Consider the following 288,358-nt stretch of genomic DNA (forward strand, 5'->3'; position numbering starts at 1 on the left):
CCTGTCCCGGGTTCGACCCTCTATGTGCACGCCTGTCACCCCCGCGGTGCCTTACCTGCTCCTGGGCTTGCAGGATGTCCAGTGGGCCGTGGGGAATAGTCGTGGTGCGCGTAAGCTGGCCCGGACACCCCACGTAAATCAAAAAAAAAAAAAAAAAAAAAAAAAAACCAAAAGCCGCAACCTTCCTAGTTCGACCGCAATCGGATTGGAACAAGGAAATGAGAGACAAGGGAATTGATGACAGACTAAATGAACCAAGAGCCACATCATCCAAAATCAATAAAAGATCAAATCAAGCCAACCACTCATGGCTCCCCCGAGGCATAACACACGAAAAAAATAATCGGTAGTGGAAGGGTGCATTTAATGCACGTGATTACCGAACACCCAAACTTTCAAAAGCCTCTAAACCACTGCAGAATATCCCTCGCCAGCCAACTCTCCCAGACACCAAGCCGTGACCACAAAGCTCACCCCACATCGAAGACAATAGAGCCCAAGATGCATACAACACAGCCCTAGAAAACCACCCAGTCCCAAGCCACAAAATAAACTGAAATCATAACATCAAAATAACTAAACTAGTTTAATGTGCATTAAAAAAGTGAATTTTAAAATTAGTTTGATTTTATTTTTGTATAAATGAGGGTCAGCGTTTGTGCGTTGTTTCTTTAATCCCAAAGTGAATTTGGGTCATATCATAAATGTTTTAGGGTATACCTTATAAATTTCATTGAATAACTAAAAACAATTACCGTAATTTATTCAACAGGAACAATTTTGAAATTCGTCAAGGATTGCCGAACCATAATTCATGCATACTTCACTTTTCAAGAAAATTATCCTCCTCAGAGAAAAATAATCAAAGGGCATATGACAATTTGTTTTCTTTTTGGTGGTCGGCGGTGTGTAAGAATTTTTCTATTTTTTATTTTTTGAACAAGGTGGGAAGGTCTTTTCATTTATCAATTTAAAAGGTGGGAAGATCTTTTCATTATGTACATAGATTGTACGCAATTTGCACTTGTTTCCTTATGCAACTGTAATTTAGTATTCAACTTAACATTAAAAAAAATGTTATACTGATTTTTCAACTTTGTTATGTTTGGCTTTTAGCGCTCTCTCTCTCTCTCTCTCTCTCTATATATATATATATGTATATGTATATATATATATATATATGTATATATATATATATATATGTATATATATATATATATGTGTGTGTACACGCGCGCAGAAGTTAAAGACAACAATTAAACTAATAACATGAATTCTTTTTTATAAGTGAAAAGGGTTGCAGATATGACCTCCAAATTTACAAGTTTATTCTTTCAAAATAATAATTAAGTCTCGTCCTTAGAAGATTTATAAAATGTTAAATAGTTCAGAAACCTTATTTCAATTAGAAAAAGAAAATCCAAAATTACAAATGAAAGAAGCATAAAATCTGAAATAAGTAGGAAATCCGAAAATAACAAGAAAAATCACAAAAACTACCAAAACTGAAGGTATAAGTTGTAACACGAAAAATATCCGATAGTCCACATAGCGATGCAGTGACTATAATAGGGAAAACAACTTTCAAAAACTCTTATAAGAATCTGAGCACAATCCTATAAGAATTTGATCTCGTAGGCCCCTCTCCTCCATCTTACAGATTAATTCTATGATCTGTCTTTGCATATCTTCAATGATAGGATTGCAGCACACATCTCGCAATAAACCTAAGATTGTTGGAGTCTGATATCAACTAATGCTGGTGAAAGCTAAAGACAACAATTAAACAAAAAACACATAATTTTTTTTTATGGGTGAAAGGGGCTGCAAATGCCAACCATAAATTCACAAGTTTATTCTCTTTAAATAATAATCAAGTCTCCTCTTTAGGAGGTTTATAAATCCTTGTATAGGCTAGAAACCCTACCTCAACTGGAAACAAAAACAAAAATTCAGAATTACAAAGGAAAGAAACATAAAATCCAAAATAAGCTGGAAATAAAAAAAATAACAAGGAAAGTCATCAAATTGCCAAAACTGGGGGGAGCCTCAGCGAGATTTTTGATATTTAAAGATTCAATGGTCTGCATAGTGACACAATAACTAATTCAAACACGAACAATAGCCTTCAAAAACTCCAGTAAAAATTCATGTATAATCCAACGATTAGATCAATAGTTATTGTCATTTTGAGCTATTATTTAAGTCTGACATGATCAGACCTCCATTTAGATTTAGACTTGTCACACTGGTTAATAAATATCTCTGCTAATCCATTCACATAATTTTTATAGGATAGATTATCATCTAATTGTAGCAAACTCACAACTATCTCATAATCACTTGTTATCGGATGGTACATCACTATACTTGGAAACTCTTTAATTGGTTAAACAAAAGAGTTTAAAAAACAAAGTAGGTAGAAGAGGACAAAAGGCACTAATTCAATCAACCAATAATTGGTTACAGAAGCTAATTCCGTTTGATTCCTAAGCATCGTTCAGAGGCACTTCCATGCTGATGGCATGACATTTTTCAGCCGCAAATGGCATAATGTGCTTCAAGGGGATCTCACTCATCTAAGTCGTGCAAATTCCTTCCACGCCATCATTATCTTCAGGCAATTATTAAGGAGAAAAATAAAATCTATAAATAACTGCTAATAATTGGCAGAGCCACGAACCCTCAAATGATTGATGGTGAATTATTATTAGTGCCGTGGAAGAGCATCTTCATGCATCTCTGTTTGCTTTCCAACAAAGAGGGCATTATTTTGGCAGGATTTTGTGCTGAAAAAGAAAATCCAAACTCTGCCCCCCATGATTTGCAGGTATTCCATCAAGCTGGGACCCCAATTATTATTCTACTCTCTAATGATCATGCAGTCTGATTGCAAAGAATCTAACAAATATGAAATCCTATCCAGACCGAGTGAAGATGAGCTAAGTTTGTGTAAGTGTTATGGAAATTGTGTAGATTGGTTACAAAATGAATGAATATGTGTGTGTTCGGCCAAACAGGATGTTGATTTATTATTGTTTCGGAATTGTAGTAGAAGCATCTAGAGTGGAACCCATTTTCTTAGGAGTATGCACGATATTAGTAAGGGTTCGCCCCTTCTCTCTTTGATTTTCCAAGATTTGTTTTGTAAATGTTAAATTGCAAACTGCCTATATACAAGTGTTTGTTGTCAACAAAAATGAATTTAAATAAATTATGCCTTCAAGGAGAAAAATAATATTTAATAAATTATGTCTTCGAGGCGGGAAGATGATATCAAATGAATTATGTATTCAGGGCAGGAAAATTGATATCTTATAAGTTAAACCATTAAAAAAAATATGAAAAGGAATAAGTTGTTATGGCATGGACAAGTAAATGATTGACATAATCAGACTTAGAGGAAGGGTTTGAGATATGAATAGTCAGTTACATTTCAAAAATTATAAATGTTGGTAAGTATTGTACTATGAATTATAGACTTGGAGATTATTAATGCATTTATATTCTATATTTAGAGTGTTTCATGCAGGTACTTCTTATATGTTGGCTCAATGACTTACACCTTAGCTTTTTGTCATTATTATATTAGGTAGAACTATTTAATAAATTCTAACATGTAAATTTTGGTTGTGTATATTTTAAGTTAAGATAATACTATGTTGTATTAAAAGAAATTGCTACCTTAATGTATAGATGACCGTAAATATATGTGGTTGTATTTTGTGGAAATGATGGATGGTGTGTCTGAGGCTATTCCATGTGAGTATTGGTTGTATGAGTGAAATGCGTTATAGGTTGTTGTTGTGTTTGCAGATATTAATGTAAGATAAAAGCTTGGGTAGGGTTCACGTATAGAGAAAAATCTACTAAAATTTTGTTAAAATGAATAATTCAGATAAATTTATTATTTAAAATGAAGTATATCTTGCATGTTTAATATCTATGTGTAGTATACGGTTTGAGTTTTGTGTGTTGAACTAGAGGGTCTTTTTATAAGGGCGACTCTCCTGAGTTTTTTTTTTCCAAAAACATTTAGCCTATTTTACATGAATATGATCATTCAGAGTATTTTAAATTAATATGAAACTTCAGGTCGTTACAATCATAGAATAAAATATTAGGAAATTTTGTTAAAAACATAATTAACGAGCATATTTAAAATCAAATTAAAAGTAGAGTCTACTTATTTTTTGTGTTAAGACTTTGTTGGGATTTAATATCCAACATAAGCTATTTAAAATGAAAAATGAAAAATGAAATTTTTTTTTTAATTATGGGTGAATAAAAAATTAATCTCATAGAACTTTTGGTTGACATGCTTTAGTGAAACTCATAACCCTCTAAAAGAACTTTATCTCACATTGAAAAGAAACAAACTTTCTTGGTGTTTATAAAGTGAAAAATTAAAAAGTTAAAATTGAGTCCAAAAGACACCCAAGCTTTTAGAGAGTAAAGGTCCTAAGCAAAGTGGACTTTGGGCTTAAACTCACACGCGCGCTAGCTCGGCTCATGCTCAGGCTTCTGACCTGAGCCTAGGTTTAAGTTTATTGTAAAATAACATTTTAGGCCATAAAAGATTATTTTTTGTCAACTAAAATTTGGATTTGGGCCTTAGTCCATGATGAATTATTTCTTCCAACCCATTGGTTTGTCCAATCCATGGAAGGAACAATCTGATCAGTTTTAGCATAACTTTTAACAATACATGAACAAATTTTTCAGCTTAAAAGTCACAAGATTTAAATAAAAAATATTCATGTTAAATATTGGTTTTATAGTGGGTAATCAAATTTGTTAGTGGAGGAAGTTCATAAGTTCTTGAAGCCTAAATTTTTCTATAAAAAAGGATTGAAGAAGAATGTTTGGGATTTGTTAATTTTGCATTGTGTTGATAGGATTTGACACTTTTGATCACCTAATTTTCCACCATTTCTCTTATGTTTTGTTTTAAAACCTTGTTTCATCTCTAAGTTTCCTCATGATTTAGAGCTTAGGTTCAAACCTTGTAGAGGGATAATTTAGTACTATTTTCATGGATCTTGTTTAGGAGTGCACCTAAACAATGTGGTGTTATTGGAATCCTAAGAAGCTTATTAAAGAAAGATTTTTTGCTCCAACTAAGGAGTAATAAAGCCTTAAAAACAAATGATTGATTCTTTACAACAACAAAACTTGATAAATTTTAAAGTGATTTAACAAGTAAGTACTTTTCTTTGTTTTTTATTTTAATTTATACAAAAATATGTTATATGATTAGTATGCATACTAGAACCTTGCTTTGATATCAATTGCAAAACTTTTTCGTGAAATTTTTTCTTAACTTTTACTCCCCATTACCATTATAATTCCTTGTAATTATCTTCTCATTCTTAAAATATATTTATTTTAAGTTTTTCTTATTCTTTTATCTATCGAAACTCACTACCGATTTCACCGACATTATGAATTTTAAACTAAAATTCATAATTCTTAGTTTAAAATTCATAATTCTTTTTTCCACTTCAACAATATCTTTAAATTTATTCATGGAGGTCATCCTATCCATTACACATCATAATTATTAATATTTCCATCCTTTATTCATTTCTCCTCATCCTGATTTTTCATTACTTGTGAAGCTGTAAGATCCAACATCCTTGAGTTAAGCTACATGTTGAGCCTAATCAGAAATGGGTTTGGCAAGCTGCCAGACCCAATGTTATAGGTTCATCTACATGCTGAGCCCAAACAGATATGGATCTGGCAACTGTCAAACTCAATGTCTTTGGGTTCAACTACGTGATCAGTCCAAGTAGACATGAGTCTTATAAACTGCTAGACTGAATGTCCTTGGGTTTATCTATGTGATAAGCCCAAGAGAATACGAGTTTAGCACGTTTCCAGACCCAATATCATTGGGTTCAGCTATGTGTTGAGTCCAAACAAACATGAGTCTTGTGAGTTGTGAGATGCAACGTCCTTGGGTTAATCCACGTGTTGAGCCTAAATAGACTTGGGTCTATTGAGCTACTAGAACCCGCCAGACCACCGCCTATGGGCTTGGCGCGGTCCCAAGCCTAAGTGAGTATGTGTATGCCATGCCTCTCAACTCATCGATATTGGGCTTGATTGTGTACCAAGCATAATCGGGAATGGCTAAAGGTCTGGAAATCATTATTGGCCCTATATTGGGCTACAAGGCTACATGGATTTATTCTTATATATTTTAATATAAAATGTTAATGTCAGCGATGTTCTTCGCCCTACACCCATATATATATATATATATATATATATATATATATATATATATATATATATATAAGGCCTACCATATTTTCATTTTATTAATATTATGTAAAAGATATTTATCTCTCTTTAATGCTATTAAAAAAAATAACTTTGTAGCCCCTCAACTCTAGTAAAAACAACAAGGTTTCAATGTTATAAATACCCTCTAAACCACCCAAGTGAAAGGTTTATAATTTCTATTCTCTATACATTATTACTTTTAAATCCTAGAGAATTTATCATACCAAAATAAAAACAAATACTCTTGTTTTTTGAATTTAAAATTCATTATCTCATTTATTGTAATCACTTATTTAAAAGTTACTGATTTCATCATATGAGGGTTCCTAAACACCACCATAAAAGATTGTTTTGCAGGTGTTAAACTTTCTACCACCACTTATCCACTCCCAAACCTCATTCCAATAAAATATTGATATGAACATATAATTACTCTATAGAAAATAAAAGATACGGTGAAATGAATGATAATATTAGTAACAAAGAAAAAGAAATTCGAGTAGTAAAGAAAGTACTTAATTTGCTGAGATAAATCTTTTATGTTGAAAGAATTATATTTAATTTGCTAAAATGGAAGATGCATTGGTTCAATTGATCAAATTGGTAATAGAGGCATTATTTTTATGAATTGGTGAAAATATAAAGTGCAAAGGATAGGTTTAGCCTTTATAACTATTTGGTTAAATTATGATGGTTGATTTATATAGAAGAGTCTTTTAAGGAGGTGATTATTACATGTTAGAATTTATTTTTTTCCATATTGCATCATCCACTATGAAATGCTTGTGAGGCAAAAATGTTCAAGTATTTGGAAACAAGCGTTTTTTCTTGTTTGGGCTTGAATTATTCAGGCGGGCCTATACCAATTTTTTCTTGCTCTATGGTGGGGCGAAAAGCACTTAGAGCCCTGTTTCATATTCTAATGGGCCTTAATGGCCCACTAATGGCATGACAATTAGCCGTTGCTTAAAATATTTTAGGCAATACCAGCGTTTCAGCCGCCGTGAATGCAAATATAACATTAAATGTTGGATAGATGCAGCCTACAGGGCTTCATGAACATTTAGCTCATGTTAGCTGGGATGTTGGGTGTTTTATGGCTTTCTGGTTTTTGTTTAATAGGGATCAAGTAGAAGAATTAAAACAAGAGATACCTTTAATAGAAAAATTTATCTTAATAAAAAAATTTATTGACTATATTTTCATGTTTAATAAAAATAAAGAATTTACTAAGACTGTATTTTTCTATTTTTACATCTAAAAATATTTAGATCCCCACAATTCTTCCTGAAAATAAAGTTACCATTTTTTAACCAAAAGCATATTATTTTCTCAAAATTTTCATTGCTGTGCTGACACTATTATTTTTCTTATTAATGAAATGCTTGTGAGGCAAAAAAGTACGTGCGAGCCCTACTATTTTCATTTTTCCTGGACTGAGCTTAAATTCCTCCACATTAATCATGCATACAATGCATGATGCGTGGAGTAAATCAAAGTTTTATTCCAATGCATAACAACTTTATGCTCATTGTATTAGTATAATGCCGTCTTAGCAAAGTTGTTCCTTATTATTTTAATTTTTAATTTTTTTCTTAGTACTTTTTTTTATGTTTTATTAGTTTTTAATTTCATTCTTTAATCTAAATTTATGGTATTATGTTTTTCAATTTAGTTCTCATTGTTTTGGTTTTTTCTTTCAATTTCATCCATCAACTCAAATTTATGAAAAGTTATTTTTACAAATTTAGTACTTATTTTTTTATTTTTCCTTTTGTTAAAGTTATTTTTTATTCAATTTCACCATTCAATCAATTTTTTATGTCAATCTTGGTCTTTATTTTTATTTATTTATTTTCCAGTTCCTTTTTCTAAATTGATTTTTCTTTTCAATTTCACATTTCAATCAAATATAAAATTTATTTTGTATTTCAATTTTGATCCTCATTCTTTTAATTACTATTTTTTTAATCTTTTTGTGTAATTTTTTTTTAAATTTTATCATTCAATATTTGATTGATTAAGAATTGGATCTCATAATTTTTTCAGATAGGGTACTTTGGGTCTACTGACACGAATCATGAGTTTGAGAAATTAACATTGGTTGTCAATTTTTTTTTTAAAAAAGAGATTTATAATTCTCTTCATTTCTTTATCAGATTATTTCGATCTCATGATTTAGGCCATGAGTTTGGTGGTATTTCCTGACTTGGTTCGACCATAATTACCAGGATTACAAGTTTGTCATGCTAACTCCGGTAGACTAAGGCTAATTGTTTTTTCTCTATTTCATCATTCTGTATTTAATAGGTTGTGAATTGAGCTACAACGTTTGTCTCATTTTAAAAATATATTTTTTCCTAGCTATCGTGATCATTTTCTTTTAAATTTGGTTCATCTATTGTCATTGTCAATTTTTTTTATCTAATTAAAACAAAACGAACTTATTCAACTCAATTAGGTATGTGAAACAAGTTGCATATTTTTCATTTTTTTTAAAACATGCTTACAACACTTAAACAATATTTTTTACGTAAAACAATAGTCTGACCCTAGGGCGAAGCGTCGACATCAAGGCTAGTACAAAAAACTAAAAGGTGTGGGGAAAATATTATTCCCTATACCTTATAGTACCTCTCACAATTCACTATGGACTTCCACAGTAAATTTTTTTCGTCCCTAAACTTTTTTTTATTTCGCCGTTATAGAGCCAAATTGAAGGCTAATTTTGGTTAATTTGTTAGGGAAATGTTAGATTAAAAGACATGAGACCAAAGTGAAACAAGAGGAGGTAATGAGTGGCATTATCAAAGTTTGGTTGGAATATTTATTCTGGTCCCCAAACTTTCATAATTTTAAATATTAGGTTCCTTCAATTTTCATAATTTAAGAAAAAATCAATTTTAGTCCAAAACTTCACTTTTTTATTATTTTAGGTCCCTAGTTTGAGAGGGGAGAGAAAGAGAGAGAATCACAAGATTTTGACGGTATAAAGAGAAAATCATCATTTACACTGATTCCGACCACGAAAATGATCGATCTTGGTATCAACGAGTTCTAGTTGGTGAGGGGAGTTCTACTTAGGTGTTTTGTTTTCCTTAAAATTGCCAAAAAAAAAAACATATCTAAACTCTGGAAGATTTTTTGTTTCGAGTTGATTTCGAGTTTTTGAGCGTTTTTTTATTTTGTTTTATAAGGCCATAAATGGGTTTATAAAGGTGTCTATGGTGTTATATGTGTCAAAAAATGGGTTGAAAATAGAGTTTCTAGGCCAAAAAACCACAAGCCCTAATTGTTTGGCCACCAATGTAAGCAAATACAGACGACTTGTTGTCTGAATTTCTTAAAAAATACATTTTAAGGCAAACGACATGTCTTTCACGCCATCGGATTGAAGAAAACATAAGGGTCACATGGGTGTTCCGCATGGGTGGTCCTTCCCTTTCAGACCCATGCATTGGTCCATGCCTAATCGGTTACACCTAATAATGCCTAGCTTATTTCTTTTTTTTTTATTTAATTTAAATTGATGTCTTTTTTATATGTATTTTTTAAAATATTTTTTTTGTTTATATTTCAATTAATACCCCTTCTTTGTGATTTTTTTTATTATGCTTATTTAATCTTTTTTAAATAGTAATTTGTTTAATTTTTTGTATATGTTTAATTTCTGAAGAGACTATTCTGATTCATCTAATTTTTATTTATATAAATGAGCTTTGTTTTTTTAAAATAAAAGGTATTTATTTTTAGATAATATTTTTAATATGCGTAGCCTTGCATGATATTTTATTTCTTTTATTTTATTCAATCAATTTTATGATTGTTTGTTTCTATTGTCATTTAATGTAATAAAAAATGATTTTAACAAATAAATTCATTAAATACTACTGGGTAAATGGTTTGTATTGCGAGATCAAATATCTTGATCTACACCTATTTCTAATTTTTCAGTTTCGTTTTAGTTATTATTAATGAATTTTTTTAAATTTATTTACATAGATGGTTCTTAATTTATTTAATTAAATGAGTACATAAATGTTTTGGTTTACATTTAGGATTTGTTTGGTAAAAAAAACACGTCAGAAAAGTCTGTATATTTAATTTTTTTGTTGGAAAAAAAATCCGACTTGCAGCGTAGCACAAGTCAAAGAACTAGTCATATTCAAAAATTATAGTTTTTACTAGTTTTTCTAGATATAACCAAACATTAAAAAATAAACCAAAATCATTTTTCATAAAATTGATTTTTTTTTCAAAAGAAATTCGATCTTTAGCAAACAAATGAAACCTTTGGATAGTTAATTATAACTTTTTTTTAGCACTTCACGTAAATACAATAGTGGGTATTGGGTAAAAAAAACTTGGGTTACTCGAATTATCTAATTAATCAAATTAAATAATTTAAGCAAATAAAAAAAGAGAGGATAATTTAAGTACTTCCGAAACGAAGTAACAATTTCTCATCCCAATTATCTGAATGATCATCATTACTTGAAATTATTTTATCGTCTTAGCTTGGAGTTATAGAAGTTGAGAGTGGATCAAGAGGGCAACATCGCTACTCAGAGAGAAGACTAAGGTATTGGGAATATATATAATCTATTTTAGTTGATATAATTTTTCAATATTAAATCTTTATATGTGGGCCATAACAAGAAAACAAGAGAGGTTCACTGGCTTTTTGGGCACTTTCAATGCTGATTCATGCGATGCTAGTATCCAAGGCAATATCGAAAAATGAATGGGAAGGAGACCAAGACAGGGAGGAAGGTGGTGAGGCAGGCGGAGAACGGTAAGATGAAGATGAGGAATTTGAAGACACGTTGTAGTTTGATGGATTCCGAACCATATAAGGCACCACATCTTCAAGCAACCCTTGAGGACCTATTGCTTCCAAACCCGATTCATGCACGTAATCATCAGCTGTGCTGGTGCTAGGCAGGGAACCAGGACTGGTGACATGTGCCGAGTACTCTTGGGCTTGTTCTGGTGTTCGTTGGGTTGCATGGGCTTGGAACTCGGCTTCTGAAATGGTTCCTTTAGGCTTCTTGGAAGGTGGATCATCATGCTGTGGCTGGTTCGATAAGAAGTAAGGGTATGTAAAGTGTAAATGGAGTCCTTCGTAAGTGATGACGAGTGTGTCTGGATCCTCGCTGCACCTCTCCACCTGCTTTTTTGCACTGCACCGTGCGTTCGTGCACCTATAATAGCTTCTGTTCCAGTCACAACAAATTTATGTTTACAAGTTTTTTTTTGTTAGACAAACTTACCAAAGATATGGCATGTCACATTATGGACAGCACCATAGTTAACTGTAACGTTTTTAGCATGACAATGTTTTCTCTAAAAGAAACAAAGAACAATCCTCCATCCTCCAAAGCCATATGCGTTTCTAGTATTCTTAACGCTTAATTGAAGAAATTGATATATATATGGTGAATAAAAAAGAGGCTAGAGAAATTGATGAAAATCTTAATTGATAGAAGCAACCAATTAAATCCTCAAATTTGTTCACAAACTAGTGTCAATGAACATTTAATTTAAAAATTAATTGTATTTTGATTCATAATTTAGAAAACTGACATCCTTTACCAATCTTATTTATGCAATTCCAAGGGAAAAAGGTAAAAGTAAATTAAAGTATATAAAGTGATTTTTAAAAGTGTTTTTTAATTAAAATATATTAAAATATTTTTTTTTTATTTTTAATATCAGTATATTAAAATTATTTAAAGAATCACGAGAAACTATTGCAGCTAAATATTCTTGATTCTGACAAATTAAACTAATCATTAACAAATTTATTTTATCTGTTATAATACAAGGGCTTAAAAATAAGCGTATCAACTACAAGGAAAATGGTTGACGTAAAAAAAATATAAACTATACGGGAAAAAAAGGTAATTAAGGAGATGGTTAGTTACCTAGGATGTGGGCTGTTCTTGATAGATTTTTGCCCATATTTCCTCCATTTATAACCATCATCAGCCATCCCATCGCCACATCTCTTCAGTTTTAGAGTGTACTTGTTGTTCTCCATCTTACTCAAACCCTTTTGCAACAATGAAATTCTGGAAAAAAGAGATGGAAATATATATAGAAGTTTAATTAAATCATTTTAAGAGCACCTTAATTAATTTATACAAATAATTCAAGTTTATTTAAGAGTGATCTAGAGAGGGGAGTTCAAACTTCAAACCTGGCTTGTGAAACTGCTTGGGATTGGTCTTCTCTGCTTGACGTCGATAAAGCATTCTCAATATCTTGGATTGTTGGGCCTGAATAGACTTTGGATGTGAGCTGGTTAATAGTTTGTTCATTCGTAGGACTTGGTTTGGATTGGTTTTTCTCCTTTGGCAAGAAAAAGAAAGGAGATTCATCATCAAGAAGCTCTCTAACAAGCTCATCTTCACTCTCATGATCAAACCATGTACTACTCTTTATTACTTCTTCCATGTTGTTCTCTCTAACAGGAACTCAATGAATCAGCTGTGCATTACAACAATAATATCTATCTCTGTCTCACAGAACAAGAAACCGAAGAGTAATTAGTGATAAGAGATGTGAGTAAGAGAAAGGTTGAGGAGGAGAGAGCGGAGTAGATGAGGAGGAATTTGTGACGTCTACGAGCCCTCTTGACTTTTAAGCAAGATTTTACTTTGTTTATGTTGGAGAGAAAAGAAAGAGCTATACTACATTACTATCTTGTATGTCTTCTACTTTGACTTTCTCAAAAATTCCAATACCGTCAAACAGGTAACATTTATGGTTAGAAGTCCAGCACTGGGTCACCACCACATTGTTTTTTATGAGGCTTAAATGCCCGCTTTGCACACTAAGGCAATCGGCAGCATCTACCGTCTAGATTTATAACGAGGCAAATAAAAATTACGATGCTTTTGAGCAAGTAAAAATTGTAGTGGAAAGTTGGTTGATTGAAGAGTAGTGTCCTTCCATTATATGTTGCCCATTGATCAAGCTTCTATATAAGACAGCTTCACAATTTTCTTTTTCCACAACTTATCTCTTGCACTTTTGTTTTCTCTGAAATTTCATTTAGTGTCTTCTTTGTCTTGTTGTAGAGTTTTGATGACATAGGTGACTTGAGGGGGGCCTAAGCTACCTGACCATGACCCCAGTTCAACCAAAGTAAGGGTCAACCACTAAAGAATCAATTAAAATTATACATCTCCCAAAAAAAAAAAAAACCCTTTTAATTATTCTGATTAAGTGTTGGTATCATTCTCTCTTAAATTCCTTAATGGGAGTTGAGCGTACATTATTGGTTGGATAACATTAGTAGATCAAGTTAATTATTGCCAATTCATGCATGCGCCCAAATTATCTTTCGATAGTGGAGAAATGGTTCACCTGAAATTGCTATATATGTTTGTAAGGAAAAAAATACAGTTTAATGTTTTTTTTTTTCCTATGAACTACTCAGATTGAGGCTTTTATTATCATTGATAAATTCTATCCTTAAACTATCATGTTTTAGATAATTACGAGATGACATGCCCGCGCGCTGCCGCGGGCTTATAAAACAAATGCACTTGATAGTGTTATAATTGTGAACCAGCGCTAGATAAGTAATAGAAATTAAAGGTATGATGGAGCAAATATTTCATGACGGAAAAAAAAGTTGCGTTTGTGATAAAAAAAAACTTAGAGACTGAACAAAATGATTTGTAGCAATCTACAGTGTTTTGTGAGGAAAGATACAGTGCTTTCGCCACATGATTTAGCTTTTCAGTTAATAAAAAGCAAAAAAAATTACAAAGCTAAATTCTCTACCAACTTAATATTAAAAAAAAACCAACAAAGATAATTTTGGAAGGAAAAAAACCCATGAGAAAAAACGTTGCAGCAATTGACAATGTTTTGTGAGGAAAACTATAGCGTTTTTTCCAATAAAATAAACTAAAAAACCATTTAGATAAATATTGTAGCAATTCACAGTGTTTTGTGAGAAAAACTACAACGCTTTTCTCATATGATTTAGCTTTATTGTAATTATAATTCTTAACCAACTCAATATTAAAAAAAAATCGACAAAGATAATTTTGGAAAAAATCATAAAAAAATCACATGGGAAAACACTGCTACAATTCACAGTGTTTTAAAGAAAAAAAATAACAAAGCTAAATTCTTAATCAGCTCAATATTAAAAAAAATCGACAGAGACAATTTTAGAAAAAAAAAAAAAAGCAAAACAAACACCAAAAAAAAAAAAAAAAAAATCATGTTGGAAACACTGTAGCAATTCACAGTGTTTTGTGATGAAAGCTACAGTGCTTCCCCACATGATTTAGCCTTATTTGTAATGACTTGTAATTGTAATTCACAAACAACTCAATATTAAAAATATAAAATTGAAAAAGATAATTTGAAAAAAATTATAACAAAAAAAAACCATGCGGAGAGACACTGTAGCAATCCACAATGTTTTATGAGCAAAGCTACAATGCTTTCCCCACATAATTAAGGTTTATTACAAAGTTAAATTCTAACCAACTCAATATTAAAAAAAAAATCGACGAAGATAATTTTGGAAAAAAATATTACAAAAAAAGAAAACACAAAAGAAACTGGAAAAAAACAATATGAGAAAAAACTGTATCAATCCATAGTGTTTTGTGAGGAAAAACTTGTATTTACTTGTAATTGCAATTCTTAACCAGCTTAATATTTAAAAAATAAAATTGACAAAGATAATTTTAGGAAAAAACATAACAAAAATAGAAAAAAACCATGTGAGAAAAAACACTGTAACAATCAACAGTAATTTTCAAGGAAAGTTACAGTGCTTTCCTCACATATTGTAACTGTAATTTTTAACCAGCTCAATATTAAAAAATAAAATAACAAAAGATAATTTCGGAGAAAATCATAAAAAAAAAACCATGCGGAGAAACACTATAGCAATCAACAATGTTTTAAAGAAAAAAAATTACAAAACTAAATTATCAATCACCTCAATATTAAAAAACAAATCGACAAATATAATTTTGAAAAATAAAAAAATAAAATAGAAAAATTATGTGGAAAAACATCGCAGCAATCCACAATATTTTAAAGAAAAAAATTACAAAGCAAAAATTTTAACCAGGTCAATATTTAAAAAGTAAAATAAAAAAAATAATTTTGGAAAAAAACAAGAACAAATAAATGAAAAAAATAGAAAAGTTGAAAAAAAAATTTGAAAAAAAAATAATTTAAAAAAAAACAAAAAAAAGAGGGAGGAATCACTGTGGATTACTGTTGTAATCCACAGTGATTTAGGTGTGGGGGAACAGTGATTCCCCCACACCGTTTAGAGTATTGTATAATTATCTCTTTGTTTGATTTGATCGTTAGTACTGATCACTATTTCTATTTTGATATTGTCAGATGAAATGTTTTAAAGATGCTAATATAAATTCAATCCATTTAACAATATAATTTCAAGATTTTTTGAAGTGGAAAGTTTTTTTTTTTTACTTTCTAAACAATAAAAGTTTAGTAAATTATGAAAAATAGAAAATAAGTTGGAATTATCTCAATTTCTGGAAGCTCTAAAAAGATCATACAAATTTATATACGTAATTTTATTATAGTTCACAATTTTTATTTTAGAATAATTAGAAATTATTTTAGTTAGTTTAGTTATTTTAATATTTAATATAGTTAGTTTTTTTTAGTTTTTTTTATTTTAATAAGCTAATTATTTTATGAAATTGACGTGCAAGGAAAAAAATTATTAGGAGGAGGTTAACAACAACGTGGTCATTAGAGTATATGAGAATGACAACGCCGTTAGGACCACGCAATTTGGATCAAGCCAGCAATCACCGGTTGTCCATGCAATCATCACCGATTGTCCATGCAATCATACGAGAATAGGTTCAAGTTGAGATGACCCAACTTTGGGCTGAGACAACTGAATTGAGGGATAAAGTAAATGTCCTCAAGCAATTGTTGGCAACCCTTACTGGTACCTGTGCTTAAACTTGTTGCCCTCCTGATTCTAGTGCAGATTCACCTCTATGTCCTCCTCCAACTTCTATCCACTAGACAAATAAATTGTATTTAATAATATTTTTAAATTAATAAAAAAATTGCTTTTAAAAAATAATAATTCTATTTTAATTTTTTTAATTGTATTGTTTATTATATTTTATTAAAAAAATTTACATATAATACCACCGAGATTACCGATGGAAAGTGAAATACCAACGGAATTACCGGTGGACTAAGTCTCTCGAAGAGTTCTAGAGAGTTTGAAAACAAACTACAGGATTTATCACTGTTAGATGTAATTCTATGACGGTAACGTACTTATAAATGTAATTCTATGACGGATTAGATCCGTTTATAATTTGCTATAATTGCTGATGGATTTACTAACATAATTTTTGCTGACAAATTTTTTTTGACGCGATAATTTTTTTTTTGTAAATCTATTGGTGATTATATTACTAATGGAATAAAAATCATACGTGATATATTTTCCGATGATATTTTTCCATATGTGTTTTGCTATTTTCTAGTAGTGATTGTTAAAAGTTAAGACAATATTTTACAATAAGAATAATACATCAAATGCATTTCATATTACATTTAACTGAATTTAGAAAGAAAAAAGGGGGGGGGGGGAATATGTTATCAAATTGAGTCAATGATGCATTGACGCATAGTTGATAAGCATTAGCAGAAAGAGACCCAAAATGTTGTTCTCATAATTGAGCAAATACCTACTCGATAATCTCAATTATACAAATACAACCACCATGGCCGGCAATGCAGAAGTATATATGGTAGAGATTTATCTTTTGTGTGGTTGCTTCAAAGTGAGGGAAGTTACGTCTGCATCTGGCTTTGACTTTTGTGAGTCCCAAAAATGCCACACATAACGACAATCTGTGGTTGACTGTCAGAGGGGGCTTAGGTTTCCTTGGTTTCAGAAGGGAGGTGGGGAGTGGGCGCGGGGTTTACAGCCATAATTTGTTTGCCACGACGGTTTCTCCAAGGTCAACCCTTATCAGGTGGGACCATCTGGTCTGTGATTGGCTGACACGTATGACTAATTGGGTCCCACTAGTCTCTGATTTTCACGTGTGGAGATGAATGGAGTAGTTCGACCTGTTCCCGTCTTGCTTAGCCTGGATCCAAGTCACTGACGGTGTACCTAACAACACCTAGGAGAGTTGCCTAGCTATAACACAATAGTCGGGTATAATGTTTTGTTACGAAACAAACATATTTCTCTATTTTTCTCTCTATTTTTTTTTTATCTTGAAATAATAATTAAATACTATTTAATAATAATTAAGTAAAATACTTAGTGCGCAGGAGAAATATTATTCTCCATTGACTTACACTCATGGGTACTATAGATTTATTGTCCCGATAAGTTTTTTTTTCATTTTTTTTTAATTTTACTGTTTAAAAGCTTAATTGAAGACTAATTTAGCTAAAATTGTCATGGAAGGGAAAAATTAAAAGACAGTAAACGCGGAAAAGATTGATGGTGTTTTTTTTTTTTTGTCAAACTTTTAACTTAGTCCTCATTCTTTACTAATTATAATAATTAGATCCTCCAATTTTTGAAGTTTTAGCAAAACTTTATTTTTTTTTTTTTAGTTCCTGATTTGAAAGATAAGAGAGAAAGTCACTAGGTTTCGGCAATACAAAAAGAAAATTATTGTTGACCTGATTTTGGCCATCAAAATTATCAATATTTGTGTCAGAAGGCTTTATTTAATGAGAGGAGTTCAATTTAGGTGTTTTTTACCTGAAAATTGCCTAAAAAATAAATATGAGCTTAGTAAGATTTTTTTATTTCAGATTGATTTTGAGTTTTAAGACCCTTTTTTTTTTTTTTTTTTTTGTCTTGGATGAGTTTATCAATGTACCTATGGTGTTTTATAATTATTTTGGGTTGAAAATGAGTTTTTATATAAAAAAAAAAGTTTCAATTCTGATTTTCTAGTCACTATAATGTCCATAATCTAAACAAAATCAGATAATATGTTGTCTGACTAATTTTTTTTAAAAAAAACAATATAGGACGACGACATGTCATCCTCCTTATTTGCAATAAAAAACCAAGGGCCCCAGCGCTCGGGCCTTTATTGAATGGGTCAGAGATGCTGGCATAGCTTGTTAGGCTCTGCAATGCATGACCATTTCCTTTTTATTTCTATAATTGATGCTTTTTATATGTATTTTTTCAAAATATTTTTTAAATTTATTTTGAAATTAATACCCCTTCTTTTTTTTTTAGCCTCTTATAAATGGTTGTTAGTTATTTTAGTTATTTTGTATGCATTTAATTTTTGAATAGATTATTCTAATTCATTAATAAGTTTTTTTATGTTTTATATAAATGAATTTTATTTTTAAAAATAAAAAATATTTATTTTTGAATAATATTTGTAAAATATGTAACCTTGCATAAAATTAATTTTTCTTTTATTTTATTCAATCAATTTCATGTGTGTCTATTTCTATCATCGTTTGATTAAATAAAAAATCAATTTTGGTAAACAAAGTCATTAAACACAATAGAGTCAAATACTTATGTTACGAGATCAAATATCTTGATTTATATTTGTCTTTTGAAATTTTTTTCATCTTTATTCATCATTCATGACTTATTATTTATTTATTAATACACTGTGTTCTTGATTAGATATATACATAAACTTTTTAATTTACACTTAGAATTTTTTATATATAAAAATGCATCCAAAAAATCTATATATTTTTTTTATAGGAAAATATATACAACCCCGCGAAAGAGCACGGGTCAAATTTCTAGTTGAAACCAAAATGTGTAATAAAAACACTAAATATGGGTGTATTAAAAGAACCATAAATATGCCCTGTGGGACTCTTTGCAGGGCCTGTATAATAAATACTTGGGTCTGTTGGTTTGTGGGGCGGAACCATGGACACTAAAATGGGCCTATCATTTATTTCTCATATTGGGCTTCAGGCAATCAGCCCACTGCATTAGCTTTAGGAAACAGTCTTGTCTACTAGACTTAACCCAATTAACTTCTCATTGTTGGGTTTCAGGCCTTCACCTCTTCCCGTTGCGTCTCAACTAGAAATTATCAAATACTCTCTAGTGAACTACTCCCATTCTATAAAGCACTTATACAAATAACAATACGGGAATAACTTTTTTATTTTATTTTTTTTTGTCTTGGAAATAAGTTTTGGGCCAATTTCACAAATAGAGGTTATTCAGATAAGTAGTGCACAATATGATGGGGGTTGTATGAAAAACAATTTAAAAGTAAAAAAATAATATTGGAATGAAAAATTCTTTGATAATATTATTAAACTCAACCAAGTAGATTATTTTTAAAATTTCTTAACTTAATTTTTAAAATTCTTTGGAACGAAAAAATAAATAGACTAAACATAATGTTTTCTAGCAAATTTGGCATTGAGAATGAAAATTCTCCTTGTTTTATACTTTAACCCTCCATTGTTATTTTTTTTCCTTAACAAACTTTATTAAACTGGTAATTAATTTAGGTATAAAAAGCTGTAATTGAAAAAAAAAAAAAGGTATATGTTGGTAATTGTAATTTACTCTCTAGTCGGTTCTTAAGAGCTCATCCGCATTACTTCCATAGTAATTTTTTTTTTTGTTTGAAATCTCTTTTAAAATTTGAATTGCAAATAATAACATCACGCAATCCACTATTTCAAGTTCCGTGAACGTAGACCCATTAGTACTATGGATTCACAGTGTCAGATTTTTTCTTTCCATTGAACTCTTTTTTTTTCCCATATGATCTTTCCACATTTTTTTTCTCTGTGATTAGCGTTAATGTTTGTATTAGGGATGATCATTTTTTATTCAGTTTGGTTTTTATAAAAAAAAAAATAACCAAACCGAATTTTTTTTTTAAAAAAACCGAAACCGGTTCAAACCGGCCGGTTTCGGTTCAGTTCGGTTGTTTTAAGACAAAAACCAATTCAAACTGTTTTTGCTCGGTTTTGACCCGGGTTTTTTTTATTTGTCTCGGTTTTTTTTCTGATTTTTTTCCAGTTTGAGTTCGATTCGATTTTTTTGATTTTAGGCTTATATGGATGGGCTTGCTGTAAGATTCTCGAGGGTATAAAAAAGATTTGTCATTTGACTCGGACTTGATGTTGTGCAATATTGTTCGGGATTTTGTTTTTCGAGAGATCGAAACTCAATGGATTATAATTGGCAAATAAAAAAAAAATCAATCACTTAAAGGAAGGAAAAGAAACAAAACTATGGAATTTAAGGGGAGGAGAAAGAGAAAAAAGAAGAATAAAAGGAATAAAAGGAAAACTAGTCGCCACCGCCACCACGTGGATAAACATTCGCCACACATTGCCTTTAATGGAAGATGCCATCTAGACGCATCCATATGCCCCAAGAAAAACTGCGTTTAGAGGTTGGAGGACACTACACGTGCCGTTATAATGCGGCGAGTGCTCTTACACGCTGGTGATTGTTTCATATGCTCTAGTTTTTTTTACTTTGGTTCCTATTGTACAAGAACCTATCAATTAAGTCTTGAATGTCATCTCACATGAGTCTAAGCACTTTTCTTTTAATTCAATCCTTAATTATCTAAAAAAAATTTAATTTATGCTTGAATGTGAATAAGTGCAAGGACCAAAAAAGAAAGTTGATTGACGAGTTTGTACATTATGATAGTACCCGTAACCATAATTGTAATTTTTGTGTTAAACTTGGATTGATTAGGGATGCTTAGTTATGTCTCTGACTTGAAATTAAAACAATAAAATATATCATATTGAATTTTTTTTAAGTTAACACATGTTTTTATTAGTAATCCAAATTGTCTATGGCCCAATCAAACTAATTTAGTTAATTTGATACTCGAACTATGCAAACAATCATGGTGGGAGGTTTAAGGGTTTATCTCCTAGATCAGTTTCAATTTTAATGATATTGTTAAAAAAATTTCCATGACAAGACCATTTTTTCTGTCCAAGAAAACAAAGTCCCATAAAATTTTCTTCTTCTAGATTTGTTTTTATTAATCGGGTTACAGCTAGGTGATCTTTGTATAGATTACATCTAATTTTTATAAAAATAAACTCACAAGAATGTTAATGAACACCTTAAAATTCATAATTGTAGCGAAACGTAGCGAAACATGGGTAACGAAACTAGCACCTACCAATGAACTAGGCTAAGTTATGATATGAAATCATGAATAATATTTTTGCAATTCAATGCACACAAATAATATTTAAAAAAGCATTAACGAAATATATTCATAAAACATAAAACCCTAGATCATAATATCATTTAAACAAAAAAAAAAATCAAACTTGCTCTTAAAATCTATCCTAATAATATTGTCGAATCACCAATTATTAGATAAACATATTACAATGGAAGAAATCAATTATTGTAACCATGAATTAATTTTAAAATAAAAGAGGAAGATGAGAAAGTGAGAAAAGAATTTTAACAACATAATCAATCAAGAAATTACAAGGAGTAGCGAAGAGGAATAAGAGAAATTAACGCGTACACCTTTTTAAAACATGTTTAATATTTTGATAATAGTTGTTTTTTAAAGTACTTTTTATTTAAAAATATATAGAAAATAATATATATTTTTTTATTTATTAAAATTAAATTTTGATCTTAATACGTCAAAATGATACAAAAATATAAAATAATTAATTCTAAATAAAAAAATAAATTTTTAACAAATAATATTTTTAGCGGCAATGCCAAATATATGGGAGGGTAATGATTTCAGAAAGAGAAAGAGAAGATTGGAAGAAGAGAAAGCAGTCCAAGAAAGAGCGGAGAAATAGTGAAAAATAAAATGGGAATAGTTTTTTGAATTAAGGGATATATATGAAGTGAAGATGGAAGATAATTTTTTTTTTAAAAAAATCACTTACCTCAAAATAAATAATAATACAACTTATTTTACTATCTTATAAATAATATATAAAATGATTGTTATCTTTTCTATTATATAACTGATCCCTTATCCCGAACCTCTAAAATTCAGTTAGAATCTCTAATTACCATAAAACTAGGTGGCAGTTTCTTTTTATACTTTACCTTTTTTACATGTAGTTTGCATTGATGACCCCTGTGACAGGTATGATGTATAAGGTAATTGTTATTTTTCTTACAACTTAACAACGTTTTATTCATAACATCTAAAAACTAGTTAGATTTTCTAGTTATTATAAAATTAGATATGTAATTTTTTTTTTCAATTTTTACCATTTTTACATATAATTTACCAAAAATTCCTTAATTTATAGCACATGTCATATAATGTTAATCTATTATGTTAATGCTAGCCAGGTTTCTTATATAATTTGTTAGATCTTACTTTTGGGAGTGTCATTTGTAATTAATTGTTCAATTCGTTACTTTTTTCCTTTTCTTTCAAATATAACAATATAATTGTAGGAGTAGGGGTTTATATATATATATATGCTGGTGTAATATGTTTTGTTTGTTTATTTATCGATTGTATAATCATTAAAGCACACTTAACTTTTTCTTTGTTTTCTGTAAGCAGGGGTGCTTAAAATTAATTTCAGGATTTTTGAAAGAATTACCATTTAAATAATCCCAATAACTTAACATTTTAGACCCACACTACATTATGCTTAATTTTTATTAAATAAATATGAATGATAAGATTCAAACTCGTGACTGTTTGCTCATCAAGACTTTAATATTATATTAAAGAACCATTTTAAGCCAACAATTTAAGTTATTTGATAACATTTTAAGAAATAATTTAAATGAATAATAACATTATGATGTTTTGGAACGGAGGAGCCTGTGGAAATTAAGAGCGAAGGTTCACTAAACATGATATGACCTTCTGCCATTAATAAATATATGTGCAGTAGTAGTGACGTTCGGTGATATTTCGCATTACTCCACCAAGAACAGTGTTAGAGGATTGGTTTCAGTAATTTCTTGGATAGAAAGGAAGGAACTTTCTATGGTGGTGAATTGTAAGAAAAAAAAAGAAATTGTCTTAATCTTTAACCGAAGAAAAATATAATGTTATCCTGACGCTGATGTTATCATTAAAAATTAAAAAATGTTAGTGACTCAAAATCAAGCAACCTGAAAGATGATTAAGCTCGAAGGTACTTCGATAGTGGAGACCCAGCAGGTAAATCTTATGCAGCATAGATGTAAGTGTGGTTGAAAAAACAATTCAATCTCTGAGCTAGATGCTAGTGACAATTACCAAATATGAGTGACGCATTTTACTTATTTAGTTATTAATCTAGTTAGATCTTTAGATTATGTGTTGAGATGATCTAATATTCAAAATTAGTATTTTTTTTACACTGTAAATTTTTTCTTAATCAGTTGCTATTTTTTTTAATAATTAATTAGTTTTCATCGTTTCAAAAACTATATATTTAATTCCTAAATTTTGAAATCTATTTATAATTTAATATTTTTATTTATTTTACATTCTTCTCTATTTTATTTTGATGAATACAAAACAAAAAAGTAGATATGATGAAAAGATTAATAAGAAAAGAATATATTTAAAACAAAAATTCAACTAAGTATGATCAAATTGATTAAAGAACTATTAAGTTATTTTTTTTTTATTATTACTACAAGGATTAACTCATATTTGTTTGTTGCTACCTATTTTTCTATCTAACAAGAAAATTATGACTTTTTTTTTACTTTAGCACAATTAAAAAATTATAAAAAAATTACACAATTCATAAAACATTTTAAAAAATAAAATAGCTAAAAGAATTGCAGATAATATCTACGACTCACGAGTGATATGCATCACATCTAACTCTGTTAAATTACAAAATGACTTGAGAAAATTTAAATTGAAAAAAGAGAAGAGAGAGAAAATTTTAATTTAAAAAGAGTTACATGTAACATATGCGAATCAGAGATGTTATTTGTAACTTTCTCAACTATGATACTTTTTAAAATATTTTTGTACTATGTATTTTTAAAATTTTTTGAAGTCCATAAAAACTCAAAAAACCATCAATTATTAATTAATAGAATAAAGTACAGTGGCATTATGGTATCAGATATTATAGTTTTTCACTAGCTTAAAGTTAACGAATTACATATGATATCGTTTTACATTTATGATTTTTTTATCTAAAAAATAAGTTGGAAAATTCTACATGTTCAGGTTTTTTTCATCATGTTGTTTTCAATTTGATCCTTATTCTTATAATTTTTAATTTTTTTACTTAACTCTTTTATAAAAAATTTATTATTTTTAATTTTACTCTTCAATCTAAGTTGATAGTGCATTGTTTTCTTCTTCTATATATATATATATATATATATATATATATATATATATATATGTATTCCCGTTTGATATTATTGTCTTTTTTTTTTCTCATGTGATTTAAATAAATTCAACTTATGTAGTTGGGAGTTATAAATTTTTTTTTAGAAAAAATCATTACATAATTTAAATATTTTATTAAAAAACAATGTAGACCTTTATTGACAAATGAATGACATGCATCCCCCAAACTCAGGTTTGGGTCATCTGAATTTGTATGATTGCTTTTGTCGCGAAGACTAATGAAATGACATCTTAAACCCTTAAACAATTCAGCCATTCAAAACCCAATCCTAATTAGAGCTAGCTAGCTAGGGCAGACATCATTTTCCATTCAGTTGACACATCCTTCTCCTCCAGAGAGTTGCCAAAAAGCAACTTCACCGACAAAACATCCCAAGTACGGATCGATGGTTTTGGTTGTGGTCTTCTGCTTTTAGCCAGATCTTGAACTCATTGATCAAACACGAGGGTTCGCAGGTGACCCAAGATAATGATGCTGAGAAATGAGTTATAATATTGACTAGGAAATGGTGGACGTGAACCTAATTCTATATATATATATCATTGCGTACATGAAAATCATCGTGTCATTATTTATGATGAATATAATATTCCTTAGTTTCGAAGACAGAATAGGTAGAGTATTCTCTCCAGATAAAAAAAAGAGAGGGAACAGGTGGAGAAAGGGCCCAGGAATATCAAGTGAAGGGAATGAAGTGACTCAGTGGCTAGCTCGTACCTGCAAGGGTTTCAACTAACCAACTGCTCTAGAAAGCTACAGTACTCTCACCATAAACGCTTGAATTATATATGGTATATGGTAAATTGGTGGGAGGAAAGAAGTCAATGGAAGGCAATGTATGGTAAATTCAAAAGGTGAAGTGACTAAGAAAACTCACATGTTTACTTTCGGGAACATTGCTGTACGAGGTGGTTTCTATCCAATTAAATCACCATTGTAATATATCATTAATTATAAGTGCAAAGTACTTATCATAATTTCCATGCTTGGGGGGAAGGCAGCCATAGATTGAGATTTGATCGCGGAATTTAACCTAAAACAAGCTAAAACCCTAATAATTAAGGATCACATCAATAATCATGCAATTTAGAAGATTTTTACAAGACATAATCCATATTTTTGGATTCTTTACTGAGTTGAGAGTTTTAATGAGTTCCTTTATGCAACTTCGAAATGCAATATACACCATCTTTTAATTAAACATTTGAACAAGCTAGGGGTGTTGGTTTCAAGTTAGGAGTTGGCCTTCTACTCTCGTTTTCAAACTTGAATTTAATTGGAAGTTACGACAAAAAATTATAAGAAATGTAAATGTAAAATTCTCAAAACTATGCACTCATACTCTGACAAGAACAATAAAATCATCTTTCGATTTTCATTTATTTTGAGGAGGATTAATATATTTTACAGTATGTATCCTTAAGAATTTTGATTTTGGTAAATGTATAATTGCCTTCCTAGAGACAATATGGGTGTGTGAGTATGGATAATAAATAAAACGCACAAATATATGTGATTAATTTTTCAAGATTAATTTTTAATTAATACACTCGATTATTATTATTATTATTATTATACAACACACACACACACACACAGACACTCAAAACATCCAGAAGAGTACATTCTATTCTGTAGATAGACAAATGAATTAGGGATATTGACTCTGCTCAATATCGATCTATAGATTGGCATTAACTTTGTTGAGAGAGAGAGAGCATAAGCTTAATTCTCTCTGTTAAATTTATTAACGCAGTTAATGGTTTATTTTGGTGTTGCAGTAGTCTACTTCATGTGATTAGAATGATGTAATAAGGAAAGGTTATTCTGGTAATCAAGATTTAAATAGATAGTTAATGAAAAATCTTACTTTATGAACACTCTAAAATTCAGCTCAACCAAGAAAAGCAAAGCATAGGAGACAAGTGTGACCACCTCAACTATCACCTGAAGTGAATGACGCTCCTTAATTAATCTTACTTTCTTCGCATCACCTAATCTCTTTCTCTATATAATACGTGTCAATTGGTATCTCCATACATTCTGCACCCGTTAGCTAGCTTCCTCCTCCTCCAAATATTTCTTCCATACCAAACAGTGTGTGAGAGAAATATTTCAAGAGAAAGGTCCGAAATGGGCAACTCTCCGCGTTCCACAGTATTGCCTTCAATGGCAGCTCTGCAGCTCTTGTGTTTTTTCTTTTTCTCTTTAGTGCCGGACTTCGCAGCGGCCATAACAAGGCAGTACACGTTCAATGTACATAAATCTTTAACACTTCGATTTCAAAGTTTTTGTTCCCAATTCTCTCCCCCTATTCTAATTTGTTTTATTTATTTTTCCTGATGTGATTAATAAAAGATCACACACAAGAATTTTACGAGATTATGCCACACAAGGAGCCTAGTGACAGTAAATGGACAGTTCCCAGGTCCTCGCCTGGTAGCAAGGGAAGGTGATCAAGTTCTAGTTAAGGTGGTCAATCATGTTGCTGAAAATATTACCATTCACTGGTATGAATATGTATAGTACTCTATCAAACAGTTAAATCAATTTATAAGTTACTGCATTATATATATTTATGTGGCTTCGAGGTATTGGCAATTACGGCCGAAGCATTATCTTTAATATGATTATTTTGAATGAGGGAACAGGCATGGAGTAAGGCAGCTAACAACCGGATGGGCAGATGGTCCAGCTTACGTAACACAATGTCCCATACAAACTGGCCAGGCATATACGTACAATTTCACCATCACTGGGCAGAGAGGAACACTCTTGTGGCATGCGCACATTTCATGGCTAAGATCATCACTCTATGGACCCATTATTATTCTACCAAAGCTCAACGAGTCCTACCCATTTAAGAAACCCTACAAGGAAATCCCCATTCTTTTTGGTAACTAATTAATTAATTAGCATATCAATGTATTATTCTTTTTCTCTCCCTAAATTTTAAGCTATGCAACAGAGAATAGATCTCTAATGAATTTGGGATTACAGGAGAATGGTTTAATGTAGACCCAGAAGCTGTAATTGCCCAGGCTCTTCAGACCGGGGCAGGTCCAAATGTTTCAGATGCGTACACCATCAATGGCCTTCCAGGGCCTTTATACAATTGTTCTGCTAAAGGTAAAATATCACTTGATGATGATAAGTAGTGACTGCGCCGGCCATTTCCGGTTTTTTTTAAGATTTTGCAAGGGAGAAATGCGGTTGATATTACCACCTACAACATGCAATAGTGTAAAGTTGCAAGAGAAAGGTCAGAATTAAGGGCATGTTACGCATGCACCATATAGTTTTCTTTTTTTTAATCTAATAAACAGAACATAATTAATATTAATGAATATAGTTAATAATTAGAATTATTATCTTTAATCTGGATTAGTTGCAATACTATCGTCAAAGAGCAAATTACGATATCTGTTGGATGGAGTGTAGCATTCACCCATGCAAGAAACGGCATCCATAATCTACGTAAATCATAATACGGATGTCATTTTCTTTTTTAAGGTGTGATCGAGATTTTATTAAAAATAAAATAAAAACTGAATTTTCAAAGAAATTGAATTTTGATATATCTAAAATAATTATCAACTTGGCCTTTGCAGATACATACAAACTGAAGGTAAAGCCGGGAAAAACCTACCTTCTCCGACTAATCAACGCTGCACTCAACGACGAGCTCTTTTTCAGCATTGCGAACCACACTCTCACCGTCGTTGAAGCTGATGCTGTTTATGTCAAGCCTTTTGAAGCTGACACGCTCCTCATCAGTCCAGGCCAAACTACAAATGTTCTACTCAAAACCAAGCCACATCTCCCTAATGCAACCTTTTACATGTTTGCCGGGCCTTATTTCTCAGGCATGGGAAGCTTTGACAACTCTACCACTGCTGGTGTCCTGGTTTATAAACATCCATCTAGTAATAATCACTTGAAAAAGCTTCCTACACTCAAGCCAACTCTGCCACCAATCAATGCTACTGGCTTTGTTGCGAATTTCACCAAGAAATTCCGTAGCTTAGCCAACGCTAAATTTCCAGCTAATGTGCCACAAACAGTGGACAGGAAATTCTTCTTCACTGTGGGACTTGGGACTAACCCGTGCCCTAAAAATACAACCTGTCAGGGACCAAATAATAATACGAAATTTGCTGCTTCGATTAACAATGTGTCATTTGTATTACCCTCTGTAGCTCTTCTGCAATCCTACTTCTTTGGACAGTCAAATGGTGTCTTCACCTCCGATTTTCCTCAGAACCCAACAATACCATTCAATTATACGGGTACTCCACCAAATAATACTATGGTCAGCAATGGCACAAAAGCAGTGGTGTTAACATTCAACACGAGCGTGGAGTTGGTAATGCAGGGCACAAGCATAGTCGCTGCCGAAAGTCACCCACTCCATCTGCATGGTTTTAATTTCTTTGTGGTTGGACAAGGTTTTGGCAACTACGATCCCAACAAAGATCCTTCCAATTTTAATCTGGTCGACCCTATGGAAAGGAACACGGCGGGAGTTCCAGCTGGTGGCTGGATCGCTATTCGCTTCCTAGCGGACAATCCAGGTGCGTTATGCTAATTGTAGCATAATTCTTGTATGTTTTTTTTTTTTTCTTTTTGAGAATTACTAAACTTGAATCTTAAAAATTCTTGATCGACGACAATATTGATTTTGTGTAAATTAACTTGTGATCAGGGGTGTGGTTCATGCACTGCCATCTTGATGTGCACACTAGCTGGGGGCTCCGAATGGCATGGATAGTCTTGGATGGACCCCAACCGAATCAAAAAATACCACCACCACCGTCTGATCTTCCAAAGTGCTGATTGTGGCTGATCACTGGTCGGCATACAATCATTTATGAATTCTTGTTTTTAATGCCTTGTAACTTAATAATTATGAGATTTTTTTGAGCATAGGGGAGAAGGCGAGGCTGGTAAAATTGAGAAAACGAAAAGAAAGTAAGGGGTTGATTATGCCTTGTTTGGTTGTGACTTGTTGCTAGTTGGTGTGGTCGAGAGTCAAATTAAAACTGAGATTCGAAAGAGCAGCTCAGTTGTAAACATCGGATGGATTAATCACGTTTATCAATAATATTTATTCGATATTTGGCTCTGCTACCTCGTATTTATGGTGCGATCGAGCTTTCCCTCTCATAAGTACTATTTTGCTTTAATTTTAACTAAAGCTGAGTCCTGACATCTGGTTGATGCTGAGGTGCTGACAGACTTAAATTCTTGAATTGCCATTGGTCAGTCAAAGAAATTAAGAAAAACCCCACTCAAGTTTTTTGCACAAATTTAAGATTCGTCATGCATATTTCCATTACTTTACAATTTGGTTCTATTTCTTTGAATTTTGTCCTTCCACAGCAAACTCAAACCATAGCTCATTAAATGAGACCCCACTCAAGTTTTAAAATTTGACAAAAAATCTCTAGATCTACAAAACACATGAAGATAAGAGACAATCAAGCCCCAAAACATCAAAAACAATGTATAATTAAAATGATGTAATAAAAAAAAAATATTAAGGACCAAAAAAAAAAAAACAATCATTAGAAATACTAAAATGAGCCTAATGTGTCGTTAAATTCAGGACTTGTAAGATTAATCGAGGGGCGCGCAAACTGACTCGGACATATACGTTAATAAAAAAAAAAAAAAAAAAAAAAAATGAGCCTAATGAACAGGAAATGAAGAATTAATGTCCAGCATGTTTTAGCTGGGATGGAATAATACTAAAAATCTAAGTTTCGAGCATGTGATATGTGTCAATTTTATAGTCACACTAACCGATAAAAATATTAAACACAGAGGCTATAGGAAAAGAATAAATAATGCAAGTAGTTTTTTTTGTTTTTATAAAAAATTAATTCCAGAAAAGTAAATTATTTCTTTAATTTTAATAGTGTTATTAAAACTGAATTAAAAAATATTTTTTAATATTTGATTATGCCATGTAAAATAAGATGAAAAGTAAATTATTAATATTTAAATATTTATTTCAAGTTTTTTTTAAATAGAGATCAAACCTGATAAATAAAAAGGTTGAAGAAAAATGAGATTGAAAAAAATAATTTAATTTTATAAATTATTTTAAATAAAACAAATAACAAATGGAGAGAGAATTTGACAGATAAAAAAAGTTAAAAGATAATAAAATTGAAAAAAAATCAATTTTATAAATTCTTTCCAATAAAATAAATATAAATCAAAAGAATGGTAATTAAATGTGATAGATAAAAAAGATTTGAATTAAAAAATAACAAGAGAAAAACAAATAATAATAATAATATAAGAATCAAATTTAATATTAAAAATCAAATTCTAAAAAACAACATTAAAAAAATAAATCAAAAATATGATTAATTAAATTAAACATCTGGAAACAGCCTTTTTTTTTAAATTGCATTTTAATTTGAGAAAGTCATTATCAAAACCAATCAGCTTGAAGCACGGCTTAAATACTAGGAGAGAAGATTCATATCCTAGCTTTATTGACAATTGAAGATCAAAATTGAGATATACAGATAGCCATAAGACATGACCTATTGACCTCCTTCTCCTGATGTTTTCTTTAAAGAATTAGGGAGACATTTGAGTTAATTAAGAAAATAAAAAAAAAATGGAAGAAAAGTTAAAGAAATTGGAGAAGGCTTGGATGGGCCACATAGTGCTAGATTAAGTGTTTGCAATTATGTCAAGCACAAAAATTAAGGATACGCATAAGATTAGTATGCTTACGTGAATTGCTTCAATGTTTTCTTCAGGAGGTTCAGCAGTTACCATAGGAAGAGCGGTCGGGTTCGTCTTGGCAGGGGCAGTCGAAGGAATAAGTTGAAGCAACAATTTGACAGTCGTATGACCGTGTATATGTTGTATTTATATTGACTGATTGCAGGGCTCAAGGAAGTCTATGGTACAGCATAAGAGGAAAACAAAATTTCTTGTTCCATGAAGGCAAGGTTGGTTACCTGCATAAAGCTCCTTGTCCAATATTGTGTACTAGGAGGACATAGGAGAACTATGGCTGGTGATGATGATGGGAGAGATTTAGTTGAATTCATATGCAGAAAAAAGGAAGCAACAACAGAACATTTATGCAGTACCAGAAGCAAGAGTTATGCTCGTGGAAGGGGAATTGATGCACATGAAAAAATAGTTAATTGTTAGTAGTTAGTTAAGTCTACGGATCAAAAACCCTCCTCCTCCTAGGGTTTTTAAGTTTGATGGAGTAAATTAGTTTCCCATCTCATCTCTTTTCGTGAGCCAAGGAATTCATATTTTGGGGTGAAGAGTTTAGATATAAACCAATCAATATCCGAAGTTAAGAAACCCCAAAACCAGAGCTTTGTGCTAATTTTCATGGTTTCTTTCATCAATTTGATCCATGCAAATTTGTGATCTGCCCACTAAATCTTAAAAAAAATCCACGGGGTCTAAGCAAAACCACGGCTGTTAAACTTGTTAGTTGTTGCCCATCCCTCCCTTGGTGGATCCTGCAAAATGTGAAGCTCCAGCAGCAGCTGTAAAAAAAAAGTGTCTTAATCCTAGCTATTCAGTGAATTTCTCTCGAGTGAAAATTAAGAAGGGGCGTAGTGATTCAATTCTGAGCTTTTCTATGCCACCAGATCCTGCCATTCAAATTTTATTAATTTTTAGGATCATGACAGAATTTTGTCATGTGAACAGAGCACAAGAGAGAAATAGCTTTCAAACTAAGTCTACCAGGATCACAGGAGTGAAATAGCTTTCATTTAGCTACCCTGTAGACTTTGAAAACAAAGAGCCTGAGGAAGTAGTAACCAAGAGAACAATTGATGGAGCATCGGGAATCTTGAAGGCTTGCTTAAATTCAAAGACAGTGAAGCGATTTGTGTACACTTGTAATCTGTCAGCAATAGAGTTTCATGAGAGTGGTGTGGACATCATGGATGAGGGATTTTGGAGCGATGTAGATTACATTAAATCCTGAAATTAACTTCTTCATGGGTCCTTACGCTATCTCCAATTAAGACCCTGTGCAAATCGCGATCACCTTTTAATTTCCACCCATTGAATGATGAATACGGCATGAACAGATTGGTGACTCGAGCTCTCCTTTTTCACATCCTCTTTCAAGTTCTTTTTCACTTTAACGCATGAAACTCATTTCTTGTCTTTGTTGCATGATGCCTGACTCCAAACCATGAGATGCATTTGTTGTATGACAGCGCCAATGACATCTCTGTCTTCGCTTTTTCTAATAAAACATGGCTCCTCCGCTGTGTTCATGTGCGAATGTTTTGTTTAAAACTTTTGATTCTGGCTTTATAACTTTACTTTGTTTTCTGTGGATCATGTCATGTCATCCTACTTTTGCTGTTTTGCTTACTCATTCCTCGGTTGTTTCTGCATACATTCTGAAAATTTCCTTCTCAATGCATCTTATAACTTCGAATACGCGATTAGAGGTGGCCTGCATTGTAGTGCGGGCATCCTAAATAGTAAAATCTAAAAGAAAAGGGATTTTAATTTCACCCCTCCTCACAAACCTGCTATGTATTTTTTTTTTTTAATATTTTTTTTTTGTTTTTCAATATTATATTTACTAGAATTTATTTTTTATAAAGTTATCTTAAGTATTTTCATGAATAGATAAATGATCATATTGCAGTTGAATCATGAGGTTGATTAACTAAAACAACTCCCTGCTAGTATTAGTGATTATTCGATAAAAGAGGGAATATTATTTTTTAATTACTGTCTTCAGAGAATATTTCTAGCAATGAATATATATAATTTTATAATGTTTTGCAGTACATGTGATAGGCTCACTTGACCTTTCTTCCTTTGACTACTCTAACCTAGGATATATATAAGAGGGAATATTATTTTTTAATTACTGTCTTCAGAGAATATTTCTAGCAATGAATATATATAATTTTATAATGTTTTGCAGTCCATGTGATAGGCTCACTTGACCTTTCTTCCTTTGACTACTCCAACCTAGGATATATACATATATATATATATATACATATATATTCTTCAAGAGAATGACAACTACTGTGCTAAAGAGGTAGAACAGCCCATCATGTGCTCTTAAGCATAACTTGATCGCCATTGATATTTCACTTACATTACTTGCATAGAATAGCATGTTTTTGTGTAGTTCACACACTTTTTGACACTACTCATGACAATTAGCTGTGCTATATTTTAATCCAAAAGCAGATGCACAAACATAGGCATATAGCATTTTCTATTTTGCCATTTTCAAATGAAAATATCACAGAGTGTAGTAGATTTTTTGGTCAATACTGTGGAATCGAGACCACAAATCATTATTTCAAACCCTTTATTACTTCATTACTTATGTCGTAACTTAATTTTTTTTTTTTTTTGCATGTATAAATTTTACAGGAAGTTTGTAAATATTTATTAGAGTTTGATCTAAATTTTAAAAGCACAAAAATAAAAACTAATTTATTTATTTTTAATATCAAGAATTATAAACTTATAACGTATTTTTAATATTTAAAAAAATACAAGAAATATAATTTGGGTTTAGAATGGTTAGACTTAATTCATGAAACCATGATCCATCTTGCCGGGACAAACCTGATTTATCCAATAGACAAACCAACAGTTAAAAAACACAACAATAACTTAATAATAATCAAACAAATATAAAATACAGTTTATCTTAATTATAGTATGCTAGGGGTGATATTATCCTCTTAGTTCTTTTATCTAGATTTTAAAAATCAATTATAATTTTTAATACTTAAACGGTGATCCAAACCTTTAAAATTATATATTAAAATAAAAAAGAACAAGAATAATAATTCATCCTTCTTTCCGCACTATAAAATTCCTGATCCAGAATAATGACGGCCGAATTGCTGGACAAGTGCAACAACTCAGTTGACCAGAACGCTTCGTCTTCGAATTGTATAGGAATTACGTTGTTAACTGTGTGCAAAAGATGGCAAAAGAGTTCAACTGTTGTTAATAAAAAGCAGAGACAATTCCCTAGCCCGCGGCACCTGTTTCTTTTTATATTTTAAAAATATTTTAAAAAAGAATTAAATTTTTTTTTCTTAATTTTAAATTAATATTTTTTAATTTTTTAGATCATTTTAATATAATAATATCAAATAAAAAATATTATTTTAATATATTTCAAAAAAAAAAAAACCACTTTCAACATTAATCTCAACAAACCCTTACTGTTTAAATACAGATCAACCGCTTCTGCAATTTGAAGGGAAAAATGATAGGACAAGAAAAATCCAAGTGATTGCTTGAAAAGTCAAATAAATGACAGTTTTTGGTTCATTGCGCCACTTACAAAAATAACAACGAAGGATTGACACGTTTCTTTCCATGGCTACATAAGCTAGCTAGAGATGGAAGAAGCACCACCGCAAAAAAAAAAAAAAAAAAATTCACCACCACCACCACCACAATATTATTTGAACTCATCTTAATTTAGAGAGAGAGAGATGGAAGGAGAGAAAGGCAGAGTATGTGTTACAGGGGGGACTGGGTTCGTAGCCTCGTGGCTGATCATGAAGCTCCTGGAGCAAGGTTACTCTGTTAACACGACTGTTAGACCTCACCCAGGTAAGTTCTCTATTTATTTATTTCCTCTTATGTTAGGACAGATGAAAAATTTCAATATCATAAAATTAATCCATTGAGAAATAGAAGGATTTTGCATGCTTGTAATAAAATAAATTAATAATATATTAATTGATAAATCATAAAAAGAGTTGTTTATGTTAATTAAAGATAAAAGTAAAAAATTAATCTTCCTTGTTGTAAGAAGTAAAAGATAGATCTATATGTATGTTCTATCTTGTTTTTTCTTTTACTTTTATATGTTTTTTTTATTTATCTCGGAAGTTAATTTTTATTTCTAAGCTCATATGATTTTCATTCTAATCAATACATCATGTAAAAACAACTTATCTATATATAATTTAATATAAAAGATTTAAAGATAAATTATAATATTCTCTTTGAAGTATTATGAAATTATCAAAATAATTTAAAGATTAATCACTATTTAAAAAAGAATAAAAATTTTAAAATAAATAAAATAATAATTTAAAGATTTTCAATATATTAACTTTGTGTTGTCTATGTGACCAGAACACAAGAGGGACGTTAGCTTCCTGACGAGTCTACCAGGAGGATCAGAGAGGCTAGAAATCTTCTATGCAGATTTAAGTGAACCCAGCGGCTTTGACGTGGCTATTAAAGGATGTATTGGTGTCTTTCATGTAGCTTCCCCAACTCTAGATTTTGGAAATGGAGAACCTGAGGAAGTAGTTATCCAACGAGCAACTGATGGAACATTAGGAATCTTGAAGGCTTGCTTGAACTCAAAGACAGTGAAGCGAGTTGTGTTGACTTCTAGTGCATCAGCGGTAGCTTTTAATGGCAGTGGTGTGGAGATGATGGATGAAGCTTACTGGAGCGATGTTGATTATATCAAAGCCTCAAACTTGCCCATAGGCCCTTACTTTATTTCCAAAACTTTAACGGAGAAAAGAGCTCTTGAATTCGCACAAGAACATGGATTGGACCTTGTAACTTTAGCCCCAACCTACATTCATGGCCCCTTCATCTGTCCAAACATGCCTTCTTCAGTTCACATTTCCTTGGCTATGGTGCTGGGTAAGTTCTCTTATCCGAGCTTTTCTTCTATGGTGTTCTTCTGAAAGCTGTTGGCCTAACGGACATCGTTTCAGGTGATCGGGAACAGTACGGGTTACTCATTAACGCACCCATGTTACACATTGATGATGTGGCTAGGGCACATATTTTCCTCCTTGAATATCCTGAAGCAAAAGGGAGGTATATTTGTTCTAAAGACACTATAACAATTGAAGAGATGTCTGAATTTCTTTCTGCCAAGTATCCTGACTACTCAATACCAACATTAGAGTGAGTGATTCTTATCCCTTAATAATTCTGCAGCATTCTTCACTTGATCTTAAAATCCGAAAGTACGTACGTGTTAATGTTTCTTTTTCGGCAGATATTTAAAGGATGTTGAAGGCCTTAAAATCCCTGGTCTGTCCTCGAAGAAACTAGTCGATTCTGGTTTCAAATTTAGGTATGGGCTTGAAGAGATGTTTGACGGGGCCATTCAATGCTGCAAAGAAAAGGGTCTTCTCTAGTTCAATGAATCTAGGACAAACTACCTACTTGCCCATGTGCTCCTGCGAGGCGATTGTCCGAAACCTGTTTTTATTTAATGTTGTAATAATGAAGATTTATATCTTAAAGAATCTCAAGTACCTTATGGAATATTAGTTTTATCTCAAGTACCTTGAATTAAGCAAAAGGGAGGTATATTTGTTCTTCAGACAAGCTAACAATCGAAGAGATGAATAATCTTCTTTCTGCCAAGTACCCTGAGCGCCCAATACCAACATTGGAGTGAGAAATTCTTATCCTTTTCCCAGCATTCCAATTTTAGTCTTGAAAATGTAAACAAGTTGTTTGATTTCGTTTTCTTGGCAGACATCTGAAGGAAGTTAAAAGGCCATTAGACCCAACTACTGGATACTGGTTTCGAATACAAGTATGGGATTAACGACATGTTTGATGGAGCAATTCAATGCTGCAAGGAAAAAGGTTCTCTCTAGTTCATACTAGGCTTCTATGAAAAAACTACATGTTCTCCGGTGTGTTCTAGTTGAACAAGAGTTGGATTCGTATTTATAGAATATCACTGACGTGGATTCTTCGGCCTCCGTGAAACCACAAATACAATTTTCAGTGTCAAACAGTGGAAACCAGAGACTGAAAAGGAATAAAATGAAGGTTTTGTGGAAGATCATGTTAGTAAAAACCTTAGGCAACGTTGGTTATCTGAAGAATAGTCAATAAAATTTAAATAAACAAATGTCCACCATCATTTGCAAGCACGTATCAATGACATTTTTAATTTCGACATGCACTCCATAAAGCCTTCCATGATGCTTCTGCAGCCTGGGATCCCTCAATCACACCATATTAAGAAATAATTTACGTAGAAAAAGGATTCCATTAAGCGCCGGTGGTAGAATAGTAACCTGCCACGGAACAGACCCGGTATCGATTCTCGGCTGGTGCGATCGTAACATTTTATTCCCGTTCTTCATTTTGTACTGAATCAAGCACTGCATTAAGAAGTTGAGTTGTTTCTCCGCAAGTTCTCAATCCATACGACCAACATGAGGATCCGTTAAGACTGACCTCGGTCAATATAATTACAGGTTTACAAATTGTATGATACAAGAACCATAGAGAAGCAGTACACAGCTGTGTTCAGCAAGCAAAACTAAGCTGGCTCAAAACATTGGAAGGAAAAGGGCATCGCTATATCTAAATTGAACCACTTACAATTATCCCATGCCAGAAAAAGGAAAGCTACTTTACATTTTGACTGGCACTCTAATCAGTCACGCGCAACAGATATGTACTAAATACAAGTGTTCACTGTTACATCATAAGCATGGAAAAGTACTGCTCAAATTCTTGATCAATGGTTGGTTTTCTGGGGCTTGATTGAGCATCTGCAGTCAAAGTAAATGACATCAAGTTAAATACAAATGCAGGTAAATACTATTCAAATTATGTTGTCATTTAAACAAGCAAAAGAGGACCAAGATAAGATGGCATGGTTTGAACCCATGAATTTGCAAACCACAGGTATGCTGGCAAATTAAATTACCTTGGTTGACGGCCCATCCTTCAGATGAATGCACGTACCCATTTAGATTCAACTCATTGGAATAGAGAATGTCATCAACTTCTTTATCTGTACATGGCTCAATGTTGTCGGTCCCAAACTCAGAGCAACTGTAATTTAAAGGGCTTTCAATTTCTAGGATGGGCTCTTCAAGATTCTGATATACTTGCAGTCCATCATAATGACAGCAATGATCATCCTTGCCTTCCACAAACACCAATTCCTCTTTTCCAGCATGTCTTGGAGCTGCAGCGTTGTCTGGAGAATATTGTGTATCCTTGAGACTGTTGCCCCAGTTATATGATGAAGTTGAGGGCCTGTCAGGTGACCATATCTTTGAAACCTCCATCTCCAATTTAGCTTCGCCAGACACAGACATGGCAGAGTCAGAATCTCCAACAAAGCTATTGCTATCTTTAGCTGATTCAGGATCTGATCCTTCATCAATGGCCCGTCTTTCAGCATTTTCCTTGATTATGTGTGTGATTAAGTCTTTCTCTTCTTGATTTTCTTCATATATTGTGGAAGTTTCAAGAGGTAAGCGATGATCCCAGCATTTATGCTTTGAAATGGGCAAGCCTACTTGCTCATCCTGCAACTTCCTTTTCTTGTTTAAGCAAAACAATTTGGAGTTGGGTGCTTCTTTGAACTGGAAGCTGAAAGCAAAAGTGGAAAAAAAAAAAAAAAAAGAACACCATACGACGAGTAAGAAGCTGTTTTTCTGATAATATGGACAAGAAGCAAAAGTACATGATCATCAATTTGGATAAAAATGCATACTAAGGAGATGAACAAGTTTCCATTATTGCTAACCACAAATACGAGAAGATGCTCAAAACATAATTCTCTCCTCTAATTCCATCTTATTACGGAGACTAGGTAAAAGCATTAGATTCATATATTCTAAGAACATCTATTTTTAATGAATAAATAATACATCGACATAGTTTCAATCCTATTCAATAATGTAAATTCTTTAAGCATTTAAGTCCCAACAAATAATGCAAATGAATGGATTTTTGACAGAGAAGCTACAAACTAAGGAGACGGAAAATTAAAACCTAGCCTTGAACCAAAACAAGCTGCCGCTAACCTTGTTATCTATATGTTTTATACATTTTCTCGTCCAGGATCATACAAAACAATCGCTGAATTTCTTTTAGCCGAAGAAAACAGAAAAAAAATAGCAAGAAATATTAAAAACTATTCAATTGCGCCACCTTACTCTATATGTTTAGTAATTTTGTATAGAACTGCAAGAAATGTTTGAGATACTAGCTTAACTACTTCAATTTAAATAGTACTAAAAACTATTCCTTTGATGTTCAAACAAAGATCGTTTCTACAATATTACAGAAGGAAAAACAATTAGCACATTTCAGCTGATTTACACAACAATAAAAATCAAACCACAAGTCTCAACATGCCTCCTTCACCAAATCCAAGGTTTCTTCCGAGAGAAATAGTGATTAAAAAGCAAGAGAACCAAAAATTCAGGAAGCAAACCTGTTAATCTCAGATGGGTCACCGCTATCTTCATCCATATCAGGCAGAGAGACAACGAAATGAGATAGGACTGTGAGATTATAACTACAGTGGTGATCGAACTGGATGCGCCACTATGGAGCGTGTCTTGCACGAACTAATAGGATCCGGAGCTCTGGCATCACTAAATAGGTGGCCGTGCTTTGCGTGTGACAGGTAAATTTTTTCTATCGTGAAAAAAATATCTAATTAATTATAGTATTTTTTTTAAATAAAAAAAAAACCTTTGTTAAATAAAATGAGTTTAGCAAACTCGATTAATTTAATAATATGATTATAAAAAATAAAAAAAATTATGATTAATAAAAAAATAAATGCTTATCAATATTATTTAAAAAATACTCTTTAAATATTATTAAAAGATCTCAATAATATTATTTAATAACAAAGTAAAAATTGAATAAGAATGAGATAATATCATAAAATAAATAAAAGAAATGTAAAGCTCAATTAACAACAAAGCAAATGTTGAAGGATGAACTGAAAAAAATCAATTTTAAAAAAAATAAAAAAAATTAACTCAACTCGGTATGTTAAATTCGTGATTCGATCATAAGATCATAATAAGCTTGCACAGAATAAATTGAATAAAAAAATAGAGATTAACTCTTAAGCAAACTAAATAATAAAAGGTGAGAATGAGAAAAAATCAATTTAAAAAAATAGCAGAAAAAAAAACTCAAGTTAACCTAAGTTAGCTCATGACTCGGAATATGAGATCATAATAACCTCATAGAAAAGAAAGAAAAAAAAAGTCATGAAGCTTAGAGCTTGATAACCTAATGTTAAATGATAAAATTAAAAAAAAAACCTTCAAAAAGACCAAAGTTAAACCCAGGTAATTTTCAAAACTTGTGATCCGGGTGATGAGACCAGGATTACCTCATATAAAAAAAATACAAAAACAATCACAAAGTAAAATTCCTAATCATCCAAGATTAAAAAACAAAATAAATAAAAATCAAAAGAATAAGGATCAAATTGTATACAAAATTAAATAAAATAAAATGTTGAGAGAAGAAATTAAAGAAAAAAAATCTTCAAAAAGTCTTAAAATCAAAACAAATAGCAATAAAAAAATGAGATCAAAATTGATACTAATACAAATTGATATGACACATTTGATTTTTAAAAGGGTTAGCGTGAAATTCGAGGTGAGGAGAGAGAAAAGAGGGAGAAAAAAAAAGTTCACGGCATGACACTTCCAATACCATCACAAGAGGTGGCATTTGACTATTAGGAAGCGCCAAACACGCTACCGAAAAAGTGTGGGCGCCTCTCACTTGCTAGCGTTTGTGGCATGCGCTAGCAACTTTTATTTTTTAATCATATTTATATTTGTTAAAAGATTCAATTACCCCTTATTCAAATCGATTATAACTAAAAAAAAACCATAATGAAATGATGAAGGTGCCCCTGGTCATCGGTTTGATTCTTTTTACTTTTAAGAGTTATATAGTCATTCTATTATGCAATTAAAGCATTAAAAGATCAAAAGGCCCTTGGATTCCAATTTCAATTTTGTGTGTCTTTAAGGTTATTTAAGTTATTTTATTGTGCATCTAAAATGTAAAAAATCTAATTCATACCCAATCAATATGATAATGACAACTATACCCCATGAAAAAATAGTTTTACCCTCAATAACTAGTTAAATAATTTTGTTTGAGAATGAAAAATGATCATTTTACTGTGCAAATCTACAATTAAATGTAAATATGTGTGCAGTGAATGAATGAGCCTTTTTTCTTTTTTTTTTTTTGTATTGACTCAGACGCAACACCATTTCATGTCACATAGGACCATTGAAGGATGGCGCGAGCTTCATTACACTATGGGCCCGATATTTGTTTAATGAAACCCACTTATAATCTCCTTTTTTTTTAATATGAGAACACTATACAACAAAACTTTTCATAAATTAATATTATCCACCGACTCAATATTCCAAAATGATGAAGTCTCTAAAATTATAAAGAAACTAAAATGTTTCTTGGTTTCACTATAGGCCAAGAGACAAAATACCAAGGATTGTAATAGTTCTTTACAATATATTTTTATTTATTTTTTTATCACTTAACTTCTTTTTTTAATTTGATCTTCTATATTTAGTTGATGTGAAATTGGCCTTAATAATTTATTTTAGTTGTCCTATGTTCAATCCCCTTTTCAGTTCTTTTTTTTTTTGTCACTTAACTCTTTTTTTTTTCAATTAGAGTCTTTCACATAATGTTTAAGTGGGATTGAACTATATGATTTATTTTTTTGGCTTAATTTTGAATTCCAAGAAAAAATTTCAAGACTCAGATAATGATAGATTTGGCAAAATAAAATGTAATTTTATTGATTTAAAATAATTGAATCTTTAGGGACTAAATTTAAAATTGAAACAAATGCTCAACCTTTTTCTTTGTCAAACAACAGACTAAAATGGAGAAGTGGACAGCGTGTGTAACAAGTGAAGGAGGTCATTGTATTATGGTGACGTGTGTGGCTTCCTCCAAGCTCCAATGGTTGAATTCCTTGGTTCCATTGAAATTGTCTCGATTGGAGCTTCCTTATAAGATGGCACATGATGATGGCAAGGGGCTCGAGTGTGGTGATCAATTCTTTATTTATTTACTATCCTCTCTCTTCTCTCTCTCTCCTCTCCTTGGTTTTTGTGCTTTGCCATCTCTAAAATGGTAAAGTGTCAATTTTTTATGTTAAATTTAGTCCTTGCTATTTTTATTATTATTATTAGCAACAATTATAGTTTAATTTTGTCAAATTAATGCTTAATGAACTAGGAAATATTGTTTGAAATCATGAATGCGAGAGACAATGCGAAGAGAGAGATATATTAAGGGAAAAAATGAAAATGCAACATCCGAGGAATACACAATCAACTCTTGATTGCTTTTGATTGCAATGGTTACCCACTATATTTTTAATTTTTAATTTAATTTTTGTATCTTTTAAATTTTATAATCACTTTATTTTTTTTTTCAATTTAATCATTTTATATTAAATTGATTTGAAATTGAACTTGAAAATTTATTTTAGTTAACTCAATGTAAACAATAAGTTTTGACTTTAATTTAATACTTGATTTGAGAAAATAATATTTAATTATATTGATTCAAAACAATTGAAACTATAAATGTAGTAAATACCGGATTTGAGACTAAAATATTGATGAATCTATAAATTTAGTAAAGAACCCCCCTCCTATTATTATACATATACACAGCGCATTTGCACACTGAATTAGTCTCATATTTTTGCAAAATTCATAATACAAGGATGCTGCCATTGATCGAAGATATGCAATTCGAGTACGATAATGAAGGCGAAAAAACAAAATTGCTTCATTAATTTATTGTTTGATGTTACAAATCTTACAATTCTAAGTTATAAGCGTTCATGTAGGTGAGATCAAGGATTCGAAATCCTTGTTTATACATAATGTATTTATCGTCTGTGAGCTCTACATTATCCTGAAATTCCCCGAAAAACAGGACAAAAAAAAGACACGGAACTGCACTTTGCTATACCAAATTGCTTCCCAAACTGATTCGTTCTTGATCCGGCCACTCACATCACATTGCCTTCCTCAAATAGCAGACAACGGCCTTTCTTAGACTCTTGGTTCTATGGTTGCTCGGTGGTATTTCAAGGGCCACGCTAAATAAAACGTCTACAAGTTGGGGCAGATAAATGGGGGCTGAACGACAGCATCTCAATATCAACAATCATCCAGCCCTGCAATTGCCAATGGAGTTACACTGACACGAAATGTAACTTGATTATCTCACGGATGCACCGGTCATACTATCATAGGCTGTACGGAAGCGGAGACCTGAACCAATATGTCCTGATGTTGGGCACACCCAGCAGAAGATACTTGGACCCAAGACCTAAAGCAGTCCCCCCAAAAAAAAATTGAGTCAGTTCATGAATTGACATGCAGAATATAACTGTCCTAATCCTTAAGTGTCAGCTAAATTTATACTACTTTAACAAATCATACACCACAATCCCACGGCGGTAGCTAACCAGAATTGTCTAAACAGGCCAATTTAGCCAAGCCACCATGGCCCTGACACGGTAAGGTAAGTTGTGCAAACATAAACCATACCTAAGAAGCTCAAACTGGTCCAGACAGCTGCCACAGCTGGACATGGAGCAATTAAGCATAGCCTGTCTCTAGAGTGGGTTACTTTTCTAGCTTTAATGGTTCTGCAATTCGATGAGCTACTTGCAGCTGATGTGGTTGAACCAAATAGGTCTTGCAATTGATGTGGTTGAACCATTTAGCTTAAGTTGAATGGACTACAGAGGTGCTGTGGTACACAACTCGGCACAATAGAAAGTCCCAAGTTTCAAGGACGTGGAGTATGTGGAGACTAATAGTTTTCATCAAGAAACCAAACAACTTGAATTTATATCCACTTTGAATAAATGTAGAGTGCTTCAACCAAGATGAAAACTAAAACATCACACCCAAATCAACTCAAATGATCACTGCTAGCTGTCTACATGATCATGACTGTGTAAACATGTTGGGATGCAGGATGCATCTACACAGAAGCAGCAACCTGAAAGCTATAAAATACATTCAAGCCTTCTCGTGTTCCTCAAGAGATTAAATCAGTGTCATTTATGGAGAAACGACAATAGGGGGGAAGTATCAGCACGGAGGAGATGAAAACCAACTATGGTAAAATTTTCCAAGCATGCATCATGTCAATCACAAATTTTTCAGCCAAGAAAAAAAATAAAGAAAAGGGCACAATGTTCTCACCGTTGTCAGATTTTCATAAGCGCCCACATCATACGGGTGCTTATAGACATGCCCTCCTTTCTCTGCTAGCCACATAGCTCTCACCCCTTCATGGTACTGTCAACATACCATAAAAACCATAAAAATTTAGGAATAAATCGGGTATTAGAAAAGTTATGAAACAATAATTTATTAATTTCCAATAACCTCGATAGTGGTTTTGTTTTGCAAAATTAGGTACACATGCCAACCCAAAAGAACACCAAGTGCCGCACTTAACGGAACTAGCAACAGCCCAGAAATGACCTGCAATAGTAAAGTGATGCGCTGAGTTTAATGTATTATGTACTAGCAGAAAAAATGAGATATACAGGGACAAACATAAATACATATATGATTTGGAAAATAATGAAATTTACAGGGACATACATGCATACATTCATATATGGTTCGGAAAAGAATGAAATTTAAGCGGACATACATATATGGTTCTGAAAGAGTCACCACTTTGCAGCTCATCCTTTTGAGGGTCAACAGTTAGACTACCAACAAGCAAGACCTGAAAATTTTAAGTGAGGAGAATCGTAAAGAAAATGAATTTGTAGACTTTCTCTGTTGTCATCCACCAACTGTAGTTCAATAGTGTAAAAACTTGAGAGGGGAAAGGTGGAATGCCATATGAAATAAAGGACAATGACAACCAAACAATTGAAAGCTAAAGTTACAGAATGATAAAGAAACAGTACAATTCTCAAGAGAACATGCTCAAATGATGTTGGACATAAACGGTTACATACCAGGGAGTAGATGCATGCTATTACAGCATACACAACGAAGACGAAGAAGACCTTATAGTTTGCGTGGCCCACACAATTACTTATCCAAATGCAATGATGATCCTTACAATCAACAGGTGGCACTTTAACAGATTAACAAGGACATTTGAGAAGAGGGATGAATGAAAACTTAGATCATGCATACCATTCGCAACACGCATCTTCTGCAAACACGGCAATGATGAGCACGTGGAGGCTTGAAGTGAGAACACTTCTGGCAAAATCTCAAGTCTCCTCCCTGCAAACATCCACCGAAGTGTCATATATGGGAAGCCAGGGCTCGAGTTTCTCACTAATATAGAAAATCACCTGCTTTCAAGAAATGTTGCAATTTCAGGTTTTAAGTGCATTTGTATGTTACAATGATCAGTTCACACGTCTAAATAAAGAAAACAACTAATTGAAAATATTCTTTCTGTTTCTATATGTATTTTAACATGCATTTAACCACACGGCAACAGTGACTATTAAACTTTAAGCCATCTGGCATGAAATCCAGAAGGATGTTAGGCCGTAACCACTAGGTCACCACTCATCCATCCTCAAAATCATTTGAACAGAGCAGTATCTTATTCTTTTACAGGCATTTGAATTCGATATGGGAAGAGATCAGTCAACCCCAAAGAGAATGAGGCGACGAAAACCCTAGTTAGGAAAGTCATGATGGCATTCTATTTCCAGAAAATGAAATCAGACCCTGAAACATCCATCAACTCAGATGATGTATCAAAATCAAGCATCCAGGTACAATGCAAATGGCTTCAAACAAAGGAAGTCGAACTTTTGAGCTCATAAAATCAACATTGCAAATTGTAAATTTGCAGTGCAAAAAGAAAAAAAGGACAGTCGAATATTTCAACGCACAAAATTTTCAAACTCAATTAGCTTCCCAAACATCAACTTCTGGGAGCAAGACAACAAGACATAGTCAACAAGACGTGTGTGTTAACACCTCGACTCAATTAGACATATATACACTTACTTGTCCAACGTAGGAATATTGCAGCAATCAAAATCAGTTGAATAGCAACAGACAACATTCATTTAAGCTACCAATCCGTTTGGCAATAAACAAAATTGCAACATTGACGCAATGTCCACACCTTATATATATATACACACACACACACAACTTAACTAACAGAGAAATCAATGAAATTAACAGAAACAGAACAATGGCATGGAAAATTCCAAAAGGGAAAGTCCTTTGTTACTCTACTTTGCGTTTGATCTCGTGGACTGGGTTATCAGAGTCTTCGACATCGGGCATGAAAGAGGGAGGGACCCGTCCCGGATCCGTCAAGATAGCGATGGCATAGTTAAAAACAGACATGAGAGCAAGAGCTGTGAAAACGACGGCGTTCATGATGCCTGGGGAAGACATGAGACCGAACCAACGGTCTATAAAAACAAAGATCGTGGACAAGTAAATGTAAAGTATGGCTAAAACGACGACGGTTACCGGAAGGGAGAAGCTGAGGGGTCGCTTCATCGTTAGGAGGCAAGGAAACCAAAGGCACCGGCGTTGAAACGACGGCGTCTCTGGGAAGGGAAGGGAAGGGAATGACTAAAATAGGACAGAGTTGAGGAGGTTGGTGACGGCTTGCTTCTAATTTCTAAGATGTTGCCGTTTGGTTTCTTTGCTTTTACTACTCAAATGGCCACTGCCTGTTTTGCGTTCACAAAGCCCTTTTCTTTCTTTTTCCTTTTTCATTCAATTGTATATAAACCTTATTCAAGTATGTTAACATGTTTTTTTCTTGTTAAAATTTGAATTTTTTTTTTGTAAAAAATAATTTTTTATATTTTTAAATTGTTTTCTTATACTGTTATAAAAAATATTATTTTAATATATTTTTAAATAAAAATATTTTAAAAAAAAACTCCAACCACACTCTAAATATCTCCTTAATTATAACTTAAACCATATGATTTATTTAAATTAATTAATTAATTTTTATAATGTTAATTAATTAATTTCCTTAAAAAACAAATCCTTCTTAACAGATTAAATTTTCTCATCTTACTCACTTCTCTTTTATTTATTTTATTTTTTAAAAAATAAAAGATAATTGAAATTAAAAGGAATATGAATTGAGAGAGGGGCTGAGCTATAAAAGAATTAATTAATTTTGTTAAAAATAGGTGTTAATTTATAGCTTAATCGTAAAGAAAAGGATAGAAATTACTTTGGTGAATTTGATTTTGAATCCCTTATCTAATGTAAGAAAACTCCAATCTAATCAAAATCTTATTGGTTAGAAACTAAATTAATACTGTTTGAAAAAATATTTGATATCTTAAACATTTACAAAAGAAACCAATTTAAATGGTAATTTTTAAGTATACGAGGAAGATAATATAGCAGAAAGGAAAATCAAATATTGGATTATTAAGGAAATAAATCATAAAAACAATAATTCAATATATTAAAAAATATATATGATCCCGTACGTGTGATTTTGATTTCGAGTTTTTTAAGTAATTGTGAGAGATTTTAAATAGAAAATTAATAATAATAACACAATTAAAAACTTATTTAAAAAAACTTTCAAAACTCATGTCTCATCTGTTACTTCTTAAAAAAAAAATTATTAATTAAAAAAACTGTTTTAAATTTTGAATTTTAAATAAATATTATCTTAAATTTAAATAAATATTATTTTTATCACAATTTCATATTGAAACTAATATTTAATTATTTTTAAAATATTCTATTTTTCATAGTATTTAATTTAATTTAATTTTTCAAAATACTAATTTATTTTCTTGATTTATTTCATTTTTTCTCAATCCGTATTCTTTCTTTTTTTAATAATGACTCGTGTGGGATAAGAAAGTAGTCTCATCATCACTTTTATAAAAAATAAATTTCATAAATTTAAACTAAATAGATAAAAGTGAAGGTGGAGTATCTAAATAGGAATTAAATAAAAATAAAATTTAAAGTGCTAAATATGAGGATTTTTCTTTTTCCATTTTTCAATTTCAGCACACTTTTTTACCATATAACACAAAATAACAATCATGTTATATTTTTTTCAATGTATGTTTTGAAAATCTATGTCAGGTACTAAATTTGTTTGCAGTTTAATGTTTTATATAATTTATGTTATATCCAATATTTGCTCACATGTTATTCTTGATTAGAACAATATGTAGTCAGAATTGAAACATAACATTCTTTATATAAAAATAAATTAGTGATCTTAAGTTTAATAATCACTTGCATAATTGTCACGCTAGCCTTTCTATAGAGATAGGTTATTTATCTGTATGTAATTCTCAGGTGGGTTAGTTTAGTATACATTTCATCTGACAAACACCTATATATTAGTTTTAGATATACTCCATACATATTTTATAAGAGCATAAAGGATCAGTTTCAAAAACTTTAATTAATATTTAGTTTTAATAAAATATTATTAATGAACATTTAAAAATAATGTTTTAATGCAATATAATTTTTATAATTATAATAATTTTATAATTTTTTTCAGAGTGAAGTTTATATTCACTTAAAAATTCATTAATTAAATATAAATAAATATTTAAAATTAAAAATATTTAAAATAAAAAATATATTATAATTAAATCATCCGCTAAAGTACGTATTCACTGCCATATATTTCATGCAAAGATATTGGTCAGAGTATAAGAAAGAAATTGAGCTGACATCGCATTGTCTGCTGGGTTGTACAATGTAAAGCAATGAAATGAAATTTCCAATAAAAGAAATTATTATTTTTTCATTCAACAACGATAGCCCGTCTTACAATCCTAGCTAGCTACTAAAAATAAAGTCCAAATCCCACCCACCGATCTCTTTTTATGGGTTGTTACAGATTGGAATTCAAAGAAATTATCATGAGCTAAGAGTACTATTGTACCCTTCAGGCCAGCTGAAGGAACACTAAACAAGGAAGGGAAAAAAAGAAGATTAAAAGAATGGGTAGACAGCTTACTAAAATCGAAAGAAAAGGAAAAAAAAAACAAAGTACTCGGGACAATCGGTGGCAAAAAGAAAGAGAAAAGAAGAAAGAATTTTAACACTTGGGGAGATCAGAAGGTGGAGGTGGCAGCTTTTGGCTCGGCCGTTTTCCGTCATTGACCACCCAAGCCATCTTCAGGCCCCAGCTGGTGTGTACTTCCAAATGACAGTGCATGAACCAAACTCCTGCTCATCCAAAAATCAACAAGTGAGACATGTAATTTTTTTTTTAATTTATTTGAATATTGAGATATGGACGCTGCTTTGCATATAACTTAGAATTTGTAAATATTCATATTCTATATTATAATCCTTTCAGATTTGAAACTTTTGTGCTATATTATGATTTGCATTAGGTATAGTATATATCTTATAATAAATTATAAAGCCCACCTGGATTGTCAGCAAGGAACCGTATGGCGACCCACCCGCCAGATGGCACACCAACAGTGTTCCTCTCGGCAGGGTCAACAAGGTTGAACTTGACAGGGTCCTTCTTGGGGTCAAAGTTGCCAAAACCCTGACCAACCACAAAGAAGTTGAAGCCATGGAGGTGAAGAGGGTGACTCTCTGCACCAATAATGCTGGTGTCCTGCATCACCAACTCCACGCTAGTATTGAAAGGAAGCACCACCACCTTGGTTCCTTTGGCAGTCATGGTATTGCTAGGCGGTGTCCCTGTATAGTTGAATTTGAAAGGTGGGTTGGTAGGGAAATCAGTTGTGTACACACCCTTTGACCGGTTAAGGAAATGAGATTGCAGGAGGGCTATATTTGGCTGCACAAATGACACATTGTTGACGGAAGCTGCAAACATGGTGTTATTAGGTCCTTGGCAGGTCTTGTTTTGTGAGCAAGGGAGTGATCCTAGACCTATTGTGAAAAAGAAGCGTCTGTCAACTTTCTTTGGGACCTTAGCTGGGAATCTTGCATTGGCCAAGCTACGGATTTTCTTGACAAACTTTGTGGCAAATGTTGTGTCATTAAACACTGGAAGAGACGGTTTAAGAAGAGGGAGTTTCTTGTTCTTGCTTTTGGAGTTTGTTGCAGAAGGGTTCTGGTCATATTCGAGTATTCCAGCAGTGGTTGTATTGTCAAAGGAGCCTGGGCCGGTGGCATATGGCCTAGCGGCCATAAGAAAGGTGGAATTAGGGGCCTTAGCTTTGGCCATGAGTAGAACATTGGTGGTTTGTCCCGGGGTGATGAGTACAATGTGGGTTTTAAAGGGTTTCACGTAAACTGCGTCAGCTTCAACCACAGTGAGGCTGTGGTTTGCAATGCTGAAGAAGAGCTCGTCGTTAAGTGCAGCATTGATTAAACGAAGGAGATAGGTTTTTCCTGGCTTCACCTTGAGCTTGAATGTATCTGCATGAAATAAATTGGTTTGATTTTTAGCTAATCCCGAGAGTATTTACTGCACTAATTTATAGCGTCCATACTCTTGCAATTTGCTACTATTATGGGTACAAATTAGTACCTTTGGCTGAACAGTTATACAAAAGTCCAGGATGACCATTAATGGTGTAGGCATCAGAAATATTTGGCGCTCCTCCTGTTTTCAAGGCTTGGCTGATAATTTTCTCCGTGTCTGCTTTCCACCATTCTCCTGTAATTTCAGTTAATTTACGAAGTATTAGAGATAAATGAATGGATATGGAAATTAATTAATACAATACGTGGCTAATATATATATATATATATATATATATTGGGCATCTTTAATTAGTAGTTCTCATAAACATGCAGTCATGATGAATTACCAAAAATGATAGGGACTTCTTTGTGAGGTAGTGGAAATGGGTAAGAAACGCCTTTCTTAGGGAGGATGACAATGGGTCCATAAAGGGTAGCTCTTAACCATGAAATGTGAGCATGCCAGAACAATGTCCCTCTTTGTCCAGTAACTGTGAAATTGTATACATAGCTCTGTCCCGTTTGAATTGGGCACTGTGTTACGTAGGCAGGTCCATCTGCCCATCCGCTCCTTAGTTGCCTGATTCCATGCCTGCTCTCCAAATTCATATACACAACACCGATCAGATATTTCAATCAAAGAAAGAAAATTAAGTGCTAATATCTACAAAACTAAAGCTAACAGTAATGGGAGGCTTGATTAGGCTTCCATACCAATGGAGTGTCACATTGTATTGGACATGGTTAACGACCTTGATCAAGAGCCGATCCCCTTCCCTTGCTATGATTCGAGGCCCAGGGATCTGACCATTGACGGTAACGATGCTCTTTGTCCGGCACAACCTCGTCACATTTTGCAACTTGATCTATACAAAGAAAGAAAGAAAGAAACACAACGTAGATTTTGAGTCTAACATCAACTGATAGGCAGATATATAATCAAGAGGCTAATATTATTAACAAGTAAATGGTAAAAGCAATCGAGTACGTAATACATACGTCAAACTTGTAATGTCTAGTAATGCCTGCATGCTTTGCAACTACCAGCTCAGAGAAAATCCAAAGAGCACACAACGCAGTGACTAAAATCCTCAAAAAGGCAGAACCCATTGTGTTCCCTAGCTAGCGAGATTCTTAATTTTAATGGAGAATGGGAGAGCTAGTAAGGGAGAAAAACTGGTGTGAGAAAGCTGATGATTCGATGCAGAGAAAGAGCTGGTTCTGATGCTTATATAGTCAGTGAAGAAAAAGGTAGGTTTGTTAATTAGGTGGCTGAGATCAAGCTTTTCTTGCAGGAAGCCATTGCCTTCAGCTGCAAATTGCAGTTCTGGTCCGACTGGCAGCTGGTGAGGCTTAACTTTAGAGTGATATTTAAGCGAGATAATTAAGTGCTAGTAATATTCTTTAACGGTTTTTTCTTAAGAGAAAATTCCTGAACAGCCACTTGGGTCATGCTCATGACTGCGACTAATGCATAAATCGGTAAGATTTGGTCCGACGTGATGGATTAACTTAAGGTGGTGCGTCAAAAACATATAGACATTTCTCATTTCCCCCCCATCAATTCTTAATCTTAATCGTGATTGCTACATTAACTTGAAGTAATAAATTATTACAGTTATAATAATAATAATAATAATAATAATAATCTCAAGCTTATTCAACTGTTGAATCAAAGAAAAATATAACAATTTTATAAGAAAAAAAGTGGAATAACTTGTGGATTTATAAATTTATGATTGTTTTAACTAAATAGTTAAATATCTTATAAAATCTAACACTCTTATATTAGACATTTAAATACACCATTAAGAAATTAAATTAAATTATAGACATCAATAAAAGGTTTTTTTATATCTCAATAGACATTTATAATATACTATAAGGTTTATACTCATAAATGACTAGGAAGAACCATATATATGTTTGGAGAATGTGCATTTTATAAATTAATAGATTTTTACAATGTCTTTTTAATTATGCTCAATAGTTATGATATATGTATAAAAAGGATTAATTGATACAATTTTTTTTTCTTAATACATACTTGTAGTGTCTTTCAATACTCAATAATTATATAGTGTTTTTAAGAAGATAACATGAAATAAAAAAGCAAATTATAATGTTATTTTTTTGGTATAAAGCTTGATCATCCTTGGTTTGGAGACATTCTTGATTGTAGCCCTAGGTAAAAGCACTAGTATAAAAGGATTGAAATTGAATTTGAAATTTATAGTGAGTGTAGAAAGAAAATTAGGGATTTAAATGATTTAGGAATAAATATTTATATTTTTAAGAGAATTATATTGATCATTATAGGATGGAAGAGAAATTAATCAACAATAACTCTAACCCTAATTCGCTTTTGAGTGGAAACCAAACTCTAAGATTTTGACTGATTAGGATGCTATTTATTTGACAAGCATTTTTATAATTAATAGGTATTTGCAGTATATTTCTAATGCTCAATTGTTATATTATATGAAAAATGAAGACTGAATAAATACTTGTTATATCTTTTTTCTTGTCATTTTTTAAAGAGATTCTTGTAGTGTATTTCAATAGTCAATTACACGTATACAATTTTTTTAAAAAAGAAGATCAGATGCACTAAAAAATGAAATTAATGTAAATTATTATTTTGAATTAATATTCAAACACCATAATTAATTTTAAATTAAGGGTACGTAATGATGGAGTTAAACTAAAGTAACCAAAGCAAATCATTGTAATTTTTATTATATAAATTGTTGCATTAGGTACATAACACTATTTACGAACATGTTAATATATCCACTTCAATGGAGGTAAAGTGAGTAATACTTTTGTAACAATGATTTGTTTATTAACTTTTAAATTTGTAGCTATTAGCTCATCAATTTGGGATAGCTTTACTACAATGATAGTAAATTGCTATTTTATATTTAATGAAGCAAAAATTATATTATCAAAAGTAACTTAACTTTTGTATCGGTAAATGATTCTATATAGTTAATGTAAATTAATAAATTATTTTTTATACACTTATATTAAAAGAATTTATTTGATACACGCATCTTATAATTAGTGTGATGGATGTAAAGCAACTTTTATTATTGTAATAGTTTGAGTTACTTATATTAAGGTAATAATACAAGGACTTCTCTCTATCGTTAAAAATTATAAGTACTATTATATATTTACAAACAATTATAATTGTTTTACTTATGGTAAAAGACACTATTATCATAATCAAAAGATATTTAGAGTTTCTAATGAAATGGTTTTAATTTCACTCAAATGTAATTTTATTAACTACTGGAAAATCGGCGAAAACCAATGGAATTACCGATGAAATTTTTTCGTCGGTAATTTTTACCGACATAAATAATTTTGTCTCTAATGTTGTCGGTATATACCGACCGTATTGCCGATGGATTATGTAGATTTTTGAAAAGTTGCAACGGTGTGATGACATTGATTTTTTTCAGATGATTTTATCGACAAAAAGACCGAGGGATTCAAACCGGGATCTCCATACAGTGACGTGACACAGTCACCGACGGACTTACTGACGGGTATATCGACGGAATATTTCTGTCGGTGATTCCATCGGTAAAAGCCAATATATACCCACTCTGCGACTCTCTCTTCCTCTATTTCTCCTTCTTCTTCCCCTTCTTCTTCCTCATTCCAACTCTCCCCTCCCAAACTATAGCCAACCACCTATCCCAACTCTCCCCCTCTTCTCAACACAAGCACTCAAGTTTCTTATATTTTTGTACGTGGTCACAACATTCGTTCTCTAAGCAATTTATTGTGGATTTTATCATTTATTGTATGTAAATCTATCCTTTTTAGTTTTAACATTTAAATGTCAATTTTTTTTTTTTTTTTAGTATATATTTTTTCATTGTTATTTGTCAAAGAAACTTGTAGTATGAATGTATAATTTTGTAGTTGTTATAGTTTGTTTTAGATTTTGTCAAATTGTATTTGTTTGTAAATTATTGAAACTTTGTTTGAATTACACCGAATTAGATGTGTTGTGATGAAATAAATAATAGCTTGTTTAATGGGTTCGTTTTAATTTTTATCAATTTTATTGCGGAGTTGTGATTTCCATAAATTTATATGGACGTTGATAATTGATAATTGATAATTGATAATGAATATTTAACATAAGTGTTTTTTTAGTTTGTTGGATAATGTCGGGGCAAACCAATATTTTTGCAAATTTATTTACGTAACATAGTTAATTAATACATGTTGTCATCATAATTTTATAGAGGTTCGATAGAAGTCATGGATGATTGTTCATGGATGTATCGGGACTCATCCTAAGGATTGCGGAGAATGGATTATTGTAACGGGATTCAGGGTTTTATTAATTTCGCAATATCTATTCCAAGGAATTTTACTGATGGCGGTATTAGGTGTTCATGCAGGAAGAGTAAAAATAAAAAGTTTCTGCATCAAGATGTTGTAACAATGCATCTTCTAACCAAAGGGTTTATGGAGGATTACCTGTGTTGGTATGCACACGGAGAACTATTTGTTCCTAATGAGAGCATGGTAGAAAGGGTGGTTGGGTCAACTTCTTGTGCTAACAACGTGCATAAAGTTGTAAATGACAACAGTAATCCTTACAGGAATATGGTTATGGATGCAATAAGAATGAATGAAGGCAATGTCAGTGAATGTCCAATCGTAGAAGAAGAACTTAATGCAGATGCAACAAGGTTTTTTGATCTGTTAAAAGATTCCGACGAACCATTATGGGATGACTGCACAAACCACAATAAATTATCGGCCGTAGCATAGGTATTCACCATCAAGTCAGATCATAGGTTGAGTGAGGCCAGTTATGACAAGATTATCGAATGGGCGAGAAACATTTTACCTAAAGGGAACAGGCTGAAAGAGAACTTCTATACTGCAAAGTCCATGATGAAACCCCTCGGTTTAGGATACCAGAAAATTGACATGTGCCATAACTTCTGCATGTTATACTACCTTGAAAATGCTGAGCTGACCGAGTGCATGACATGTGGGCGTTCCCGTTACGAACCCATAACTGGCAGCGGAAAGACTCTCGTGGCATATAAAAAACTTAGATACTTCCCAATCACACTTAGACTGCAGATGTTATTCATATCACCAAGGACTAATGAATATTTTATTAATTTTATTTAATTTCAGGTTTACAAGCATTGAGGCTGCCCGAACAATAACATCGACGTTTAAATCGTTGATGGAGATTCCATTATTTCAATGGAGTCAGGTTTCCAGACATCCTGAGTGGAGACCTAATATCGATGCATGGTTTCGACGATTTCAGGTAGGTGTTAACTTCTAATTTCCAGCTTATTTTTAATAAATTATTTTTATAATTTTATATCTTGTACTATTTTTATTTTAAATGAATTATTTATACATATCACAAATTTGAGTGGGATAGCGCGAACAACAATGTTATGGGGAGGGTATGGGAGAATCACGCGGCAACTAGGTAACAACGAAAATAATATAATTTTTTGTTTTATAATTTTTTGTTCTAAATTCTAATTTGTTACTATGAAAGTATGTTGCATGATTTTTGATATGACAAAAAACAAAAGCAAAAAGATATGCGAGAGATAACGGTCTAGAAGGCTGGAATGAGGTAGCGGTTTGGCGAGAATTCAAACCGCCATTCATCTCGGGGGATATATGGACGCAATATATTGAGCACATGACGTCTGAGCGGTTCGCACAATGCTCACAATCCGATGTCGACAATCAGAACCGACAAATTCATGGTTCGATGACCACACACATTGGCGGCTCCGTCCCATTTGGTGCACATACGAAGCGGATGGTAAGATTAATTTAAATGAAATATATTGTAATTAATTGTTGTTGCTTATAAATATATTTAACTTGCAACCTTTTTTTCCTTACAGGCTACGTCTCTTGGACGTGAGTAGAGCCCAATGGAGTTGTTTGTAGAGACGCACGTGCGGAGTCAAGACCGCCAAAAGGGGGTGCAACAGTTCATGGACAACCGTGCTCAACACTTCATGGTATGTTCGTTCAATCATTTTATTTCACAAGTTATTATTTTCTTAAATTGAATATGATGATTTTTTTTTAATTTTCAGAAGACCAATAATAGCCGGTTGAGGGAGAGATATGGGGATGATCCTTCGACCCATCCAGATTTGTGGATGGAGGTAGGATCGTCTGGTGGACCTGAAAAAAATCGGGTCTACGGGCTCTCCAACACTACGGCCGAAAACTTGCGGGTGGCCCGTAGTGTCTCAACCATTGGGAGCTGTCCATTAGCATTGAACACTCAGTCTGAGGAGTTCATGACCTTGAAACAACAAAATGAATGACTCTCGACGGATTATGATCAGCTCCGTCAAACGGTCATGGACATTAGATCAAGGATGGGTGATGATACATGTGCAGCCGCTTTTTGGCCGTATGATCCCGGAAACAACCAGCCTCCTGCTCCTCCTTCAGCTCTGTTGTTAATCTAATTTAATTTTGTTTTTGAAACACATTAAATTTGTAATGAATATTTGGATGAATATTATTTAACATTATTTTTATATTTTTAATGTTTAATACAATTTTATTTGGTTAATTAGTTTTTTTTACTATTAATAAATAGTTTTTTTAAAAAAATTAAATAAATACCTACGGCCTTACAGATGGAACCGAGCTGTCGGTATTTTACCAAGAGTTGCAAAAAAATTACCACGCATGCCACAATCACCAAAGAATAAATTCCGTCGGTGTTTACCGTTGATATTATCGACGAAATATATCCGTCAGTAATGTACAGAGAGTTTTGAAATATTTACCGCCCATGCCACAATCATCGACGGCCAGTCCGTCAGTGATTTACCGTTGGAAATACAGATGGAACATGTCTGTCGGTAAAGTTCTCGCGGAATTTTTTGTTTTTTTTTTCTCGACAGAATCAGCGATAGATAGGGGAATTACCAATGATTAAAATTCCGATAGATGTATTCCATCTGTAAAATTTTTACCAACAAGTTGTGTGTCTTACACCGACGGAATGAATCCGTCGGTAAAACTGTTTAATGGTGTAGTGTAAATAAAAAATGGTTTTTTATTATTGTTTTTTGTAGTAAAAATTAACTATAAATATTATATAGTGTAAGATATTAAAAGACACTATAAGTTAATATCTATTGATTTAAATAATTCATAATCCAGACAATAAATTCCGTTCATGAAATATAGTTGATATGTTTAATTTTTAATAATTTGAGGTGTTAGTTCTACCTGTGAACATGTTCTTTTTGTCTTTTCAATATATACAAGATATAAGCCTATTAATTACTTGTTTAAGTAAAAAGATGTCAAGCCAGATATATATATATATATATATATATATATATATATATATATATATATATATATATATATATATATATAAGCCTATTAATCAACACAGCTGATTCTATGTTTAATATCTTTCTCTAATTACTTGTAAAAAGGGAAGAGGACATTAATTATAAGTGGAGTTACAATTTATTAGCAATCAATCCTCTTTTAATTCCCCATTATCGAAGACCCTAATCAATCCTCTCTTTTACTTGATCTTAATTTCCTCATTTTTATCGATTTTTATATATATATAATTGAGTTCCTATCATTAATTTAGTCTTTCAGGCACTAGAGGTCTCTCAATCTAATGTCAAGCCAATTACCATTAATTTTTTATTTTATTTTAAAAAGCCAAAGAAAAACCTTAGGAAAAAATTAAGTTTTATATATTTTAAATAGAAATTGTACTCAGTCATATATTTGATAAAATCCAATATTTATACACATGTGTTTGTTTAATTCCAGGTGCTCAAAACTATGTTAATAATTTTATAGCGACTCCACTAGGGATATCTCTACCTCTCATCTCTTCTCCTCAAGAAAGAGTTTCCAACAACCTATTAATGGCAACTAAAAAGAACATGATAACCATTGTCACTTTCAAAAGCAAGGCTGTTAATTCAAGTCACTGACATACCATTAAATATTCTTTAACCCCATCATAAAAAAATAAAATCCATCACCGAGTTGTATGTGCAAACTAAGACGATTCTTAAGCTGATGTCGAATGCAAGAAGAGAACGAGATCTCGTTACTCTAAGGTTGAAACTACAAGTAACTTCACCTTAAGAGTCGAGTGGGGCATGTAGACTTTTCTTCAGCACTCAAGGTAACTACATTGGCAATTCACCCGTAAAGACTTCTCTATGTCAATCACCAAATAAGGCTTCGGGTTGTGGCACCATATTAATGATGATGACAAGGACTACATCTTTGGAGGTTCAAGTGGATAACTTGAAAAAACTCATCGAGGGGCTTTTGACTTCACTCAAGGCAAAAGACCACGAGATAAGAAAGTTGATAAATAAACTCTAAAGGAGAGCCAAACTTCATCTACCAAAGCTGTGCAAGTAGATCAACTAGATGTCATTGAGGATTCTATAATCAATGCTACAAGGAATATCTATAGTAATACCAATGACATCTTCACCATGAATCAACTGAAAAAACTTATCAACGAAGCTATCATGGACCAAGTAAGAGTTTAGTTTAACCTTCATATTTTTATACGAAGCAATACACCTAAAGGATCAACCTGTTAAGGATGCCTCTAAGTTATCAACCACTAAAGTTTCAATAATTTAATGACAAGGGGAATCTAAGGCAACATATGGCTCACTTTGTGAAGACTTGCAATAATACCGGTACTGATGGTGATCTCATGGTAAAATAGTTTGTTTAATCCTTTAAAGGTAATGCTTTTGACTGGTACACTAACTTGGAGTCTAGCTCAACTGATAGTTGGGAGCAATTACAATGCGAGTTTCTTAACCGCTTCTATAACACTCATCATGTGTTTTGCATGATTGAACTCACAAATGCATGTCAATGGAAAGAGGAGCCTATCATCGACAACACTAATCGATGAAGAAACTTGAGCCTTAACTATAGGGATTGGCTTACCAAAACTTCTGTGCTATATATGTGTATTTAAAGGATGCATTGGGGACTATGCTAAATTTTACAAGGCATCAAACCAAAGTCTTTTGAAGAATTAACTATTCAAGCACACGATATGTAACTTAGCATTGTTGCAAATGAAAACTCATCATTGTCTATGTAAGAGCCCAAGAGAAATAAATCTGAAGGTCGTAGATTTAGAAAGAGCGCTCCAAAAGTCAAGGGAAAATAGTATTTAGTAATTAACTCTATTGTTATAAAGGTATCAACTAGAGTTAAAATGAATGATCGGGCAACACTGACAACTTTTCGAAAAGGTAAAATAAAGAAGCCATCCCTGAAAGAGCGATAAGAATATATTCTTCGGCTCAAACATATCTAGAATGCTAAATAATTTGCTCAAAGCAAATCTCATTGAGATACTAGAGTTGAAACGTTCTAAAAAAATCAAACCAAATGGTCAATCTAAATTATTGCAAATATCATTGTTTGATTAGTCATCCTGTAGAAAAGTATTTTATGCTAAAATATAAGATCGCAAGGCTAAATGAGAATGGAGATATCATTTTCGATGCTGAAATAACAACTTTAAATATCACCACTTTGGTGAATTTAGGTTTTCACCAATCACTTCCAGCAATAGGTTTTGGCTCTCTTGAACCTATGAAACTTGACATCTTTTTTCCTACTTCACTGTTTCCTTAAGTCAAAGCTTCAAGTACAACTCTTCTACCTTAAGTTAGCGACTTGAAGCTTAATTCATCTTATAATTGTGATAACAAATAATAAACTTTAGTCATTTACAAAATAGGAAGGAAAAAACATGTATGCATGATAAAGCCAGCTATAATAAAAAATCTCAATCGTGAAGAAGAAAATTAATAAGTCGATGCGTCGAAAAATACGATAAAAATCCATACCAGTTAGAGATGAGGTTTTTTCATTTTGAAGCTTAAGAAAGCTCGTTACATTTAATAATTACATGCCAAAAAAGCTGAGAATGATGAAAAATATCTCCCTACTAAAATTAAGCATAAATTAAGCATAATTTTAATTTGTGGAAACTAAAATTAAGCATAATTATAATTACTAAAGAAACTAAAAAAAAATGGTGGTTTTACTGTACAACAGTGTTCAACTTATTAACTTTTTAAGTAAAAAAAATACTTTTAAAAAACTAAGCTAATTTTTTTTTTAACTAGAAAATATTTTTTATTAATCATTTTTTTTTAATAGTAGATAAATATGGAAAAATTTAAAGAGTAATTTCTAGAAAATCAAACTTAGAATCCAAGATATATGCATCAAAAGTAGTTCCACTTTTTATCTCGTAACACTAAAATAAAGATATAAAAAGATTTTAAAGAAAAACAATATTGGTTGAACATGGAATGTGCCTGAGCATTTGATTGTACACAACTCCAGCTCTTCACAACTAGCTGTGTAGAAGATGGCGAAAAATCTCTCCCTCTGTGTCCCCAGTACGTATAAGAGGGCTGCTATATACATGAATATGTAATTTAAGAAAATCTCTTATTAGACTAACTTCAAAAATGTGATCGAAGACGAAGAAGAATATACTATATATATATATAAAAGGGAGCAATGCTCCCATCTCTCCCTCCCTGGCTCCATCACTGACAATTTTAAAGATCAAATGTCCAATTTGCGAAGAGGAAGAAGGAAAATTGTCCTTGACTCTTACAGAGAATTTTCTTTTTTTAAAAAAAACCATTCCGAACAATTATTGTCATCTAAGGAAGTGGCTCGCCATCCCTTGATTACAAGAATCAAGAATATGTTATTCAGAGATAACCATGGTTTGACCAGCACCTGTATGATCCGGTTTGAAAGTTGATCTCGGTATAGGAAGCAACTTATCTAAAACTTATGCCTTCAAGCTGTACCGTGTAGGCAACCCGATCAAAGTAAGGCAATGGGTTGATATTTGGATTAAGGGGGTGTAGTTTAATGGCACCGACCACGTCAAATTGGACTCGCCGAGAAGTAAAAGACCCGAAAAATCGGTTCCTGAAATGCAATAAGAGAATTTCGGGAAACCCAATTGGGAAACAAAAGAGAGCGACCCACGATTCATGCCCATTAAACAGGTATTTTTAGAATCCTCATCAGAGTTAGAACTGAAAACCGAATCCATGCACCCAAAGTCCAAACCGGAAATATCGGAGCTCCCAATGTGGAAAACATCGGACGCGAGATTTCCATCGGAGGAAGAAGCGTCAGCATAAGAAAGGGTGGCGTGGCAGAGGTTGTTGGAGTCACATGAAGCAGGTATAGGGAAGTCCTGGGTCCGGTTGGTGCAGATGGGTGAAGAACAAGGGATGGTTTGGTAAGATGTGGATCCGGTCGGGTCGAATGTAGTTGGGTAGGATAGTGTTTTGTTGCAGTGAAGCCAGGAGAGTTCACTTCCGGTGTCAATAACCATGGAGACATTTTGTGGTGGAGTGCCAACTGTGAGAGAGACAGTCAGACTCACATTGCGGTGGAAAGGAAGCTTGTTTGGTCCGACTGGCAGCTGGTGAGGCTTAACTTTAGAGTGATATTTAAGCGAGATAATTAAGTGCTAGTAATATTCTTTAACGGTTCTTTCTTAAGAGAAAATTCCTGAACAGCCACTTGGGTCATGCTCATGACTGCGACTAATGCATAAATCGGTAAGATTTGGTCCGACGTGATGGATTAATTTAGGGGTGAGCAAAAAAACTGAAATACCGATTAAATCGAGAAAACTGGAAAAAAAATAACCGAAAAAACCGAATCGAAAATAAAAACCGATTAAACCGATTAGAATATTTAGAAAAACATCCGGTTCGGTTCGGTTCGGTTTCCGGTTTTGTAATGCTTAAACCGGACAACCCGAACTGAACCAAACCGGTTCGGTTTAGAAATAAAAAAACACTTTCTACCCATTAACCCTAGCAAGTTACAGTTCACGTAGCCGCCCCCTCCCTCTAAAACAAGTATAAATACCATATTTTCTTCTAACCCTAAATTTCAACATTCTCAGCCGCCCCTCCCCCTACTTTCTGTATCTCACTCTCAAATCTGTCTTTTTCTTCTTAGATAGCAAAAATCTCTCTTTCAAAAACCTATTATCCTATGCATCTTTGCCATTCTTACCTGTTCCCTCTTGTTGGGCTCTCCTGTCTGAGTGTGTGCTGGCTTTTGTCCTCTCCGCTTTGCTTTCCTTTCTTTTTTGGCATCTCTGGTCTCTCCCTAGCTTCAAATCAATTAGTGATGAAAGGGTTTTCTTGAATCAATACCAACACAACTACCACCAAACATCCCCGCACCCGTTTTGCTTACCATGAAAGGGTTTTCTTGGGATTTCAGAGAAATCAAGATCTAAAAACTCTGCACTCTCAACAGTTTCTGTATCAATGCTATCGATGCTTTTCTTGTCTCTCATCTCTCAAATCTGTATTCTTCTCCTCCATGCTTTTTGATGATTTTACATTTCAATAACTTTTGATTTTCTCTTTGTTTTTTTGCAGTCAAATCCTTTTGTTGTGTATTTTTTTGCTAGGTTTAACTTCTGGACAAGGAGAACAAAACAAAAATTGGAGTTGATTTTTTGGAAAATGGAAGCAAGTATAAAAATTTCGGTTTGAACTGGTTTGGAAGGGGAAAAAACTGAACCGAACCAAAATTAATCGGTTTGAACCGGTTTTCGGTTCGGTTCGGTTCCAAAACTAAAAATAAAATAAAATCGGTTTGGTTGTTTATTTTGATCCAAAACCGGACCGGACCGAAAATGCTCAGCCCTCCTAGATTAACTTAAGGTGGTGTGTCAAAAACATATAGACATTTCTCATTTTCCCCCCATCAATTCTTAATCTTAATCGTGATTGCTACATTAACTTGAAGTAATTAATTATTACAGTTATAATAATAATAATAATAATAATAATAATAATAATAATAATAATAATTAATCTCAAGGTTATTCAACTGTTGAATCAAAGAAAAATATAACAATTTTATAAGAAAAAAAGTGGAAGAACTTGTGGATTTATAAATTTATGATTTTTTTAACTAAAGAGTTAAATATCTTATAAAATCTAACACTCTTATATTAGACATTTAAATACAACCTTAAGAAATTAAATTAAATTATAGACATCAATAGAAGGTAATATATAGTACAAGGACTTCTCTCTATCGTTAAAAATTATAAGTACTATTATATATTTACAAACAATTATAAGTGTTTTACTTATGGTAAAAGACACTATTATCATAATCAAAAGATATTTAGAGTTTCTAATGAAATGGTTTTAATTTCACTCAAATGTAATTTTAGTTAAATAAAAAATGATTTTTTATTATTGTTTTTTTAAGTAAAAATTAACTATAAATATTATATAGTGTAAGATATTAAAAGACACTATAAATTAATATCTATTAATTTAAATAATTCATAATCCAGACTCTAAATTCCGTTCATGAAATATAGTTGATATGTTTAATTTTTAATAATTTGAGATGTTAGTTCTACCTGCCAACATGTTCTTTTTGTCTTTTCAATATATACAAGATATAAGCCTATTAATTACTTCCATGGAATCATTATTATTAATATAGTTACTATAAAAAGAGTCATCCCTGTCCTAGCAATGAAAGACAGATTACTTCTCTAGGAAGTTCTTTTCGTGCCCGATGCTTCTTCTGTTTTTTTTTTTTTTTTTGGTGCAAAAGAGACAACGGCTAAATGAATACGAGATGAATACGTAGATATTTTAGAGAGTATCTAAAAGTGTGGTAATAATTATTTTTTAAAATATTTTTTATTTAAAAATATATTAAAATAATATATTTTTTATTTTTTAAAAAAATATTTTTGAGATGTTCATCAAAACGATATGAAAACACACAAAATATTGAAGTAAAGAAAAAACATAAAAAAGTTAATTTTTTTCAAAATCGTTTTCAAAACGCAAAAACAAACATGTCTTAATTATCATAAAAAAAAAAAAAGAGAGTAAAGGGTACCATTGTCATTCAAAAGGACCTTTTCTTGTTAATAGAATTCCAATAAACAATCAATAATATATATCCGTGCATGGAATTCCTTATATATATATATATATAGTTTGAGCTGAAAATATATAAATTAAATAGTGAGATGTATTCATTGATTATTAGCAGTAGAGGCTATACGTGCACCATTGCTTAATTGGTGAAGGTAGCCTCAACCTCCTATCGTTGATGCTTGCTAATCAAGGGAAGAAAGAGGAAGGAGGAAGGTGCTTTACCATCTTGTTGGCTGTCGGTGGTAGATATATAGCTCTCCAAGTCTTCACAGTTTTTGATGTTACACTTGCTAGATGCGATTCTTCCACACATCTTAGAAAGAGGATCTTCGAGACCCCCAGCTAGCTTGTTGTCACCTGTAGGCTTCACATCACATATATTTCAACACAGCTGATTTCATGTTTAATTATATCTTTCTCTAATTACTTATTGTAAAAAAGGAAGAGGACATTAATTATAAGTGGAGTTGCAATTTATTAGCAATCAATCCTCTTTTAATTCCCCATCCTCGAAGACCTTAATCAATCATTTATTTAAGTTTTTATTTTATTTTCAAAAGCCAAAGAAAAACCTTTGAGAAAAAAATTAAGTTTTATATATTTTAAATAGAAATTATATCAAGTCATATATTTAATAAAATCAAATATTTGTACACATGTGCTTGTTTATTTTGAGGTGCTCAAAACTATGTCAATAATTTTCTAGCAACTCTACTTAGGATATCTCTACCTCTCATCTCTTCTCTTCAAGAAAGAGTTTCCAACAACCTATTAGTGGCAACTAAAAAGAACATGATAACTATTGTCACTTTCAAAAGCAAGGCTATTAATTCAAGTCACTGACATACCATTAAATATTCTTTAACCCCATCATAAAAAAATAAAATCCATCACCGAGATGTCGAATGCAAGAAGAGAACGAGATCTCATTACTCTAAGGTTGAAACTACAAGTAACTTCACCTTAAGAGTCGAGTGGGGCATGTAGACTTTTCTTCAGCACTCAAGGTAACTACATTGGCAATTCACCCGTAAAGACTTCTCTATGTCAATCACCAAATAAGGCTTCGGGTTGTGGCACCATATTAATGATGATGACCAAGACTGTATCTTTCAAGGATCAAATGGATAACTTGAAAAAACTCATTGAGGGGCTTTCGACTTTACTCAAGGCAAAAGACCATGAGATAAGAAAGTTGATATCCACAACACAGCAGATTACAGGAACAAGTCCCAACCTTTTCATTAACTCAATTAAAGGATTACACAAAGTCCTTCTTGTGTGCTATGCCCATTCACGTTCTGCATGCTACACATTTTACAGCCTATCTATTTACAAGATAATGGAAGTTACAAGTAGAAATTACCCCTAACTTCCTGCACAGCTGGAGCACCCATTATCCCATGTTTTGGCCACTTTCTTCCCCATATAAGAAACTTCCGCAACTGCCGATAACTGCTCCCAAAACTGTTGCAACTGCATTGGCATGTTCTCCCACAAGCCAACTGCCCACTGCCAGCACACATGCTGCTAGTGTAACTGCCTCGCATGCCTTGGACCGTCCGCTGTCCAAGTTAGGATTCGTTGCCGAACATCAACCATGCCCTGCCGAATCGTTGACGCACACTGCTGCCGAATCTGCCAACGCTCATGCACGATGCCACTGTCGATGCATGATGTCATTCATGCCAGTAGTGTTTACGTCAAGTCTAGGACTGCCTATTTTCCAGACTTATCACTAGCCCTTGCTGCCAATTTTGTTAACGCTGCCGATCTCACCAGTGCTGCCGAATTTCCCATTGTCCATTGTGTCATCCCAACACTGTTTCATCAAGCCTTAGACAATCCTCGCCCAAGTCTCAACTCTTGTCAACATACTGCTGCGCTAGCTGTTGTGTGCTGCCGCACACACACTCTACCATTTTCGCTACTGTCACGCGAGCTGCCACCCCATAGCTACTATCCAGCAATGCTTTTCGTCAGCCTACACCTTGATGGATTTTAACCCTATGACAAACCTCCCCCACCAAAAAGAAGTCGACGTCCTCGTCGAACCAAGTCTGAAGCACCTCTGCCCCAAGTCTGCACCAATTTTCACAGTTCAAGATTGTCCACACACAACCTCTCGGCTTTGCCCATATTTTCATCCAGAATGCCATCCACCGATTCTGCGATGCCAGGCTGACATTCCCTTCGTCAACTCCTGCCGAAACCCAAGTTGTGATCAAGTCTCCTTTCGGTTCCAGTTTGTATCCCATAGGTTAAACCAAACTTCAAGTCCCACCCAAAGCTTACAAGATCGATGTCCTCAATCTCATCTGGACACCAACAAAGCTGTAACACCCCAATGTCACAATCTGCCATGCTCCTCTAGAATTCGTATGCAACGTCCCTAAGTCACACACAAGTTGTACTCATTCGTTAGCAATCCCACATGCCAATTCGTCAACCTGCAAGCCTGTTTTTATGAAGTTTAGACGCTTCCTCCAGCATCCAAGGCTTCCATCCCTTTCCTCATGACCAACATCACCATACGAAACCACTTTAAAGCATCATATAAACTCCCATACGAACATACAATCCCTCAGTTGTTCAGTATGCAAAACCTGCAAGAATTAAATGAGACAACACATTCGGTGATCAACAAAGTTTTGCGTCGAAGTTCTTTCGTCAAGTTCCCAACTGAACATGCTCAAGCATACAACACGTATCAACCAGCATCAAAATCCGGTCTGACCTGCTTTCCATAGGCTACTGTCATACCCAAGACACTTCATCAGCCCCACAAAATTTTGTTGATGCAACAGTACCACACTGTTTCAGCCCCTATCACATGTTTCGTCCACTGAAAATCAAAACAATGTTTTTCCAACAACGGCCAAGCAATTTGTCTTCGTCAAGGAGAGCCAAACTTCATCTTCCAAAGCTGTCATTGAATTATTAAAACTTTAGATGTCATTGAGGATTTTACAATCAATGCTACAAGGAATATTTATAGTAGTACTGATGGTATCTTCACTATGTCCTTAAGTCAAGCTTTAAGTACAACTCTTATACCTTAAGTTAGCGACTTAAAGCTTGATTTATCTTATAATTGTGACAACAAATAATGGATTTTAGTCACTTATAAAATAGGAAGGAAAAAACATGTATGTATGATAAAGCCAACTATAATAAAAAATCTCAATCGTTATGAAGGAAATTAATGAGTCGATGCGTCGAAAAATACGATAAAAGTCTATACTAGTTAGAGATGAGGTTTTTTCATCTTGAAGCTTAAGAAAGCTCGTTACACTGAATGATTACATGCCAAGAGAGCTGAGAATGATGAAAAATATCTCCCTACTAAAATTAAGCATAGTTTTAATTTGTGGAAACTAAAATTAAGCATAGTTTTACTGTACAACAGTGTTCAAGTTATTAGCTTTTAAGTAAGAGAAAAATACTTTTAAAAAACTAAGCTAATTTTTGTTGTACTAGAAAACATTTTTTATTAATATTTTTTTTAATAGTAGATAAATATGGAAAACTTTAAAGAGTAATTTCTAGAAAATGAATCCAAGATATATGCATCAAAAGTACTTCCACTTTTTATCTCGTAACACTAAAATAAAGATATAAAAAGATTTTAAAGAAAAACAATATTGGTTGAACATGGAATGTGCCTGATCATTTGATTCTACACAACTCCAGCTTTTCACAACTAGCTGTGTAGAAGATGGCCAAAAAATCTCTCCCTCTCTATCCCCAGTACATATAAGAGGGCTGCTATTTATATGAATATGTAATTTAAGAAAATCTCTTATTAGACTAACTTCAAAAATTTGATCGAAGAAGAAGAAGAATTTACTATATATATAAAAAAGGGATCAATATGCTCCCATCTCTCCACCCCTGGCTCCATCACATCCAATTTACGAAGAGAAAGAAGGAAAATTGTCTCCCATTCTCATTCTCTCCTTCCTAGGACCTTGACTCCCACAGATAAATTAAAAAAAAAAAACGGTTCTTATCAATTATTGCCATCCATCCCTTAATTATAATATTTAAATTCTAAGTATAGTTTAATTGGTTAGATTTTAGTTTTGTTTTTTAAAAATTATCAGTTTGAATCCCACAAATTTCAGAATTATTAAAAATTTACATAATCATTAATTTTAAATCTTATAGAAAGATAAGTTACTCTGAATATTCCCTTTAATAATAATAATAAAAAAAAAAATTAAAAGAGCATGAACCACAAAATGGACACTGGACAGTAGCAATTCCTTGAACGTACCTCCATCACAGAAAACTACTACCTACTGCCCCCCGCCGAGATCCAACATATAGAATAGAATCATCACACACGTACTCCTAAATGATCTTAAAAAAAATTTAAAAAAAAAAAAAGAAGAAGAAATCTCTCATGTGGGAAATGAAATATGTGGACCCTACAGGGCCACACCAAATCTCTGGCCAGCCAAATCACACCGTACCTGAGCCAATCCAATCCTTGATTTCTCAAGATCAAATTCCATCCACACGTTTTGTTGGTGATGATGACCAATCACATATGCTTCCACACCCAACAAATCAGAGTTCCCAAATGACAAGCAATGCACCGAGTCATTTCCCCTCAATTCACCCGGGACCCGATATAATACCCTATCACCCGATACTGTCATTTCGGCTCCCCGAAACACTAAAGTTACCGTTGGCAACAGTGGTAAAACACGTTGACTTAGCGGGACCAGGTAACATAAATCCATAGCCCCTTGAAATACAAAATCTGGATCCTCTAAAACCCTTAAAACACTGCTGGTTTGGTTCAGAAACGCGCTTCTCAAAGCATTGTAAACAGGTCCGAGTAAGAACGTGAACTGGGTTCCCGAGTCAACCATGGTTTGACCAGCACCTGTATGATCCGGTTCGAAAGTTGATTTCGGTATAGGAAGCAACTTATCTAAAACTTTAATGCCTTCAAGCTGTACCGTGTAGGCAACCCGATCAAAGTAAGGCAATGGGGTTGATATTTGGATTAAGGGGGTGTAGTTTAATGGCACCGACCACGTCAAATTGGACTCGCCGAGAAGTAAAAGACCCGAAAAATCGGTTCCTGAAATGCAATAAGAGAATTTCGGGAAACCCAATTGGGAAACAAAAGAGAGCGACCCACGGTTCATGCCCATTAAACCGGTACTCTTAGAATCCTCATCAGAGTTAGAACTGAAAACCGAATCCATGCACCCAAAGACCAAACCGGAAATATCGGAGCTCCCAATGTGGATAACATCGGACGCGAGATTTCCATCGGAGGACGAAGCGTCAGCATAAGAAAGGGTGGCGTGGCAGAGATTATTGGAGTCACATGAAGCAGGTATAGGGAAGTCCTGGGTCCGATTGGTGCAGGTGGGTGAAGAACAAGGGATGGTTTGGTAAGATGTGGATCGGGTCGGGTCGAATGTAGTTGGGTAGGATAGTGTTTTGTTGCAATGCAGCCAGGAGAGTTCACTTCCGGTGTCAATAACCATGGAGACATTTTGTGGTGGAGTGCCAACCGTGAGAGAGACGATAAGACTCACATTGTGGTGGAAAGGAAGCTTGTTTGGTGATCTGGGTACTGACCCGGAAGGGATAACTTGGGTTTTGAGTGGCAGGATCAGCATTTTTGGTGAAGAAGACAAGCAGTGTTGAGATTCCATAATCAAGAGAAGTGTTAAGACAGTGTGAGAGAGAAGAAAAAGGGATTTGAGATATGGGTTTGTGTAAGAAGTGCAGGGAATGGAAGTGCTTTCCATGATGGAATGAAACATTACAAGTTAGGTTAAGTACTGAGAGTTAAAGATCTTTGTTAGAAACGAGAGACGAGACTGAGCAGAGAAGCGTTTATGTGGACAGAGATCTATTACTAGACACTGTTAGTGAAGAAAATCTGCAACCGTGCTTGGATTACCCAACTCTGACTTAAGAAACTTCTCTTTCTATTTTGGATTTTTTTATTTTTTGGGAGGGTGATGTCTGTAGAGACAAGCTGAGAGGGTGGAGCAGTGTTGCCAAACAGAGAAGATTCTTTGAATGTTATGGTTTCTTGCAAATCCAGTAAATTAGCTTAGCTTATATCAGTTTGTTTCAAGCAGAAGCAAATGCATATGCATTCAGAGTAATCTATTATTATTGATTGATTGAAGGCTGAAGACATCCCTTTTTGGGAGAAATGAAAGGGACCCGGTCCACCTGTGGATTTCTTTGTCGTTCTGAAAGAATTACAGCTTCAAGTCCACATGACTCCTACACAATTAGGTCTTTCATTCACTGATGAAGGTGAACTTAACCAGTAATTAGGCTGCATGGTGAAACCAAGCCCAGTTAATGGAAACGGCGACATTCCCTTCTTGCCCTAAGCTTTTTCTTTTTTCCTCTTCAAAAGACTTGGCTGCATGGTGAGTTGGTAAAAAGTTCTTTTCTACCAATCACAACTTCTCTCGCACTTTCACGTTATTCATGGCTGCCCGCCACTGGACCGCAGCATTCATTGATTATTTCTTCAAATCTTTTCTCCCTTCATCCCATTCATCTCACAGTTTTACCATTTTCCCCTTCATTCTTTACATTTTTTTTTAAAAAAAAAACATTAAATACCCATCATGTTCTGTGGTGAATTAAATACTATAGTAGCACTTTTTACTTTTTAGTCTTACAGGACCAGTTGATATTGACACTGTACCGGCCACCGAATACCATGAATAGAGAGTTTTGTTTTTTCTCCTCCTCACCATCCTGAATAATTATTGAGAAAAGATAAAACAATGGCACCCTCGTGCTCAAAGCATGGCTCCAATCACTTCTGTAGATAACAACAACAACAACGTACGTTGCTCCCAGATTCGCCAAAATAATGGAATCTCTGTTTGAGGGGAGGGCATGATTTAGATGTTAGGTGTTCAATTCATGGAAATAATAATTATTTTCCATGATTTTTATTTCTTTTTAAATCAGTATGAAATATAATTATTTGTAAATAATAACTATTAATTTCTATTTCTTAAGATAATAAAGGTTTGATAATTGATAATTAATCATTCTAAGATTATATATATAACAAAAGATGTCGTCCTTAAGAAAGTGATCATTCATGAATATGTAGGGAATTCCGACCGGTGATGTTCTGATATTTGCCTATAGGAGGTAAAGCACACTGACACAATATTTAACGTGGTTCGGCAAACCGCCTACATCCACGGGAGAAGCCATTTGATTATATAGGGAGAGAACAAGATTTACAACAATAGAGGAGGAGGAATCATCCTCTCTTTAGCAACTCTCAACCTCACTCTATTTCTCTCTTCTCAGTGCTGCAATGGCAGCTACTGCTGGCTGCCTTGGCAGCCCACTCTCTCCTACATTTCTCACATCTTTGGCTCTTCTTTCCCTCTCTCAACTCTCTCATTTTGCTCTCTAACATATGCCTCTATTTATAGGCATCCATGGCAGCTCCACTTGTTCTTTGGTCAATAATGGTGGCCACCGTCTCCAGCTCATTCAACAATGGTGGCTGCCAATAGTCAATGGTTGGTGCCAACCATTTGCTGCACATGCAATGGCAACAACCCAACAATCACCCCCTTTGTCATTCATGTGGGCAATTGTCTTCTTGCTTCTTCAGCACATGCTTGCATTCTGCAGCTCTTCCAAGCTTACCATTCCGAGAGCGTCTTTGGCCAAGTTTCCAGGTACTTGCCAAACCTTTCAATCGCCAGAGTCATCCAAGCACCCCTTTGCTCACTCCAAAGGATCACTTCAACCAGATGGTTTGTCATATCTCATCTGAAGAGTGTTTAACGCTTGTCTCTAGAACAACATCCCCCTTCAAGCATATCAACCATGCTTGGCCCGGAATGATTTATCAAGCCTTACACCAAGGCTTACAACACCCCCTCAAACGGATATTTCCAAGTGCGACAGTCATTGAGTATTTTAATGTGATCACGAGCTCACCACTCTTCCAAGAGTCTACTCATCCCGGAGTTGCGTCTGCCCTCTGTTCCTCCCTAGGAACCACGCCTTACTTCTCCGTGAGTCTCCCGCTCTTAGTCTCAAGAGTCCAGGTGGCTCTCCCTTTTAACCATGGGGACAGCCCATTAAAGGTTGATCCATCTCTATCTTCATACTCTGAGTATTACAATGTCATTACTGAGCTCACCACCTTGACAAGAGTCAACTTGTTCCTGGAACCTGCGCATGCCCTCTGCTCCTTCATAGCAGTCGCGTCTTAATGCTCCACAAGTCATCCACTTATTTTCCAAGGCAAATGTCTTCTAGCTCATTGATCTTTAGCATGGGGGCAATATCCATGAAAGTCAATCCTGCATTTGTCTCCATACTCATCATAGCCTCTTCATTGGCTATACACATGTCCACTTATACTAGCCATCACATTGGCTCTGGGGCGTTCTGAAATTGGACTCCTATCATGGCCCTCACACCTTCTCCTGAGGTGTCTTCGCCCTTTGTCATGGGGCGGTCCGAAATTGGACTCATATCATGGTCCTCACACCTTTCATCCGAGGTGTCTCCGCCTGTCGTCATGAGACGGTCTGAACTTGGACTCATATCATGGTCCTCACACCTTCTCCTGAGGTGTCTCCGCCTGTCGTCATGAGACGGTCTGAACTTGGACTCATATCATGGTCCTCACACCTTCCATCCGAGATGTCTCCGCCTGTCGTCATGAGACGGTCTGAACTTAGACTCATATCATGGTCCTCACACCTTCCATCCGAGGTGTCTCCGCCTGTCGTCATGAGACGGTTTGATCTTAGACTCATATAACGGTCCTCACACCTTCTATCTGAGGTGTCTTTGCCTGTCGTTTATGCGGCGGTTTGTACTTGGGCTAGTTTCATGGCCCACACACCTTCTGCCTGAGGTGTCTCCGCTCATCGTCATGTGGCGGTTTGTACTTGGGCTCGTTTTATGGCCCACACCTTCTATTTGAGGTGTCTCCGCTCATCATGAAGCGGTCACATCCTCCTTCATCGGGGATGTCTCCAGTGACTCCAAGATTCTCTACCACCATGTGGACTTGGGAGAGATCACTGCCACTGATCACATAGAAAGAGAGAGTTGCGTTATACTCCTCGCAATTCTCCACCTCGATTTCTATGTTTGGAGCTTCTACGCCTTTCTGCTTGATAGCTCCACCCATACCAACTCTCTTTGGTGTCTTCGCCTTTCATCGGCGGTCGCACCCCCTTAATTAGGTGCTTCTGCAACAGCTCATCTTTCCATCCTTGCATGCATTGGAAAGGTCTTCGCATGTTGTCTTCATTAAGAGCACAAGAGACTTCCTGTTGTACAAACTTTAACAGTCTCTGCTCTGAGCTTCATCTGGGAACACTTCTTCTCCTTGCACCTGTTGTCTCATTACAGTACCTCGTTGGATCCTTCGGGTACTCCTGCACAATCTCCGTGTGCTCTCGTGCAATTTCGGTTCTCCAGATTTCTCCCTATTCTTTGCTTTTATGTTTGACAGCAGCTCATCCTGTCACAACATTTATCCAAGTCAAAATAGGGTGCCAATCTTTATCCCCTTGCTGTATTTCTCTTCCATTATCAGGGTCTTCATTAATTCTCCCTTCGAGAAATTACAGTCACCGAATCTAACTTCTTTGGAGAAATCACCACTCCATCAGATCCTTGAACATACGGAACCCAACTGTTCCTTTGTGCCGTCATCTTGCTAGTCTTCAACAGTTTCATTACAAACTGTTATATATACAAAAATAGTACTGTATGGATGATCCTTCAACTAAGCAAGTTCCCAGGAAAGATTTGGAGGGGTCACACTGGTCCCGCTTAAAACCCAATCTCCTAGACAGAACTTCTTAGAACGTATCTATCCACCGTACTGCCTTTTCGTATATACAACCATTTGCTAGCTTTGTTGCGGCTTTCCTTTACAAGTGATCTAGGGTATCCCGATTTTATACCTGATTTCTCAACATCTGGCGAGACTTCCAGTTCTTAGATTCGTCAAGATTGGTCTTCATCAATTTCCACTCTCCACCTCAAATTGTCCACTTGATTGGGTGTCTAGAGTGTCCCAATTTTACCTTCCCTCAAGGCAATTAAAATTCTCTCCACTTAGCAGTTCAGCACATGTAATTGGGTAAACATGTGCACCTTCTTCTTCTTCATCTCCATCGACCACCATGATGACCTTCAGATGCCTCCTGATTGGGCAATCTCTTTTGTTAATTCACCACCACCACTTTCAGTCTCAAATCTCAACGATCGGACCGTACCATTGCATCCGGAACGATCAAATTAGCTGGAAACAAGTCTGAAATCGTCCAAATCGCATTTCAGACGGCTAAGATTTGATCAAAACAATTCTGGCCTGATGAACGGCCCAGATTCAATCTCAGATCCGGTTGCACATAGACTCTGCTGCACAGAATCTTATCCCTCGGCTCGCGGCTCGGCTCGGCTTCACAACGGCTCGGCTCAACTCGGCTCGACTTGGCTCGGCTCGCGGCTGATGATGTGGCAGGTGGGTCCCACTTTGCTGACGTGTCTGCTGACTGGTCGATGATGTGGCTGCTGACATGGCATGCCTACTGTGCATGATGACATCACACTTACATCAGGCTGATGTCATCCCTGGCATGCCTACTGTGCATGCTGACATCACAATTATGTCATGCTGACGTCATTAATATCCGGGTCAGCCATGTGGGTCGGGTCAACTGGTATTCGGGTCGGGTCAGCCCATCCGGGCGAAGAAGACGCGTGGGGCGCGTCTGCGCGCGTAGGCAGACGCCTTGCCGGAGAGTGATGGAGAGTGCGGCCATGTCCGACGTCCGATTTTGACGCCGTTTTCATCAGTGGCTTCGTCTCTTCCTCCTCTACACGGTGGTATGGTCAAAACACAATTTTGACAACTTTCATTTTTGAGCAAAAATCAAACACCACTTCAAACCATATGCTCTGATACCAATTGTAGGGAATTCCGACCGGTGATGTTCTGATATTTGCCTATAGGAGGTAAAGCACACTGACACAATATTTAACGTGGTTCGGCAAACCGCCTACATCCACGGGAGAAGCCATTTGATTATATAGGGAGAGAACAAGATTTACAACAATAGAGGAGGAGGAATCATCCTCTCTTTAGCAACTCTCAACCTCACTCTATTTCTCTCTTCTCAGTGCTGCAATGGCAGCTACTGCTGGCTGCCTTGGCAGCCCACTCTCTCCTACATTTCTCACATCTTTGGCTCTTCTTTCCCTCTCTCAACTCTCTCATTTTGCTCTCTAACATATGCCTCTATTTATAGGCATCCATGGCAGCTCCACTTGTTCTTTGGTCAATAATGGTGGCCACCGTCTCCAGCTCATTCAACAATGGTGGCTGCCAATAGTCAATGGTTGGTGCCAACCATTTGCTGCACATGCAATGGCAACAACCCAACAGAATATTCTTCAACATTCTTTGACATATATTAAGAAAATTGATGTTCTGAATTACGTTGATTTAAAATGATAATAATAAAAAATTAACTATCAAGTAAAAAATAATGATATTTTTTAATTAATAGATATGGATTTATTGATTAAAATTAGTTGTCAATTAACATAGATTGCTCGAGCACATTTTCACAATTGATTCTTACTTTCTTTTAATTAGATTTTTAGGTGATGCATGTTTATTCTTTTCATTTATCAGAATTAAACATATTCATGATATATATATATTTTTTAAAAAGTATGATATTAAATGCTACGTACAAAATATATATTCATGATATAATTAATATTGATTTATTTTAATTTCATTAAATTAATTTTTATACATTAATTAGAACATTAAACAAAATTAATAAACTTGTCTGCAGGTACGTGGGTTTACTATACTAGCAACTGCATTCACTACCTTGTACAGGAACAAGAACCGCTTTCACAGAACGAAACAGGTAGCCTCGTTAAGCACATAAGAGTCAGGTGGGAGCACATGCAAATGCTGAATTGTCTAACAGCAAAGTAAACATATAATCGTGCATTTTTGGGTCCATAACTAGGAGGTGATGTTTCCCATTTTGCTGTCGGGGTCTTTTGGTAATGGCCGTACATTTTTTCTCTAAAAAGATTTTTAAATCTAAAAATAAATATGTAGACTGTGAGGATGTTGTTATTAAAGTAAACTCGTCAGATGAATTTTAAAAATTCCTAACTTAATTTTTTATCTAGCTTAAAATTTAAATTAAATGTGCACAAGTTGAATTGAGGTGACCTTATCAACTTAAAAGATTAAAAAATAACTCGAATAACTAGTAAAAAACTTGATTTGACTAAAAAAATGTTAAGATGATATTTTTTTTTTAAATTGAAACAATAACATATTAAATTGACGTAGACTTCGTAGCTTAATCCATCAAACTCGTGATTTGGATCATGAATTTCACTAGGTTTAACAACTTTATTTTTTAAAATTATTTTTTACTTAATGATATAATAACAAAAATATATACTCATAAAATCAAGCACCAACTAAATGTTTGAATGTTTGTTTGAGACTGTGATAATTTTATTAAAAACAAACAAAAATTAATTATGAAAATCAAATTGAAATTAAATAAATATTAAATAATAAAAAAAAAGCATAGAATAGTATAGCAACGAAGAGGGAAAGGAAAGAAGAGAGCCTGAAAGGTATGACCGCAGGGTAAGGTCTCGAAGCCAGACCGTGCATGGGAAGAACAATGAGAGTTGCCGTGATGGAAAAGATTTGATGAGAATCCAGATGTATTGCAGCAAAATTCATGTGCGTGTTTGGGAACGATGATGACAAGCTATCACTCATCATGCATGATCACGTACTCCACACACGAAGCATACGGATTGAAGCTATTGTCCATTTAATTCTCGGAAAAAAGATACTGAAACTAATAGTAATAGAGAAGTGAGATGAACATCATACAGCAGGAATTCGTTGCCCTTACTGATATTGATATTACTAAGCGCCCAGTAACTCCAAAGGCAATTTGTCCAATATCAGGGTAAGTTTTTAATCCAGGAGAGCTTTCTAAGCAATTTTTTAATAATATCATTATGAGGCTAAAGTTTTATGTTTCTCAGTGTGGTAGCGGTTGCTTTTCAAATAACTTTTCGTGCTGAAATGCATGTCAATTATATTTTTTTATTTTTTAAAAATTATTTTTGACATCAGCACATCAAAACGATCCAAAACATACAAACCATATTAAATTTTAGTAAAAAAAAAATTAAATTTTTTTAGGAACGCGGTCCAAACAGTTTCTCAACAACCATCCTTCTTTGAATGGCATAAGGCCAAAGTACTAAATAACGATTTCAAACTATTTAGGCTAGAAACTTATACATATTTATATTATCTTATATTATTAATTAAAAAAGAAAATAAGAGTGATGAGTTTGAACTCGTGACCATTTGATTATTCAAACTTTAGTACTATATTAAAAAATTATCTTATCCAAAATCTTAAGCTAGGCTATTTTTCTTGTCGACGACACCTTTTCATACCCTTTTTCGTCCATTGGCGCTACGAGACTCCAAAATATGATTTATATTATTCTCTAACATACTCTATCAAGTAAAAGCTTTTTGGGTTTGAAAATTGTACAAGTCTATATTACATTATGCTTATTTTTTATAAAATAAAATAAGGATGGTGAGATTTGAAAATTCATAATCACCTGGTTTATAAAGTTATGATATCATATCAAATAACAATTTCAACTGAAAAATTTAAGTTGTTAAGTGAGATCTCAAGATATGATTTATATTATTTTTTAAAACAACTAACATTTATTTCTACACAATAAAAATATAAAATAAAGCAAGTTTTAGAGAACAAAAGAATCTAGAAAATAACCATCAGCTAGCATGAGTCCCAGATTGATTTTTTTCTTTTAAAGGAAAAGAAAGAAGCCAAGCTCTGTCATCTCTTGATCGGAACATTATGGTGTCAGTTTCATAATGCCACAACTCTTCTATGGCCTAGTTTTAGACGATTACGAACAAAAATTAAATTGTTAATCCAGTAGTTTATAGAACATTAAAACCTTCAACTGCAAATCAAATCAACCTCCATCATAAAAAAAAAACATGAATTTTTATTTTATTTTAATATTTTCATGTTATATGGCATGTAGTCCTTGAGGACTTTTCTGGATTGATTGGGAGATATGACCATTTTATAGAAGGCTAATGATTTTGTTTATCAAATTAATAATGGAGAAAAAAAAAAGCTTAGAGATGATAAGTTTTTCTACTATTGAGGACTGATTGGGATAAAGAACTTCTTTGATGTGATGATGCCAATTCATTGATAGATAATTTTGAATGTGAGAATGTAGATGACTTCACAGGTGGTATTGAGCTTGGATCTTCATTGCCGAAACTTTGATCGGAGATGATTGGGATACTTAGTGAAGAATTGACTTCCAAACCTTGACATCTCATCTAAACTGAAGTTAACTGGTTATGCCCGCCGTATTGGCCCCTCTCAAGAACCTAACGAAAGGAAGAGTCAAGTCAGGAAGCATGTCTATTGCCTTTCTACACATATTTAAGTGTCAATCTACCTTCTTCTATGATATCTAAGTGTCTTCACACATGTCTCTGTATATATCATCATGTATCTAATCGGTTGATTATATATGGCATTGATTTTATTCATGTAAATATTTTTAATATTAATAAAGATTTATTTATCTTTAATATTTATCAAATATTTAATTAATGAATCTAGAGTATACTATATATAAAGTTCTTAGAAGAAAAATATTTTGTAAAGAAAATTATAAGGTTGTTATAATTATGAGATTCTCATTGCATCAAAACATTGTTCTTAACTGTTCTTGGTCAATACTCTATTAAGAATGAATATTAATTAGTTGTTAAACTACTACATATTATATTCTTTCGTGAAGTAGTTGTTCTCATAAGTTAAGGCATGAGAGATACCTAAAACTAATATGTAGGTGCTTGTCACATGATATGTACACTGAACTAACCCGCATGAGAATCTTATATGGAGATATCATATGTGTCCATTTTTTTAAAACCCGGCCCGGCCCGGCGGGTCGACCCGGGACCCGGTCGACCCGGCGGGTCGACCCGGGACCCGGTCGACCCGGAGCTGGAACCGGGCCGGGTTTAAGAAAAAATAGCCAAGGATTTGGCCCGGCTAAACCCGGTTGACCTGGCGGGTCGACCAGGGACCCGGCTGACCCGGGTAAACCCAGACAAGACCCGGCTGATTTTTTTATATATATAAAAATAAAACGTTAGCGTTTTAGCTTTTAACTGTCGATTTATCAAACCATTTGCAACATAAAAAGAATCAAAGAAAACCTAATCTTTCAATCTTCAAAGCCTGCCTATTTGCCTTTGCTTCCTCATCTTCTCAGCATGCAATGAGGAGAGAGATGCTAACAAGATGCTGCTAGAGTTAAAGGGTGCAGAACCGACAGATCCTAGGTTATGGGTAATACACAAATGACAAAACCATTTGTTGTTACATGTTTCTTTTTAGTTTTCTGTTCTTCATCTTGATTCTTCTGGGTAAAACAATATGATGGTTATTAAATCACCAATGGATCTTTGTTGTGGCTTTTTGGCTTTTTGGCTTTTTTGGTTTCTGGCTTTTTTGGTAATTAATTTCTTGTTATTTAATTACATGGGTAATTCATGTTTCATGAATTAGTTCTTTACCTGCATCTCCCCAGTTTTGGGCAAATAAGTCTCTGATTCGCCATACCTGTTTCAAGAAGCCATCAAATTGCTCACTTTAATTGCTGGTTTTTGTTTATGTTGCACAAAGGTACGAAAGTAGGAACTCTTCAATGGAATAATCTAAACACAAAATAAAGGGATCTGAACCATTTTATTACAAGGAACTCATCATAATTTAAATTTCCGTCTTCAGCAATAAAAGCCTGCATTTTGCAGAATATATAAGATGTAGTTTAATAATTTGTTATTGTTCAACATGAACATATTGATGAAAGCATAAAATGACTAAACACTAAGACCAGGAATGCTTGAAGCTGCTGGTAAGGCGTTGCATTGGAATTCTTTTTTTATTTCTAGGTTGACCCGGGTTAACCCATCTAACCCGTGACCCGATTATTATACCGGGTCGATCACCGGGTCGGGTTTAAAAACTATGTATGTGTCTATAAAAATGCTCACGTGATAGTTGTGTAAGTAATTCTTAGACTTGAAATTATTAAGTTATCTTATATAAAGAGTGTTTTGTTTTGATCTTGTTACACGTTGTCCTAATAAAGGGTAACAAATGAAAAAATATTGTGTATAACACGAATTGTATAAAAGTATTTGAGTAATTAAGAGAGGGTTTATCACCCTAGATGAATTAGAAAAAATATTTTATTTGTTTTAAAATAGTATGGATTGTAAATCCTTGCGCAAAGTAGAATAAGATTTGAAACAGTTTTAAATCTTATTCAAATAATTAATGACTATAGTGTTGAGAACAAACATGATTTGATATAGTAGACGCATTACATGTTATAATGTCTAAATGAGGACATTGTTGACGAATGAATAATAATTACACCGAAAAACTGGTCATTGAAAGTATAAGTCAAACCACTTATAACTTTTCTAATATTTGAAGGATCATAACAAGTTGCTAGATAATAAATTAATTTGTTTAATTTATTCAGTTCTATTTTATTTAGGATTATGATCTATATTTGAGCCAACTTATTGGAGAACTTAATGCGTTGTATATATAAGAACTATTAGTCAGAAATTAAAATGAAATGATTAATTAAATCTAAGTTGATTATAAATAAGTTTTAGAAATGAATGTTATGCCTCTTATTTTCTATGAGAGGGTGTGATGTGAAGGTGAGTACAATATATAAACACCAAAATATAAAAGAAATGAGCTAACCTTCTAAGGTATAATAATCTCTCTCTTCTAAAAACGTTTAGGAGATTTCTCACTAATGGTTCATGTGAATTACTGTTATAAACTGGTTAATTGGACAACTAGTGGTTTGCAATAACCAAGTCTTTAAAGTAAATATTCAAAGCCAAAAACAATATATGAAATTCAAGTAATTTTCATATAAAACTTTAAAACAATTAGATTTTATCTAACAGATCATTAAATCTCCTAAAAAATTTTATATTTATTGTTTTCGTTGCATTCATGTATTTCGAGAAACCCAACATTTACTTCCCCATTGGAAAAAATTATTCTCGCTCAAAGTGATATACTGGCTCACCATATATGTTACATGTTCATTGGAAAAAATCAGCTCTACAAGGTTCTTGTAGAACAATATGAACAACAACAACAAACCAGCAAAGCCATTTGAAAACAGGGACAATTAATTGACAGCATCGTTACATGGTTAACTCATTTTATTCTCCCATAATGCTGCCTAATTCTTTTGCTGCTTCAATACAATTGACCAATTGATCCAAGAAAACAGAAGCGACTGCTCTCATTCTTTTGACAGATAAAGCACTCTTACGATCTGTGAGAAGGGAAAATGGACCCCTGTGAAAGGCCAGCAACATCTCATCACCTGTCCTGGCTTACTTCAGGTTCAGGCTTCCAGAGAGGGGTTACATTGTCTCCTTTATGCTATATAGTATTATTCACCCATAAGAACACAGTAACCAAGATGTTATTCATTAAGGGAAAGAAAACCAGACAAAATGGCACCAATAGTTGCAGTGTTTCTCGGCTATATATAAACATCACCCTTCGCATGGGATTAAAAATGAAAGTAGGGAAACTATAGAACGATAAGTTTACAAGAAGAGGTTTATTTATCAATTTGGTTGAGCTTGCCAAGGCCATTGCAACGAGGGCAGACAATCTGGGCCTGGTCCTTCCGTGCTGCATTAGCTCTCAAGGTTGCTCCTGACTTCCGAATGAAACCTGCTCCATCGCACTCAGGACACCTACGATAGGCATAAGGTAGTTAAAAATCAGTAAGTGGTGCGAAGACTAACAAAGCCAACAAACCCTATAGACAAATCCAAGGTTTTCTAGTTTAATGCAATTTAGGGGAAAAACATGTTTAGGCTTAACTTCTGTTAACTTTTGAATTTAGCCTTGCAATGACTACTATTACTATTTAATAACATCTAAAATGAACCCAGAGCCTGAATTACAAAAAAGAATTGCACGCAAGTTCAATATTTAGAGAGGAGGGGGGCGGGGATGTAATTACAGGTCCTTGCGAGAGAAGAGTATGGGAAAAGCAGTTCCGAGTAGAGCTACAGCAGCCGCACCGGCAATTAGGTAAGTGGTGCCATCAGCTGATACATCTCCCACCGCTGCAACCACAGTCAATGACCTTTTATTCTTGTTCTTCTTCTGGCTGATATTCCATGACAGAAACTTGGAACCAGCAGGCATCGCAGCTGAAAAGCCTGGGCCTGAAACTGGCCATCTTTGTGGTGAAAATCTTGAAAGAGAAGTCTGAATAGGAGTTAAAGTTGCCATCGTTAAACTTCAGCAGTTAATTTTCCACCGCAGAAGGAAATATTGCTAGCTTTCCTGGCTGGAGATATATGGAAAGGGACCAGTGTTTCTATCGCTGAATGTAAAAATTTGAACGCAAGTGGATTTTGTGTGTGTTTATATCGACCAGTTTGAATGGATTTGGTTATGACTACTTGGATAAGGCTACGTCGGACAGAAGTCTAGATTCTTGAGGTTAAATGGATAAGGTTGGCCCAACGACTTAACTTGAGAGGCTACCTGTGTAAGCCGAGTTTATGCCGTCTGATTTTGGAATTTTTTTAAAAAACAAAATAGCATGGTTAAATATAAATTTTGGCAGAATAATATAGTTTATAAAAGTTGTTGTGAAATAGTATAATTTCAGCTTGTTATGTTTTAAAATAGTGATATTTAGTAAATGTTTTTATTCTTAAACGTGATAACTACTATTTCATGTTTTAAAAAAACAACTTAATATGTCATGTTTCAAAAACATAATATTTTGTGAAATTTAAATCCATGCTCAGATTAAAGAACACAAACACATAGGAACCACCTCTTTTTAAAAACAATGCCAACAACCTCTCTTTCTAAAAAAAAAAAAAACAACCCATAAAACACTTGTTTTTTCTCTCTTAAAAACATCTATAACTCGAACACATCATAGTCTCCAAGCCTTACATGATGTTTTTCTCTTCAAAAACCGCCAAAAACCATTGTTGTTGCCGCCACCCTAACACTTTCTAGTTCTACAAGTAAGGTAAACATACTACATTGCTATTAATTATGTAGGTTTTATATTTAATTTGTGTTTGGTTTAGTTGAAATGAAATTATTGTTTAGGGTTTATGTTGAATTTAAAGTTTTTTTGAATTAATGATAAATTAGCTATAGATGCCATCAATTAGGATTGATTTGATGTAGTTGAACATGAAAATAACATCAATTAAGAATTAAGCATTTCCATGAATTATATATTGCAATGAATTTTTGTATAGGTTGCTAAATAAGGAATTTTATGTGAATTGGTTGGAATCAGCTACGAATGCTATCACTTATGCTTGAGGATTTCATGCAATAGAGCATGAATGAGGTAGAATTTTGATGAATTACATGTTCCGTTAACTATGGATAAGTTGTTGAATGTGATAATTTATTTGAATTATTTAAATTTGCTATTAGTTTGGGTTTGATTTAATGCAATTGAGCATGAAAATATCAATTAGGTTTGATATCATGAATTATGTTGAATTTTGGTGAAATATGTGTTGCGTTAAATTTTGAAAATTTGTTTCGATTTGCTATGAATTTTGGCAATCGAGGTTAATTTAATGCAATTTAGTTAAAATTATATCCAATTGACCAAAATCATATTTGTTTCTTTTTTTTATATAGAATGTATTATAATATCTTTATGTTATGTTAATATTGTGATACTATTGTTCCTTATATGAATACTAGCATTACATACAATGACAAGAGCAATATGCTATTAAATAGTAATTTAGGCATGTTATATACAAAAAAAAAAAAAAAAAACTGATTGTCATGGATATGAGTAAAATTATAATGATATTAAAATTTATATAACTTAAAGGTGTCATGTAAAAAATACTAGTATTATCCTGTACCAATTATATGTGATGACAGTTTTAAGACAATGATGGATTTTTCATTCAAAGTGGATTAAACATGATGGTGGTGTATGTGAGTAGTCGACCAAATCCTGTGTGTTTTAAGTTTTTGGTCAAATAGGTATAAGTGCATCATAATTTATCGATCTTTCAAAGTTAATTAGTAAAGAGAAAAGAAGTTTATTATCGAATGATTTGCTATAAAGGAGTAATGAGCCTAGTGATAATGAAGATAATGAAATGTTAAACCCAAATGTGATAGTAGATATTGATGACGATGTTGATAATGAAATTGAAATAATACCTTTTGTTCTTGAGTTTAGACATGCTTCTGGCTCTACAATTGTTGTTTTTAATGATTGGACACATAGTTACATTTGTTTTTCAGGAAACTCTGATTTAGAGATTGGACAAACATTCAGCTGTAAAAATGATTTAGTTAATATAGTTATATGGTGACACGTTATCAAAAGAAAATAAATCTTTTAATGACTTTATGTTGTAAGTATTGTAAAGAGAGGGCGACAATCATAATCCATTTTTTACCCTTGATTTTCTGTGTTTTCAAAAATTATATTTTTGGTCTAATTTAGTTTTTGATATTTGATTTAATTTTTATCATGATAAAAAGAAAAAAAAAAGTTTAGGTTGTGAAATAAGGTGATTAGGGATTAAAAAAATAATAATTCGAGATTATGCATAATTGAGAGGATCCAACAAAATTAAAAAATTAATAAAAAGATCATACACATTAAATATAGAAAATTAATTAATTGAGAATACATGGTCAAGAAAAAAACAATATAATTAATTAATATTACTTTTCGAGTTTAGTTTTTTTAAGGATCTGGGATAAAAAGAGGGGGGATACACATCAAGACCGAGGAGAAGACATTTTTGCAAAGAAAATCCTAATCAAATAACAAAAAGAGACAAGAAAACACGAGAAAATCCAAAATTTGCAAGCTGCCTAAAAATTCCAGGCGTCGTATCTCTCAGCTTTAGTGAAGGTGACATACACCGCCGGCAGAAACAGGAAGAAGAAGTCTCCTACACCACAGTATAGGCCACGCACCTCCTTGACCAACCAGTAAGCCAGAAAAAGTACTAGAAAGACAACCTGTCGCTGGGCGTGCGAAAGGAGGCGCTGATTCTGCCATTTTTCCAACACCGTTCCTTCGCTAAAGTATGCGAAAGGATAGCAAAAAATGCTGCAAGTTAGTTTGTCTTGGAGTAAAAGTTCTCCAACATAACATACATGACTAGCCTCTTAGCAAAGTGCTATGCGAAGCTCGACTCCCAATCATTTGACCCCCTCAAGGAATTAAACATTTAATGCAGAGTAGAAAAGAGATGGGCTTAACTAAATCAGGTCCCGAATTAGCTGCAATTCTCTAGGTCATTTTCGTCCAAAGTCCTGTTTAAAATTACATTTCCCATTTATGTATTCAAATAAATTTTTTTTTATCATGATTGTATATGAACCAAATTCTCGAGAAATAGGACACCATAAGAGAAGAGTAGAGATCTTATGAAAACAGCAGCTGACATAACTGATATGCAAAACATATACAAACAATAATGACAAGTAAGAAGATCATGACAGCTCCAACAGCAGTAATCCAAATTCAAAGGCATATATATCATGAAAGTACTCTCTAAGTTATGTACCTTAATTCATCATCCTAGCAATAAACTTCTAGACACAAGATGGTTAGTGTAAGAAGATAATACTTCTCCTTCCATTGCCAAAATGAGCTTCTAGGGAGCATATTAGAATCTGTCAACTTCTTTTCACTGTATATGATATACCTAACATGTGTAAACCAGTGCTAACCTCTGACATAGACTATAATGTGTTTTATTTGATGTGATGTCGTAACAAGAATCAGTAAAGGAGACAACCAACTCGATATGAACAAAATATAAAGGATGGAACATTCAAGAAATAAACTACGTGCTGAACGACAATTTTAACCCGGTGTTTTTCTTGAGATCTTCAAGCACAAGACAGCACCAATTGTTTTCTTCCTCCGATTCTTTTCAAGCTGACCTCTTGCCATGAACTATCAAGAGCAAATTGAGTTCTGCATATCATGTGGTTTTGAAGGGGGGGGAAATCACCAACATAATTCTTTTTGTGACAATAGAGAATTATTCATGCCAAACAATAAAAGATAAAAACAAATAAATTACTAATGAGCTTGCAGCTTAGTGGTAGTCTTGCAAAAACAAGAGAGGGTTCAAGTCCTACCATTGTCAATCTATCACTAATATCATAAACAAAAATAATGATTAATGAAAACTCGTTCTAAAAGAGGAATACGATTTATGTGGCCAACTAGTTCCACTACCTAGTAATCAGTAATGGACAACCAGGTGACCATGAACAAGATACAAGCACTGTGCACAAGTAAGCAGGCTATAAGCCTTCTGGATCACTATATTCACATCAATCAGAATTTAGTCCTTACATAGCTTGTGTTATTATGATGCAGACCACGATGTTAAATTGATGCCACGGTCCCATACCAACTTAAAGTTTCTGTTGAAGAATGAATCACTGGAAAGAAATTAAAATTCACATAGCCAACCACATGGTCCAAGACACTCGGAAGGGACATAACCAAGCAAAGTAAACCCACTACTATTGACAGTTTGGCATAAGCAACTGAAACAAAATATTGCAAAGACAGTGAGACAGGTACCATGTTATGCACAAAGGAAGAAAAAGAACTCCGAAAATCTTCCATAAAGAAGAGGCTTAACACAGCAAAACTACAATCAATAAATTACATTACCGGAAAAAAAAAGTTATGCATTAAACTATGTAAGAGGATCATTAGTCAAACACTTCTTAAGGCCTAAAATTGACAGAGGAACAGTTGTACGCAAGGATTTGTACCTCGGTAACTTCTACAAAGACCCGCTCCAAATGCACAGCTTTCTTCCTCGTCTTCTTATTCTCCCTCTTCCTTGTGAATGAAAACTGATCTCCAACTCAAAATTCTTCTCTTCAACATAATTTAAACCAACCTCAAGTTTTGTTATTTACAGTAATCTGAATCATCATACAATATATAGATGTTTTCCCTTTCTTAAGAGGAAGGAGGACTGCAACAAACAATTAATGGTTTTGGTAATCAGATAAGTAACCCAAAGACTCCCAAGACACAACATAACAATTCAGTGACTCATTCTACAGCATCCCACCACGCCTCATGGAGAACCTATCCAACACCATACTAGACCTACTTCATGCTCTTTGACCAGAATGGTTACTCGAACGCCTTCCAATCCTCCTGAAAAACGAGAAGAAATTCCGAAAAGCACGCCCCACTCCTCCACTCTCTCTTGATCTCCTCCCATCAGGAGCCCATGAAATACTCCTAGGCAAACCCGCATTATTAAATCCACCATCCATCTCCGTAAACACAAGCGGTAGCTCCCTCTCTGCTGCTCTCCTTCCTCCAGAAAACCTCCCAACTGCAAAACCACGTCCGGGCAATCTCCATATCATTAAACCAACGGTCTCCTCATCTGATTCCGGCGAATTTCTCCCACTCCCACTTCCAGTTTCGGTGGGTAACTCATGACGACAAACCGGACACGAATTACGGATTGATAACCAGGGTAAAATACAATCAGAATGATAAATGTGATTACAAGGCATTTCGCGAGCCTCGGTATTAATTTCAAAAGCTTCTTTGCAAACAGCGCATTGGGATTCCATAGAAACGTGAGAATTCAGTATTTTTATTACTGGCATCGATTCGATGGCTGCTTTAGATGCTTGTGGATGATCGAATCGACCTACGCCGTTGATTTCCATTTGAGTCAACTGATCAAGGAGGCGTTCAAACCCAGAATCCATCAAGAGCTCCGATATGCTAGCGGGCAAAGGCCTGAGACCCGACGCTGCACCGTCGTCGTAGTAAAGCTCGAAGTTCCCGGATGCTAAGTCGGTAGTGGCACCGCGGAGGATGATGACTGGATTGAAGGGAGAGTGGTCTCCGCCGGTACGGAGACGGGTGCGATGGGCGGCGGTGAGTCGGTGGTGGGGACGGGTGATGCCGATTTCTTCGATGAATCCGCCGCCGCAGTCGGGGCAGAGAATTGAATCTTGGGTGGGGAGCCGGATGGATCGGTTGCATCTGTAGCACCAGAATGAGGACTCGATTGATGAAGCCATTGTTAAATGAATTTGATAGAAATGAAAGACTAAAAAACAAGCGATAAGATGGGTTTAAAGATGGAAGTCAGTCCAGTCAACGGCTTCAGCTTCTAACGGATGTAGAAGGAAGATGCCTCATTCTTACATATCCGCTTTCGGACATACTAGCTAGGTCCCACCTCTGTGCTGCCAATGAGATTCCAAGCTATTTTACATCGGGAAAAAAAAACCCGGCGTTATAAATATATTTTTCTTATGTTATAAAAGTTTTTAATTAAAAATATAATATTTGTTTTTACAAAACTAATTAAAAAATATATAGATTAACAAATCAGTTAATATAAATAAAAAAAATTAAGAGAACAAGTTAATCTTCAACGTAGAAAACAAAAAAGATAAATAAAAAAATAAATATTTAATTGTGAATAACTTTTTAAGTTTTTTATTTAATTGTGTCATAAAAAAAGATATTAGTAAGAAAGACAATAATTTGAATTATAAAAAAAATATTTTTTTAGTTATATTTTCTTTTCTTATAATTTAAAAAACATATCTTTTGCAAAATAAAGCAATTAAAATTAAAATTAAAAAAATCAATTAATTTGATATTTTTCATGAAAAATGTCTCTCTAATCAAAACTCTATTTTTTTATTCATATATTTTTTTAAAAACAATATATTTTTAAAAAAATTATTATTATTAAAATTTAAACTTATCAAATATCAAAAAATTAAATTAAATTTCTATGTAAAATATCAAAAAATATAAAATCAGAGAAAAATCATATAAAAAATCTTTAATAAGAAATAATTAGATAGATATTTTATTTACGTTAATGTTAAAAAGAAATTTTTTTAAAAAAAATTAAGCATTAGGTTCATATATAATTATTAAAAAGTAAGCATCAACAATATTGTCATAAAAAGTTATAATACTATTGAAAATTATGATATAATTGGATAATTCTTTAAATATCATATGAATAAATTTATTTAAATTAAATTTAGAAAATGTAAAAAAAGTAGAGTCATTTTAAAAAAAAAATCGAACGTGACTGAGCCGGAGAAATTGGCCTAAGCGTCTAGCCTGAAAGTATAAAGCCTAGGCATGTTTGGACCTAGAAGACTAGGCTCGCTCGATTGTTTTTTTTAATCGTCCACTCCTTTATATTTTCTTTCAAAATAGCACAAATGATGCATCATACACTTACAATATTTTCTAACCACCAAAGCTATCTTTGATGGCTGAAAATAATTTTTGCACTAAAAAACCCAAATTTCTAACTTTTTTACCCGAAAACAAGAAAATGCCATCATATTGGCCTTTAAAACCCAATTGTTATCCACAAAACAAATTTTAATTGGATAAAAAAACTCAAAATAAAACCAAATTAAAAAGAAATTCAAGCTCTAATCTGTCTTGTTGGGCATCATTGAAGGCAAAAACCACCTTCACTTAGTCCTCCTCAAAGACAAATATAAAGACATCAAAAGTGGCCAAAATTTGTCCATCCACAACTCTTCTCTTTTTTTTTAGAACAATTTTCTCTCTCCTCTCCAAACATCAAGGGAATGAAATGAATAAGAAATGAACTTACAAGTTGAAATATATATAAAAAAATCAAATAAGAAAAAAAAACTTGAGAGATCAAATTGAATATTTCCTAGTCATTTTGACATAAAATGCATGAAAAGTTTCATTTTAAAAAAAAATATTAAGCTCCTTGATCTTTCAATTTCAATCTTAAGAAGAACAACATAAAATTATTTTTTGTAAAATCAATATTTAACTCAGCGTTGGAATATTTAATGACAAATTGAACATGGAAGAACATACAAATCAAAGTAGATAACAACAAACAAAACTGTCTCACCATAACATATGAGAATTTAATTGAAAATAAATAAATTTTAGTAATCAAAATGAAAGGAGATAAACTCTAAGGACGAAAGGAAAAAAAATCATCTATAATAGATAAACAATTTTTCCCCCAAATCTTTTTGTTTATTTGTTAACTATCAATGTTATTAATATTAATAATTATGTTAATGGTTTTTGTATTACATAAAACATTACATAAATGTGGCGTATAGGTTCAGAATATTCTTTACCACTTGCACAAGCTTGCATGATTGTAACAAGAGACCATAAATCGAAGACACTTGATTACTACAACTATGCAAACCTATTAAATGAGCATGAGTTGTATAATGGTAAGTCATGTTAGCATAGTACAACATTATTTGTATGACTAAAAAGTCTGTGAAAGGCAGTGCTATAACAAATTATTTGTCAGACAATACAATTGATGATTATAAGCCCTTACAATTTGAATTTTCAGATGAAATCATTATGTTGGTAGAAGAGGAAATTGGTTCATGTGATGATATACGAATGTTTTATTTTGATAGGGTCATTAATATTTTTGGTAATATCATAGGTGCAGTACTCATTTCATTAGTCGAAAAATTATACATGATATCAATAAGATTATAGTTTAGTTATACCAACAATATAATAGAGTACGAAGCATACATTTATAGGTTGGGAGTCGTTTTGAAGGGGAGAGTTAATAAGCTAGATGTGTATGGAGATTCATTACCATAATTTGCTAGGTGAAAAGGAGTGGTAGATAAAAAGTAAGAAGTTAGAGCCTTACTAATAATACCTCACTAACTTTGCATCTTAGTTTGAGAAAATCAAATTCAATCATTTAAGTATAGACAAGAATAAATTTATGGATGTACTAGCCATTTTAGTGTTAGTAGTTCATATTAATTGTGAGGTAAAAATATAACCTATGTATATTGAGATAAAGAATTCTCTTACTTATTGTTGTTGTTTGAATGAAAAGAACGTAAATAAGGATCCTTAATATCAAGATATCAAACAATTTATTAAAAGTCATTATTAGTATCCAACAAATGTTAATAAGGTAAATAGAAAAACTTTGAGAATAATGGTTTTAGATTAATACTTGGATGAAGAAATTGTACAAGAAAGGCTTCGATGGAACTCTACTAAGTTGTTTAGATGAAAGAAAAGCTAAAAAGGAAATGAAAGAAGTATATAAAGGTGTTTTACGTTACGCATGTTAATAGGCAAGTGATGTCAAGACAAATACAGAGGGGTGGATACTTTTAGATAACCATAGAAAGAGATTATATTGATTATGTATGAAAGTGTTATAAATGTTAAGTTTTTACTGACAAGATAAATGCATCATTGATACCTGTTCATAATATAGTCATACCTTATCTATTTGTGATGTGGGAAATGGATGTGATTGACCCAATAAATCTAAAAGCGAGTAACAAACATTTGTTCATCTTGATATTAATTGACTATTTTACAAAATGAAGCAAAACGACTTTATACGCCCATGTTACTTTGAAAATGGTTTGAAAATTTATTGAGAGAGATATCATCTATTGGCATGGTTTGCTAGAGAACTTAGTTACTAATAATGCTTAAAGTTTTAATGGAAAAATGACTCAAGACTTTTGAAAGCGATGGAAAATCAAACATCTCAATTATTCACTTTATCAACCCAAAATGAATAGAGTAGTAAAAGTAGCGAATAATAATATAAAAACGATTATGTAGAAAATGATCATTACTTATAAAGACTGACATGAAATGATTTCATATGTGTTTCATAGTTATTGAACTATTGTGAGAACATTTATAGGTGCAATCCCTTACCCCCTGGTATACGAAATGGAGGTAGTGATGCCCTTTAAAGTAGAGATACATTCTCTGAGGGTGTTAAAAGAGTCAAAATGAGTCAGTGTCCTATATGAACAATTGAATTTTATTAGTGAGGAAATGTTACTTATGATTTTTCATGGGTAGTTATCAAAAAAGAATAATTAGAGCTTATGATAAAAAGTACATCCCTAAGAATTTCATGAAGGAGATTTAATATTAAAAAATATTTTTTCAATTTCTGAAGAGGATTGAAGCAAATGGACGGTTAATTATAAAAGGTTCCTATGTAGTTAAGAATTTTTTTAAAAGAAAAACCCTTATTTTTATCATACATGGATGGAAGAGAACTGTCAAAACTTATGAATTCATATATTGTAAAAAAAAAAACATTATGCTTAAAGTTGTATTTTTTTTCCTAGTGTAATGAAAAGGTTGAAGTTTTAGACAAATTTTTATTTAAAGTATTTGTTTTGTGTTGTATGTTTATTTTTTTTTAACACAATTATTATCTTAACTTTCTGATATGCAACTATATTTTAAAAAATTCACATTCCTTGGTCCATTGTATGATTCAATATTGATATTATATACATAAACTTGTTAATAAAATGAAGGAAGTAGGAAAAAAATGAGTTTTATTTATGAACTTAATAAACAAAAGGATCCTATACAAATATGAATTATAAATATGAGGGAAAATGAAGGTCCGACAAAGAAGATCATCAAAGGGGAATGAAAGAATGAAAGACTAAAATATAGAAAAAAAGAGCTAGAAAGGGTACTCTTCTTAAATACATTCAATCTTGGGGGATAAAGCTTCAATGCAAAAACTGCTGGTAGATGTCAAAGTTAACAATAAGAGAAATGGACAGAAGGCTCATAACTAGATTATTTTTTTGAAAATTGAATTTAAAAAAATAAGTGAGCCTAATATCATGCTAATTAGTTGTGTGATCTAAAATAAAGGTTTAAAGTGATTTAAGAAAGCTCATGTCTTCCACCGAGTAGATCATTTTATTTCATGTTGAGGGTAATAGTCTCTTGATGAGATTATGGCATTTTATTTTGTGTCAAGGATGATCCCCTCTTGATGAGACCATTTTATTTTGATTTTAAGAGTAATCATCTCTTGACGATACTGGTATCTTTTTATAATATTGACAAGTATTCGTTCTTTTTTTGTTAATCATTGTCATTTTTTTTCTAGTTTTTTTTATTGTTGCTGCTTTTTTAAATAATTATATTATTAAATTAATTGAGTTTATTGAACCTATTCAAATTAGTGACACATGTCCTTGATTTTTCTCACTCCTTTAAAATCTCCATCATCATCAAAGTTTTTTTTATGTTAGGAAAAATTTGACTTAGCCAATGACATAACACAAACATTTATATAGTTAGGGATGATAATTTAATCCGAATTCGATAAATACCGATCCAACCTAACTTAAATAAATGAGTATTTTCTGGATACTGCCTTACTCGATGAGTAATGAATAGGATATGAATATTGTCAAACCTTTATGAAACCGTCCGAACCTAATCCAAAATATATGTCTATATTATACAGATATATTTGTAGAATATTTAGATTTTTTTTAACATAATATGATATATATATTGACATAACACATATTTATATGTATAATATTTATAATTTTATAACTATTTAATAATATACAGTCATGAGATAATGAATATCCATACATACCTGATAACTGATAAATAATTTATATATATCTAAACTTTTTACCGGAGTATGATACAGATATAAAAAATTCGGTATTATGCATATATACGGTAGCTAGGGCACCTCTAACATTCTCCGTGAAATAATTGGAGGAAAAAAGAAAAATAGTATAAAAAAAAAGAGAAAAATAAAAGAAACCAATCAGTCCGTCTAATTCCCAAGACTAATCTTAGCCGTCCAAAGTAGGGTGAGTTTATAACCCTAATTCGTCCCTACTATTAAACCTCAACTTCCGCAATATCTCCCCCCTTCACCTCATAGCAGCAGAATCGACAGCAACCAGATCTTCTTGCCTGCTGCCTGCTCGGTAAATACTGTTTCTTCAAATGCCAAGCTTCTAATGCTCAGATTGAACCTGTTCTATTTTGCTTGTAGCGTCTGTTTTAGCTTGTAAGATAGAATGGGCTGTTTAAATTTTTGGTGTTTGTGAACTGGGTTCTCGTATAAGATTGAATTTTGACATCTGACTTCTTATGTAGGTGCATTCTGTGTCCAAAGTAAATGGGCTGTTTTTCTTATCTTTTGTTTTGTACTTCTTTAAAGTATCAAAGCTGCTGTTTCGTGTGTTTTACAGTTCATTAACTGTAGATTAGAGTGATGGATAATTCTTGCTGTCATTTGTGTGTACCTAAATTTGATGTTTTGATGATGCAATGCAATTGGTTTGTTAGTAAATTGAACGATGAAGATATAGCGGAGAATAAGATTATGAAAAAGCGAAGTTTTTTAGTGGCGAAAGACTTGTATGGATTGATATTAGGTGTTGGATTCTTGTACTTGGGCATGATTATTTTCTAGGCTAGTTCGTTTCTGAACAAAAGGAATCATACTTGCAGATATATAACTGGAAATTAATTGTTCATTAGGATGACAGCTCATAATGAATGACCAGCAGGTTGTTCTGATAAATTTGGATTTTGATAATTTTAGTTCAGTTATTAAATCTAATCTCTTGTTGTGGCTAACCAGATCTGTGAAGATGTTCTCGACTAAGAAGAAGATCCAAAAGGACAAGGATGCTGAACCCACTGAGTTTGAGGAGACGGTTGCCCAGGTTAGCTCTTTACTCTTATTATCTGTTTTTTTGGATTCATGTTTTAAAGGAATTAAATATGTTGAAAACTAAATGCTCTTCTCTGCAGGCATTATTTGATTTGGAAAATACCAACTCAGACCTGAAAAGTGATCTAAAAGATCTCTTTATAAATTCCGCAGTGTATGTACATAATTGTATGCATGTTCTATGTGAAACTTTTCCATCCTATTCTTTCAATTTTCTGTCTTCCCTGTGGTGCCAGGTCTATTTGCTAAACTTAAACTTTGTAAATGTTGCAGTCAAATAGATGTTGCCGGAAATCGCAAAGCTATTGTTATCTATGTTCCCTATAGGCTGAGGAAAGCTTACCGCAAGGTTCATCTTCGCCTTGTTCGAGAGCTTGAGAAAAAGTTCAGTGGGAAGGTACTATCATCTCAGATTCTTAGTTTTCTACATGTGTAGTGGATGGGGAATAAGGACCTGAGCTTGCAACCTGAAAGGCTGCAGGTTCAAGTCCTTAGAAGAAGAAACTCAGCATTTGAAGTTCCTATTCATGGTTAATACACAAAGTAAATCCCAGTTACTTGTTTGAATCTGAATTATGAATTATGCATCAATTGCTCCTCTGATAATCTGGCAGGATGTTGTTCTGCTTGCTACCCGAAGGATTGTGCGGCCACCCAAAAAAGGGTCTGCTGTTCAGCGTCCCCGCTCCCGTACCCTAACTGCCGTGCATGAAGCCATGCTTGAGGATTTAGTGTATCCTGCTGAGATTGTTGGAAAGCGCACCAGATACAGGATTGATGGATCCAAAATTAGCAAGGTAGCTTTGACACTTTTAAGTCAAAAGGAACTGAAAATTTGTAGTTAGAATTGTGTTCTTTGTCACCATAATCTCTGCCCTTGTCATGAATTCTCTCTTTTTTTTGTTTGCCAGATCTTCTTGGATCCCAAGGAGCGCAACAACACCGAGTATAAACTGGAGTCATATGCTGGAGTTTACAGGAAGCTTACAGGGAAAGATGTGGTTTTTGATTTCCCTGTAACAGAGGCCTGAAGAACCTGTTGATGAGTTTTTGTACTGTTATTTTATTCAGCAGTCTTATAATTGCAGCAGATAGGATGCTATTAAATTTTTTGACTCTTGAATCTGCTTGAATGTCTTTTTGAATAGTATAAAACTTTCTTCAAGGTTTCTTTTACTGTGCACTTCGAAGTTCATGTGGTTTTTTCTTATGAAAACTTTTCTATTTGATGGCAAGGAGCCATTGAAACCAGAAATGCTGTAAATCAGGGATTTTCTGCGGGAACTTGATGAAGATGTAAACCATTAGACAGGAAGCTCCCTCCACAGGGGCCTGGTGGCTCCAAGACAGATTCAAAGACACCTTTTGTAGCTTGTTCATGCGTTTGGACATTTATTTTTCTACAGAGTTTGAAATTATTGGAGGGATTATGAATGATAAAGCTAAGCGAATGATAAAGCTAAGCAAGGATGTAGTAGATAATAGTTATTAGTGCCCGTAAAGGTGATTGGAGCCAAAATGTTATTCTCTTCTATCACAACACGCTCTCGGCTTATTGATTTAGAAACACAAAAACAATTTAATTTGAAATAAAATAAAAAGAAAACTTAAAATTTTATGAAAATCAGGATTAATTTGAAGTAAATTTTTTTTTTTTAATGAAAATAAGGTGCCATTTCTTACTAAATTTGAACTAAATATCCTTGGACCTCAAAAGTATATCAAATATGAAAATTGTATTTACTTTAAACTTTAAAGTTAAATGTTTCAAAATAATATTTACTTGTTTTTAACTTATTAAATTAAAAATTATTTAAAAACAAGTATTGCTCATTCAATTATTTATTGGCTGTTTACATGTTCTATGCTTTCCCTAGTCATATATATGAAAATTGTACATCAGTTTTTCATTTTCATTTTTCAAATAATGGATAGGGATGACATCAGCATGCTCCATTTCTTGTCTTAAAACAGGGCCCAAGCCCAAAATATGATTGGGCCTAAAAGAAATCATACTAGAATTTTTTATTGTGCAGCAGCGCTCAACGTCCAGGTTGGTTTCGCGTAGAGTCTGGAATGATGGAGAGAGTTCCAGAGTTCTAGTAATGAATCAGTAGGGCTGCTTTTAGGAGCCAGTCGGTCTTCTTTTCTATTACCTTCTCTTCTCTTCGCCTTTCTATTTATATTCATTTCTCTTCTTCTTTATCTTTCTTATTATCTGTCTTTGCAATTGCATCATTTACCGCTACCCGTACTATTATTATTATTATTATTATTATTATTTTCATTATTGTTTTAGAAAAGCGAGAACAACAATATATAGGGTTGGAAGGGAGTAGTTAATAGAAGAAGAAGAAGCATGGCAAAAGACGGACCCAACTGGGACGGATTGCTCAAGTGGAGCCTTGCCCATTCTGATGGGACTTCTTCTAATCGCAATCTCAGGTAACTTTTAATTGATGCTCATCACAACAAGTAGTTGTTGTATTTTTTAATTTATTTTTAATTAATGTTAAAGAAAATGAAATGAATTTAAATTGGATGATGTTAGCGAGGAGGATAGAAGATGGTTTATGGAAGCAATGCAATCAAAAAGTGTTGATGTAGTAAAGAGGATGAAGGAGATAACTCTTGTGATGCAGACCCCTGAACAAGTGTTGGAGTCTCAAGGAGTTACTCCTGCTGATATCGAAGGTTAGACTGAGTCTGAGACCCACTCTTTCATTCATTGCCTTTTCCTTTCTGCGTTTTTGTTTACTTATCATCATCTACTTACCTTGACAGATTTGTTGGATGAGCTACAAGAACATGTTGAAGCCATTGACATGGCCAATGGTCAGTTTTTCCGCTATTTTACATATTATCTGATTTCTCAGATGACAGAATCCCTCTCTCTCTGTTTTTTTTGTTCGCAATGCCTTATAATTCAAAATACTGGGTTCCCTGTAGTTTGTTCAAATAGATGCTTTATGTCCCTTCTTCGCCTGGCCCTTTAGTTCAAATAAATACTGGGTTCCCTGTAGTTTGTTCACCTTATTGGTTGATATTGTTGGCACTTGGAAGGGGAGTCTTTTGTACTGTGGGTAGGGTGACACTCTGTGCAACACAACTCTATAATGTGATGTCTCTCTTTCTGTTTCTGTTTATTGTAAATTGTTACATTTTGGAACTTATTGATAAAGTTGGAAATTTGTGGATCATCTACTATGCATGGGTTTGTATCATGACATGTTCTATGAGCTATATGTCTTTTAATGAATGAAGAGTGACAAATGAGATGAAATTATGCTTGTGGAGTTATTACTTTCTATGAAAATATGATTTCATCTTAGCTTGGCTCTGTTACTTATCAATATGCAATAATTCAGTTCATTTTGACTCTCTTGTAAGTTGAGTTTCCCTTATCTGCTTGATATATGGATATGTGGCAGATCTTCACTCGATCGGGGGTTTGGTTCCTCTCCTTGGTTATCTAAAGAACACCCATGCTAATGTTCGAGCAAAGGCTGCTGAAGTTGTAACCACCATTGTCCAGAACAACCCTAGGAGTCAGCAACTGGTTATGGAAGCAAATGGTTTTGAGCCTCTGCTTTCTAATTTCACTTCAGATCCTGATGTGACTGTTAGAACAAAAGCACTAGGTGCAATATCATGTAAGTACTGTTTTTGGTTGTATGTGTTGATCTTGATCATTAGAGCTTGCATGTCGGTTTTGTTTTTGCTACTTTCCTTGGTTTAGAAGGTTCTTAATGCGAGATTCATTGTTGGTGATTCACAGCTTTAATCCGACATAACAAGCCAGGTATTGCTGCATTTCGTCTAGGGAATGGTTTTGCAGCTTTGAGAGATGCCCTGGGTTCTGGGAATGTGAGATTTCAAAGGTATTTAGAGTGGTACTCTGTTTTTCTGCAATCGATCTTTCTCTTTGACCACTGATGAATTGTGTACCACTAATTTATTATAGACAGTTGAAAAAATCAAATCTTTTGTTCAACTGAGAGAAATGAAAGTTTGGTTTTTGCCAGTACTGACTGAATTGATTCTTGATTTAGTTCTCCGTTTTAACTTTATAAATTTAATTTTCAGAAAAGCGCTGAACTTGATCCATTACCTACTGCATGAGAATAGTTCAGATGGCAGCATAGTCAGTGATCTGGGGTTCCCCCGCATAATGTTGCACCTTGCCTCAAGTGAAGATGCAGAAGTACGAGAAGCTGCCCTTCGTGGCCTTCTTGAACTTGCTCGAAACAAAATAGATGGGAACACTGGTAGATTATGTGAAGATGATGAAATATTGAAGCAAGTCCTTGAAGAACGGGTTAATGGTATCAGCCTGATGTCACCTGAAGATCTTGGGGCAGCTAGGGAAGAAAGGCAGCTTGTAGACTCCCTCTGGAATGCTTGCTACAATGAACCATCATCTCTACGTGATAAGGGGCTTCTTGTTCTCCCTGGAGAAGATTCACCACCTCCTGATGTTGCCAGCAAGCATTTTGAACCTCCTCTTAGAGCTTGGGCTGCCAGACCTGATGCTGGTAAAAATCCCGGTACTGAAAAGAAACAAGCACCCTTGTTATTAGGATTGGGCCCTGCACCTGAGGCTGCTAATGTCCAAGGGACCTCAAGTGGTGAAGTCAATGGTGATGAGCATAACACCACCTCTACATAACGCTCAGACAATTTCCAAGGTTGTCAACGTGATCTATAGATTTTTGAGTAACTTGTTATGTCTTTTCCTTAATTATTGTTTTCCACTTCTAGTGCGCACTTATTCTCTCTTAGTGGATTTTTTTTTGGTGCTCGTAGTAAAGTGGGATGGATCGAATATTCATACTAGGTACTCTATATTATCCCTAGTGTACATTTGAAGTAAAATACGTGTGCTTGAAGTCATGTTATGTCCTCTCCTGATGGTGTATGTAAATATATATCCTCCTCTTGGTTCTAATTTGACTTGAATTGACAGATCCTTTGATTGTGATAATGGAACAGGGATGGTAACTTTGTTCTTTATAACACAAGTACGAATTAAAGATTTGTCCATGTTTCTTACTTGGTGTTTTGAGTGTGTGGATTCCTCAACCAATGTGTGGGATTTTTGTTGCCGAACTTGAGATCTTTGGATTATCACGTATTTTTTTTTGTCTGGATGTCAATACGATTAGTTTGACATTGCTCCCGGACAATCATCCAGCTCATGTAACATCTTCAAGGCAGGACTTTGGGCGTATGAAATGGTTGTAAACATTTGTATTGTAATGAGACATGCGTTCATGATGAGATCATTGTGCTCACAGATTGACATGGTTTTTAGGTGGCCTGCATGCAATCTAATTCTACAGTCATTTCCTCTTTTAGGTGGACAGTGATGCCAGCCAGGAACACGAGAAAGAAGGTAGTTGAAATCCAGAGCGTCTACTTAGCCCACTGAAAGGACTGCTTGCCAATGCATGTTGATATCCATCATGGTGTAATGGAAGCAAGCTTATTAAAAGAATGAATTGGACTCTATCTCTTAAGTTATCGGTTCCTTTCTTTAAAGGATCTGTTTTGGCTAGTCGTCATTACTTTTCTGAATCTTCACGAAGGCAAACTATGTGGTTGCTATGGTAGTTAGAGATGTATTGTAACAAGATCATATCTTTCTGGGCAATAGCTGATGTTGCTGAAAATGCTACATTCAATGTTGATTTTCATTTTTAACTGTCATCATTCAATGATGCATATTTTTCTTATATAATCTCCGGAGGGACCATCAACTATCTTCCTTCTGAAAGGCTGCCGTCAGTATGAAACTGGGAGCCGTAGCAAGAGTTCCCCTGAAGGAAGTGGGTGTGCATACCGTTTAAAGATTATAGCTGCCTGTTTCAGAGGAGTATCTTTTAAAATTCAGAAAACTGCAGAATATAAATTCCAACACTGGAAAAAACCGCTTCTAAAAATATCAAGACGATCGAAGTAAACAAATTACACGTCCTACAATAGAGGACTCGGGGGAAAAATGAAAACGTAAAAACAACTGATTTAACTTTTTTTTTTTAAGAAAAAAAAGCTGGGAAGGATAACAGGGTGTTGCTAACACCATTGACTTCTAGACAGCTATAATTAATTTACCTGTGCTGGCGCTCATTTAGGAGGACAGAAGGTAATAACATACCGCGAGGCCCTGCATTTGTTAAGGCTGGAGGAGTCATCAAAGGCATAACTATAGGCCTTTGGGCATATAGCCTTGAATAGATGGGCAAAAAGGGTTGGCTTGCAAGTCTTCGGGTTAGCATAATCCCCTGTGCAGCAATACTTGGCCGATTGCATAGCCAAGCAAGCACTTTTACACCCCACAATTTTGCCATTGCTCCTGACTTCCAGTGCAGATGGACAACATATGTTTAAGTCGACTTCACACGATGCAACTCCGCATCCAATTCCGCCCCCAACTGGTGCCATTGAAACTGGCAAATTAAAGCCATCAACTAAACTAACATCGTAGAAATGCAAGGGTGAAGTAGATGATCCAAGAGTCATTTCGACCATGGTTGCTGGGGGAGTGCCACCAGTGCCTTGGCAGCGAAGTAAGCCTGAACAATCCCCGGTGTCACATGATCCTTTTCCATCATTGTCGAAGGAACATCCTTGCCGACCCCATATCCTCCCTGACCACTTGTCGGGCACATCAATGACTACTTCCTCACCACAGCCAAGAAGAAAACCGCCATCTTTCGGCGTAGAGTGACCTGCACCACCAAGTACTCCAGGCCATAGGCTCTCATTGCAGTTATTCACCAATATGAGCTGTTCCCCATCTGCAAACAAGTGTTCAAAAACAAAATTAAAAACACACTTTAAATACACATAAATCAAGAAGGTAAAATATAAATTAAAGAGCATAGCAATCACTTGTAGTGGGGAATGAAGCAAGCAGGTAGAGGAGAAGAGAAAGCCGGAGAACTGATGAAAAGGACAGCAGCGACATAGTTTCAAATGAACGCAGCAGAATGAAAGATCACAACTAGGAGCTTATTCTTAAGTAAAGCAGTTAATGTGGATAGAGGACATTGTGTAACAATGGATGGCTATGTTGCTGAGTCCCACTGATCTCACTTTTCTTTTCTCTGCTCTCTTTTCACTTTCACTTTCACTTTCAAGATGAAGGGTATATGTGCGTTGCTTCCAGTGGGGGTTTCTTTTCTCTATCACTATATTTGCTCCTAACTTGACTCACTAAATTTGCTAGTTCGCCTATAGCTACTGAGCTATAAATACATAGTTCCATTGAATATTGGAGCAAAAGGGCCTCTCAGAGAGGAATAAATTGCAAGAAAGAATTGTTAATTAAGTTCACAAATTAAAGTGAAGAAGCTAAATTCAATAAATTGCAATCAGCATCTTTCAAAGGATCACACTTAAATGTGATCAAAGTACTTCTGATCATGTGATTTGAGAATAAAACCCACTTCTTTTTTGCATTTTGTCACTATTTTCTAATTCAAGTGGCAGCTCAATGCTTATGGCTTTAATTTAACAATGATAATATTCATCATTACTAAAGGAAAAAGTTGCAATAAACATTTATCCTCGAATATAATCATTCCTCTCGCTTTGTTCTTCTTCTGCCACAAGTTCCTTCCTTTCACCTAGCTAAAGCGAGATTAATTAACGGCACATACTACTTTTTTTTTTTGTAAACAACGACTTACTTGTAAATCACAAGTGGTTTCGACACTTGCTCTTAATTTACACGGTTTTTATTTATATAACAATTGTTGGTTGATTTTGATAATCATCAATCGTTGCAGGTTGATTGTTTTTCGGTCTCTTTAATTTCTTAATCTCGTAAGGTATACTTGCATCCAAAAAATTAATATCTCTAAATTAATTTTTTTAATAATCTCATGAACTTTTGTGAACGCATGTTCTTTTTACTGTAATAAATTATTGGTAACGGTGCAAGTTTTTCTTTGTGAAAAAGACGTTGAAAAATTTATTAAAATATGATTAATAAGTATTTTTTAGGTTAAATTAAAAATGAGGTCTACTCATTTTTTGGGTTAAAACTTTATTAAAATTTAATTTTTGACATAAGCTCTTTAATATTAGAATATTAAGATGATTTAAATAAATTATGAGTGAATGAAAAATTGATCTCAAGGAATGTTTTGGTGAAATAAAAAAACCTTCTAAAAGAACACTATCCCATATAAAAAAAAACAAAAGTTTCTTGATGTTTACAAAGTGGAAAGTTAGAAGGTTAAAATTGAGTACAAAAAACACCCAAGTTTTTAGAGGAGAAGTTATAAGAAAAATGAGCTTTGAGCATGCCCGTTCCGAAAGGTGAAATATATTTTGAGTATAATATAGTAATGTATTAAGTAATTTCATTACCCATAAATCAACACTCTAGAACAATATCCAATAATAGTTCATTTATCCTAGACGAATTTGTGAGTAATAAAACTATAAATACACATAAAATTACATATTAAAACCATTAACACATAACACAACAAGTCATACACAACATCATCAGACAAAAAATAAACATCAACATAACAAATAAAAACAACATCACCACATAACCAAAAACAACATTCACACACAACATAACAATTCAAAAACATATCATGCAATAATATAGTAAATTGAGATAAAATAATTAAATTTATTTCTATATATTCAATTACTAATTACAAGGTAAATTCAATAATAACAATTAAAATTAATGGAAATACATAACAAAAATAACAATAGATAAAACAAAGAACAAATAAAAAAATAAAATCTTAAAGCAAATGAAGAAGAGGAAGTACATACCTTTTATTTTGCTGAAGATTGAACTAAAGATTACAAGCCAAAAACGCAAAAAATTTGAAGGAAATGAAAGGGAAAAACAAAACTTTGAAAAGAAGCAAACGAAAAAATGAACTGAAAGGGCGGTCGCTGGGATTTATAGCGTATTTTTCCTGACGGAATCATCGAAGGGCATTTAAATAATATTAATTTTAATTATTCTGTCGGTGGTGTTTCGAAAATCCGTCGGTAAATTTTGAATTTCGCACCAGAATTTTTAATTACCCTCCATATTTTTTGCGGTCCGTCGGTAATTCCGTCGGCACCTGCACGCGATCAGAGATGCATTTAATGCCTTGCCCTTTGGAATTCGCACCGTTCGTCGGTGAACTTGTCAGTGATCATGAACTGCCGACCAATGCTGATGGACGGGATTCCATCTGCAAAGTCGTCGGTGATTGTGTCATTTCCACCACCCTCTGTAAAATGCCGACTGACTTAATCCATCCACAAAGTCGTCGGTGATGATTGTGGCATTTCCAGTGAGGCTACTGTGAAATGCCGACGGACTGTAATCCGATCGCAAAGTCGTCGGTGATGATTGTGGCATTTCCAGTGAGGCTACTGTAAAATGCCGATGGACGTAATCTGTCTGCAAAGTCGTCGGTGATGATTGTGGCATTTCCAGTGAGGCTACTGTGAAATGCCGACGGACTGTAATTCGTCCGCAAAGTCATCGGTGATGATTGTGGCATTCCAGTGAAGCTACTGTGAAAGGCCGATGAACTTTAATCCGTCGGTATGGACGTCGGTGATAGTGCAGTGTGCAAGAAAGATTATGTTTGTATTGTCTATTTACCTTCTTGCAAACACTTAAATTACAAACTGTCCATCACACAAAACAATAATAACAATGCTTAAACAATACAAACTTATAAAATAAATATTTCGTGTTACAAAATATATCATCTCTAATATATATTACATGAAAAAAAATGTTTTACACGTTGCTTCATTATGATAGTTTGTCAGAATTTTCTTCTTATTCGTCGTTAATTGAACAGTCATCACCTTCATCGCAATCTTCAATATGAGTATCATCGATCATCATCTTCATCAACATTTGCTTGTCCGCTAGAGTTCAAAACAACATTCAACTCCTCTGCGTCAATATCAACAAGACTATCATCGAAAACAGAAAAATTTGAATTTTCTTCGAAGTCAATCGAAGGAGCAACTCGATATGTTTCAACCAACTCACTAACTTGAAAGACTTCATCTCGCACACTTGTGTCTTCGTTCTCATCCTGAACAACGTTGACACGACCCCTGAGTTTCATTTTTATAACGGATAACCAATCAACTCTTGATCGATCCTTTCTAAAGGAAGGGGTGTATGTGTAATAACCTTGTTGACATTGCTTTGTGAAAACAAAGACATCGTTTACGTTGCGGAGTCTAGCTTTTGAGTTGATTTCGACCAGACCATAGTGAGGATCAACTTTGATTCCTCTGTCAGTCGTGTCATACCAATATCATTTGAATAAAAACACATGTAATTCGGTAATTCAACAAAGTTTCAACAATTTATGAACAAATATAATTTTACAAAATCTAAAACAAACCATAACAAGTACAAAATTATACATTCATATACTACAAGTTTGTTTGAGAAATAACAATAAAACATGTATATATACTAACAAAATACATATACTAAAAAAACAATAAAATTAACATTTAAATGTTAAAATTACTTACAAAAAAATGATAAAATCCACAATAAATCAGAATACGGATGACGTGACCACAAAACTTAAAGAAATATGACTTGTGCTGAGAAGAGGGATTTTTTTTTAGGGGGGGCTGGTTGTTTGCAGTTTGGGAGGGGAGAGTTGGGATGGGGAAGAAAAAGGAGAAATAGGGGAGGAGAGGGTCAGCAGAGTGGCGATATATTAACTTTTCCTGATGGAATCACTGACGGACTAATTCTGTCAGTGATTCCGTCGGCCATTTTGACGGTGAATTGGTCACGTCATTGTACGGAGATCCCGGTTTGAATCCCTCGGTAATTCCGTCGGTAAAATCGCTCTAAAAAACTTCCACGTCAGTGAACCGACTTTTTTTTTTAAATTATGAATATTCTGTATGTAATTCCGTCGGTATATACCGACCGAAGTATTCCGTCGATATATACCGACTGAATTACATATGGAAAAGATTTCGTCGGTAATTATGACCACAAATTACCGACAGAATTATTCCGAAGTCGGTAATTCCGTTGGTATTAAGCGAATTTCTGGTAGTGACTCAAACACGACACAAATATGTTTGAATCCCTTACTTCTTCTCCTTCTAACCATGAGCTGCTTTTTCACAATACTCCATATCCATCCCCATCTAGAATGGTAACTCATGCTCAAAACAATATTTATGAACTTAAAAGAATATTTGATCTTTATATGTCTACTGCCTCCTCCACATCAGTTTTGATAGAACCTGCATTTTTTTCACTAGCTCAAAAACATTATAGTGACGAGAAGCTATGTCTAATGAATATAACGCCTTACTTAAAAATTCAACATGGTCTCTCGTTCCTCCTTACCCAACACAAAAATTCCACATGGTCTCTTGATGGAACCGTAGCTCGCTATAAAGCCAGGCTTATAGCTAAAGGCTTTCATCAGCTTCTGGGCATAAAATTCACTAAAACCTGTAGCCCAGTCATCAAACCAGCTACTATACATCTTGTTCTTAGCATTGCAGTGTCTCATGGATGGTCTTTGCGACAAGTGGATGTTAGCAGTGCTTTATTACAGGGTACTCCAACTGAAAATATCTTTATACAACAACCTCAAGGCTTTGTTCATTCCCAGTTTCCCAACTATGTTTACGAGTTAAACAAAGAAATCTATGGTCTGAGACAAGCACCACATGCATGGTATACTGAGCTGTGTAATTTTCTTCTTGACAATGGTTTCTTCAACTTAAAATGTGACACTTCTTTATTCATTCAACAAACATCTACTATAATAATTTATCTCCTTGTCTATGTCGATGACATCATAATCATAATCATAATCATAATCATAATCATAATCACAGGTAGCAATGATCATGCTAATCGGGTGTTCATAAAAAAGCTTGCAAATCGATTATTCTTGAACGGACCTTGGTACTCTTCCTTATTTTATTAGGAATTAAAGCCTGTCAAACTACTACTGGACTATTTCTTTCACAAAAAGCTACATTCAAGACTTATTAACCAAAATGAATGATGCTAAAAAAGTTTATACTCCCATATCCTCCACAGAGTCACCAAAGCTACATGATGGATCTCTTGCTCATGATGCCACTACGTATAGACAAGCATTGGATTCTCTCCAATACTTATCTCTCACTCGTCCTGATATTATGTTTGCTGTTAATAAAGTCTCTCAGAACATGCACAAACTATCCATCCTTCATTGGGTTTCTGTCAAGAGGATACTAAGATATCTTAAGGGCACTACTAATTATGGGTTATTTTTTAATCAACAACTATCTACATCTCTCAATGCCTTTGCTGACGTAGACTAGGTTGGTAAAATTAATGACAGAACATCCACCTTGGCTTATGTTATCTTTCTTGGTGCCAATCCAATAAGTTGGAGCTTAAAGAAGTAACCTACTATTGCAAGACCTTCAATAGAAAGTAGAAACAAAATATCAGACCATTGCATCTACTCCTGCAGAAGTTAATTGGCTAACCTAACTTATTCAATAACTTAAAACTATTTATTGTGACAATGTTGAGACCACAAATCTTTGTGCTAATACAATATTTCACTCTCACATCAAACATATTGCCATTGATTTCCACTTTGTTCGCGATCAAGTTGCCATACATTTAATATGAGTTTCTCATGTTCACTCTGCTGATCAATTGGCACATTCTCTCACAAAACCTCTTCCAAAAAAACTATTTCAAGCACATCGTTCCAAGCATTGCGCTTGCGGGGCATGATAGAATGGAAAAAAGGAGAAGTTGATCGATCTTGATTAAGAGCAAGGATTTTTTTTTTTGATAATAGTCAATAGTATTAAAAAGAGAATGACTATAAAGATAATAGCCCAGGTTACAAAAGTTTTATCTGCAAAGGAAAGAAAAAGAAAGCAAGTAAGAAAGCAGACAAGGTTTTGAGGCTTTGAAACAGGGGTAGGAAAACATGGGGGCAAAAGAAAAGACAATTGAAATCAGCTCCTCCTTTCTGCAGAACCGTTTGTATCACAGCTGATATGAACATTCTTGCCATCAAGGTCCAAAGAATTGGAGTCAAGCCTCAGCCATAATGTGAAACTTCGGTGAACCATGGAAAAACAGAGTTGAAGGTTAGGGGCAGCGCCATTAAAGATGACATCATTCTGATGAAGCCAAAGATTCCATACAATGCAGGAGAACAAAAGCTGCCATTGAGGATTCCAGGCTTTTATTGCAAAAAACACATCTTGATTCCTGAAGGGTAAGGAAATCATGCTGAAACAAGAAATCTCCCGTGGATACTTTGTCTTGGACAAGGATTATGCCTGATATGCTCCTATCTGATGTGCACGATATGCTGCCCGTAATATGGTGTTGTTGTCTTATGGTAATTGTCTGACTGATTGAGCAAATCTTACTCCACTAATTATGCTTAGTAAAGATTGTATATATTCATCATGAATACAAATATAGAATATCATTCTTCTCTCAAATATTCTGTCCATTTTATTGTTCATGTGGAAACACGATTTTTTTTTTTTTAGTTTTTTAGTTTAACGTGGGTGTCCGGGCCAGCTTGCGTGCACCTCGACTAATCCCACGGGCCCTGAAGTTAACGACCATGTAAGCCTCCAGTGACCATCATATGAGCAACCACAGGGCTCGAACCTGAGACCACAGAGGGAGCAAACCTCTTGGTCCCAAGCTTTTATCACTGGACCACCACCTAGATGGTTGGAAACACGATTTTAGTGTGCCGATCTTTGTGGTTTTATCTTGCTTCTTTTATTTCAGTGATCTTTTTCAAAAGAAGGCTTGATTTGTTGACTGAAGCCATCAAATATGACATCGTACAACAATTAATCTGCTCAGGATAAAGCCTTGTCGTTGTTGTTTATGCAAGTTTCAAACTTTTGTAATGGATCTTGGTACCACATGATAAGATTTGATAGAAGATCGATAAAGCTATTGAAAGCTCCAACGTTGAACTTTAAAGGTCCATTGCCAGGGAAAATTTTTGCAGATATTTTTTCCTTCGCATTCAACCACCACAATGCTCATTTTATCATTTGGTTGGCAGATTATTGAAAGGTGGGCAACTTGGATGGAAAAACAACCTGCTATAGATGCTCAAATCGATAAGTTATCTCTTGGAAAGGAAGAGACAATTCAATGTTGATTTGATGCTTCAGCGGAGGTTACATGAGAAGTTTCTTTAGAAGGAATGAATGTATCACCTCGTGGCTTGTAAGTTTGCTATCATGTAATTGTCTGCTGAGTAGTGTTGTACAGTAACCATAATTCATTGGACAATCCTAGTCAAATAAATTTCTGGTGACAATAGAATTACAGATTCTGCAAATTTATGTGAAGTATTTCTCTCTTTTTACCTAATTCTCTCCATACAAAAAAAAGTTTGGTAGATATCTTCTGTCTTGGTTGACAACATTGCTGATAAATATAAATGAATAGTTGGGGGGTTAAATTTGAGGTTTCCCTATCTGAAATTTGTATTCATGAGCCATCTCAACAAGATGCATCAGTCTGGGATTAAAGACTAGGATTGAAATGAAATTTGCATATTACAGAGAACAATTCATGAACTACAAGAAAGTATTGAATTCCAATGCATATGGAGTTCATAGTTACAACAGAGTCGAGCAAAGTAACACGAGCTGCTGCAGGCTAGTCATCCAATATATTGTTGTATTTTCAGAGAGGAAGATCAAGACCTTTCCCAATATCCACCCCAATCACTTGCAGTATTCCTTTGTTTATTATCTGAAAAGATTAATTAAAATATCCCATTATTATAATCTTGGCAAGGCATAATTATTTCTTTAATTAACATATTATATAAATGAAAAAAAAGAAAACTCACCAATTCTACAACGAAAACTCCAATGAGGCCCATCATACAAGCTCTAGAATTCCATATTTCGGCAGTCCTAGTGAATCCAAGAAATGGGGCTTGGAATTTTGGCTCCACTTTTGGCAATTCCACCTGGGAAAAAAAAGAAGAAAAAAAAAAAACAACCATTTTTATGCACAGGGAATTAAAAAGGAAGTAACAAAAAAGAACCTACAAAAGCAAGAAAAAGAAAGAGCAAAATCAAACAGCGCACATACTCCAGGAGGAAGTTTTGCAGCTTGAATTCTAAAGACCGGCTCCTTGGAGGTTTTGGTAATTTGACTACGATGGTTGAACAGAGAGACTTTCCCGTTACGAGGGTGAAGTGTTACAGGTTTTGTGAGGAGGAGAGAAGATGATGAAAGGAGAGATGAAGGAGTAGCCATTTTGTGTTTTGACTTCTTTCCACCACTCCCTTATCTAATCCCCATTTCAATCTCAATCAAATCTTTTCATGTATTGCCTGGCCCACTTCTTAAGTTTGTGGAGATGGGATGCTCAAGAGATGGGATCGAATGAACGATGGCCCTTTCTTTGCTGCTTTTCACACCTTTCGGGTTTTATCTCTTTAAATGCTGTACATGATTAAGCCCCCGTTTGTAATAGTGTTTTAAGGGGCAAAATTTGATTTATTTTTAAAATTAATTTTGTAATTATGTAATTCACTATAAATCTTTTTTTTTTTCACAAACTAATTTAAAACCACGTAAATTATATAAAAAAATATAATTTTATACACTATTTAATTTTATTAGAAAATAAACCTAATTTAAACGATGTTAGGATCAGGTTATTACCAAAAAGATCAATCTTGAGTGGACAAACCCCCCGAATAATTTAGATCTCCACAAGTGTTTAAATATTTTATGGAGATAAAGTTTTAAGCTAAAAATAAACATGGTAAAAAAGTTTTATGTTTAGATAATTGAGATAAGAAATGTATAATCATAATGTTAGAATAAATTATCTTATTGTCCTAAGAACATAGCCCAACTACTCTCACTTGATGGAAATATATAAAGACAAACACAATAAGCAATTCCTTTTAATTTAATATGTTTTGTATGTTTTAGATCATTTTGATATGCTGATATTAAAAATAATTTTTAAAAAATAAAAAAACATCAATGACATGTATTTCGGCACAAAAAGTTATTTGAAAAGCAACCGCAACCACACTGCAAAACATAAACTATACAGAGAGATAGTTAGTGTTTTGATGGCTATTATTTTGTCAAAACACGACATATAAAGAAGACATATTTTGTAAATATAATATTTACTTATGTTGCATTTTCTAATCATGAGTTTTTTATATGTTATATTTTTAAATCATGACAAGTATGTATAAAATGTATTATTTTAACCATAGTTTTTGCAACTATGGTATTACATCCAAAATTTTAAGTTTGATGTGGTAATAGTCTACAATAGCCTGAATAATTTTAGGTCCAGTTTGATATAATTTGTTCGGCCCACTTTCTATTACCACCCGATAACTTTGTCTCATAATGTTGTATCCATGTCCGGCCTATCTTCATGATTTTTGCAGCAATAATGATTTGATTCCTGTTTTTCAAGTGGATTAAACAAAATAAGTAGAATACAAATAGGAAAACAACTAGTTGGAGTGATGTATTTAAGTGAAATAAAAATGAATAGTTAATCTGTAAAAAATCTAATGTTATTAGATCTGATTAAAACATTGATTCTATCAAGTTAAAAGTTCACAAAGTCATTGGCTTGATAGTAAAATTACTATTATGGGTCTAATGTCGGGTCTAATTTGCTTATTTTTACACTAAAACAGTATCAACTTGAAGAAAATTTGATAAAATATTGATAAATATTAGAGAAAAAAACTAAATTGAGATTTTTTGAAACATTGGGGATCTAATTGATAAAATCTAGAGGTTTGGAAATTAATTAAGAATATGTATATAGATTTGGGACTAAATTGAGGTTTTAAACAAAAAGTTGCATATCACCGAAAAAGAAAAATACTATTAAATAACCTGATTATCCAAAAAACTATTAAATAACCTATATTGTTTTTAGTGAAATTTTTTTTTGAAAAGAAACCGCTACTAAAAATCACTTCTTTAAATGGTTAAAAAGCCTTTTAAAAACTGCGTAATTTAAAGGTCGATCTTAGATCGATGGCTTAGCTTTAACCAAATTGGTTAGATGGATCGTATTTCTAAGCTACGTAATTGATGGGATTAATTGAATGGCATGACCCCTAATTAAATAAAATGAAAATAAAAATAAAATAGTAAGTCATGGATCGAAATGAGCTCCACCTTGATGTACACTTGATATCCTTCCAAACTAAAAGGAATGGAAGATGGAGTTGTTAGAACAATCCTTAATTTCTCGGCTTGTTTCTATCGGCAACATTGTTTGCCCTAATCAAGGTTTAACAAACACTAAACACTCCACAAATCAACAATTACTTGATTCGTTTCTGGAAACCATCATCCTTAATTGATTTCTCGTGCCACTTTCGCTTCTTTTTGCTTGTTTCTTGCTTGTTGTTTGATCCTGAATCGTTAAAGAAAGAGAGATCAACATCGCAGTCGTAAATGCCAATCCGCTCCGTGGGCAAAACAGTGACAGGACTTGAAGGACAGCAGTAGGAGTGCTTCTTCCCACAGGCTAGCAAGTTGTACACTGGATTGATTAACTGTGCTTCCATGATGCCATGGCATTTGATCACCACATCATCCTAGTTCATTGATAATAGTATAAATTAATTTCGAATTCACATTAATTATCCGAATAAGGATTTTCGAGTCTTTAATTACCTTGTGATCTAGAGCATTCAACAACCCTTTAATATGGGCAAGGTGGGCATCGGATTTAGATGGAACGAACTCCTCTAGACTGCACCAGAGAGCTGATATAGCGGTTATACTTGGTCGAAATCCCACCATGCTGCAATCTGCGTGCATGCAATATCATTTTAATCATCTATATGTTGAGTTTCAAGAGACATCTCGTAGTTATTCCTGTAGCATCATCCCGATCAATCAATGGGGATGCATGCGGACACCCACACGTACCTTGCATAGCTCCAAGAAGCAGCTCAGTGATTCTGCAGGCAACTAAATCCTTTTGTAGGTAAGAATAAGATTTCAAGAAGTCAATTTCCATCATCAGCAGCTCTACATAAGAATATGCAGTGGTAGAGCCAAGGCGCCAACCTAGAGCCCGTAACAGCACCAATTCCATCCGCTGGATAGTGATTGGTTGGAATGAATGATCCAGGTCTTCCATCTTAATTTAATCACAAGAATAGATCGATGCATAAATAGCTAGTGGCTAGTAATTAAAGTATAATAATCAAGAAAGGCCAACAGTAATTAATGTAACAGTAATCACCTGAATATCATGCAAGCAAGGAGTACGTGTCTCAGTAAATTTGGATGCAACTGATAAGCATGCCACGCACAGCAATTCAACCATCCAACACTTCCATCCCTGGACATCAACGGGATCATAAGATTTAATTAGTTATCTTAAGACAATAACTAATCAAATCTCACAGTTTAAGACAAAAATATAAATGAAAATTTAAGAGCTAATCGAGCCCTTACATGGCACTGATTCATCGACATGAATCGGTCAAGGTAATTGGCAGCGTTGAAGACAGTTTCAAAAGAGAGACTGAGCCTTTCACGAGACTGAAAACATACATATGCATAGGATAATGAGAGGGGTGATTGTGACTTGTACGTAAAAGCAATAATCTATTTGATTAGTATGTTTCTACATATACAAGTTGAGAAACAAACCTTGATGAGCCACTGAATGGCTCTGAGCCTAGCAAACAACAGATTTTTGGTCCGAAGATGTTCTACGTATCCGGGTTCAGGCATGCAAGTGAACTCCTTCTCCAGGTATATAGAGACGGCCTTCTCACAGTCTTCTTTGGTTGTGTAGAATGAGGAAGCAGCTGCGTAGTTCTCTCCATGGCTATAACGTGGTTGATTGTGGTGATCGGGAGTTGCAGGACTAGAAAGCCAGACCTCATCACAGAGCAAGCTATCCATATTATTGAGCTAGTGATTCAGAAGACTCTCTCTCTCTCATATATATATATATATATATATATATACACACATATAGAGCCGGAAACGAATTAATATTGATATGGATGGGGACACGGGAAATGGTCTGACATGAAAATCATTCAAGCTAGAGTTATTATGTGTATAAATTATAGCACCATACAGTATATTATCATTAATTTGTGTATGTGCAGTGTATGTAAGAGAGAGAGGGGGAGAGAGGATTAGCGGTTTAGGGTAGTTATTAGGAATGGTGGGGTGGTTAGACGTCGTGGATGGATATAGAAAGGTGGACACGACGTCCCTCATGAAATGGGGTAAATGCTGCTGCATGGAGGGTTTTTTTTTTTTACTGCAGCAACCCATTGCGTGAGCGCACGAGGATACATAAATGTGCAAGCCTTCATTGTAGGGGAAGAGCACACTGTAGTCATGTACAGGGATTACGAACAGGGCCGGGAAGAGGAGGTAGCTGGAGTCTGGAGAGTAGTAGTGGACCTAGTGGTCTGGGATCGAAAGATATTTTTTTTTTGTTTAAGTGGGTCCTGCGTTTTCACGAAACTTCTCGTTATCCAGCTGGTCATGGGCCCACGTCTCAAAGTGATGATCGGTTGATTTATCATGGGATTAATTTACTGCCGCTTCGTCTAGTAACTACTGGTCTGTTGAGTGAGTCGGGTGAAAAAGTTTTTATTAAGGTAAATACACACACTTTAATTTTCAAAGCATTTTCTAGCGCATATATATATTATGAACCGGAAATTTAATGTAAATATTTAATAAAATAAATTGAAACGTGATCTTCTTTCGTCTGTGGATTTCAGTTCAAGTGATGAGGTAATTTTGTGGTTGGTAGCTGTCGATTAATTTTTTAAAGTTTTAAAATTAATTATCATATAAACCTCTAATAATCATGAAATTTATGATATTTAAATTAATAATTACTAAAAAATAAATCTAAAATTTAACCAGTTAAATTATACCTTTCAGAGTTAATAAATGTAATTTTAACCACTCAGATTGTGGATATATTATAACCGGATAGCTTTTAAAAATATTTATGAGTAAGGTTAAGAGTTTGTTGGGAGTATGGTTGTGGTTGCTTTTAAAAGTGTTTTTCACTTGAAAATGCATCAAAATGATTTTTTTATTTTTAAAAAATTATTTTTGATATCAGCGCATCAAAATAAACTGAAAATATTAAAAAAATATTAATTTAAAAAAAATAAAAAAATAAAATTATTTTAAAATTTTTCAAAAATATTTTTGAAATATAAAAATAAACATATATAAGTTAAAGAAGAATCTGCGATACGTGGACCAATCAGTATGACAAAAAGGATCATAATTTATTGAATCCTATGGAGTTATATATATATATAAATGACTTGCGTTTGCCTGAATACCTATTTTTATGCTGAGAAATACTAGTTTTGACCGATAGCGTAACACGTAACGCGTGCTACCAATTTAGTTTGTCTTAATTTCCTGGTACAAAACATGGAAAACAATAACAACACAAGTAATTTTGGTGGTCTTCTCTTCTCTGTCTTATTGAGTTGCATGTCTTCCAGGTTAGGGAAAGAGTGATAGTGATGATTGAAAAGGTTGTTTCAGTTTAACCCGACTAGTCGTAACGTTACTAGCTGTGTGTCGAGTCAATTCCATCCATGTGGTATTCAATCCTGACACGTAGCTAGTTAGATTTGATGCAGAACTAGACTATTTATAATACTCAAAGAATGGTGTATCGGTTTTGTTGTAACAATTTTAGAAAATAATATAAATTATATTTTAATTTTTTTTAATAATTTAAGTTATTAGATTAAAATAGTTATTTGATATATTATTAGAGTTTTGATGATCAAACGGTTACAAGTTCGGATCTCATCATTTTTATTTATAAGATAAAAATTAAATTTAAAATAGTGTGAATCTGTGCAAGTTTTAAGTTCAAAAAACTTTTACTTAAAAGAAGAATGTATTCGATGATAATATAAATCATATTTTAAAATCTTACTATTTTTAAAAAATATAAAACCCTTCATACTTGGCAGATTAATTCAGATAACTTGCTGAACAAATTCCAACTATAACTATGCATGGCTTTTAAACATTACCTCCTGCTTCATTTTTTGTTACCATGTTTGCTTTCTTATGTGATGCATCAACAACATAAACAAAAGGGAGAGATACTGTGTTATGCATTTTATTTAATTTGCATCATTGTTTTGCAGGTGATCTTTCATGTACGTCCTGTTTACCGAGTTTTCAGAACACCTCTCTACTCTCTCTCGGCCTGTTTCCTCTCTCGTTTTTCTTGGATCAGTATTGGTGAGGGGAAGCCTATTTCTGGTATGGGAGTTCTGGAGATAAACCTGAAAGTTCCTGTGGTTTGATTGTGTTTCTTTTCTTTCCGGTTTCTTTCGTCTCTCTCTCTCTCTTTTAACCAACCCCTGTTTTTTCGGTGCTCCTCCGTTTATATAGAGTTCGGCGGGTGGTAACGGGCGGCAGGCTGAGGGTCGACCACCATTAAGGTGCCCATTACTGAAGCCAACAGACGACGATTACTGCTGCAACGTTCGGCGTCCTCCATTACTGCAGAAACGGTCACTGGCTTAAAGGAGAAGAAGATGAACAACATCCTCAAAACGACGCCGTTTGGAGATAATCAGTTGCCATTTTCACTTTGACCCATGAAGTTTCGAAAATTTTATAATTAAACCCCTGGTTTAAACAGTAATTTTCCCTGCATTTCGGCGCCTTTTACAAGTTAGTCCTTGGACTTTAATCTGCTGCAATCGTATCCCCAATTAACCCCAAACTTTGCTATTTCTTCAATTAAGTCCCTGATTTCATTAATTTAATTAAATCCAAAGTCCAATTAAGTCTAAAACTTATCAATTCTCCAATTAAGCCCCTGATTGGATTAATTAAATTAATTCCAAGCTTAATTAAGTCTCAAAACTTATCAATTCTCCAATTAAACCCTTGATTGGATGAATTAAATTAATTTCAAGCTTAATTAAGTCTAAAAATTTATCAATTCTCCAATTAAACCCTTAATTAGATTAATTAAATTAATTTCGAGCTTAATTAGATTAATTTCAAAGTTTAATTAAACCCCAAAACTTTCAATCATTTTGCCCTTAACCCAAATTTTAATTCATTCTTCATTTATTTCATTATTATTATTTTTCCATCATCATTTTTTTTATTTTTTTCCAGTAAATAAAATAATAATAATAATTAAAATAGGTCAAAAATTGGGTTATGACAGCTTTCACCGACGGAAGTAGTCCGTCGGTAAAACTGGTTAATGGTGTAGTGATTTCAGTTCAAGTGATGCAGGTATTTTTTTTTTAATTTAACGTGGGTGTTTGGGTCAGCTTGCGCGCACCTCGACTAATCTCACGGGCCCTAAAGTTAACGACTATGTAAGCCTCCAGTAGCCATCATATGAGCAACCACACAGGGCTCGAACCTGAGACCACAGAGGGAGCAAACCTTTTGGTCCCAAGGTCTTACCACTGGGCCACCACCTAGATGCAGGTAATTTTGTTTTTGGTTGTAGTGGATATCTGGATAACTTATGTGTATTTTGATTAATATTTTAAAGCTTTAAAGTTAATGATTATATAAACCTTTAAAAGTCGTGAGATTTGTGACATTCAAATTGATAACTACTTAAAACTAAACATTTAAAATTTAATCAGTTAAGTTATACCTTTCAGAGTTAATAAATGTAATTTTAAACACTCAGATTGTGGATATATTATAACCGGATAGCTTTTAGAAATATTTATGGATAAAGTTAAGAGCTTGTTGGGAGTGTAGTTGTGGTTGCTTTTTAAAGTATTTTTCACTTGGAAATGTATCAAAATAATATTTTTTTATTTTTTAAAAATTATTTTTGATATCAGCGCATTAAAATAAACTGAAAATACTAAAAAAATATTAATTTGAAGCAAAGAAAAAAATAAAAAAATATTAATTTTTTTCAAAAATATTTTTAAAATGTAAAAATAAATAGATATTTAAGTTAAAGAAGAATCTGCGTTACGTGGACTAATCAGTATGACAAAAAGGATCATAATTTATTGAATCCTATTGAGTTAGTTAATAACCTGAGTTTCAGTTATTATTATTATTTTTTAAATGACTTGCGTTTGCCTGAATACCTATTTTTATGCTGAGAAAAACTAGTTTTGACCGATAGCGTAACACGTAACGCGTGCTATCAATTTAGTTTGTCCTAATTTCCTGGTACAAAACAGGAAAACAATAACAACACAAGTAATTTTGGTGATCTTCCAGGTTAGGGAAAGAGTGATAGTGATGATTGAAAAGGTTGTTTCAGTTTAACCCGACTAGTCGTAACGTTACTAGCTATGTGTCGAGTCAATTCCAGCCATGTGGTATTCAATCCTGACACGTAGCTAGTTAGAATTGATGCACAACTGGACTATTTATAAAACTCAAAGAACGGATACAACAGTTTTTAAAAAATAATATAAATTATATTTTAAAATTTTATTTAATAGTTTAAGTTGTTAGATTAAGATAGTTCTTCAATATATTATGAGAGTCTTAATGACAAGCGGTTACAAATTCAAATCTCATCATCTATATTTACATGTTAAAAATTAAGTATAAGATAGTGTGAATCTATGCAAGTTTCTAGTTCATAGGACTTTTACTTAAAAGAGTGTGTTAGATGATAATATAAATCATATTTTAAGATTTTATCTAATAATTTAAACTATTAAATTAAATTATTTTCTTAAAAGACACAACTCGTCGTACTCGGCGGATTAATTCAGATAACTTGCTGAACTACTTCCAACTATAACTATGCATGCCTTTTAAACATTACCTCCTGCTTCATTTTTTGTTACCATGTTTGCTTTCTTATGTGATACATCAACAACATAAACAAAAGGGAGAGATACTGTGTTATGCATTTTATTTAATTTGCATCATTGTTTTGCAGGTGATCTTTCATGTACATCTCCTAAAGGCAGTTTCCTACATGATTTTCTTTTTTTTTTTTTAAAAAAAAACCCACTCATAAGGTAATGTATTGCATACAGGAACTCCTCTGATTCACCAAATAGATCTTACATGAGTTCTTGATAAGGTCTGTTAGTTTTTGACAGAATAAAATGTAAATGTTAACAGAGAACAAAGCTATTCTGAAAACTTCGTTAATTTTATTGATTATCAGAAGTCTTATTTAAACACTTCGTAAAACAGCAAAAGCAAATAAACAGCAGCAATATCTGCTGCTGTTTGCTACATAACAGAAAAGAAGATTATGCAAATCCTAACAAACTTTTAAAACTTCAAACCAGCATGAGTTTTATTTGACTCTAAACTCTTCCATCTTCCACATCAGCAGCTTCTGAGACATTAATTCAACAAGGTCGTGGAAGAAAAGTAAGACTTAACGGCCACCTGAAAGGAGGGACTCTGCAACCGAGGACGAATGTGCAGATGCCTTGTCCATAGAAGAAGGATAAGAATAGGCAAAGTCATCAAAACCTTCATGATGTGAAAATTTTTGGCCACTTGCAGAAAGACGAAGCGGTAAAATGTCAGGCAGAGGAACATTCCCCTCTAAGAACTGCACTACTTGGCGCATGCTTGGCCTTGCTGCAGGCTCAGAATGAGAGCACATCAAACCAAGTTTCAATACCAATTCCATTTCCTCGGAAATATATTCTGTACCCAAATTGGGATCCCTTGCCTCCAGAATTTCACCTCCAAGCCATCGAATAAACACCCAATCAACCAAGATTATATCCTCAGTTGGCTGTATTGGCCTTCTACCAGAAGCAACCTCAAGCAAGAAGGCCCCCAAAGCGAACACATCAGTGCTTGTCGTGGCCTTTCCAGTTCGTGCATGCTCAGGTGCGAGATACCCAAGAGTTCCGACAACGTGGGTCGTTTGAGGATCTGTTCCATGGTCATACAATCTTGCAAGGCCAAAATCCCCTAATCTTCCATTCAATTCACCATCTAGCAAGACATTACTAGCCTTGACATCTCTATGAATCACAACTTGCTCCCATTCTTCATGTAGATATAATAGCCCTGAAGCTACGCCTTTGATGACTCTAAATCTTTGGCTCCAATTGAGGGCGACTGTTGGTTGGCCATAGAGGTATTTGTCTAAACTTCCATAAGGCATGTAGTCATATACCAAAAGTAGCTCTCCTTTACGCCGGCAGTACCCCAAGAGAGGGACTAAATTCCGGTGACGAAGGCGACCGATGCTGACAATTTCCGCCACAAATTCCCTCATCCCCTGTCTTGATTCATGAGACACCCTTTTCACTGCAACCTGAATCTTAGAGGTTGGCAAGACACCTTTGTAGACTCTGCCAAATCCACCACTACCCAACAGCTCCTCGTCTCTAAATCCTTTGGTGGCAGTATAAAGATCTTTGAATTTAAATCGGTGAGGCCCATAGTCAAGCTCCCAATCTTCTAGCACTTCTGCAAACTTCCTTGTCCTTCGTATGGCATAAGATATACTCGAGACTGCTACTAAAACCAAACTTAAACAAAGCACAGGCAGTCCAATGGTTAAGAATTTGGATGTCTTCTTTGGTCCTACTCGAGGAAGCTTAGGAAGGCGAGAGATACTTAGTGCTTCAGCTAGGCCATTCATCTTGAAGCTCCAACCCAACACGTACTGGGACGCGAAAACAGAATTACCGGTGGATGATGAGAATCCGATATACATACTACTGTTTAAGATCGGCGACAAATCACGAGACAGAGTCACAAGTGGTCTACTGGGTTTATCAACATCAATCGGAGCTATAGTGACATTAAGTTGCTTCTCCATGCCATCATATTCCATCCAAACTTGCATTGGATGCCCACTAATTAGTGTCAAGTTTGTGAACTGACCATTAAGTTGAGAATAATATCCAGCTGAAGCAGATCGTTCAGACACTAAACCATTAATATCAATCCCAACATGGTTATCATCGATATCATTGAACTCGCTGCTGTTTATCGTGTCAAGCTCCACAGCAACAACATGGTTGGTCTGATTCCCATTGTTGGTCTTATTAAATAGACCAAGGTACTCGCCTCGAAGAGCTCCTGGGAGTCCTCTTGTGGGTGCAATGACAAAGGCAATACCATGGCCACCAAGAGTTGCATATTCAGGTATGATAGCGAAAACAAAGGTAGTGGAGAAGGTGAAAGCAGTGCTATTTATAGAGTTCTTGAAGGTTACTGGGTTTGGATAGAAGGCGTGACCCGTTCGGTGGTAGGTTTCATTGGTTAGCCTCAAAAGGCCATTGGAGGTTAACTCAGCTAAGCCGTCAAGGCTTAGATTAGTGGAGTGGAAGCCAGAGAAGGTGAAGTTGAGATCTTGAGAGTCTGCTATTGCTAAGCTAACTAAGACACGCACCAAAAAGACGATCCTGAATAACATTGCAACTGTATGTGTCTCCGCCCACCAGTTTCTTGTTCATGTTTGTCACTTATAATGGATTATCCACGTAATTTAGGAGTTAGTATGTTTTGTTTGTTTGTTGAATTTTTTTTTAGAAAATAAATTATTGAAAAGTGTATTATTTTTTGATATTTAGTAATATTATGAAAAATAAATTGAAAAACAATTTTCATTGGGCTATATTATAGAAAATGAGCTGAAAAATAAATTGTTAATAATTTTTTTTCAAGTTTATTAAAATAATTAGAAACAAATCTTACAAATTAAAAATTTGAATGAGAATAAAATGAAAAAAAATCTAATTTTATAAATTATCTCAAATAAAATAAATAAAAATCAAAATAATAGAGATCAAATCTAACAGATAAAAAATTTGAAAGATGGTAAAATTAAAGAAAAATTATAATTTCATAAATTATTTTAAATAAAATAAATAACAATAAAAAAAATGAAGAACAATAAATAAAAAATTTCAATTAAGAAAATCATATGAGGAGAGCAAATAACAAAAAAAAATGAGGATCAAAATTAATATAAAAATCAAATTAAATCAAATTCTAAGGGATGAAATTGAAAAAAAAAAGATTTAAAATAAAATATATAGCAATAAAAAATTTAAGGATCAAATTTGATAGAATCAATAAATAACATGATATTTTTAAATTTTTCACGATTTTTTTTAAAATATTTTCTACCTAAAATAAAAACAATATTTTTATATAAATCAAATTAAATTTTTCTTAACTGATAAATATTTTGATGAATCAACTTTTTTAATAATAAATAAATATAAAAATATTTAAAAAATCATTTTCTGTTAAACAAATGTTCATAATGATAGAGCCACTTAGCCAAACAAAGAGGAGAATCTTTGCATTCAATGGTTGAGATAATCTAACTTGTCAAATTTTCAGGTTGATGTGAAAGCACAACCCTAATTGTAAGGCAATAATAAAAACTAGTCAATTTCAGCAACTTTCAGGTTGATGTGAAAGCACAATACCCTAATTTAAAGGCAATATGAAAAACTAGTCAATTTCAACAGCTCTTCCGTGAAATTTCGCGGTTGGGCATTGTTTGAGTTTGAGTTTGAGTTGAATAGATTTTTTTTAATTAAATTTATTTTTTAGTGTTTTTATATTATTTTTGATATATTAATGTAATAAATAAAATTTAAAAAATATTTGAATATTTTTATAAATAAAAAAAAATTAAAAAATATTCTCCACTACCCTTCCAGACAATAAGGTTGCTCTATAGTTAAACTCGAGAGGTATAATTCAATTGATCATTTTGTTTTATAGAGTTCATCAGTTTGACTCCCATAAATCTCTAGACAACTGAAAGCTTATATGATCATTTATTTTAGGACTCATAAAATTAGTTAAAGTACGCACAAACTAGTACAAACATTCATATTAATAAAAAAAAATATAAAAATAAGGCTGCTCTGTAGTCTAAGGATTCATACTTGTTACCTGACTATTAATGTGTTGACCTCAGCTTTATGTTACCGGTTGACTCATATAACCAGTTGCTCATTCTTTTTTTTTTCTCCCGCCTCTAAGAGCCTGAAACCTCCTTGAAAAAAATGCTAATTTCATTAGCTTTAGGTGTAAATAGCTATTTGCCCTGGATACAGTGTGGGTTATCTAATAATCTAGAATCGAATAATTGAAGTATGAATGTTATAAACGATATGATGATCGGTAGAGTTGTTTTTGGAAAGGATCGATCTTTACTAATTTTATAAATTTATGATAGATCCACTTAAAAGAAAATGGTTAAAAAAAGCATAGAAGAACCAACGAACAACTCAATTTTTTTGTGGATGCAACTTCCACAGGTGCCCCCTGACAAAGGAAGGAGAGACTTGGTTTTTAATAGACATTCCTATTCAACGATCAAAATTTCATTTACTGATGTAGAAGTGTTCTAAAATATGACATCTAATGCAAGAGAGATAAATCAATTCCAACTCATCGCAAAAACTAAGATGCTAAGCCCCTGTCTGGTATTGGATTCTAAACAATTTCGGGTAAAATTTGATTTTTTTTTTATGTTTTTAGATTATTTTGATGTGCTGATATTAAAAATGATTTTAAAATAATAATAATAATATATTATTTTAATGCATTTCCAAGTGAAAAACACTTTGAAAAGCAACTACTACCACACTTTCAAACACTCTGAACATATTATAGAAAACTCAACTATAATAATCTATAATTCATCTTAGAAAGAAACAAATATCCATAAAACCTACGAAGGAAACCCGCCTCTTGTGTAACATAACAACACATGGCATTTCTTTTTTTAATCAAGTAGAGAAAAGTGAGGTAGAAAATTAGACTAGGGGGTATTTGGGAGTGTGGTAGCGGTTGATTTTCAAAGTGTTTTTCACTTAAAAAAAGCATCAAAATAATGTTTTATTTTTATTTTTTAAAATTTATTTTGACATCAGCACATCAAAACGATACAAAAACACTAAGAAAAAGTAATTTGAAGCAAAAACAATTTTGAAATTTTAACGAAAAGTAGGTTGAAACTCACTCTTAAATGGTGGTGAAGCCCCTAGAGAAAAAGTAGTCAAGGTATCTGGTGACTTGATATGGAAAGCCCAGAGAGCTGGTAACTGGTAACAGGTGGTGCCCGGTAAGCCAAATAACCGATAACTATGCTAGTAGCAGGTGGTGCCTCGTAAACCAGGTGACCGATAGTTGTGGTAGTAGCAAGTGGTGCTTGGTAAACCAGGTAGTTGGTAGTTCACCTGCAAAAGGTCTCCGATTATGGACGTGAGGGCTCTCTGATGGTAAAGTCAGTAACTTTGTAGAGAGAAAAAGTATAACGATATTTTAGAGAGACAGACTCTGAAGATATATATGCTAAAAATAAAGAGAAGGTGAACCTTTGACTTGAATGATTCATGGCGTATTTATAGCAAAAAAATCTTGTTCTTTTATGGAGAGGAGGGACTGGAGTGTAATTTCATCCTTGTGATATTTTAAGTTGTATTCTACTTAAAATAATATGTATTGGATCAATATAAAATACTAAGAGACTCGTGTGGAGTTCTAGAAAAATCCTTGGTGGGTGTTGGGCTCGAGCCCATTTGAAGTGAGAAATTGGTTTGAGGCGCACTGCTTGAACGCAAGCATGTTAGGCTCGAGGTGCGCTCCTGATCCCAAGTATGTTGGGCTCGGCTGCTGAAGTGCCCAGCCCCTCTCGCCCAGCAGAGCACCTGCTAGGTGTTGGGTGTGCGCCCACCACCTGTTGGGCATGACAACATGCACAGTAGGATAGGCATGCGTCCATCCCAGAATGGCCTCGAGCATGTTGTCTGGGCCCATGCACCTATGCCTAGTATGGGCTCGGGCTGCCATGCCCGAGCCTATACTCCTCGAGCCCCAACTGAATATTGGGCTCGAGCTTGGTAGACCGAGCCTAATGAATTTTTTGGCCTATCTTCTAGGGGATTTTTTAGTCCATTTTATTTGAATCCATTAGATAGTATATTATTGGGGCAGTAATTTATGTAAATGTGCGCTTTGCATGTGCTCAAGTAGTTGCTGTTAGGATTTTTAAGTTCATTAGTAGAATATTTACTTGAGATCTAATTCCATTGTGACCTTTTTGGAAGAAAGAAGTTCTATCATTCCATTTTGACATCTTTTTATCCGATGCCTTGTACCCAGACCCAAGACCTTTTTTTTGTTTTGATTAACGTAGATGTTTGGGTCAGCTTGTGTGCACCTCGACTAATCTTACGGGCCCTGAAGTTAACGACCATGTAAGCTTCCAATGACCCTGAGATTTGTAGGAATCGAACTGATGACCTTTAGGAAGCAAAACTAGTGCTTGACTAGTTAAATTACATCTCAAGACCATTTTCTTAGTAGATCATTAGGTGTCGAGAACTCGATTCTCATCTAACATTTGGGCACCTTGGACTCCACTCAACCTTAACTACTTAGGTTTCCTATACTCTATTTCGGCTTGGCCATAAGTGCTCAAGACTTTTTCCTGGCTTAACCTCCAGATGCCTCTGACAAAGTTCGGGCTTAATCTCTAAGGTGGCTCGACCCAATACATTTTGGATCTATCTTGGACTTGTTACTAGCCCATTTACTTACTTATCGAATCCAATCTAGCTACCAAATTATAAGTTGATGGTATTAAGTCCAACTATGAAAACTTTTAAAACCAAATCAAAATGTATTGTTTGTTTGTTTTTTTTTTTTTTGATGTTTGTAAGAACAAAAACGGAGATGTTTTTACATTTTGTTTTCAAAAGTTAAAAAAATTAAATAAAAGGCATTAATTCTTTATTTTATCTTAAATTAGCCTCTTAAAACTAAAATGGCTAAAATAAGGTGCAGTAAAAGGCTATTATCAAGCACCTAAATTATAAATGAATGAAAGGATAAGAGTCAATCTACCCAAATTAAAAGGATTGGAAATTATACGTGAGGAAGGATTGAAGGAACCTTCCAATCCCTTTTATTTTATTTTATGTTTTTATCCTTTTTGCCAAATGATACTAAATCCATCCTTCAACCCTCCTAACAAACAAAGCATAAAACCTAATTATAATTATAAGTCTTTGCAAAAAAAAAAAAAATCGAGTATATTCAATCATTTTTATCTTTGTTGTGGCAATAAATTAAGATTGAATTTCAAATAGATGTCGATGCAAAATAGGAAACTACAAAAGACATGCGTAATATACTAATTTTGTTGATTGCTTAATTTCAAGGCGTGCTGATTAGGGAGACAAAAAGGATAATGCTCAGTAGTTCAGGGCAAAATAGATCAATTTTAAACTTTGAGGACTAACTTAAACTAACCCGATATAGTTGGGAGATTTGCTTGTAGTTACCTCTTGTCATATTTTTGCTTACAAATGTTTTGGACGTACTTGACGCCAAATGGGAGAATATAGTGCCTTTGTTTGTTCTGCTCAAATTTTATGTCGGGAAAACCGAGTGTTCAATTGCATCTAGAAAGTGAAATAGTGAAACCTTGTTGTGTGATCTATAAATGGGTATGCTGCTTTCATTTCGTCGGCACTCTCAAATACAAGGAAACCAGCTGTCCCCTCCTGTTCAGAGCTTTGCTATGACCGAAGAAAATCAACAGATCAAGTCCCCTCAAGAACCGCCTGCTGATCAAGCAGTACCACCCTTGCCAAGTAAGTATAAAGAAAATAATTTTTTGATGTTTTGTTGTTTGTAAGAAGTACCATCACGTGATTCTGGCGATCACGATCGAAGGCAGAGATCCAAAAATGTTATTCCATCGAGGACTTGAAGGTTCTTAATTTTATATGATCCGACCATTCGGTCCTGATTTTAACAACTATAGTTTCCCTCGAAAAACAAGGGGAAAGGATGATATACCTAAGATTCTATCAGTAATTCAAAACCATTATATTCGGAGAATCTTAAACATTAGTTTCCTAGTAGTAATATTTTTAGTTTGCTAACAATTATGGCATATTTTAATTTTCTTTTCTTTTCTTTTTTTCTTACACACGATTATGACATCTATGTTTTCCATTTATGAATGCTTTACTTTGGACAAGTTTAAGGAATGTACGGGTTGGGATCAAATCCTGCTGCAAAAACAACATGGCCTGAGTTAGTTGGCTTCACAGCGGAAGAAGCTGAAAGAAGGATAAAGGAGGAGAAGCCAGGTGCTCAAATTCAAGTTGTTCAACCTGATTGCTTTGTGACCATGGATTTTCGACAGAATAGAGTACGATTACACGTTGACTCATTAGGCAAAATCCAGAGAGCTCCTAGAATTGGTTAATCTTGCTTTTGTGTTTGAGAATGTACCGAGTCTATAAGTCGATCTTGGATTGGCTAAGTGGTTTACCTTGTGTTTGTAATAGGTACGTAAATTTGCCTGTGAATGTTGCGTGATATCATTTTCTTCTCTTTTCATGTCATTCACTATGGGTTGTCTTGGATAAGGCAAAGCACACAAGTCATAAAATTTATATATGGGGTCCAAAATTGTCGGCATAATTGTTCAATATATGATTATAAGAAGGAAGTCTTGTTTCTTAAATCTCTGGGTCTCTTAAACTGAACTTGCTTGGATCAACTGAAAGAAAATGATAAAGAAATAGAGGAATCTTGCAAACTTTTGTCAGTGAGTGGAATGGGATATTGTTATCAAGGAGGGATTTTTCATCTCTGAAGGAGGAATTCCAAGAGAAACTGAAATTCAATTGAATGGTGCCCACCAAGCCCAGTTCCACATTAAAAGCAAAGGGAAGCAACACAAGAAAGATAGAACAATAAGCAACACAAAATTATGTTGAATAGGGTAATACTATAAACTCTAATTTAAATTTTTATTACTAAATATTTCACCACACAAATATTTTGATCAAAACTCTCTATTAATTATAGCACTTTTAATATACTACCAACAAGTTTTAAACAAAACTGAAAAAATAATAAAATACTTCTAAACCAAATAAGAGAAAGAATCCTAAATAAACTAGTAAAATATCAAATGTCAAATAGTAAGTTCTAAGCATTATCATAAAGTCTTCCCAATACCAATTGCTACAAAATTTAAACCTAAAGAAACCAAGGTCTCTGGAAGCTTCTAGCAAAATTTCAACTTCATCCAACTGTTGGATTAAAATATATACATGTTAACATAAAATTACGCATTAGAAAAAATCTCCTAGATAAGTGTCCCCGTGTTGGAGAGAACTCGTCCTCGAGTTCTGGCCACCCACCCACCTATATGTTGTTGTTATTATGGACCATCAAAAGGGATACCCTTGCACTCCACTAACTTCTGGTGTGCTGACACTATACAGTTAACCAACTCAAATAAAGTTGGCCGAGAATCAATGCCCTAAACACTCTGATTCTATGTAAAACCATTACTCGTAGCCAATGGTTTGTTCCACATCATGCCCTTTCTCACATCATTTTAATTCTTTATAATCTCCTTCTTCTCTTACTTTTCTTATTCATTCTTCATAAACTTGGATAAAAACAATATATTTTTATCTTTGGACTTAACAACTACCCCTTCTCTCCTCGACTCTAATACTATACGCTTCCCCTTTATATTGAGAGTGTACGTATTACATCATTTGTCATGCATGATATTTCTATCATATTATCATCGTCTACCTTGTCATAACCCATTTTTGGGTCACTCCCAAATTCATTTTCCTTTTCTTAAAAAAAAAAAACAAACTGCCCGGTGCCGTTTTGAATGGCACTGTGCAGTTCTTCTCCCCTGCAAATGCGAGCACAGCCATTCCGCCACCACCATCCAGCACCGCCATTCCGCCACCACCAACGCTGCCAACGCCAGCAGAACCAGAGAGGGAGAAGAGAAACAGAACAGAACCGAGAGAAAGAAAACCAGGGGAGGAGTAGAAGAGGGGAAGAAGAAGAACCACCGCCGACCACCTTCAGCTCGGCAGCGCCACCGTTGATCTTCCTCTCCACAGCCACCAGTAGTGCCGAGCAGAGAAACAGAGGAAGATAACAGAAACAGAAAAAAAACAACAGAGCAAAAAACACAGGGAAAGAAGAAGAAAAGGGGCGACCACCACCTCTGCCGCCTCCTCTGTCGCCAGCAGTCGCCACCACCCCTGCTGCCTCCGCTGCCGCCAGCAGTCGCCACCACCCCTGCTGCCTCCGCTGCCGCCAGCAGTCGCCAGCGTCGCCACAGCTCCAGGTAACTTTCTCCCCTCCCCTGTCATTTTTTAGCTGCATCTTCATTTGCATGCAGAACGTGAGCAATTCACGTTCTATAGCAAACGAAGATTAATTAGCTAGTTACTGTGCTGTGCACAGTAACTAGCTAATTATATTTTCTTTGGTTATGGGCTGGAACATCAGCCCAGCCCACGTGGCTGGGCTAAGTCCAGCCCACAGTATATGGGCCGGGTCAGGCCCATCCCAGGATGGGTGGGCCAGGTCCGACCCAGTTTTTTTTTTGTTAAAAGAAAAATTAAAAAATATTTTTGGAATTTTACAATTTTTTCGCGTATTTTTATGTCATTGTGATTAATATCAAGCAGTATTTTTTATGTCGTTAAAAATGCAAAATCTGATATTAAAATATCCGGTTTTCATCAAAACTTCAAAAATACAAAAAAATTTGAAAAAAAAAAATGTTTTATGCATACGGCCAAGTGTCTCAAAGCTAAAAAATCATATTGTGTTTTTCATACACCAAAAAACAATGTTTTAGCATGCAATTTTAACTTTAATAACCAGTTTAGTAAAGTCAAGAGAACATTGACCAAAATTTCAAAAACCATAAAAATTTTATTTTGTTTGTCTTTTAGTATCCGGGGTACGAAATTACATGTAATGCGTATTTCAGATATTAATTTTTTTTTCTTTTTCAACGTTAGAACGGTTAGGTTTTACCCTATTAAGATAAGAACCTCCTTATTGAGGAGGGCTTTTCTTGAATCTTAGACAGACAAGACCAACAATAAAAAAACATGACAAGACCTTAGATTTTTATCAGACAATAAAACAATGCAGCTTACCTTAGGTAAGACGTATTTAGGGTGCTAATACCTTCCCTTTACGCAACCAGTCTCCGCACCCGATCTCTGAGACTAGTTAGGGTTCCTAGTGACCAGAATACTAGGTGGCGACTCCCATTCCATTTTTCCAATGATAAGAGACAAGAATTTCTTGTCTCCCCATATTTTCCAGACACACATCCATTGAGTGTGGGTGGGCGATCGCCGTGACGCCGCACACGTGTGACATACCTAACAATAGATGATATGCACCCATAGACATCACATCACACAAATCACCATCAAAATATCTCTTGCCTATATAAAATGAAACAAGACAGTGTTTGTCCATCATTACCATGCTATCTTGGTTTAGCCACTTTAATTTGTAAGGTTTTAGGTCTTTTTCTATCTTGAGTTACAACTTCTCTAATGCCTCGACTGACATCATGTTCTCACAATTGCCACTGTCAATGATCAAATTGCATACATTGTCTTTTATCACTTCCCAACATCATGGTGACGTTGAAAAAAGAAAAAGGATGAAAGCGAAAGGAAGCGACCGACCAAGAAATAAGAAATGCAAAAAGAGAAAGGGAATGGCAGTTAGGTTAGCTAGTCCGCTCTTTCCTGTTCTTCAAGCCCAATGAGCTTAGGGTGCCGTTGCACCCCTTCAATTAGAATAGATCTTGATTTAGTGTCCTTTCTTCCTGGGGTTTTGGAATTTCCTGGAAAGTGTGAAATAAGAGTAGTTAGAAGTAGGAATCGTTGGAACTAGATGTAAATATTTGACATTTTGTTTTTAAAGGGGAAAAATCTTGTTTAAGGAGTTGCTACCTAGTATTATGGTCACTAGGAACCTTAACTGGTCAACAAAGATTTGATGGTACGAGACTGATTAAACTAAAAAGAAGATACTTTCACCCCTAAAGCGTCCTACCTAAGGTAGGCTGCATTGCTGGTTTTGCCTTAAATTGCTAAGGGTTTGTAGTGCTATGCTATCGAAGGTCTACCTATAGTATTCCTGACTCTGGAATAAGTGAATATTCAACTAAAAATGCTTCAAACTCTAGCATTAATAAGTGTTACATGACAAAAAAGTCTGATATTTCTGACTTTAGCGTTAATGAATAATGAGCTAAGATTTATTTCTAAATCTAGTTCTAATATTCTTAACTCTAGCGTTAGTGAATACTAAGAGTATCCTTAACTCTGATATTGATGAATACAAATATCCCTAACTCTAACATCAATCAATATTAAGATAATATTTCTAATTTTGACATTAGTAGATATTGCTTAAAATTTAAAATTCGTTAGTGAATATGTATGTATGTATGTATATGGTAATGGCTCATTGTGAATATTAACCTTAAAAATTAGAATTAAAGGTCAAAATATTTTTGGTCCGATTAATGAAGGAAAACAAGGCTGGGTTATTATTATTTTTTGAAAATTTGAATATGTCGGCTCAATGGTCCTTTTAATTTTGATCAAGTTCTAAGACTTTATAAACTTGTTATAAAGTTCAAAATACATGTGAAATATTTTTGTATTTTATCTTTATTTTTTGTGATAATGTTTAAAAAAGTGCTAAAATATGTAAAAAAAAATTTTTGTTTTTTTTTTATTTTGTGAAAAAACGAAACAAAGGTTTTTTTTATATATATATAATCCCAAGATATGCCACAATGATGCTTTTTAAAAAGGCTTGGCCATGCAATTTAAAAGAAAATTTCTGAAGAAAAAAATTTGAAAATAAAAGAGAAATTTTTATAAACCCATTGTCTAAACAAGATGTAACCTCAAAGACCATTTAAAAACTAAATGTACCATGTTCTATTATACTACTGTAGGAAGCAAAGAAAACACATTGAGTGCAAATACAAAAACAAAACCCTTTCATAGCAAGAGCAAGGTTAACTCCTACACTAACTAAAAAAAACTCTTTTCTAAAGGGAAATATAGACTAGTAAAAGTCCTATCCTAGTGTTGTCATGAAAAATAAACGATGTAAATTGCTGTATAGAGCAAAATCAAAGGAGGTCTCTTTTATTATCCATGAGACCAAACTATACACTAAGCCTTTTTAGCAAAGCTACAACCCTAAAAAAAAAAAAAAACTAAGAATGATTATTTTTTGTTCGGTTCGGTTTTTACCTATAAAAATAACCAAACTATTTTTTTTTTAAAACCGAAACCGGTTCAAACCGACCGGTTTCGGTTATGTTCGGTTATTTTTTATTAAAAACCAAAAATTATTGTTTTTTGTGGTTTTTTTTTTTTGTAATTTCCAATGGGTTTGGTTTTGGTTTGGCTCGGTTTTTTTAGTTTTTTTGGTTTTAGACTTATGGAATCTGAACCGAACCAGTCGGTTTTTTAAATATTTTAATCGGTTTTTTTTACGGTTCGGTTTTTTCAGTTATTTTTTTTTGTTTTCTCGGTTTAATCAATTTTTCAGTTTTTTTACGCACCCCTAATAAAAACCCTTCATCCTTCTCATGTGCCCAGGACACTTCATGTAGAAAACACATATACTTAAGAGTAAAAACAATATAGTTCCTTCTTCAGAGCACAAGCCATACAGCTCAAAACCAATACACATGAACCTCGAGCATGACCAACATGTTGGAAGAAAATTAGTGCAGTAACTTATTATGATAGTCTGACCAATAGCGTAACGGGTGCTACCAATCTAGTTTGTCCTAATTTTCTGGTCCAAAACAGGAAAACAATAACAACACAAGTAATTTTGGTGGTCTTCTCTGTTTTATTGAGTTGTATGTCTTCCAGGTTAGGGAGAGAGTGATAGTGAGGATTGAAAAGGTTGTTTCAGTTTAACCCGACTAGTCGTAACGTTACTAGCTATATATTGAGTCAATGCCAGCCATGTGGTATTCAATCCTGACACGTAGCTAGTTAGAATTGATGCAGAACTGGACCATTTATAATGCTCAAGAAACAGAGGATCGGTTTATTAAGGAAGACAGAGCCCTTGGTACTCGGCAGATTAATTCAGATAACTTGCTGTACTACTTCCAACTATAACTATGCATGTCTTTTAAGATTACATCCTGCTTCATGCTTAGTAAAATGCTTCATGATTTGTTACCATGTTTGCTTTCTTATGTGATACATCAACATAAAAAAAAGGGAGAGATACCGTGTTATGTATTTTATTTAAATTGCATCATTGTTTTGCAGGTGATCTTTCATGTATCGCATGCAGGAACTCCTCTGATTCACCAAATAGATCTTACATGAGTTCTTAATAAGGTCCTTGAAGAAAAGTAAGAATTAACGGCCACCTGAAAGGAGGGACTCTGTAACCGAGGACGAATGTCCAAATGCCTGGTCCATAGAAGAAGGATATGAATTGGCAAACTCATCAAAACCTTCACGATGTGAAAATGTTAGGCCACTTGCAGAAAGACAAAGTGGTGAAATGTCAGGCAGAGGAACATCCCCCTCTAAGAACTGCACTACTTGGCGCATGCTTGGCCTTGCTGCAGGCTCAGAATGAGAGCACATCAAACCAAGTTTCAATACCAATTCCATTTCCTCTGCAATATATTCTGTACCCAAATTGGGATCCCTTGCCTCCAGAATTTCACCTCCAAGCCATCGACTAAACACCCAATCAACCAAGATTATATCCTCAGTTGGCTGTATTGGCCTTCTACCAGAAGCAACCTCAAGCAAGAAGGCCCCAAAAGCGAACACATCAGTGCTTGTCGTGGCCTTTCCAGTTCGTGCATGCTCAGGTGCGAGATACCCAAGAGTTCCGACAACGTGGGTCGTTTGAGGATCTGTTCCATGGTCATACAATCTTGCAAGGCCAAAATCCCCTAATCTTCCATTCAATTCACCATCTAGCAAGACATTACTAGCCTTGACATCTCTATGAATCACAACTTGCTCCCATTCTTCATGTAGATAAAATAGCCCTGAAGCTACGCCATTGATGACTCTAAATCTTTGGCTCCAATTGAGGGCGACTGTTGGTTGGTCATAGAGGTATTTGTCTAAACTTCCATTAGGCATGTAGTCATATACCAAAAGTAGCTCTCCTCTACGCCGGCAGTACCCCAAGAGAGGGACTAAATTCCGGTGACGAAGGCGACCAATGCTGACAATTTCCGCCACAAATTCCCTCATCCCCTGTCTTGATTCATGAGACACCCTTTTCACTGCAATCTGAATCTTAGAGGTTGGCAAGACACCTTTGTAGACTCTACCAAACCCACCACTACCCAACAGCTCCTCGTCTCTAAATCCTTTGGTGGCAGTATAAAGATCTTTGTATTTAAATCGGTGAGGCCCATAGTCAAGCTCCCAATCTTCTAGCACTTCTGCAAACTTCCTTGTCCTTCGTATGGCATAAGATGTACTCGAGACTGCTACTAAAACCAAACTTAAACAAAGCACAGGAAGTTCAATGGTTAAGAATTTGGATGTCTTCTTTGGTCCTACTCGAGGAAGCTTAGGAAGGCGAGAGATATGTAGTGCTTCAGCTAGGCCATTCATCTTGAAGCTCCAGCCCAACACATAATGGGACGTGAAAACAGAACCGGTGGATGATGAGAATCCGATATACATACTACTGTTTAAGATTGGCGACAAATCACAAGACAGAGTCAAAAGTGGTCTACTGGGTTTATCAACATCAATCGGAGCTATAGTGACATCAAGTTGCTTCTCCTTGCCATCATATTCCATCCAAACTTGCATTGGATGGCCACTAATTAGTGTCAAGTTTGTGAGCTTACCATTAAGTTGAGAATAATATCCTGCTGAAGCAGATCGTTCAGACTCTAAACCATTAATATCAATCCCAACATGGTTATCATCGATATCATTGAACTCGCTGCTGTATATCGTGTCAAGCTCCACAGCAACAACATGGTTGGTCTGATTCCCATTGTTGGTCTTATTAAATAGACCAAGGTACTGGCTTGGAAGAGCTCCTGGGAGACCTCTTGTGGGTGCAATGACAAAGGCAATACCATGGCCACCAAGAGTTGGATATTCAGGTATGATAGCGAAAACAAAGGTAGTGGAGAAGGTGAAAGCAGTGCTATTTATAGAGTTCTTGAAGGTTACTGGGTTTGGATAGAAGGCGTGACTCGTTCGTTGCTTGGTTTCATTGGTTAGCCTCAAAAGGCCATTGGAGGTTAACTCAGCTAAGCCGTCAAGGCTTAGATTAGTGGATCGGAAGCCAGAGTAGGTGAAGTTGAAGTTGAAGTTGAGTTCTTGAGAGGCTGCTATTGCTAAGCTAAATAAGACACGCACCATTAAGACAATTCTGAATAACATTGCAACTGTATTTGTCTCTACCCACCAGTTTCTTGTTCATGTTGTTAGTTATAATGGAGTATCCACGCCATCAAAGAGTTAATGATAGAGCCAATTAGCCAAACAATGAGGAGAATCTTTCCATTCAATGGTTGAGATAATCTAACTTGTCAAACTTTCAGGTTGATGTGAAAGCACAACCATAATTTTAAGGCAATATGAAAGATTAGTCAATTTCGGCAACTCTTCTGTGAAATTTCGCGGTTAGGCATAGTTTTGAGTTACAGTTGAATATTTTTTTCATACTCAACGTTAACTACTCAGGCTTCCTATACTCTTTCCTGGCTTGACCATAAGTGCTCAAGACTTTTTCTAGATGCCTCTGACCAAGTTCGGGCTTAAACTTTAGGTGGTTCGACACAATACATTTTTTGATCTATCTAGGACTTGATACTAGCCCATTTCCTTACGTATCGAATCCAATCTTGCTACCAAATCATAAGTTGATGGGTACTAAATCCACCTATGAAAACTTTTAAAACCAAATCAAAATGTATTGTTTTTTTTAAAACAAAAACGAATAGGCTTTTACATTTTGTTTTCAAAAGTTAAAAAATAAAAGAAAAAACATTAATTCTTTATTTTATCTTAAATTAGCCTCTTAAAACTAAAATGGCTAAAATAAGGTGCAGTAAAAGGCTAATATCAAGCACATAAATTATAAATGAATGAAAGGATAAGAGTCAATCTACCCAAATTAAAAGGATTGAAAATTATAAGTGAGGAAGGATTGAAGGAACCTTCCAATCCTTTTTTATACATGTCTTCATCCTTTTTGCCAAATGATACTAAATGCTTCCTCACTAGTCCCTCCCCTCTGATCCATCCTTAAACCCTCCTAACAAGCAAAGTATAAAACCTAATTATAATTATAAGTCTTTGCAAAAAAAAAAAAAAAAACGAGTATGTTCAATCATTTTTATATTTGTTGTGGCAAGAAATCAAGGTTGAATTTCGAGGCGTGCTGATTAGGGAGACAAAAAGGATAATGCTTAATAGTTCAGGGCAAAATAGATCAATTTTAAACTTTGAAGACTAACTTAAACTAACCCTATATAGTTGGGAGATTTACTTGTAGTTATCTCTTGTCATATTTTTGCTTACAAATGTTTTGGACGGACTTGACGCCAAATGGGAGAATATAGTGCCTTTGTTTGTTCTGCTCAAATTTTATGTCGGGAAAACCGAGTGTTCAATTGCATCTAGAAAGTGAAATAGTGAAACCTTGTTATGTGATCTATAAATTGGTATGCTGCTTTCATTTCATCGGCACTCTTTTTTTATCTCAAATACAAGGAAACCAGCTGTCCCCTCCTGTTCAGAGCTTTGCTATGACCGAAGAAAATCAACAGATCAAGTCCCCTCAAGAACCGCCTGCTGATCAAGCAGTACCACCCTTGCCAAGTAAGTATAAAGAAAATAATTTTTTGATGTTTTGTTGTTTGTAAGAAGTACCATCACGTGATTCTGGCGATCACGATCGAAGGCAGAGATCCAAAAATGTTATTCCATCGAGGACTTGAAGGTTCTTAATTTTATATGATCCGACCATTCGGGTCCTGATTTTAACAATTATAGTTTCCCTCGAAAAAACAAGGGGAAAGGATGATATACCTAAGATTCTATCAGTAATTCAAAACCATTATATTCGGAGAATCTTAAACATTAGTTTCCTAGTAATAATATTTTTAGTTTGCAAACAATTATGGCATATTTTAATTTTCTTTTCTTTTCTTTTTTTCTTACACACGATTATGACATCTATGTTTTCCATTTATAAATGCTTTACTTTGGACAAGTTTAAGGAATGTACGGGTTGGGATCAAATCCTGCTGCAAAAACAACATGGCCTGAGTTAGTTGGCTTCACAGCGGAAGAAGCTGAAAGAAGGATAAAGGAGGAGAAGCCAGGTGCTCAAATTCAAGTTGTTCAACCTGACTGCTTTGTGACCATGGATTTTCGACAGAATAGAGTACGATTACACGTTGACTCATTAGGCAAAATCCAGAGAGCTCCTAGAATTGGTTAATCTTGCTTCTGTGTTCGAGAATGTACCGAGTCTATAAGTCGATCTTGAATTGGCTATGTGGTTTACCTTGTGTTTGTAATAGGTACGTCAATTTGCCTGTGAATGTTGTGTGATATCATTTTCTTCTCTTTTCATGTCATTCACTATGGGTTGTCTTGGATAAGGCAAAGCACACAAGTCATAAAATTTATATATGGGGTCCAAAATTGTCGGCATAATTGTTCAATATATGATTATAAGAAGGAAGTCTTGTTTCTTAAATCTCTGGGTCTCTTAAACTGAACTTGCTTGGATCAACTGAAAGAAAATGATAAAGAAATAGAGGAATCTTGCAAACTTTTGTCAGTGAGTGGAATGGGATATTGTTATCAAGGAGGGATTTTTCATCCCTGAAGTTTCTGTATGTATCAGAATGTATTCCCACTTCCAAGTAGGAATTCCAAGAGAACCTGAAATTCAATTGAATGGTGCCTACCAAGCCCAGTTCCACATTAAGAGCAAAAGGAAGCAACACAAGATCAAGAAAAATATAAAAACAAGCAAGATAAAATTATGTCCAATAGGGTGATATCACAAACCTAATTTAAAATTTTATTACTAAATATTTTACTACATAAATATTTTGATCAAAACTTTCTATTATAGCTCTTTTAAGTTGCTTATATACTATTAAAATGTTTTAAACAAAGCTGAAAAAATAATAAAATATTTCTAAACCAAAAAAAAAAATCCTAAATAAACGAGTAAAATATAGCAAATATCAAATAGTAACTTTTAACTATCATTATAAAGTCTTCCTGATACCAATTACTACAAAATTTAACCCTAAAAAAATCAAGGTCTCTGGAAGCTTCTAGCAAAATTTCTAGTTGATGCAACAATTAGATTAAAATTTATACATGTTAACATAAAATTATACATTTGAAAAAAAATCTCCAACATAAGTGTCCATGCGTTGGAGAGAACTCGTTTTCGAGTTCTGGCCATTCATCCATCTATGTTTCTGTTATTATGAACCATCAAAAGGGATACCTTTGCTCTCTACTGACCTTTGGGGTGTGGACACTATACAATTAGCTAACTAAAATAAAGTTGGCCAATAATCAATGCCGTGAACACTCTGATTCTTTGTAAAACCATGGCCAAGAACCAACTTGAATTGATTCTTTGACAGACAAAGTCTTGCTACTTGGCAGATTAATTCAAATAACTTGCTGTACTACTTCCAACTATAACTATGCATGTCTTTTAAACATTGCCTCCTGCTTCATGCTTAGTATAAATGCTTCATGATTTGTTACCATATTTGCTTTCTTATGTGATACATCAACATAAACAGAAGGGAGAGATACCGTGTTATGCATTTTATTTAATTTGCATCATTGTTTTGCAGGTGATCTTTCATGTACATCTCCCAAAGGCAGTTTACTACATAATTTACTTTTTATAGAAAAAACCCACTCATAAGGTAATGTATATATTGCATACAGGAACTCCTCTTATTCACCAAATAGATCTTACATGAGTTCTTGATAGGTCCTTGAAGAAAAGTAAGAATTAACGGCCACCTGAAAGGAGGGACTCTGTAACCGAGGACGAATGTGCAAATGCCTTATCCATAGAAGAAGGATAAGAATTGGCAATGTCATCAAAACCTTCACGATGTGAAAATGTTAGGCCACTCGCAGAAAGACAAAGTGATGAAATGTCAGGCAGAGGAACATTCCCCTCTAAGAACTGCACTACTTGGCGCATGTTTGGCCTTGCTGCAGGCTCAGAATGAGAGCACATCAAACCAAGTTTCAATACCAATTCCATTTCCTCTGCAATATATTCTGTACCCAAATTGGGATCCCTTGCCTCCAGAATTTCACCTCCAAGCCATCGAATAAACACCCAATCAACCAAGATTATATCCTCAGTTGGCTGTATTGGCCTTCTACCAGAAGCAACCTCAAGCAAGAAGGCCGCAAAAGCGAACACATCAGTGCTTGTCGTGGCCTTTCCAGTTCGTGCATGCTCAGGTGCGAGATACCCAAGAGTGCCGACAACGTGGGTCGTTTGAGGATCTGTTCCATGGTCATACAATCTTGCAAGGCCAAAATCCCCTAATCTTCCATTCAATTCACCATCTAGCAAGACATTACTAGCCTTGACATCTCTATGAATCACAACTTGCTCCCATTCTTCATGCAGATATAATAGCCCTGAAGCTACGCCTTTGATGACTCTAAATCTTTGGCTCCAATTGAGGGCGACTGTTGGTTGGTCATAGAGGTATTTGTCTAAACTTCCATTAGGCATGTAGTCATATACCAAAAGTAGCTCTCCTTTACGCCGGCAGTACCCCAAGAGAGGGACTAAATTACGATGACGAAGGCGACCAATGCTGACAATTTCCGCCACAAATTCCCTCATCCCCTGTCTTGATTCATGAGACACCCTTTTCACTGCAATCTGAATCCTAGAGGTTGGCAAGACACCTTTGTAGACTCTACCAAATCCACCACTACCCAACAGCTCCTCGTCTCTAAATCCTTTGGTGGCAGTATAAAGATCTTTGAATTTAAATCGGTGAGGCCCATAGTCAAGCTCCCAATCTTCTAGCACTTCTGCAAACTTCCTTGTCCTTCGTATGGCATAAAATATACTCGAGACTGCTACTAAAGCCAAACTTAAACAAAGCACAGGCAGTCCAATGGTTAAGAATTTTGATGTCTTCTTTGGTCCTACTCGAGGAAGCTTAGGAAGGCGAGAGATATCTAGTGCTTCAGCTAGGCCATTCATCTTGAAGCTCCAACCCAACACGTACTGGGACGCGAAAATAGAAGTACCGGTGGATGATGAGAATCCCATATACATACTACTGTTTAAGATTGGCGACAAATCACGAGACAAAGTCAAAAGTGGTCTACTGGGTTTATCAACATCAATCGGAGCTATAGTGACCTTAAGTTGCTTCTCCATGCCATCATATTCCATCCAAACTTGCATTGGATGGCCACTAATTAGTGTCAAGTTTGTGAGCTTACCATTAAGTTGAGAATTATATCCAGCTGAAGCAGATCGTTCAGACTCTATACCATTAATATCAATCCCAACATGGTTATCATCGATATCATTGAACTCGCTGCTGTATATCGTGTCAAGCTCCACAGCAACAACATGGTTGTTCTGATTCCCATTGTTGGTCTTATTAAATAGACCAAGGTACGGGCTTGGAAGAGATCCTGGGAGACCTCTTGTGGGTGCAATGACAAAGGCAATACCATGGCCACCAAGAGTTGCATATTCAGGTATGATAGCGAAAACAAAGGTAGTGGAGAAGGTGAAAGCAGTGCTATTTATAGAGTTCTTGAAGGTTACTGGGTTTGGATAGAAGGCGTGACCCGTTCGGTGGTAGGTTTCATTGGTTAGCCTCAAAAGGCCATTGGAGGTTAACTCAGCTAAGCCGTCAAGGCTTAGATTAGTGGATCGGAAGCCAGAGAAGGTAAAGTTGAAATCTTGAGAGGCTGCTATTGCTAAGCTAACGAAGACACGCACCAAAAAGACGATCCTGAATAACATTGCAACTGTATTTGTCTCCACCCACTAGTTTGTTGTTCATGTTTGTCAGTTATATTGGAGTATCCACGCAATCCGGGAGTTAGGAGTTTGTTCGCAGTAAAATAATTTTTTTAAAATAGTTATTTAAAAAATAAATTTTTTAAAAGTAAATTATTTATTAATGTTTAGTAGTATTATAAAAAATAAATTAGAAAATATTTTCCAGTATTCGGCTATGTCATAAAAAATAAACTGAAAAATAAATTATTAATATTTTTTTTCAAGTTTATTAAAATAATAAGGAACAAATTTTACAAATTAAAAAGTTGAATGAAAGTAAAATTAAAAAAATCTAATTTTATAAATTATCTCAAATAAAATAAATAACAATCAAAATAATAGAGATCAAATCTAATAGATAAAAAAAGTTGAAAGATGATGAATTAATTGTTTTTAATTTCATAAATTATTTCAAATAAAATAAATAACAATAAAAAAAATAAAGACTAAATCTGATTGATAATTAATTTCAATTAAGAAAATAATAAGAGAAAAACAAATAACAATTATAAAAATAAAAACTAGATATAAAAATAAAATTAAATTAAATTCTAAAGGATAAAATTAAAAAAAAAGATTCAAAACAAAATATATAATAATAAAAAATTTGAGGATCAAATTTGATAAAATCAATAAATAACATGATATTTTTAAATTTTTCACAATTTCTGAAACGTAATTTTTTGCTCAAAATAAAAAAAATACTTTCATGCAAATCAAACTAATTTTTTTATTAAAAAAATATTTTTTATTGATTAATATTTTTTTAATAACAAATAAATATAAAAAAAATTGAAAAATGATTTTAACAAATCACTTTCCGTGAAATAAATGTGGCTTAATGATAGAGCCAATTAGTCAAACAATGAGGATAATCTTTGCATAATCTTTGCATTCACTGGTTGAGATAATCTAACTTGTCAAACTTTCAGGTTGATGTGAAAACACAATACCCTAATTTCAAGGCAATATGAAAACGAGTCAATCTCAGCAACTCTTCCGTGAAATTTCGCGGTTAGGTATTGTACGTGTTGCAGCTGAACAGATTTTTTTAATTAAATTTAATTTTTGTATATTAATGTAATAAATAAAATTTAAAACATATTTTAATATATTTATAAATAAAAAACAATTTAAAAAATATTCTTCGCTACCCTTCCAAACAACAAGGTTGCTCTAAAGATTCGAGTTCTCTCAAGATTACTGCAGGTTTACATTATCGTTAATTTTAGAGTCTATGAAATTAGTCGAGATACACGCAAGAAACTGGTGGATACTCCAATATAACTCTAATATAATTAGTCGAGATACACGCAGGAAAGAATCTTGACTAATTTTATAAATTTATGATAGATCCACTTAAAAAAATAATTAAAAAAAGCAACTTCCACAAGTGCCCTGACAAAGGAAGGAGAGACTTGGTTTCTAATAGACATTCCTATACAAAGATCAAAATTTCATTTACTGATTTAAAAGTGGACTAAAATATGACATCTAATGCAAGAGAGATAAATCAATTCCAACTCATGGCAAACACTAAGATGCTAATCCCTTGTTTGGTATTGCGATATAAACAAGAGTTGAGTAAAATTTGAATTTGTTTTTGTTTAAAATTATTTTTTTATGTTTTTGGATTATTTTGATATGTTGATATAAAAAATAATTTTTTTAAAAAAAATAATAAAATATTATTTTGATGCATTTCCAAATGAAAAACACTTTGAAAAGCAACCACTACCACACTTCCAAACACCCAAAAATATATTATAGAAAACTCAACTATAATAATCTACAATTCATCTTAGAAAGAAACAAATATCCGTGAAACCTACTAAGGGAACCTGCCTCTTGCATAACATAACAACACATGGCATTTCTTCTTTTAATCAAGAAAAGAAAAGTTGAGGTAGAAAATTAGACGGGTGTTTGAGAGTGTGGTAGTGGTTGTTTTTCAAAGTGAATTTTACTAGGAAAAAACATCAAAATAATGTTATTTATTTATTTATTTTTAATATCAACACATCAAAACGATCTAAAAACACTAAAAAACTAATTTGAAGCAAAAACAATTTTTAAATTTTAACGAAAAGCAGATTGAAACTCACTCCTAAACGGTACTTACAAGGTAAAGCACCTAGATAAAAAAAAGTAGTCATGGTATCTGGTGACTCGATATGGAAAGCCCACAGAGTTGGTAACCAGCAGCAGGTGGTGCCCGGTAAGCCAAATGACCGATAAATGTGCTAGTAGTAGATGGTGCCTAGTAAATCAGGTGATCGGTAGTTGTGGTAGTACAAAGTGGTGCCTGGTAAACCAGATAGTTGGTAGGTGGCACCAACAAAAGGTGCCCTGTTATGGACATGGGGATTCTCTAATGGTAAAGTCAGTAACTTTGGAGAGAGAAAAGGTGCAACAATATTTTAGAGAGATAGACTCTGAAAATATTTATGCTAAAAATGTTAAGAATGAACAGATTGTGAACCTTTGACTTGAAGGATTCATGACGTATTTATAGCCTATAAATCTTGTTCTTTTATGGGGAGAAGGGGTTGAAGTGTAATTTTATTCTTATGATATTCTGAGTTGTATTCTACTCAAAATAATAAGTATTAGATCAATATGAAATACTAAGGGACTCGTGTGGAATCCCAAAAAAATCTTTGATGGGTGTTGGGCTCGAGCCCATTTGAAGTGAGAAATGGGTTCAGGCACACTGCTTAGACCCAAGCATATTAGGCTCGAGAAGCGCTCCTGATCCCGAGCATGTTGGGCTCGGGTGCACGCCCGAGTATAAGGGGGTGCTGAGGTGCCCAACCCCTCTACTAGGCATTGGGTGCATGCCCAACAATGCCCAACACCTGTTGGGCATGACAACATGCACAGTATGATAAGCATGTGCCCATCCCAAAATGGACTCGAGCATGTTGTCTGGGCCCATGCACCTATGCCTAGTATGGGCTCAGGTTGTCATGACCGAGCCCATGCTTTTTGAGCCCTACTACAACTTATAATAGTTTTAGCGATGGTCATTTTTAGTCGGTGTAAGATTACCATTCAGTCGGTAAACATTTTACCAATGAATTCAATGACGGAATACCGTTCATTGGTAATTCCATATTTGGTCACTACTTTTGTCGGTAAAAAAAAACATCGATGGTTTTACAGGCAGAAAATTCGCGCATAAAAAAAAAAACATTCCCGCTAGAAATATACCAACATATTTATTTCGTCTGTATTTTCATCGGTAAATTACTGACGGAATAACGACGTCGGTGATTGGGACATATGCAGTAAATATTTAGCAACTCTTTGTAAAATACCGACGGACTCATTCTGTCTGTATCAACGTCAGTGATTGTGGCATATGCAGTAAATATTTTGCAACTTTCTATGACATACCGACAAAATAATTCCGTCTGTCAATCCATCGGTTATAATTTAAAAATATTTTTAAAAATAAATTGTGTAGAATAAATAATATAAAATTGTATAGAAAATAGTAAAAAAAAAACCAATTAAGCAAATAAAATTGTATAAAACATTAAAAATATAAAAAGAAAGTTAAATAATATTCATCCAAATATTCATTACAATTTTAAAGTGTTTCCAAAAAAAAATTGAACTAGAACAATGGCGGAGTTAGAGGAGGAGGAGGTTGGTCGTTACCAGGACCATACAGCCAAAAAAGGGGTGCACACGTACCACCCATCTGTTATCTCATGTCCATGACGAGCTGATGGAGTTGTTCATAATCTGCTGAGAGTTCCTGATATTGTTTTTTCAAGGCCACAATCTCCTCAGACTGGGTGCTCGATACTGATTGAGAGCTCCCAACGGTTGAGACACTACGAGCCGCCCACAAGTTCTTGGCCGTAGTGTTGGAGAGTCCGTACACTCGATTTTTATCAGGTCCACTAACGATCCTGCCTCCATCCATAATTCCGGATCGAAATTCCGGTGGGTTGAAGGATCGTCCCCGTATCTCTCCCTCAACCGGTTATTATATGTCTCCTGAAAATTAAAAAAGAAATCATCACATTCAATTCAAGAAAATAATAACTTACAAAATAAAAAGGTTAAACAAACATACCACAAAGTGTTGAGCGCGGTTGTCGATGAACTATTGCATTCCCCTTTGGTAGTCTTCACTTCGCATGTGCGTCTCTACAAACAGCTCCATTGGGCTAGACTCATGTTCAAGAGACGTAGTCTGTAAGAAAAAAAAATGTTGCAAGTTAAATATATTTATAAATAGCAGCAAATTAATTAACGATAGATTTCATTAAAAATAATCTTACCATCCACTTCACATGTGCAGTGAACAGAACAGAGCCACCGGTGTGCGTGGTCACCGAAGCATGAATTTGTCGGTTCCGGTTATCAGCACTGGACTGTGAGCGTCGTGTGAACCGCTCAGACATCACGTGCTAGATATATTACGGCCATATATCTTTCGGGATGTATGGTGGCCTGAAATCCCTCCAAACCGCCACGTCATTCCAGCCTTGTAGACCATTATCTCTGGCGTAGTTTTTGGCCTTTTTCTGTGCTTCATACCAAAAATCACGCAACCTACTTCAATCAATGAATTTTATATTAGTTAATGACAAATTAGATTTTAAAACATATATTTTTTTTAAAAAAATATCGTATTGTTTTTTATATTACCTAGTTGCCGCCTGATTCTCCCACACCCTCCTCACAACATTGTCATGCGCGCTTTCCCACTCAAATTTTTTCTATGTATAAATAATTTATTTAAAATAAAAATAATAATTTATTAAAAATAAATAAAATTAGAAGTTAACACCAACCTCAAATCTTTGAAACCATGCATCGATATAAGGTCTCCAATCAGGATGTTTGGAAACCTAATTCCATTGAAATAATAAAATCTCCATCGATGATTTAAATGCCAATGTTATTACTCGGGCGACCTCAATGTTTGTGAACCTGAAAATAAATAAAATTAATGAAATATTAATTAGTTGTTAACAAATTATGTTATAAGTAAAAAAAAAAACTAAAAGCACAACAAACTTACATTGAAAGGTCGTCCTTCCAATGGCGCAAGTGACTATTCTTGATCAACACCTAAGGGCAAGTCATCCTCATTGCTAAAAGAACTAGTTGCGACCATATGTTCATGACGTGCTGTTGATTTCGTTCTACACATCTATACAAGTTGAACGAATAATTGCATAATCAAATTCAATTATTTAAAAATATATTTGGCAGCACCTCCCCTATACTGAGGACTACCCAAATTTTTCAAACCTGTAAATATTGACAATATATATGCCACAAACCAATTGATTTTATTTTATTTTTGAAATGATAATAAAATGTTTCTAACCATAAAATAAAGAAAAAAAATATTATATATAACCTAACATCTATACAAATTTAACAATAAAATACAAAATAAAATAAAATATAATTCTAAATATTCAACTAACATCTATATAAATTCATAAATAACAATTAAAATTCATGGAAACAATTAAACGCTCTATTACGCAATAATAGAGTAAAATTGAGATAAAATAATTAAATTTAATCCTATATATTTAATTAACATTTACAAGGCAAATTTAACAGTAACAATTAAAATTTAACAAAATATTCAATTATTATGGCAATATAAACAATAAAATAGACAACAAATTAAAAAAAAAAAACTATAGACTTTAAGAATGAAAAATGCTTACCTTAATAGTGTGTTTATTTCTAGACTTCATCTACATACAATACAAAAAAATAAAAAACAAAACAAAAATATATTGTTAATAAAACAAAGAAAAGATGAAAAAAAGAAAATCATTAAGTATATTGAATCACAATACATATCTTTTAATTTGTTGAATATAGAATTAGAGATTACAAGAAAAAACAAGAGTTTTAAAATGGATGAGAGAAAAAAAACGGATGAGAAGAAACGAAGGAGAGAAAAAAATGAACTGAAGGGGCTCTCGGTGGGAGTTATATTGTAATTTTTCCGACGGACTTACCAACAGACTATTAAATAATATCATTTTTAATTATTCTGTCGGTGAATTTTCACAGTTCGTCAGTAAAATTTTGAATTTCACATGAAATTTTTAAATAACCCTCCAAAATTTTCATTGTTCGTCGGTAATGTGAAATAAGTACACACGGTTAGAGATTCATTAATTACCCACGTTTTGGAATTTAAAATTCATCGGTAATTCCATAAGTGATTCAGAGGACTTCACCGATATAGGAGGTGAACAGTTCCCATCTTCTGGCAAATACCGATGGAATCATTCCGTCTATAGGGACGTCGGTGATTGTGACATATTTAGTAAATATTTTACAACTCTGTGAAATACCGACAAACTCATTTCATCTATAGAGACGTCAATGATTGTGGTATATTTAGTAAATATTTTACAACTCTGTGAAATGCCGACAGACTCATTCCATATGTAGGGGCGTCGGTGATTGTGGCATATTCAGTAAATATTTTACAACTCTTTGTGAAATACCAACAAACTTATTCCATTTGTAGATCCGTCAGTGATGTGCATAGAGCATGATAAATTGTGTTTGTATTGCCTATTTATCCTCCCTGCAAAAACTTAAATTGCAAACTACCCGCACAACACAATAACAACAGTGAAAAATTATAAAAATAAATATTTTATGGTAGAAAATTTCATCCATAATATTACATTATAAAAAATTCTTTACACTTTCGTGTTATGATATTTAGTCAGAATTTTCTTCTTCTTCTTCGTCAATTGAATTGTCATCAGCTCCATCATAATCTTCAATGTGGATATCATCATCATCATCTTCATCGACATGTACTTGTCCGCTGGAGCTCAGAATAACATTCAACTCCTTTACGTCAATAACAACAAGACTATCATCAAAAATACAAAAAAATAAATTTTCTTCTATGTCAATCGAAGTAGCAACTCGATATGGTTCAACCAACTCACTAACTTGAAAGACTTCATCTCGCACATTTATGTCTTTGTTCTCATCCGAAACAACCTCGACACTACCCCTGGGTTTCATTTTTAAAACGGATAACCAATCAACTCTTTATCAGTTCTTTCTAAAGGAAGGGGTGTATGTGTAATAAACTTGTTAGCATTGCTTTGCGAAAACAAAGACATTGTTTACGTTGCAGAATTTAGCTTTTGAGTTGATTTCTACTAGACCATAGTGAGGATCTACTCTGATTTGTCTGTCAGTGGTGTCATACCAATAGCAATTGAATAAAAATAATTTATTCTGCTTGTTATGATATTGCAATTCAACGACCTCTTCTAATTTACCATAGTAGTCAACTTTAAACTCACTACAAGTCGATCCCCTAACACAAACACCGTTGTTATATATCTTTCTTCTATGCTCGTATTCTTCAGTATGAAACACATATCCATTGATAAAATACCTATTGTAGCACTTAACGTTTCTTTTAGGACCCAGGCTTAGTAAAGACAATGAAATAGCAACACTTCTTCCCATTTGATAAACCTTGTATATCAAGTACAACAATAAACAATAAACAAGAATTATACAATGAAATACAATAACTTGCAAGAGATAATGAGTTTGTGATAGTACTTACATGTGTTTTGAACCACATGAAAAATTGTTCATGTTGTAATCCAAAAAAATTTGGGATTCGATCAGCTGTAAGTTATTGGACAATAAATATTGTTGATGTTGCCTAAAAGGTTTTCAAAATTATATGAGTTTATGATATTACAATATATAAATAGTACATTTTTAACAAAGTTTAAGTATTACATATACTTACTTTTTAAAAGGTCTCAGCTTATCACAGTTAAATAAAACATAATTGTGTGTTTGTCTGAACTTTAGCCCAGACAAATATCTTCCCCTTATGACATTTTTAGGTGTGGGTTGTCCAGGATTTGAGAATATTGATAAGTTCCCACTGGAAGGCACTTCACCACCATCATCATGCCGTGGAACATGGTTGATTCTTGTTCTTAAATGAGTTTCAAAATAGTACGAGATAAATGTTGAGATCTCCTCAACAATATAGGCCTTACATATCGAAGCCTCAACATACGCCTTGTTTTTAACCTTTTTTCTTAAGATTGAACAAGTACTTGTATGGAATTAAACAAATATTTTTCAATTAAGAAAAACAATGAAAATACCTTATGAATTACATTGCATCTGTAATATCTAACCTCTCGAATGGATACATCCATCTATACTAGACTGGTCCTCCAACTTTTGCCTCATACGATAAATGTATGGGTAGGTGCTCCATCGAGTCAAAAAAAGATGGAGGGAATATCATCTCAAGTTTGTATATTATCTCGAGGATATTCATTTCAAGCCGCTCAATGTGATTTGTCTGCAACTTGCTAGAGCATATTTCTATAATGAAATGACTAATCTCCGTGAATGCATCCCATATCTCTTTTAGCAACAAATCACGATAAGCTAATGGAATGAGTGTTTGCATTAGGGGTGATCATTTTTGGTTTGGTTCGGTTTTTATCAAAAAAAATAACCAAACCAGTTTTTTTTAAAAAAAACCGAAACCAAACCAAAACCGATTCAAACCGACCGGTTTCGGTTCGGTTATTTTAGAACAAAAACTGGTTTTTTTGATTTGGCTCGGTTTTTTCTGGTTTGGCTCAGTTTTTTTGATTTGGCTTGGTTTTTTTTGGTTTTTTTCGGTTTGGGTTTGGTTTGGTTTTTTCAGGTTCAGGCTTATAAAACCGAATCGAACCTACCAGATTGAAAACCAAACACAATGTCACCGTACTCTGATACAACGTCATGCAATTTCTTCACCAGAAAGACGCGGGGGTGCAACATCCTTTTTAACTCTGCCAACAAAGAAATCCTTTCTAATTCTTTCTGGACATATGATTCGTTGGCAAGAAACGATGGTGACAGTAAAAAAAAGAAGCTTTACCTCCGTTTGTTAGCGTGATGCCTTGTTGTTTTCCATGCAGTATGAACATGCTAGTTTTCCATGCGTGCTCCAACCAGAAACCATTTCATAAGCTGAAAAATCATTGATAGTCCACTTCAAAGCTATCCTTATAAGACAATTCTATTTTCTTTATATATTATAAGTCAAAGCTCCGGAGGACCACAACTGCATCAACTCATCAATCAATTGTTAAAGACAAACATCTATATTCCAGCCCGGACTACTCGGATCGGGTATCACCATAGATAAAAACATGAACTCTGGCCTCATACACATCCTCGGTGACAAGTTATAAACCGTGAGTATGACCAGCCAACAAGAATAAGAAGCAGCAAATGACCTGAATGGGTTGAATTCGTCTGTACACAACCTAAGATGCACATTCCTTGATTTAGCTGAAAAGTGAGGATGCACATTGTTAAAGTGTTTCCATGCTTCGCCGTCAGAAAGATGCATCATCACTCCATCAACCGCATCATGTGATTGGTGCCATGTCATGTGCTCAGCAGTCCTTGGTAATATGAATAACCTCTACGGTGTAGGTGTGATTGGGAAGTATCTAAGTTTTTTATATGCCACGAGAGTCTTTCTCATGCTAGTTCTGGGTTTGTAACAGGAATGCTCACATGTCATGCACTCGGTTAGCTTAGCATTTTCAAAGTAGTACAACATGCATAAGTTAGGGCACATGTCAATTTTCTAGTATCCTAAATCGAAGGGTTTCATCATGGACTTAGCAGCATAGAAATTCTCTTTCAGCATGTTCTTTTCAGGTAAAATACTTTTTGCCCATTTGATAATTCTATCATAACCGGCCTCACTTAACCCACAATTTGACTTGATGGTGAACACTTGTGCAACGACCGATAATTTACTATGATTCGTGCAGCCATCCCATAATGGTTCCTCAGAATCTTTCAATAGATCAAAAACCTGGCTGCATCTGCATTAAGTTCTTCTTAGACAGTTGGACATTGAGTGGCATTACCTTGATTCATTCTCATTGCATCCATAACCATATTCCTGTAAGGATTACTGTTGTCATTTACAACTTCATGCACGTTGCTAGCACTAGAAGTTAACCCAACCATCCTTTCTACCATGCTCTCATTACGAACAAATAGTTCTTCGTGTGCATACCAACACGGGTAATCCTCCATGAACCCCTTGTGGAGAAGATGAATCGTTACAACATCTAGATGCAAATATTTTTTATTTTTACACTTCCTGCATGTACACCTAATACCGCCTCCACTAGGATGGGCTGGACCCAACTCGAAAAAAAAAAGAGTGGGCCGGATCTGTGCTTTAGGCCCAACCGGCCCAAATTATGTTTATTAAGGGTGTGTTTGGCAAAACACACCCTTATGCCTTGACCATAGTTTTTATGCCCATTTTAGTTTGATATTTGATCAAACGAGCCCCTTTTTTATATCAGAAAATTTCAAAAATATTTAGGGATCTTTGTTGATTTATTTGTGGGCCCCTCGCACTTTGATTTATTTTTTTTCTTTGCGCTTTGTAATTGTTTTAAGTTATGTGCTCAATATGTGGCCTATTATTGTTAAATGCAAATCTATCGTGCAATGTTTTTTTTTTATTTCCATCTAAAAAGGGCAAATAATAATAAAGGATAAATAAGAAAAAAATGACAGAGAAAATTTCTTCTTCAAATTCATTTTTTGCGAAAATATTCATTGACGCTAGAGTCAGGAGTATCATATTTTTTGGATTTATGCGATATTTACCAACGCCAGAGTTGGAAATATTCGTAGGAATTGTTCAGTGACGCCAGAGTCAGGAACATGAAAGGAAGAATAAAAAAAGGAAAAAAGGAGAACAAATTCTTAGCAATTTTAGACAAAACCAGCAATGCAGCCTGCTTTAGGTAGGACGCTTAAGGGGTGATAGCATCTTTCCCTTTGCGTAACCAGTCCCGTACCATAAAATCTCTGTTGACCAGTTTAGGGTTCCTAGTGACCATAATACTAGGTGGCGACTCTTTGAACAAGACCTTTTCCCCTAAAAAAACAAGATGCCAGATATCTGTTTTTTTTTTTTCCAATCGAAGGGATTTATTTTTTTAATTGGTCGCCGTGATGTCCGGGTGTGACAGAATGACGACTCCACTAGGGACCTTAGGACTAAGCTTTGCTATTTGTCTTTTTATTGTTAAACAATATTTGTCGTACTTTTTTTTTCCTCCTTGTTGTGTTTATCAAGTTTTATTTTTTGCTTTTTTTACTATTTTAGCACGCATAGTTATTCATGTTTATCATGCATATATATTGGATATGGATCTAAAGCCTTCACACATTACTCATCTCATTTTTAATACATATAGTATCAACTTTAAGATAAGTGGAGGAGTAACGACACCCCAATGACTTTAGCCTGGGTAAGGCTCGCGAAACTATCCAACTCTCGTATGATTGTTTGCTCGATGGTGGTCGATATGCCGAACTGATATTACTCAGGGCCTCTATCTTCATGCTACTTGTAAACCTCATATCAACCTTTCGAGGACGATCACTAAGCATGCGAAAGACCGTTGAGACTAGATAGCAAAACTACCCCGATGCATTTAACGACTAGAACCTATCCTTTAGGTTAATCCCTGCAATAAGCTTAAATGTGCTTTTGGGTGATGTAATGGCCGCTATTCCTAAGATAACAACTGTTGAGTATGGACTCGAGTCTGAATCCTTGCAAATGACCGACGGAGACTGCCCTAGACTGGATATTGGTGAGATACCGCTACTCAAATATATTAGATGCATAATGAAAGACACCAAGAATGTGGCTGAAAGCTCAGATGATAAGAGGCTAAACAGATCTCCTCTCGGTATGTCAATGCATATCGAATTTGGATCTGACTGCATATCAAAATAGCGATCATTATGTCACCCCTTAAAAGGCGAATCCATACCCAATATGTTGCATTCATCTTTATGCATGTTTGAACATACACTTATAAACTGTTATAATACCGCACTCCAGGTGAAAAATATGGGTCCCCCATTGAAACACACTTATAATACTCGACCGCGAAAAAGAAAAATGAAAACAAAGAGAAAGCCCAGTTGGAAGCCCAACACCGAAAAGAGATGGAAAGTCTTAGAGAAGAATTCGTAAGGCTTACTAGCCTACTCGAACAGGCCTTGAGATCTAAACCTGAAGAAGCAAAATTTACAGCTCAGCCTGAACCTATGCTCGTAAATCCACAGAATCTGGGGCAAGTGCGGTGTCTCAACAGGCTATGTATTCCCAATTTGCTCAACCAACATATCCCATAAGAATGTCATCTACCATTGACCTTACAATGAAGGAATCTCAAAAGAACAAGATGGTAAAAGAAGATGGCCTGGACAAATGGGCTGCCCTGGAACAAAGGCTGAGGGCATTTAAGGGAACTAGCCTACATGACCATATAAAGGCCTCCGAGATGTGTTTGGTACCTAACGTAGTCATTCCTAAGAAGTTTAGGGTGCCAAAGTTCGTCAAATATACATGAACTCAATGCCCTGTAACTCATCTCAAGGCATACCGCAACAAAATGGCTGAGGTGGTCCATGACGAGAAACTATTGATTCACTTCTTTCAAGACAGTTTGAGTGACGTTGCCTTTACTTTGTATATGCGTTTATACAATACCAAGATAAAAAAAATGGAAGGACTTGGTTGATGCCTTCATTAGGCAATATAAGTTCAATATGGATGTGGGCCCTGATAGGTCAAGCTTGCAAGCTATGGAAAAAAACAACAAGGAGTCCATAAGAGAATACACTCAAAGATGGCGTGAGACTGCCGCACAGGTTAATCCTTCTTTGTTGGAAAAGGAGATGATCAACTTGTTTGTCAGCACTTTCAAGGCCCCGTACTTTGAATACTTGGTTGGAAGCTCTGCACAACATTTTTCTGGCCTGGTTGCTATAGCTGAGAGGATTGAACAAGCTATCTGTTTAGGAAGGATTGCTGACTCGACCAAGGAGAAACGTTTCACTAGAGAAAAGAAAGAAACCGAGGTTTATATATTGAAGGTGATTACAAAGGTGAGAGAAAGAGCTACCAAAACAAAGACATCTAGAGATCACTTGTCCTGAAGATGAAGCTACAGTGCCACTAGGCCAAGACTGGTCTATGTGTGACCCTAACTGACTATTAGAAAGGTGCCCTTGTCGAGGAATTCATAGGAGAGGGACGATTGGAAGATTCCAGAAATTCCAATCGATGATTGCTAAGTGTTTAGCCCTTTTTATGTGTCACCTTTGCTAGTATAAGGTCTTTGTTACTTTTTAGGATTTCAATGAAATAATGAGTTTATCCTTCAATTGTGTCTCTTCCTTTGATTTACAACCAAAATATCCTGAAAGGGATTCCCTTAACGCACTCACAAATACACTTTTGAAGCCTCGCATGATCTTGTAGACTTAATTCATCTCTTCTACCAAAATCAATTTCCCCATTGGAATTTTAAAAATTGAACTTGCATTTTGATTTCAAAAATAATTTGATGTTTATTTAAAATGATATTTTTGACATTCTACTTGTAGAATGACACATGAATCAAGCAACCCCTTCATTGAGGTGACTAAACTCTGAACCAAAATGCAAGAATAAAAAATGAACTGTCATTCTCACACCATGACTCTTGAGCCATGTTGTCTTAAATTTATGAATAATGGTATGTAGTGAACTCATTGCTCATAGACTCATGAAATGCATCTCTTTGCAAAGACCAAACCATCACATTAGACGAGGCCAAAGTTTATTGATCTTAACTGCTTGCGTTTGAAATGAGAAAAGGCTATCTTTATTATTCCTTTCACATTCTAAAAAAGGTATATCCCTTGCGGTCCCTTTTTGAGCCTGAATAATTTTCTTTCATGAAAAATCCCGACTAAGATCACATCCCACACTGGGGGCAAGTGAAAATTTCAATGAGAAAAGATGAAAAAGCGGTGAGAAAGCCGAAAAGGCAAAGGAGTCTAAGAAACTCAAATGCTAGGGGGCATGCCCAAATCACAAGCAAGAGTGATAACCAAGACAAAATGAATATGCCCTAGTAAAGAAATGAAGAGCAAATCGAAGAAGAGTGACAAAAGAAAATATGAATGACACAAAAAGTCGAACTGCTGATAATGATCCTTAGTCTTTGAAACCCTGCAACACTTTTTGAGCCTTATGAATCCTTTTCTTTCATAGCCAAAAACCATGGCCTACATTACGTGCCTGTAAAAGTCCTTTCTAATCAAGAAAACAAGCAACCGGGGACAACAAACAATGCTCTCAAAATGCAAAGAGTACTTTTTCATAAGAGTCATGACATCAAGAACAAACTACCAATTATTATTCATGTTGATAAAATGAGTGTTCAAGAAGAGACAAATTTTTCTCAAACAAAACCTCGAGTTTTTTTGCTCAAGCCCTTCACTTTAAAACCCATAAAAATAGATGGTCACCTCTTGACGTACCTTCACCAAATGACAAATATTGCCAACATAGGAGCAAATCATTTCTTTTCTAAGAAAAAACCAGAGAGTTGCAAGATTTCAAAAGCAAATTATTTTAAGCTTACATCAAAGCAATTTTTGTTTTCAAAATGCAAGATCAAGATTTCAAGATTCATTCTAGATAAATATTCCTTCACCAAACTGAAAATAAGAGAAATGAGAGAATGGTCACTTAAAAACATCATTTGTCTGAGTTGCTGACAAAGCACACTTAGGGGTAATGGCCAATACAAGGGGGCAACATTGTGTTTAGAAGGAAAATCAATCCCTTCTAGAAAAAAAGAGAAGAACATTTCCTGTAACAAGACAAGGGGGCATTTTGATTTACAAAGGGCAGCTTGATCCTTCCAATAAGTGACACCAAGTGTTTAATCAATGATCCTCTCAAATTATATGACGAGACAGAAAATCTTTAGCAAGCAAGTGGGCCACAATGGGCACCATGAAGGTTGAGTTGTGTAAAAAAAATATGGGAAAAGACTTACATAGGCCAACTCAAGTGGGCTAGAAGTCAAACGATAAAGATGACCTATTCAAGATAACAAGTCCTTATCAATCAAGCAATAAGAAGATTAAGAAGAAATGGGGGCCTATATTTCAAATAAAGTAAAGATGCATGCATATCATCTAACCTTTGAGACATTGGACAATGAGTTTTGCAAAGTTCACAAGAGAAATCTTTGACGGGATCCATCAAATGGAAGGCCGCCTTGAAATGGCTAAGATTGAAATTGCTTTTGGAAAATTTTTCACTTTTGAGAAATTTTAACCTGGGCAGGCCGCCCATGAGAATTAGGCCGTAAAAAAAAATCTTTGTATTTTTCCACCACCTTTTATTTCTCATCCCTAAGGTAGTGCGTTTCCTAACCCTGCCTTCTTTTAAGTGTACCTTCGAGCCTTCGACCATCCAAGTTAGTGCGTTTCCTAACCCTACTTCCTTTTGAGTGCGCCTCTAAGCCCTTACCTCCTTTCGAGTGCGCCTTTGAGCCCTAGAGCATTCAAGGTAGTGCATTTCCTAACCCTACCTCCTTTCGAGTGCACCTTCGAGTCCTCACCTCTTTTTAAGTACGTCTTCGAGCCCTCACCTTCTTCGAGTGCACCTTCGAGCCCTCGACCATCCTTTTGAGTGCGCCTTCGAGCCCTCATTTTATTTCGAGTGCGCCTTTGAGCCCTCACCTCCTTTTGAGTGCACCTTCGAGCCCTCACCTCCTTTTTAAGCGTGTATTCGAGCCCTCATCTCCCTTTTGAGTGCTTCTTTGAGCTCCCATCTCGGGGATAATGCATCAATGAGGCAATTTCTTTATTTTCTACACTTGGGTAGGTTACCCATTACAATGAGAACCTTTCTTTGTATTTTCCCACCTGGGTAGGTCACCCATTACAATGAGACCACTTCTATAAACAAAATGAAAAAAAATATGATGAAATCTCTCTCTATATATTTCACTATCGGGCAGGTCACCTGGAACAATTACAGCACTCACGAAACTCTTTTCGCGTTTTATTCTTCATCGGGCAGGTCACCTGGAAAAATGAGACCATTCGCGAAATCCTTCGCGTTGCTTCTTCCTATCGGGCAGGTCATCTGGAACAATTAGACCACTTGCGAAACCCTTTTCGCGTTTTATTCTTCATCGGGCACGTTCCCTAAAAAATAAGACCACTCACGAAATCCTTCGTGTTGCTTCTTCCTATCGGGCAGGTCGCCTAGAACAATTAAACCACTCATGAAATCCTTTTCGTGTTTTATTCTTCACCGGGCAGGTCGCCTGGAAAAATGAGACCAGTCATGAAATCCTTCGCGTTGCTTCTTCCTATCGGGCAGGTCGCCTAGAACAATTACACTCCAACACTCACGTGTTTAGGGTTTATGTGTTTAAATCTCTCAAATTCAATCAATGAATATGTTCTATCATAAGCTTGTTTTTCAATCGTATTACCACATATTACAAGAAATGCATGAATCAAAAGGTCTTATTTTCCGGTTGTAATGGGGCTAGGGTTAAGGTGAGGTAAAAGAGAGTAAAAGAAAAGGTTCAAACCAAAGAAAGTATAGCATGTTGAAAAATGATATTTCAAACAAGATATTCCATCAAAGCACATAAATTTTCATCTTTAATCACCAATGCTTAATTTCTTTTGATTTCAAGTTCTTTTAACATAAAACCTTAAGAACATGAAGGAATACTTTTTTTTTTCTTGTTTTTCACCTTTGGCAACTTTACCCATCTTTTCATCAAGCATCACTTCTTCTTTCTTTTCACATAATTTCCAACTATAATTCCATGAGATATCACAAGTATATGCTCTACTAATCCTTGGCTAGGGGAAAAGGAAAACATATAAAAAGTTAAGGCTTATACATGGATAAAGCAAAGAAAAGATAAACAAGCTCAAAAGGGGCTCACTAAGGATAATATGCTTTAGGTTGGCTTTTTGGTTCAAGTGGTTAGAATTCCTAATGCCTTTATCATCTTCATGTATATATGTAATGTGAATGTAATCTCAACAAGATATGAAGCAAGTTCTAGAGATACATATCATTGAAAAAATCCACAATCAAAGAATATAATGTTGAAGGCTCAAAAGCTTGTATTGGTATAACACTATAAAGTCAACATGACATATTCTCAAAGTCAATCCTTAAAACAATTAAATGTTTAAAATTTGCATGCACACTCATTCAATTAATTTATATCTTCATCTATCTCAACTAATTCTTATACATAATACTCATATTGTCAAAAACCAATGGGAGTTCAAAAGTTCAAACATAATTTTTTTTTAAGGACAACAAAGAAAACGAATTTTAAGGACAACAAAGAAAACCAAAATAAGAAAACCAAAATTCTCCTAATACCCCCACACTTAAAACACAACATTGTCCTCAATGTTGAAATAAAAGAAAAGGAATATAAGAGAATGACAAATATAAAGTAAAATATGAAAAATAAAAGATAAGGAAAAAGAAAGCAAATCTGATTTTTTTTTGCTGGTACCGCCTCCTAGTAAGCGCTTTTGTTTTATGTCATTGGCTCGACATGTTGCATGTTCATTCTTCATAGATTAGTTCAGCTAACTCCACAGAAGCGGTGAGTTCTGTCATCCAACCTTCATAGAAAGGTTTCAAGCGATGCCCATTGACTTTGAGTACTTTGTTGGTTTCTAAACTTGTAATTTCAAATGCACCATAATGAAAAACATTAGAAACAACAAATGGTCCAATCCAACGAGAGCACAACTTTCTAGGAAAAAGTTTCAAACTGATTAGTACTTAAAAGTGCATTCTCATTGTCATAACCCAATTTTTGAACAAATAATAAAAAAAATTAAATATAGTTGACAATGGGGTTAAGACAACAAAATTTGAAGTTTGGGGATGTAATTTGAGAGTTAATTGATCAATTTTGAAAGAATTAAAAGTAAAAGATTTAATTAAAGGCTAAATTGAACAATCCGGAAATTAAGGACTGTTTTGTAAACAGTGTTATAATTCAAGGATTCAATTGAATTTAATCCAAGGGCACAATTAGAAATCAATTGTTTCTGATTAGGATCCCAATTGTTAAGTTTAAACTGTTTAGGGACTAAATTGAAAAACAGCCATGCCCGAGGACACAACGGCACCGTTTTGGAAGCATTGTTCTTCGTCTCCTACGTTTGCGCGGATGAAGCCGATTCAACAGGAAATCTGCAGCAAATCGTGGACCACGTCTCTTGCCCATGATCCCGTTCGTAATTTGAATAACAGTCCTGCAAAGGCAGGACTGGTTGAGGGGCAAGTTTCTCTATAAAAGGGAGAAGAAAACCTAGAACAAAGAGGGAAAAAGATCAGAGAAAAAAACACAGCGACGGGGGGAAGAAAAATAAAACCCAGAAAACCAAAAAGACCCAGAAAAACAGAGCAATCAACCCAGAAAAACAGAGCACACAAAACACAACCCAAAAAAAAAAATACAGAGTCAAGAACGGAAAAACTGGAGCCAAAACAAAAGCAAAAACCCCGGAGCAAAGAAATAATACACAGAGAGAAGGAGAGGAAAGGAATCCAGTATACACAGAGAATTGTTCCCGCTATTGCCTTCATCTCTGCAGACGTCCCTGCATAAAAAAACCCAACACAAAACCCAGATCCCGAATTGGAAGGAGAAGCCAGCACCGTCCTCAATTCATCATCATAAGGACTGAGAAAGCAGGGAAAAACAAAGAAAAAAGAGAGGACAGTGGGCATAGAAGCAAAGGAAAGCAGGAGTGAAAGCTATAAGCGGAGGAGGGCCACCGCGCTGCCACCATCCGCACCGTCTCCAGAGATCAGGTAAGTCATTTTTCTTTCGTTTTTTTGTGCATTCAATTTGATTGTATCGTTGCACTGTGCGAAGGTAAATTAATTACCTTCGCACTGTGCATGAAGCACGCGGGGAGCCACTCCACGCCTGCTTCATCTGTCTTTGCCCAGCCGGCTACTGGCTTGGGCCAGTGACCTGGCCGGGCTGGCTGGGCCTAGCCCAGCCCATGTGGGCTGCGCTGGGCCCAGCCCCAGTTCACAAAAAAATAAAAAAATAAAAATAAAAAGCAGAAAAATAAAAAATAAAAAATATATATGTATGGATAAAAATAATGTAAATTTATTGGTTTATTCACTGACGCCAGAGTCAGGAATAAAATACCGGTTTAAATTTATATTATTTTTATTCGTAATATTTTATTTTATTTAGATGAATAAAATAATGTAAATTTATTGGTTTATTCACTGACGCCAGAGTCAGGAATAAAAATACCGGTTTAAATTTATATTATTTTTATTCGTTGTATTTTATTTTATTTAGCTAGAAAAAAATAAAAAAAAATATGTGCATGCGTAAAAAATAAATTTATTTTTGTTTATTTATTCACTGGCACTAGAGTCGGGAATAAAAAAAATATTAATCTAATTTATTTTATAGCTACGTGATATTTACCAACGCCAGAGTTGGAAGTATCCGTAGTTTAATATTCACTGGCGCCAGAGTCGGGAATATTATAACCAAATTATCATATCGTAAACTAATAAACATTTAGCAATTTAAGACGAAACTAGCAATGCAGCCTGCCTCAGGCAGGACGTTTAAGGGGTGATCATATCTTCCATTTTACGTAATCAGTCCCGAACCATAGAATCTCTGTTGACCAGTTAGGGTTCCTAGTGACCATAATACTAGGTGGCGACTCCTTAAACAAAGAATATCCCCATTAAAGAACAGGATGCCAGAAATTCGTTCTTTTCAAAGATTATATAATTTTTTAAGGCCGCCGCGATGTCGGGTGTGACACTCATTAAGGCTTTATATCATCGTATTGCACTAAAGTATCATTAAATTCCCTAACTAAAGCATGCTTTATAATAACAAGTCTGATAATTTAATATATCTTTAATTTATGGTAAATGCTTGTTTTGAATGCAGGTATATCTTACAATTCAAAGGATTGATTGATGTGATTAACTATTGAAAAGTGAAGAGACAAAAAGAGGACTAGGCTAAGAGAAGAGATGCTGGTTCAATTCCAAACTGGAACACCATTCGGTTATTGGATCATAACTAGAGCTGTAGACCTTGGATTTTGGTCTGGTTTATATGGATGGAAAGCTAAGACATAGACCTAAAACTTTCACGGGGAGTCCAAGACTCAATTCTACCGTTTTCAAGTTCAAATCTTAGCAACAACGGAGAAGTCGGAATCTGTCATGCAGCTCAGACACTGTTCGGTTTTTCAGTTCATATGTTGAGTTCTAGAAGTCCAAATGAGCTCTGGTTTTTTTTGTTGGAAAGCTAAGACAATTGCCCACAACTTTCATAGAACAAAGGGCTCTAATTCTGATGTTAGCAATGGCGTTTTGGCCAGCCAACAATATCAATAATCAGCCAACAATGTCAATAACCAGCAGCGAACAATGTCAAAAACCAGCCACCAAATCAATGGTTGCCCACCAACTAAATAGTTTGTCAACCAATCAATAGTTTCAAATTTTAGCCTATAAAAGGAGGCATTTGCCATGTATTTAGTCATCTTGGTTTTCAGATCAAGATCATGTTCTTGCTTTCTTTCTTTATATCTTTGTAATGTTCAAGTTTTCTTTCATGCTATATTAATCTCTTGTTTATGCTTTTTCATTTCCTTTCCTATACTTAGTTAACTTATATCATGTTTATATTCTTATATTGTTTATTTATGTTTTTCTTCTTCATTATGTTTAGCTAAGTTAATTATGTCAAGGTGAAAAGGTTTCACTAATGGTGTTAGAATAGGTATAATATAAACTTAACATGGACTTCAATGTTTATATTCAAGAAAGTTTGTTATTAACATGTTTTATCTTTTTATCCTACTAATTCTTAATACCTTGCTTGTTAAATGGTTAATCTAGATTTATGTTGTATAACATTTGGTACATCAAATGCTTGATCCTTCATAGTCTTCGGCCGACATCGTTATTATGATAGGAACTTGATTTGTTGTTAACATAAGCTAGCAACATGAATGCCTGATGATATTTATAAGTATGGTGTTACTTAGACAAGATAATTAATATGATCATGTTAATACTTTATAATGAGCCATTAATGATAAATCATCCGATTGGAACCTCGTTTGTGTGTGGTTTCCAGTTGAGTAATAAAAAAGAGTTTATATTATATTTATTTGAAATACCATTAGTGGATCCTCTAACCTTGACATCTTTTTTATCATTGTTTAATCCTTACATCAATATCACATCCCAAAACTCTCTTCAACTCCTTTTATGTTATTATTCTCTTCAAATCTTTATCTTTATTTGTAATTTATATAGTTGACCTCCCTGTGATTCAACCCCGGTCTTGCCGGGTTATTTATTACTTTGACACTTCTGCACTTGGGATAAGACATCAACTCTTTGACCGTGTCACAAACGTGAATGATAAAGAAGGACTTTATCTCCAACATGAAACTCTTTTCTTGTAATTATTCGGTCATGAAGACTCTTAGTCTTTTCTTTGTAAATCCTTGCATTCTCATAAGCATCATTCTGTATCTCTTCTAATGTGGTTCCAGTCTTTTTGGGTACCAAAAGGATAGATGCCACCCATTCACTGTCCGTGATGGAGGGGAATGACTCCTGCATCATGGGGAACAGTTTGCAAAGCTTGCAAAGCCAATGCTGATTCATGCATGTTTTGGGGAACACATATATGCCTCTCCATCTCTTTTATCTTCGTAAAATCATAGCCATAGCTCAAAGCTACGCTTAATCCATCCTTACTATCAAAATCACAAACTTGTTGCACATATTTATCAACTTGGTCATAGCATGTGATAGAATAAGCATTGCTATAAGGATATTTCATTGCATCATGAAAATTAAATTCAATCTTTTCATCTCCTACTTCCATAGACAAAGTATCCTTACCACAATCAATCTTTATATTGGCAGTTTTCAAGAATGGTCTCCCAAACAATATAGGAGAGTTGTTTGATGAATCACAAGAATCATGTTCCATATCAAAAATATAAAAGTTGCATGGAATGACCAAACTATCAATCTTGACTAGGACATCTTCAATCACACCTAGTGGATAAACAAACTATGATCTGCAAGTTGTATTACAATACTAGTTTTATTCAAAGGCTTCAGACTAAGAGAATCATAAACATGTTGAGGCATAACACTAATTGATGCACCTAAATTGCACAAGGCCCTTTTGAAACTAGCATTACCAATAACACATGGGATAGTAAACGCACCTGGGTCTTTTTGCTTCAAAGGCATATTCTTTTGAACAACAGTAGATACAACTTCACCCATACTTACCATTTCGTGACCTTTCAGTTTGAAAGCTCTCTTAGTAGTACACAACTCCTTCAAGAATTTGGCATACTTCGGAATTTGCTTGATAGCATCAAGCAAAGGAATGTTGAGTTCCACTTCTTGAAAACCTCTAAAATCTATTTTTCTTTGTCCTCTTTCTTTGACCTAGAAGAACTCACAGGAAAGGGTGGAATTGTTTGAAAACTGGAATTCATTAAGTTAGGACTTACCTTCGGAGTAATGGTCATTGTTTCAGTTTGTGGAGGAGAAGGATGTTTCTTCTTTGTACTCAATTCGGTTTCTATCTCTTCTTCTTCCTCCATCTCAATTTGTTTCAACCTTTGCTATTCAAGTTCTTTTCCACGTCGCAACATGATCGCATTAACATTCTCTATTAGATTCAATGCTTGGGAGGGTAACTTTCCATTCATTTGTGCTTCCAATTTCCCCACACTAGAAGCTACTTGCCCCATTTGCTTCTCCAAGTTGTGAATAGTTGACCTTATTTCCTGCTGAAAAGATATGACATTTTGTTGCAAGGTCACAGTGTTAGAAGCCAAAGTTTTCATCATCTCACGAAGATCATCATTGGATGATGACCCCATAACATTGGAGTTTGTAAATGGAGGGGGTTGTCTTGCTTGATAATTCTGTTGGGATTGAAATCCATGGGGATGGAACTGTCAGCCTTGATTGCTTTGTTGAGGTGGGTTCCCATAGCGTAAGTTGGGATGATCTCTTCATCCAGGATTGTACGTGTTGGAAAAAGGATCATATTTATGCTGGGGCTGTCCGTTGACTGCTCCATCAACTGTGTTAGCATGTTCAATGTAATCTTCTTGCATTGTTGGGTATATATCTGAAGCATGTCCTTGTAAGGAACATATGCTACAAACTTTCACATGCTGTACATTTCCACAAGCCAAAGAACGCACAAGAGAAGTAAGATCATTAACTTTATTTTCAAGGTTAGAAATACTTACCTCATTTACTCGTTTGTTTGAGAATTCTCCACGGGTGCCAAACTATTTCGAGTTGGCTGCCATGTTTGAGATCAATTGGCGTGCAGCCTCGGGTGTCTTATCCACTAATGTCCCTTCACTTGCAGCATCAATGATACTACGGTCAGTAGGCATCAATCCTTCATAAAAATATTGAATGAGCAGCTGATCGGGTATTTGATGATGAGGACATTGAATGCAGAGTTGCTCAAATCTTTCCTAATATTCTGAGAGTGTCTCTCCATAAGATTGTCGAATCCCACATATTTCTTTCCTTATGTTGGTAACTCGAGATGTTGGGAAATATTTTTCAAGGAAGATCTTCTTCATGCCATTCTAAGTTCCAATGGAACCTGGGAGAATAGAGAAAAGCCATGCCTTTGCTACCTCTTTTAAAGAGAAAGGGAAAGCTTTCAACTTAACCTGTTCTTCATCAACTCCATTCGGTTTCATGCCAATGCAAACCATATGGAACTCCTTAAGATGAGTATGAGGATCTTCTCCTGCAAGACCATTAAATGTTGGTAGCAAATGTATAAAACCAGATTTAAGCTCAAAGTTTACTTTATGGTCGATGTTTATGCACAATGGTTGGTTTTCCATGTTAGGAGCAGCAATCTCCTTGAGTGTTTGTTGTCGTGCAATAACCATGATGTTGAGGCGAGCTTCCTTTCGTAACCTGCGTAAAGTGTTTTCTATTTCGAGATCCAACTACACTTGAATTTGATTAGTAGAACAGGTTACAGACATAAATCTTCAAGAAAACTCAAAAGAAACCAACCACACAAGAGATCGAAAACAATGCAAATTGTATGAAAATCCTATGCCAGAAAACTAAAAATGCCTAAAAACCCTATAAAACAGCGGAATTTGACCTCGATAGGGTGAGGTTAGTGGTTTTACCACTAGTCCTGTTCAAAACATCGTTTCCTTTCAAGAAACAAAAGGCTAGGTCCTAATTCCACTAAAAAACAAATCTGTTTTGAACAGTACCGCTACAGTAAATGAATAGTACCGCCGCAAGCAAAAATTCTTTTTTTTTAAGAAAAAATAAATAAAAATCATAACAAATAAAAATAACAGCACAAGAATCAACTAAAATTACTTCCTCGGCAACGGCGCCAAAATTTGTTGCGATGTCGCGGCCGCACAAATTAATTACCCAAGTTTAAAACACATAAGATAGTATAGAGCAAGTAAGGGGTCGATCCCACGAGGAAGATTTACTTCAGATTTTTATGCTATACGTTATGCAATTGGGGGGTTTTGATTTATGATGATCTAAACTACGGAAGAAATTAAACTAGCAAACAAAATCAATTGAAACTGAAATTTATCAAGAAAACAAATCTTGGTCGCAAGCACACATCCACCTACAGAAATCAGAACCGATCCTTAAAACAAAACTCCAGTTTATATTCTGAATTTTTATCTTTTCTTAACGTTGGTTAATTAACGGATCCGCCGTATAACTAGCCCTAACCAACAACCAATCACAATGTCCGCACTAATGATTTAATCCAATGGCAGCCTTAAGATCTAGATAAATTCATTAATCTTAACAACCAAGTTGTTTGCTTGTGTTGCTTTGATCGAATGTTCTCCCTAAGTTTAATAACGTAGTTCCGCTACAATTATCAAGCTTAGTTGCTTCACAAGTTTATATACCACAACTCTGGTTTTGATATCAAACTTAGCAATATATTGTTCATAATAATAACTTAGAGTCCGCTTTAGCAATTAAGATAAACAATCATAGGAAATATGCATAGGAAAACAAACATACTCATTCATAATACAAACTGAAAATAAATGGAAGAATAAATCTCACAGTTCTTGAAATCTGAAGGTTTTTGCGTCCTTGCAACCAAGAAAACGAGCTTAGCTTTGCATCTCTATGAAACAACTACTCATAAAGATAGAAGAAATCATTATTTTTAATTTGTAGAGGGGAGAGTTTGTGTTTCTTCTCTTATGGCTGCCACCCCTCTTTCTTTTGTTCTACTACACTCTCTCTCCCTCTCTCTTGGCTCTCTTTTAATAGCATAAACTTAGCTACCTATTTATACATAAATTATAAGTAAGAAAAATCAAAGTTCAAGTGTGAACATCAATAGATGGTGGTAGTATGAAGGTGGCTGGCGGCTGGTTTGTGGTTGGTGGTTTGAGGTTGGTGGTTGCCTTCCTTGACCTTCTAGATTGATTTATTAGAGGAGCTAAATTGCTGAAATAAAAACTTGGATGTCGGTTTGGATGCTTCGGGATGTAATTTGGATTCTTTTATTTATGAAACCTGTTTGCTGGCAGAATTCAGTTGTCATCTTTGAAAACTCATATTTCCCTCATATGACATCTTTTTGGGATGAAATTTGGAGAGTCTATAGGCCTTTGAGCTAGGAATCCAAAACAATTGAATTTGCATCAATTGGACTTCTGCAGATCCAGATATTGAATTTTGAATGATCAAAGGTCAACACTGGCAGAATGCGAGATTTGACTTTGAAGGATGTGATTTTCATGCTCTTTCTTATTTTATTTTTCTCGACTTAGATTTACAGAAAGGTATGGATATTAGCTTTCTAGTGCCACTGGAACCACTTCATTTCAACCTTTAGAGCTCACCCTCTGCATAAAACATCGACTGAGGGTCAAATCTTCCAATTACCTCCAATTTACTCCTTTTTGCATCTTTCATCTAAAAGTGCCTTCAAAATATAAAACAAAGAATATCAAGGCATTTTATATAAATAACATAGGCAAAACACTAGTTAAATGTGGGTGAAACTATCGAATAATATGGTTACATCAGTCACCTGGAAAAATGAGACCACTCACAAAATCCTTCGCGTTGCTTCTTTCTATCGGGCAGGTCGCCTGGAAAAATTAGACCACTCGCGAAACCCTTTTCGCGTTTTATTCTTCATCGAGCAGGTCGCCTGGAAAAATAAGACCACTTGCGAAATCCTTCGCTTTGCTTCTTTCTATCGGGCAGGTCGCCTGGAACAATTAGACCACTCGCGAAACCCTTTTCGCATTTTATTCTTCATCGGGCAGGTTGCCTCGAAAAATGAGACCACTCGCGAAATCCTTCGCGTTGCTTCTTCCTATCGGGCAGGTCATCTGGAACAATTAGACCACTCGCGAAACCCTTTTCGCATTTTATTCTTCATAGGGCACGTTCCCTAAAAAATGAGACCACTCACGAAATCCTTCGCGTTGCTTCTTCCTAACGGGCAGGTCACCTAGAACAATTAAACCACTCGTGAAAATCCTTTTCGTGTTTTATTCTTCACCGGGCAGGTCGCCTGAAAAAATGAGACCACTCGCGAAATCCTTCGCGTTTCTTCTTCCTATCGAGCATGCCGTCTGGAACAATTAGAGCACTCGCGAAACCCTTTTTGTGTTTTATTCTTCATCGGGTAGGTCGCTTGGAAAAATAAGATCACTAACAAAATCCTTCGCGTTTCTTTCTTTCTATCGGGCAGGTCGGCTGGAACAATTAAACCATTTTTTTTAAAAAAAACAAAAAACAAAAAAAGAGAAAAAAAAAGAGAAAAAGAAAACGAGGAAGTGTTTTCACAATTATTCTTCTTTACAAAACTTACTATACAAAGTCAAAAGAAAATAAATTTTCTATTGCCTTTGCATCATAAGCATGGTAAAGAAAAAAACCCGAAAACGGTGGAGAGAACCCATAACATAAACGTAACACACTAGAGTAGAGGGAGGAGGGACTGAAAGGAGGAGGAAGAGGAGAACATTCTTCGGCTTGTGCTAGGACCATTACCTTCATCTTCGTCTTTGTCAGGTAAGGCTTTCTTCTCTTGCTCTGTGTTAAATGTGAGCTCTTCAGAACAGTGCGAAGGTAATTAATTACCTTCGCACAGTGCAGTGCACGCATGAGTTGATTCACGCGTGCTTGCTTCCTAGGCCGGTTACTGGTTTGAACCAGTAACCGGACCAGGCCAGCTGGGTCCAGCTCGGCCCATGGTGGTTGGGCTAGACCCAGCCCAAAAAAATAGAGTGGGCCGGATCTGGGCTTTAGGCCCAGCAGGCCCAAATTATGTTTATTAAGGGTGTGTTTGGCAAAACACACCCTTATGCCTTGACCATAATTTTTATGTCCATTTTAGTTTGATATTTGGCCAAACGAGCCCCTTTTTGATATCAAAAAATTCCAAAAATATTTGAGGATCTTTGTTTATTTATTTGTGGGTCCCTCGCACTTTGATTTATTTTTTTTCTTTGCGCTTTGTATTATTTTTAAGTTATGTGCTCAATATGTGGCCTATTATTGTTAAATGCAAATCTGTTATGCAATGTTTTTTTATTTCCATCTAAAAAGGGAAAATAATAATAAAGGATAAACAAGAAAAAAATGATATAGAAAATTTCTTCTTCAAATTCATTTTTTGCGAAAATATTCATTGACGGCAGAGTTAGGAGTATCGTATTTTTTGGATTTATGCGATATTTACCAACACCAGAGTTGAAAATATTCGTAGGAATTGTTCACTGATGCCAGAGTCAGGAACATGAAAGGAAGAATAAAAAAAGGAAAAAAGGAGAACAAATTCTTAACAATTTTAGACAAAACCAGCAATGCAGCCTGCCTTAGGTAGGACGCTTAAGGGGTGATAACATCTTTCCGTTTGCGTAACCAATCCCGTACCATAAAATCTCTGCTGACCAGTTTAGGGTTCCTAGTGACCATAATACTAGGTGGCGACTCTTTGAACAAGATATTTTTTCCTAAAAGAACAAGATGCCAGATATCTGTTAATTTTTCCGATCGAAGGGATTTAGTTTTTTAATTGGTCGCCGCGATGTCCGGGTGTGACAAAAATAATAATGATAACATGTATTAATTAACTATGTTAAGTAAATAAATTTGCAAAAATATTGGTTTAATTCGAGATTATCCAACAAACTAATTAAAAACTTCTCTTAAATATTCATTATCAATTATCAACGTCCATACAAATTTATACACATAAATTTACGGAAATTACAACTCTGCAATAGCATTGATAAAAATTAAAACGGACTCGTTAAACAAGCTATTATTTATTTCATCACAACACATCTAATTCGGTAATTCGACATAAGTTTCAATAATTTACAAACAAATAAAATTTTACAAAATCTAAAACAAACCATAACAAGTACAAAATTGTACTTTCATACTACAAGTTTGTTTGAGAAATAACAATAAAACATGTACATATACTAACAAAATACATATACTAAAAAAACATTAAATAATAATAAAATTGACATTTTGATGTTAAAATTAAAAAAAGATAGATTTACTTATAAAAAATGACAAAATCCACAATAAATTAGAACACGGATGCTGTGACTATAAAAGTTAAAGAAGGATGACTTGTGTTGAGAAGAGGGGGATATTTTAGGGGGGTGGTTGTTTGCAGTTGAGGGGTGGGGCAGTTTGTTTAGATGCAGGGGTAGGGGAAGAAGAAGGAGAAATAAGGGAGGGGAGGCAGCGTCATGATATATTAACTTTTACCGATAGAATCACCGATGAAAATATTATGTCAGTGATTCCATTGACGATTCTGCTGGTGAAGGGGTCACGTCATTGTACAGAGATTTCGGTTTGAATCCCTCGGTAAAATCACTTGTAAAATCTTCCACGTCATCAACTTGCTTTTTTTTTTCTTTAAAATTCTATATATTCTGTCTGTAAGTCTATCAGTATATACTGAAAGAATTATTCTGTCGGTATATACCGACGGTTTTACCGACTGATTTACATCCGTCGGTAATTATCACTGTAAATTACCGACAGAAAAATTTTGTCGGTAATTCTGTTGGTTTTAGTTGAATTTCTGATAGTGCCGCAACTATATATTGGGCTCGAGCTTAGTAGCTCGAACCTAGGAGGTGTATTTTAGGCCCATCTTTTATAGGGTTTTTGGATCTATTTTATTTGAATCCATTAGGTAGTATATTATTGGGGTAGTAATTTATGTAAATGTACGGTTTGCATGTGCTCAAGTAATTGTTGCTGGGATTTTTAAGTTCAATAGTAGAATATTTCTTACTTGAGATCTAATTCCATTGTGACCCTTTTGGAAAAAAGAAATTCTATCATCCCATTATTGCATCTTTTTACTCAAAATATGCGTCATGTACCTAGCTCACACATACTAAGTGAAATGTACCCAACTTTTTTTTTCTTTAAAAAAATATACTTATTTCATTTCATTGTGTAATAAAAAAGTTAAAAGACTCTCCTAAACCCTAGAAAACTTTAATTTAAAAAAATAAAAAAAACAACTCGTGTAAATATAGATAAACAGGTCAAACCTGTAATAAAAATCATGAGTTCTAGCCATCAAACCCTAGATTGCAGTTATTGTGTACCATCAAAAGGGATATCTTTGCGCTCCACTGACCTCTAGTGTGTTGACACTGTATAATTAGATTCTTTGTAAACCCATTACTAGTCGCCAATGGCCAAGAACCAACTTGAATTGGTTCTTTGACGGACTGAGTCTTGGTACTTGGCAGATTAATTCAGATAACTTGCTGTACTACTTCCAACTATAACTATGCATGCCTTTTAAACATTACCTCCTGCTTCATGCTTAGTAAAATGCTTCATGATTTGTTACCATGTTTGCTTTCTTATGTGATACATCAACATAAACAAAAGGGAGAGATACTGTGTTATGCATTTTATTTAATTTGCATCCTTGTTTTGCAGGTGATCTTTCATGTACATCTCCTAAAGGCAGTTTACTACATAATTTTCTTTTTTTAAAAAAAAAACCACTCATAAGGTAATGTATTGCATACAGAAACTCCTCTGATTCACCAAATAGATCTTACATGAGTTCTTGATAAGGTCTGATAATTTTTGACATAATAAAATGTAAATGTTAACACAGAACAAAGATATTCTGAAAACTTCGTTAATTTTATTGATTATCAGAAGTCTTATTTAAACACTTCTTAAAACAGCAAAAGCAAATAAACAGCAGCAATATCTGCTGCTGTTTGCTACATAACAGAAAAGAAGATTATGCAAATCCTAACAAACTTTTAAAACTTCAAACCAGCATGAGTTTTATTTGACTCTAAACTCTGCCATCTTCTACATCAGCAGCTTCTGAGACATTAATTCAACAAGGTCCTTGAAGAAAAGTAAGAATTAACGGCCACCTGAAAGGAGGGACTCTGCAACCGAGGACGAATGTGCAAATGCCTTGTCCATAGAAGAAGGATAAGAATTGGCAAAGTCATCAATGGCAAAGTCATCAAAACCTTCACGATGTGAAAATGTTAGGCCACTTGCAGAAAGACGAAGTGGTGAAATGTCAGGCAGAGGAACATCCCCCTCTAAGAACTGCACTACTTGCCGCATGCTTGGCCTTGCTGCAGGCTCAGAATGAGAGCACATCAAACCAAGTTTCAATACCAATTCCATTTCCTATGCAATATATTCTGTACCCAAATTGGGATCCCTTGCCTCCAGAATTTCACCTCCAAGCCATCGACTAAACACCCAATCAACCAAGATTATATCCTCAGTTGGCTGTATTGGCCTTCTACCAGAAGCAACCTCAAGCAAGAAGGCCCCAAAAGCGAACACATCAGTGCTTGTCGTGGCCTTTCCAGTTCGTGCATGCTCAGGTGCGAGATACCCAAGAGTTCCGACAACGTGGGTCGTTTGAGGATCTGTTCCATGGTCATACAATCTTGCAAGGCCAAAATCCCCTAATCTTCCATTCAATTCACCATCTAGCAAGACATTACTTGCCTTGACATCTCTATGAACCACAACTTGCTCCCATTCTTCATGCAGATAAAATAGCCCTGAAGCTACGCCTTTGATGACTCTAAATCTTTGGCTCCAATTGAGGGCGACTGTTGGTTGGTCATAGAGGTATTTGTCTAAACTTCCATTAGGCATGTAGTCATATACCAAAAGTAGCTCTCCTTTACGCCGGCAGTACCCCAAGAGAGGGACTAAATTCCGGTGGCGAAGGCGACCAATGCTGACAATTTCCGCCACAAATTCCCTCATCCCCTGTCTTGATTCATGAGACACCCTTTTCACTGCAATCTGAATCTTAGAGGTTGGCAAGACACCTTTGTAGACTCTACCAAATCCACCACTACCCAACTGCTCCTCGTCTCTAAATCCTTTGGTGGCAGTATAAAGATCTTTGAGTTTAAATCGGTGAGGCCCATAGTCAAGCTCCCAATCTTCTAGCACTTCTGCAAACTTCCTTGCCCTTCGTATGGCATAAGAAATACTCGAGACCGCTACTAAAACCAAACTTAAACAAAGCACAGGCAGTCCAATGGTTAAGAATTTGGATGTCTTCTTTGGTCCTACTCGAGGAAGCTTAGGAAGGCGAGAGATATTTAGTCCTTTAGCTAGGCCATTCATCTTGAAGCTCCAACCCAACACATACTGGGACGCTAAAACAGAACCGGTAGACGATGAGAATCCGATATACATACTACTGTTTAAGATTGGCGACAAATCACAAGACAAAGTCAAAAGTGGTCGACTGGGTTTATCAACATCAATCGGAGCTATAGTGACATTAAATTGCTTCTCCATGCCATCATATTCCATCCAAACTTGCATTGGATGGCCACTACTTAGCGTCAAGTTTGTGAGCTTACCATTAAGTTGAGAATAATATCCAGCTGAAGCAGATCGTTCAGACACTAAACCATTAATATCAATCCCAACATGGTTATCATTGATATCATTGAAATCGCTGTTGTATATCGTGTCAAGCTCCACAGCAACAACATGGTTGGTCTGATTCCCATTGTTGGTCTCATTAAATAGACCAAGGTGCTGGCTTGGAAGAGCTCCTGGGAGACCTCTTGTGGGTGCAATGACAAAGGCAATACCATGGCCACCAAAACTTGCATATTCAGGTATGATAGCGAAAACAAAGGCAGTGGAGAAGGTGAAAGCAGTGCTATTTATAGAGTTCTTGAAGGTTACTGGGTTTGGATAGAAGGCGTGACTAGTTCGTAGCTTGGTTTCATTGGTTAGCCTCAAAAGGCCATTGGAGGTTAACTCAGCTAAGCCGTCAAGGCTTAGATTAGTAGATCGGAAGCCAGAGAAGGTGAAGTTGAGATCTTGAGAGGCTGCTATTGCTAAGCTAACGAAGACACGCACCAAAAAGACGATCCTGAATAACATTGCAACTGTATTTGTCACCACCCACCAGTTTCTTGTTCATGTTTGTCAGTTATATTGGAGTATCCACTTAATCCAGTACAGATTATTTGTAGGAAAATAATTTTTTTTTTAAATTAATTATTTAAATATTAAATTCTTGAAAAATAAATTAGTTTCTAATATTTAGTAGTATTATAAAAAATAACTTAGAAAATATTTTCCAATTTGACTATATCATAGAAAATAAGTTGAAAATAAAATTATTAATATTTTTTTTCAAGTTTATTAAAATAATAAGAAATAAATCTTACAAATTAAAAAGTTGAATGAAAGTAAAAGTAAAAAAAATCTAATTTTATAAATTATCTCAAATAAAATAAATAACAATCAAAATAATAAAAATCAAATCTAATGGATAAAAAAGTTGAAAGATAATGAAATTAAAAAAAATTACAATTTCATAAATTATTTTAAATAAAATAAAAAACAATAAAAAAAATAAAAACCTAATCTGATAAATAATTAATTTCAATTAAGAAAATAATAAGAGAAAAATAAATAATAATCATAAAAATAAGGACGAGATATAAAAATTAAATTAAATTTTAACGGATGAAATTAAAAAATAAATTCAAAATAAAATATACATCAATCAAAAGTTTGAGGTTTTAATTTGATAAAATCAGTAAATAACATTATATTTTTAAATTTTTCACAATTTTTAAAAAGTGTTGTTTTCTCAAAATAAAAAAAATACTTTCATGTAAATCAAGATAATTTTTTTTAAAAAAAATATTTTTCATCAATTAATATTGTTTCAATAACAAATAAATATAAAAAAATTTAAAAAATGATTTTAACAAATCACTTTCCGTGAAATAAATGTGCCTTAATGATAGAGCCAATTAGTCAAACAATGAGGACAATCTTTGCATAATCTTTGCATTCAATGGTTGAGATAATCTAACTTGTCAAACTTTCAGGTTGATGTGAAAACACAATACCCTAATTTCAAGGCAATATGAAAAACTAGTCAATCTCAGCAACTCTTCCGTTAAATTTCGCGGTTAGGTATTGTATGAGTTGCAGCTGAACAGATTTTTTTAATTAAATTTAAATTTTTTTAAATTAATTTTTTAGTGTTTTTATATTATTTTTGATATATTAATGTTATAAATAACATTTTAAAAAAAATATTTTAATATATTTAAAAATAAAAAAATAATTTAAAAAATATTCTTCACTACCCTTCCAAATAATAAGGTTGCTCTAAAGGTTCGAGTCCTTTCATAATCATTATTGATTTACATGATTATTAATTTTATAACTCGTAAAATTAATCGAAATACACATAAGTTAAGCTGTTCTGAATATTCATATTAATAATAAAAAAAATTGCTCTAAAGTACCAGGATTCATACATTCGTACTTGTTACTTGGCTATTAATGTATTGATTTCAGCTTTATGTTACCGGTCGACTCATACAACCAGTTGCTCATTCTAATTTCATTAGCTTTAGGTGTAAATAGCTATTTGCCCTGGATACACTCTGGGTTATATAATAATCTAGAATCGAATAATTGAAGTATGAATGTTATAAACGATATGATAGATCCACTTAAAAGAAAATGGTTAAAAAAAAAGGCATAGAAGAACCAACAAACAACTGAAATTTCATGGGGATGCAACTTCCACAAGTGCCCCTAACAAAGGAAGGAGAGACTTGGTTTCTAATAGACATTTCTATACAAAGATCAAAATTTCATTTACTAATGTAAATTTCATTTACTAATGCAAGAGAGATAAATCAATTCCAACTCATCACAAAAACTAAGATGCTATCCCGTGTATGGTATTGCGTTATAAACAAGAGTTGGGCAAAATTTGAAAATTTGTTTTTTACTTAAAATTATTTTTTTATGTTTTTGGATCATTTAATTTGATGTGCTGATATAAAAAAATAATTTTTAAAAAATAATAATAAAATATTATTTTGATGCATTCCCAAATCAAAAACACTTTGAAAAGCAACTACTACTACACTTTCAAACATCCAATATAGAAAACCCAACTATAATAATCTATAATTCATCTTAAAAAGAAACAAATATATGTGAAACCTACAAAGGGAACCCGCCTCTTGCGTAACGTGGCATTTCTGCTTATAATCAAGTAAAGAAAAGTTGAGGTAGAAAATTAGACTATTAGAGGGTGTTTGAGAGTATAGTAGTGGTTGCTTTTCAAAGTGTATTTCACTCGAAAAAAGCACCAAATAATGTTTTTTTTATTTTTTTTATTTATTTTTGACATCAGCACATCAAAACGATCCAAAACACTAAAAAAATAATTTGAAGCAAAAACAATTTTTAATTTTAACGAAAAGCAGATTGAAACTCACTTCAAAACGGCGCCTACAAAGTGAAGCACTTAGAGAAAAAGAAGTAGTCATGATATGGAAAGCCTAGAGAGTTGGTAACTGGCAGCAGGTGGTGTCCAGTAAGCCAAATGACCAATAACTGTGCTAATAGTAGATGGTGCCTAGTAAACCAGGTGATCGGTAGTTGTGATAGTACCAAGTGGTGCCTCGTAAACCAGGTAGTTGGTAGTTGACACCTGTAAAAGGTCCCTTGTTATGGACGTGGAGACTCTCTAATGGTAAAGTCAGTAACTTTGTAGAGAGAAAATGTGCAATGATATTTTAGAGAGATAGATTCTGAAAATATGTATGCTAAAAATGTTAAGAATGAAGAGATTGTGAACCTTTAACTTGAAAGATTCATGACATATTTATAGCCCATAAATCTTCTTTTTTTATGGAGAAGAGGGGTTAAAGTATAATTTCATCCTTGTGATATTTTGAGTTGTATTCTAGTTAAAATAATACATATTAGATCAATATAAAATACTAAGGGACTCGTGTGGAATCCCAAAAAAATCCTTGGCAGGTGTTGGGCTTGAGCCCATTTAAAATGAGAAATGGGTTTAGACGCACTGCTTAGAACCAAGCATATTAGGCTCGAGAAGCACTCCCGACCCCGAGCATGTTGGGCTTGGGTGCATGCCCAAGTCTAAGAGGGTGCTGAGGTGCCCAACCCCTCTACTAGGCATTAGGTGCATACCCAGCACCTGCTAGGCATGACAACATGCATAATAGGATAGGTGTGTGCCCATCTCAAAATGGGCTCGAGCATGTTGTCCGGGCCCATGCACCTATGCCTAGTATGGGCTCGGGCTGCCATGTCCGAGCCCATGCTCCTTGAGCCCCAATTGTATATTGGGCTCGAGCTTAGTAGGCCGAGCTCAAGGGGTGTTTTTTAGGCCTATCTTGTAGGGGGGTTTTGAGTTTATTTTATTTGAATCCATTAGTTAGGATGTATATTATTGGGGTAGTAATTTATGTAAATGTACGGTTTGCATGTGCTAAAGTAGTTGCTGCTGGGATTTTTAAGTTCACTAGTAGAATATTTCTTACTTGAGAACTAATTCCATTGTGACCCTTTTGGAAGAAAGAAGTTCTATCATCCCATCTTTTTACTCAAAACATGCGACATGTACCTAGCTCACACATACTAAGTGACATGTATCTATTTTTTTTCTTTTAAAAAAATGTATTTATTTCATTTTATTGTGCAATAAAAAAAAATAAAAAGACTAAAAAGCTCCTAAACCCTAGAAAAATTGATTTTAAAAAATAACAAAAAAAACAACTTGCATAAATTTAGGTAAACATGTCAAACCTGCTAACAAAGTCATGAGAATGAGATTACCACGTAGAAAACAAATAAAAAAACTTAAAGACGGGTTCTTAACCAACCTATTGCTGAACTATAAAATTAAAAAGAACATAAATTAAAAAAAAAATGATAAAAAATAACTCAAGTCAATTTGAGTTAATCTACAAAATTTACAACCTTGGTTATAATACTAGAATAACTCTATAAAAAAAACAAACTAAAAAAAACCATGCTTTTTTCTTAAAAAAAAAATAAGTGATAAGAAAAAATTCTTCAAGAAATACAACATAGGATTTTCTTGAGATGCCGAGTCATTATTTGCATGGAACATCGTGGATAAGAAATAGCTGTCAAAAGGCTCTCTAAGAGTTCAAGACAAGGACTTGATGAGTTAAAAAATGAAGTAAAAGATATTTTGAAACTTCAACGCTAGAATCTAGTGAGGCTTCTTTGGATGCTGCATTTAAAGAGATGAAACGATATTGGTCCACGAGTTTTTACCTAACAAAAGCTTGGACTTCTATATTTTTTGTACGAGTCTCACAAAACCTTATCAAAAAGTTGTTCCAATTTTTCAAATTTAGCACTATTGAGCTTTGATATTGAGTTTGGTATTACTTGTTCGACCATCTGTTGATCTTCCTTCAAAGCCCTTGGGAAAGTAGCTTTGTAGGGGAAGAGTACCTTTCTCCACGTTCATTCACACAAATTCTACCATAGATGTAATTCTTGACTAGACCCTCGAACATCACAGAACTGACCCCCCCACAATGAACATGGTCGTGACCTGACACCGAATCTCACAGACTTATCCTTACCTGAACCTCAAGTGCGTTGTACTAAACCCTATCCCGACTCCCTACCCCCAAATGCCAAAGAAAACCCAAAAGATTGTAAAACATGAAGTATGTGTGGCAGTGGGTAATGGTCATGATACTAGTGTTTGGAAAGATCTTTGGTTGGGTAGCTCTATATTGGCATTATAATTTCCAGGTTCATATATCATGTATAATGACAAAGATGTAAGCAAGTATCCAAGTGTGGAACTAACTCCAACTAAACCTTCTGAAGAATAGGATTTAAGCAAGTGATAAGATTGTTATAGAATGGAACTCTAATTATTGTGTTTGATTAGAACTCTGCAACATTGTTTCTATTGTATATATATAACCTCTGATTCAATGAATAAAGGTGAGCTTTTACGTTCCATAATCAGATTGCATCTCCACATGGTATCAGATTAATTGCACTGAAATTTTCTTCTCTCCCTTCTTCCCTAGCTTCTTCTGTTCTATTTAAATCACCATGAGTGATTCCTCAAACACAACCCTTGTAACCATTAATGTTACAGCTCAAGCTCCAGCGAAACTCAATAGTACCAACTACCTATCATGGCGACTTCAGTTTTAGATGCTCTTCATTGGCTATGATATGCAAGGCTACATAGACGACACAAAGCCATGCCCATCAAAATATCATACCACCAATACAAACAACTCCACCACTCAAACCTTAAATCCAGAATATCATACCTGGATATGTCAAGACCAACTGATTTTGAACGACATCATAGGATCCATTACACCAACCATTATTCTTGTAAAACCTCTGGGCGAAAAATTATAATTTGACTAGTTTCATGTAAAACAAAAAGAAAACAATTTGTAACTCTCGATCAGGTTATCAGAAAATTATGAAAATTTTCCTGGAGCCTTCTAATATGATTCCTTAGCTTGGGTTAAAATTTCAGAATTTTTAGACAAATTCAGAAATTTGACGAAAAATCACAATTTGACTAGTTTTACGTTATTGAACGTAATTTTAAATCCGACCATCAGATTGAGCTGAAATTTTATGAAGAACCTTAAAATATATTAAATAAAATCTGGTTAAAATTTTAGGATGAACGGAGCTAGTTAGTGCTATCAAAGAATAAGGACCGTCAAATGGAAGCAAAAAGACTCATTAAGGGTAAAATGGTAATTTGCCATTAAAAATAAAACAAGGCAGCCCCTTTTCTGTTATGAACTGCCGACTGGGCAGTAACAAACGTGGAAAGAAAAAAAAGAAAGAAAATAAGAGAAGAACGTGAGAAGTTAAGAGAAAAATAAGAAAAAGTGAGAGAGAGCTTTGAAACTTGTAAGAATGAAAGACTTGGAACATTAAATTAAGGAAGAATCAAGTGAAGGAAGATATAAGAAAGGTGAGGAAGGCTTGCCACACTAGGAGGAGAAGAAAAGTTGGGAGAACTTAGATTGGTAAGCATGAAAAGTTTAGATTCTTACTTGAATGAAGTGTTTTTGGGTTTATTTGAGTAAGTTATTAAACAATGACAATTAAATTTGATTTAATTTCTCATAATCTTGATTTTTTTAAATTAGTGTTCTTATGAGAATTTGGGGATTTTGAGCAAAATAGTAAACATGATGGAATTGAGGTAGAATAGTATAGAAATAGTGAATATAAATAGTAATTAAGAAAGAAATTGAATAATTTTGAAGAAAAGAACTTGTAATTAAGGATGAGAAAATATAGGAATGAGATTTTGATTGTTTTATGTTTGAGAAATGATGTTCTTTATCTTATTTGAAGTATTCAAAATATGAACAAGTGAAGAAACATCATAAGAATAAGAATGTGAAAAGAAGGAATAAATAAATGGTAGGAAAAGTTCATGGGAGAATTCTTTAAGTGAGTTAAAACAAGAAAATTGATTAAAACTATATGTTGAAAATGAGGTGACAAATGAATGAAAATTTTGGTGTAAACCCCAATTAAATAAAAGATATTATGTGCTTCAAATTTAGGCACGTAGAAGAAATGATAATGGATTAATAATGTAATGCAATATGATTGATTCAGGAGTTGTACCGGGAGCAAGGCATCAAGCAGGAGGAGTTGGGCCATCATGAGCTGACGGTAAGTGATTCATCACTTTCTTTTAAAATTCAAAGTTTAATTATTAGTTATGAGTTGTTTATGACATGTTGATATGGAAGAAGTAGATGAAGAAACTGTTGGTATTATAATTGAATTACCGGTTAGTATGAATTACCGGTTGGTATGAATTACCGGTTGGTATGGAATTACCGGTTAGTTGGTATGAATTACCGGTTAGTATAGAATTACCGGTTGGTATGGAATTATCGGTTGGTTAGTATGAATTACCATTACCGGTTGGTATGGAATTACCGGTTGGTTAGTATGAATTACCGGTTGGTATGGGATTACCGGTTGGTTAGTATGAATTACCGGTTAGTATAGAATTACCGGTTGGTATGGAATTACCAGTTATATTGGCTATTGATAGAGAATAGCCGGATGTTGGGTAATTCGTATGGAATTACCGGTTGTATTGGCTATTGATAGAGAATAACCGGATGTTGGGTAATTCGTATGGAATTACCGGTTAGATTGGCTATTGATAGAGAATAGCCGGATGTTGGGTAATTCGTATGGAATTACCGGTTTGATAGTTGGCTATATAAGAGGGTTAGTCAGGTTTGAGGTAAAATTTGTGAATTATCAAATTAAAAATTAAGCAATGAGTGTTGGTTACAGAGGTCCTATAAGTATAGGATTAATAAATTATGAATGGGTTATTAATGTTGATATATAGTAAGTTGGTGATGAAAGATAATTTGATATATTTTGAAAACTTGTGAACATAATAACTTTATCATCTTTAAGGTGTTATCTTTCTTATTTCTTATTAATGTTATGTATACAGGTTTTTCACGAGGTGATGCGGAGGGTTAAATATAGGCTTTGTGTTTTAATGTGTTTATTTTGTGGGATGCAATATATTTGCTTTATATGTAATTTGTATTATATGTAGATTGTAATATATGTATCATGAAGATGTTTTGCTTTTGGTACTTATACATTTAAAATGTATGAGTAAGGAACTAATATTATTAAACTATTCAAAAAGAATATTTAGTAATTATAATCATGCATGTTTAAAAGATGAATGCATGTTAATGTAATAATTAGTTCAATATGAATCTTTTGAGTTTATAATTGTTTGTAGTTAATGTGTTATTTGTTGATAATGTAAGGTTGAGAAAATACAATGAAGTATAGTTATGTGAAATATTATTTGATGAGATGGGATATGATCCAGGATGATTGGATCAAAGTGGAAGTTTTGAGTATTGTGATTGAATGAAGTCTAGTCGATAACTTGGTAATATCAGAAAACATAAGAAACTCTGCCGAAATTTCAAAAAAAAAAATAAATCCTATAATCTTAGACATACCATTCAATACTTGACATTAGTAAAGAAATGTTTGAGATTTCATGACATTATAATTTGAGGGTGTTACAATTCCATTTATTGCTCGAGCCACAACAGCTCGCGAAGCATGGAACATCCTTGCAGCCCACATATGCCACTCCATCTCGGGGTCGCATCAAATAGGTAAAAGCCAATCTCAAATCGCTAACCAAAGGCACCCTCAGCATCATAGACTTCCTGAAATCAGTCAAGGCTAGAGCTGATGGACTTGCAGTCCTAGGGGCACCTGTAGACAATGAAGACCTGACGAACAAAATCCTAGAAGAACTAGGTGATGACTACAAAGAATTGGTGAGAGCAGTGCAAGCCAGGGAGAATGCCATTAGCTTTGATGAACTTCATGAAAAATTATTAATGTTCGAATCCTCACTCTAGGCAACCAATAAGGCTATTAATTTCTCCCCTACAGCGCATCTCTCCAATCGAACCAGTAACAGGTATCACTTCAACAACGTTGGCCGATCCGCGTCCAACAACTCAGGTGGAAATTAGCGCCCCTCTGCCAACCAACACCACCGCTACACAGGACAAGCTGTAACCACTCACGCCACCACTAACAACAGGCGATCTCATCCAAGGCCATATCTGGGGTATTGCCAAATCTGTGGCATTCAAGGACACACAGCAAAAAAATGTCCCTCATTCCATCTTGTTCCCCTCCACAGCAACCAAACTTACAGTCCTACTCCGTGGCAACCGCAGGCCAACCTTGCAGAGACTAGTCCCCCGACTCGTTCTCCATGGCTTCTGGGTAGTGGGGCGTCCCACCACATCACGGTAGATCTCCAAAATTTGGCTCACCACTTGCCCTACACCGGCACAGATGATGTTATGATAGGGGATGGTAAAAGTCTATGAATTACACACTTGGGTTCCTCTACTCTTCAATCATCTGCTCATTCTTTTAAACTTCAAAATATATTATGTGTGCCTGATATTAAACGCAATTTACTCTCAATATATCAATTTTGCATTGATAATAATGTATCTGTTGAGTTCTTACCCTGGTGTTTTTTTGTGAAGGACTTGTTGTTAGGAGAAATTCGCGTAAAGGGTAAAACCAAAGAAGGTGTGTACGAATGGTCGTGCGTTGTCACCCCTCATGCCTTTTCCAGTCTCAAAATAGCTCCCATAAATTGGCATTTTTGATTAGGTCATCTAGTTGTTTCTGTTTTAACAACAATTTTAAGTAATTTGAATTCGTCTTCAGTATCCAAAGACTTTGTCTGCAATGCATGTCACTGTAATAAGAGTCACAAGCTACCATTTTCTGTCTCCACTTTGACTTCTCATAAACCTCTTGAAATAATATTTTTTGATGTATAGACATCACCTATTTTGTATGTTGATGGTTTTATTATTTTTGTGGATCACTTCACTAAATACATATGGTTTTATCCGCTAAAGAAAAAATCTGATGTCAAAAACACCTTTATTCGCTTTAAAGCAGTCGTGGAAACTTATTTCAAGAAAAAAATTGTGACTCTGTATTCTGACAATGGGGGTGAATATGTTGCGTTAACAGAATTCTTTGTTATACATGGCATATCTCATCTGACATCACAATGGCTTTGCTGAACGCCGCTATATGTATATTGTAGAAACAGGCCTTTCACTTTTAACTCATGCATCTTTACCATGTATTTTTTGGTCTTATGCTTTTGCTACCGCGGTCTATCTCATTAATCGCATGCCGACTACCACGTTACAAAATCTTTCGCTTTATGCAGTTATTTTTCAACATTCCCCAAATTATGAAAAACTTCATAGTTTTGGATGTTTATGTTATCCTTCGCTTCGCCCGTACACTGCTCATAAATTAGACCCTCGTTCCAAAGCATGCATTTTCCTAGGATATTCTCTATCACAAAGTGCTTATTTATGCTTTGAACCCGAGTCCTAAAAAATCATTGTGTCCAGGCATGTGTCCTTCATCGAGCATATTTTTCCAAATCATGATTTACACAAACAGGAGTCACCATGCATATCTACATCAGTTGACATGTGGATTCCACCAGTTTCACCATTCCATCATCCACTTCTACACACTCTTCTGTGGCTGCACCTGTAGCAAGAGCTCTCCCTTCAGTCTCTCCCCTGCCAGTGGTCTTTCATCCCTCACCAGGGCTGGACAACCCATCAGACATCCCTTCCCTGCCTTCTTCCACTACTCCTATCTCTACCCCGACCATCCTAAACCCAACAACAACCATACCCACACCGATAAAACCTCTTCCTTGTCACCCTATGACAACCCGATCCAAAAACAATATTCATAAACCCATTCAGAAACTCACGTACACTACCACCCTAACCACTCAGCCTCAAGAACCCACCAACCTTGCACAGGCCACAAAAGATCCACAATGGCGGTCTACCATGAATGAAGAGTATAGTGCTCTGTTATGCAATGGCATTTGGACTTTAGTCCCACCTGTTTGTGCTTTTAACTTGGTTGGCTGTAAGTGGATTTTCAGGATCAAACGAAATGCAGATGGAACAATGGCTCGTTACAAAGCCAGACTTGTAGCCAAAGGTTTTCATCAGCGTCCTGGACTGGACTATTACGACACATTCAGTCTTGTTGTGAAACCTATGACAGTCCGCTTAGTTCTCAGCATTGCTGTCAGCAATGGATGGACACTTCGCCAACTTGACATTAACAATGCATTTCTTCAAGGCACTCTTGCTGAGGATGTATACATGGCCCAACCTCTGGGCTTTCATGATCTGGACAAACCTGAGTTTGTATGTAAACTTAGAAAAGCAATTTATGGCTTGAAGCAGGCACCTCATGCGTGGTATCATGAACTATATAATTTTCTGAATGCATCGGGTTTTTCTAACTCCCTGGTCAATACATCACTTTTCATCTTCCATCAGCACTCTCACCTCATTTATCTTCTGGTTTATGTGGACAATATTATTGTTACAGGGGATAATGAACATGCTATCAATCAATTCATTCAACGTTTAGCAGCTCGATTCTCCTTAAAAGATTTGGGCTCTCTGCAGTATTTTATGGGCATTGAAATTCAGTCTCATCCCATTGATGGCAAGCTTCTCTCATAGCACAAGTACATTATGGATCTACTACACCAAACCAACATGGCTCATGCAAAACCCATGCCAACTCCGCTGCCTCCTGGCTGTAAACTAAGCTTGGACATGGGTGCTCCTCTGGCTAATCCTACACATTATCGTGCAACAATAGGAAGCCTTCAGTATCTATCTCTAACTTGGCCTGATGTTTGTTTCGCTGTAAACAAGCTCTCCCAATTCATGCACAAGCCCACCGATGTCCACTGGAAACTAGTGAAATGTCTCCTTCGATATTTACTTGGCATTGTCAACCACTGTTTGCTACTTCATCGTCATTCCACCTGTTCAGTTCATGCCTTTTCTGATGCAGACTGGGAGGGAAACAAGGAAGATTTATCCTCCACCAGCGCCTATGTAATCTATCTTGGTCAGAATCCCATCTCCTAGTCTTCTAAAAAGCAACACATCACGACACGTTCGCCCACTGAAGCTGACACTACCAGAAATTCGCTTAATAGCAACGGATTTATCGACAAAATATTTATGTCGGTAATTTGAGGTCGAAATTACCGACGAAACTTTTTCCATCCGTAATTTAGTCGGTAACTACCGACGGAAAGTGTCTGTCGGTAGTTACTGAGTAAATTATGGACGGAAAGTTCAGAATTAAAAAAAAAAAGGCGGGTCGCTGACGTGGAGGTTTAGGCGGGGTTATTTTTACCGACGGATTCAAAACGACAGCCCTGTACAGTGACATGACGGGTTCACCGTTTAAAATGCCGACGGAATCACTGAGGGATTCGAAATGACAGATCCGTACGGTGACGTGACTGGTTCACCGCTTGAAATGCCGACGGAATACCAAGGGATTCGAAATGGCAGATCCATACGGTGACGTGTTGATTTTTCCGTCAGAATAGCCGACGGACTCACCGATGGAAAATCCGTCGGTGAAACCGTCGAAAAAAGTTAATATATGCCCTCTCTGCCGACCCTCTCCTCCCTTATTTCTCCTTCTTCTTCCTAATCCCAACTCTCCCCATCTGCAAACAACCAGCCCCCCCTCCCCCCCAAACAAAAATCTCCCTCATCTCAGCACAACAAGTTATATTTCTTGAAGTTTTGTGGTCACAACATCCGTGTTCTGATTTGCCGACGGATTTTATCAATTTTTGTAAGTAATTCTATCTTTTTAATTTTTAACATTTAAATGTCAATTTTATTGTTTTTTTAGTATATGTATTTTGTTAGTAGATGTACATGTTTTATTGTTATTTCTCAAACAAACTTGTAGTATATGAATGTATAATTTTATACCTGTTATGGTTTGTTTTAGATTTTGTAAGATTGTATTTGTTTGTAAATTGTTAAAACTTTATGGAATTACCGAATTACATGTGTTGTTTTGAAATAATTAATAGATTGCTTAATGGGTCCGTTTAAAGTTTTATCAATGGTATTGCGGAGTGGTAATTTCTGTAAAGTTATATATATTAATTTGTATGGACGTTGATAAATGATAATGAATATTTAATATTTATGAGAAGTTGTAATTAGTTTGTTGGATAATCTCGAGGTAAAGTAATATTTTTGCAAGTTTATTTACGTAACTTAGTTAATTAATACATGATGTCATCATAATTTTATAGAGGTTCGATATAAGTCATGGATAATCGTTCATGGATGTATCGAGATTCACCCCAAGGATTGCGGAGGATTGATTATTGTAACGAGGTTCAGGGTTTTATTAATTTCGCAACATCTATTCCCAGAAATTTTACTGGAGGTGGTATTAGGTGTCCATGCAGGAAGTGTCAAAATAAAAAATATCTGCATCTAGATGTTGGAATGATGCATCTTCTACATAAATGGTTTATGGAGAATTACCAGTGTTGGTATGCACATGAAGAAGTATTTGTTAGTAAGAGGAGAATGGGAGAAACGGTGGTTGGGTCAACTTCTAGTGCTAGCAACGTGCATGAAGTGGCAAATGACAACACTAATCCTTACAGAAATATGGTTATGGATGCAATGAGAATGAATCAAGGTAATGTCAGTCAATATCCAATCGTAGAAGAAGAACCTAATACAGATGCAGCTAGGTTTTTTGATTTGTTGAAAGATTCTGACGAACCATTATGGGATGGCTGCACAAACCACAGTAAATTATATGTCGTAGCACAGGTGTTCACCATCAAGTCAGATCACGAGTTGAGTGAGGCCGGGTATGATAAAATTATTGAATGAGCGAGAAGCATTTTACCTGAAGGGAACAGGTTGAAAGAGAACTTCTATGCTGCGAAGTCCATGATGAAACCTCTCGGTTTAGGATACCAGAAAATTGACATGTGCCCTAACTTCTGAATGTTATACTACCTTGAAAATGCTGAGATGACCGAGTGCATGACATGCGGGCATTCCCGTTACAAACCTAGAACTGGTAGGGGAAAGACTCTAGTGGCATATAAAAAACTTAGATACTTCCAGATCACACCTAGACTGCAGAGGTTATTCATGTCACCAAGGACTGCTGAGCACATGACATGGCACCAAGCACATGATGCGGTTGATGGAGTGATGGCACATCCTTCTGACGGCGAAGCGTGGAAACGCTTTAACAATGTTCATCCTCACTTTTCAGCTGAATCAAGGAATATGCATCTTGGGTTGTGTACAGACGGATTCAACCCATTTGGGTCATTTGCTGCTCCTTATTCTTGTTGGCCGATCATACTCACAGTTTATAACTTGCCACTGGGAATGTGTATGAGGCCGGAGTTCATGTTTTTATCTACTGTCATACCCGGTCCAAGCAACCCGGGGCGGAATATAGATGTTTGTCTTCAACCGTTGATTGATGAGTTGGCGCAGTTGTGGTCCTCCGGAGCTCTGACTTATGATATATCGAGGAAACAAAATTTTCTTATGAGGGCGGCTTTAATGTGGACTATCAATGATTTTCCAGCTTATGGAATGCTTTCTGGTTGGAGCACGCATGAGAAACTCGCATGTCCATACTGCATGGAAAACAACAAGGCATTCACGCTAGCAAACGAAGGTAAAGCTTCTTTTTTTTACTGTCACCGTCGCTTCTTGCCACTTAATCACATGTACAGAAAGAATAGAAAAGATTTCTTTGTTGGCAGAGTTGAAAAATATGTTGCATCCCCGCGTCTTTCTGGTAAAGAATTGCATGATGTTGTATCAGAGTACGGTGACATTGTGTTTGGCCTTCAATCAGGTAAGCAAAAGTTTCCTGGTTTTGGTTTGACCTATAATTGGGTAAAGCCAAGTATCTTTTGGGAGCTTCCTTATTGGAAGACCAATCTGCTCCGTCATAACCTTGACGTCATGCACATCGAAAAGAACATTTTCAACACCGTCATGGATGTGAAGGGGAAGACAAAGGACAACATCAAGGCTAGATTGGATATAGCTTTATACTGTAACCATAAAAATATGGAGTTGGTTTATGATGAGTCACGGGTCGCAAAACCAAGAGCAAGCTTCGTGTTAGAGAAAAACGCACAACTGCTACTCTACAAATTGCTTAAGAGTCTGCGTTTTCTGGATGGACATGCATCGAACATATCAAGGCTGGTTAATATAGAGGACTGCAAATTGCATGGAATGAAGAGTCATGACTGCCACGTGTTTATGCAAACACTCATCCCATTAGCTTTTCGTGATTTATTGCCAAAGGGAATATGGGATGCACTAATAGAGATCAGTCATTTCTTCAGAGATATATGCTCCAGCAAGTTGAATGTTGAGCACATTGAGAGGCTTCAAACGAATATCGTCGAGACACTATGCAAACTTGAGATGATATTCCCTCCATCATTTTTTGACTCAATGGAGCATCTCCCTATACATCTACCGTTCGAGGCAAAAGCTGGAGGACCGGTCCAGTATAGATGGATGTACCCATTCAAACGGTTAGATATTATAGTTGCAATGTAATTCATATATAAAAGTATTTTCTATGTTTTTCTTAATTGAAAATACTTGATTAATTCAATGCAGGTACTTGTTTAATCTCAAGAAAAAGGTTAAGAACAAGGCGCATGTTGAGGCTTCGATATGTGAGGCCTATATTGTTGAGGAGATCTCAATATTTATCTCGTACTATTTTGAACCTCATCTGAGAACGAGAATCAATCGCGTTCCACGGCATGATGATGGCGGTGAAGTGCCTTCCAGTGGGAACTTGTCAATATTCTCCAATACTGGATGACCCATACCTAAAAATGTCGTAAGAGGAAGATATTTGTCGGAACTAGAGTTCAAACAAGCACACAACTATGTTTTATTTAACTGTGATGAGCTTAGACCTTTTATTCAGTAAGTTTATATATGTGTAATACTAATTAAACTTTGTTAGTAATATACTGTTAATTATATATTGTAATATCATACACTCATTATCACTTGCAGGCAACATCGATAATATTTGCTCTGCAATAACTCACAGCTGACCGAATCCAAGATCTTTCAATTACAAGATGAACAATTTGCCACGTGGTTTAGAACACATGTAAGCACTATCACAAACTCATTCTAACTTGCAAAATTACTGTACGTATGCATGTCATTACGAGATTCTCGTTCATTTACTGTTTATTGATGTACATTACATACAAGGTTTATCAAATGGGAAGGAGTGCGCCTAAGTCATTGTCTTCACTAAGCCTAGGGCTTGAAAGAAAATGTAAGTGCTACAACAGGTATTTTGTCAATGGATATGTTTTCCATACTGAAGAATACGGGCAAGGAAGAAAGACATACAACAGCGGTGTTTGTGTTTAGGGATCAACTAGTAGTGAGTTAGAAGTTGACTACTATGGTAGATTAGAAGAGGTCGTAAAGCACACAAGCTGGACAATTGGCTGTAAAGCATTCTATACCTGGTTCCCCTAAATTCTCTAGTTTTGTTCACTTCCCAATCTTTACATCCACTGCTTCTTGTCAATTTTTAGCTTCTGATGTATCTCCCCCTGATGATTCACTGAAATTCTGTCTCATTGGGTTTGTTGCGGGCAAATGCCCTGGATATAATTTGTTGTCTCAATTTATTGTTCAAAACTGGAATTATCATGCTAACCTCACCATGCATGATTCTGGATGGTTGATATTTGAATTTCTCTCCGAATCTGCTATGTTGGATACTCTGGGTGGGGGACCATATTCTGTTTTTGGTCGGCCATTAATCTTGCAAGTCATGCCTGATTTTTTTGACTTCACTCCACCTGACCTGACCAAGATGCCCACCTGGGTGCGCTTTCCAAATCTACCTATTCGGTGCTGGACACCCCTTTACTTATCCAAACTTGCTAGTGTGATTGGCAGGCCTTTGCATTGTGATGAACCCACCTACACCAAGTCTAAACTTTTTTATGCTCGGGTTCTCATTGAGGTTGACTTACTTGGCACTTTGCCTGATTTGGTTTCTGTTCAGCTTCCCAATGGTTCAACCTTGGGTCAACAGGTTATTTATGAATCCCTTCCCCGTTTCTGTAAGAACTGTGCTTCCATGGGGCATTCCACTTCCTCTTGCAAGAAAAGCTCCTCTAAACGCAAGCTCAGCTCTTCGGAAGGCCACACAGCTACTTCTCCCTCTACTGCCAAGCCAACTGCTGAACCTCAACATCTGTCTGGCTGCTCCATAGTTCCCTTGGCAGGACCCCTGACCAAGGTGACTGACACTCCTACTTCCTGGAGGCAATCCTCTCCAGGGCGTAAGCGGACCAAGGTTTTCTTGGCCAATACCATAGCTTCAACCTCTGTATTTGGTCCCCCTTCATGTTAGGGGCCCTCTGGTGTTCCACCCTCTTGGCAGTTTCTCAACTGCTGCTCCGATCCCATGGTTTCACAGCAATATATGGGTCAACCGAACTCTAGCAATCTGCCCTCTAATAGTAGATCTGATGAGTCGGCCCGTACAACACCTATATAGTTTCCTGTGGCCTTGCAGCTCTGTGGTGGCTTCGATGCTGCCTTGTGCTCTTTTCAGTTGATAGGTTTTCTTTTTCATGGTTGCTTTGTTTGGCAGGTTTTTTCTTGTAGTGCCTTCTTGGCTTGTGATGGCTTTATTTCAGCCTGGCATTTTGTTTTCCTTCTGCAATGCTTGGACATTGGCCGTTGGATTTGTTGGCTTGCTGCTGTCTTGGAGCCATGTTTGTTATGCTCTGTAACTCTGTTCTTTTGATCCCCTGAGTGGGCACCTGTTGTAGCTGTTTGCTCCTGAATGGGAGGCCACTTATCTGATCCTGGAGGAGTGCCCGGTTGAGGGGCTATGGTTTGCTTAATGCTATCGGATAGTAGATAATGTATATGTTGCCTTGATGTTGCTTGGCTGGCTATTGGTTGTGCTTGCTTACCATGCATGAGGGTTGTTCATGCTATTGTATATGGGATTCTTTCCCTTTCTAGGACTGGCTTGTTCTGGGGAGTCTGTTCCCCTGCACTTGCCTTTTATGTTTTCTTTGCTTCGTTTAAGGGAGCATGTTCCCTCTGCTGGTGCATGTAATGTTCTGCTGGTTTCCAGCTTGTACTGCAAGCTTGTCTTGCTCTTTTTTGATCTATACATTACTTACATTTGATCCAAAAAAAAAAAGGTCGTCGAACTGCAATATCATAGCGAGCAAAATAGAGTGTTTTTATTCAAATGTTATTGGTATGACACGACTGACAGAGGAATCAGAGTTGATCCGCATTATGGTCTGGTCGAAATCAACTCAAAAGCTAGACTCCGCAACATAAACGATGTCTTTGTTTTCGCAAAGCAATGTCAACAAGTTTATTACACATACACCCCTTCATTTAGAAAGGATCGATCAAGAGTGGATTGGTTGTCCGTTTTAAAAAGGAAACCCTGGGGTCGTGTCGAGGTTGTTCAGGATGAGAACAAAGACACAAGTGTGCGAGATGTAGTCTTTCAAGTTAGTGAGTTGGTTGAACCATATCAAGTTGCTCCTTCGATTGAATTGGAAGAAAATTCAAATTTTCATGTTTTCGATGATAGTCTTGTTGATGTTGACGCAGAGGAGTTGAATGTTGTTTTGAGCTCTAGCGGATAAGCAAATGTCGATGAAGAAGATGATATCTATATTGAAGATTGCGATGAAGGTGATGACTATTCAATTGATGACGAAGAAGAAGAAAATTCTGACTAACTATCAAAATGAAGCCCTGTGTAAAACCCTTTTTTTCATGTAATTTAGATTATGGATGATATATTTTGTAACACGAAATATTTATTGTTTAAGCACTGTTGTTATTGTTTTGTACAATGGACAATTTATCATTTAAGTTTTTGCAGGAAGGTAAAGAGGCAATACAAACACAACCTTTCTTGTACAATGCAACAATTACCGACGTCCATACCGACGGATTCAAGTCCGTCGGCATTTCACAGAGAGTTCAAAAATAATTACTTGAAATGCCACAATCACCGATGTCTATACCGACGGAATAATGTCCATCGACATTTCACAGAGAGTTCGAAAATAATTACTTGAAATGCCACAATCACCGACGTGCAAACCGACAGATGTACGTCCGTCGGTAAGTTGTCAGCGGGTCAATGTTACTGACAAAATTACCGACGGACTGTGTGAATTCCAAAGGGTGGTGATTTAAATGCATCTCTGACCGCGCCAGCTTGCCGATGGAATTACCGACAGACCACGAAAAATATGGAGGGTGATTAAAAATTTTGGTGCGAAATTCAAAAATTACTGACGGATTTTTGACACTTCACCGACGGAATAAATTAAAATAATAATTAATTTTATTTCCATCGGTAAAACTGCCCTATAAGTTCCAGCGACCGCCTATTCAATTTATTTTTTCTTCTCCTCCGTTTTTCACCTTAAATTTTGATTTTTTTCCTCTCAATTCTTCAAAGCTTTCACCTACAATTTCTAGCAAGTTTTCTTGTGAATCTTCATCAGTTTAAAAGGTATGTGTTTCTTCTATTTCATTTTACTTTAAGGGTTTTTTTTTTAGCTATTTTTATTTTTGTTATGTTTTTTGTAATGTAGATAAAGTCTTGAATTCAACACATTATTAAAGTAAGCATATTTCATTCCTAAAGTCTATAGTTTTTTTTTTTTTGAATTTATTGAATATTTTTTATTGTTGTATTGGCATAATTATTATTAGTTAATTTGTTGAATATTTATTGTTAATGTTGAATTTACCTTAGAATTAGTAATTGAATATGTTGGAATAATTATTAATTTTACTCTATTATTGCATGATTTGTGTTTAATTTTTTCCATTTATTTTGATTGTTAGTCTAGAGTTTTTTTTGAATTTATTGTTTTGTTGTATTGGCATAATTATTGAATAATTTTTTGAATTGTAATTGTTAATGTTGAATTTACCTTAGTATTAGTAATTGAATATTTTGGAATAATTATTAATTTTACTCTATTCTTGCATGATTTATGTTTAATTTTTTCCATTAATTTTAATTGTTAGTCTAGAGTTTTTTTTTATTTATTGAATATATTTTATTGTTGTATTGGCATAATTATTGAATAATTTATTGAATTGTAATTCTTAATGTTGAATTTACCTTAGGATTAGTAATTGAATATGTTGGAATAATTAGTATAGATTGGGTCAATTGGTTGTGGCTATTGTTAATATGTGCAGGTTTGTGGATTTGGGTAGTATCCAGTATAGGGGAGGTGCTGTTGAATTTTTTTTTTAACATTTGAATTTAATTATATAATTATTTGTATAAAATTATGTAGATGCGTAGAATGAAAACCAGAGCTGGTCGCTCACGTATGGTCGCAGCTAGTTCGTCTAGCAGCGAGGATGATATTTCCTTAGGTGCCTCTCAAGAAGAGGCACCTACACCACCTGCGCCATCAACCGATGTTGCCTCTTCCAGCACTAGTTCACAGCGCAGAGGCAGCGTGCCTTCGCAGTGAATCAATTTACCCGCAAGTACGAAGCACAGTGGAAGGACGACCTTTCAATGTAAGTTTGTTAAGGTTTTAGTTTTTTTTTTAAAAACAATTACAACATAATTTATGAAGTAATCACTATTGAATTTATTTCATTTATTTTCAGGTTCACAAACATTGAGGCCGCCCGAGTAATATCATCGGCGTTTAAATTGTCGATGGAGATTCCATTGTTTCAATGGAGTCAGATATCCAAGCATCCTAAATGGATGCCTCAAATCAATGCATGGTTTGACAGATTTGAGGTTGGTGTTAATTTATTTCAGCTTATTTCTAATAAATTATTAATATAATTGTAAATAAATTATTATTTTTATTTAAAATTAATTACTTATACACAGGAAAAATTTTGCTGGGACAGTGAGCATAACACTGTTGTGAGGAGGGTGTGGGAAAATCACGCGGCAACTAGGTAACATCGAAAACAATACAAGATTTTTTTTAGACAAAAATTTATGTTTCGAAATGTAATTTTTGGTTGCGTGAAATAGGTTGCGTGATTTTTGGTATGAAGCACAAAAAAGGGCAAAACAAACCGCGAGAGATAGGGGTTTCCAAGGCTGGAATGATGTTGTGGTTTGGAGGGATTTCAAACCGATATGCATCCCGGAAGATATATGGCCGCACTATCTTGAGCACGTGATATTTGAGCGATTCACACGACGCTCACAGTCTGGTGCTGGCAACTGGAATCAGTCAATTCATGGCTCGGTGACAACACACACCGGCGGCTCCGTTCTGTTTGCTGCACATGCGAAACGGATGGTAAGATTAATTTAAATGAAATATATCGTTAAATTAAGTTGTTAATAAATCTTTTTTCATTATAGGCTACGTCTCTTGGACGTGAGCCGAGCCCGATGGAGCTGTTTGTGGAGACGCACATGCGGAGTCAAGACCGCCAAAAGGGGGCGCAACAGTTCGTTGACAACCGTGCTCAACATTTCGTGGTATGTTTGTTCAACCATTTTATTTTGTAAGTTATTATGTTTATTGAATTGAATATGATGATTATTTTTTTTATTTTCAGGAGACCTATAATAATCGGTTGAGGGAGAGATACGGGGACGATACTTTGACCCATCCAGAATTCGATCCGGATTTGTGGATGGAGGTCGGATCGTCAGGTGGACCCGATAAAAATCAGGTTTACGGGCTCTCCAACACTACGGCCGACAACTTGCGGTCGGCCCGTAGTGTTTCAACCGTTGGGAGCTCCCAATCAATATCGAGCTCCCAATCTAAGGAGTTCGTAGCCTTGCAGCAACACACGGCTCAACTCACCGAAAAATACGACCACCTATTAGCGGAGTACGCACAACTCAAAGCGTCTCAAGCACAACAAAGAGCGGAGTCTGAACAACAAAAAGTGGCTTATGAACAGTTTCGCCAAATGGTCATGAACATGGCAACACAGAGTGGAACATGTGCGCCTAATCCTTTTTGGTCGTATAACCACCAACCTCCTCCTCCTCCTCCAGCTCCACCTTTATATTAATTTGTAATAAATATTATTTACCTTTAAAATTTCATTTAATATTTTTTTTGAAACACATTCAATTTGTAATGAATATTATTTAACTTTGATTTTTTGTTTTTGATGTTTAATATAAATTTTATTTGCATAATTGGTTTTTATTACCATTAATTTATATAATTTTATATTATGTATTCTAAATAATTTTTTAAAAACAAATTTAGAAAAAACTATTACAAAGGGTTTTACCGACGGAATGAATCTGTCGGCATTTGACAGTAGCTGCCACATTCACCGACGCATTTACAAACGGATATATTCGGTCGGTATTTCATACACTCACCGACAGCTTTACCGACGGAATTAATCCGTCGGCATTTGACAGTAGCTGCCACAATTACCGACAAATTTACAGACGGATATATTTGGTCGATATTTTAAACACTCACCGACAAAGCTACCGATGGTACGTGGCCGTCGGTAAATCACAATATCATCGACGGAATAAAATCCGTCGGTATATTTCAAGCGGGAAACTTTTTTTTGCGCTCAAATTCCGTATGTAAAACCATCGGCAAATGGTTTTTTTGTGTTTCCGATCAATATAGCGATGGAATGTGGAATTACCGACGAAAGGAAAGCCGACGGACATATTTCGTCGGTGAAGACGTCGGTAAATAATTCACCAACGAACTGGTAATCACACACCGACAGAATATTTCCGTCGGTAAAACTGTGAAATCTTGTAGTGTGAATACAGAGTAGTTGCAGACACAGCAGCTGAAATCAGTTGGGTGTGCTCTTTACTGTCCGAACTACATTTCCCAGTAAGTCATACTCCAGTCATTTACTGTGACAATATTAGTGCCACCCAGCTGAGCTCTAATCCTGTGTTTCACTCAAAACTGAAACATGTTGTTATTGATTCTCACTTCATTCGACAAAGGTTTCAATCTGGTGCTCTACAAGTGTCTCATGTATCTTCAAACGATCAGTTAGCTGATGCACTGACGAAATCACTACCCCGCTCACAGTTCTGGCTTCTTAAAGACAAGATTGGACTCATTGACCCCGTCCATCTTGAGGGGGCATGTAAGCAAGTATCCAAGTGTGGAACTAACTCCAACTAAACCTCCTGAAGAATAGGATTTAAGCAAGTGATAAGATTGTTATCGAATGGAACTCTAATTATTGTGTTTGATTAGAACTCTGCAACATTGTTTCTACTGTATATATATAACCTCTGATTCAATGAATAAAGGTGAGCTTTTACGTTCCATAATCAGATTGCATCTCCACAAAAGATTCATCTATTGCAAATATAGGTGTATGAGATGATTTAGTCTAGATTTAAAAGCTTAAGTGGAGAAGGCCCCTTAGAGATTGGAGAAGAAATCTATTAATCTTTTTATCTAATTTCTTATCCAAAGTGGTAATGTCTTGTGAGGTGAAGGATAAATTGATATGGATTTCAAACTCTATTGGGATGTATACTGTCAAGTCCATGTGTGGGCTTTTATCATCTCCTCCTCAATATGGTACTTGTTTTTTCTTTCAATGGTCTATGAAAAGGTTTAGTCCCTCCTAAAATGGATGTTTTTTTTTTGTTGGTTGGCTATTCTTAATAGAATCAACACCATAGGAGTTTTAGGGAGAAAAGGCATTATTTGAGTTGAGGATGCATTCTGTCCAATATGTTTTCTATCTAAAGAGTCAGTGGAACATCTCCTTATTCATTGTCAAAACCACTAGAAAATTTGGTCTAGATTCATGGAATGGTGAGGTTTATCCCGGTGTTTGTCCTAGCAGTTAATTTATCAGATTTCCTTAGTAGATCATTAGGCACCTTGGACTCCACTCAACTTTAACTACTCAGGCTTCCTATACTCTTTCTTGGTCTAGATTCATGGAATGGTGGGTTTTATCCCGGTGTTGTCCAAGCAGTTTATCAGATTTTCTTTAGCAATGGAAAGTTATGGTTAAAGGAAAATTTCAAAGGAAGGTAGAATTTATGTTATTTTTTTTGTGATTATATAGTCTTTATAGCTCATTCGTAATGACCTGATCATCTTTAATAAAAAAAGCCAGATTATGATACTTTGTTTCTTCTTATCTTAATGTGTAGTTAAAAGCTATTTTTTCTTTTTTTCATATAATGTCCTCGATTTGCTTATATATTTTGATGGGTTGGTTAGATGGACTAATCATAAAAGTGCTAGACCTCTTAATTATTATATAGTCTTAACGAGCAACTCAATGGCTAAAATTAAATGTGGATGGATCTTCCACTGGAGAACCTGGTAATGCTGGTATTGGGGGTGTTCTTCGAGTTCATAAGGGTGTAGTTCAATGTATGTATAGATCTATACCAGTAGGGATTAAAGATTCTAATGAAGCAGAGCTAATTGCAGTGATTAGAGCATTGGAACTATCATCTACTAGAGAAGAATGTACAGGGAAGAGAATTATAGTTGAATCTGATTCCACCAATGTGATCAACAGGATGATTAAAGAGTCTAATAGACCATGGAAATTCTATGTGCTTTTCATCCTTGCATCTAGATTTTCTTCAGGTTTGAGACTGGTAAAGTATTCAAATATTTTAAGGGAGGGTAACAGTATGACAGACGCCCTTACAAAACAAGGTTTTACTAGAAATTATGAATTGATGACTTGGTTTTAACCATTTTTTTTTCAGGTTACTTATCTATGTTATGATCACCATGGAGATTTCATGTATTTGGCTTCTTTAAAGTTCGGGTTGATATTTTGATTTCATTAATTTCCGAGAAGAGGTAGACTGGTGGTCGTTGATAAGAGATAGAATCGAGCAAGAGATGGATCTCTAACAATATTCTACCACTACTACTCTGGTTACGTATCGAATCCAATCTATCTACCAAATCATAAATTGATGGTATTAAATCCAACTATGAAAACTTTTAAAACCAAATCAAAATGTATTGTTATTTTTTTTTATGATTTTTGTAAAAACAAAAACGGATAGGTTTTTACATTTTGTTTTCAAAAGTTAAAAAAAATAAAACAAAAGGCATTAATTCTTTATTTTATCTTAAATTAGCCTCTTAAAACTAAAATGGCTAAAATAAGGTGCAGTAAAAGGCTATTATCAAGCACATAATAACCCTCCTAACAAACAAAGCATAAAACCTAATTTATGTTCAATCATTTTTATCTTTGTTGTGGCAAGAAATTAAGATTGAATTTCAAATAGATGTCGATGCAAAATAGGAAACTACAAAAGACATGCGTAATATACTAATTTTGTTGATTGCTTTCAAGGCGTGCTGATTAGGGAGACAAAAAGGATAATGCTTAATAGTTCAGGGCAAAATAGATCAATTTTAAACTTTGAGGGCTAACTTAAACTAACCCGATATAGTTGGGGGATTTACTTGTAGTTACCTCTTGTCATATTTTTGCTTACAAATGTTTTGGACTGACTTGACGCCAAATGGGAGAATACTAGCTTTGATACCCGCGCGATGCCGCGAGTTATTTTTTTTGCATAAAAAATATTAAAAAAATAAAAATTTAAAAATCTTGGGTTTTTCTACAAAGTTATACCCAAGAATCTCGGGTTTGGCTGCAACGCCTGACCTAAGAGTAATATTTATAATATTAATAATAAAATTAAACTTGCATGACCCAAGTTTAAGTGAGTCTGGCTGTAACACCGGACCCAAGAATACTGGATGTGGGTCTGGCTATAAGGTCGTGTCATAAAAGTGTGATAATTAAATAAATTAATTAAAAAAACAAAGAAAAAAAATCAACTGGAAGGAAAAACTAATGAAGAAAAAGAAAAAAAAAAAAACATTGAATTAATTGGGTCAACCTTTTAAACCAGGTTATCCCGTAAAACCTGAGATTTGCGTCATGAAAGTTTGATAACTAAATAGAAAAAGAAATGACGGGTTTACCTAGAATTAACGGGGTTAACCCATCAAACCAAGTTAACCCGTCAAGCCCAGGATACGTGTCATGAAAGTATGAAAGTCTGATAATTAAATAGAAAGAAAATTAATTTTAACAAACTAAACTAAATGAAAAAAATAACTCGTCAAATCAGGTTAACCCATCAAACCCAAGATTCGTATCATGAAAATATGATAACTAAATAAAAAAAATTTAACATTAACAAACTAAATCAAACAAAAAAAATTCATTAAAAAAAATAAAAAGAAAAAACAAAAGAAAAAAACAGTTATATAATATAATACAATATAATAATAATTATAATTATAATTATAATGAAAAAACATGGGGAAAATTTAAAAAAATGAAAAAAAAAGTGGGAAAAGCTAAAGCTAAAGCTAAATTATCAACCAACTCAATATTGAAAAAATAAATTTAACAAAGATAATTTTAAAGAAAAAACATGTGGGGGAAACACTGTAGCCAAACAAAAACCATGTAAGGAAAACACTGTAGTAATTCATAGTACTTTTTTTTTTAAAAAAAAAGCTACAAAGCTAATCTCTCAACCAGCTCACTATATAAAAAAAACCGACAAAGGCTATCTAAAAAAAAAAAAGTCAATTTTGGGTAAAAGAAATGAAAAAAAAATGTACAAAAAAGGAAACAAAAGCGAAAAAAAAAACACGTAGGGAAAGCTACAGTGTTTTAAAGAAAAAGACAAAAAAACTAAATTTTCAATCAGCTCAATAGTAAAAAAATAAAATCAACAAAAATAATTCTGAAAAAAACAAAACAAAAAAAAAATATGTAAAAAATGACAATTTTGAAAAAAAAGAAAAATAAAGAAAAATAAAAAAATATATATGGGGAAACCTAAAGCTAGATTATCAGCCAGCTCAATATTGAAAAAATAATTTCGATAAAGATAATTTTTTAAAAAAATATATGAGGAAACACTGTAGCAAAACAAAAACTATGTAGGGGAAACACTGTAGCAATCCATATTATTTTTTTAAAAACAAAAACTATAAAGCTAAATTCTCAACCAACTTAATATAAAAAAAATAAAATCTACAAAGACCATTTTGAAAAAAAAAGAATAAAGAAATCATAAAAAAAAAAACAATGTATGAGAATATTATATCAATCCACAATGTTTTAAAGAAAAAAACTACATAGTTAAATTTTCAACCAGTTCAATATTTAAAAAAATTAGCAAAGATAATTTTGAAACAAAAAAATTTTTTTAAAAAAAGAAACAAAAAAAAGAAGAAGAAATCAATTTTGGGTAAAAAAAAAAGCAAAAAAAAACATGTAAAAAAAAAACAAAAGCAAAAAAAAAAAAAAAAAAACCTGCTACAGGGATATCCCACGCGTTTTAGAGTTCTTTAATAGTGCCTTTGTTTGTTCTGCTAAAATTTTATGTCGGGAAAACCGAGTGTTCAATTGCATCTAGAAAGTGAAATAGTGAATCCTTGTTGTGTGATCTATAAATTGGTATGCTGCTTTCATTTCATCGGCACTCTTTTTTTTATCTCAAATACCAGGAAACCAGCTGTCCCCTCCTGTTCAGAGCTTTGCTATGACCGAAGAAAATCAACAGATCAAGTCCCCTCAAGAACCACCTGCTGATCAAGCAGTACCACCCTTGCCAAGTAAGTATAAAGAAAAATCATTTTTTGATGTTTTGTTGTTTGTAAGAAGTACCATCACGTGATTCTGGCGATCACGATCGAAGGCAGAGATCCAAAAATGTTATTCCATCAAGGACTTGAAGGTTCTTAATTTATATGATCCGACCATTCGGGTCTGATTTTAACAACTATAGTTTCCCTCTAAAAACAAGGGGAAAGGATGATATACCTAAGATTCTATCAGTAATTCAAAACCATTATATTCGGAGAATCTTAAACATTAGTTTCCTAGTAGTAATATTTTTAGTTTGCTAACAATTATGGCATATTTTAATTTTCTTTTCTTTTCTTTTTTTCTCACACACGATTATGACATCTATGTTTTCCACTTATGAATGCTTTACTTTGGACAAGTTTAAGGAATGTACGGGTTGGGATCAAATCCTGCTGCAAAAACAACATGGCCTGAGTTAGTTGGCTTAACAGCGGAAGAAGCTGAAAGAAAGATAAAGGAGGAGAAGCCAGGTGCTCAAATTCAAGTTGTTCAACTTGATTGCTTTGTGACCATGGATTTTCGACAGAATAGAGTACGATTACACGTTGACTCATTAGGCAAAATCGAGAGAGCTCCTAGAATTGGTTAATCTTGCTTTTGTGTTTGAGAATGTACCGAGTCTATAAGTCGATCTTGGATTGGCTATGTGGTTTACCTTATGTTTGTAATAGGTACGTAAATTTGCCTGTGAATGTTGCGTGATATCATTTTCTTCTCTTTTCATGTCATTCACTATGGGTTGTCTTTGAATAGGGCATAAAATTTATGGGGTCCAAAATTGTCGGCATAATTGTTCAATATATCATTATAGGAAGGAAGTCTTGTTTCTTAAATCTCAGGGTCTCTTAAACTGAACTTGCTTGGATAAACCGAAACAAAATGACAACGAAATAGAGGAATCTTGCAAACTTTTGTCAGTGAGTGGAATGGGATATTGTTATCAAGGAGGGATTTTTCATCTCTGAAGGAGGGATTTTTCATGAGAACCTGAAATTCAATTGAATGGTGCCCACCAAGCCCAGTTCCACATTAAAAGCAAATGGAAGCAACACAAGAAAGATAGAACAATAAGCAACACAAAATTATGTTGAATAGGGTAATACTATAAACTCTAATTTAAAATTTTATTACTAAATATTTCACCACACAAATATTTTGATCAAAACTCTCTATTATAGCACTTTTAATATACTACTAACAAGTTTTAAACAAAACTGAAAAAATAATAAAATACTTCTAAACCAAATAAGAGAAAGAATCCTAAATAAACTAGTAAAATATCAAATGTCAAATAGTAAGTTCTAAGCATTATCATAAAGTCTTCCCAATACCAATTGCTACAAAATTTAACCCTAAAGAAACCAAGGTCTCTGGAAGCTTCTAGCAAAATTTCAACTTTATCCAACTGTTGGATTAAAATATATACATGTTAACATAAAATTACGCATTAGAAAAAATCTCTTAGATAAGTGTCCCCTTGTTGGAGAGAACTCGTCCTTGAGTTCTGGCCACCACCCACCTATATGTTGTTGTTATTATGGACCATCAAAAGGGATACCCTTGCACTCCACTAACCTCTGGTGTGCTGACACTATACAGTTAGCCAACTCAAATAAAGTTGGCCGAGAATCAATGCCCTAAACACTCTGATTCTATGTAAAACCATTACTCGTAGCCAATGGTTTGTTCCACATCATGCCCTTTCTCACATCATTTTAATTCTTTATAATCTCCTTCTTCTCTTACTTTTCTTATTCATTCTTCATAAACTTGGATAAAAACAATATATTTTTACCTTTGGACTTAACAACTACCCCTTCTCTCCTCGACTCTAATACTGTACGCTTCCCTTTTATATTGAGAGTGTACGTATTACATCATTTGTCATGCATGATATTTCTATCATATTATCATCGTCTATCTTGTCATAACCCATTTTTGGGTGACTCCCAAATTCATTTTCCTTTTCTTAAAAAAAAAAAAAACAAACTGCCCGGTGCCGTTTTGAACGGCACTGTGCAGTTCTTCTCCCCTGCAAATGCAGAGACAGGGGAGAAGAAGATTTTTGAAATATTTTCTTCCCGCTCTCTCTCTCCACCCCACTTGCACAAAAATCCCGCATAACCCATACCCACACAACCATACCCTGCAACCATTATGGAAGAAACATGAGACATACAGAGACCCATGCCCTGCACTGGAACAGGCATGGTGACCCTCTCCCTCGACATTCTATAAATATAAGGGAAGATTACAGGACAAAAGGGGGGGCAAAATTTTGGTGAATGAGAGAGGCAAACAACAGAGTCAAGGGAGGGGGGATGGTTTTGAAAGGAGAAAAGACGGAGAGCATTTGAAAACAGAGAAGAGAGAAACCGAACAGAGGAGAGGAGAGGAAGAACCACCAGCTGTGGTCCGCATAGCCGCCTCCACCGTTCCTCCCAGTCGCCCCGCAGCAACTCCACCTTGAGCCATCTTCCAAGAGAAAGAAAGAGGAAGAAGAGACAGAGGAGCAGGAGACAGAAATGGGAAGGAGAAGAAACACACAAAAAAAACACAGAGCAGAGAAAGGGCAGAACCGCCGTCTGGCATCGCCATCCACTGCGAGCACAGCCATTCGGCCACCACCATCCAGCACCGCCATTCCGCCACCACCAACACTGCCAACTCCAGCAGAACCAGAGAGGGAGAAGAGAAACAGAACAGAACCGAGAGAAAGAAAACCAGGGGAGGAGTAGAAGGGGGGAAGAAGAAGAACCACCGCCGGCCACCTTCAACCCGGCAGCGCCACCGTTGATCTTCCTCTCCACAGCCACCAGTAGCGCCGAGCAGAGAAACAGAGGAAGATAGCAGAAACAGAAAAAAAACAACAGAGCAAAAAACACAGGGAAAGAAGAAGAAAAGGGGCGACCACCACCTCTGTCGCCTCTGCTGTCGCCAGCAGTCGCCACCTCCCCTGCTGCCTCCGCTGCCGCCAGCAGTCGCCAGCGTCGCCACAGCTCCAGGTAACTTTCTCCCCTCCCCTGTCTTTTTTTAGCTGCATCTTCATTTGCATGCAGAACGTGAGCAATTCACGTTCTGCAGCAAATGAAGATTACAGTAACTAGCTAATTATATTTTCTTTGGTTATGGGCTGGAACATCAGCCCAGCCCACGCGGCTGGGCTGAGTCCACCCCACAGTATATGGGCCGGGTCAGGCCCATCCCAGGATGGGTGGGCCAGGTCCGGCCCGTTTTTTTTTTTTTTTTGTAAAAAGAAAAATTAAAAAATATTTTTGGAATTTTACAATTTTCCCGCGTATTTTTATGTCATTGTGATTAATATCAAGCAGTATTTTTTATGTCGTTAAAAATGAAAAATCTGATATTAAAATATCCGGTTTTCATCAAAACTTCAAAAATACAAAAAAATTTGAAAAAAAAAATGTTTTATGCGTACGGCCAAGTGTCTCAAAGCTAAAAAATCATATTGTGTTTTTCATACACCAAAAAACAATGTTTTAGCATGCAATTTTGACTTTAATAACCAGTTTAGTAAAGTCAAGAGAACATTGGCCAAAATTTCAAAAACCATAAAAATTTTATTTTGTTTGTCTTTTAGTATCCGGGGTACGAAATTACATGTAATGCGTATTTCTGATATTAAATTTTTTTTTCTTTTTCAACGTTAGAACGGTTAGGTTTTACCCCATTAAGATAAGAACCTCCTTATTGAGGAGGGCTTTTCTTGAATCTTAGACAGACAAGACCAACAATAAAAAAACATGACAAGACCTTAGATTTTTATCAGACAATAAAACAATGCAGCTTACCTTAGGTAGGGCGTATTTGGGGTGCTAATACCTTCCCTTTACGCAACCAATCTCCGTACCCGATCTCTGAGACCAGTTAGGGTTCCTAGTGACCAGAATATTAGGTGGCGACTCCCATTCCATTTTTCCAATGATAAGAGACAAGAATTCCTTGTCTCCCCATATTTTCCAGACACACATCCATTGAGTGTGGGTGGGCGATCGCCGTGACGCCGCACACGTGCGACATACCTAACAATAGATGATATGCACCCATAGACATCACATCACACAAATAACCATCAAAATATCTCTTGCCTATATAAAATGAAACAAGACAGTGTTTGTCCATCATTACCATGCTATCTTGGTTTAGCCACTTTAATTTGTAAGGTTTTAGGTCTTTTTCTATCTTGAGTTACAACTTCTCTAATGCCTCGACTGACATCATGTTCTCACAATTGCCACTGTCAATGATCAAATTGCATACATTGTCTTTTATCACTTCCCAACATCATGGTGACGTTGAAAAAAGAAAAAAGAATAAATATTTGACATTTTGTTTTTAAAGGGGAAAAATCTTGTGTAAGGAGTTGCTACCTAGTATTATGGTCACTAGGAACCTTAACTAGTCCACAAAGATTTGATGGTACGAGACTGATTAAACTAAAAAGAAGATACTTTCACCCCTAAAGCGTCCTACCTAAGGTAGGCTGCATTGCTGGTTTTGCCTTAAATTGCTAAGGGTTGGTAGTGCTATGCTATCAAAGGTCTACCTATAGTATTCCTGACTCTGGAATCAGTGAATATTCAACTAAAAATGCTTCAAACTCTAGCATTAATAAGTGTTACATGACAAAATAGTCTGATATTTCTGACTTTAGCGTTAATGAATAATGAGCTAAGATTTATTTCTAAATCTAGTTCTAATATTCTTAACTCTAGCGTTAGTGAATACTAAGAGTATCCTTAACTCTGATATTGATGAATACAAATATCACTAACTCTAACATCAATCAATATTAAGATAATATTTCTAATTTTGACATTAGTAGATTTTGCTTAAAATTTAAAATTCGTTAGTGAATATGTATGTATGTATGTATATGGCAATGGCTCATTGTTAATATTAACCTTAAAAATTAGAATTAAATGTCAAAATATTTTTGGTCTGATTAATGAAGGAAAACAAGGCTGGGTTATTATTATTTTTTGAAAATTTGAATATGTCGGCTCAATGGTCCTTTTAATTTTGATCAAGTTCTAAGACTTTATAAACTTGTTATAAAGTTCAAAATACATGTGAAATATTTTTGTATTTTATTTTTATTTTTTGTGATAATGTTTAAAAAAGTGCTAAAATATGCACAAAAAAAAAGTTTTTTGGTTTTTTTTTTATTTTGTGAAAAAACGAAACAAAGGTTTATATATATATATATATATATATATATATATATATATATATATATATATATAATCCCAAGATATGCCACAATGATGCTTTTTAAAAAGGCTTGGCCATGCAATTTAAAAGAAAACTTCTGAAGAAAAAAATTTGAAAATAAAAGAGAAATTTTTATAAACCCATTGTCTAAACAAGATGTAACCTCAAGGACCATTTAAAAACTAAATGTACCATGTTCTATTATACTACTGTAGGAAGCAAAGAAAACACATTGAGTGCAAATACAAAAACAAAACCCTTTCATAGCAAGAGCAAGGTTAACTCCTACACTAACTAAAAAAAACTCTTTTCTAAAGGGAAATATAGACTAATAAAAGTCCTATCCTAGTGTTGTCATGAAAAATAAACCATGTAAATTGCTGTATAGAGCAAAATCAAAGAAGGTCTCTTTTATTATCCATGAGACCAAACTATACACTAAGCCTTTTTAGCAAAGCTACAACCCTAAAAAAAAAAAAAAAAACTAAGGATGATTATTTTTTGTTCGGTTCGGTTTTTACCTATAAAAATAACCAAACTGTTTTTTTTTAAACCCGAAACCGGTTCAAACCGACCGGTTTCGGTTATGTTCGGTTATTTTTTATTAAAAACCAAAAATTATTGTTTTTTGTGGTTTTTTTTTTGTAATTTCCAATGGGTTTGGTTTTGGTTTGGCTCGGTTTTTTTAGTTTTTTTGGTTTTAGACTTATGGAATCTAAACCGAACCAGTCGGTTTTTTAAATATTTTAATCGGTTTTTTTTACGGTTCGGTTTTTTTAGTTATTTTTTTTTTGTTTTCTCGGTTTAATCGATTTTTCAGTTTTTTTACGCACCCCTAATAAAAACCCTTCATCCTTCTCATGTGCCCAGGACACTTCATGTAGAAAACACATATACTTAAGAGTAAAAACAATATAGTTCCTTCTTCAGAGCACAAGCCATACAGCTCAAAACCAATACACATGAACCTCGAGCATGACCAACATGTTGGAAGAAAATTAGTGCAGTAACTTATTATGATAGTCTGACCAATAGCGTAACGGGTGCTACCAATCTAGTTTGTCCTAATTTTCTGGTCCAAAGCAGGAAAACAATAACAACACAAGTAATTTTGGTGGTCTTCTCTGTTTTATTGAGTTGTATGTCTTCCAGGTTAGGGAGAGAGTGATAGTGAGGATTGAAAAGGTTGTTTCAGTTTAATCCGACTAGTCGTAACGTTACTAGCTATATATTGAGTCAATGCCAGCCATGTGGTATTCAATCCTGACACGTAGCTAGTTAGAATTGATGCAGAACTGGACCATTTATAATGCTCAAGAAACAGAGGATCGGTTTATTAAGGAAGACAGAGCCCTTGGTACTTGGCAGATTAATTCAGATAACTTGCTGTACTACTTCCAACTATAACTATGCATGTCTTTTAAGATTACCTCCTGCTTCGTGCTTAGTAAAATGCTTCATGATTTGTTACCATGTTTGCTTTCTTATGTGATACATCAACATAAAAAAAAGGGAGAGATACCGTGTTATGTATTTTATTTAAATTGCATCATTGTTTTGCAGGTGATCTTTCATGTATCGCATGCAGGAACTCCTCTGATTCACCAAATAGATCTTACATGAGTTCTTAATAAGGTCCTTGAAGAAAAGTAATAATTAACGGCCACCTGAAAGGAGGGACTCTGCAACCGAGGACGAATGTCCAAATGCCTTGTCCATAGAAGAAGGATAAGAATTGGCAAACTCATCAAAACCTTCACGATGTGAAAATGTTAGGCCACTTGCAGAAAGACAAAGTGGTGAAATGTCAGGCAGAGGAACATCCCCCTCTAAGAACTGCACTACTTGCCGCATGCTTGGCCTTGCTGAAGGCTCAGAATGAGAGCACATCAAACCAAGTTTCAATAACAATTCCATTTCCTCTGCAATATATTCTGTACCCAAATTGGGATCCCTTGCCTCCAGAATTTCACCTCCAAGCCATCGACTAAACACCCAATCAACCAAGATTATATCCTCAGTTGGCTGTATTGGCCTTCTACCAGAAGCAACCTCAAGCAGGAAGGCCCCAAAAGCGAACACATCAGTGCTTGTCGTGGCCTTTCCAGTTCGTGCATGCTCAGGTGCGAGATACCCAAGAGTTCCGACAACGTGGGTCGTTTGAGGATCTGTTCCATGGTCATACAATCTTGCAAGGCCAAAATCCCCTAATCTTCCATTCAATTCACCATCTAGCAAGACATTACTAGCCTTGACATCTCTATGAATCACAACTTGCTCCCATTCTTCATGTAGATAAAATAGCCCTGAAGCTACGCCTTTGATGACTCTAAATCTTAGGCTCCAATTGAGGGCGACTGTTGGTTGGTCATAGAGGTATTTGTCTAAACTTCCATTAGGCATGTAGTCATATACCAAAAGTAGCTCTCCTCTACGCCGGCAGTACCCCAAGAGAGGGACTAAATTCCGGTGACGAAGGCGACCAATGCTGACAATTTCCGCCACAAATTCCCTCATCCCCTGTCTTGATTCATGAGACACCCTTTTCACTGCAATCTGAATCTTAGAGGTTGGCAAGACACCTTTGTAGACTCTACCAAACCCACCACTACCCAACAGCTCCTCGTCTCTAAATCCTTTGGTGGCAGTATAAAGATCTTTGTATTTAAATCGGTGAGGCCCATAGTCAAGCTCCCAATCTTCTAGCACTTCTGCAAACTTCCTTGTCCTTCGTATGGCATAAGATGTACTCGAGACTGCTACTAAAACCAAACTTAAACAAAGCACAGGAAGTTCAATGGTTAAGAATTTGGATGTCTTCTTTGGTCCTACTCGAGGAAGCTTAGGAAGGCGAGAGATATGTAGTGCTTCAGCTAGGCCATTCATCTTGAAGCTCCAGCCCAACACATAATGAGACGTGAAAACAGAACCGGTGGATGATGAGAATCCGATATACATACTACTGTTTAAGATTGGCGACAAATCACAAGACAGAGTCAAAAGTGGTCTACTGGGTTTATCAACATCAATCGGAGCTATAGTGACATCAAGTTGCTTCTCCTTGCCATCATATTCCATCCAAACTTGCATTGGATGGCCACTAATTAGTGTCAAGTTTGTGAGCTTACCATTAAGTTGAGAATAATATCCTGCTGAAGCAGATCGTTCAGACTCTAAACCATTAATATCAATCCCAACATGGTTATCATCGATATCATTGAACTCGCTGCTGTATATCGTGTCAAGCTCCACAGCAACAACATGGTTGGTCTGATTCCCATTGTTGGTCTTATTAAATAGACCAAGGTACTGGCTTGGAAGAGCTCCTGGGAGACCTCTTGTGGGTGCAATGACAAAGGCAATACCATGGCCACCAAGAGTTGGATATTCAGGTATGATAGCGAAAACAAAGGTAGTGGAGAAGGTGAAAGCAGTGCTATTTATAGAGTTCTTGAAGGTTACTGGGTTTGGATAGAAGGCGTGACTCGTTCGTTGCTTGGTTTCATTGGTTAGCCTCAAAAGGCCATTGGAGGTTAACTCAGCTAAGCCGTCAAGGCTTAGATTAGTGGATCGGAAGCCAGAGTAGGTGAAGTTGAAGTTGAAGTTGAGTTCTTGAGAGGCTGCTATTGCTAAGCTAAATAAGACACGCACCATTAAGACAATTCTGAATAACATTGCAACTGTATTTGTCTCTACCCACCAGTTTCTTGTTCATGTTGTTAGTTATAATGGAGTATCCACGCCATCAAAGAGTTAATGATAGAGCCAATTAGCCAAACAATGAGGAGAATCTTTCCATTCAATGGTTGAGATAATCTAACTTGTCAAACTTTCAGGTTGATGTGAAAGCACAACCATAATTTTAAGGCAATATGAAAGATTAGTCAATTTCGGCAACTCTTCTGTGAAATTTCGCGGTTTGGCATAGTTTTGAGTTACAGTTGAATATTTTTTTCATACTCAACGTTAACTACTCAGGCTTCCTATACTCTTTCCTGGCTTGACCATAAGTGCTCAAGACTTTTTCTAGATGCCTCTGACCAAGTTCGGGCTTAAACTTTAGGTGGTTCGACACAATACATTTTTTGATCTATCTAGGACTTGATACTAGCCCATTTCCTTACGTATCGAATCCAATCTTGCTACCAAATCATAAGTTGATGGGTACTAAATCCACCTATGAAAACTTTTAAAACCAAATCAAAATGTATTGTTTTTTTTTTTGTTTTTTTTAAAACAAAAACGAATAGGCTTTTACATTTTGTTTTCAAAAGTTAAAAAATAAAAGAAAAAACATTAATTCTTTATTTTATCTTAAATTAGCCTCTTAAAACTAAAATGGCTAAAATAAGGTGCAGTAAAAGGCTAATATCAAGCACATAAATTATAAATGAATGAAAGGATAAGAGTCAATCTACCCAAATTAAAAGGATTGAAAATTATAAGTGAGGAAGGATTGAAGGAACCTTCCAATCCTTTTTTATACATGTCTTCATCCTTTTTGCCAAATGATACTAAATGCTTCCTCACTAGTCCCTCCCCTCTGATCCATCCTTAAACCCTCCTAACAAGCAAAGTATAAAACCTAATTATAATTATAAGTCTTTGCAAAAAAAAAAAAAAAAAAACGAGTATGTTCAATCATTTTTATATTTGTTGTGGCAAGAAATCAAGGTTGAATTTCGAGGCGTGCTGATTAGGGAGACAAAAAGGATAATGCTTAATAGTTGAGGGCAAAATAGATCAATTTTAAACTTTGAAGACTAACTTAAACTAACCCTATATAGTTGGGAGATTTACTTGTAGTTATCTCTTGTCATATTTTTGCTTACAAATGTTTTGGACGGACTTGACGCCAAATGGGAGAATATAGTGCCTTTGTTTGTTCTGCTCAAATTTTATGTCGGGAAAACCGAGTGTTCAATTGCATCTAGAAAGTGAAATAGTGAAACCTTGTTATGTGATCTATAAATTGGTATGCTGCTTTCATTTCATCGGCACTCTCAAATACAAGGAAACCAGCTGTCCCCTCCTGTTCAGAGCTTTGCTATGACCGAAGAAAATCAACAGATCAAGTCCCCTCAAGAACCGCCTGCTGATCAAGCAGTACCACCCTTGCCAAGTAAGTATAAAGAAAATAATTTTTTGATGTTTTGTTGTTTGTAAGAAGTACCATCACGTGATTCTGGCGATCACGATCGAAGGCAGAGATCCAAAAATGTTATTCCATCGAGGACTTGAAGGTTCTTAATTTTTATGATCCGACCATTCGGATCCTGATTTTAACAATTATAGTTTCCCTCGAAAAACAAGGGGAAAGGATGATATACCTAAGATTCTATCAGTAATTCAAAACCATTATATTCGGAGAATCTTAAACATTAGTTTCCTAGCAGTAATATTTTTAGTTTGCTAACAATTATGGCATATTTTAATTTTCTTTTCTTTTCTTTTTTTCTCACACACGATTATGGCATCTATGTTTTCCACTTATGAATGCTTTACTTTGGACAAGTTTTAGGAATGTACGGGTTGGGATCAAATCCTGCTGCAAAAACAACATGGCCTGAGTTAGTTGGCTTAACAGCGGAAGAAGCTGAAAGAAGGATAAAGGAGGAGAAGCCAGGTGCTCAAATTCAAGTTGTTCAACCTGATTGCTTTGTGACCATGGATTTTCGACAGAATAGAGTACGATTACACGTTGACTCATTAGGCAAAATCGAGAGAGCTCCTAGAATTGGTTAATCTTGCTTTTGTGTTTGAGAATGTACCGAGTCTATAAGTCGATCTTGGATTGGCTATGTGGTTTACCTTATGTTTGTAATAGGTACGTAAATTTGCCTGTGAATGTTGCGTGATATCATTTTCTTCTCTTTTCATGTCATTCACTATGGGTTGTCTTGGATAAGGCAAAGCACACAAGTCATAAAATTTATATATGGGGTCCAAAATTGTCGGCATAATTGTTCAATATATGATTATAAGAAGGAAGTCTTGTTTCTTAAATCTCTGGGTCTCTTAAACTGAACTTGCTTGGATCAACTGAAAGAAAATGATAAAGAAATAGAGGAATCTTGCAAACTTTTGTCAGTGAGTGGAATGGGATATTGTTATCAAGGAGGGATTTTTCATCCCTGAAGGAGGAATTCCAAGAGAACCTGAAATTCAATTGAATGGTGCCCACCAAGCCCAGTTCCACATTAAAAGCAAATGGAAGCAACACAAGAAAGATAGAAGAACAAGCGACACAAAATTATGTTGAATAGGGTCACAATATAAACTTTAATTTGAAATTTTATTACTAAATATTTCACCACACAAATATTTTGATCAAAACTCTCTATTATAGCTCTTTTAAGTTGCTTTATACTAGTAAAAAATCTTAAACAAAGTTGAAATAGTAATAAAATACTTCTAAATCAAATAAAAAAAAATCCTAAATAAACTAGTAAAATATAGCAAATTTCAAATAGAAACTTCTAAGCATTACCATAAAGTTTTCTCGATACTGATTGTTAGAAAATTTAACCCTAAAAAAATCATAGTCTCTAGAAGCTTCTAGCAAAATTTTTAATTGATCCAACAATTGGATTAAAATTTATACATATTAACATAAAATTATGCATTAAAAAAAAATCACCTACATAAATGTTTCTATGTTGAAGAGAACTCGTCGAGTTGTAGCCATCCATCCATCTATGTTGTTGTTATTATGGACATCGAAAGGGATATCCTTGCACTCCACTAACCTCTAGTGTGTTGACTATACAATTAGCCAACTTAAATAAAGTTGGTCAAAAATCAATGCCTCAAAACACTCTGATTCTTTGTAAAACCATTACTTGAATTCGTTCTTTGACAGACAGACTTGCTACTTGGCAGATTAATTCAGATAACTTGTTGTACTACTTCCAACTATAACTATGCTTAGTAAAATGCTTCATGCTTGGTCTTTTAAACATTACCTCTTGCTTCATGCTTAGTAAAATGCTTCATGATTTGTTACCATGTTTGCTTTCTTATGTGATACATCAACATAAACAAAAGGGAGAGATACTGTGTTATGCATTAGATTTAATTTGCATCATTGTTTTGCAGGTGATCTTTCATGTACATCTCCTAAAGGCAGTTTACTAAACTTTTTTTTAAAAAAAAACCCACTCATAAGGTAATGTATTGCATACAGGAACTCCTCTGATTCACCAAAAATATCTTACATGAGTTCTTGATAAGGTCCTTCAAGAAAAGTAATAATTAACGGCCACCTGAAAGGAGGGACTCTGCAACCGAGGACGAATGTGCAAATGCCTTGTCCATAGAAGAAGGATAAGAAATGGCAAACTCATCAAAACCTTCACGATGTGAAAATGTTAGGCCACTTGCAGAAAGACAAAGTGGTGAAATGTCAGGCAGAGGAACATCCCCCTCTAAGAACTGCACTACTTGCCGCATGCGTGGCCTTGCTGCAGGCTCAGAATGAGAGCACATCAAACCAAGTTTCAATACCAATTCCATTTCCTCTGCAATATATTCTGCACCCAAATTGGGATCCCTTGCCTCCAGAATTTCACCTCCAAGCCATCGACTAAACACCCAATCAACCAAGATTATATCCTCAGTTGGTTATATTGGCCTTCTACCAGAAGCAACCTCAAGCAAGAAGGCCCCAAAAGCGAACACATCAGTGCTTGTCGTGGCCTTTCCAGTTCGTGCATGTTCAGGTGCGAGATACCCAAGAGTTCCGACAACGTGGGTCGTTTGAGGATCTGTTCCATGGTCATACAATCTTGCAAGGCCAAAATCCCCTAATCTTCCATTCAATTCACCATCTAGCAAGACATTACTAGCCTTGACATTTCTATGAACCACAACTTGCTCCCATTCTTCATGTAGATAAAATAGCCCTGAAGCTACGCCTTTGATGATTCTAAATCTTTGGCTCCAATTGAGGGCGACAGTTGGATGGTCATAGAGGTATTTGTCTAAACTTCCATTAGGCATGTAGTCATATACCAAAAGTAGCTCTCCTTTACGCCGGCAGTACCCCAAGAGAGGGACTAAATTCCGGTGACGAAGACGACCAATGCTGACAATTTCGGCCACAAATTCCCTCATCCCCTGTCTTGAATCATGAGACAACCTTTTCACTGCAATCTGAATCTTAGACGTTGGAAAGACACCTTTGTAGACTCTGCCAAATCCACCACTACCCAACAGCTCCTCGTCTCTAAATCCTTTGGTGGCAGTATAAAGATCTTTGAATTTAAATCGGTGAGGCCCATAGTCAAGCTCCCAATCTTCTAGCACTTCTGCAAACTTCCTTGTCCATCGTATGGCATAAGATATACTCGAGACTGCTACTAAAACCAAACTTAAACAAAGCACAGGCAGTCCAATGGTTAAGAATTTGGATGTCTTCTTTGGTCCTACACGAGGAAGCTTAGGAAGGCGAGAGATATCTACTGCTTCAGCTAGGCCATTCATCTTGAAGCTCCAACCCAACACGTACTGGGACGCGAAATATGAATTACTAGTGGATGATGAGAATCCAATATACATACTACTGTTTAAGATTGGCGACAAATCACGAGACAGAGTCAAAAGTGGTCTACTGGGTTTATCAACATCAATCGGAGCTATAGTGACATTCAGTTGCTTCTCCATGCCATCATATTCCATCCAAACTTGCATTGGATGGCCACTAATTAGTGTCAAGTTTGTGAGCTTACCATTAAGTTGAGAATAATATCCTGCTGAAGCAGATCGTTCAGAGTCTAAATCATTAATATCAATCCCAACATGGTTGTCATTGATATCATTGTACTCGCTGTTGTATATCGTGTCAAGCTCCACAGCAACAACATGGTTGGTCTGTTTCCCATTGTTGGTGTTATTAAATAGACCAAGGTGCTGGTTTGGAAGAGCTCCTGGGAGACCTCTTGTGGGTGCAATGACAAAGGCAATACCATGGCCACCAAGAGTTGCATATTCAGGTATGATAGCGAAAACAAAGGCAGTGGAGAAGGTGAAAGCAGTGCTATTTATAGAGTTCTTGAAGGTTACTGGGTTTGGATAGAAGGCGTGACCCGTTCGTTGCTTGGTTTCATTGGTTAGCCTCAAAAGGCCATTGGAGGTTAACTCAGCTAAGCCGTCAAGGCTTAGATTAGTGGATCGGAAGCCAGAGAAGGTGAAGTTGAGATCTTGAGAGGCTGCTATTGCTAAGCTAACTAAGACACGCACCAAGAAGACGATCCTGAATAACATTGCAACTGTATTTGTCTCCACGCACCAGTTTCTTGTTCATGTTTGTTAGTTATAACGGAGTATCCACGTAATCCAAGAGTTTAGTCTTTGTGTGCTGGGAAATAATTATTTTTTGAAAAGTGGTTTTTTTAGATAATAAATTCTTGATAAGTGAAATTTTTTTTTTATGTTTAGTAGTATTATGAAAAATAAGTTGGAAAACACTTTTTAGTATTTAGTTATATCATGAAAAATAAGTTAAAAAATAAATTATTAATATTCTTTTTCAAGTTTATTGAAATAATAAGAAAAAAATTCTTACAAATTAAAAAGTCGAATAAGAATAAAATTAAAAAAAATCTAATTTCATAAATTATCTCAATTAAAATAAATAAAAATTAAAATAATAAAAATCAAATCTAAAATATAAAAAAGTTGAAAGATAATGAAATTAAAAAAAATTACAATTTCATAAATTATTTTAAATAAAATAAATAACAATCAAAAGAATGAGGACTAAATCTGATAGATAAAAAATTTAAATTAAAAAAATGATAAGAGAAAAACAAATAACAATTATAAAAATGAGAACCAAAAGTGATATAAAAATCAAATTAAATCAAATTCTAAGGGATAAAATTGAAAAAATAATATTCAAAACAAAATATATAACAATCAAAATTTTGAGAATCAAATTTAATAGAATCAGTAAATAACATGACATTTCTAAATTTTTCACAACTTCTGAAAAGTGTTTTCCACTTCAAATAAAAGAAAAATATTTTCATGTAAATTAATCTAAATTATTTTTTGATTGAAAAATATTTTTCATTAAACAATTATTTTAATAATAAATAAATAAATAAAATTAAAAAGTTATTTTTAAGAAATCACTTTCGGTGAAATATTTCTTATTGATAGAGCCAATTAGTCAAACAATGAGGAGAATCTTTGTATTCAATGGTTGAGATAATCTAACTTGTCAAACTTTCAGGTTGATGTGAAAGCACAACCCTAATTGTAAGGCAATATGAAAAACTAGTCAATTTCAGGCTTTCAGCAACTCTTCTGTGAAATTTCGCGGTTAGGTATTGTTTCAGTTGCAGTTGAATAGATTTTTTTGAATTAAATTTAAATTCTTTTTAAATTAATTTTTTAATGTTTTTATATTATTTTTGATATATTGATGTAATAAATAAAATTTAAAAAATAAAAAATATTTTAATATATTTATAAATAGAAAACAATTTAAAAAAATATTATTCACTACTCTTCCAAGCAATAAGGTTTCTTTTAATATTTGAGTTCTTTCATAATCATTGAAGACTTATATAGTGTTTAATTTCAAGTTCTATAAAACTAATCAAAACATACACAAACAGATCTAAATACTCACATTAATAAAAAAAAAAAAAATAAGGTTGCTATGAAATCTGAGGGACACACATCCAGTTGCTCGTTCTTTTTTTTGTCCCCGCCTCTGAGCCTAAAACCTCCTTGAAAGAAATGTTAATTTCATTAGTTTTAGGTGTAAATAGCTATTTACACCTAGAATCTAGAATCGAATAATTGAAGTATGAATGTTATAAACGACATGATGATCGGTAGAGTTGTTTTTGGAAAGGATCGATCTTGACTAATTTTATAATTTTTTGTGGATGCAACTTCCACAGGTGCCCCCTGACAAAGGAAGGAGAGACTTGGTTTCTAATAGACATTCCTATTCAAAGATCAAAATTTCATTTACTGATGTAGAAGTGTTCTAAAATATGACATCTAATGCAAGAGAGATAAATCAATTCCAACTCGTCGCAAAAACTAAGATGTTAATCCCCTGATGGTACTGTATTATAAACAAGAGTTGCGTAAAATTTGAATTTTTTTTTTTTGTTTAAAATTAATTCTTTTATGTTTTTGGATTGTTTTGATATGCAGATATAAAAAATACTAAGAAACTCGTATGGTATCCTGAAAAAATCATTGGCAAGTGTTGGGCTCGAGCCTATTTGAAATAAAAAATGGATTCAGACGCACTGCTTGGACCCAAGTATGTTAGACTCGAGAAGCACTCCTGATCATGAGCATATTGGGCTTGGATGCATGCCTGAGTCTAAGAGGGTATTAAGGTGCCCAATCTCTCTACCAGGCATTGGGTGCATACCCAGCACCTGCTGGGCATGACAACATGCACAATAGGATAGGCGTGCGCCCATCCCAAAATGAGCTCCAGCATGTTGTTTGGCTCCATGCATCTATGTCTAGTATGGGCTGAGGCTGCCATGCTCGAGCCCATGCTCCTTGAGCCCCAACTGTATATAGGGCTCGAGCTTAGTAACCCGAGCCAAAAAGGTGTTTTTTAGGCCTATCTTTTAGGAGGTTTTTGAGTCCATATTATTTGAATCGAATAAGTAGTATATTATTGGGGCAGTAATTTATGTAAATGTACGGTTTGCTTGTACTCAAGTAGTTGTTGCTAGGATTTTTAAGTTCAGTAGTAGAATATTTCTTACTTGAGATCTAATTCCACTGTGACCCTTCTGAAAAAAAGATGTTCTATCATCCCATTATTGCATCTTTTTAATCAAAATATGCTAAGTGACATGTACCTAGTTTTTTTTTCTTTTTTTTAAAATGTATTTATTTCATTTTATTGTGCAATAAAAAAGTTAAAAGATTAAAAAGCCCTTAAACCCTAGAAAAAATCAATTAAAAAAAATCGTGTAAACTTAGATAAACAAGCCAAACCTGCTATCAAAGTCATAAAAATGAGATTACCATATAGAAAACAAATAAAAAACTTAAAGACTGGTTCTTAACTAATCTATTACCGAACTATAAAATTGAAAAGAACATAAATTAAAAAAAAAATCAATTCAAATTAATCCATAAAATTCACAACCTTGGTTATAATAATAGAATAACTCTATAAAAAAAAACTGAAAAAAAAACCATGCTTTTCCTTAAAAACAAATTAAGTAATAAGAAAAAATTCTTCAAGAAATACAACACAGGATTTTCTTAGGATGCCGAGTCATTATTTGCGTGGAACATCCATGGATAAGAAATAGCTGTCAAAAGGCTCTCTAAGAGTTCAAGACAAGGACTTGATGAGCTAAAAAATGAAGTAAAAGATGTTTTGAAACTTCAACACTAGAATCTAGTGAGGCTTCTTGGATGCTGCATTTAAAGAGATAAACGATATTGGTCTACGAGTTTTTACCTAACAAAAGCTTGGACTTTTTTTTTTTTTTTGTACGAGTCTCACAAAACCTTTTCAAAAAGTTGTTCCAATTTTTCAAATTTAGCACTATTAAGCTTTGATATGAAGAGTCAGTGGAACATCTCCTTATTCATTGTCAAAACCACTAGAAAATTTGGTTTATATTCATGGAATCACTACCACAATCTTTAGATTTACTGCCGAAATTTTTCGTCGATATTTGCACTACCATTCTGTTTGTAATTAATTTACTAATAAAATCACCGACGGAAATTCTCCATCAGTGAATCATTCGTCGGTAAAAAAGTAAGTCCATTGATAATAAAAAATATTATTACCGATAGATTTACTGACGGAAAAAACGAGCAAGAAAAAAATTACCCGCTTCATTCCGTCGGCAATTCCCTTGGAAAAATACCGTATGTAATTCCGTCGGTAATTATTTAAAAATATTAAAACAAAATCTATTTTACAAAACTATAAAATAATTAAAATAATATTAATCAACACTCTATAATACTCAAAATACTTAAAAAAAAGAAGAAGAAAATCAACTCAAACAAATTTGCAACAAATAAATAACACGAAAAAATAAATTCAACTAAAACAATTCATATGAAAAAAATTTAAAAATCCTATAAATAAATCAACTAAAAATTGATCTCATATAAAAAAAATCCTGCAACAACATTCATACAATTTTTAAGAACGAAAATAATTAAAAATAAAATAAAAAATAAATATAGTGAAAAAAACACGAAAAAAGAAGAAATTTTTTTTTACCTTTGTTGTTACCCATTTTTGGGTTCCCACACAAAAAATGAAAAAAATACAAAAAAATACATATAAAAACAATATTTGGAAAGAATCTAAAAAAATAATATGAGTGAGAAAAGGATGTTGTAATGCCCATCAAATGGCTAGGAATTGGTTGAGGAGGTTCAAAAATACAAGAATTGAAATTTGACCGTATATGTTTAACTGGTGAAACCCCTATTGACAAGGAAAATTTAATTTGAGGAAGAAAAGTTCAAAATCAGATATTTATGGACTCAATTAAATTTTATCTAATGTTTAATTGAATTTATGGAGGATTTAATTGCAATAAAAATTGATTTTTAAGTCAATTTAAGCTTTTATTGGAAGAAATTATAGTTTTGGTGTCCAATTATAATTTTGAAGAGTTGATTTGGTCAAATCAGGGGCTTAATTGTATAATTATTGAAGTTTGATGGCCAATTAGGGACTTGATTGACACAATCCAAAACCAAGGACCAAACCGGAAACGATGCTAAAATCAAGGGATCCAATTACAATTTATCCGGGGGCTTGATTACAAAAATATAAAAAACATCCAAGGACCAAATCAAAAATATTCATTTAAATTGGAAAACGGTGCCGTTTCACTGCACACTGTGCTGTCTCCTTTAAGCAATGGTTTCTGCAGTAAAAGGCAGTAAAGACAGTAGCGGTGGAGCTGCTTCAATCAGGGGAGCATGTCTCACGGCTGATATCCCTCGCCACCATGATGCACGCTGGCCGTTACAATCTTTCTGCAATAAATCCCGAAAAGCATGCATCCTCTGGCTATAAAAGCCAGAGGAGAGACGGACAAAAAGGGGAGAGGAGGGGGAAACATGGGAAGAAAGACGAGACAGAGGGGGAAAGAGGAGAGGAGCACGGCGAGCAGAAGAACCCGAGGGAGGGGGGGGGGGGGGAAGACAGAGGAGGCATAGCGAGCAGTACGTGAGAAAAAGAGAGCAGAACAGAGGGAGGAAAAAAGATTTAAAAGGCACAGAAAGGAACAGAGAAGAGGGAAGACGGAAGACGAGGAAGATATGAAAACAGGGAGGAGCTTGTTTTAAAACAGGGGAAGAACACCCGTTGGTGGCCATCGTCTTTTTCTCCCTAACTGCGAGCCGCTGCCATTCTCCATCACAAACGCACCAGCACTGCCAACGCCATCGTCATTTTTTCTCAGCTCACCATCTTCTTCCCCCGCTATAACACCATTGAAGAAAAGGCAGAAACCTGCGCCTCTGCACAGACGGGAAAAACAGCAGCAAAACACTTCCCGCCACAGCAGAGAAGAGCCACTGTCGCTCCGCCATCATCATCACCGCCAGCTTCCACTGTCCTCCCAGTCGACAACGGCACCATGAGAAGCAGAAGAAGAAAACAGAAACAGAGGAGAACAGAGCAGAGGAAAAAACACAGAGAAGAAGAAGAAGAAAGGCCGACCACCGTCCAAGCCATTCTCCGGTCAGCAACCGCCAGCAGCAGCGCCTTCAGAGCCACCGCAGTTCAGCCCTCTTCCCCTTTCCTTTCTTCTTCTTCTTCACCCCGGTCTCCACTGTTCGGCTAATGAACAGTGGAGAGTGAATTATAATTAATTCACTCTCCACTGTTCGTGTAGCATGTGAACAGTGGAAAGCCACTGTTTATAGCTGGGCCAATTCTGGCCCAGCCCGTATAACTGGGCCGGGCCAGGCCACGTCAAAATAGTTGGGCCGGGTCCGGCCCAATCCAAAAAATCCAAAAAAAACATTTCAGAAAATTTGTGATTTTTCCGAGTATTTTTTTACTGAATTTTGCTTGATATTGGTTTGTGTTTTTATACCGTAAAGATACAAATCCGATATTAAAATATCTGGTTTTCGTCAAAACATTGAAAAATAAAAAAAAAATCATATCATATTTTCATACAACAAAAATTCAAAATTATACATTAACATGTATTTTGGCTTTAATAATCAGTTTATTAAAATCATAAGAACTAGGCCAATATTTCAAAAAATTCCAAAACAAATCATTTTTATTTAATATTAAAGATTACGCGCTTCTACATAAGGCGTAGTCTTGATATTAAAAAGATAGCTTAAAAACAAACTTTAAAATAGTTAGGTTTTTTACTCGATAAGATAAGAACTTTCTTTCTGATGAGGACTTTTCTTAAACCATAGACAAACCAACAACTAAAAAACACAACAAGACCTTAGATTTTATCAGATAATAAAACTGTCGCACCCTCGCGAGCGGAGCGCGGCGTAGGGGCGACCATCATTTTTTTCTCTTTTCATGTCATTCACTATGGGTTGTCTTTGAATACGACATACAATTTATGGGGTCCAAAATTGTCGGCATAATTGTTCAATATATGATTATAAGAAGGAGGTCTTGTTTCTTAAATCTCGGGGTCTCTTAAACTGAACTTGCTTGGATCAACCGAAAGAAAATGATAAAGAAATAGAGGAATCTTGCAAACTTTTGTCAGTGAGTGGAATGGGATATTGTAATGAAGGAGGGATTTTTCATCTCTGAAGTTTCTGTATGTATCAGAATGTATTCCCACTTCCAAGTAGGAATTTCAAGAGAACCTGAAATTCCACATTAATAGCAAAATTTTGTATATGAGCATCTCAAATCAATAATTCTTCACTTCCAAATTCCAAACAAATAAAACCACATCCATAGAAGAAAAAAGAACAGCAAAAAATAAAAAACCTTTTTAATTTCCACCAAGTATTGATGCAAATGCAAGCAACACAAGAAAGATAGAAGAACAAAATTATGTCAAATATGGTCACACCAAGAACTTTAATTTGAAATTTTATTACTAAAAAATTTCATCACATAAATACTCTGATCAAAACTCTCTATTATAGCTCTTTTAAGTTGCTTATATACTAGTAAAAAGTCTTAAACAAAATTGAAAAAATAATAAAATACTAGTCGCCAATGGCCAAGAACCAACTTGAATCGGTTCTTTAACCGACAGAGTCTTGGTAGTTGGCAGATTAATTCAGATAACTTGCTGTACTACTTCCAACTATAACTATGAATGTCTTTTAAACATTACCTCCTGCTTCATGATTTGTTACCATGTTTGCTTTCTTATGTGATACATCAACATAAACAAAAGGGAGAGATACCGTGTTATGCATTTTATTTAATTTGCATCATTGTTTTGCAGGTGATCTTTCATGTACATCTCCTAAAGGCAGTTTCCTACATAATTTTCTTTTTTTAAAAAAAAAACCACTCATAAGGTAATGTATTGCATACAGAAACTCCTCTGATTCACCAAATAGATCTTACATGAGTTCTTGATAAGGTCTGATAATTTTTGACATAATAAAATTTAAATGTTAACACAGAACAAAGATATTCTGAAAACTTCGTTAATTTTATTGATTATCAGAAGTCTTATTTAAACACTTCTTAAAACAGCAAAAGCAAATAAACAGCAGCAATATCTGCTGCTGTTTGCTACATAACAGAAAAGAAGATTATGCAAATCCTAACAAACTTTTAAAACTTCAAACCAGCATGAGTTTTATTTGACTCTAAACTCTGCCATCTTCTACATCAGCAGCTTCTGAGACATTAATTCAACAAGGTCCTTGAAGAAAAGTAAGAATTAACGGCCACCTGAAAGGAGGGACTCTGCAACCGAGGACGAATGTGCAAATGCCTTGTCCATAGAAGAAGGATAAGAATTGGCAAAGTCATCAATGGCAAAGTCATCAAAACCTTCACGATGTGAAAATGTTAGGCCACTTGTAGAAAGACGAAGTGGTGAAATGTCAGGCAGACGAACATCCCCCTCTAAGAACTGCACTACTTGCCGCATGCTTGGCCTTGCTGCAGGCTCAGAATGAGAGCACATCAAACCAAGTTTCAATACCAATTCCATTTCCTCTGCAATATATTCTGTACCCAAATTGGGATCCCTTGCCTCCAGAATTTCACCTCCAAGCCATCGACTAAACACCCAATCAACCAAGATTATATCCTCAGTTGGCTGTATTGGCCTTCTACCAGAAGCAACCTCAAGCAAGAAGGCCCCAAAAGCGAACACATCAGTGCTTGTCGTGGCCTTTCCAGTTCGTGCATGTTCAGGTGCGAGATACCCAAGAGTTCCGACAACGTGGGTCGTTTGAGGATCTGTTCCATGGTCATACAATCTTGCAAGGCCAAAATCCCCTAATCTTCCATTCAATTCACCATCTAGCAAGACATTACTAGCCTTGACATCTCTATGAACCACAACTTGCTCCCATTCTTCATGTAGATATAATAGCCCTGAAGCTACGCCTTTGATGACTCTAAATCTTTGGCTCCAATTGAGGGCGACTGTTGGTTGGTCATACAGGTATTTGTCTAGACTTCCATTAGGCATGTAGTCATATACCAAAAGTAGCTCTCCTTTACGCCGGCAGTACCCCAAGAGAGGGACTAAATTCCGATGACGAAGGCGACCAATGCTGACAATTTCCGCCACAAATTCCCTCATCCCCTGTCTTGATTCATGAGACACCCTTTTCACTGCAATCTGAATCTTAGAGGTTGGCAAGACACCTTTGTAGACTCTACCAAATCCACCACTACCCAACAGCTCCTCGTCTCTAAATCCTTTGGTGGCAGTATAAAGATCTTTGAATTTAAATCGGTGAGGCCCATAGTCAAGCTCCCAATCTTCTAGCACTTCTGCAAACTTCCTTGTCCTTCGTATGGAATAAGATATACTCGAGACTGCTACTAAAACCAAACTTAAACAAAGCACAGGCAGTCCAATGGTTAAGAATTTGGATGTCTTCTTTGGTCCTACCCGAGGAAGTTTAGGAAGGCGATAGATATTTAGTGCTTCAGCTAGGCCATTCATCCTGAAGCTCCAACCCAACACGTACTGGGACGCGAAAACAGAACCGGTGGATGATGAGAATCCGATATACATACTACTCTTTAAGATTGGCGACAAATCACGAGACAAAGTAAAAAGTGGTCTACTAGGTTTATCAACATCAATCGGAGCTATAGTGACATTCATTTGCTTCTCCACGCCATCATATTCTATCCAAACTTGCATTGGATGGCCACTAATTAGTGTCAAGTTTGTGAGCTTACCATTAAGTTGAGAATAATATCCTGCTGAAGCAGATCGTTCAGACACTAAACCATTAATATCAATCCCAACATGGTTATCATCGATATCATTGAACCCGGTGCTGTATATCGTGTCAAGCTCCACAGCAACAACATGGTTGGTCTGATTCCCATTGTTGGTGTTACTAAATAGACCAAGGTTCTGGTTTGGAAGAGCTCCTGGGAGACCTCTTGTGGGTGCAATGACAAAGGCAATACCATGGCCACCAAAACGTGCATATTCAGGTATGATAGCGAAAACAAAGGTAGTGGAGAAGGTGAAAGCAGTGCTATTTATAGAGTTCTTGAAGGTTACTGGGTTTGGATAGAAGGCGTGACCCATTCGGTTGTAGGTTTTATTGGTTAGCCTCAGAAGGCCATTGGAGGTTAACTCAGCCAAGCCGTCAAGGCTTAGATTAGTGGATCGGAAGCCAGAGAAGGTGAAGTTGAGATCTTGAGAGGCTGCTATTGCTAAGCTAACCAAGACACGCACCATTAAGACAATCCTGAATAACATTGCAACTGTATTTGTCTCCACCCACCAGTTTCTTGTTCATGTTTGTCAGTTATAATGGAGTATCCACGCCATCCAAGAGTTAATGATAGATTGATAGAGCCAATTAGCCAAACAATGAGGAGAATCTTTGCATTCAATGGTTGAGATGATCTAACTTGTCAAACTTTCAGGTGATGTGAAAGCACAACCCTAATTTTAAGGCAATATGAAAAAGTAGTCAATTTCGGCAACTCTTCCGTGAAATTTCGCGGTTACAGATAGTTTTGATCATAGTTATTAAGAGAGTATTTTGCAGTGTAGTGTAGGTGAGTTGTTTTTTAAATAATTTTTTTTGTTAAAATATATGTTAATAATATTTTTTTATTTTTTAAAAATTATTTTTGATATCAGCACATTAAAACAATCTAAAACATACAAAACATATTAAATTTTAAATCTGAACCGGTGCGGGGTAACCTGGGAGCTGGACTGGTTCGGGTTTGTCAAAAAACTGGTCGGTGCAACGAATCGGTCAAACTCGATCGATCTGGCAGGTCAACCCGTAACCCGGCCGACCCGGGCGAGACCCGGTGTTTTTTTTTTTTCAAATGCGGGATTTAAAACTCATTAGTATATATACTCTATATTCCCAAGAAAATAGTTATCTTTTTTCAATGTGAGATTTAAAACTCTTACTAATATATACTCTATGTTCACAAGAAAAAAATTATGTTTTTTCAATATGGGATTTGAAACCCTTTAGTATATATATTCTATGTTCCAAAAAAAACAGTTAGTTTTTTCAATGTGGGATAAAAAAACTTTTTTGGTTTAAATACTTCAAATTAAAAGTTTAACATAATATCTTTTTAATGTGGGATAAAAAACTTTTTAAAATATTCTTTTAAACTTCATTATTTATAATATGTATAACCTATATTTACATGAATTTTTTCCTAATTTTTTCATATAAAATATTAAAAGTTTAATTTTTTTTAATTTTTTTGGATTGATCCGGATTGACCTGAGTTGACCCATGAAACCCGGGACCCGGCCCCTTAACCAGGTGAACTCCCGGGCTAGGTTTAATAACTATGGTTTTGAGTTGCAGTTGAATAATTTTTTTTAATTAAATTTAAAGTTTTTTTAAAAAAAATTAAGTTCTTAAGTATTTTTATATTATTTTTATATGTGGATGTGAATAAAAAATATTTTAATATATTTATAAATAAGAAAAACTTTAAAAAATATTCTCCACTTCCCATCCTCGCAAGCAATAAGGTTGCTCTAAAGTCTAAGGATTCATACTTGTTACTTGACTATTAATGTGTTGACTTCAGATTTATGTTACCGGTTGACTAATACAACCAGTTGCTCAGTGTGAGATAAATCAATTCCAACTCATCATAAGGGTACTCTCTTAACAACTTTTCTTCAAGGGGAGTTTTATAAACTACTACAATAAGTGCCTGCAATGAGAAAAGGTAATTAGGAGCACTATCAGATTTTTCATGTGTTTATTGTTCTAGCAGCACTTTCTCACTCTGCTGCCACACTAGTTATGATGAGATCACCAGCCTGCACGCATGTTAAGTAGGCATTTTGCACTAAGGTAGCTAATTGTTGACAGCATGTTTTTTCATGAATTTCCTCCCTCATGTTGCAAGACTTTCATTGTATTATTGTAAATAAGTATCTTCAATTCTATTCAAAATAAAAAGATTACAGCAAAGCCGTTGAGAAGGCCAAGAAGAAGCTGAGAAGCTTGATTGCTAAGATGAACTGCGCTCATCTCAGTCTTTGTCTAGCGTATATTCCCCTTCCCCTTCCTCTTTCTATTTTTCCTTTTCTTTTTCCTCTTTCCATGTAAATGTTTGATTGGATCGGATCCGATCGGATTGGTTGTTGTGGTTATGATTCAGATGGTACTCAGCTGGAACCTTCGGTGTTAAGACAAAAACCGATGGGCCCTTTGGTACCATGAGGTACTCGGCAGAGCTGGCACATGGCGCTAACAATGGTCTCGACATTGCTGTCAGACTCCTTGAGCCCATCAAGGAGCAGTTTCCCATCCTCTCCTATGCTGATTTCTACCAAGTACTGTCCATTTTATTATTATTTTTTTAGAAAAAATTAATTACTGTGTTTTGATTGGTTCTTTTCGGTGTAGCTAGCTGGTGTTGTTAGCGTTGCAATCACTGGTGGTCCTGAGGTTCCTTTCCACCCTAGGAGTGAGCCCAGCATAGTACTGTAAATAAATGTTTGGGAGTGTGATAATGATTACATTTTAATATGTATTTTATTAAAAAAATATTTAAATTATGTTTTTTTTATTTTTATAATTTAATTTTGACATCAGTATTCAAAACGATTCAAAAACACTAAAAAAAATAATTTAAAGTAAAAACAATTTTCAAATTTTAACGAAAAGAAAATTGAAACTCACTCCTAAACGATGCCTACAAGGTGAAGCACCTAGAGAAAAAAAAGTAGTCATGGTATCCGGTGACTTGATATAGAAAGCCTAAAGAGTTGGTAACCGGCAGCAAGTGGTGCTCGGTAAGCCAAATAACCGATAATTGTGCTAGTAGTAGATAGTGCCTAGTAAATCTAATGATCGGTAGTTATGGTAGTATCAAGTGGTGCCTAGTAAACCAGGTAGTTGGTAGTTGACACCTGCAAAAGGTCCCCTGTTATGGACGTGGGGACTCTCTGATGGGTCAATAACTTTGTAGAGAGAAAAAATGCAATGATATTTTAAAAAGATAGACTCTGAAAATATATATGCTAAAAATGTTAAGAATGAAGAGATTGTGAACCTTTGACTTGAAGAATTCATAATGTATTTATAGCTCATAAATCTTGTTCTTTTATGAAGATGAGGGGCTAAAGTGTAATTTCATCATTGTGATATTTTAAGTTATATTCTACTTAAAATAATACGTATTAGATCAATATAAAATACTAAGGGACTCGTGTGGAATCCCGAAAAAATCCTTGGAAGGTGTTGGGCTCGAGCCCATTTGAAGTGAGAAATGGGTTCAGGCGCACTGTTTGGACCCAAGCATGTTGGGCACGAGAAGCGCTCCCGATCCTGAGCATGTTGGGCTTGGGTGCATGCTTAAGTCCAAGGGGGTGCTGAGGTGCCCAACCCCTTTACTAGGCACTAAGTGTATACCCAGCACCTGCTGGGCATGACAACATGCACAATAGGATAAGCGTGTGCCCATCACAAAATGGGCTCGAGCATGTTGTCTGGGCCCATGCACCTATGCCTAGTATGGGTTCAGGCTGCCATGCCCGAGCTCATGCTCCTTGAGCCCCAACTATATATTAGGCTTGAGCTTAGTAGCTCGAGCCCAAGGCGCTAGGATTTTTAAGTTCACTAGTAGAATATTTCTTACTTGAGATCTAATTTTATTGTGACCCTTTTGGAAGAAAGAAGTTCTATCATCCCATTATTGCATCTTTTTACTCAAAATATGTGACATGTACCTAGCTCACACATACTAAGTGACATGTACCCAACTTTTTTTTTTCTTTTAAAAAAAATATTTATTTCATTTTATTGTGCAATAAAAAAGTTAAAAGACTAAAAAGCCCATAAACCCTAGAAAAAATCAATTTTAAAAAATAAAAAAAAACCTTGTAAACTTAGGTAAACAGGCCAAACCTACGATCAAATTTTTGTTTGGTTGTTTTTTATAGGTAAAAACCGAACAAACCGAAAATGATCACCTCTAATAAGGACAAAGATTCATCTATTGCAAATATAGGTGTATGAGATGATTTAGTCTAGATTTAAAAGCTTAAGTGGAGAAGGCCCCATAGAGATTGGAGGAGAAATCTATTAATCTTTTTATCTGATTTACTATCCAAAGTGGTAATGTCTTGTGAGGTGAAGGATAAATTGATATAAAAGCCAAACTCTATTGGGATGTATATTGTCAAGTCCATGTGTGGGGTCTTATCATCTCCTCCTCGATATGGTACTTGTTTTTTCTTTCAATGGTCTATGAAAAGGTTTAGTCCCTCCTAAAGTGGATGTTTCTTTGTTGGTTGGCTATTCTTAATAGAATCAACATTAAGGTTGTTAAAAACGTATTTTTGACATGGTACGGAAAATGCAAAATAAACTCGAATTGTAAAAACGGATCGTAAAATTGTAAAATCGTAAAGAATTTTAAAATACATTAAAAAAATAAAAATCCATGCTTCAAATAAAAATTCATACGTAGTTCAAGGCTTCAAGCACCTTAAAATACATGCATCAAATAAAAATTCATACATAGTTAAAACATCTTAAAATACATGGTTTAAATAAAATTCATACATAATTTAAGTAACTTTTCATTAACTAACAATTAACAAACTTAAAATAAATAATCTGCTAGTGTTTAAGAATATGCACATGCACCAAAACATCATTTCTTTCCCTTTCTATCTTCACATAATTGCATGATAATTCTATGAGCATTAAAGTTGGGCAGAACAGACAAGATAATCAAGCAGATCCATATGCCCATATGCAATCTCACCACATATCTTTTAAGCACAAGATATTCCAACTACTTACTTGTTGTGATGCATTATGACCCTTTGGGACTGCAAATACTTCATTATCAAGAGGGATGTCAATAGATGGCCATTCTGACTGCATGAAAGCGCTCGTTATCCCAGCATTTCCATTCTCGAGAAAGCCCAAGAAGATGACGAACACCAGTATAAGTTGAAGCAACATGGACTGTGTCTCAACAACCTTAGCATGATTATTGATCAATCAGCCAATAACAATTCAATAGTTGCATCCCATAGTCAATGAAAATAATCAATCACAACGAAAAATCAACAAAAATAGCCTACTATCCATGTTCAACTAGTAATTCTCCTCTAAAACCATATTTTTCAAAAACAAATAATTCAACAGCTGCACGCAGAATCAATGCCAATATATCAATCAATCACATGGGCAAATCAACAAAAACAGAAAACAAACACTACTATCAATTTGGACCAGTGATTTCACTCGAGAACTATATTTTCATTCCAGGATTTCAAAACCTTTTTTAAGCTCTAAGCTCAAATAATCCACACCAACCAATTCTTTTTATAATCGATTTCCAACTCTAAAATCAAACAAACACAAGTCGTTTTGAAATCCTTCCATCAATCACAACTTATTCACAGAGCAGAACCATCAAGTTAAACATAGCCCCCTGGTCTATCAAAATTTCTTTTCGATTTCTTCCCACAAAATCTACAGAAAATAATAATAATAAAAAAACCCATAAAATCCTCCAAATTTCTTCCCGATTTGAATAATTTCATGTTGCATACATTTTTTCTTATCACAGTCTACTTCTGGTCTATCAAAATCTAAACTTTCATCACCTCTAAATCATTAGCAAACCAAACCGATATTAAGCACAATAATTTATCAAGAAATTAATTAAATTTAGTTCAACTAATCGGTATATAACAATAAAAAGGTGACATTTTTTTCCAAAACTTTCTCAGCAACCAAACAAAATGACATTATAAATGGAACTTACGGTGTAGAGTGTAGACCATAGTTTTGAAACTCGGCCCGGCATGGCGGGTTGACCCGGGACCCGGCCAACCCGGGGCTGGAACCGGGCCGGGTTGAAGAAAAAACAGGGGAAGAAAAAACTCGATGTGACCCGGCTGACCCAGCGGGATGACCCGGCAAGACCCGGTTGCAAACCTATCAACTTTTGTTTTTTTACTAAAACGACGTCGTTTTGAATTTTTTTAAAAAAAGAACTGACCCGGTCAAAACCTGGAACCCTGGCCTTGGACCGGGCCGGGTCTTAAAACTATGGTGTAGACTGTAGAGGAAGTCATTGATGATGGAAAAAACAAAGACCGTTGTTGATGAAGAGTGAACAGTCTGAAGATTGAAGAGCGTTGCCGTTGTTGATGAAGAGGAAGCCGTGAGTCGTTGATGATGGGGAAGAGGAAGCCGTGAGGCGTGAGGCGGTGTTTGACAGGCGTGAGTTGTTACCAGAAGAGCGCTGTCGTTGTTGATGAAGAGAAAGAGGAAGTTGTCTCAGCGTTAGGTCATGAGCTGTTAATAGAGAAAGAGATTAGATTTAGGGATTTAAAATTTTAGGCTTAGGGATTTAGATTTTGTTTCTTCTCTGTAGATTGTTTGTGTATCAGCAGCTGAAAGAGATGAAAGCAAATCGCCAAATAGCTGCTGGATAGCTGGAGCGTGGAGGCAAGGGTTACGAGCAATATATGTTTTCTGCCAAAATCGTTAAAACGGTCCTGAAATCGCGTTTTTATATGATTTCACCCGATTTCAACCTGATTTCACCCATTTTCGAGTTTTTTGAACGATTTAGCACGTTAAGCCTATATATATCGACTCGTAAAATCGTACGATTTTACGAGTCAAATCGCGATTTTAACAACCTTCATCAACACCATAGGAGTTTTAGCAAAAAAAAGGCATTATTGCAGTTGAGGATGCATTTTGTCCAATATGTTTCCTATATGAAGAGTCAGTGGAACATCTCCTTATTCATTGTCAAAACCACTAGAAAATTTGGTCTAGATTCATGGAATGGTGGGTTTTATCCCGGTGTTGTCCAAGTAGTTTATCAAAGGAAGGTATAATTTATGTTTTTTTTTTTTTGTGATTATATGGTCTTTATAGCTCATTCGTAATAACCTGATCTTTAATTAAAAAAAAGGCCAGATTATGATACTTTGTTTCTTCTTTTCTTAATGTGTGGTTAATAGCTATTTTTTCATATAATGTCCTAGATTCGCTTATATCTGCTGATGGGTTGGTTTGATGGACTAATCTTAAAAGTGTTAGACCTCTTATTATATGGTCTTCACAGGTAAATCAATGGCTAAAATGGAATGTGGATGGATCTTCCACTAGAAAACCTAGTGATCCTGGTATTGATGGTGTTCTTCGAGATCATAAGGGTATCGTACAATGTATGAATAGATCTATACCAGTAGGGATTAAAGATTCCAATGAAGCAGAGCCAATTGCAGTGATTAAAGCATTGGAACTATCATCTACTAGAGAAGAATGTATAGGGAAGAGAATTATAATTGAATCTGATTCCTCCATTGTGATCAACCGGATAATTAAAGAGTATAATAGACCATGGAAATTCCATGTGCTTTTCATCCTTGCATCTAGATTTTCTTCAGGTTTAAGACTGGTAAAGTATTCACATATATATTTTAAGGGAGGGTAACAGTATGACAGATGCCCTTGCAAAACAAGGTGTTATTACAAATTATGAATTGATTACTTGGTTTTAACCATTCTTTTTTCAGGTTACTTATATATGTTATGATCACCACAGAGATTTTCATGTTTTTGGCTTCTTTAAAGTTCAGGTTGATATTTTGATTTCATTAATTTCCGAGAAGAAGTAGACTGGTGGTAGTTGATAAAAGATAGAATCGAGCAAGAGATGGATCTCTAACAATATTCTACCCTGGTTGATTTTTTATTTTGTTTGGTCTTTTGAGTTATGATGTAATTGTTTCCATGTGTCCTTATGGGCTGTGGTTTGTGCCTTTCTTAGGCTTTATTACCTTTTCTTATAAAAAAAAAACCGAGTCTGGGTGCATTGGACCAGACACAATTCGACTCCCGACGCCCTAGATCATTAGGTGTGCAGAACTCGATTCCCGTCTAACATTTAGGCACCTTGGACTCCACTCAACTTTAACTACTATGGCTTCCTATACTCTTTCTTGGCTTGACCATAAGTGCTCAAGACTTTTTCCAAATACCTGTGACTAAGTTCGGGCTTAAACCCTAGGTGGCTCGACACAATAAATTTTGGATCTATCTTGGACTTGATACTAGCCCATTTCCTTACGTATCGAATCCAATCTGGCTACCAAATCATAAGTTGATGGTATTAAATCCAACTATGAAAACTTTTAAAACCAAATCAAAATGTTTTGTTAGTTTTTTATGATTTTTTAAAAAACAAAAACGAATAGGTTTTTACATTTTGTCGGCATAATTGTTCAATGATTATAAGAAGGAAATCTTGTTTCTTAAATCTCAGGTTCTCTTAAACTAAACTTGCTTGGATCAACCGAAATAAAATGATAAAGAAATAGAGGAATCTTGCAAACTTTTGTCAGTGAGTGGAATGAGATATTGTTATTAAGGAGGGATTTTTCATCTCTGAAGTTTCTGTTCCACATCGTGCCCTTTCTTACCTCATTTTGATTTTCTATAATCTACTTCATCTCTTACTTCTCTTCGTTCTTCAAAAACTAGGATAAAAACAACATATTTTTATCATTGAACTCAAATACCATACGCTTTCTTTTTATATTAAAAATATATTATGTCATTTTATCGATATTTCTATCATATTATCATGGCTACCTAAGAATAGATAACATGCATCTATAAACATCACATTACACAAATTACCATCAAAATATCTTTTGTCTATATAAAATGAAACAAGACAGTGTTCGTCCATCATTACCATGCTATATTGATTTAGCCATTTTAATTTGTAAGGTTTGAGTTGTTTTTTTATCTTTGGGTTGCAACTTCTTTATTGCCTTGACTGACACCATGTTCTCACAATTATCATTGTCAATGATCAAATTACATACATTATCCTTTGTCACTTCCCGACATCACAGTGACCTTGAAAAAAAAAAACAAATATTTGACATCTTATTTTTAGAGAGAAAAAATCTTATTTAAGGAATTATCATCTAATATTATGATCACCAGAAATCCTAACTAGTCAATAAAGATTTGATAGTACGAGACTAGTTGAAGTAAAAATTTCAAGATTACATCATAACTCAAAAGACCAAGCAAATTTTCTAGTATTATGATTACCAGGAAACCTAACATCATAAATGTTTTAGCCATATGTTAGTATTTGAGGGTATGCTTTGATGAAAGAGATGTGTTTCTATAATATAACATATATATTACATACTATAATCCCCAAGTAAGAATTTCAAGATGTTAATTTAATTGCTTCCAAATTAATATAGGGTTGAAAAATTAAGGCAAATCAACATTATATTTCTTTTTATGATATATATTACAATTCCACATAATACATGAAAGAAGGAAAAGAAGAAAAAAAAAGCAATAACTAATAAAAAAAACTCAATCAAATGCAGAGTTATTTATGATCTTGAATTAATATTATTAATGAGTGAGTGTCAAATAATTTCTTTCAAAATAATAATAAATAAATAAATAAATAAATAATATCTTTAATTAAAATAAGAAAAAAATTTATATATGTCAAAATGTAAAGAATGTCATAGAAAACAAGTTTACTTTGAACATGATTTCTATTTTACTATTTTTCTTCAAAAGGAAAATAATATAATATGAACACATTTTTTAGTATTTTGAGTTGGAAAAACATTCTAAAACTTTAAGAAAGTAACATGTTTTTTTTTTCATTGGAAAAAAAAATGGAAAGGGTGAAGAAAATTGAAAGTAAAAAAGGAAAATTGCTTCTCTATTCTCTATTTGCCTAGGAACTGGCTAGAGTTTTCAACTTGCATTCATTTTGAATTTGCAATATTGTTGAACTTAATGTTTTTGTTGTTTTTATTGTTATTATGAACTGGCAAACTCGTCAAAATCTTAAAATTTTAAAAGGAAAAAAAAATAAAATAATCTTAAGATTTTTGCATCTATGTATTGCCAAACTTTCATCCCATATAACTTTTCACATATCCAAATAATTAATTATTTGGGCTAAAATAAACTTGCAGGAGCAAAACGGTCCAAAAAGGAACCACCAGCTAGAATCACTAATTAAGCCCAAGGGACCCATGACCCATATAAGAACTTGGATCCGCATTCATGTGAATAAGAAAAATAAATAAATCCATATATAAAAAAGAATAATACATCTTTCTAGTAAGCAACGAGGCATAATGACATGACAAAGGCGATCATCCCTTCATTCCAGTCACCTTAATTCAACCAAAACAACCAAATTAATTCACAATTCGGACCAAATCAATCATTTCATGGAAGAATCAACATTATAGAGCCACAACCACCTTCATTCCAAAAAAAGAAAAATAATAATAATATGATTTTAGATAAAAAATAAAAAATAAATTAATTAGATTTTGATTGAGTCACCAAGTTACTTCAATCATCTTAGAAAATTCAAAATTAAACTCGGTTGGAAATATGCTCCAGGCATCCATACGGAAAGACGTTATTGCGAGGAAAAACAAATATGTTCCCTTGAAACTAGAAAATGGTCAAGATTGAACTTTTTAATTTTCCAATTGGATTTGAAGGTTAATTATAGTATTACCTATACAAATGAGAGATTAGAATTTTCCTGTGGAGCTTCACTATTCATACTTTTATTTTATTTTTTGAATCTTTATTTTTTTTATTTACTGTCATTTTATTTTTTTTAATTGAGTTCTCTTACTATCTAATTAGATAAAATAAAGTTTGAAATTATATTAGAAAGAAAAATTAAAAGAAAGAATGCTTAAATGTAAAGCATGGAGAAAATACTTGGCATTTTTAAAGTTATTATAAATTTAATTTTGATCTAAAAATTTAATTTTTAGTTCCTGTGTTTAAAAAAAAATAAAGAGACTCTTCAAAATATAGTGTTAAAGAAAAAAATGTTGATTATCATGATTCTAATGATCAAAACAATCAAGTTTGGAGTCAAAATGTTCCACTCAATAAAACGAGTTCAATTATTGTTATTTTTTAATTTTACCTTATCAAAAAAGTAAATCGGGCATGAGGAAGTCTTGTGATTTGGGGTTGTTTTTGCAATTTTTTATTTTTATTTTAAGGTTTTATATGGGTTTATTGAGGTTTGTAAAGTATTTTTTAGATGTTTTAAGGTGAATAATTGGTTAAAAATAGATTTTTTTTTGTCAGAAACCCCAAAATACGACCTTCCAACGGGTTTCCAACTACTTAAAATGAAGGTAGCTGGAAATTAAGCAACAAAATAAAAAGAAAGACAACACATCATCTACTCCATATTGAATTTTAAAAAATCTAAACCTAGTTGAGGTAGTTGGCCAAGCACTCACCCTAATTTGCTAGGCCTGGTAGTGACTAGCCTCTTTTTTTCTTTTTTTTTTATTAAAATTTTTTGTAAAATTTTTAGCTAATATCCTCCCTTTTAAGTTTATATAATTTCTTATTTCAATTTAAATTAATACCTCATCTCTTTTATTTTTTAAATTATTCAGTTGAATTTTTTAAAATAATAGTTATTTTTCAATGATTTTGTATTTTTATAATGTTTCACCTAGGTTGTTGTAATTTATATTTATATTTATATTTTATTTTATATATGATACAAATAATAATATATTTTTTATTTTTAAAATCTACAAACATCAAAAAGTTTTTTTTCCTTAATAAATAATGCTACATAGTTTTTTTTTTTTATTAACGTGGATGTTCAAGCCAGTTTGCGCGCATCTCAACTAATCTTACGGGCCCTGAAGTTAATGACCATGTAAACCTTTAGTGGCCCTGAGGTTTGTGAGACTTGAACCGGTAACCTCTAGAGAGCAAATACAGAATCTAACTAGTTGAGCTATACCCTAATAATGCTACATAGTCTTGGCAGTATAGGTGATGGATTAATCCCTTCTAGTATAGGTACTCAATTGTTTATTTACCCTGTACGGGCTTGCAACTAGGTTAATGTTTAAATGTAGTATAGGTACTCAATTGTAGGTCTTCTTCAGCCTGCTACTCTTATAAAATTGTTGGCATTTTCTAGATTGCATTAATTATTAACAGAAAATCTAAAATGTGTGAGAAAACTCCATGCCTCTTTATCTTTCCGGTTGTGGGTTGATTTTTTCTTGGCTGCGATATGTTTCAGGTTTGGGGACTGTCGTCTGGGCATCCGTTGGTTCTTCAAGCTCTATTAGCGCTTGGGTCCAGTTGGCTCAAAGGAGTCGTCGCGTCTTATTCTCTTGCTTTTCTCATGGTTTTGATTAGTGATGGCAATTTAATTCAAATATGATGGGTTCCTACACAATCCAAATAAATGTGTGTTTTATGGATATTTATCTTATTTGAAGAGGAGATATGAATATTATTAAATTCAAAATTTATTTAATATATATTTATATTATATAGATATATTTATAAAATATTTAGATTTTTTTTAATATAATATAACATATACATATTTTAATTTTGATAAAACATATTCACGTGTTTGTCTATAATAGTGTGTGTATATATAATATTTATAATTTTATCTTGGTTTTTCTTTCATACCTCTCTAAGGTCTTATGCTTTTATTTTATTTTTGTTAATTTAATTCTCTGTAATTGTTTCTCCTGGTGCTTTTTTGCCCCCACCTTCTGTTCCTTTTTTATTATTATTACTAAACACACCCAAAAACTAGCAGCTGAAAAGCCCTATATTACAAGTAAAATAAAAAAAACTACCCCAATAAATAAAAATAAAAGCCCAACATCATAAATGATCATGCACATAAATGGAGTTGAGCCCAAGATAACAACTTTTTGGCTTCATATTATCCATAACATTACCGTGAGTGAGTTTTTTACTATACCTATATACATAGTTTAGTTTATTGTGAATGGTTATAGTAAAATTAATTATTTATCCTTGAGTGGGAAAAAAAAATAGAAGTTTTGAGGTTAGAGGTGTTTTAATCTTTTTCACTAGTTCACTAGTTATTAAAAACTTGTTCGGGGTGTCTAGGTCTTTTTTAATTTTTTTGCATAGTAAGAATCTTACCCCTGTAGTCAATAAAACTTAAAGTAGTTGACCATGAGCTTTTTTAACTTTTCATAAATTTTTAAACAATAAAAATATTCTTTACCTGTATAATCCAAAAATTGTTGAGTTGTTGGACACTTTTTTCTTCTTCTAATATTCATGTATAGTAAAAGTGCATTTTTGACATTAGATAAGACAAAAATTCAGGTTTGCATTTGGGGGTATTTTTATACTTTCACACGGGTTTTTAGTAATTATCAAGGTCATAGAGGTTTTGGTATTTTCACATTGACTTTTTTTTTTATCTTTAATTAGAAAAGTTGTTGTCGCCTGCTTAGTAGGCATCGACAAGTGGGTGGCGTCTACGTCATTTAAGCAATGAGTGTAACGTCACCTGATGTCTAAACCTGACCTTTCATCATCTGCTTGGATATTGCGCCACAATGTTCTCTACCATATGGTGTGGCGCGTGACAACGTATGGTAGTTGGATTGTCATCGACGATCATTTCTTTTTTTATTCTTTATTTTCTCTCTCCAACCAAGTAAAGTGCATGATTGTCCTTTTTTTTTTTTATCAATTTCAGTCCTCATTCTTTTAGTTTATTATTTTGTTCTTATTCCTTTTATAGAAGTTTTTTCCTTTTTCAATTTAGTTCTTCAATTACAATTTCTCGTATGTTTTGTTTTTCATTTCGGTCCTTATTCTTTTGATTTTTGATTTTTGATTTTTTTTCTTTGCTCTTTTGTTAAAGTTTATTTTGCTTTCAATTTCATCTTTCAATCAAAGTTTTTATTGTTTTTTTTTTCAATTTGACCCTCATTTTTTTGATTGATTTTTCCTTTAGTTAAAGCTATTTTCAATTCAATTTAATTCTCTGATTGAAAATTTTTGTTTAGCCTCTTATTTTTTATTTATTTTCACTCTCATTTTTTTAGATGCTTTTGTGTGATTGATTTTTTCTCTAATTTCATATTTCAATATTTGATTTGTTAGGGATTTGGTTCTTATGATCTTAAATAATATTTCTGATGTGTTCAGTCTTGTGTAAAATATGTTTTTAGGATGCGAATTTATTCATTTAGTTTCATTTGTGTTTTTCTTTTAGATCATATATTTTTTATGGTGTGAATTTATCTTTTATTAATTTAAATAAACAAGTTCAACGAACACATTTTGGTGTGTCTTACTTTGTGTGATTAAATATCTTGATCTACATTTATCTCTCAATTTTTTTAATTTCTCTTTTGGTTATTGTTAATGATTTTTTCCATTTATTTACATAGATAGTTATCAATATATTTAATTAGATGCATACATAAAGTTCTCGATTTGCATTTTAAATTTTTTTATATAAAAAACATATCGAAGTAACTTTACATTTGATATTTTTTTAGAAAAAAAATTTATAACCCCAACAGATTGCAAGTTATATATATATATATATATATATATATATATATATGAGAGGTTACAAGTTGTTTAAAGCCCACAAGGCAGGCATATCCATATTTATCAAACCAGACCCGGGGGTTGACCCAGCTAAGGAGTCGGGTCTCGAGATTCAAGGGTCAACCCGGATCAACTCAGAAAAATTAAAAAATATATTTAAAGTATTAATATTTCATATAAAAAAATAAAAAATAAAATCCATGTGAATATATGTTATACATGTTGTAAATAATGAAGTTTAAAAGAATATTTTAAGGAGTTTTTTATCCCACATTAAAAAGATATTATGTTATCCTTTTAAATTAAAGCATTTAAACCAGAAACGTTTTTTTATCCCACATTGAGAAAACATAACTTTTTTCTTATGAACATAGAATATATATATATTAAAGGGTTTCAAATACCACATTGAAAAGATATTATATTATCCTTTTAAGTTGAAGTATTTAAACCAAAAAGTTTTTTATCCCACATTGAAAACACACAACTTTTTTCTTATGAACATAGAGTATATATATGAAAGGTCTTCAAATCCCACATTGAAAAAATAACTTTTTTCTTGGGAATATAGAATATATATATGAAAGATCTTCAAATCCCACATTGAAAAGATATTATGTTATTCTTTTAAGTTGAAGTATTTAAATCAAAATGTCTTTTATCTCACATTGAAAAAACATAACTTTTTTCTTGTGAATATAGAGTATATATACGAAAGAGCTTCAAATTTCACATTGAAAAAATAATTTTTTTTCTTAGGAACATAGAGTGTATATACTAAAGGGTTTCAAATCCCACATTAAAAAAACATAACTTTTTTTTTTGCTTCTCCAACTTATTCAGAAGTCCTAATAGATTCCGAATTGGTTTAGGGCCTGTTGGTTTTAAAACACTCTCGGCTTCTTCTTCAGCTAGTTTGGAGCGAGATATCACTTTGGAAGAATTAAAGCAGAGTGTTTGGGATTGTGATGGGAGCAAGAGTCCGGGTCCAGATGGTTTCAATTTCAAATTCTACAGGCTTGCTTGGAATTTCATTGCAGATGATCTGTTAGACCTGGCTAAGAATTTCTTCAAAACAGGTAGGCTTCCAAAAGGAGTCAATCATGCTTATGTTCATCTAATTCCAAAGATAGCTTCCCCAGTTGGCTTCAAAGACTTCAGGCCTCTTAGTTTGATTCATGGCATTTACAAGATAATGGCTAAGGTTCTTTCTAGCCGTCTGAAAGCGGTTATGCATGACCTTATCAGTGAGAATCAAACAGCTTTCTTGGCAGGGAGGCAAATAATTGATGGGTTTTTGGTTGCCAATGAAGCAGTTCATTCCTTGAAAAGACACAGAGTGCCGAGCCTTATCTTTAAGGTGGATTTTCACAAAGCTTTCGATAGTGTGCAGTGGGATTATTTAGAGCAGGTTATGAGGCATATGGGTTTTGGTGAAAAATGGATTAATTGGATCAACACTTGCATCTCCACCGCAAAATTATCAGTGCTGATTAATGGATCTCCTTCTAAGGAATTCTTGATGGGCCGTGGGATTCGCCAAGGTGACCCCCTTTCTCCATTCCTTTTTCTAATAGCAGCAGAGGGATTATCTGTTTTGTTTCAAAGAGCAGCTTCAAATGATCTTTTCAAAGGTATCCCTTTTGGAGATAGCTTTTGCCTCAGTCACCTACAATATGCAGACGACACTTTAATCTTCATGCCTGCTAATCTTCATATGGTCAAAACAGTTAAAAGGATCCTGTTGTGGTTCGCTATTTGTTCAGGTTTGCACATTAACTTCCATAAAAGCTCTTTAATTGGCATAAATGTTGGGGAAGATACTTGTGCTAGTATGGCATATTCAGTCTTTTGCAGATTTGATTTCTTGCCTTGCTCTTATCTAGGCATGCCTTTAGGATCCAATCCTAAAAGATTGTCTACATGGAAGCCTATTATTGAGAATTTCAGACGAAAGTTGAGCATGTGGAGAGGTCGTATGCTTAGTATGGCAGGACGTATCTGTCTAATCAAAAGTGTCTTGAGTTCATTGCCAGTATATTATATGTCTTCTTTTCTTATGCCGAAAGGTGTCTGTAATTTACTAACATCTATTCAACGAAGATTCTTGTGGTCTGGAGTGGCAAAGCAAAGGAAAATCTGCAAGGTACAGTGGCGTATTGTTGTGAAAGCTAGAAAAGAAGGAGGCCTCGGGTTGGGTTCTTTAATGTCAAAAAATATATCCATGCTTTTCAAATGGATATGGAGGCTAAACTTACCAGACCATGCCTTATGGAAAAAGGTAACAACCCATTTTTACTCCCCAACTTTCGAGAATGGAATCCCAAAATTGCATGGTCATATTTCCCCATTTTGGAAAGATGTTTTGTCAATCTTGGATCCAAACAGTGTCATCGGCTTAGTATTGCGTGAAAACATTAAATTCAAGATTGGAGATGGATCCTCCATCCTTTTCTGGTCTGACGTGTGGATATGATCAAATGCTTTACGTAGCATTTTTCCTAAGCTTTACCAAATTTCTACTTTTCGGAATGGTTTGGTTAATGAGATGGGTCAATGGGTGAATGATCAATGGCGATAGAATTTGGTTTGGCGTAGGAAGCTCTTATCTTATGAAGAGCAACAATACCATCATTTGCTCTCAATGCTGGAGCCAACGATAATTCGACAAGGAAAAGATGACAAACTTATATGGTCATGCAATTCTGATGGAAGCTTCTCAGTTAAATCGTGTTGCACCCTAATTGACAATACTTCCTCTGCGACTGATAGAGTCTTCGAAGCCAATGTTTGGATTAAAGGGGCCCCTCCAAAAGTTCAGGTGTTTCTCTGGTTGGCAGTACAGGACAAAGTTAGTACAAGAGCTTTTCTCCATCAACGGACTATTTTGTCGGCCACACAAGCTTCATGTGTCTTTTGCAGCTCAAATTTGGAAACCTCAGAGTATCTTTTTATACATTGTAACTTTTCTAGGAGTGTTTGGATGAAAGTTTTGGATTGGTGGGGTATCCAATGTTGTTTACCGAGAACAATTGACTTGCTGCTTCTGCAGTGGCCCGAAATGGTACATGGCAAATTCCAAAGATCAGCTTGGAGATTAATTTCAAGTAGTACTATTTGGGGTATATGGTTGCTGAGGAACAAAATTGTTTTTGAGGAGGGAAATATAAACTTATTTGATTGTTTCTCCACCATCCTTCATCGGGTTGCTATTTGGTTGCATTCTCAAGATTCAAACTTCAATTATACAGGAAATGACCTCTTAAGATCTTCTGATGGCATCAAATTATGGTGTAATAAGAAATCTTAGGTAGTCTTCTTGTTGTTTGCTGTAGTAGATCAGTTTTTTTTTTTTTTTTTTATATCTCTTGTATTTCTTTTTGGCTATTTGCTTTATGGTCTTCTCAATATACTCTCGATGATTATCAAAAAAAAAATAATAATAATTTTTTTCTTGGGAACATAGAATATATATACCAAAGGGTTTCAAATCCTATATTGAAAAAATAAAATATTATTTTTAATATTTATATAGTGAACTTTAAAAAATGTTAATAACCAACTAAAAAAATATAAAAAAAGAAGGGTATAGGAGAAAAACTATATTTGAAAAAAAAAGGTCATGTCTGGGTTCGCTCGGGTCATGGGTCAACCCGCCAGGTCGACTGAGTTTTGCCAGGTTTTGCACTGGCCGGTCTTTTAACAAATCCAGACTGGTTCAGCCACCGGGTCAACCAGATATTGGTCGACCCGCCGGGCCGGTCCGGTATAATAACTGTGGGCATATCACAAAGGAATTAATCCATCTACTTCATAGCCGTTCCAAGTAGGTGAGATATATAACAGTTTGGTAAAGCGTGGTTGCAAGATAGATTGTCAAAATTAAATTATGCTTCAAGTCGTGCCAGACTAAGAAAACAAAAGAGTAAGTTTATGAATTAAAACTGTTGTTCATTATAGATGCCAAAGGGTAGCAACAAAAGTAGCAAATAATATAAAATGAAAAGTATATTTACATGGAGAGCTGGAGCTAATTAATAATGGTAAGCTATCGAGTGTCTCTCTCCCATAATCATGGTATGTGGTTGGGATTCTTGCAAGGGCTTCAGTTCGATGTGAAAATTGGAGGTAAAATCGGACATGTTCTCTATGGAGGAGTCACGCTCTCAAACTGATTGCACCCTCTAATGTTGAGCTGTACCACGCTGTTCACCCCGTCTTCTCCCTTGATTACTTCGCAGCACTGTCTACGTGGTGCCTGATAGTTCAATTATTTTTCAAACGTGTTAGACACTAATGGTTTTACAGATCCATCAAAGATATCAAACAGCTGATGTTTACTATGCATCAATACAAAAATATTCAACCCATCTTTTCATATTTCCAGCACCAATTGCGCATAAATTGATGAGTGGCGTATAAAAAAATATTGACATGCTGTTTTTTCATGGTTTGAACGTTTGTGCGTCCAACATTCCTTAGAGGGGGTCCACGTTGCAAAGCTAATTAGATTTTGCTATGTTTGCTAAGGTGTTAAATTTGTTTCGAGAAGGAGTGATACAGTCAAGGCCTTCCGACCAGTAACCAACCAAATTAAGGGTGACACTTTCCTACCTTAAATTAAGGCTATCGGACTTGAAAATTTTGACCTAACAGGCCCACCAAATCTTCTGTAGCCTAACAGATTGGAAGCCATTTGATTTGGGTTATCAGTTTTAAAGTTTTTCAAGGAATGCTAAAAGAGAAAAGTAGCTCACCAAATTCCAAATGTCAGGTTTCAACGATGTAGAAGTTGTGACATTGACTAACTTGACGGCCAAAACTGGAGCATACTCCGGTAGGTCGCAAACTTGACCAAACTCTTGCAGAGACCTTTTATACGTGGTCAATGTACCATCCCCGACTCTTTCAACCCGATCCAAGAAATACACAACTGGTCTTAGACACGGATGTTGACTCATGGGTCGGGTGTTAAATGTGAACGGTCCATTGCTCCAACTCCTCCACGTCTGAAACGTTCTGAACGCGGATTCCAACTGCTTTGCCGTCATCAAAGAAGGATGTATCTGTATGGTGTAACCCCAAGATGCTGAAACAGACCAATTACGCGTCAAATCATAACAAAAACTATATTGTAAAGCCCGACCCGGATCCATTTTATAAGAAGATATTAACTTCTTGACTGAGTCAATGCGGTTCAGCTTTGGAAATATTGACTGGACGTAGTCTAGATGGTGCAAGGACACCAATGGCGCCAATGGGTGCGCTGCCAGTAAACCATATGGATCTCCTCTTATATCAACCTGTGAATTTATCATCATCCATTGCAACAGAAAACAATAAGAATTAATGGAAAAAGAAACGTATGGAAAATCAAGCTGTAACAAAATTTACTATTAGCACGGGATTGTATAGTTCTAGAGAGAAAAAATTTTAAAAAAATATATAAAGAAACTAACCTGATGGAATCCGAGCTCTTTAGTAAGAGGAACTCCAATCTCACTCATGCAACCCTGAATTTTCTGATCAGAGCCGTAAAACGACGCGTATCGATCAATACAGCCATCCAAAACCCTGACGAGTTCTTTTGCTAGTGGATAACTAATAGCAAACCCACCACCACCGTATGCCATTGTATATGAATGTATCACATCTTGCTCAACACTCTCCGAATTGCCGCCGATGTAATACATCTGATTGTGATCATATTTTGCTAATACCATTACCAAATTCTCTATGAAAAATACTGTATCATCATCTCCCATCACGAACCATCTCACATTTTCCTCTCCTAATTCAAAGCTCTCCTTCACTATCCGCGCAATCCGTAGCGCTGACCGAGAGCCATACGAGCAGGTGTACTTGAACCGTGACGTGTCGGCTGAGACTTTGTACTCGGGTGAAGTTTCTGGCCACGTTCTATTCTCTGGAGGCTTCTGGTCGAGCCAGACATAGCCACGGGTGATCTTAGGCATCCACCATAGCTCAGTATAGTGCCTGCGTTTATTCCAAGTCTTTGCGGAGCCACCAATGCCGAATAAAATGTGTGAAATATTTGTCTTCTCATAGAAATCACCAGAAACATTACCGTTTGTTATCTTCCTGTGATCAGAGATTAAACTCTTGTGGCATTCTGGGCAAGGTTGCCATTGAGATTGATTGAGGAAGGAGTAGAATACGAGGGAGATTGAAACGAAGGTGCAAATAGCTATGGTTGCTTTTAGAAATAAAGAAAAGACATCACTGACTTTTAACGTCGGCAAAACCAAGAATTTCCAAGCTTTGAAAGGATCTTGAATAGATGGTGTTGGAGATGACATTTTTTCCCCTGAAAGATAGAGTTTCAGAGAGAGATATTAGTTTTTGATAAAGAAGACAATAAGGAAGAGTTTTATGTAAAGTAGATTACGTACTTTAGTTTTTGTCGCCTTGAAGGTTTCCTTTTTAAAGGGGATTTTTTGAAGTGAAAATCAATGAATTAGTTGATCATGATAATACCACTAAGAATCTTTCAAAGTTTTTTCTTTTCCTAACAAACAGAGAAGTGGCAGGCACATTTGTCTTCCCGAGGGTTAATACGTCAATTCGAATAATTTAGGTACAGGAGATCTTTTTCAAGGATAAATTAGGAAATTAGCACACAAAATCAAAATAATTGATGAATCGAGCAAAAACTTTTAGTTAAATAACATCTTTTTACCTGATATTTACTAAATTATTATTTTTAATTATGATAAGATAGTTGTTATATTTCTAAATAATTACATTTAGTAATTGTCGCATTTTTGAAGCGTGATAAAATGAAACTCTAAATATTTAGCTCAATCGATTAACTGGTTTGTAATGGTATGTGAAATTGGTTGGCCGGTTTCAAAAATAACAAAGAAAATCTTAAAACTGTTAAAATCAGGGGGTCTTGACGAGATTTTTGATATCTAAAGATCCGATGGTCCGCGTAGTGACACAGTGTCTATTATAGAGAAAACAACCTCTAAAAACTCGTGTAAAAATTTGAGTGTGATCCAATGGTCGGATAAAAAATTATAGCCCTTTTGAGCCTTTAGTCTAGTTCGGTGTGACCATACCTCCTCTTAAATCTAGACCTGTCCCACTAGTCCAAAAATACATATGTTAGGCCATCCATTTAACATATTTGAAGCATATCCTTATTTAGTTATCACAGACACACTTGACTGCTTAGAATCATCCATTATCGTAAGTCCAACTACATTATTAACATTGAAAAACAGAGGACAACTACTATAACTTTTTGAGATTTTAATTAAAGTTTATTTTTGAGTCTACAAGTTAGACAAAAACATATGTTTGTCTCATTAAAAAAATTTAGAAGAAAAAGTTCATTAAATTATGATTTTTGTCTGAAACGGCCGACCGATTCATACAATTGAATCCATCCGGTCCACTAATTGGGCAGATGATTGGAGTTTTACTCTATCATGTTTTCGAAGCACGATAAGGTGAAAATATATTATTTCGTTGTTTTTTTTAAATGATGTTATTTTACTATTTTTTTAAAAAAATTGTGCTAATTTTAAAAAATATCCCTTTTTCAATAATTGACATGGTACTTTTTCTATGGAAGAAAAGGCTAGTTACACCTTTTAAGGAAAAATATTATTGTTGTATAATATTAAGGTAGTGTTTGAAATTTTAGTAGTGATTATTTTTTAAAGTGTTTTTTACTTGAAAATATATTTTAAATAATATTTTTTATTTATTTTTTAAAATTTATTTTTGACATAAGCAAAAATTTTCATTTCAACCTTAAATTAGGATACTAATGAAGTGGATTTATGTAAGCTAAGTTGTGGTAATTAAGTTAGCTAAAAACAAATGGTTATTAATGTTTCAGGTTTGTTGCTAAAATTACATGAATTGTTCTTCAATAGCATAAACATAGTCTGACATTAATCCAAGTAGCTTCAACCATAATAAAGCCAACAAAAAAAAACCTTATTTTACGTTTTGTCAAATCACATTAATTTCCATGAAAAGAAAATATCACATTAATTTATTCAAGTTTTTCCATACCTATTTAGGTTTTCTAATTCCCTAATATATATATATATATATATATATATATATATGTTTTAATAATATAGAGAAAATATTATTACTATGTTTCCATACCTATTTATAGGTTTTACTCTGTCTATGTTTGTTTCCAACATATTTTTCTGTTCAATACATGTTTTTTTCTTAAATATATCATAATAAATATATGAACATAAATTACACCTGCGAATTACATATAGTTTATAAATTTATTTTTAACGACAAAACTATTATATCCAAGTTTAATGTGTGGCTGGGATAATGGGAGCATTGGGTGCTTGTCTCTACACTTCGTGTCAATCAGCGAGAGGGTGGTGGTTTTATTACTACGAAGTCCTTGGACTATAGGTGATATTCCGATTGGATCCTTAAAGAAAGAGAAAAGGAATTGGAAAAAATCTCAATTTAGTCCAAAATATATTTCTCATTTTTAATTGAGTCTCAAATCTATAATTTCTATCAATTTCATCTCAAATATTCAAAAAAAAAAAAATCAATCGGTTTTTTTTTTTGTTAATATTCATCAACATTTTCATCAATTTTTCTTTAAATTGATGTCATTTTAATGGGTAAATATCCACAATAGATAAAAAGTAAATATTCATTATGTTTTTTTTAGAATAATTTTATTCAAATCGGCATCATTCTGGTGCATAAAAATATACACATTAGACTTGCACTACTAAAAGAATATGACAAAAGAATGTAATTAAGTAATGTCGAGAAGATTTGGGACTAAAACAAAGTTTTTTCAAAGAATTGTACCTTAGTGGATGTCGTTAGTATTATGACATGTGATGTTTATTAAAACTTTGATAAATTAAGATAACCCCATAAAGTATTGTAAAATGATGGAAATTGCTCCAAAGATAACCCCAAAATTTGGTCCCAATACTCTTTGTATATTTTTTTAATTGAAGCCTTGTAATCTTTTTAGTATTGGATAACATATAAAAATCATCTCAACCCAAAAACATAAATACTTGATAATATTTCAAGATATGATTTTTATTATTATCTAATAATATCTATCTCTCTTACAAATTAAATATTAAGTATTCAGCTTGAAATAATATAACATTTTTTAAATGACTGCATTATACGAGATCAAATTAAATTATTTCTCCATTATGGGTAGTACCTATCTTTTTTTTTCCTTCCAGTTTTAGAATGTAATATCATAGTTGCTCGTGTGCTTCCACGAGTAATTGTTTGAAATTTATTTTTAATTTAATTATAAAATAAAAAAAATAGATATTTACTGGAAAGACAATAAATAAAATTATAGGGAAAAATGTGTTTTTATAATTTTCTTTTTTGATTCATATAGTTTTTTTTTATTGTTTTGATAATTATTTTTTAATTAGGAACATAGTTCATTGAATAAAAAGTGATAGCAATTAGAAGCAAAAAAAGGAGAAAACTTATATTTTTAATCAAAAACAAAAATTTCTTATTCATGATTGTTTTAACAAAAACATGTTTTTTTTTATATAAGAAGCGTTGTTTTTCAAGTAAAAAACTTATTATGATAGTTAAAGAAAGTTTCAATTAAAAATTATAAAATTATGAATCAATCATTTTTCATGCACTAATATGAAAAAAATTAGGAAAAATAAATTTGGGAAATTATATAAAACAATTATAATAAAAAAATTGATATTTTATTCTAATTCCATATTAATGAGAAAACGTATTTTAAGAAGTCTAAATATTAGGCCAATACATAATTATTTATAAAGCAATTGATAATATCATAATAAAAAATGCCGAATCTTATAAAAAATAAAGACATAATTTAAGAATCACTTAAATATTATTATAATAAATTAATTTAAATAATTTTCTTGTCAAAAAAAAAAAAAACAACAAATATCCATAAAAAGACCAGGTGTGCCTAGCTTCAGAAAAAATTCTAGATACACAGAGGTCTAAAAAGTCAGGATGACATACCTAGTTGTTTTCAATAGGAAAACAAAACACATAGTCTATCCATAATTGTTGTTATGTAAAAAATGTGTTTTTGGTTGGACCCGTATCTTCAAGAAAAATTCATTAACACCAATATCAACTATTTATAATATTTTTTTTCGAGCCAAACCTCCACAACCATTAAATAAGAATCTTGTTATTATCAAGTAGAATACCTTAATCTCCATCTTTCTCGCTCTTTGTTTTTTTTATGAAGTGTTTTCAACTAATATAATGATTTTTGCTAGCCTCATCATCATTATCTAAGAAAAATGACCTTAAGATCTTCTTAATGTATTTTCTAAACCCTTTGGAATTTTGAATGAAGATAAGTGATAGAAAGGTAGATTTATTATAATTGACTTGATTAAAGTCTTCTTGTCTAAAATGAAAATATAAGCATTTTCATATAGCAAGTCTTAATTTTATTCTGTCACTTTTAATTTTATGTGAAATTGATTAGGTTGCAATTCACACTAGAGAATCATCCACATTAATCCCAATTAGTAATTGTTTATGAAAGTTCATTATTAATCAATAAATAAAATTACATCACCAAAGATACAATGAGAGTATAACATGTGATGGACCCTCAGGGTATGGTTTATGCCATAATGCTAAAACTTATACATATATGGGACATGGTTTATGCCATAATGCTTAAAATTATACATATATGGGATATAAATCCAAAGTTATGATGATGAAGTTCATCCATGTATTCAAAACTTAAATAAAGCTCACATCTATTCGAGTTTGTGAGTATCATGTGACCTAATATTTTTCTAGAATAAGAATTATCGATCTGAGTACTGAGAAGCCTAAAAAACTTAACAACTCCATTGATAAGTTTCGAAAGAAACTCACTTCGTGGAAAGGGAGAATATTAAGCATGATGGGTTGCATTTGCCTTATGAAAAGTGTGTTGAACTCCTTTTCTTTGTACTTCATGTCTATCTTTCTTATACCAAAAGGTATGTGTTGTTTGCTTACTTTCATCCAATGCAAATTCTTATAGTCAAGAACTGTCAGAATAAGAAAAAATTGCAAAGTCCAATGGAGTGTGGTTGTTCGAGATAAGGATAAGAGTAGCCTTGGGATTGGGTCATTGATAGCCAAGAATTAATGCTTTTGAAGTGGTTTTGGAGGCTCTGTCTTCCTAGTAATGAGCTATGGAAGAAAATGATATACAACAAATTCAAGCTGGTGTTTGAAAATGATTTTCCTATTTTTTTTTTATAGAAGATTGTCTTGTATCTAGAAGGACATCACATCCCTTATGACTTCATTAGACACTATCTCTTCAGCTTTAGTCAATAACTGCAAATTTGTAGTTGGAAATGAGACTCTAACTCGGTTTTGGTATGATGTTTGGTTTAATAGCTCTCTAATGAAAGTCACTTACCCACGACTCTATATTCTTTCCACTAAACCGAATGCCACAATTGCTGATATGGGAAATTAGGAGCAAGGGGAATGGAAGTGGGAGTTATCTTGGAGGAGACAATTGTTTCTCTTCGAAACTAAACAGGTCATCTACCTTCCCTCATATCTAGAAAGCTTTCGGCTAAAGGTAACAACTTCACATAAGAAAATTTGGTCCTCGTCAGCAAACGAAAGTTATACAGTTAAAACTTGCTCTTTACTTACTGACAAAATTATAAATCCAAGGCCTAGAACTTTTAAGGCTTCGATTTGGCTAAAAGGGGTCCCTTCTAAGGTTTAATCTTTTCTTTGGCTAGCTGTTCAGAATAGATTATGCACTAAGAAACTCTTACTTTAACGTAATATAATCTCAGTTGATCAAGTCGTTTGTATTTTTTGTGAAAATTAATGAGATTGAGACTTCAAATCATCTTTTCCTTCATTGTAGACCAGTGTGGAAATTATGGATGAAATTCTTGGATTGATGGGGTATTAGTGATTGTCTTCCTTACTGTGTGGATGATCTATTACTTTAGTGGCCCAACCTAGTGTTTGGAAAATTTCAGCGTAAGGCTTGGTCTATGCTTTCTTGTTATGTTAGCTAAAGTATATGGCCTATGAAGAACAATGTTATTTTCAATGATGGAACCGCGACCTACAAAGACAACTTCTTAATTCTATATCATCTCTCAAATTGGTTCAAGTCTGCAGATAAGTTCTCTATTACTACTGGAACTGATTTAATAATGGGCCCTGAAGGTACTATAGATTGGTATAACAACACCAAATCAAGGCTTTAAGTGCGGCGCATCAACTCCTTCAGTCCTAATGTCCTTTTTCTTATATGTATCTGTTGACTTTTTATCTTTTATTGTATGTTTTCTATTTTTCTATTATTCTATTTTCTTTTCTATTTTTTTTCTTGTATCTTATTTTTGGCTACTTTATAGTTAGCCCCTTCAATATATAGATTTTTTCCAAAAAAAAAAACCTAATAAGTCCAAATCCACACCATCAAATTAGATCCGGGGTATTTATATGGTCTAACAAGACAATACCTTAAGATAACAGGTTCACTAAGATTTTATGAAGAGCAAACCTTGAGCAGGCTGATACAAAGCTAACTACTACACATTAATTCCTAATCAAACTTGGTCTGCCTTATGCTAAACACGAGGAAAAAACATAGAAGCATGCATTGAATGAGAGCACAACTCTTGGTCATGTGCACCAAAGAGCCGAGCAATATTCTTCAATCTACATAATAAAACAACTTTAACATCTCGATCTCTTCACTTTCCCATACCAAAATCAAAAGTACCCCAAACTGAAATCGAGTAGCGAACTTGTTTTTAATTTTTCCCCGCATTCCTATGCTCTAGTTTGATAATTGGTGCAATGTAATTGTTAATTAATCTTATTTTTCATGGTTATGCCAAGCACGTCCACGATCCCTATGTGTATGACATGCTTATGATCCCTAGGTCTCAATTCATTTCATTGTGATCAGATTGTGGATATAAAATTTGACGAAGCCCCTACCTGCAAATCAGTTTCTCTATGGTGTTTTAAGTCATACCATCTGGCGTATGATGACAGGCATAGTACAGCTAACAGACTTCTACAATGCAATTCTTTCTTTCAAGTACTATATACTTATACCTTACAATACAGCATATATACACAGTTTAATTATTCGGTTCTCAATCATATGAGAAAAACATTTTTCACTAAATGTAAAAACCCCTAAACCTAACATTTTGTAACAATATTCAAGGCTTAAAGGCATGCAAGAAATTGGACTGACTTGCTGTTTTTGGATGATAAACTCATTATCCATTGAATTAGATCAAGAGAAACTATAAGCACGTACGTACCACAATAATGAATACTATATAGTAAGAGATAATTTAGATGAATTTGGGTGTTGATCATTCATCTAGCAAGCATCTGGTAAAGTTTAAAAGGTAAGTTAAAATTCTTAAGATCTTACATCCACTTTCCAACTATCTCATGATAAATTGGCCAAATTAACAACTATTAGCATAGTTAATTTTAGAATGATTTGAAGGGACTAGTGAATGATTACAAATGAAAGTAAAAAAAAACAAGAAATTATATAACTACAAAAAATGAGTAGAAAACTATGCCATTATTAATTAATTGTAACTTTCTTTTTTATATGAAGCATTTCTTATGTCGAAGTAAAGTGAATACTTGCTATCTAGATACGAGATTATGATAAAGTCTATGAATTATCTTCCGTTACTGATTGATTGATCATTGCTAGTCAAGTTTATGCTTTGGATCTCGTGGAGCGTGCATAATGACTACATGCATTAATTCATTAATTGCCTGCAAGCAAATTGAATTTAAAAATCCATATAATTGTCAGATTAATTTGACATCAATTTTAATTTTTTTCTGGTCATTGTAGGCAACAAATTTCTTGGTACTATCCAAGATTCGAATATGAACCAGCAAAGTTAACTTGGTAGCTCAATAAAAATATTTTGATCCTTGTTTCATTCATTTCATATGCGATATAAGTCTTATAAGCATCAAAATTAAGTTCGATAGTGCAAATAAATTAACAATAAAGTCATAAAAGCAGCAATTAATTCGCAAAGTGGAATATACGGAAAGTTTGATGCTTTAAATGAATGGAGCCATGACTCATGAGTGAATAACTTTAGAAGAAGTATATTAAACTTTTTCTCTTACAACACAACAGTTGAAATTTATGGAAAAGGAAGAAGAAACATAACCTCCCTTGGTTTTGTGATAAAAACGTGGAGTACTTGATAAAATTTCTTAGAAAAATGAAAGGGTAAGAGAAAAAACCTCTCTGCACATCCCAAACATCTTGCAGCTCACTACGATCAAAGGAATTCTCTGGGACTCGACCTTGTAGATGATTCGTGTGGATCGGACCCTAATCGAAGCTCCAGGTCCAATCCCGCCTGCATCGTAGCTTGATTCAATTGCATCTTGTTATCTTCATCGCCATCAGTACCTGCCTTCACATCAACAATAAAGGGTAGCGGCTGAACTTCTTCGCTAGCTTTATTTCTAAGAGTAAAACTAACATGTTGATCAACTGGCAGAGCACATGGCGTTTTAGGCGCTCTACTTATTTCCTCAGTGGACTTTGTGATGTCCAAAGAAAGAAAGTTTTCGTCGGAAGCTTGTTTAAGTTTTGCCCTATCTCTTCTATGGATATTCATGTGGCCTCCCAATGCTTGTGCATTTGAGAAGCCTCTCTTGCAGAAAGCACAAGTATAAGACCTTACATGGCTTGAGTCCTGCAGATAATCTGAATCGCATACTATTTGGTCGGACTTTCCTGTACTGCTTGTGGGACTAATATCCATTATTACATGCCTGGAAGGAAACAGTGAAGGATTAAGAAAATAGAGGAAGATAAATGATGGAGTCAATAGTAGACATGGTCAACTGATCGGTTACAGGAGAGGCTTTGATCATTTAGAGGAAGTATAGCAGGTCTGGATAATTTTTCTTCTTGCTAGGTAGCTTTGATACATGAACAACAAATTTTTATTTTATCAATTTAATTTTAATTACCAAATTGCCCTTTTAAATTGATCGGAAATGAACGCAAAGTTGAATAATAGCTGCGAGTTTATTTGTCCGAGCACATTGGTTTAACAAGTCAGTGATGGCATGCGGTATTATGCCATTGTGAAAGCCTATATGTATAATACAAAGGTTATAAGAAACTCAATTTGCAACGTTTAGACCTTTTGAAAGGATATTCACACACTCAAAGAATTGACATCTTGCAACTTTCCAACATCGTTGAAAGTTGATCTGAGCATATCTTCTGATGTGTAAATTTGAACTCCTCTCTTTGGAGTTTGCTTGCATAGCTTCAAAGAACTGGACTGCTGAAAGAACTGGAGGGTTCATACAAGGAAGAAAAAAAAAGAGAGGTGCCATACTCTTATGGGCTATCTAAGTTCTTTTGACATCAATAAAATGTATGCTATTAATTATTGTCTTTTATCTGAAACATAAATAAATAAAATAAAGGGATACGTCATATGTTAATAAGTGATATATATAGTGAATTAAATCAATTATTGGCTTCGTAATTTAGATTTACTTTCCGATTTCTGATACTAATCAGCCGGAATTCTTGAGTTAATTTACGCCGCATATCGATATTGAAGTACTGAAAACCTTGATCGTTAAACATGGAATACCCCAGCTTGATAGGTTAAAACACATGCATATTTGTCTAATGAGTCCTCGCACTTTGCAAGCTACAATAGGGATACAGCATCCCTTTTGGCATCATCTTAGTGTTTGGAATCAGGAAAGCAATATTCTTTTCTAGGAGTAAGTAAATCAAGATAACATAATAAACCCTAAGAATTAATCTACTAAAATCTCATCAAATATATATCTCCAAGCCTTTATTAAACCGTTTTGGCCCTCTTGTAGACAACAACATCCCTCTCCTTTGGTCTCTCATTCTCGCTATCTGTCTTTCTTTATGGCAAAAGAAAATAATTTAAAACAGGAAAAATGTCAACAGACGGTTTCAACCAGTACTAGTTCGAAACTGTGACCAAGATGGTGGCAAAATAGCTTCCTGTACGGCCAGGCTGATCGATCCTTTTTAAACTCCAGAGTTCGTAGAGCATATTGTTGACTCTAAGTAATACAATATTCATGTCACATCCACCACTACGTAATTTTCACTTGTAAACTTAAAGTATGGGCTCAGCTTGTTTAATTATCCAGGATCTCTTCGCAAATTTGCAGTTACAATTTTGACATTGATGTTGTCTGCTTATGAAATGGCACCAAAGAATAATATTAATTTAGGATCAGTTTTTATATTCCATTGTTTCAGTTTCAGTTTCCGTTTCGTACGTTGAGTCTTAAGTAGAGCTATTCACAACAAGAATGATAATACTGAAAAAAATAATTATTTACCAACTAGATCTCTTAGCCTTCAAAGGTGTTATGCACCAAGTTTTATTGGAATTTTATTTATTTATTATTGTTATTATTATTTTTCTTTTATATTTCACAGCTTTGTTGGCTCTTTTTATTAAATAGAGTAAGAGTAGTTTGGAAAATCTAGTTTAAGTTGTTTAATTCTTTGTTCATCATATAAATAAAAAATTAATCTAAACAAGTTTACATGATAATTAAGAAAAATTGCTCCATTATTTTGACTTTCTAATTAAGTTCAAACTAAGAAAATTTATTAAAATCTTCTAAAAGCATCATGTTAATGTGGAGGATTTGCTTTTAAAATCATGTAGAAAAAGATTTAGTCTTGATTGATGCATAAAAATAATCTAAAAATACATTTATCATGGAAAAAAAACTTTGGTGGCTTGTATCACTTGTTAACAGTAATTTAACAATCCAATTTAATTTCTGGTGTCATTTTTTATTATAAAAACCTCAAAATATTACTATTTAAAATAATATTTATAATTGATATATTTTTTATTATTTTCTAACACATATTAATTAATAAAGTAAAATTGGGACACAAATAGTTTTGGTACCGTCCCGTGAAGCTCAGCGGGTCCTTAAGAGCTCCCTGTCGACACGTAAGATAAAGACACTCATCAACGAAGTATATAATTAATGTCAGATAAAAACTGATCATATGGTAGTTTATTAATTAATAATTGTTGCTTATGCAAATACGCACGCTGCCATCACCGTCCAAATTTGTATGACCTCGCGATTATGTTAATTTGATCATATATATTCATATGGCTACAAGAGAAAGAGTTGAGGAGCTACGTTCATACATTGATGGGTTAACCGACTCTTTCATCATCACTGGGACGAAGATGAGTTTAGAGAGCATGTACATTAGTTGTTCGTTTTTCTTGAAGAACTAGCATTAGAAAATCACAAGTTTAAGACACGTGGATAAATAATGTGCCTGACCAACCGACAGATGTGTTATTTTTTAGGACTAACAGACTATACGTGTGCTCTATAATTTTTAATCCGTCACTTGTCTGTGGTTCGAATCTGTACTTTTTTCTAGATAAACTCCAACCCTCCGAAGTTGGACTCAACTGATGTCTTAATTAGTTTGTTGCTAGCTGTCAGCCCTTTTTTTTTTTAAGTATTCAAATACTACAAATACATTTTAAAGAAGAGAGAAAAATTCACAACTCGATATATAGACTGAATAGATTAATAAATTATTTTTATTTTAATTAGAGGATAACAAAATAGATAATAATAGCAGATGAATCAAATTAAAAAAAGTAATAACAATAACCTATGATTTTTTTTTTCAAAAGTGAACAAACAATATAGCTCAATTCTCAGCTAATTAAATATGAAAAAATAAAATTTGGTAAAAAAAATCTAAAACAATCGGCTCGAATCAACTTGAGTTAGCATGACAAACTTGTAACCCCGATAATTAGGGTCGAGCCAACCTAGGTTATCCCGTCAATCTCGCAATCTAAGTCATGAGATCAAAATAACCCAATAAAGAAGAAAACGATGAAAATTACAATGCACTTTTTTTTTTTAAAAAAAACAATTTCATCCGACATTAACTTTTCAAACCCATGACCCAAGTCATTAGGTTCGAAATATCCTATTTGGAAAAACCATGAAATCCAATTCTTAATCAATCAAATGTTGAAGGAAAGAATTGAAAAAAAATATATTCAATTATAGAGTATTCAAAACAAAAAATTTCAATTAAAAGAATGATAATCAAAATTGAAATACAATTTTTTTATTATTTTTGATTGAAGTATGAAATTGAAAAGAAAAATCAATTAAAAAAAACAAAACAATGAGGATCAAAATTAAAATAAAAAATACAGGCAAATTTCTTATTTAAGGCTAAAATTAAATAGAAAAATCAATCAAACAAGATCTTATTCCAAACTTTCTAGGAGAAAGAACAATGATAAAGAGATGGTCAACTGGTTTCTCAAAAAATTATAAAAAAGGCATTTAACAATCTTTAGCAAGAATCTCTCTTTTGAAGAGAACCTGTCTAGCTCTTTTTGATAAACACTAATTCATTAGTAGATAATAAAAGAGTGTGAGTGTGTGTGTATCTATGTGTGTTTGGTTTTTATCACAATATATTTGGTGTTGGAAGTTATAGTTGAGACTTGATAGTATTTTTATGAGTGATTATAAGAGCTCAATGTGTTTTCAAGGCCGTTGTTTTGGTGGTGATTTGGAGTGGTTGTTCCAACTTGTATAGGGATGCCAAGCGAGATCTTTTATTTTTCCAATAGAGGAAGTAACATTAACAATGCTAGTGTTATTTGGTTGAAATGATGAAAGCAGCAGCATTGGCGAGGTGTAGAAGCAGGAACAACAATGATAAAAGCCTTTTTTTCTTGCAACAATATACTTGATTGAATTTTCTTCTCCCGATAATTAAATGAATTAAAAACTAATAATTCTCTCTTCCCCCCTTCTTTTTCTTCTTTTTGCCAAAAAAACAAAACAACATTCCCTCCCCCCATTTTTCTCACAAATCTAGCCACCTCAAAGTTGGACTCAACTATGTGTGCAGTGTAAGAATAAAAATCTCCACAACAAAGATGTTGTGACAATGCATCTACTTTATTATTGTCAAAGAATCATCCCAACTCAATAACTTAAGCTGTTAAGTGAGGTTTCAAGATATGATTTATATTATTCTCTAACACACTCCCTCAAGTGAAGCCCTTTGGGCTTAAAACTTGCATAGACTCACACTACCTTATGCTTAATTTTTATCAAATAAATAGGGATGATGAGATTCAAACTTGTGACTGCAAAGTCATCAAGGCTCTGATACCATATCGAAGAACCATCTCAACCCAATAGCTTAAACTATTAGGTGAGATTCCAAGATATAATTTATATTATTCTCCAACAGTCATAACCCATTTTTGGGTTATTTCCCTAAAATTTACCCTTTTTCTTTTCAAAATAAAAAATAAAGTAATAATAGCAAGAAGATTGGTAATTTGGCAAAAACAAAAAAAAAAAACAAAACAGGCTGGGGAGGATTTCAAATGTATAGAAGAATCAAGCTGCAATTTGGATAGAACTAGGAGCTTAATTATACCCCATTGTACTCAAGACTGGAGAGATAATGCAGATTCAAGGTCAAATTAAATGATTATTGGACGAATATGCATAAAAATTAAGTCCAACGACATAATTAGACTTTTAATTGGCTAATTTGATTTAATCATGGGCCAAATTAAAAGAATAAAGTTGTATTAGCTATTTTTTATTAGTTCTATTAGCCATGGATGTAAATTTATTTCTTAACTAAAAGAATAAAGTTGTAACAAAAAGAAAACGATAAAAAAGTAATAGAATTAACAAAGCCGATTACAGGTTTCTATGGGATACATTAGTAACAAAAGTGACTTATCGAGAAGCGAGTGACCAAGGTAAGTGTGATAAGTGACTCCTTCTATCATTTTTAATCCTTGATTACTAAATATTACTTCTACTTATGCTTATTATGGTCATCGTTCATTCTAGTTTACAAAATAAGATAAAGGTAATGTACAACTTATTTGTTCATAATTATTTAAAACTTATATGGAATGAAGAGCCATGATTTAATACCAAATGGGATATGAGATGTATTCACGAAGATTAGTCATTTTCTTAGAAATATATGCTTCAACAAGTTGTAGACACAACACATGAAGAGGCTTGAAACAAATATTGTCCACATAATATGCAAACTTGAGATGATATTCTCTCCATCATTGTTTTACTCGATGAAGCATCTACCCATACTGATTAGTACTTAAAAGTGCATTTTTATCAAGGTTTTATATCATCATATTGCACTTAAAGTATCATTAAATTCTCTAACTTAAGCATGTTTTATAATAACAAGTCTGATAACATAAGATATCTTTAATTTATGGTAAATGCTCATTTTGAATGCAGACATATCTCACAATTTAAAAGATTGATTGATGTGTTTAACTATTGAAAGTGAAAAGACAAAGAGAGGGTTAAGCTTAAAGAAGAGATGTTGGTTCAATTCAAACTAGAACATCATTCGATTATTGGATCATAACTAGAGCTGGAGAACATGGATTTAGGTCTGGTTTATATGGATGGAAAGCTAAGACATAGGCCTAAAACTTTCATGAGAGTCCAAGATTCAAAATGGCCGTTTTCAAGTTGAAATTGTAGCAATAAAAGAGAAGTCGGAATCTGTCTTCCAGCCCAGACACTGTTCAGTGTTCAGCCCATATCTCGAATTCTAGAAGTTCAAATGAGCTCATTCTTATTTTGTTGGAAATCTAAAACAAATTCCTAGAATGTTCATTAAGACTATCTATTCAAATTCTTACGTTAGCAATGATGTTTTGTTCAGACAAGAAGATAATGGTTGTCACCAAGTCAAGAGGTGGCCACCCACTTAATAATTAGTCATCAAATCAATAGTTTTGAATTTTAGCCTATAAAAGAAGGCATTTGCCATACATTTAGACATCTTGATTTTCAGATCAAGATCATATTCTTGCTTTTTTTCTTTGTATTTTTGTAATGTTTAAGTTTTGTTTTCATTAATATCTTATTTATGCTTTTCATCATAACTATGTTCTTATCTAATTTATTTATGTTTCTCTTCTTCACAATGTTTAGCTAAGTTTATTATGTCAAGGTGAAAAGGTTTCATTAATGGTGTTAGAATAGGTATAATATAAACTCAACATGGACTTCAATGTTTATATCCAAGAAAGTTTGTTATTAACATGTCTTATCTTTTTATCTTACTAATTCTTAATATTTCTTGTTAAACGATTAATGTAGATTTGTGTTATACAACCCTTGGTACAACAAATACTTAACACTTTCATAGCCTACTGTATGGTATAACTGACACTTGTGCTATGAAAGGAACTTGATTTGTTGTTAACATAAGTTAATATCATGAATTCCTGACAATATTTAAAAGTATGGTATTACTAAAATAAGATAATTAATATGATCATGTTAAAAATTTATAATGAACTATTAAGGATAAATCATCCGATTGGAACCTCCTTTATGTGTGGTTTCCAGTTGATTAATAAAAAGAGTTTATACTATTCTTATTTCTAATACTATTAGTGGATCCTCTAACCTTGACAATTACTTTTATCTTTGATTAAAACTCACATCTCAAAAGTTCTCTTCAACTCCTTTTCATTTATTGTTTATAATTTTATATAGTTCACTTCCTTGTGGTTCGACCCTGGTCTTGTCAGGTTATTTATTACTTCGATACTCCTGCACTTGGGATAAGACATCAATCTTTTGATCGTGTCACATACATCAAAAGTTGGAGGCCCAATCCAATATAGATGGATGTATCCATTCGAGAGGTTAGGGATTACACATGTATTATAATTAAAATTTAGTTGTATAATTCAAAACATTCATGTATTCCCATGCATGTACTTGTTCAACTTTAAAAGAAAAGTAAAAAAATAAGGCGCATATTGACACTTCAATATGCGATGCTTATATTGTTGAAGAGATTTTAATATTTATCTCGTACTATTTCAAGGCTCTATTTAGAACAAGAATAAATCGTGTTCTAAGGCATGAAAATGGTAGGGAAGTACCTTCAAGTGGGAACTTGTTAATATTCGTCTGAAATAGAAATTAGACAAGTATATAATTATGTGCTATTTAACTGTGATGAACTGAGACCTTTTATTCAGTAAGTATACTACTTAACATGTCGTTATTTTTTCACAATTTATCTCTTATAATTCCTTGTACGCAACATCATCAATATTTAATGTCCCAAAACTCACAACTAACTGAATCCCAAATCTTTCGATTATAAGATGAATAATTTTCAAATTGGTTCAGAACACATGTAAGTACTGTTTAATTATTCTTATCACTCAGGATACTTAATTTCATTACACATTTCTTGTTAACAATTTATGGTTGTACTTCATGAATTAGATTTATCAATTGGAAGTAGGGGTGATCATTTTTTGTTCGGTTTGGTTTTTTTTTTTAAAGTAACCAAACTGAATTTTTTTTTTAAAAAAACCGAAACCGGTTCAAACTGACCGGTTTTAGTTCGGTTCGATTTGGTTTTTTATGACAAAACCGGTTCAAACCGGTTTGACTCGGTTTTGTTTCGGTTTGGCTCAGTTTTGGCTCGGTTTTTTCTAGTTTGGGTCGGTTTGATTTGGTTCGGTTTTTTCGGTTTCAGGCTTATAAAACCGAAACTGAACTGAACCGGTTGGTTTTTTCAAAATTTTAATCGATTTAATTAGCTTTTTTTCAAGGTTCGGTTTTTTCAGTTATTTTTTTTTTCTGGTTTTCTTGGTTTTTTGGTTTTTTTGCTCACCCCTAATTGGAAGGGAATGCTAGGGTTACTTTGTCTTTACAAGGTTTGGTTCCTGAAAGAAAGGTGAAGTGGTACAACATGTATTTCATCAATGGACATGTGTTTCATACTAAAAAATATAGGCAAGGTTGAAAAACATATAACAGTGAGGTTTGTGTTAAGGGATCATCTTCTAATGAGTTTGAAGTTGACTATTATGAGAAGTTAGAAGAGGCAATTGAATTGCAATATCATAGCATATAAAATAAAGTATTTTTTTCAAATGCTATTGGTATGACACCACTGACAGAGAAATCAGAGTATATCCTCATCATGGTTTGGTCAAAATTAATTTAAAGGTTAGACTCCACAACATTGACAATGTCTTTTTTTTTCCGCTAAGCAATGTCAGCAAGTTTATTACACATATAATCCTTTCTTTAAAAAGCATCGTTCAAGAGTTGATTGGTTATTCGTAGTGAAAACCAAACATAGGGGTCATGTTGATATTGTTTAGGGAGAGAATGATGAATTAATTATGGGAGATGATGTCTTTTAACTTGGAGAGTTACTTGATCCATATCGAGTTGATCCATATCAAGTTGTTGCATTTAATGACTTAGAAGAAAATTTAAATTTTTACGTTGCCGAGAATATGTCATAACTCATAAGGGACACCTCTTCTATGAGGCGATTTCCTTTGAGCAATATGCTTACCAGTGTATACATCTTACTCATAAGGGACACCTCTTCTATGAGGTGGCTTTGCACTCGACAAGCCTCCATCGAGAGGGTGCATGAGCCCTATGGTGATCAAAAGCACTACTAGAAGAACTAGCAACGCTCTTGTCCGTATTACTCATTAATGACCCTCTTCGTCAATTAAATAAATTAAAGCATAAAAAGGTAATATTTAATATTATTGTCAATTTTATTGTTTTCTCTTTTTATTAACCCATATAAACCAAACTGTAAAAAAAAAAAGGAAGAGCAAGAGATTTACCTAGCGTGGAGGCATGGCAAATGAAGACTTGTTGGGCATTGAGGATGGAAGGAGAGGGGAAGAAAATGAGAGGGAAGATAGAGAGAGAAGAGAGGAAGAAGATGAAGAGACATGATCACAAGAAGAAGATGATGATTTCTTTTGAAATTAGGGATTCTGTTATTTTAATTGGGGCTTTTTACTAATATAATTGTTGATCGACAATTAAATATTTATTAAATTTTAACATTTTTTGACAATTCTGTTGGTAATTAAAACTAAAAATTTTCAATAAAATCCTAAATTCTTCAAACCCCTTCAAAATTCTCCAATGAAATTTCATTTCGCCGGTAATTCAATTTGTAATTTTCTGTGGCAAGGTTATGTAACTTTTTATCAATTCTCTAGAACTTCGCAAGGGACTTGGTCCATCAGTGATTTCTTCAGTAATTGTTAGTGGTAAGGTCATGTATTGTTTTCCAACTCTGTGGAACTTTCTGAAGGACTTGGTCTGTTGGTGATCTCATTTGTAATTGTCAGTGACAAGGTCATGTAATTTTTTCAACTATTAGGAAATTTCCAAAGGACTTAGTCTGTCAATGATCCCGTCTGTAATTTTCAGTGGCAAGGTCACGTAATATTTTTTCCAACACTTTAGAACTTTCCAAGGACTTAGTCCATCAATGATTTTATCTATAATTATTAGTGACAAGGTCATGTAATTGTTTTCAACTCTATGGAACTTTTTGAGAGACTTAGTCATTGGTATCTCTGTTAGTATTTTATAGTTCGTTGATAATTCTATTGGTATAAAATAATTTCTTTTTCAAAAGTGTTTTTATATTCCCCATTTATCCAACTTGCAAATACAGTAAAATCACAACACAATAACACCATTTATATTCATAATAATAAAATCACAACAATAAATGTTTCATCAAAGTTAGCAATAGTTCATTGTAAAGGAACAACCAGAAAGATTACATTAAAATCAATTTCATTACACATTGATGTTTTGCAATTTAATCAAAATTGTCCCCTTCTTCTTCAATTTCATCGAATTGATGCTCATCGATATCATCATCTTCATCGACTTCTATATTTCTATTAGTTCTTAATATATCATTTAACTCCTTGACATCAAAATTAATAAAAATATTCTCAGCAACATAAAAAATTGAAATTTCTTCTAAGTCGGTAGATGGAGCAATCATTATGGTAGAATTATACTCGTTAGTGCTTAAAGAGAAAGGTGTAATGAAATTAAGTATTACGAAAGATAAGAACTATTAACTAGTTCTTCTACGTGTTCTGTACCACGTGGCAAATTGTTCATATTATATTTCAAAAATTTGAGATTCAATCATATGTTAGAGTATAAGTGAAAAATTCTTTAAAATAACATGTTAATATTGTACTTACTAAATAAAAGGTCTTAATTCATTATAGTTAAATAACACATAACTATATGCATGTCTGGATTTATTTTCTATCAGGTATCTTCCCCTCGCTATGATTTTTGGTAAAAGTCATCTAAGATGGGAAAATATTAACAAATTCCCATTTGAAGTCACTTTCCCATCGCCATCATGTCTTGGAATGCGGTTGATTCTTGTTCTCAAGTGAGGCTTAAAATAATATAGGATAAATGTTAAGATTTCTTCAACAATATAAGTCTTACACATCAAAGCCTCAACATGCGTCTTGTTTCTAACTTTTTTCTTAAGGTTGAACAAATATATGTATGGAATTTCATCAAATGACAAACAAATACAATTTTCAAAATATCAAGCAAACCTTAACATGTACAAATCATACATTAAATTTCTATAGGAAAAAGCTATGAAACAAGTATACTACATATAAATACCAAAAAACTAACATAAACTACATATAAATACAAAAAAAAACTAACATTCTAAAAATGGGTTACAACAAAAAATTGGTAGTTTTGCTTACTTTACAAGGAAAATCTTCAAAAAAAAAAAAACTTGAACATAGATATTGACAGACTAAATGTTGAGGTGACTGGATTTGTGATGATGAGAGTTTGATTTATGACAAGATAAGAGGGCATGGGTGTTGTGTGCTATTTTATGCAGAATAAAAAAGAAAGAATAAGAAGAAATGAGAGAGAAGAAGATGGGGGGTCATCTATCATGTTATAACTTAAATATTACCCATGGATTCACTGACGTGTATTAGTAATAGACATATTTCATTGGTAATTCTGTCTATAATAATGACATGCTATTTTTCTATTTTATTTTCATTCCATGATTTCTATTAGCAATGGAAAATTTCCGATGAAGAATACTAAGGAAAATAGCAACGTCATGATCTCTCAGTAAATGTCACTGTAATTTATCGACGGTATTGTTTCCATCGGTATTTCTATTTGTATTTGACATTTTTCTAGTAGTGATTTTAATCAATTGAAAATGAGAAAAGTTTCCGTATTTAAATTTAAAGCCCAATGATTACAAAAGCTTATAAATTACAATTACAATTACAAAAAACTAAAGGCACTAGTAAAATATTGTGACCTAAGACACATTGCACTGTTCATTAGAACAATGTAATAACCATTTTTCTTGTCTTAAAAAAAAACTAACAAAGCTTGCAATTCGGGTTAAATTATTTTTAATAATGGATCCATTAGGAATTACAAGATTGATTGAGGATAAATTGGTCCACATATTTTTTTAGCATAGTAAAATGACTTTGTCTACCTTAAAAGCAAAAAAATGTATAAATGTTTTTCAAGGGATTTTTTGTCTTTTCAATATTTTTTGCATAGAAAAATTATGCGGACACCCTTAAATGCAAAAAAAAAAAAAAACATTAAACATGCACAAAGGGGAATTTTTTTTCTTTTTACTTTTTTAGAATAGTGATGTGAAGAAATTCCCTTTAAAATAAAAAAAAAACTCCAAGGCTGGTTTCAAGGGCATCTTAGTCTTTTCATCATGTTTTTTTAAGTTCACTTAGGGGTTGTTTGATAATTTTTTAAAAATAAATATTATGGATAAAAAGTTGTTGACAAGTGTGATGGCCTTGTGCCCTTCAAGAGGAGCATGCGGGGTTCAATTACAAAACATCGCCATCTCTAATGGTGTTTTGGAGTGGCATGTTGTCCTCTTCATTTTAATGGGGCATGTGCACATGACAGAGATGCGGTTGAGCTCCACTTACCATTTTTTTCTTTTTCTTTGTCTTTTCTCACTTGTAGTCTAGAAATTTGCACCAGTGATTTCAAAAATCAATTGTGTCCCCCAATTTGTAATTTTATTAATTTTGGCTCATATTCTTTTTATTACTATTTGTTTTACTTTTAATGCTTTTTGAATTTTAATTTTGTTTTTTCAATTTTGTACCTAGGGATTTTATTTAATTTAATGTTTTCCAATTTGGTTCTCATTATTTGTATTGCTCTTTTGTTTTGTATTTTATACTTCTCTTGATTTGTTTTTAATTTTTCCATCATGATTTATCTCATTTTATTTTTTATTCAATTTTGATCCTCATTCTTTTGCTTGCTATTTTCTTATCCATTTCTTGATTTTTTTTTCAATTTTGTCCTTAAACATTTTATTTCATTTACTTTTTATCCAATTTTGGTCATTATTTTTTTTATTGTTATTTTTTTATATTTTTTTTCTATTTAGTTCTTAATTATATTCTTTCATTTAGTTTTTATCCATATTTAGTCCTCATTGTTTTGATTCCTATAAGTTTTGTTTTTAAATTTTTTTATGATTAGAAATTTTAATTCATGATTTTTTGCATGTCTACCTTTCTATTGGGTAATCCTGGTCTGATAACTTGGTCTCAATTTAAGTTTAATTTTTTAGGTCCTTTATTAAAAATTAATTTGTCCAAATCTATCATTTGACATTGGATTATTGGGCTTTGAGCTTCATTACTTTTCCCACTTTTTTTATGTGGTTATCCCGATTTCATATCATGGATAACAAGTTAGCCGAGTTATCTTGGGTTGACTTGTATTTTTTTTTCTTGATGTTTTTTTATGAAACTAATTTGTTTTTGAATTTAATTCTTTGGAATTAAATTATTGGCCTGTGAGCTTTGTGATTTGTTTTGCTTTTCTTTATGTGGGCTTTTCTCGAGTAGAGGTTAGTCAAGAGAAATTGAGTTAACTCGGTTTTGTTTTCAACTTTTTTTTATTTAACTTCGGTCTTTTTTGCTATATTCTTTTTTTAAAAATCTTTTTTTTTTTATTTTGATCCCATATCTTAGGTTGTAGGCTAGTCAATTTAACCCAGGTTGATTTGGGTTTTTTTCATCGATGTTACTTTTTTTTAATTTTATTTTTTTAAGTTTTATTCTTTGACATTAGGTTATTGGGCCTTAATCTTTATGTTTTTTATTCAATTTCCTTTCAACCCGGGTTATTATCGTCTGAACATCTTTTTATTATGTTAGAAAAAAATTGACCTAGCCCATGGCGTAGCACAGGCCACCTATCACCTATCTACTATAAATCTAAAGCCAATCAATGTAGAAAAAGATTCTCTCAATATAAAGAATGAAATGGGCTTACATGTAAAAAAATCTATAATGAAAAATTTACTTAAAAAATAAATATTTATAATTCATATCTAAAATATAAACACTATTTTACAAGTGCATGGATAGTTGACACTATTTTACAATAATTCACCAATAGCTTTACTACCTTGACTTTTCACATGATACTCATTTTGGGGATAAAAGATATGAAAACTAATTTATAGCAATTTGCTTACAACTTCAATTATAGGATAAAGACCCATAAAATAACCAAATAATATGACAAACAAGAAAAAAACTAAATAAACAATCTTATACTAAAGAAAATACTAGCTAAAATGGACAAACACCATAAAAAAATTAGATCTAGCTGTAAAAATACTAGATCTGAGATTATTCTAGATAAAAAGACCAAACAAAGAAGGAGAAAAATGCAACTATTGGTGTCTACAATTAAAGAAAAATAAAGAAACTTAAAATGATCAAGAAAAAGAAAAATTATTTGATGTACGGGTGTTAGGAAAAGACTTCATGAGTGAAGGATAACGGATGAACTTCTTGCCTTAGATGGCCACAAGAACTAAGATGAGGGTGGTGTTTAGTGTAAAGGTATGCACTTTAAAATAGCTTAAATGTTCTCTCATTAGTTTTTTCTGACCCCTCTTAGGATTGTTATCCCTTTTAGGAGAGCGGTCCTTTTTAGGTGAGTGACCCCATTTAGAAGACCTATCTAGCTGTTTATCCCTAGAGAAATGAGGAGGATCGTGGCACAATGTACTTGTCTCCTTTACTCGAATATAGTTTTCCATGGCTTCCTTCACTTTTAGTAACTTTCTATCTAGTAGGGCATACAACTCCTTCCACAAGTGTTTTTCCCTCACTCTACTAATGAGGGCTTCCAAAGCTATAAGTTCAATCAAATCTTCAAGCTTAAGCATTTCCTCGTTGAATCTCTTCATATATGCTCTCATAGACTTATCATCTACTTAAGTGATTTCAAATAGTCTAGTGGAACTCTTTTTAAGCTGGAATGCTTATACTAATGCGTGCCACTAACTTGGCACAAAGATCATTAAAATTCGTGAATGAACTCGACTCCAGGTTGTTGTACTATGCTCACTCTAAATCTCTAAAAGTAGTAGGGAGGATCTTGCACATAATATGATTGTTTTGAATAACTAGCTCTAAACTGTTACATATATTTTATATATGTCTTGGGATTTGTGAATCCATCATAATTGTCTTAAGGTATGCGGGTATTCAACATCCATTTATTTAAAGGAGAGTCTCTGATTTGGTTGAGGGGTGTAAACATCCTTTTAGGTGAATTCTTGTTCCAGCAGCTTATCACCTTTACGCCTACAAGGTCGTGAAGAGCTTGAAGTTTCTGGCATTGGATGGCATGATATATCGATGGATCATTTTCTATAATGCCCATATGGGTGTTTACAAAAACCGCTTTGTACCCAAATGTTATGAGGGCCTATATGTTCTTTGGAATGGTTTGATGACCCCTAAAGCTGACAACTTTACTTAGACTGATTTTGCCCACATTCTTCTAGGTAGTGTAAACATCAACGAGCACTATATGGAGCTTGTTACCGAGGAAGTGATTGGTGAGATACGAGGACTTGTTGAGGTGGATTTTCTCTAATTTGTTGATTAGTCAATATTGCTTGGGTGATGAGCCGCACATGGTCTATAAGTTCTTGAATGGTTGGTTGTGTAGGAGTATTTGTTATGGAAAAAAGATTAGTAACTCATCCTATCTCAAGAGTGTCTTGATTGTCTTCCATTAATGATTATGAATATGAAGAAACAAGTAATCAAGAGGGTTATTTATGACCTTCTAAACAATTTCCTACAAATAGTGCCATTGGTGATATCGTGAAACCCAAAATAATTATGTAATAGGTTATTTAGTTTATGGGTAATGGTTAATCAAGATATTCAGGTAAATAGTTTTTTTCTCCTTAGCTTAGGAAACACCAAATTAATGGAAAAGCCCTAAGTACATGCAAAAACAGTCTCAATCAAGGGACTTAAAGACCCTACAATGATAAAATCAATAACTTTATGGGAAGGACAAAAAAATAACTTAAAAGAGCCTTAAATTCTAAGAACAAGTGATGTTTGATCTTATATTTTAGGATGATTAATACTCTGAAATATATATAAGCTCTTAAAAAAATAAAAAAAGTTCTGAACCCTTACCTGGATGGTTCAGGGAGTATTTATAGCCCTGAAACTTTGTGTTTTTAGAGAAGGAAATGATTGAAAAGTCCCTTATTTTTTGTAGTATTAATGAGGGATAAATATCTCTTACATATCATTAATGAGATAGTAAGTGTGGTAGGTCTTTTAAAAGACTTTTTGTACATCTACAAGTATAGGGAGATCATTACCTCTTATATAAAAGATTTATATAATTGTTCTACAAGTAGGATTTCTTAGTTATGGATACTCAAGACATGAGATGTAACTTGACCTAGATTAAAAGGCTTGATGGTTAATCCAACCCGTTACACGTTCAGTTTAGATGTTCATCTAAGACCTGGCATATTCCCTTGGGTTCACTTGATGGCTAAACCTAAGTATGTTGGGTCTGACATCTTGTCAAGCCCACATTACCTTGGGTTCAGCTGATAGCTAAACTTAAGTATATTGGGTCTGACATATCGCCAGATTCATGTTATCTTAGGTTCAACTGACCAGTTAACATAAGCATGTTGGGTCTGGCATCTAGCAAAACTCATGTTATCTTGAGTTCAACTAACCGTTAAACCCCAAGTATATTTAGGTCTAGTATATTACTAGACCCATGTTTTTTTTTACCAGACCCATGTTTTTTTAGAGTTAGCTCATCGCTAAAACCAAGTGTTTTGGTTCTTGAAGTATCACTCGATCCATTTTGTTATAGACGTTTCTCTAATCATAAAAATGTACACTAAAAATAATTAACTTATCAGGTGGGAAGGTTCTACCAGACAATAATGGTGCTCTGGCATAGAAGTCAGATTTATTAAAAGCACCAGAAGAAAATAGAAACGTAACAGATGAAGTCACCAAAAGAGGAAAGTTAAAAACTAAGCTATAGGTAACACACAAATGTTCATAAAATTCAGATGTCTTCTACGATGCCTTCAAATGCTTGTCGCTGTAAACAACTTTTCAGTTTCTAGGATTAATCTAAATGTTTTGCAATGTACACTAAAATATTTTATCTTTTCTTTTTAACACTGTAGAACTTGCGAGTGCCAGCATAATATTTTTAGTCAAATCGTAACTGATCGAAACGTCTTTTTTTCTTTCAGTTATTTGAAAGCCCAGTGAACTTTAGGCTACTAACCTGGATAGCCTTACATATTTAAAAATCCCACAGGGCTCTTCCTTCTGTTTGTATTTTGCTTATTTGCTTTATGGTGTGGTTTATCCATAACTAGAATGCCCAGGTTTAGAAAAAAGAAAAATAGAGTTGGAACTTGAAATATTAATGTTCATGAATCCTTTGTTGATTCCATGATGAATGGGGTTCAATATTTTTAATGGAGGTTACTGCATGACAGTAGCAGTGTGAAGGGAGCTCGTGACTAAGAGAGGGGAACATCTTTCCATGCAAATATACCCTTAGTTGTCAAAACAATAATAAACAGCTACTTCCAAATAACCAATCCAATTACTAAGGAATTATTGTACAAAATTATCATTCTTTTAAAACAATAATTTGGAATGACAAAATGCCCTTGACAGAGGGAACCCACGCAAGTTGAGAATAACATCTCATTCCCTCTCTTAATCCTATGATAACTCCTTAAAGAAACCGAAAAACGACATATGATGCCCATGTGCACTCCCTGCACCCACTGCCCACTTGACTCCATTGAGACCTCCCTCTCTCTGTCCTTCTTCAGACCTCGCTACTCGCTAACCTATCCAACTCATAACCTTAATGCAGACAAACATCAACCAATCATATTTAAACTCTCTTTCACAGATGTAGCACTTCGTTGAGACCTAGGCAAACAATCTCACTTTCCTCTCTACACCCCCGTTCTCTGCAACTTTTATGACATGCATCGTATGCAACAAAAACGCACTTGTTAAAAATACCTCAAGTCATTAACGGCTTGTTTGAACCAATTCTGTACTAGAAGTAATTCCAACTATTTACGTAGATTGAAATTAATTTGATTTGCTAATTGAATTCTTTTGTTTTGAATAGGATATAAAATTGTGAAATACGTTTTACTTGAATTAATAAAATTAAATACATCATTTACTTAACTTGTTATTATCTCTAAAAAAGAAAAAAAGAAAAAAACTTCTTTTAAACTTATGTGTGAGAGGGAGGAGGAGAGAGGAGGGTGTTGATGAGATTAATTTTTAAGATGTGAATCCTAAGTAAATCACACCTCTTTATAAATCTATAAAATTTTCAATTTTAATTGTTTGTAGAATTCATTTATAAATCTTCAATTCTTAGCCTTTTGTGGAAAATATTTTTTGGGTATGCATGTATCACTTGAATTATTTCATTATGTATGATAGCTAGCTCTGATCTCTCAGTTTCCTCTTAAATGTCCTTAAAGTCAAAGACTATGGATTTTTCACTATTCTATAAAGCAGAAAATTACCCACCAATCTATTATTGTTAATGGTTTTCCTATGTGAGCACAATTAAACCTAGGGTTAGCTAGGTTTCCAGCCAGGTGGCTTTTTTCTCTTATTTTTGGTACCACTATTTTAGTTTAGTCTCTAATTCTTTTGGCATATGGCTTATGCTATCGAGAAGATGTATAAAAATCATGACGTGATAATATTCTCTTTGTGATTAATTAAAGGCATATAAATTATCATATGAAATACTTAAATGGATGATTTGTAATACTTAAATGCAGATTCCTGTAGTAGGTAGAAAACTTTGGAGGGATTATCACGAGGACAGGGAGAGAAAAAGTGATAGAAGAGAACACAAGCAAATGGAGTTATGTGGCGGAAGATATATTGAAACGGCAACAAATCTGATGATGAAGATAATAAATACAAGAAAAAAGGGAATCGATGTTGTGATGTGTCTGACTTATGTGTCCTTGGAAACCAATCTGTGTGTGTCTTATGGCTTAGTTTAATTCTCTGATAGGAATGTCAGAACTGAGGTGCTGAATGGGAAAAGGTGCGCACGTTCTTCCATGCAGTTTTAGCCACACTACCTTTCGCACCTTAACCGGATTCATGCTCTAACTAATCTCACCACCCAAAGCTCCAAAACTACCATTATTGATCTCTCCCTCTCAGAAAAACAAACGGTTTATTATAATTAATTCCATCTTAACTTAAAAGTTCTAGACAAACACATCCCAGTTGTCCATGCTAAAACTTCTACAGCTTGTCCTAAACTTAAGAGTAGTAACCAAAATTTCTTCATTGAAGATACCGGGGAGATTCATTACGATTGTGCATATAAACGAACTGTACTATTTCTTTGAGCACATGAATATCTCAAAATAAATGCACGAAGATATCAATATCATTAGTAAATGTGACAATAAGACTGCAAAACAACAATGAATTGAACTGTTCAGTCATATAGATTATCGTAATCCATTCTTAGTTACCTTCCCATGGTTAATAACTATGGTCGATGGAATCAACAATATTTACTATATATTATAAACAAGATATTGTGCAAGATAGATGAACTCTTAATGTTTTTCTGTCATTTTTTTTCTTAATAGTGTTATTGTTACATGCACCCTGCGAAATCATAAAGGATTTAGATATAGCCAAAGTGATCAAAGATCAAAGAGAAGAGGTCATGATCTCAAGATTAAAGATGGGAAAAAAGAAAACCAAAAAGTAAAGAGGAAATCAAGCAACATAATAAAGAAGGGGCAAGACGGCCAGTAATATATCCAATAACACTCGGGATTCAGCAACTACTTTACCTTAGGCCGGTCACCAAGCCTGAGTTCAAGATCCAATTCTTCTACAGTGCAAGGGCTAATTTCAAGCACCTCAGACTTGTCGACTGAATTAGACTTTAGAGAGAAAGGTAATGATGATTTATCGATCCTCCGCTTCTTGCAGCTCGAAGGATCCTCCTCACTGTCCGTTATGCTTGGGCGAGTACGTCGAACTACCAAATTCAAGCTGACAGACAAATCTGTTTTGACACGGTTTACTTTTCCTGTACATCCTGATTCCACTTTCCTTGAATTCTGCTCTCCTTCAGTGCTCAGATCAGAGATATGATAACATCTTTCTGTAGCTAACTTAGTCCGTGGTGGAGGAGAAGATCTAGGGGATCTCTTTTGTTGTTCTTCAACAATAAAAGAAGAAAAAGGAGGGAAAAAACCCTTTATTCGGCAATTCTCTTGAGTAGGTGTCGTTGAAACCCTAGAAGAAGAAGGTGGGGATGCAATAGGACCAGGATCAGAATTAGGGTTAGGGCTATAAACCAGATTACAAAGCTGAGATGGGTATTGAAAACCGAAAGATTTATAGGGATTTTGAAGGTGACTGTGAGGACTTTGATGCTCCTGTTGAAGGATTTCATTGTGAGGACTTGGAGGTTGCTTTAGTCTAGCTCTATCCCTCCTGTGGACATTCATATGACCTCCTAGAGCTTGAGCAGACCTAAATTCTCTTCTACAAAAGCTACAAGAATAAGATCTTGGAGGCCATATACACCCTCCAAGAGGCCCAGCTGCATCTTCGGCGAAAGCTTGTTCTTCCCAAGAATCATCAAATGAAGGATTAGTTGAAGCCTGGAAATGAGAATTCAAACTATGCTTTTGCTTAGTCAACATCCAATACCGAGCTTGCTCCATTTATTGGACAATATCTGGAGAGTGACCCTTCAAAGTTTGAAGAGTATACAGGATTATAGAACAAGTGTTAAAAAGGCATAGAAAATGAGAGGAGATGGGATATGCAAGAGGGACAGAGGAAAGGCTTAGCTGATTGCTTAGAGAAGTTGTCTGGTAGATAGATTGGTGGGTACTCTACTTGGTTGTCTTAGTGTAGCCACTTTTTTGGTTTATGTGAATTGGTTCTCAACAGTCTACTGTATAGAGGGCTCAAATTTCTCTTTTCTTTGCAGTCAAGGGGGAACAATCGTTTCGTATTCACTGAGTGGGTCCATGAGTCTTGCTTGCGCTGTTTATCTGTGCTTAGAGACAAACTGAGATCATGCCTGACTGAAATCTCCTTGGAAAGACCCAAGCAAAGGACGAAAAGATGCTTTAAATGTGCACATATTTTTTTTTTATTTTTTTTAGTTTAACGTGGGTGTCCGGGCCAGCTTGCACGCACCTCGATTAATCCCACGGACCCTGAAGTTAACGACCATGTAAACCTCCAGTGGCCATCATATGAGCAACCACAGGGCTCGAACATGAGACCACAGAGGGAGCAAACCTCTTGGTCCTAAGCTCTTACCACTAGGCCACCACTTAGATGGTTAATGTGCACATATTTTTGCTACACCCTGTATAGATACCTTTGGACACGAAACTACTACTATACTATACTAAGCATTATTTTGATATTTTCCTTTGCGGATCGCCCTCTTCAAAGAATGTCCATTAACACTAGGAAAATGGGTTATATTTCAAAGACAAGAATGCACATGCTCTGCTTCTTTTACACTACTCCTTCCATATATATATATATTTTTGGTTGTTGTGATATTAAGAGAACATATGAACAGGGTTTGTTTTAATGCTTCTAGTGGATGTTCTGAGTTTTTTTTGCAGAAGATCGGGCCTTAGACTTAAGGTTAATGTTATGGAAAGGACAACTTTAGTCATTTGTGATAAACTTGTTTCAGGAGTTGCAGGGTGATCTTAAAGTTTCTGTTGTCTTGCTTGGTTATTTGTGTTCCCCAGTTGTATTTGTCTTTGATTCGTTCTGTCATTTGTTGGCATAAACTTTGTTGCTCATATAAAAGCACACTAGGAAAATAGCGTCGAGAAATATTACTCTACCTTAACCCTTTTCTTTAACCTGCATGCACTTATTAAACAGCTGAAAATAATTCTTGCATTATTCATGTTACAAACTTGCTGAGAGTTTCAACAAAAAAGAAAACAAAACAAAACGGTGGCCATAACCTGTCCACTGTATTTAGAAGTTTTCGAATAACATTTGTTTTGAAGTATTGCGCGCAGTAAGAATATATACTGATATCATCAATTTGCTAATGATTTTGTTGCGTTGATGAAATCCGCGTTACTCTTGCCACTATCTAGGTCGGCTGCGATACGCTATAAGCTAGTTTAAGTTCTTTATAATATAAAAAAATATTAAAATGATGATATAAATTTTTAAAAATTAATAAAAAATTGAAATTCAGGTTATTAATCTAAATAAATTCAATAAACTTGATTAATTTAATAATATAATTATGAAAAAATCCAACGACAAAAAAAGAAAAAAAATTTAAATAGCAATGATTAATAAAAAAAATATTCAAAACTTAAGTACCAACAAATCAAACACAAAAGAACAAATTTAAAAAAAAATAATTAAAAAAAAAAAAAAACTTGACTCAAGTCATCATATTAAATTTACAGCTCGGTTATGAGGTTAGGATAACACTATATAAATTTTTTTAAATAAAATAATGGAGGTCAACCCTCAAGCAAAAAAAATAATGAAAGTTGAAATTGATGATAAAATAAAAAAAATATAAAACAACTCGAGTCAACCTAAGTTAACTTAAGTAACCCGCGACCCGGGATATGAGATTTGAATAACCCCATTAAAAAAAAACTCACAAAGTTGAAGTTTCAATAATATAATATTAAATGATGAAATTGAATTTCTTTTAAAAAAAGACCGAAGTCAAACTGGGCTATTCATTAAAACCTGTGATCTGGGTCATGAAATTAGGTTACCCTATACAAGGCAAGACCAAAATAATCATAAAGCAAAATTCTCAATCATAAAAAAATAGAAATTAAAAGAATAAGGATAACATTTGGTATAAAAAATAAATGAAACAAAATAATGATGGATGAAATTGAAAAATAAATAAATAATAAAATGATAAAACAAAAAAACAGTAATCAAAAGAATAAGGACCAAATCTGGTATAAATATTAAATGAAATAAAAGAATGAGGGATGAAATTGAAAAATAAAAGAAATCAAGAAAATAATAAAAACAAATGACAATCAAAAGAATAAGAACCAAATATGATAGATAAAAAAATTGAAGGATGATGAAATTAAAAAACAATTCTAATTTTATAAATTATTTCAAATAAAAAAAATTAATAGTGAATTTGAAGTAAAAATAAATTGAAAGGTTTCTTTAAAAAATTAGAGGTTTGACATGAAAATTGAATAGGAAGAGAAATGAAGGGAAAACAAATATCACGAACGCCAAATTGGAGGTTATTCAATTAGGATAATACCCAACAATTATTCATTTATACTAGGTGGATTTATAAATATCAAATTAATTGATAAATAATGAATTTGTGTATTCAAACCATGAACATGCAACACCACAAATCAAAACAACATCACCAAATAACATAACAAATCAAAAGTAATATCAATACATCAATTCAAAAACAACATCACAACATAACAAATCAAACACAATATAACAATTCAAAAACAACGTCAATCTACATAAAAATTTCATGTGAAGACCAAATTATTATGCTTTAGATAAATATGTTGCAATCCAATCCTCTCAGTCGCATCTCAGGATATTGATTACAATCTTATTCTACCTTAAAAAGTAAACACTCTAGCAACTTCATATCTTAAGGTTTTCATATAATGGTGCACCCCAACATTTCAAATATTTTAACATAATCATGATGAATAAATCAATAATTAATTAAAAACCATAAAAGAAATTAACAAATATTTTAAAGTGTTGAAAATTTCTCACAACACTTAGTGTACAAAAACGACCTCCATGAGTAGTTGGATTCGATTAGAGCAATTGGAATTGTGGATGACAATGTCGGGGTGTGTAGCTCACACGCTGCCAACATTGCTGGATTATCACGTGTGGTTACATGTATCACTGTTTTGTGGTGGTGCGTGGAAAACTTGGTTGGATGCGCAAATCCTTCCTCCTCTTTCCTATGCCAGTGATAAGCTTCACCGCAAGTTGTGGGAGAGGAGATCATGTTGCCTAAAGTTTTGGCTTTTCTTTCTTTGTCTCTCCTTGCTTGATCGGTATGTTAATGGTTGATGGTTGATGCTATTGCTATTTGAAGGGCTATTGGTCACCTGGAAGAGGTGGTATGTGCTGCTGTGAATAGGGTCAAGTGGTTGTTAGAGTTAGTGGCTCCGGTTTGGAAGAGGTGGTGGTTGCTGCTGTTAGTATTGATAAAGGTTGTTATGGCAGCTGGCGATTAGTGGATGTGGCTTGTTTCTGACATTACGAAGGCAGTGGCAGTAAGCATGGTTTCAAGATAAGAGAGAGGGTTGTCATATTTTTGTTCTTCTCTATTTTTGTTCTTTCATCTTTTTTTCCTCTTTTTTTTTTCTATTTCCTTTTTAAGATTGGGTTCTCTCTTCATCTTCTTCTTTTCTTCTCTTTATTTATCTCTTTTTTTCTTACATTCAAAATATTCCTCTCCCCTAAAATTTCTATCCTCTAAAATATTTGTCTTCCCTCATTTGTTTTTTCTTTTTTAACTCCATTTTTTTCTTCCTCTTTTTTTGCTTGTGTGTAACTCTATCTCTATTTATATTCCCCTCTATTTTTCTTCCTCTCATATTATCCAAGTTTATACTCTTTTATTTGATCCCTATCTCTTAATCCTTTAGTTATTTGGATAGGGTCAAAACTGTGTTTATTTTTGGCCCATCTCTCATTGTATAATTATTGTGTCACCCCTCATTTCTTTTGCTTATTTTTCTTCAATCTTCTTTTTATTTTTTTATATTTTTATTACAAAAAAATTATCAATATAAAACAACAAGCAAAAAGGTTGAAATTATAAAGGCGCCCTCTCTCAACACAAGCTCATCGAGAGTATAAGGGTTGCTTATAGAGCGAGAGTCCCTTCTAAGCAAGATGTATACACTGGGAAGTATATTACATACTGGAAGTTCAACTACAACATGTAAGTTTGTTTTCCTTTCTTCCATGATATAAAAATAAACAACAATAGATAAAGTTTGAATAATTAATTTTAATAAAGGAATGAAAATTCAGGTTTATAAATGTTAAGGCTACTCACACGATAACATCTATGATGAAATGGAGTCAGGTTTCCAAAATTCATGAATGAAAGCATATGATTGATGCTTGGTTTAGAAAGTTCAAGGTTAGTATATGCATAAATATTTTTTTTAATAGTTAGTTTGGTTAGTTTTTTAATTTTAATAAACTAATTATTTTATAAAATTGACATACAAGGAAAAAACATTTTGGGAGGAGGCTGACAACGGCGTGGCCAAGAGAGTATAAGAGAATCATAAAGCCATTAGGTAAGATTGAATTCAAATTGTAATATTTTTTTTAAAAGAAATATTAAAATTTTATTTTTTGTTATCTTATTTGATTTTTTTATATGAACCTTGTTGTGTGATTTCTGAAACGATGCTCAGAAAAAAGTAAAGAAATACGCAAAACATAAAGGTCTTCTAGGCTAGGAAGACGTGGCATTGAGGGATTTCAAACCTCTAAACGTCTCCGAAGGTATTTGGGATGCTTATATCCAGCATGTGATGTCGAAACATTCCTTGAAGCGGTCAATTCCTTTCATTTCATATGCAAAACGGATGGTGAGATTCTATTTTATATGATAATTATTTTTTAAATTGTTGTATTATATTAAAATATTTAACTAACAGTAGGTTCTCTTTGCAGGCTATGGTGTTTTCTAATTGTTTAATTGTCTGATATAACTAAATTGTTGTGTTTTATAATTGTTGATCTATTTAAGGTTTAAGAAAAATCTTTCTCAATAAAAAAATTCTTATCTTATCAGGTAAAAATCTGAAAACAATAGTAACCTGTGTTTCTTAGCAGGTTATCCCTCAATCTAATACCTTCTCATCCTCTATTCAATTCATACCCTGTATATGTAAAACTCTCTTCTATGCAGTGAATCCAAAACGAAATTCTATTCATTAATAATTGAAAAAGAGATGGCCAACAGCTGCTCACCATTAAACACTAAATTATTTCTTGTAAACCAAATAGTCCACAAGGTTGCAAAGAAAACTAACTTCCATTCTTCGACTTGGAACTTTCCCGAGCTGTAGCTTAGTCATTGATTGTAGAAGTCTTAAAGAGATTCAAGAAAAGCGATTAAAACTACTCTAAACCAAAACACCAGGAGGAATGACAGTGGATGAGAAGCTGTAATGTTGATTTAGGGAATCTGTTGCAGGAAGAACATCTTGCTACTTCTATATTGATGAGATTTCTTCGGGCTAGAAATTCCTTTATACAGAGTCGATTTTTCATAGCTAACCAGCATAGGATTTTTGTTTTTTGAGGAAGCCATACTTGTCCATATATTAGCTTTCCAGTTACCATCACCTTGGAATAGAATTCTATCTAATAATCAGCTGCAACTTCTTACAGTAAAAATCCTATCTTTGCTCGCTTCCTAAATCTTCTTATCTGACTTTGCTTAGGATAATATCTGTGATTGAATAAAATCCTTCAAAACGTTAGCTGATGCTCATTAAGAACCCGCAACTCTCTCCTCCACGTAAGACTCCAAGTATAAGCACCTTCCACCCATGTTCCAAAGCTTGAAATTCGGCCTGCTTGTGAAAAATTGATAATGCGAACAACCTTAGAAATTTATGTGAGAAAATAGAATTTCATGTCAACTTATATATCCAAAACCTCACTATTTTCCCATCTCAAACCACAAACCTCATTGAATTTCTTAAGCTCCTGCCTGATTTCTCTTCTGATCGAATCACAGCTACCTATAAAGAAAAGAATTTGACCACATAACTTCGGAAGGATTTAACACGGGTCAGACTCTACGAAACTATTAATTTATTAAGGGTTCTTGTAGTTTAAGTTTGAAGGCATCTCCATCCTAGTGTTAGAGTATTTTCTCTAACCAAGTTTAAATCCATTATGACATTAACTACCACCGTTACAAATATTGTATTGAGGAGTTATTGGCGAAAGCAAATCGCCATTGGATGTGTGTTTCCAGGCCACATAGTCTTGAGCAGCCCACATTTGGGCGTGACCGTGGCTGCTATCTTCATGACAATAAAAGCAGGCATAAGATGAGCAAAATCCTCCCTTTTTCATTGTCTATGACTCTATCACCCTCCACCAATACCTTAGGCTAGACTTTTCAAATCCCCTTACAAAAGAGAGAGTCTTTTTAGCCTTTTTTTAAAAAAAAATAAATACTTTTGAAACTCAAATATTTTAGAGGAGCTATTTTAGGTTTAATGAAATATTTTTAAAATTCAAATATTTTAGAGAAATTTTAGAGAAAGGACTTATAAATATTAGTCTAATTGACTGTTAGAAAAGACAAGAATTGATTAGTAATTGACTGAGAAAGTTAGTCTTATAAATATTTTCAATTCTTGAGAATTGTAAGTTATTTTCTCTTATTTTTGGTTTGATAGAAAAATATTTTATATTGATAAATTTTTTTCTAGATTAGCCATATATAAAAAAAGAGAGATATTTTACAAAAGCATATTTTATATTAAACAAAGCAAAGCATAGCCTCATTGGTTCCGTTTGTTTTACACAATATTTGTTTTGAAAAACATTTTTTAATAAAATTATTTTTCTAAAAAATTATTTTTTTTCATGAATTATTTTCTATTATTTTTTATGTGTTAAGGAAAATAGCTTCTTGTAAAATAAATTATTTTACATTGGCAGTTTTTTAATAATTATAATAATATGAGAAAAGTTATGATATTAGTAATAGAAATAGTGATGATAATTGTTGCGGTATTAATTAGTGGTAGTCATGGTGGTAATATTTATTATAGTGATTGTTATAAATTAATGATAATGTTAGTGGTGGTTGTAGGATGATTGTTATAATATAGTAAAAATAATAAAATAATAATTTTCACAATGGTAAATTTAATAACAAGATGTGTTGATGGTAATAATGATGATAAAGGTAATGCTAGTTGTGACGATGATTAATGAAAGATAATTATTATTGTGATAATGATAATAGTGATGGAGTTTCGATGATGAGACTAATATGAATGATGAAGTTACAGTTAAAATGATAATAAAAAAAATGGTATTATTATGAAGCCAAAAAGTCATCGTGAGGATCAATATTATGATGCTTGCAAGCTTTAACTTGAGCTCCTGAATCAAACTCCACCTTCCTGAAACTCAGGCCCCAAGCTAATTTTCGCAGCAGTTAAAGCGAATGTTACAGATCACCAAATCGCTTTCGGATTCTACAGCTCCTATTTTAGATTATTTTTATTGTAACTTCTTATAGAAATCAAACTCACCGTTAGATTCGACATATTTTTGTAATTTAGCACACCCACCTCTGTGATTGGATTAATACATATGTAAAATAAACAAATCTGTGTATTTAATAATATGAAAACAGGGGCGAAGCTGGTAGGTTGTATTATTAACCTTGAATTCTGGGTCTAATTGTTTCTATCATTTTGTCCATCACACGGAACATATTGGCATGTTATTTTCTTAAGTGACCTTCGAGATGATTATATCCGTAACGGCAGCAAATCTACAAAATTGCACCTCCTTTTTTTATTAATATTTCTGTTCAAAATGGATCTTGAGTATATATTTTTTTGTCAAGATTTCTACACTTTGACCGTTCAACCACTCATATAATTAAGAATGCTCTGGTTTATTTGCTCCCTCTATGATCTCAGGTTCAAGTCCTGTAGTTGCTCATATGATGGCCACTGGAGGCTTACATGGTCGTTAACTTCAGGGGCCGTGGGATTAGTCGAGGTGCGCGCAAACTGGCCCGGACACCCACGTTAAACTAAAAAAAAAAGAATGCTCTGGTTTAATTCCGAGTGGTATAACTCAATTGGTCAGATTTTAAATTTATTCTCTAGAGATCACTTGTTCGAGTTCCAAAAACCTCAGAGTCACTTGAGACTTACATGGTCGTTAACTTCAGGGTCTGTGCGATTAGTCGAGGTACATGCAAGCTGGCCTGAACATCCGTGTTAATAAAAAAAATGCTCAATTCCAATCCTGAAAGGTGTAGCTCAACTGGTCAGGTTTTATAAATTTGCTTTTCAGAAATCACTAGTTCGAGTATCACAAATCTCATGATTACAAAAGGTTTATCTGGTCATTAATTTCAGAGTCTTGAGAGATTAGTCGAAGTGCATATAAACTGACCAAACATACACAGTTACCAAAACAAAACAAAAAAACAAAATCCCTGGTCCCGTAAGGTCAAGATTAATGGCACGTAAGAGTTAAAAAGTGAGAAAGAAATAATTCAGTTCAAGTCCATTTTGCATGAATTATAAAAAATAATTTTCAATTTGAAAAAAAACTTCTGGTGAAGAAAAAATGACTATGAATATATTTTAGTACTTATGTTCAACCTATTATTTTATGTATAATTACGTCTAATTTATCTTTAAAATATTGGTAGTGTCATTTGTTAGCCTGTCACTAATATATACTTTCTTTCACCATGAAAACTAATGGAAATACTTGAGGTGACTTACACATGACAAAATTCAGATTTTATATATTCAAAATGTCCTTTATTAAAAAAATTATAAAAAAAAATAAAAGAAATGTCATCATATATAATTTATTTTGTTCAAAACTTGTCAAGTGTGAATAGCTTATAACTCTTCGAAAATGGATATTAAATCTCTGTTTATCAAACGGTAATTAAAATTTCAAATCTTTTTTTTTTGTACTCTTTATTTTATAATAAGAGGTATTTTATATATATATAAATTTAATTTTATTCATTTGCAAGCCATGTGATGTATTTTCATTAGTTTTGATAGTGAAAATGTAACGAAAAAATAGATTGAATACATAACAATGCAATTAAACATGTACTAATGTTTTGGAGAGAATTAATTTTTCTGTTAAATTTCTTTCAAAATGATGTTATTTTATCAGATAAAATATGCACATTAGGTAGACAAATGTTAATTAATATTGAGAAAAAGGACCAATTGAGAAATGTATGAAACATTAGGGATCCAATTGGGAATGCCTATATAACTCAAGGAATAAATAGAGGTTAGCCCTAATAGGAAGCTTGAACATGTAATGGAATGGAGAGCAAGTGAACAACATCTAAAAAGCTGTCCAGAAAAAATCTTCTTTTCAGCTAATATATAATTTCTCCATAAATAAGTCACTGATCATGTTCAAAATTCTTCGAGTCTCTTCGGCCTTTGCTCGGATGAATCTTCGTCATATGGCCCGCATTCATTAAATCCAAAAGATTAGACAAAGGAGGTGAGAATTATAAATTCTCCCATTAAAAAATGACCAAGAGGACCCTCGACCTCTATAATTTGCAAGATATGGACAGACTTCTTTGAAAAAATATGACCATAAGGAATTGTCTTCATTACCTACTTATTTCGAAGAAAAAACAAATTCATGTGAGAATGAAGGCCTTGAAAATGAAGGTTAAGAAATTATTCAAGTGTGGGGAATTAATTATAGGCAACGGATATTGGATCTGACATGACACTTGTGACCAGGAAATATTAAAAATAAACCGTACAAATGAAAACCTTCAATTTGAATTATTGCTCTTCTATATTACTTTTTCCTTTGAGAATAAATAAGGAATTTAAATCAATACAGTCTATATTAAAACAATAGCTATCTCGAAGGAAATGTCACTCTGCTTGTCTACCTACGAAACTTTCTTTTTTTTTAATTACAAATGATATATAGGTAGTGTTCGTTACTTTCCTGTGATAAAAAGGACAAAGATAATAGATATGGAAATATATTTGGTTAAAGAGATAGAGAAATAAAAATAAATCTATTCATGAGATAATTTTGAAGTAATTTTTTGTATTTTCAAAATAAAAGATATAGAGGGGATATGTCTTTAGAGACAATATTTATTATTTTTTATTCTTAAACTATCCTTGTAAAAAACTCTAAATCCAAAAATTATCCAACTAAGACATGTAAGGATAAAAATAGTTATTATTATAGTTTTAAAACTTAATTCAAGGTCGATCCAGGGCAAAGCCCAGGTCACAAACTGGGAGGGTTAACTGGGTTGACCTGAGTCAACGTAAGAATAAAATTATTTATTATTATAATTTTAAAACTCATCTCAATGGTCAACCTAGAGCAAGGCCTCGGTCACAGGTTAAGTTAACCGTTGACTGAAGTCAACGTCCAAATAAAAATGATTATTGTCATAGTTTTAAAACTGACTCGGGGATCGACTTGTGACAAGGCCCCTGTTACAAGTCAAAATGGTCAACTCGGGTTGATTCGGGTCAATGTAAAAATGAAAGTTTTTATTATTATAGTTTTAAAACCTGACTTGAAGGTCGAGCTGAGGCAAGGCCAAGTCACGAGTCAAGAGGATCAACCCAGATCAATGTAAAGATAAAAATGGTTATTATCGTAATTTTAAAACTCGACTCTAGACTCGACCTAAGGCAAGACCCAGGTCACGTGTATGGAGATTTAACCCAGGTTAATCTAACTCAATGTATGAATAAAAATAATAATAATTATAGATTTAAAATCTGACTTAGGAGTCAACCTATGATAAGACCCAGGCCACAGATTAAGAGAGTCAGCCTGGGTTAACCTAAAAAAAATTTAAAATATAAAATCAAAACAACCTATGTTTTTTTACCAAAAATGATTTTTTAAAAAAAATCACTAGATTTTTTACTCATGTTTTATCTTGGGTTAACCCGAGTTTTGATCGAGTCAAATTTTATAATTAGAGTTATTATAATATTATTAATGTCGACACTCAATATATACTAAAGTAAAAAAAAATATATGTGATAATTTTTTAAAAAATATGTAAATTTGATATATAGTAATATGTAATGAGAGTAAAATAGAGTTTTTATATTTTATTTTATTTTGTTCATCATAATCAATCAATATATTAAAACAATCATTTTATAATATACATCACTATCAAACACAATTCTATTCACTATATTTAAGTTTTTTTATTCTAGTATAGTAACTAAATGCTAGCTTAACTAATCATACAATATTTAATCAATATATTTTGGGAAACAATGTCACCTAATTAAGTCCTTATCATCATAATTTATTGATTTCAAAAGAAAATAAGGACAAATTTAGTTGCAACTGGTACGTTTAATTAAATATATACGTACACTGCTACAATATTCACGCACGTACTTGTATGTATTTAATAATTTTAGCCGGCAAGTAATTACAAATGGTTTCTATCAAAAAAAATTGCAAGCAGATATCATATTAATAACTATTTTATAGTTACAATAATGTGCTACCTTGATCTTGTTATGGAGAAATTAAGTATGCCAATAGTCATAATCCACGTATAAATATGCATATGGATCCTGTTAAAAGGGCTAAAAGGGCAAGTTTGAAAAGAATTCCATGAAGAAGCCTTGATGGATCAATTACGGAGCTTGATAAAAATAACAATAACTTTATATCTGGTTATATTTGGATTATGCTTAAATTTTACCAGATTATTCTAAATGCTTAGTTCCTTAGGAGATTGGCTTTAACGATCATCCCCTGTATGGATCTTGCCGTGAAGTTGTTATTTTTGTTATTTTATTTTCCTTGGTAACTCTGAATTTTAATTATTTTTTCTATTTAGTTTTGAATTTTTTAGTTAGGTTGGTTGTAAAGCATTATTTATATAGTTGGTGTGTTATTTTTTTTTTTTGTCAAATCATTATTTCATAAAATATCATAGTTTTTCTATATTTCTCTACGATTTCAATCTGTAACATTAGAACCTAAAACCCCTATTTTTTTACTCATATTAAACGTTGTTTCATGTTATCATTATTATTCCATATAGTATATCTACAACTCCACACTACTTAAGCTAATTTCATATTATCAAGGTATATAAAATACTTCAGGTCACTAGTAACCACACATAACAATAAGACCACAAAATAACACAACACATGACCATTATAATATACACTCTCTTATATTTTATTTATTATTGTTATATTTTTTTTTTCATTTTATAATTTACTAACTTAAGCATGGAAGGGTCCTCTATCTTAATAGGGACTTGTTTTTGTAAGAGAGTATGAAATGACCAAACCCAAGTACTACTACCTAAAAACAACCATGAAAAGCTCAAATCACATCTAAAATTTTTATGACGTTTATAATAAAGTCATTTATGAAAACTTGAATAAAAGTCAGTTAAGTTAATTTTCTTTCCTACTTTCTATGTCTGACAAATTAGAAACACTGTAATATAGTAGAGTAACCAACATCTCCACAGCAGGTACATTAGCTCCTCTAAATCTTCAACAAATTACCCATCAAAAAAAGGAGTACAATTAAGCTAGTCTAGGTACACAATAAAAGTTTAATATCCATGTACTCCCTCAACAAGTGACACCACCTAGCTTCACTACTTGTACCATTTAGTACATATAAACAACGCTAATTCTTTGAAGGAACAAATCATAATGATGTATAAGAAAGTAGACATGAGAATATTTATACTTTAACAATTCAAAAGAGCCACTACTACCATGAAAAATATTCAGAAACTGGATACTTTTGAATGAATCTCAATGGTATAAAAACTAAAACATCACTGGGTCTTAGTCATAAAAATGACTATCATCATCAATCTCTCTTTGAGTCTCACTCATGGACTTAGCAAAACAGACACCGACACAAGATGAGATCAATAACAAAACAAGCTTTTAAAAAGGAATATCATGTCCATTAAAAAAGAGATTACTTTATCATCGAGTGCTGCATATGTATCTCTCCAAGGATTGCGTGTTCACAAAGGCTAATTAAAACAATTATGATGGACTTACAAATTTAAGAAAGAACATACAAGATGTATTAAGTATTATTGGATTTGTAACACAAGATAGTGATGCTATATGCAAAGTCTTTCCAACAATATTTCAAGGATTTACTAGGTTGTGGTGCCATAGCTTAGAGCCTAA

General features: G+C 34.1%; 22 protein-coding genes, 2 long non-coding RNA genes and 1 pseudogene across 50 annotated transcripts; 9 read left to right on the forward strand and 16 right to left on the reverse strand.

Annotated features, from left to right (window-relative positions):
- Positions 1-10,879: 10,879 nt before the first annotated feature.
- On the reverse strand, positions 10,880-13,026 carry LOC7454934 (probable WRKY transcription factor 49). Its single transcript, XM_002309030.4, has 3 exons — positions 12,497-13,026; positions 12,222-12,368; positions 10,880-11,510 (listed from the first exon to the last, which is right to left on the reverse strand). The coding sequence occupies exons 1-3, from the start codon at positions 12,751-12,753 to the stop codon at positions 11,000-11,002; spliced, it is 915 nt and encodes a 304-aa protein (XP_002309066.3). The 5' UTR covers positions 12,754-13,026; the 3' UTR covers positions 10,880-10,999.
- Positions 13,027-26,668: 13,642 nt separating this feature from the next.
- LOC7454935 (laccase-2) lies at positions 26,669-29,808 on the forward strand. Its single transcript, XM_002308128.4, has 6 exons — positions 26,669-26,934; positions 27,037-27,188; positions 27,330-27,574; positions 27,679-27,807; positions 28,290-29,252; positions 29,384-29,808. Exons 1-6 carry the CDS (start codon positions 26,812-26,814, stop codon positions 29,512-29,514), a joined length of 1,743 nt encoding a protein of 580 aa, XP_002308164.3. The 5' UTR covers positions 26,669-26,811; the 3' UTR covers positions 29,515-29,808.
- A 5,224-nt stretch (positions 29,809-35,032) lies between these two features.
- On the forward strand, positions 35,033-37,445 carry LOC7487263 (vestitone reductase). The gene is made up of 5 exons (XM_002308129.4): positions 35,033-35,301; positions 35,833-36,360; positions 36,435-36,630; positions 36,725-37,128; positions 37,213-37,445. The coding sequence occupies exons 1-4, from the start codon at positions 35,181-35,183 to the stop codon at positions 36,864-36,866; spliced, it is 987 nt and encodes a 328-aa protein (XP_002308165.1). The 5' UTR covers positions 35,033-35,180; the 3' UTR covers positions 36,867-37,128; positions 37,213-37,445.
- A 469-nt stretch (positions 37,446-37,914) lies between these two features.
- On the reverse strand, positions 37,915-40,098 carry LOC7487264 (protein FAR-RED-ELONGATED HYPOCOTYL 1-LIKE). Its single transcript, XM_002309031.4, has 3 exons — positions 39,932-40,098; positions 38,408-39,081; positions 37,915-38,249 (listed from the first exon to the last, which is right to left on the reverse strand). Exons 1-3 carry the CDS (start codon positions 39,967-39,969, stop codon positions 38,176-38,178), a joined length of 786 nt encoding a protein of 261 aa, XP_002309067.1. The 5' UTR covers positions 39,970-40,098; the 3' UTR covers positions 37,915-38,175.
- A 3,198-nt stretch (positions 40,099-43,296) lies between these two features.
- Positions 43,297-47,265, reverse strand: LOC7454936 (probable protein S-acyltransferase 16). 2 transcript variants are annotated; one of them, XM_024602571.2, is made up of 8 exons: positions 47,034-47,265; positions 46,791-46,942; positions 45,717-45,809; positions 45,533-45,634; positions 45,217-45,294; positions 44,943-45,041; positions 44,757-44,852; positions 43,297-43,869 (listed from the first exon to the last, which is right to left on the reverse strand). In XM_024602571.2, the coding sequence occupies exons 2-8, from the start codon at positions 46,935-46,937 to the stop codon at positions 43,759-43,761; spliced, it is 726 nt and encodes a 241-aa protein (XP_024458339.1). In that variant the 5' UTR covers positions 46,938-46,942; positions 47,034-47,265; the 3' UTR covers positions 43,297-43,758. The 2 variants fall into 2 exon arrangements, with proteins under 2 accessions (XP_024458339.1, XP_002309068.1); XM_002309032.4 differs by having other exon boundaries at positions 46,791-47,265.
- A 2,028-nt stretch (positions 47,266-49,293) lies between these two features.
- Positions 49,294-52,187, reverse strand: LOC7454937 (laccase-17). The gene is made up of 6 exons (XM_002309033.4): positions 51,975-52,187; positions 51,690-51,841; positions 51,323-51,567; positions 51,040-51,168; positions 49,956-50,927; positions 49,294-49,748 (listed from the first exon to the last, which is right to left on the reverse strand). Exons 1-6 carry the CDS (start codon positions 52,083-52,085, stop codon positions 49,618-49,620), a joined length of 1,740 nt encoding a protein of 579 aa, XP_002309069.1. The 5' UTR covers positions 52,086-52,187; the 3' UTR covers positions 49,294-49,617.
- A 9,424-nt stretch (positions 52,188-61,611) lies between these two features.
- LOC18099981 (aspartic proteinase PCS1-like) lies at positions 61,612-67,293 on the reverse strand (annotated as a pseudogene).
- Positions 67,294-69,214: 1,921 nt separating this feature from the next.
- LOC18108745 (aspartic proteinase PCS1) lies at positions 69,215-71,166 on the reverse strand. The gene has a single exon (XM_006386948.3). It carries the CDS (start codon positions 70,828-70,830, stop codon positions 69,469-69,471), a length of 1,362 nt encoding a protein of 453 aa, XP_006387010.3. The 5' UTR covers positions 70,831-71,166; the 3' UTR covers positions 69,215-69,468.
- Positions 71,167-82,709: 11,543 nt separating this feature from the next.
- Positions 82,710-83,677, reverse strand: LOC7454940 (uncharacterized). Its single transcript, XM_002309035.4, has 2 exons — positions 83,282-83,677; positions 82,710-83,009 (listed from the first exon to the last, which is right to left on the reverse strand). The coding sequence occupies exons 1-2, from the start codon at positions 83,554-83,556 to the stop codon at positions 82,871-82,873; spliced, it is 414 nt and encodes a 137-aa protein (XP_002309071.1). The 5' UTR covers positions 83,557-83,677; the 3' UTR covers positions 82,710-82,870.
- Positions 83,678-85,935: 2,258 nt separating this feature from the next.
- Positions 85,936-89,488, reverse strand: LOC7454941 (E3 ubiquitin-protein ligase RDUF2). Of its 2 annotated transcripts, none has more exons than XM_024604366.2 (2): positions 88,096-89,488; positions 85,936-86,371 (listed from the first exon to the last, which is right to left on the reverse strand). In XM_024604366.2, exon 1 carries the CDS (start codon positions 89,380-89,382, stop codon positions 88,447-88,449), a length of 936 nt encoding a protein of 311 aa, XP_024460134.1. In that variant the 5' UTR covers positions 89,383-89,488; the 3' UTR covers positions 85,936-86,371; positions 88,096-88,446. The 2 variants fall into 2 exon arrangements, with proteins under 2 accessions (XP_024460134.1, XP_002309072.1); XM_002309036.4 differs by having other exon boundaries at positions 85,936-87,277.
- A 5,485-nt stretch (positions 89,489-94,973) lies between these two features.
- On the forward strand, positions 94,974-97,064 carry LOC18099982 (40S ribosomal protein S7). The gene is made up of 6 exons (XM_006381138.3): positions 94,974-95,133; positions 95,796-95,880; positions 95,969-96,042; positions 96,162-96,285; positions 96,503-96,685; positions 96,800-97,064. Exons 2-6 carry the CDS (start codon positions 95,806-95,808, stop codon positions 96,917-96,919), a joined length of 576 nt encoding a protein of 191 aa, XP_006381200.1. The 5' UTR covers positions 94,974-95,133; positions 95,796-95,805; the 3' UTR covers positions 96,920-97,064.
- Positions 97,065-97,982: 918 nt separating this feature from the next.
- On the forward strand, positions 97,983-101,595 carry LOC7487265 (hsp70 nucleotide exchange factor fes1). 4 transcript variants are annotated; one of them, XM_024604131.2, is made up of 7 exons: positions 97,983-98,001; positions 98,188-98,333; positions 98,440-98,582; positions 98,673-98,723; positions 99,320-99,541; positions 99,667-99,769; positions 99,975-100,872. In XM_024604131.2, exons 2-7 carry the CDS (start codon positions 98,248-98,250, stop codon positions 100,555-100,557), a joined length of 1,188 nt encoding a protein of 395 aa, XP_024459899.2. In that variant the 5' UTR covers positions 97,983-98,001; positions 98,188-98,247; the 3' UTR covers positions 100,558-100,872. The 4 variants fall into 4 exon arrangements, with proteins under 4 accessions (XP_024459899.2, XP_024459897.2, XP_002308167.3 ...); XM_024604129.2 differs by adding an exon at positions 101,247-101,595 and having other exon boundaries at positions 97,987-98,333; positions 99,975-100,576; XM_024604132.2 differs by lacking the exon at positions 97,983-98,001 and adding an exon at positions 101,054-101,148 and having other exon boundaries at positions 98,027-98,333; positions 99,975-100,576.
- A 213-nt stretch (positions 101,596-101,808) lies between these two features.
- On the reverse strand, positions 101,809-103,148 carry LOC7487266 (thaumatin-like protein). Its single transcript, XM_002309037.4, has 2 exons — positions 102,783-103,148; positions 101,809-102,688 (listed from the first exon to the last, which is right to left on the reverse strand). The coding sequence occupies exons 1-2, from the start codon at positions 102,856-102,858 to the stop codon at positions 102,015-102,017; spliced, it is 750 nt and encodes a 249-aa protein (XP_002309073.3). The 5' UTR covers positions 102,859-103,148; the 3' UTR covers positions 101,809-102,014.
- A 7,310-nt stretch (positions 103,149-110,458) lies between these two features.
- Positions 110,459-111,255, reverse strand: LOC7454943 (light-harvesting complex-like protein OHP1, chloroplastic). The gene is made up of 3 exons (XM_002309038.4): positions 111,043-111,255; positions 110,795-110,917; positions 110,459-110,694 (listed from the first exon to the last, which is right to left on the reverse strand). Exons 1-3 carry the CDS (start codon positions 111,208-111,210, stop codon positions 110,626-110,628), a joined length of 360 nt encoding a protein of 119 aa, XP_002309074.4. The 5' UTR covers positions 111,211-111,255; the 3' UTR covers positions 110,459-110,625.
- A 1,815-nt stretch (positions 111,256-113,070) lies between these two features.
- On the reverse strand, positions 113,071-115,090 carry LOC7454944 (putative cyclin-D7-1). Its single transcript, XM_052454206.1, has 6 exons — positions 114,622-115,090; positions 114,424-114,510; positions 114,209-114,307; positions 113,890-114,103; positions 113,632-113,768; positions 113,071-113,552 (listed from the first exon to the last, which is right to left on the reverse strand). Exons 1-6 carry the CDS (start codon positions 114,877-114,879, stop codon positions 113,277-113,279), a joined length of 1,071 nt encoding a protein of 356 aa, XP_052310166.1. The 5' UTR covers positions 114,880-115,090; the 3' UTR covers positions 113,071-113,276.
- Positions 115,091-120,088: 4,998 nt separating this feature from the next.
- LOC18099983 (L-type lectin-domain containing receptor kinase IV.1) lies at positions 120,089-216,084 on the reverse strand. Of its 15 annotated transcripts, XM_052454120.1 has the most exons (5): positions 210,079-210,479; positions 173,771-174,031; positions 140,756-141,234; positions 134,919-135,111; positions 120,089-121,063 (listed from the first exon to the last, which is right to left on the reverse strand). In XM_052454120.1, exons 1-5 carry the CDS (start codon positions 210,445-210,447, stop codon positions 120,344-120,346), a joined length of 2,022 nt encoding a protein of 673 aa, XP_052310080.1. In that variant the 5' UTR covers positions 210,448-210,479; the 3' UTR covers positions 120,089-120,343. The 15 variants fall into 15 exon arrangements, with proteins under 15 accessions (XP_052310080.1, XP_052310090.1, XP_052310086.1 ...); XM_052454130.1 differs by lacking the exons at positions 140,756-141,234; positions 173,771-174,031; positions 210,079-210,479 and adding exons at positions 141,525-141,721; positions 215,906-216,084 and having other exon boundaries at positions 134,919-135,877; XM_052454126.1 differs by lacking the exons at positions 173,771-174,031; positions 210,079-210,479 and adding an exon at positions 215,419-216,036.
- LOC18108823 (subtilisin inhibitor CLSI-I) lies at positions 127,268-138,546 on the forward strand. Of its 3 annotated transcripts, none has more exons than XM_052454136.1 (2): positions 127,268-127,565; positions 138,062-138,546. In XM_052454136.1, the coding sequence occupies exons 1-2, from the start codon at positions 127,415-127,417 to the stop codon at positions 138,283-138,285; spliced, it is 375 nt and encodes a 124-aa protein (XP_052310096.1). In that variant the 5' UTR covers positions 127,268-127,414; the 3' UTR covers positions 138,286-138,546. The 3 variants fall into 3 exon arrangements, with proteins under 3 accessions (XP_052310096.1, XP_006381202.2, XP_006387088.2); XM_006381140.3 differs by lacking the exon at positions 138,062-138,546 and adding an exon at positions 127,965-128,449; XM_006387026.3 differs by lacking the exon at positions 127,268-127,565 and adding an exon at positions 137,350-137,660.
- On the reverse strand, positions 139,710-225,766 carry LOC7487268 (L-type lectin-domain containing receptor kinase IV.1). The gene is made up of 2 exons (XM_052454135.1): positions 223,635-225,766; positions 139,710-139,821 (listed from the first exon to the last, which is right to left on the reverse strand). Exon 1 carries the CDS (start codon positions 225,675-225,677, stop codon positions 223,656-223,658), a length of 2,022 nt encoding a protein of 673 aa, XP_052310095.1. The 5' UTR covers positions 225,678-225,766; the 3' UTR covers positions 139,710-139,821; positions 223,635-223,655.
- LOC127905488 (uncharacterized) lies at positions 140,336-224,438 on the forward strand. The gene is made up of 2 exons (XR_008059576.1): positions 140,336-140,562; positions 224,391-224,438. It is a non-coding gene; the product is annotated as an uncharacterized LOC127905488 (long non-coding RNA).
- On the forward strand, positions 160,011-162,428 carry LOC127905489 (uncharacterized). The gene is made up of 2 exons (XR_008059577.1): positions 160,011-160,681; positions 161,808-162,428. It is a non-coding gene; the product is annotated as an uncharacterized LOC127905489 (long non-coding RNA).
- On the forward strand, positions 201,287-212,778 carry LOC18099993 (subtilisin inhibitor CLSI-I). Of its 6 annotated transcripts, none has more exons than XR_008059575.1 (3): positions 201,462-201,503; positions 201,903-202,007; positions 212,399-212,778. XR_008059575.1 is itself a non-coding variant. In XM_052454138.1 (2 exons), exons 1-2 carry the CDS (start codon positions 201,431-201,433, stop codon positions 212,515-212,517), a joined length of 297 nt encoding a protein of 98 aa, XP_052310098.1. In that variant the 5' UTR covers positions 201,287-201,430; the 3' UTR covers positions 212,518-212,778. The 6 variants fall into 6 exon arrangements, 4 of the variants coding, with proteins under 4 accessions (XP_052310098.1, XP_052310097.1, XP_006381211.2 ...); XR_008059574.1 differs by having other exon boundaries at positions 201,465-201,503; positions 201,897-202,007; XM_052454138.1 differs by lacking the exon at positions 201,903-202,007 and having other exon boundaries at positions 201,287-201,503; positions 212,294-212,778.
- Positions 225,767-227,130: 1,364 nt separating the features above from the next.
- On the forward strand, positions 227,131-227,938 carry LOC7454948 (L-ascorbate peroxidase, cytosolic). The gene is made up of 4 exons (XM_002308134.4): positions 227,131-227,140; positions 227,378-227,465; positions 227,579-227,753; positions 227,827-227,938. Exons 1-4 carry the CDS (start codon positions 227,131-227,133, stop codon positions 227,908-227,910), a joined length of 357 nt encoding a protein of 118 aa, XP_002308170.4. The 3' UTR covers positions 227,911-227,938.
- Positions 227,939-243,813: 15,875 nt separating this feature from the next.
- On the reverse strand, positions 243,814-246,341 carry LOC112325729 (uncharacterized). Its single transcript, XM_024592679.2, has 3 exons — positions 245,343-246,341; positions 244,641-245,186; positions 243,814-244,141 (listed from the first exon to the last, which is right to left on the reverse strand). The coding sequence occupies exons 1-3, from the start codon at positions 246,201-246,203 to the stop codon at positions 244,031-244,033; spliced, it is 1,518 nt and encodes a 505-aa protein (XP_024448447.1). The 5' UTR covers positions 246,204-246,341; the 3' UTR covers positions 243,814-244,030.
- A 7,693-nt stretch (positions 246,342-254,034) lies between these two features.
- On the reverse strand, positions 254,035-255,035 carry LOC112325730 (transcriptional regulator TAC1). The gene has a single exon (XM_024592680.2). The coding sequence runs from the start codon at positions 254,727-254,729 to the stop codon at positions 254,238-254,240; it is 492 nt and encodes a 163-aa protein (XP_024448448.1). The 5' UTR covers positions 254,730-255,035; the 3' UTR covers positions 254,035-254,237.
- An 18,877-nt stretch (positions 255,036-273,912) lies between these two features.
- Positions 273,913-275,311, reverse strand: LOC7454952 (zinc finger protein 10). The gene has a single exon (XM_024603553.2). It carries the CDS (start codon positions 275,045-275,047, stop codon positions 274,154-274,156), a length of 894 nt encoding a protein of 297 aa, XP_024459321.1. The 5' UTR covers positions 275,048-275,311; the 3' UTR covers positions 273,913-274,153.
- Between the last annotated feature and the right edge of the window lie 13,047 nt (positions 275,312-288,358).

Source organism: Populus trichocarpa, chromosome 6 (assembly GCF_000002775.5).
Source record: "Populus trichocarpa isolate Nisqually-1 chromosome 6, P.trichocarpa_v4.1, whole genome shotgun sequence".
Classification (NCBI taxonomy): domain Eukaryota; kingdom Viridiplantae; phylum Streptophyta; class Magnoliopsida; order Malpighiales; family Salicaceae; genus Populus; species Populus trichocarpa.

Coding starts and splice junctions, on each gene's coding strand:
- LOC7454934 (XM_002309030.4), bottom strand. CDS start 12,753: ATGGAAGAAGTAATAAAGAGTAGTACATGGTTTGATCATGAGAGTGAA. Junction 12,369..12,496: donor CAAGCAGTTTCACAAGCCAG/GTTTGAAGTTTG, acceptor TCTTTTTTCCAG/AATTTCATTGTTGCAAAAGG. Junction 11,511..12,221: donor AAGAACAGCCCACATCCTAG/GTAACTAACCAT, acceptor TGACTGGAACAG/AAGCTATTATAGGTGCACGA.
- LOC7454935 (XM_002308128.4), top strand. CDS start 26,812: ATGGGCAACTCTCCGCGTTCCACAGTATTGCCTTCAATGGCAGCTCTG. Junction 27,189..27,329: donor GAAAATATTACCATTCACTG/GTATGAATATGT, acceptor ATGAGGGAACAG/GCATGGAGTAAGGCAGCTAA. Junction 27,575..27,678: donor GGAAATCCCCATTCTTTTTG/GTAACTAATTAA, acceptor TTGGGATTACAG/GAGAATGGTTTAATGTAGAC.
- LOC7487263 (XM_002308129.4), top strand. CDS start 35,181: ATGGAAGGAGAGAAAGGCAGAGTATGTGTTACAGGGGGGACTGGGTTC. Junction 35,302..35,832: donor GACTGTTAGACCTCACCCAG/GTAAGTTCTCTA, acceptor CTATGTGACCAG/AACACAAGAGGGACGTTAGC. Junction 36,361..36,434: donor TTCCTTGGCTATGGTGCTGG/GTAAGTTCTCTT, acceptor ACATCGTTTCAG/GTGATCGGGAACAGTACGGG.
- LOC7487264 (XM_002309031.4), bottom strand. CDS start 39,969: ATGGATGAAGATAGCGGTGACCCATCTGAGATTAACAG. Junction 39,082..39,931: donor GACCCATCTGAGATTAACAG/GTTTGCTTCCTG, acceptor TTTTGCTTTCAG/CTTCCAGTTCAAAGAAGCAC. Junction 38,250..38,407: donor AGGATGGGCCGTCAACCAAG/GTAATTTAATTT, acceptor CTTTGACTGCAG/ATGCTCAATCAAGCCCCAGA.
- LOC7454936 (XM_002309032.4), bottom strand. CDS start 47,063: ATGAAGCGACCCCTCAGCTTCTCCCTTCCGGTAACCGTCGTCGTTTTA. Junction 45,042..45,216: donor ACTCTTTCAGAACCATATAT/GTATGTCCGCTT, acceptor TTACTATTGCAG/GTCATTTCTGGGCTGTTGCT. Junction 43,870..44,756: donor CTTATGAAAATCTGACAACG/GTGAGAACATTG, acceptor GGACTGCTTTAG/GTCTTGGGTCCAAGTATCTT.
- LOC7454937 (XM_002309033.4), bottom strand. CDS start 52,085: ATGGGTTCTGCCTTTTTGAGGATTTTAGTCACTGCGTTGTGTGCTCTT. Junction 51,169..51,322: donor AGAAGTCCCTATCATTTTTG/GTAATTCATCAT, acceptor CTGAAATTACAG/GAGAATGGTGGAAAGCAGAC. Junction 49,749..49,955: donor GTTCCTTGCTGACAATCCAG/GTGGGCTTTATA, acceptor TTGGATGAGCAG/GAGTTTGGTTCATGCACTGT.
- LOC18108745 (XM_006386948.3), bottom strand. CDS start 70,830: ATGTTTCATTCCATCATGGAAAGCACTTCCATTCCCTGCACTTCTTAC.
- LOC7454940 (XM_002309035.4), bottom strand. CDS start 83,556: ATGGCAACTTTAACTCCTATTCAGACTTCTCTTTCAAGATTTTCACCA. Junction 83,010..83,281: donor CTCTTCTCTCGCAAGGACCT/GTAATTACATCC, acceptor TGCCTATCGTAG/GTGTCCTGAGTGCGATGGAG.
- LOC7454941 (XM_024604366.2), bottom strand. CDS start 89,382: ATGGCTTCATCAATCGAGTCCTCATTCTGGTGCTACAGATGCAACCGA.
- LOC18099982 (XM_006381138.3), top strand. CDS start 95,806: ATGTTCTCGACTAAGAAGAAGATCCAAAAGGACAAGGATGCTGAACCC. Junction 96,043..96,161: donor CTCTTTATAAATTCCGCAGT/GTATGTACATAA, acceptor TAAATGTTGCAG/TCAAATAGATGTTGCCGGAA. Junction 96,286..96,502: donor AGAAAAAGTTCAGTGGGAAG/GTACTATCATCT, acceptor ATAATCTGGCAG/GATGTTGTTCTGCTTGCTAC.
- LOC7487265 (XM_024604131.2), top strand. CDS start 98,248: ATGGCAAAAGACGGACCCAACTGGGACGGATTGCTCAAGTGGAGCCTT. Junction 98,334..98,439: donor TCTTCTAATCGCAATCTCAG/GTAACTTTTAAT, acceptor GGATGATGTTAG/CGAGGAGGATAGAAGATGGT. Junction 99,542..99,666: donor AGCACTAGGTGCAATATCAT/GTAAGTACTGTT, acceptor GGTGATTCACAG/CTTTAATCCGACATAACAAG.
- LOC7487266 (XM_002309037.4), bottom strand. CDS start 102,858: ATGTCGCTGCTGTCCTTTTCATCAGTTCTCCGGCTTTCTCTTCTCCTC. Junction 102,689..102,782: donor TGCTTCATTCCCCACTACAA/GTGATTGCTATG, acceptor ACTTGTTTGCAG/ATGGGGAACAGCTCATATTG.
- LOC7454943 (XM_002309038.4), bottom strand. CDS start 111,210: ATGGCTACTCCTTCATCTCTCCTTTCATCATCTTCTCTCCTCCTCACA. Junction 110,918..111,042: donor CTGCAAAACTTCCTCCTGGA/GTATGTGCGCTG, acceptor TTTTTTTCCCAG/GTGGAATTGCCAAAAGTGGA. Junction 110,695..110,794: donor GAGTTTTCGTTGTAGAATTG/GTGAGTTTTCTT, acceptor TAATCTTTTCAG/ATAATAAACAAAGGAATACT.
- LOC7454944 (XM_052454206.1), bottom strand. CDS start 114,879: ATGGATAGCTTGCTCTGTGATGAGGTCTGGCTTTCTAGTCCTGCAACT. Junction 114,104..114,208: donor CTTGCTTGCATGATATTCAG/GTGATTACTGTT, acceptor GATTAAATTAAG/ATGGAAGACCTGGATCATTC. Junction 113,769..113,889: donor GCTTCTTGGAGCTATGCAAG/GTACGTGTGGGT, acceptor GCATGCACGCAG/ATTGCAGCATGGTGGGATTT.
- LOC18108823 (XM_006387026.3), top strand. CDS start 137,429: ATGTCGGGAAAACCGAGTGTTCAATTGCATCTAGAAAGTGAAATAGTG. Junction 137,661..138,061: donor AGCAGTACCACCCTTGCCAA/GTAAGTATAAAG, acceptor GACAAGTTTAAG/GAATGTACGGGTTGGGATCA.
- LOC18099983 (XM_052454120.1), bottom strand. CDS start 210,447: ATGTTATTCAGAATTGTCTTAATGGTGCGTGTCTTATTTAGCTTAGCA. Junction 141,235..173,770: donor GCATGGAGAAGCAATTTAAT/GTCACTATAGCT, acceptor AAGCAACTTAAG/GTCACTATAGCTCCGATTGA. Junction 135,112..140,755: donor TACAAAGGTGTCTTGCCAAC/CTCTAGGATTCA, acceptor TGTCTTGCCAAC/CTCTAAGATTCAGATTGCAG.
- LOC18099993 (XM_024602613.2), top strand. CDS start 211,750: ATGCTGCTTTCATTTCATCGGCACTCTCAAATACAAGGAAACCAGCTG. Junction 211,895..212,287: donor AGCAGTACCACCCTTGCCAA/GTAAGTATAAAG, acceptor ACTTTGGACAAG/TTTTAGGAATGTACGGGTTG.
- LOC7487268 (XM_052454135.1), bottom strand. CDS start 225,677: ATGTTATTCAGGATTGTCTTAATGGTGCGTGTCTTGGTTAGCTTAGCA.
- LOC7454948 (XM_002308134.4), top strand. Junction 227,466..227,578: donor CATCTCAGTCTTTGTCTAGC/GTATATTCCCCT, acceptor GTTATGATTCAG/ATGGTACTCAGCTGGAACCT. Junction 227,754..227,826: donor CCTATGCTGATTTCTACCAA/GTACTGTCCATT, acceptor TTTTCGGTGTAG/CTAGCTGGTGTTGTTAGCGT.
- LOC112325729 (XM_024592679.2), bottom strand. CDS start 246,203: ATGTCATCTCCAACACCATCTATTCAAGATCCTTTCAAAGCTTGGAAA. Junction 245,187..245,342: donor AAGAGCTCGGATTCCATCAG/GTTAGTTTCTTT, acceptor ATAAATTCACAG/GTTGATATAAGAGGAGATCC. Junction 244,142..244,640: donor AACCTGACATTTGGAATTTG/GTGAGCTACTTT, acceptor TTGAACTATCAG/GCACCACGTAGACAGTGCTG.
- LOC112325730 (XM_024592680.2), bottom strand. CDS start 254,729: ATGGATATTAGTCCCACAAGCAGTACAGGAAAGTCCGACCAAATAGTA.
- LOC7454952 (XM_024603553.2), bottom strand. CDS start 275,047: ATGGAGCAAGCTCGGTATTGGATGTTGACTAAGCAAAAGCATAGTTTG.